This window comes from Anguilla anguilla, chromosome 7 (assembly GCF_013347855.1).
Source record: "Anguilla anguilla isolate fAngAng1 chromosome 7, fAngAng1.pri, whole genome shotgun sequence".
In the NCBI taxonomy this organism is placed as follows: domain Eukaryota; kingdom Metazoa; phylum Chordata; class Actinopteri; order Anguilliformes; family Anguillidae; genus Anguilla; species Anguilla anguilla.
The window spans coordinates 17,562,040-17,850,397 of NC_049207.1; the positions used below are offsets into that span (position 1 = coordinate 17,562,040).

The 288,358-nt window shown below is 46.2% G+C and overlaps 7 protein-coding genes and 1 long non-coding RNA gene across 31 annotated transcripts in view; 3 read left to right on the plus strand and 5 right to left on the minus strand.

The window, feature by feature from the left end:
- The window catches only part of cacna1c (calcium channel, voltage-dependent, L type, alpha 1C subunit), a 224,077-nt gene extending 161,226 nt beyond the window's left edge, over window positions 1-62,851 (minus strand). For 12 of the 17 annotated variants that reach the window (XM_035426451.1, XM_035426457.1, XM_035426450.1 and 9 more), the window contains exons 1-3: window positions 61,727-62,851; window positions 21,645-21,972; window positions 18,775-18,880 (exon numbers count right to left, since the gene is read on the minus strand). In XM_035426451.1, the coding sequence (XP_035282342.1) occupies window positions 18,775-18,880; window positions 21,645-21,972; window positions 61,727-61,784 (492 nt within the window). In that variant the 5' untranslated portion in view covers window positions 61,785-62,851. The remainder of the gene's footprint in view (window positions 1-18,774; window positions 18,881-21,644; window positions 21,973-61,726) is intronic. The other 5 variants (XM_035426456.1, XM_035426455.1, XM_035426453.1 and 2 more) reach the window with 1 other exon arrangement.
- A 6,652-nt stretch (window positions 62,852-69,503) lies between these two features.
- Window positions 69,504-80,832, plus strand: dcp1b (decapping mRNA 1B). Its single transcript, XM_035426219.1, is given in 10 exon segments — window positions 69,504-69,926; window positions 70,527-70,567; window positions 70,986-71,113; window positions 74,355-74,421; window positions 75,620-75,749; window positions 76,030-76,155; window positions 77,421-77,593; window positions 77,595-78,339; window positions 78,504-78,704; window positions 79,693-80,832. Coding segments are annotated over 10 exon segments (1,851 nt in total). The 5' UTR covers window positions 69,504-69,767; the 3' UTR covers window positions 79,774-80,832.
- A 2,669-nt stretch (window positions 80,833-83,501) lies between these two features.
- On the plus strand, window positions 83,502-193,975 carry cacna2d4a (calcium channel, voltage-dependent, alpha 2/delta subunit 4a). Its single transcript, XM_035426459.1, has 42 exons — window positions 83,502-83,635; window positions 86,105-86,240; window positions 91,281-91,362; window positions 99,247-99,363; window positions 99,934-99,993; window positions 100,118-100,280; window positions 100,453-100,584; window positions 101,397-101,457; window positions 102,905-103,055; window positions 103,278-103,352; window positions 105,818-105,907; window positions 106,783-106,896; window positions 107,387-107,465; window positions 108,024-108,157; window positions 108,728-108,745; window positions 109,443-109,520; window positions 110,043-110,123; window positions 110,586-110,660; window positions 111,477-111,563; window positions 112,281-112,352; window positions 112,608-112,669; window positions 113,400-113,467; window positions 113,837-113,882; window positions 115,338-115,435; window positions 115,578-115,671; window positions 115,792-115,884; window positions 117,140-117,267; window positions 117,645-117,719; window positions 120,438-120,506; window positions 167,864-167,925; window positions 171,613-171,627; window positions 174,629-174,673; window positions 175,532-175,594; window positions 183,659-183,729; window positions 184,033-184,108; window positions 184,703-184,755; window positions 185,945-186,000; window positions 186,635-186,655; window positions 187,718-187,835; window positions 191,049-191,164; window positions 191,356-191,438; window positions 192,222-193,975. The coding sequence occupies exons 2-42, from the start codon at window positions 86,113-86,115 to the stop codon at window positions 192,315-192,317; spliced, it is 3,405 nt and encodes a 1,134-aa protein (XP_035282350.1). The 5' UTR covers window positions 83,502-83,635; window positions 86,105-86,112; the 3' UTR covers window positions 192,318-193,975.
- On the minus strand, window positions 123,204-146,640 carry lrtm2a (leucine-rich repeats and transmembrane domains 2a). Of its 2 annotated transcripts, none has more exons than XM_035426460.1 (4): window positions 145,829-146,640; window positions 138,623-138,817; window positions 130,212-130,805; window positions 123,204-128,646 (listed from the first exon to the last, which is right to left on the minus strand). In XM_035426460.1, exons 2-4 carry the CDS (start codon window positions 138,687-138,689, stop codon window positions 128,198-128,200), a joined length of 1,110 nt encoding a protein of 369 aa, XP_035282351.1. In that variant the 5' UTR covers window positions 138,690-138,817; window positions 145,829-146,640; the 3' UTR covers window positions 123,204-128,197. The 2 variants fall into 2 exon arrangements, with proteins under 2 accessions (XP_035282351.1, XP_035282352.1); XM_035426461.1 differs by having other exon boundaries at window positions 138,623-138,820.
- LOC118231981 lies at window positions 182,757-196,222 on the minus strand. Of its 2 annotated transcripts, XR_004766186.1 has the most exons (5): window positions 195,972-196,222; window positions 185,475-185,638; window positions 185,178-185,261; window positions 184,836-184,865; window positions 182,757-182,834 (listed from the first exon to the last, which is right to left on the minus strand). It is a non-coding gene; the product is annotated as an uncharacterized LOC118231981 (long non-coding RNA). The 2 variants fall into 2 exon arrangements; XR_004766185.1 differs by lacking the exon at window positions 182,757-182,834 and having other exon boundaries at window positions 184,642-184,865.
- A 2,759-nt stretch (window positions 196,223-198,981) lies between these two features.
- Window positions 198,982-237,343, minus strand: adipor2 (adiponectin receptor 2). Of its 2 annotated transcripts, XM_035425904.1 has the most exons (9): window positions 237,200-237,343; window positions 226,028-226,208; window positions 225,961-225,997; window positions 210,752-210,904; window positions 208,791-208,962; window positions 205,786-205,972; window positions 205,251-205,438; window positions 203,389-203,582; window positions 198,982-201,723 (listed from the first exon to the last, which is right to left on the minus strand). In XM_035425904.1, exons 2-9 carry the CDS (start codon window positions 226,033-226,035, stop codon window positions 201,595-201,597), a joined length of 1,068 nt encoding a protein of 355 aa, XP_035281795.1. In that variant the 5' UTR covers window positions 226,036-226,208; window positions 237,200-237,343; the 3' UTR covers window positions 198,982-201,594. The 2 variants fall into 2 exon arrangements, with proteins under 2 accessions (XP_035281795.1, XP_035281794.1); XM_035425903.1 differs by having other exon boundaries at window positions 225,961-226,208.
- Window positions 237,344-240,883: 3,540 nt separating this feature from the next.
- The window catches only part of wnt5b (wingless-type MMTV integration site family, member 5b), a 71,342-nt gene continuing 23,867 nt past the window's right edge, over window positions 240,884-288,358 (minus strand). For 4 of the 5 annotated variants that reach the window (XM_035426658.1, XM_035426657.1, XM_035426659.1 and 1 more), the window contains exons 2-5: window positions 253,876-254,027; window positions 252,636-252,883; window positions 250,084-250,376; window positions 240,884-243,009 (exon numbers count right to left, since the gene is read on the minus strand). In XM_035426658.1, the coding sequence (XP_035282549.1) occupies window positions 242,551-243,009; window positions 250,084-250,376; window positions 252,636-252,883; window positions 253,876-253,988 (1,113 nt within the window). In that variant the 5' untranslated portion in view covers window positions 253,989-254,027 and the 3' untranslated portion in view covers window positions 240,884-242,550. Of the gene's footprint in view, window positions 243,010-250,083; window positions 250,377-252,635; window positions 252,884-253,875; window positions 254,028-261,092; window positions 261,151-288,358 lie in introns of those variants that run through there. The other variant, XM_035426656.1, reaches the window with a different exon arrangement.
- On the plus strand, window positions 270,781-273,624 carry LOC118232079 (F-box/LRR-repeat protein 14). The gene has a single exon (XM_035426655.1). It carries the CDS (start codon window positions 271,279-271,281, stop codon window positions 272,479-272,481), a length of 1,203 nt encoding a protein of 400 aa, XP_035282546.1. The 5' UTR covers window positions 270,781-271,278; the 3' UTR covers window positions 272,482-273,624.

Here is a 288,358-nt window from a genome sequence, read left to right on the forward strand (position 1 = left end):
CTAAGCAGCAGGAGAATGCACAGCTAACTAGAGCCAAAAGCTGTGGCCAGAGGTGAGGACCAGCGTCTCCTCAACCCGGGGGCTGGTGTTACTGGGACAGATGGGGGGAGAGGAGGGGGGGTGTTCCTGGGCACCGGAAGAGGGGACACAGCTGTTACCCATTTTAAATCACATTCCCGTTCCTCACCCCCAAAGCATGAGCCGCCTCGGCACCTTCCACCACCTCCGTCCTACCGCCCCCGCCGCACACGCACACACACCAGCCCTTTCCAAACATAATGAGCTCCTAATTCTCGTTAACCAAGAGAAATATGTCTGCACGGGAAGGCAGAGAGGAGATAAAAACAGTTACGTCCATATATGGCTGTTTGTGTTGGTACAGTTGCCTGGCAACACAAAACTTTGATCCGCTTTATGAAGAAAAGATGTTCGCTGATTATTTTTGTCCAGTATTTTTTTTCCCCCCACCAATTACCTTTGCTATTCACACAGTGCCCCTTGGACGGTACAGCTGGACAGTGGAATTCGTCATATCTCCAGAGATCTGTTTCCCTACAGTGCAATGTGACATTGTCTTCAAAGGCAGCGGTGCGGACAGAAACCACGGTGCTATAAATGGAACACATGAAACGACGGGGAACTGCACACAGCTCGCCACGGCGACTGCCACAGCCATTTAAGAACATGCGCGGAGACCGTGAGGGTGGGTTTGAACACATGGCCGTGATGAGACTCTTCAAGACTGGACTTCCCAGCTGGAGACTGGGAATAATAATTCAGTATCCTATAGCTGCTGAACCCCTTATTAGCGTGATCAACGTACAGCTTTCACATCAACAAATATAACAAATCCATGTGAGCCTTCAAAGCCAGAAGATAACAATGATCAATGCACAGTGGGTCATTTAAAATTTTAAGAGAAGGATTTAAATGTTCCTGCATGTAACCATGCCTTATGTCTGCTTAATAGTTTTATAACATTAAGCCCAACAATGAAAAAATACAGGTAAAAGTAGAATATAAAAACGAAGCACAGTACTGGATACCATATTTTAATCAATGATTCCATCGCACTGTGGTTTTGAGTAAATGAAGCAACTCTACAAAACCCCACCCACCGCTTTCGATTGGCTCCTTTGTACTACAATTGTTTTTGAGCTCCTCCTCCATGGCCGCATGCGAACCGGCTTCAACATCACACTTCAAAGTGCTCGTTATCTGTTAATTAACAAGGCGGAATTCATATCAAATTGTTTGCATGTGTCTGTCCCTCAACCTGGAATGTATTACCTTTTGAACTCAGATTCACTCTCCATTGATCTGAATTCAAGCATGGAAACCACTGATTACTGATTTGCTTGTTTGATGTTTCTTTTTTTTTCTTTTTTTTTAAAAGAGGGCATGTAATTACCCACAATTCTATTACAGGCTGATCAGCATGTTAAGGCTTTTCCATCCATTCTTACTAACACACCAACCACTGTGGTAAAAGCACACATGACTTTACGGCAGTCAGCAGTAAAATAAAGAGTAAATGGGAGAAATGACATACTGCATAATCGACTACATCCATGTTTGCCAGAAATCCCCAAATAGAACACGATGCGCTCCTCAGTGGGAGCCATTGTCACACTGTCAGAGGAAAGAGCGTTGCGCTGAACATCGTGATTGACGCGTCCAGGGAAACCACGGCGCAGCAAGGCTTTAAGTGCATCTGGCACCAAGCGCAGGCAGCGTGTCACCGTCAGCGCTAATTCAGATTAATCTCAGGCAGCATGCGGGCCATACCCCCGGCCCCCTCCTCGTGAGCGACACCAGCTCACCTCCAAAACGTCACTGTCAGCCTTTACGCTCTGAACCACCCCTAACCACCTCATAATGAATCCTTAACCTACGTGGAGGCGGCACCATTGTGAATCACTTAAATTAATACTACAAACGTACTACACGCAGTTCATTATCTGATTGCACGATCGCAATTCTCTTTTGACCGTCAATGGAACTTTTTTTTTTCGGACAGTGAAGATTGTCATCACGGCAGTTTGAAATTCCCATCATAACTGCGCTGTTAATGGTGAATATGGCATATGACGGTAACCTGGGAAAAGGTAGGTGTGGTCTATGTCCCAAAGTGTGCCCATCGCCTCTGCTCCCACCATCCAAGTCTTAAAAGTCCTTAAAAGTCTAGGACGCAGATTCATTATTTACTGCACCGTCACATATCGTACGAGCAGAGGATCAGAGCAGCATGGTGATTCATGGGTAACTGGGTCACTTCCCTGGAGTGCTGTGAACCAGCAATGAAGGAGTGGTGTCGTTCGAAAAGAGCAGGAGTGGATACAGGCCTGTCTGCGCGCCTGACTGACACCTACCTGGGATGTCTGGAACAGCTCTTCTTCGTGGGGAAAGGACGACCATGAATCTGTGATCTCATTTCAGCAGAGACACGGGGTGTCAGTTCAGGATACGGCAACTCTGTCTTTCAGAAAGCGACATGTTTGCCTGCCCCAGATGAGCAGCTGGAAAAGCCTCCTACTCTTTGTATGGCAAAATGACTTACGGTTGAATTATCAATCATATGCAGTTGCATTTGAATGCATCAACAGAGAGACATTGATGATATATGATTATGTTCTAAGTGAAATAGGGCACTGACTTTTATTCCACATACTGTAGTACATGATGTATTTTGCATGCACAGCTTAGTGTAATGGATTATTAAGTTACTTGAACTATAATGTAGTGATTTATTATGTATCCATTTAGCAGACTTGTCCAAGGCAATGATAAAGGTTTACAATCACCGGAACAAAACACATTATACAAAAGTAAAGTGCAGTCCACTACATTTACCCTTATTAGAGGACCAGTGGAAAAAATGCATTAATGTCACCAACCTTAAGTGTTATGAATGGGCAAAAACCACAATGATAAACTACAAATTACATTACTTCAGCCAGGAGAAGAAACTTAAAGTGTGTTCCTTAGCAATCTACACAAGGAACACAGAACACCTTCGCATGATATCAAAGAGCCTAACAGTGTTTCTACCACCAGAGAATGCGCTTTTCCACATTACGGAGTACAAAGACATGTTGCTGTCGCCTCGTATTAGACACCTACACATGTACAGACACACAGGCGCACAAACACGTACAGACACGCGCACACACACACACACATGCACGCACACGTGCACACGTACGCGAGCGCACACGGGAAGGCAGGCAGGCACGTGAGCGCCCCTCAGCTCAGATCTCAGCGGGAGGCTGTGACTGCACTCGCACATGCACACTCCCAGGGAGAGCGCCTGGCACTCCGCGAGCCTGGGAGTGATCAAAGCAGGCTAACACGGCACAATGCGCGCTGCTAACGCTACCACGGCCCTCATCACATGCACACAATGCACACAGGCCGAGCACCACTGTGCACCTAGCAGCCTGCGCACCAGGACAAGGGGCGTTCCTTAACATTGACCGGAGGAAGGTGGGGGGGCTTTGTGAGTCTTTGTACAGGAAAAAGATTACAGCTGATTCAGTGAAAGGCTGGCTGTACAGTAGATTTGATGACAGGGTGAAATGTAGAGCAGATGTGGTGATAGGGTGACTGCAGAGCAGATTTAGTGACAGAGTGACTGTAGAGCCAATTTGATGACAGGGTGACTAGAGCAAATCTGGTGACAGTGCCAATGTGAAGAAGATTTGATGACATGGTGACTATTGAGCAGGTTTAGTGACCGAGTGAATGTACAGCAGACCTGTTACTGAGTGGAAAAGAACAGCTGATCGGGTAAAATGAGCTTTTTGCTTTTACCTGGCTTCCACTCAGCTCAAGACACTGCAGACCCTTCTGTATATTCATTCAGCGTCACTCAAACCAAAGCAAACACAGAGCAATTGATGTTCAGTGCTGGACCAGCACAGAAATCAGTCACAACAAAATTCATCCATACAACTAATGCACACGCCTGCCATTGCAAACACAATCTACTAGCAAAATCTGCCAAAGACAATATTCTGTTAAAGACTATCCTATAGCCGAGTATGACAGTGAAAAATGAACATACACAGCTTCACAATGTACCCAGTTTTCCCCAACTGACAAAATGTATTACCATACACAGAATTCACAATTATTTTAAATGTCTGTCCCTGTCTGAATAAGTGGCTCATATGTCTTATCGTTACTAAGAGTTGGAGTCAGCATTGAGAAAGTCATATCCTTATATCTTGGTTGTCACAAATGAAATACACAGACTTTAATAACAGAGACACAACTTTCGGATCTAAAATCAGATTCACATTACTATATGTCTGTGAGACATGTCTGTATATTGAAATAAAATAAAATCATATGAAAGCACAATTTAATACATCGCATCCCATTATCTAACAAGTGAGTGTAAAATGTAGTGTTAAGTGCACATTAAAAGTGCCTTTAGCATAAATAAAAAAATGTAAATATATCATAAACGTTAGATTGGTTGCACAGCTGTGCATCACACTGGTAAAGCCGGTGTGTTGTTTTGCACAGATGGACTGTACAAACATAGGGCACACCTAGAAACCAAAGCTTAAGAACCACGTCATCATTCCAGAATAAGGACTCGGTATCACAGTTACATTCATTAGCAGCAAGACCCAGCCCTTATACGAATGGCATATCAGGGTTTCTGCTCTGTTCAAACCCATAGCACTCATCCCTCGGTATTAAGGAGGTGAAGTCTTTACCCAGCTGAAGTCAGCAGCTGGGGAGAATAAGAGCTCTATGAACTGGAAGCCACCTGTATTAGAGGGCTCCTTTATCAAGTCAAGTGCCAGCACCATTACACCTGCTAATTATGCTCCACTTCACTATTGCTAAGCAAAGACATGCTCTGATGTTTCCTCTGACAAAAAAAATAAAAAAGAAAATTCAGAGCAGGGCTTGCTCTCATTGTAACTAGAGGGAGGGGAGGCAAAACTTTGAGAAGGTTTGAGAAAAACACAAACCTGCTCACGCAGGACTAGGTAATGTTCAGCCAGACAATATTAATCGCCAGGGAGACAAATCACACAGTGTTCCTTTCTGGTTGAGCCACCAGCTTCCAGTCACTATTCCTTGTAGGTAGTAGCATGGGGTCAGCTGTTTCAATAGAACATAATGGCTTTTAACCACAGAAAGGCTTCGGTCTAGCTTCATCGCTAGACAACAGCATTGGACACATTGAATTCACACAAACTGCCCTTTGTCTTCCTGTTCTCCCATGGCAAAAATGTGTAACAGCCACTAAGCAGCCATTAAGAGCCAATCCAGAACTCATGCAGGAACTAATGTGGTTAATGGAAGACTACAGGATGGGAGGGGGGTCTAAAATCAGCAGGGCCTCCCCCACCCCACCTGCTGATACAGCCCCTTTATCCAGGCAGGTGACTGCCCCCTTTCCTCTCGGTCCCCTACCATTAGCATCAACATGTCGCCCTCCTGCTCCTCCTTCGCGTCACACACGCGGACCCCAGGAGCAGGCTCATCTGTTTCCATGGTAACAGGCCCTTTGATGATGCGTACATTCTGCCTCTGCACTTCCTTCACTGCGTCACCTCAACCCCTCCCCCCTCCCCCCCCCCACTCCAATATGAAGTGAGAAGACATGTTCATCATAAAATATTAATGCACTTTAACATACTCATGCCTTGCATTAAAACTTAAATCGGGTTTTTTGGCAGACTTCCACAGAAGACGAAGAGCATCACGAAGGAGCTTCATGTAAAAAGGAAGCGCTATTTCTGGATACGACGCACCTTCGTTGGGAATTTGAGCACATTTTCGAATGTCACATATTATCACAAAGAAACAAAGATATCTTCTAAAGGCGTCAATTACAAAGGCTCTTTTTATTTTAGGAAATAAGTAAGAGATTAATATTGGAAAAACGTGACAACAGAAGGGAGAAACCGCATTAATCTGGGTTAACCACTCCACAAACAGTCAAAGTTTGCCTCCTGTGAAGAAATTTTAGACACCTTTCTCCCATGGGACACTGTATTTAGTAAATTTCAGTGCATTTATCTTGGCCAAGCCAACTTCAATATCACGTTGTATTAACAGTATATAATCACAAAACAGAGCAAGTTGTTTCGTTTGTTAGTGAAAAAATTACACTATTTATTATTGTAAGAGCATGTGTGAACATAGATGCACACGCAAAAACACTCCCGCGTACAACATGCAAGTCTCTCACTCTCTCTCTCTCTCTCTCACACGCAAACACACACACGCCAGCTTTGACACAGGCCGGACTCATAGTTCAACTTGTTTCAGTCACAGGATGAGCGCTTGTCCGCGGTTGCCATAGCGGCAGCGGCCGTTGCGCAGTGTTTGTGAAGCACAGAGGAGGAGGCTGCCGCCACGGCTCTGCTCTTTACTGCTCATCATGAGCCAGGCAGGTCAGCGCTAAGGGGGGGGGGGGGGGGGGTCATAAAAGCCACACAGGGCCATTATACATGTTGTTCTCACACGCAGTCCAAATAGGCATTCGGGTCCACACTTTAACAAATAATTGCTCAGCATTCAGGATTCACACAGACAACGGAGACTGAAATCTGTCGCGACAGTTCAATGCTTTCCGTGAATTAACTGTAAATTAGGACTTTTATTCGAATGAGACAAGCATTCCTAATGCGTCTAAATGTTTAAGCAATAACAAGTAAATAATAACGGCTAAATGATAACAATTTCTAATTTTATTCAATTCCATGTGAAATACAGGTGTGAGACGATGACAGCTAGCACCATGTAGCTAATACCCTGCCGTTTAGGAAACACTGAAGCACGAAGCTTTCTGAAGAAAAAGCCGACGACTAAATGAAATTCAACTGATGAATGTGTCTTAAGCAACTGAGTCATGCAGTTTCAGACATTAGTTTACAAAACCAAGCCCAAATTTTGCCAGACAATAAAAACCTTATGTTCATACGGAAGTTTTAAACTAAAGTTCAAACAGCTAATTAAGCACTTGCATATATATTAATATATATTTATGCATATATATATATATATGTAAATATTAGTCTTGATGAAGATACATGTTGAACAATGTTTTATGAAACTCTTTTTTTATGTACAGTTATAGTTATGTATATATTTTTATAAATTAAACATCAAACACCCCAAGTACTGTCAGTTTCTCATACAAATGAAACTCATAAAATATAAATCTGATGTAAATCCTCATTATTATCTGATATGATAGCTGGTATATCCACCCATTAACAATGTCTGCGTGCTCACACCGAAATGATTTCACACACATCAGCTCAGACGCATGTGCAGAGAATCTGAAATTAGTCCCAAACACAGAAGATGACTGCTTCAATTTGTCATCGATTTATAGCGCCACCAACGAATTGCAATTACCCGCAAATGCACTGTTGCACAACAATGGAGACAAGCGGGGCTCAAGCAGGCAGCTCACGTTCATTGAGAGAGCAAGAGAGCACGGTTCTGACTGTTTCCCTTCATTTTAAAATCTGCGAATCTGAGCCACTTGACGGCGTTCGCCCAGATCCTTTCCTCTCTGAGTCAGAGCGAGCTACACAGCAGAGAGGGCGACGTTGACGAGGCAGGAGCCCGCCAGGGTTTCGCTCGGACCATTTAATATCCGTGAAAGTAAGCCAAAGACACAGCTGCCAAGGCAACTTACTATCCCCCCAAAAAACCCAACAACATCCCTGTGCAACAACAACTGGTTTAGACGTTCGCCAATACAAACACCTGCTATGACTGCTTTGGTGGCAAAGGGAACAGACGCGATATTCTAGAAGTCCTCCCAGATTTGAGAGACAAGATCAAGCCCACAAGGATTTCAAGAAGAGTGGCACGTGGAAGATGCCCACATCTCCTACAGGGCAGGCTTCTCAAATCTATATCTGCATGAAAAGGGCATGGGATCTGTGAATGCCTGCGATGCTGTCCTGCCTGTCTGCACCGGGCGAACAGGATCGGTGCAGGAGTTACGTGTCAGCGCTGCGGAATTATGTCAGATGTGTCGTAGAGGAGCTGCGAGGCTCAGGATTCTGTCCCCGCCCCCTTAGCTGCAGGCAGAGGAGAGAGAGAGAGAGAGGGAGCGGAGAATTTTCTCCCTCTTTGAAAATGACATCATCTGACACTGTGGAAATTTCCTGGCAGCAGCAGAACAGGCAGCGGTGGCTCGGCCGGACGGGATGGCGGGTCCGCTTGGCTGAGGTGAAGCGCAGCCTGTCAACATCTTTTTTTGATGTTTTTTTTTTTTCTTCTTTCAGCAATTCTACTTCCACCCCCGGTGTATACGGGAAAGGCTGTCAGACTCCCAGAATCGCAAAGGTTAACTCTTTGCCCGGGAAGCAAGTCAATTCAAGCTCTCCCATGTGCCACGACCTGCTTCCTTTTACTACACCAGTCTTTACTGCATGTGAAAAACACAAATCCTGATCACAGCCAGGACAGCCACTGTTATCAGAGCCACACAGAGATAACACGGCCCAAGGATAACACAGAGCACATACACAGCTAAACACAGTCACAGTCCAGCACAACACAGCTAAAACACAACAAATCGCAATAAAGAGACAATAAAGCACAAAGATAACCCTGTACAAAGATAACACAGTCAGACAACACCACCCAGAAAAAGCACGACAAGATAACACAGTACCCTGGTTAACACGACGCAGACAGCGTTAACACAGATTAACTGGCACTACATAGATAACGCCACAATAAAATAAATAGAAAACCGGAGCCAGACACTGCCGCAATACAAAAAAACAGCGTGCATATCCGCGCTCGCATAAGCAGGCTCTCACACACACACACACACACACACCGCGCTTGAATCTATTATTCCGCAGAGCGGCGATAAGGCGGAGGAGAAATTGTCTGCTGAGCGCAACCTGAGAGCAATGTGCTGTACGAGCACCGCGCAGCCGAGCGTGACGCGGGCATCAGCGCTAACAGCTCCTTCCGCGAGCCCGCGCGCGGCCAGGGTCGGCCCGGCGAAGGAGAGAGGGGCGGCGGGAGCCCGCGCGCAGCCAGGGTCGGCCCGGCGAAGGAGAGAGGGGCGGCGGGAGCCCGCGCGCGGCCAGGGCCGGCCCGGCGAAGGAGAGAGGGGCGGCGGGAGCCCGCGCGCTCGGAGCGTCAGCGCCGGCAGGGAGGTAAAGGAGCAGCAAACCCTGAGACAGGGAGGGGAAGACTGGAGGAGAGAGCTGGAGCCACACAGCTGCGTGTCAGCGCGTCTGCTTTCCCTCACGGGGGGAGACACCAGCCGGGGGGGGGGGGGCGGGAGGCCGGAGTCCACTTCCTGTAGCGAGCCGCACCACTAATTTCACGCTGCCAAAAGCCGCTTATTTAAGTCTGGGGCGGGGGGGGGGGGGGGGTTTCAATTCAAGCCCTCGGGCCCCCAACGCACAAATGTAAAAACACACTGGCGTGACGGTCGGGCGAAAGCAGCGCATCCGGCGAGCGCGTCTCGATTAATTCTGCCTTCCTCTCTGTGCATATCTCTGCATGCATTACACTTAGTCCTCTAATGCTGGGTGTGTAGAGCCCTCTCACCTCCCTCCCTCCTCTCTCATTTCCCCTCCGTTCCGATAATCTTCCTAGGTGTATTCAGCGCCTGGCGTGCGACCCTCTGCCTTCGACAGGCGGCACCTTTTGCCACGCTGCCAAATATGAGGTCGCGGCGCCTGCGATTATCCCCGAAACCAAACGGCAAATTGACCCCCTTTAATAGGGGTGAAAGCTGTGGGCCGACAGCAACAGTCCATCGCCTGGGTGGACGAAAAAAAGCCCTCCCCCATTCTCCTTCCAACCCCCCCACCCCTCCGTCCCCTTTTTATAACTATTGCTCCCAGTGCCAATTTGTAGCATAACACTGGAAATATTTACCCCTCCATTTCACTTCTGGGGATCGTCATGCTAATTACTAGTTTTCACCTAGGAATGCTCAACAGAGTTGCGCTTGGTCAACTGTTCCCCACAAAGGTTTTCAAGGATTTCCCCTAAAATCCAAAAGTATGGGGCACAGATAGGGGGAAGATAACCGAGTGTTTCATGAAAGAATGCCGAATAAAAGACAGGGAGGGCCGGCATATCTAAGGCCTGCACACTGACGTACTATTTGGGTCATTCTAATGCTGGGAAGGAACATTTTTAGCAGTGTAGCAGTGTATAAATACCTCCTCTCCTCCCTGCGGTTGGTCTGGAGAAGACGCGGCCTCTTTTTTTGCCCCCCCCCCCCCCCCCCCCCCGCACTCTCCTGGGGGCCTGCAGCCCAGGGTGAAGATGACACAGCACGCAGTTGGGGACACTCCGACAGCGTCACCTACACTTACAATTTCAGCCCTACAGGAGCCTTCTGACAGGTAAAACCTCTTCCCCCTCTCCCTTTTTGGCTGGACCGCAACAGCGGGGCCAGCCCTACGAACGCGAATGTCTGTGACTGACTGAGTGACTGAGTGATGAAGTTACACCACTGGTCGGCCGAGTTATGAAGTTACACCATTGGTCGGCCGGATCACGTGTGTTAGGTCCAGCCATATCCTTGATTTCCTAGACCTGTTTTCTCTCTTTCCTCACTAATTAAAATTTAAATCAGCATTATTTGCATAACAAGAGAGCATGCGTTGCCAAAGCAGTAAATACATAGATTACATTAGCGTCAACCCTCTCTCTCTCTTTGTCTTTCTCTTTCTTTCACTCTCTATCCCCCCTCCCTCCGCAGCTCTGTTTCTGAACATTCTCTTGGCTATCTGAGCAGTGAACTTTTCCCTCTCCCTCTCCACTCTCTTATTTTATACTTCATCTCTCCATGAGAATAAATGCCCTGTTTAAACAGGAGACGCATGACGTGCTGTTGCACTGTTCCCTGGGATCTAAAATTACACTGTGTCAAAGACGGGTCAGAACCGAGAACCAGCTCCGCCCGCCCACGCTGCCAGTTAACAGCGCGTCAATGCCACCCGCACGTTTGCGTTCTCACACAGCTCCGGAGGAGGAAGAGGAGGAGTGGCCGAGCGAAGCCGCAAGCTCGGCACAGCAAACGAACCTCGCCATGCCATGCGCCAGGAAAACCACCATCTTGGAACACACTCGGGGTGATCCAGGGTCTTACTGCTGCACGTAAAGGATTTTAGCGTTGCTTTTTAAAATTCCCTGTTTGTAAACGTGCCTCTGTGATTAGTTTGACTGCTGAGAACCCTTCTCTGTACTAGCTGGGTTTCTCTCTCTCCCCCCCTCTCTCTCTCGCTCTCTCTCTCTCTCACACACACACACACACACACACAAACACTCACAGATGCACAGCCTTAAGCCTACGAAGTATTAATGTTTCAGCTAATCTCTGAATCTCTGACCCGCCACATAATCAACAAACTGACCGCCGTGTGTGTGTGTGTGTGTGTGTGTGTGTGTAAGCAAGGACTACTTACTTTCCCATGAGTGGACTGGTACAGAAGCATTCAACATCACCAGTACAGCAGGTGAAGTTTCATAAGAACCCAGGGCTAATACAACACTGGGGTATATGCTAATTAAATGTGATATCTTGCTGACAGAACTATCGGCAGAGATGAAACCTCGACTATACCTGAGAAATGCCTTCGGGGAAACTAATGAAAGCGGGAATACCTCCTATTTTGTTGAGAGAGAAAAAAAAAAACAGGCGTATGTACCACTGAAAAATTGAATTACTAAAGAGTTAAATACAGGTGCTTGCACAAGAATTGTGCTCAACCAACCAGAAGTGAAATCTCCGTTCATGCTTTTTGCCCAAGTCAGTTTCCCTCAAATTAACTGTTAAATTATCTTTTTTTTTTTTGTAAATGGATTGAAATCTAAAGGTCTGCTGCAGAATAACAAGCACATCTGAGGGCCAGGATGCAGTGGTGGACGACTTGAAAGCTTTCGCGTTTCCAATTACAGACGCACCAATTAGCTGGGAATGGGCGACATCATAATGGTCTTTTGTATGAAAAAAAAAAAAAAAGCGCTCAGCTCAGCATCACCACTGATTCTGCAACATCAGTGAAGGGGAATTAAATCTAATCTAATCTGATAGTACTAATAGGACACAATCTGTTAATATTTGTTTACAAGAACACTCCTTTCCACCATAATCACCTGAAATATAATTGATTTGGAATTTCTTTTCATGGATCAGAGTTTAAACAATTTTACAAAACAGATTTAGTTTTCTGGTCTGCCCATGCATTATTCTGATAATAAGCACTCAGTGTTGGCCACGGGCAGTTATGGAATCTGCCAGTCACGAATTACTTTCTCACAGGTTGCTAAAAATAACATAGTTTTGGTTTCTTCACTGAAGGACCGTCACATGTAAACTGTTCCAAAAAATGACCCCCCACTGTTCAGTGCACTGCAAGCTATCAGTTACAGCCAATATCCACAACATATTCCATTTTGACGATTATTTAACAAAAATAAATAAAAAATCACAGTAATAGTCGCATGCATGTCAAATTTAAATAAAGCCCGGAATTCCCACACTCAAAAAGAACCGGTCAGCCATTTCAATACAGAGCACATATTAGAATCACAGCAGCACAGAGTTTAGTGTGAGTCATAGCTTCTATGCTGGAAATTATTCAGTCAAATGACATATAGTAAGAGAGCGTGAGTGAGGTACAAGAGAGAGAAATTTGTGTTGTGTGTATTGGTGTATTGAGTTGGTGCTAGAAATACAATTCCTTTATAACCGAAATCATGCTTTTAAAAAAGGCGAAAAAAATAAGGAGGGCAAAAGGCGGGTGAGTGGGGGGGGGGGGGGGGGGTTCACTGAATAATGAATGCTGTTCCATGCAGTCAGCTGACATTTTTTACAGGAGTGCATTATTTTATTTTATGGAGCTCTCAGGCCTAGTAGGGATGGGAGTGGGGGGGGGGGGCATAAATCGGTCTAGGAGAACTGCTTTGTCACAGCAGGCCTGTCCCTGTTCTGTGACCAGGGGAAGAGGGAACCAGGCCGCTCCTCTTCTCTCTGCCTTTTTCGCCCTGTCTTACTTTCATCCACTGTCCGTACATCCTTCACTTTTTTCTTAATGGAACACAAAGGGATGCCATGCGTTGTTCTCAGGCCTATAAATAGGCCAAAGACTAGCGCCCAAAAAAGTTCACCCCCACTCAAACAGGACCACGGTGAACCTTGGAAAGACTAGATGGTTTAATTGGCAGGTTGTGGGTTGGTAATGAAGATCTTTAATCTCCCTGTAGATGGCTGATATTCGATCCGGTCAAACAACAGCTTTTTCATTACACCGCACAACACCCCCCCCCTTCCCCCCATGTCTGCCTCATTGTCTGAGAAACATTTTTCGTTTTTTTTTTTGGCAGGGAACCCTTTCTAACATTATCAGTGGTATCTGCTGACAGCCTACAAGGGAAAATTGATGTGCCATATTTTTTGGAATGACAGAAATGAGTGAGTTGGGAAATTACCTCCTAACCAGAGATTCATTTAGCGTCATGGCGTCGCAAGAACTCATGTTTCGCTCATTTTAAAATGCACTCTACCCCCAATTCATCTTCCATTCCCAACCACCACGAATAAAGCACCTGTCACTTGTCTATGACAAAACAACCTCTTACTAGAAAAGACAGAAGAGAGCATTACTCAGAACAGGTTTGGATCCAACAACAGAACCCCTGCTTTTTATTTTCATGAAGGCTACTTCCACTACCTATTATGATTGACTGATTGATTGACTTAATCAATGGATTTCACTTATTTGCTATATCCTGGGGGATACAGCTTAACCTTTTCATCCATTCATCAGGAAGAGTCCAGGGGCAGGTTGGATTAGGGACTGCTGGTCAGTAGGTGAAGTAGCAGCTGGGTGGAATTTTCACTCAAACCGGGCCCTCTGGGCGAGGTACTACCAACCTAAACGCTGCCGGCGACAAGCGGCCATTTCACGCCCTTCCCGGTTTCCTGCCGTAATACGGCTGAGAGGGTCTTGGGCTTCTGATAACAAGCCATGAGCAAGGAACAGGTGAGGAAGAGTGCTAACATTTCATCCGATAACTGTCCTGAGGCTGTGCTCGATTGCTTTTCCTGACTAAACAGCCTACCAGTTTAAATAAGGATCACATGTCAGGAGCTGATTCCTTCTCAGGTAATTGTGTCTAATGTTCTAACAGTACAATACCCTTGTGCACTCATCAATTCATTGTAGTCTTCACAGAAAGGATTGGGTTACATTTAATAATTCAGATATTAACAAAGCGATCAGTCTAAATTAAAACTTGTTGCTTTTTTGTAATAGATGGGTTAATTACAGAATTGTTTCACATGAAGCACATAAAGATAATGCCCACATTAACAGAAATCAAATAAGAAAAGAATCAGATGCAATTGGCTAATAATCAAAATAAGGGTCGGGTTCATTACCACATAATGGCTGCCTCATTGTTCTGTTCTAGCCACTACTACCACAATTTATACAATGGGATATTTGGATTTAGATATTTACTTTGAATTGCTAGTTAATTACCCTCTAAAAGGCGTATTTTATTGTACTGTGGTATTTTAATATAAATGTATTTTTTCGCATTGTTATTATCATCTTTATGCATCTGTATCTTTCTGCTTATAAATGATATTTAATGTGATATATGCACGTGGGTGTGCGTGCGTGCATGTGCACGTGCATGCTTGCGCATGTGCACTGTGTGCGTGTATGTTGTGTTCGTGTGTGCACATTAGTGTTGGTGTGTGTGTGTGTGTGTGTGTGTGTGTGTGGGCACATGCATGCATTCTTGCCTCTCAGCTACTTTAACTGCGAGATTTTCAACCTTGGCCACGGATTTAAAACATTCATTTACGCGGCTCTTCTCCTGCTAATCTGAGTTCGCTCCCTCTGAATGGCACTTAACATCTGAACGCCGCTCTTTGTCTCTCGTCTGAATGAGCGGGGCCGAGTACGCAGCCGATGATCCTCACCGAGAGGGAACCCTACCAGGTTCGGTTTCCGTCACGGTCCGTTACCGGTGTGGCCGTACTGCTGGTGAGGATGTGCAGCCATCGCCAGGCTTCCATATCCATGACAACCCCTGCACACTGCGTACCTCCTTCTCCACGTCATTGAGACTGCGGTGCACATGGTAACGAGATGGAGAATTCCACAGTGGCCACTGAGAGTCAGTGTTCAGTAAAGCTGTGTTGGTCATGCCTCCCAACTGACCAACATAATGCACGCCGTGGCTTTCCACCTGACACAGAGATAATTGAGGGGTCTCACAGAACCACCAATCACTAAACTCTAGAAAAACCAAATTGATGAGACAAAATACTCCTCACAGAACTAAGCACAAAATGTGAAGAAAACTAACAAATTCAAACTTGTGAATTAAATGAGATGAATGACCTCTATTATCAGGACTGAACACAGAGGACCTGTCTGGGGTAAAATACCCCTCCCCCCATGTCCGGGTCCTTCCCTCTCAGTAGTGGTGGGACATGAGACATGTTTCTAAGAGTCATTAACAAGCGTCAGGACGAGAAAGCCTTTAGTCATCACACATCCTCTCTATTTTCAAAGGCTTTAACTAAATTTGACACAGCTGTGTCTTTTAAGTTTAAATTGAAAGCACATTGGCTTGTAGCTGCTTAGGCCAGGGTGCAGAGGAACAGATGGGAGAGGGGGGTCCCCAGTTCCGTCCAGAAAAGAACAGGCCTGAGGAAAGAACTATTGGAGACGGGCATGATGTCATTCCATTACCCGGCAGCACCCTCTCCGCGAGGCACATATTACTTAAGAGGGCCACCCCTGACCTGCGCACGGATCGCGCAACGCAAACACAAACATGACACAGCAATCCGGCCCTTCCCCTCTCAGACGTCTCTCCACTGAGCCGGATTCAGCAGGGTCCTCGTTCGCCGGGATGATAGTATTCTAACTGCACTGTGATCAAAACAAGTGGGGAGATGAGTCACTTAACAGCACTGTCGGCACGGCTAGAGTGCACACTTTCCCTTCGCCGGCGAGAGATTCAGGAGTGCAGCGCTTTCCTTATTTTCCGCCTCTTTAACATGATTTCTTTTTCAGCACAATGGCGTACTGTACGTCGCTTAAATAGGATGATGTAACAGCCCTTCACTAGAAGGTTATTGTGCTATGTAATGATGTCTAGTATACGGGTCTTCAGGAAAATTAGAGTTTAGCGAGTTTGAGAATGTTTTAGGAACATCCCGCAAACACAAAAACACAAACACGCACCACGTGCCCACACACACACACACTGGCACGTGGCCACACTTCTATGCGCTCTCTCATTATCTGGCTCATAGTGCAAGGATATGGATCCGATGGCTGGGTGTGTGCCAGCCAGCTCTTTGGCAGCTCCCACTGCCACATGGACTGCCCACAAGGTTCATCCTCCAGGGCTGCGATGCCTTCTAGTCCCACGGGGCATGGCCAAGGTTGGAAGGGTGGCCTATAGAGTTCTGGAATGTACCACTTTCTTCCCATCCTTCATAAAGAAGGAAGACCAAACTTTTTTTATCCACAGCTCCACACGAGAGGTGTCTGTGCTGCACTGTACTACCAGAATCAATGCAAATGGCAACGTTCAGTTTAACATTAAAGCTGCTTAATATGTCTCTGAAGACATCACTGCCAATTCAGCAGATAAAAATATTATTCTTACACAGGCATTTGATGGTTCATACTTCAAAAAAGGCATCGTAAAATTAGCCTCGCACTGCTGATGGATGTGTCTACAAGAGTGCAGTGGTGCGGAACTCGTATCTCCTCTCACGCTGATCTCAAACCCTGATAGCCAAAGAATAAATGAACAATAAACACTCTGCAGCTATGGCGATTATATTTCCTTTTTTTTTTTCCAGAGAATGCTGGTGTTTTCCGTAAAAACAGCAACATGAACTGTGCATATTAAAAATATAAGTTGGGAGGTGAAATGCTTCCTGGGTAAAAAGTAGTCCCCCATAATCTTTCCTCTGTAGACACACATATAGATCACTCTACACATAACGGTATCTAAAGTTAGCACCCAAAAATTATTTAATGGAGTTACGTCCCATGAGGATGTGTGTCCACCCCAGTCACCTGACAGCGTATGTTCCAATCAAATCTTTTCCCCATTTTTGCTGCAGGAAACAAAAAAAATCAACCTTGAGTTTTTCATTGGCTCTGCGCTGTTTCCCTCCAGCCCCCGGTGAGCACCAGCGGGCTGACCGTGCGGTCATGTGACGCAGCTCTCCCCTTCACAGCCCACAGCCCTGAGAATGGGCCTCGGATCGCTCGCTTCCTGAGGGTTAAAAGCTTTCACCTGTACCCTTCTTCATATTGCACACTGTTCTGCAGGTGTTGGGAGGGAGCTCAATCATTTTTTTGAGAAAAATATCGAATTTTGGGGAATTTTCTGTCTCACAGAAGCACATACAATTCCGCTGAGGCCCATGGGAGCGGTGTTTTGAGTTCACTTCAGAGGCGATGCTTCGGCGAAAGTTTCCCTGGGTCTTTTTCTAAATGGACCAGCTGCGCAGCATTAGACTTCCATTCTGCATTTAGAGGACCTGAAGAGCTAAGCGGCCAGGCACAGTCTAACCTGCTCAGCCAAGTCGGCCAATGAGATCTCAGAGTTTCTCTCGACCTATGCCTGGATTGGCCACAGGGACCACTGTTCTCTCCGTTTAAACCCCTTAACCCACACAAACAGCGTTCTCCCTCTCTATTGATCTAGCCTGGGATGCTCAGTGGACTGGCTGTATGCACAGGACTCGGCCACGATTAGTAGGCCTAAGCCTTTCAGAAAAGCGTATTATGACAGAAGGAGGCTGGCTGAGGGACTGTGTGTTCCTGCTTTGCCAGAGCGCAGTGAGACTCTCTGTTTTATCAGTACGGCTTGCTGCTCCATCTGTGTGACAGACAGAGGGAAACGATCAGGAGGGAGTAGAGGGTGGTATGGGGCTTGGAGTGAGTGGGGGGGGAGGGGGCAGTTGGAGTGTTCTACACAGTTCTGACAGACATGCTTTATCTTGCCTGTCTGGATTAATGTCCACAGCTCTAACATCTACAGACAACAGCAACTTGACACACATCCCTACTGGCAGACACAGAGGCACACACACACACACACACACAAACACACACACACACGGTCTAGGTTAACGGGAAAAAGTGAGCTTCTCCAGAAAACAACAAATTTATGCTAAATTTCAAGTGTCCATTTAAAACATCTGAAGATTCAAATCCAGATCAACCTTTCATGTCCAGCAGATGGGTGTTGCTACCCACAGCAGCCAATGACATTCCTGGCTTTTAAGGAAGCATTTCATTTGGCCTTAGAAGGCACCATTCTTCATAAATATTTCTTACCATGCCTTCATTTTTTCACAATGCACCCCCCAATTCCTAGAGACACTGGCACCAGCAAGATGCACCATGTATATTTCAAAGGAGGGATAATGCAGCAAAAAAAAGCATATAAATTTGTTCCTAATGGTGTTTATTCATCACTTTGAGGCAAATTTCCTATCACTTCAACACAAATGAAATTTCCATTAGCTTAAATTACTCCGTAATGATGCAGATTTGCAGTCATTTGCAGTCATGTGATACTTCGGTAGGAATAAGGTATCTACGTTCCTCCAGGCTTCATGCCCCCCCCAACCCCCCCATCCTCCCATCCGCATCCCCCCGTCACCTCCCCAACAAAAAAAAAAAAGCTTTCAGTTCTCAAACAAATCAAGCGATACAGAATGAACCCCGTGTTACTTACCAGATTGGAGTTTGTGGCGTTGGAGTCGTCCTCAGGGAAGGGGATATAGACAGCTAAGGCCACGCAGTTAGCAAAAATAGTCATCAAAATGATTATTTCAAAGGGTCTGGAGGAGCTGGAGTCAAGGAAGCACAGATGGAGCACGTCCAGGCAAAATCAGTAAAAACATCACACTTGGAACTGCGAAACGAAACAGCTGGCTTACTCGAAGGGTTGGGGCGGGAGGCCGTGGGACGCCTCCTAATACGTCCGTGGGACGCACGGGACGGTCGCGTGGCCCACAGGAAACAGGAAAGAGGAGACGGGGAGGTGATCCAAGACAGCGTTTTTTGGGGCTGGCACTCGAAGGGGCCTGGCCTCGTCATCTTGACCCCTTAATTCTCTTCCCGTCACACCCCCCCATGCCCTCCCCTACACAACTTTTCTTTTTTCCACCGAGGAGAACAGCGTCTCTCTTCGCTGAGTAAAAGGGAGAAAAAGCTGGCTTCTGTCAGCCCCCCTAGCCCCATCTCCACACGCAGAAAATTAGTCACCGCTGGACTGTTGCCAAGACCGATACTTTTATCTTTATTTCTTTCCGTCTTTCGGGTGGATTTGTCTGCCATGGCAGCTGGAAACTGTATTAGCTTGTGACTTTCAGCAGGTTCTACCAGACCTCGTGTCCTGGATGACTCAACACCAGCCAGCATTGCCACCCCTGTTGCTCTCAGAGCCCGCAAATATTTGTACTATTCTGCAGACAATCGCTGTGATACAATCTTCATAAGACTGAGCAACTAATGGCTTGTGTTGGTTAGGTTTCCAGCTTGTTGTGGTTTGCCGTTGATGAAAAAATCACATGAAGAATTATATTTCTGCAGTTACACAGGCAAAGCTATAAATCAGCAATGCGATTCTGTGACAACACAGAAAAAATAAAATGGAAAAAAGTCCTTGAGGGTGGCCTGCTGAGTGTGAGACCAGTAGCTGGATTTCGTGTAGTTTTTACACGTAACTGGGAAAATGGGGGGCAGAATGCTGTCTGATGGAGCACTGTGTATGGCATTCGAAGGGTTAAACTATGTGAAAATGTGCAAAAAATGACTGCATGCAAGGGCTGCTTGCATAGAAAGTAGTATTTAAAATCTGGTACTTTGCAGTGGCAGCGCAGTCATCATTTGTTCATTATGTCAATGACATCACACACAGGCACACCAGCTGAAGGCCTGCCATTTCTTCTTCCAGTGCATTACAAGGGGGGGAAATCTTTCAAAGAAATGGGACTGACCACTACTTACAGTAATGCACTTGGCACAATTCACAAGAGAGAAACAGATGCTCCGATTATTGTGCCGGTCCTAGAGCAGGCCCAGGCTGCAATATTTTGAGCGGTTTCAATGATGATGTCGGGTTTTTCCTGATCAGTGACAGAGCACTGAGGCTGAATCAAGCCAGGCAGGGCCATGGAGCACTCAAGCAGACCCATATGACCTGTTGAAATGGCTAGTTGGCATGGCAACGCTGACAGGAAGAAGAGAGGATCTGTGATGTCGGTCTTGTCTCTCTGGAGACTGAACTATGCTGTGGAGTTGGGGGAGGGGTAGCTCTCTGATTACAGATTGTCTGTGATATTTTAACGGAACAGCCAAATGAAACGGGGAAAATGTGTTCTGTTTGCCTCATTCAAAATATTTACATATTTATCGTGGCTTCAGAGATATTCAACAGGCAAAGCCTCACAGGTTAGCTTTTATATCAAGACTAATTTGTATTTTTCCTCATACTGTCTCTCCTTCTCTCTCTCTCTCCCTCCCTCTACTCCTTCCTAATTTAACATAATGATGTTGGAAATAATGTCACCACTTGACTGACACTGAAATGCTCAATCAAAGGAATAAAATCAGAGGGCGGATTCAGGACTCAGCATCAGTAACCGTAACACTCCTTACCCATCAGCCACTTCAACAGAATGGCTGAACACAGGCCATCTCAACACTGGCCACTGCACAACCATGACAGGGTAAAGTAGATCATTACCTTTTCAGAGATTAAAATGATTCACATAGTCTGGAAGGTAGCTATGCAAATATAATGAGATTTTTAAAAATTCAGCGCTCCAGAGGTGGAAAATCCAGGTTCATAAAGTAAAAGTCCTCCCCAGTATTTAGTTCCAATCACCTGGATTTGCTAATTAGCCCAATTCCTCAGCCAGGAGGTAGAACTAATTGGTGAAATTGGCTGGCCGAGTTCATAGGTGAAAGAAACACATGGCAGGACTTTTACGTTCTGACCCCTGGACTTTCCACCTCCGTGTCCAGACTCCTTAAAGATGGGGACTTTGTGTGGAAGATGACAGCCTAATTTTGGACAGTTAATCTGGGATACTCGCTCTTTTCTCTGACTAATATCCAAACCCTTCCTATTTGTTTCTTCATACAGTATATTTCTCACTGTCACCGTCCCTCACACATGCCTGCAGAACATGGCACATAATCGAAAAGGCAGATTGCAAAACAGACAATAATGGAGGCAATTCCCTTTGATATGGGCTCTGATAAAGAGAACAAGCGACATGACAATCCCTGCTGATTGTTTGTCTCTCCTTTTCGGTTATAAATAAACCCTTGGCACTTATAATTGAGTCTGCGGTGTACCCAAAGGCTGTGGTTTACCAAGTAATTGAATCAACATTATGTTATGAAAATATGACTATACAAAGCCACAGCAACACCCAACACATACTTTCTCTTCTGTAGCACCCTGTCAATCAGTATCAGTCTATCAACCAAAGAAGGCACTCCCACAATTCATGTTTCCCAGCACCCCTGCTAATTCCAGTACCCCCCCCCCTCCCTAATTCCCGGACCCCCACACCCCCCTGAGAAGGATACTTCCACTCCACGATGCTGATGCAGGCCCGGCGGATGGGGTTCTTGAGCGTTAGGCAGAGCAGGGCGCGGGGCGGCCGGGTGGTGGCCGTGCTGGTCTGCTTCTTGGGCTTGCCGTAGTTCTGCCGCTTGCGTTGCGTGGAGCTGGCGGTGGAGATGGGCGCGCTGGCGTTGCCCATCAGCTTGGCCTGCCGCGCCGCGTCGATGGCCGCCTGCCAGGTGAGCGCCGCCCCCGCCGTGGGGATGTGCTCCGGCGCCAGCCCCACCACCGCATGGTCGTGGTCGTTCAGCCCCGGCGGGGGAGGGAGGGAGGGGCTCGAGTAGTTGGAGCCTGCGGGGCAGGACGGGGCACAGAGGGGGGGGGCAAACAGACTGGTCAGACTCCCCACAGTCACTGACTCCTGTCATGTAGAACACTGCACATGCACTGCACCAATTACAGTATCAACGTAGTTGTTCATCGCACATCTGAACATATGCAACACACACATTTCAATCAGGAGTTAGTTACAGAAAACGAAAATGCTCATTAGTCCTGGGCTTAGAAAGGCAATCATTGATGTACAGCTCAGAGGAAGGGTGCTTCAAAATCTCTGTCGCTTTCTTTTAAATAATTTTTTTAATGGATTTTCACACATTTTTACACAACAACAACCCCCCCCCCCAACCCCTCTTAGCCCACCGCTACTGCAAACACCAAAATTTCAACAAGTATTTCAGTCTTATATTTAGGTGTATAATCTTATTTATGTTACCTTTTTTGCTAAATAAGACAAATATACTGCCAAAACGAAAGGTGAGACAGTTCGACTCATTTCAAGATTTGCCAAAGGGGTAAAAAAAAAAACAGACTTCCCAAGCAAACAGTAACTTAAACAAGCTAATATTTTCGACATGAGAGATAAAAAAAGATTTTAAGTCTCATTACAAGACAAAGACACTTTTCTGCAGTACCATAGAACATTCCCTTGGCCACCCCCCCCCCCCATCCCCCATCCCCTGCACCACCCCACCCAAAAATGGCAAAATCTGCAAATGCTTCTGTCAAATTGATGTTACGCTCTGTGATTCTGATTGGCATTTTTCCTTTTTTGCTTTTATACTCATTTCATAGCACTTAACTGCATCCTCTGGGGTGCGCAGAGAGGGATAAATGATAATCACATATCTCTCAATTTAACTCTCAGCCCCATTCATCTGCCATCACACCCTGCCCTGTAGTCTCTGTGACCGAATCAAGCTTCTGCGGCTAAACATCTGCGGAACAAACACGCCTTTCCTTGGCAGGGTGCTGTAATCTGATTGGACACACCCAATTCAGCCACATGAATATTCAGGTAATGGATTTTGCAGCAAAATATCTAGTCACAGACAGTCAAGAAAGTTACATTTCGGCTTTTGAATGGGGAAATGTGTTTCTGACTGGGCTAGGACTGCCAACTACTAACAGAGAGCACAACTTTGCCAAAAGGGATCAAGCCACATATGATTTGTCTGAATAAGTAGAATATTGATTTTTATTCTGTCAATAAAAACCATTCAACAAATGAAAATAACTTATTTCCAAGACATTTGCTTTTTCTATTGAATATATAAAACATTTTTATGGTGATCTGTTTAGAGAAACACCAAGTTCATTTTCCTATTTTAAATAAGGATGGTACTATCATGTTGAAACTGACAGTACATTTCTCCAGGAATCTAATACCCAAAAACAAGAGACCTTCTAGGGGAGGCCAGTTCTCATGTAAACATGCATGGCAAACATAATTCTTTTCTCTATCTTTTCTAAAGTTAATAGCTCCCTCTCATTCTCTCTTGTGCTCTCTCAGGGGAGAGTGTTCAATGCATGGTTAAAACAAAGCCAGTCTATCCCAATTTTTCTCTGACAGTTGATGCTTACTTCTTGGTGCATATGCAGTATAGCACCTGCAGGACAAAACAATTTCATCAAACAGACATCTCCACACTGCAGGGAAGAAAAGACAGCTCAAATATTTCCTGATCCATACATGATTTTGGGCTCCTTCTAAATGCTGCTCAGTTAGTCATTAATCCACTCTTCAGAGACCAGAGTGAGATACTTTGCAGATATGCAGAAACAAGTATTTAAAGTCTCAAGTCAACCACCTCCATACTTCACACTTTTTGCGAACCTGACAACGACTCCCACAACGTTTCAGCACAGTCTCCACTGGCGAGCCGTCGATGCGAGACCGCATACTCTGCACTGTAACAATACGGAGCACCGAATGCACCAACCGCATTTTCATACCGCAGGAAGAAGAAGAGAAAGCACCCCTGCATGCAGCATGCGTTTTCCAATGATGCCAGACAGAGCCAGACAGTAAGGAGTGGGGTCTGGTGTTGCATGTTAAACAGCGCCATTGCTTGCTTCCTGCACCCTGCGTGGATCTCTTTGTTGAGCGCTCGCTCCTCGAAGAAGGGAGCGCTGCTGACAGATGTGAGATAATTATCACCACTCAAGCAGTAATGTCGACCTTGTCGCAACATACCATCAATAACGCGGGCGGCCTTAAAAATGTCCAACGATAATTTTGTCATGTCATTATGCTTGAAGACTGCTCCTCCCAGCTATGGCACAGAGGCTGAAAATGCATGGGTCCTTTAAACCTGGCCACCCTGGTACGGAGTAATAAGACAGGTCTTAAGACTGACCTTTGAGTTTCCCACAGAAAAGTTGAGAGGTGACGCATCAAACCTCACTCTAATCTCCCTGTACACGTCTTCCCATTAAATAAGAGCTTTTTGGAAATTAATCTGAACTCAAGGATGTACAATGAGGCTGATCTGTTTAAAATTCAATTATGATCTCACCCCCACCTCATTTCAACACATACTGAAGTTCTGTTTGCATACTGTACCTCCTCACCCTCAAGACTATTCTAAAAAAGAGGGCTGCTGGGTGGCTCATTCTGTTAAGGCACCACGCTGTGATGCCAGGGCCAACTGTGACGCTAACTCCGTAGGGTGATGCACAATTGCTGATTGTGTCGCCCAGGGTATGGGAGGGTTCAGTGGGTGAGGGGTCAACGTTTCATAGCTATTTACCAACCCTCACTGGTCGATCGGCCCCTGTGGACTGCATGCTAAAGCCTCATATGAAAGGTCTTCCTCCATCTCCACTCCATGCGAGCTTAGCTGTAGTCTGCAATGTGAAAAGAAGCAGCTTGTGACACCATGTGTCTTGAAAAAGAACCGTGTATGTCTGCTGCAGACCTGGGTCAAATACGTATTTGTTTTGAATTCAAATACTTTTCTACACTTTACTGATCTTTTCTGTTGTATTGGAACCAATGAAATACTCTCAAAAAGTGCAAACCCTGCCTTATGGTCATATTGGCAGGCTCAATTACACCAGGCAAGATCAATAGAGCACAGAAAAGTGTTTGAATCCAAAACAAATACGTATTTGCACTATTGGCCTGCAGTCTCCTAAACTGGCACTGAGATTAGTGCATGACCATGGCTGTGGTTGCAGACATTCCAGAGGAGGGTGGAAATTGCATATGTACAGCCCCTTGCTAGGTACCTTTTTTGTATTAAAAAGAAAGAAAAAACATTTGTGAACTAATGGTAGATACACTCCTGCTTTCCTTTATTTCACCATCTATCCCCATCCTTGGGACTAACTGAAAATCAAAGTCAACTTATTTTCTACTGGAATAATTAAAGTTGTTGAAGGAGTTGAAGGTAGGTTATTTGGTGGCAAATTTATTTTGTCCATTAATGATGCCATTCTTTAAAGCGCACATTGATAAATTGTCTAAAAGGATCACTTTATTACCATAACACTGCTGCATTTTAAAGTGTCTCTTCTAATTAGATATGCTGAATAGTGTTCTGGTCTACGAAGTTTCTAAATTACTTTTTTGAATTACATGTCTGCTCGCTTTGTTTTGCACATATAATTGCAAATGCCCTCTGGAGAAATACATGCTATTTTCACCTCGCCGTGCTTCTTTTGGCCATGTCAGGCCATGAGGCACGGCTAACGAATTAAAGGCAGATCACAGCGAAACGACAATAATCAGCAATTCGACAATTCAGACTGTACACAGCAAGCTGTGACACGTCAACAGCGGGCACACAGAGATACCACCATTTGGCAATTTCCTATGAATGCACTGCGCAGTAATGCCCTTATGTGCATTAATTCAACACATTAATTAAAAGAAGCTGGGGGAAAAAAAATTAATTTCCACTGCTATATTTAATATAGCATATGTAATATCTAAATGTTGACAGGGGCGTCTACTTAATATCTTAACCATTTGCTTATTGCCACTTATGAATGACAATAATTGTATAAATACATTGAGCAGGGCAGTCATTTGATTAAGATGAAGGCAGCAAAATAAATGATCATTCCCCGCAAACCAAGCTAATCGAAACAAACTATGAAGAACAAAAATAAACCATGGGAAGCATCTGTGACTGGTTCCCAGTGGGTACACAGGTTGGGCTGGAGAGAATAGCTGGGGTGAAAGAATAAAAAATAGATCTGTGACATACAGTCAGAGTACAAATAACCCAAAATCTGTAGGAGAAAAAAAACGAAACGTAAGATCGGAAGAGGAGGCGGATTTTCCCTGTGTGGTAGCACCTCAAGCACAAGATAAGTGATCACAGTCAGCAAGCGGGCATGCGCTTCAACAGGAGAAAGAAAAAGAAACAGCATTACATAGAAGGAATTTGCCACAAACAGAAAGAGAATCCTATAACTTGTTTGCCTTTGTTTTTGTTGGTAACATTACTGTTTATTTCGCAAACAATCTTTTCCAAAGAGCAACACCTATAGTTTAACACCTATCTTAAACATTCTGTAACACATTAATATATACACTTACATTCTTGCCAGAGTAACTGAGGTTAAGTATGTCACTCAAAATACCAAATAAAGCAGTAAGACAACTTATTTGGAACCAGAAACAGTTCATGAACCTTGGCTTGACTACACTCAACAACAGAGACCAGTCAAACAATAGTGGGCGGTTAATTGCCTTGGCCACAGATAAAATGGATATTACGGGTAACCACTCTCCCAATTCAAGGAAATATGGATGATTTTATATCCCAGTTATGAGGTGTAAGTGACTATGGGTTCCTAATGGGCATGTACTGTAAAGAACCAGCAAGCATGATTCAAACAAACATGGCAGTTGGAACAAACATCTCACATGGCATATAACGCATATAAGAGAACCAAATCTGAAATATTTTCAGCGCACAAGACTCTAAATTTAACTTGCCAAAATGTTTGCTAAGAAACAAACAATTACATTTGAGGATAGAAACCTAGAATCCTAAAATCCTAGCCAAAGGCCATGTGTAAAGGAAAGATGAAACTAAGATGGCGTTGCTATTGTGATACAGAAGATCTCTGACATACCACCGCATTTGCCTCAGAACAGATGCTGGACACACAGTCCACCATCATTAAGACGACTAAAGTTGAGGCTATGGCTAAATATCCTCTACTGGACTATGCCAAGGGAAAGACGGCAAGTTTAACGGAATGTCAGACTGAATTTTCCACAATGCAGAATCCGTCCTATTCCATAAGTAGTTATTGGAAACGCTCCACGCCCTCAGGATGCTTTGTGTCTCAGAAAAACAAAACAGCCAGGACCAGAAACTGTGAAGAATTCCAGTCTGAACACTTCAGCTAATAAACACTCCAGTGAAAACACGCTCATAAACACAGGCTCCCGAGCCTCAAACGCGAGGCTGAGGTCAATGGCAGCATTTACACTACAATCTAGCACCCAGCTTCCTGGTGAGGTTTGCCAAGTATAGGAAGGGGTGGAGCGTGCAGGCAGATGGCTGTCAACAGGGACAAGCTGCTCCTGCCCTGACAAATTCTGCCCCTTTGGGCCCTTACGTCTGAGCCCTGATCATGTCTTTAACTTCTGGGTAACACATTTAAGGAAAGTGTTGCCAATTTTCCCCCTGCACTCAGAGTTTTATGGTCACTAAACATGTAAAACTGGCTTTAATTGAATTCATTACTCAAATTGTTTGGGAGAAAATGCATTGCTGTGAGATTTAATTTGGTTTTTAGTCAAGCAATTTACAAATGAAGCACTTTACATAAACGCATACACACACACATGTATGCACACACAAACTCTCACACATATACACACACATGCACATACACAAACACACACACAAACTCTCATTCACACACACGCATGTGCACACAAACACACACTCAGTAATTTCTAGCCCAGACTGGCAGTCGTGGCAACTTTACAAATCGATTGGCACAGTTGATGGACAAACACGGACTTGGGGGAATCGGGTAAAGAAACATCCCCACCCCCGGCTTCTTATTAAAGCTCTGCCACGGACAAGGACAAAGCACCGTCCTCAAGCCAAAATAAAATCAACACAGTAATTCACTCCTCGCCCCGACACCATCCTCCGAAAGGAACAGCCTCTGAGGCCTACGCTTGACCTCATTTCACAACCTCCAAAAGAAAAGGCCCACGTCAGAGCAGCTCCTGACTCTAATCGCTCATCCTGTTTGAGAAAACCTGATCTCCATTTCAACTGCCTCACCCTCTCTCTCGTCCTCTCTCTCTTACAGCAAGCCCCTCTCCCATATGCTGCCATTTTCTATGGACGACATCCATGACATCAGCAATCACCAGTCAGAATCATGCGTGGCCTTCTTCTCTTTGGAGGGAGGGCTGTAGATGGACAAAGGTGAGATATCCAGTTACTGTAATTGCTGTACTGCAAAAAACTTATCTTGTGGTGGCAAATTCAAACCGTAGCTTGAAAAATTTGAAAATATAGAACAGTATAGTGTCCATGATTTTCATCCATCACTATACAACACTTGAAATATCTCAGAATAACCTTGAGCTTACACACGCAAGCACACACACACACAAACTCGCATACACACACATACACACAGCGCTCACACAGACAGAGCACAATCCAAAATAAATCCAAGATCTTCACCCATTCTCACAAATCTGTACCTGAGCCTTAAATCTGTCACCACGCCCCAGTCATTTCAACACATTCAGATGGGGGGGGGGGGGGGGGCAGGGAGCACACTTGGTGTAAAACTGCATACTTAATCCTAAAATAATCCTCCCTGCCCACACCCCCACAAAAGAAAAGAAAAAAATACCACTGTGCTGACTTCTAAACCCAGATGTTAGGCTGTGAGGCCTACCACTGAACATGATACCTCTATATGCTGCAAATCTACATTTTATACTACACGTATACTACACGCTACACGTTGAAACAGAGCATCCTCACCTTTAAGGAGGAAAACTGCATAGTGCTAGTTCACTTCCTCCAGTGAACTAGCACTGGAGCTAGATGTCTGGGATTCAGATTTCTCAGAGAACCTGACAGCCCGTCCAACATGGGGGGAATGGCAAACACCATCGGATCGCAATAATTTCCACTTCAATTTCTAGTCCCCTTCACAGCTGTGAACAGGCCCAAACAGCAGAGCGAGGGCAAGTGCCAAGGCCTTCCTATGAGTGCCACAGCATAAAGGCGAACTGACAAGAACCATCACACAATCAGGGAGCCATTAGTCAGCAGCATGACTTTAGGCAGCAGCACAACAGCACAGGGAAACCCTGGGACGTTCTATAAAGAGCTAATGGCGTGTAACGGGGGGCTACATTGCCCCCCCGCCGCATTTGAAGCGAGCTCTCATTGGCTCTTGGTTTCTGAATGAGTGGGTGAATTAGCCGGTGAGACGTGGAGCCACAATGGCGGCAGGTGCAGCAGCAATCGTCCAAAAACTCTTTATCTGCGGATCCCCCCCGCTCACGTGCGCCCACGCTGACCCAGACCCAGGTATCTGTATTCCGGGTGCACGCTGTGTTCGCCTCCAAGGCAGACCGTGATCCCGAAGAATCCGCGCCCATCCCAGCACCATGCATTTGCGGGAATGGAGCTGGGGGATATAGCACAGTGAAAATGGTGTTCCAGGAGGGCATCGGTAATCGTACAGTAAACATGTCCTCCCCTTTCGCTAATGCATCACACTTTTATCACATGAGTGCACACAAGCCTGTTTAGCAGATCAGTGCCGCAGAGGTTTAAAAAAAATTCAGAAGACCATCTGTAGCAAGCAAGATGAGAGGAGGTTTCACCATAAATGTGTACACATTCATGCCATCATGTTCTGAGGGAGAAATTCATAACTTCACCAATGCGGTGGATTATGCATTATCAATACAACAGACATATTCAAATGTCAGTTCGGGCAAAATACTGCCATGGGACGTATTTGATTATTATTGTTGTCAAAACAATACTTGACCTCATACATCACTCATGTGAAACACTACCTCTGTCAGCATCTCCTATTGATTTATCTCAGAGATTTAATGGGAGAACAACCTGTTTCAGTTTGTCATTATTAGCCAGGCCATTTTTCCCCTGGAAAACTAGAGCAATGGACTCACTAAAATAAAACACAAAGACCTCGATTCCAACATTTTTCCTTAATGTTTAAAAAAAAAAGCGTTATAGACAAAATGTTGATTGAATACAGGCCATATTATAACGCTAATCAAAAGCTTTAGAGGGAGAAGGTTAGATTCGAGGATGTAGGAGTGGCATAATGAGCTCACTTCGGCCGAACGAAGGCACTCAGAGCGCCACTGCGGGCTCAAGTCATCATCAGCCGAGGAGATGCGGGGCCTCGGGGAAAAAATACATAAAGCCCTGGACCGCGGGACTGGTAGCGGGCCCCACACGCTCTGCGCACAGAGAAGGCAGTTATTAATAACCTCTTCATTAATATTCATCTGCAGAGATGCGGAGGCAGAGTAACCCATATTCTCTGCAGGGGCGAGCGAAAGAGCATGATTCCCTCAGCAACTGCTGACCGCCTCCCCCCCCCCCCCCCCACTCCCCTCTTCCGCTGAGCACGGGGGCCACGGGGCCAGCGGGGTACAATAAAATAAAATAAAACAAAACGCTTCACCCACTTGCTGCGATGCACTCGAAATTCACTCGGCACTCCGTGCTCAGTGCCTAACACCAAAAAAACGATGTAGCTCCACCGCGGTCGCTACGTTTCTTTTAATGCATGCGGTTTGAAGGCCTGCACACCCAGTCCTGGGGTTTGGGGTTTGATGATTTTTTTCTTCTTCTCATCTCTCCCCTGTTCAGTATAGGATAGGGATGTTAAAATAAAGGCAGGAAGAGAGAGCGGCCTGTCGTGTGTAGCACGGCGTGGCCCACAGGACGCAGAGTAATCGCCAGCTCACAGGCGGTCCACGGGATATGTGCATGCTATTCAGCAGCAGGGCTCCCGCTGCGCAGCTGGAATAGCATTTTCCTCTCTCCATTTGCTATTGGTAGGGAAACACATTTATCTTAGACATTTAAATAACTACAACTTCTTAAATTCTGTGAAAATCATTATGACTGCCAACTAATACAGGCCGTTTAGAATTCACTATTGCACAAATAAAGCAAATAGTTGCTCTGAGTACTCTACATGTAAGAGCTTGTGTTTTAAAATTAGCTATAGAATGTAAACTCAAGAGTCTGACCATGTTTTAAAAAGGCTGCAGTAAAAAAATTCACCTTCTAAATAATCAGGCAATGTTTTAAATATAAATAAAAAATATCAAAATGTGTAGTAAACGCTTATCATATAAAATTTTACATGACAATAAACACCACTAATTAATGTTATCACTTTAATGGGAAATCACCTCAAGTTGGTCACAAATAGAATACACAGCTATAACTGCTGCCCTCGGGAAAGGGCCTGGTCATACAGTAGATTTCAGCAATTACACAACGCGTTCATTTGGCTGCCAACCAGAAGTACTGAATACATTTTCCAGTAAATAGAACTCATCAAAGCTTTAGAATTTCCTAACACTTCATTGCTCAAACATGAAAAACTCATCTTGCTCGCGTGCCTATACGTGACACACCATACGTGGCAGTGTGGTTTGCAGATACAAATTTGATTATATAAATGTAACATACTCGCACATCGCTAACTGCAACCAAGTTTTTCTCTCTGAAAATGTAATACTGTTCGACACTGGAATCAGCCTGTACTGGTTCACTCAAGGCCAGTGGTGTACGACGAGGACCAATCTGTTTCAGGATTCTGTGCCAACTTCTGCTCTGATCAGCTCAATCATATCTTGCTCTGACATTTGTATAAGCACCAGCTACAGAACATCCCGCAGGGTGCACGTATATTCTAAGGATTTTACTCTGCTGAAGTACAGGAGTGAACCAGCGTAGGTTATATATATAACCAAAATCCCATTCAGGCACAGGATGGGCCAGCTTACTTTACATGAAGTGAGAGACTGGTGTGAAACATCCTGGTGAACCCCCCCCCCTTCAAACAAACAGCCCAGGAAGTGTTTACCGAACCCCAGTCTACAAGCCATGGCCATTACACAGAGAATCTGTATAAAGTGATACAGCATAAGCACCTGAATCCCGAATCTGTCAATCCCAAATCTGTCTGTACCAGGGACAAATTCAGTTAACTCTTAAGAGTTGGCACCTTTTACAAATTTGTCCAGTTAATGATTCAACAAGAGACTTGATGAGACACATATATCTGCACCACCAGGAGGCCGTGCATGGTTGTCTCCTGCCCAACCGACTCAATCCATTTCTGTCTCCATCTGGAACGGCAAGAATCGGAATCGTAAATAGAAGACATACGACGTCAATTCTCCATTAAAGCCGAGATAAAATTCAATTAGCCTGGAAATCCTGCTCTGTCACTCTCTCCTTCTCTCTGCACCTCTCCCTCCTGCCGATCCTCTAAATGAGAGGCAAACGACTGCGCACAGTAAATCTTACGTGGGCTGTAAAGCAGATTTACTCAAAGTTGCTTCAATAAGTACAATAAACTAAACGTCTGAAGGAAATGTGGCAATTTTCGTTTACTGATGGAATATGTCTGATAATGGAAATCTCTCCTGGTAGGTTAAAATGAGAAGCGTGATTTCTCAACAGAAAAAAAGCCATAGCAAAAGCTGAACAAGATATTGAAATAAAAGCATTTCACACAATTTTAAACCGTATAATAAGTATTTAGGACGCTTAACAACATTGCATTTTTGACATCTTTGCAATATTAAGCACTAAAAATAATAAGAAAACCCTTTTTTTGCATGCCTTTGCGAATAGCTAAAGTATCACTTCATGGTAAATAGCATTTGGACTAAAGCAGTGAAAATAGGTGAAGAATAAGTGGACCAGGTTCATAATCCATTGGAATGCTTGCAGCTCAAAAACATAAAAAAATTAAAAAAATACTCAAATGTAAGTTCAACTCTTGTCAAAAAGGCCTGTTCATCTTTATATTGTCACAGATGAAAGCAAGAACACAGACAGGGAGATATACACACATGCATGGGTGCACACAGTCACTCACACTAAAACATACACATGAACCCACCTACGCACACACACTCACCCTCACCCACACCCACACACACACACACACGCACACACACACACACACACACACACACACACACACACCTCCAGGGAAAGCATATGGGACCACAGCAATACAAGATCAAAAAACAAATCAGAGAGACCGATTTTGGGGGCGTTTGTGTGCATATGCTAGGCGGGCAACAGGCCATTAAAGGTGCCATTCCCTAGCGGAGCAGCACCGCCACACCATCTGCTGATCGAAACCCCGCCCCCACCCCGAGCCAGTCACGACCGTGGCCTGGTCACTCTCAGCCAATACCTGCGCAGAGAACGGAGGAGCCCTGGCATGGGAGCTGCAGACACTGCACTGCCAAGCGCAGGGCAGCCGAGTCCTCACACACACACACTCATCTTACACATTTTCATTCCAGAAACCTTCCCAGAAATTCAAGGTAAGGTTTCCCAAAGCAGAAATTTATCTGATTTTATGTTTTTTTTTTTAAGCCCCAAAGAACATTGCACAAATGCAATAAGCATTTTTCCAGTCTTCTTATTCCAAAAAAAAAGAAATTAAATTGTGGATGATCGTACATTGCCATTTTGTCAGGAAATAAGCAACGTTAACCAAATTGAGCATTTGAAGACTTAAGACATTCTGCAACTGACAGAATCTAAAAATCCATACTTTCACATCACTAAATCATAATTATCAGGGGATGCTACCAAAGCTTCTTTTCTTTGCAACATTCCTGAATTTTATAATGCTTTTATCCCCATTTTCTCCCCCACTTGAAACACCCAATCGTACCCACCGGCACTCATTGTCACGACCCCCGCTATCGATTTCGGGAGCACAAGAGACGGCGACGCGCGCTCGCCTGAGAGTGTGCGATGTCAGCCAGTGCTCCTTATCACCCCGCGGTTCGATACCTGAGCTCTGAGCTCGCACAGATACGAGCTGGAAAGAGACTCTCAAAGCGCAGCGCAGCCCGCGGGTGTGTGGGCGTGCCGCTGACCAGGGGGGGGAGGGGGGGGGGGGGCGGGTCGCCGGTGCATGATGGAACTCTGTCATCCCAGCAGGCCGAAGCTCTCCCAGTCCCGAGCGACACCGCGGCTAACTGCGCGTCTCCCTGCAGGGCTGCTGACCACAGCCGGTCAGCGCGGGCACGGCCCAGCCGGTCAGCGCGGGCACGGCCCAGACTCAGCACCGGGTCACGTGTCGCTCACATCAGACGGGCCAAAGAAAAACAGCGGATACGTTATCATCCGCTCTCATTCGACGAGCGTTGCGTCCAGATATATTTCGCAACCATTTCACAACAGACAAGGGTGGCTTAGAGCCAAACTGTCAAACTGCTCATCCGCACATCAGCGGATGTGCCGCTGTGCCGCTCGTGCGAAGGGCCGGCCGGCACAACACGATGCCGTTTTTTAATATTTGATCCAACGTGGATTACCGGATTACGACGGGCAAGAGATTATCACGGGATAACCCTGGTGGCTACGCGGTAACAAGCTGGCTCTGAGGACCTTGTCCTGTCTCCGCCATCATTATTCCAGAGCTAACAGGGCAGATTGGAGGGCACGCTTCAGTCTTCTGCCACATCACCACCTTGCGCAGAATATACATTTTTATCATCACCGTCACCATTTTTGGGTGCATGCCTTCAGTGGAGATGCAGCACATATTTAAGAAAGAGCGAGCCGGCCAAAGATCTGCGTTTCAACGTGCGCCTTCAGCAAAGGGGGAGCGCTCAAACCGCCAAGGCAAGCCGGGTCAGTGGCAAAGAGGGGGAAGGTTTCCTTAGCCCAAGTGGCTTGAAGTGCTATTCTGGAAAAAATTTAAACAAAAAACAGCCACTTCCTCTATACTGAGGCCTGTGTGTCAGAGATAGAGTCTGAGACACAGGCACTGATGTGTGACCCATTAACCCCTCAGTTAAACACAAATGTGCACTTACACTAAAGACCAAACGCACCAGGGGAGAAGAGAGAAACATAGTTAAGCAATTTGATTGTATGTAAAGAATGTAATGTCTTTAAGTCCCTCTGGATGTGAGCAACTGCTAAAATGTAAATGAAAATAAGCAAATCTAAATGGTCTTACACCTCATTGCACACACATATAGGGCCGCTGTATACTGTTTACGAACACCACTTCTTAATCATCTGGCACATCTGATTATGCTCTTGTGTGGTCCAATGTGTATGTGCATCAAATTGATTTACTGTCAAGGGGGTGGCAGTACACTCATACAAGAGCTACATTCAAAAATGTGCTTTTCTAGTGAAAAGGGGTGCAGAGGGTAGTTCTCATGTTATAAATAAAGTCAAGTTAAAAAAAGGATTTCCATACTGACAAGAATATTTCCACTAAATTAAATATGTTTTGAGTGTAGGAGCACAGGTCAGCAGTACACTGAGTGTACGGTAAATTCCCACTTACTGTGATTCCTCTCTGCTTTTGCAGAAACTACATATGCTACAGATAGTTCCTCACCATTTGTGCTACAGACCTGCACTGAACTGTCAAACAAGGAACACATTGTTTTCCTGAAACACCCCGGCATCCATTATTATTTCCCCAAACAAGTTCCTTATAAACATTTAGAATGGAATGCCATCAGAGATGCCATCGGGTTGACACTATTTTAAGCAACTGTATGCCAGCCAAGTAGATTCCTCGGGCTGGTTCTGTTTTAGTTTGTGCCAGCAGTAAAGAATTCCTCTATGAAACCATGACCGTGATGAAATCCATGCCTACCATGGGGGAAGGGCTGAGTATCAGGTCCAGTCCACTAAGTACAACAGATTTCCACAGACTTTTTTCATTTAATTTTTATTTTTATCTTTTTAATCATTGGTATTAGCAGGTTAAAATGCCAAGATCTGGGTTCAGTAAGAACACAAGAACAAACATAACAATGTCTGAAGGACACTAAGCCCCTCTGGGTTTGCCAGAATTGCAGTTACTTTCTGTTCTAGAGTGTCACAAACAAATAATTCATAATTCACCATATGTAAAAAGGGACCGTCAAACACACTAACAGTGCAAAGGTGTTTCAGGCTGTTGAATTGAGACATCATCCAGCGATTTAATACATCTGGCTTAATGTTTTGATTGGAATTATTTGTTCATGGTGTATTGTTTGTTTCCCAGCTTAAGTCACAGCTAGCAACTAGCTAGCTTTCTTGATTTCTGGGTTGACAACCAAAGTAAGCGGATGCAAACCTAGTAAGAAGGTTCAGAGCTAGTTTTTAGCTCTCAACACAGTAATAAAATTGTGGTATAGCCCAATTAGAATTGCTTAATAAAGCATGATAATTGCATTCCAAGACATTGCATTCATTGTTTATGTTGTCCACCACTAACAATTATGAGTAAATTGGATTTTTAAATGGAGAACAGATTCTTCATACTTCATACAATCTAGAAACCAATTCTCTTCCCTTATAAAATATTTACTCACTTTTATTGATGATGAATAAATATCAACAATAAATATAATAATTGAAACGTAATTATGAATTACGTATAATGTGTGTATAAGGGACAGTGTTACGTTTGCGAAGACAGAGCCTACTGTAACAGTGAAGTTTGAGTTCATTTGCCTGGTGCCAGCATCCAGTTGAAAACACAGAGCAGGCAGACTTTGCTTATCTCTTGTTATGCCCTCAGAGATAAGCAGAAACGAATCTAAGAGAGACAGCGATGTCCCACTGACACCGAGCAAATGCAATTAATAAACATACATTTTCCTTCTGAAATATTAATTCTGTAGGATTACTGTATGTGCGCGTGTGAGTGTGCTATTTACTTTTGTGTGCAATACTGTACCTCGTTAATAATATATCAGAAAAAACATTTGCTCGCTAGAGTAGTAGGTGATGGATTAATCTAAGCTCATATATGTTTCATTACCCTTCCACATAAAGTAAATGTGAAATGGGGGGGAAAATACAGTTACACACTCTACCCAAACATTCTTTAAAAATAAAACAAAATCATTGTTAGAAATAAGTTTTGTTTCATACCAGCCCTTCAGTATTAGCCAATGGGAAGGTTCCTGGCAGTTGGAGGGGCAGGGGGGTTACAAAGGTAAGGTTTCAGTATATATATATAAACTACGTGAAAAATGTACAAAAAAAATCTGCAACTACAAAACATCGTAATTAAAAAATGAACTCATTCCCAGGCTGATAAAGACAAAGGAAAAATCTCTGGCCCCTTAAATCCATGACCCCTCCTATCCTCCCCAGCCTTAAAAATCATAAAGCCCCCCGCCCTGCCCTCGTCCATTACCCTCAGCACAATTTCACAATCGGCCCTTCATCAGCTGATTGTGTGGTGCTCCTGACAGGAGGCCGCTCACTGCCTGTCACTCAGCCACTCTGTCAGTCTGCCACACCCCCATCCATCTCTGCCACTCTGCCACTCACCACCCGCCACTCGCCTCACACCCAACCATATAAAATGGTGACCATTCCGCAGACCATCGACAAAATGTGACCTGCAGCCGGCATCATTATTACCCCAATTTTCACATTTGTTCTTGAGCACACATCTTCACAGAGTCAATAGCTAATTGTGGAAGTGGATTAGGAAGATATTGAAGTAGACTTTGTTTTTTGCGAATGTCACAGAGGTCCTGGTTCCTCATTTTATTCTTGTGGTCTTCCACAATTGGAATATATGGTTATCGTTATCTCCGCATTAAAGGAACCTAAAGTGATTTCAGTTTAATTTGACATTTCCCCTTGATGGCGCCAGGAATGCGAACTCTGCGATCCTAAACTCCCCAGACCGAGCGGTTGGATTAGTTACACAAGGTCCCTCGAAGCTTTCGTCCTAACAAAGGGACAGTGACCACATAAAACAATGAGACTTAAACTTGACCATGAAGGGGTTTAGCTGTGGCATTTTACCATGCAGAATATCACTATAAACGTGGGTTGGACTGGGTACACAGTGTGCAAGGGTACACTGTGTACACATGCAATGTGCTGCGCTTCCTTCTCTAACCACAAAGCATTCAGAAAGACAAAAACCTCTCCTCGTAATACAAACGCAACGGATTAAGAGCGGGCCTGGGGGCCTTCCTGAGCTACAGAACACACCAGCTTGAGGAGAGGAGCAGATTTGATGATGATTATCTCGATCCGCCAATCAGGGAGTTAATCCTGCAGCAGCGGTGCGGTGCAGTAATGTGCAGCATGCTCTGCCCCCTCTCTCCCCCTTTCTTAATTATTACATTTAATTATCTCGGATACCGGCAGCTAAGTCCTTTTCTGCAGGTGACCACCAGTATTCTTGGGTGGCACCTCAGTCAAAAAAACCACGCCCTTGACGACTCAAAAGAGATTAAACCACAAATTCTGAAGTTAAATTTTCTTTTTGAGGAAGGGTCTAAGTCCTTACACAATGTTTAGTCATTTACATCAGGTGCAGTGAAGCATGGCATGGCAAGATTTATCCATCACCATTATATGCATTTTGTATGCATATTCATTACGTGCATCTTATTTTCTTTTGACCACTTCACAATCTCTTCCCGATTTGTTTACGGCGAGCTCCTATGACAGGAATGTGGGAGGGCGCATTCAACATGGCTGTCTCCACCGTCACCCTCTCTCCTGGGACACCACCACAGCAGGACCACTGGCCGATTACCATCGCTCCCGTCACTGTCACGCAACACAACATCTTCTGTCACACGCTCCCTGGAGCTCGGCCCTTCTCACACCGAGGAGGACCCAGAGATAAAGACTCCAAAAGCCCCGTTTCTCTCCTCTTAATTTATGCCTGTGTGTAACAAGCTAAATATGAACACTGTTCAATTATTTACAGAGCACTGAATAATGCATGCGAGACATCCGACAATCTTCTCTACCCCCCCAAGACCTGCTGGAGACAACCGCAGGAGACCGCAGATATGCGGGACGGGGGCAGACCTCTTGGTATCCCGTTTGGGGCCTGTCCTTAGGGGAAACCTCTCGGTATCCCGTTTGGGGACTGTCCTTAGGGGAAACCTCTCGGTACCCCGTTTGGGGCCTGTCCTTTAGGGAGACGGGGCCCTCAATCACTCGGCCACGACTGCCACAGTGCCACCTAGCGCTGCCCTGCCTGCGCCTTCCACAGCTGTCTATCGCAGGGGTGTCGAACCCAATCCCAAAGGGGCTGCAGTGTCCGCGGGTTTTTTCGGTTTCCTTTCAATCAGCTGCTAATTAAGGCCTTGAGAACAAGGCGTATGGATTCTTTAGCCAATCAATGAGTTTAATGAACCACCTGTGCCAGGAACATTCCAAAAACAAGCAGATACCGCAGCCCTCCAGGACTGGAGTTTGACGCATCATAAAACCGAGACTGGATGGTAGGCTCTCACGTTGCCAGCAGCGGACCGGATGAGAGACATGCCACTGCTATTTCAGCTTTTAAAAAGGTCAGCATGGTCCACGGCACAAAAGAACTCGAAATGTGCAAGGGCATGGGAAGTACTTTAATTGGGTTCACTTTAGCACATTCAGAGAGGGATGAGCAGGCTTTGAGTGATCTGATCTAAGTGTCCTCTGACTAAGATTAGGACCGCCCTCGGGACCAATGGCTTCTTCAAGGTTCCTTCTACTTTTTTTTCCAGGCAGCATGAAATAATTAACTGCTATAAGTGAAATTAATTACGTTAATTAGTTCAGGGGAGTTATTTTGGGCACCTGAAGGGGTGAAGTCACGGCAAAGGTGTGCGACTGTATCGACCTGCACTTCCGTCTCAGCAGGAGGCAGGAAGTGACCTTGCTGCACCCCAGCACTTCCTACTTCCTTCTCTGTGAACAGGTCACACAACATGCCTCCTTGGTATCATAGTCTCCCCTCACTCTCACTGAAATAGGCATGCCCAGTCAATGAGAATATCTGTCCATCTCCATGCAAAATGGAAATCATACAATTTTTAATAACAAAAAATGTGCAGTTCAGGAAGGATGTACTGTAACAGTCTCAGTACACTGAAGTGCATCATCTTCTGGTGACTTTAAAGGACTATCCCCAAAGCAGGCAAATTCCATATCTGAATGTGAATAGGTAAGGGCTGGAGAAAACACTGGGATATGAAAGAGAAACACACTGTACCACAGAGCTCACTGATAATGCCATTTCAGGCAGTACATTTTTATACTGCTAGAAAAAAAAATAGAAAGTCAGGGAGGAATTTTTACCTTTTTGCTCAAAGAAAATCTTAATTCTTTGAAATTTTTTCTGCTTAAAATATTTCGACACGTTTTTTTTTTTTGGCTTCCTCACTTTACCTTGAATGTAAATTCAGGAATCCATTTTTAAACAGCAAATTAGGTAAGGGACCTTGTTCAAGGGTACCGCAGCGGTGAACCAATTAAAGCGGCGCACCGAGACGGCCGCACCTCACAGGATGACACGGAAGCGCCGCGGAAGCTGCATACCTGCGAGCGATGACACGCTCAACACGCATGCCGCTGCCGTGGAAGCATGACAGACATTAATTACAGGCAAGCTGCCATGGAGACGCCCAGGCGCGCGTGTTCCGATTACATCGGAGGCAATGGGAACGATAACAAGCGCAGCGGTGGAGTTTGGTTATAGATTACACCCGTATACTGGGGACTGAGGTGTCAGTGGGCCTCAGCCTTAAAGGCAATCACTGCAAATACTGGCAGGGCCCTACGGTCACAGGTTCATTTGTTAGCGACTGTTAGCTAGCAGCTTCGCCGATTATGACTCAGAGCCTATGGCAGGAGGAACCGATTGCATTGCCCTGGGGACGGGGTGGATTTAAGATGGCCAGACGTCCTTGGGTTCCTCCCAGTGATGTACCAGGTTATCAATGAGACATACACCCTCACCTTGAATGGTATCTCTCTCCTATAACAGAGTTTTGGCCTGCAGGGTGTTAAATAGTCACAAACTAGTGCATTGTGAGGACCCTAGCTTTACTGCATCTGGTTCGAGGGTATTGGTGGTGCAGTGTGAAGCTCAAGAGCCAATTCCAAATTAAGTAGAAAAAGTAAAAAAGGGGAAAAATATTTACAAAAATATAAAATGGGACGAATCACTGAATGAACTAAACACCTTTTTAGAATGGCTGAAATTGAATTACATATCTGGCCCCTGGATAGGATTCTTCTAATACATCATTTAAAATATGATATGCAATAGAGCTAACTGCGCAGCTAAAATGACTGTTCCATAAACACAGTACAGCTAGCATCAGGCCTTGCACACCACAATCCATGGATAAATTGGAAACAGCTGTCCTGAAACTTGAAACAGTCAATGGGGGTCTCACTCCATAACACAGGAAATCAATTACCATACTCTTTCAACCCATGCACTACACATTGAATACATGCCATAGATTCATTAATCTCAAGAGGGACGGCCGTCTCTATGCTGTCTGGGTTGTCATAGACAATTATGCTGACACGGTAACTGTACCATTGTAGCTGCATCCATGTAATACTGAGGATAACGATGATCACTGTCTATACGGTCTATACCCTAGCAGTATCCTAATGTTCACAATATGGCTGAATGCACTGTATCTTATCTGAGGCAGTTAGCACAGGTGTTTATTCATGAAAGAGAGAGAGGGAGAGAATGAATGTGTGTGAGTGTGCGAGTGTGTGTGTGTGTGCGTGTGAAAGTGGTTGAATTGATTTGATTCTGAAGGTCTGATTCCAGGTAATTAGAGATAAAATGTGTGTAATCCCCTGCAAAGTGAGGACACCGGGCACATGGAGCGAAGGCTGATTTGCAGGTCCTGATTCCACGCAATCGCTAGCTTCAGCACCGCAGCCACAAAAGGACATGAATCTGCTCACCGCTACAGAGGAATCTGCGGCTTTACCGAGTCTGGGGAGAAAAGGCCATTGAAATCAGGTCTCGGGTTAGCACCTAAAGAAATGGTCTGTTCCCATCCCTCTTATGACACTTACAGTAATGCCTGCACAGACATCCTGAATCTGCTGGCAGGTCAAAATCCACAAGCACAGCTGACTCTGTAAGAGGCTGCAATAGGATTAGATATTCCCAGTCATAAAAAGCACTGAAATACATACCTGGCAATTTTCCCTTCAATATGATGGTTTGGGAAGAAAGCAGCAGCAAAAAGAATTTGCTTTAAGAAAAAACATGTACCTGAAGCTACTAACGTACATCACTCATATATTAACACAATGAAATTAAGCCAGTTATGTTTTAATACTGACTGAGCGGGAGCACAATCCACAACCTTAAAATGTAAAAATTGATTTAAAGCTCTATTAATAAGCATGTTTAAAAAAAACTTAATTCCATATTTCAGACAAAAGTCCCATTCTGAAATTATATTTAAATGCATTAGGCCTCAGCTGAGACATATTATTTAATTTTCATAATGACAAAATGCTTAAGTGTGCTAATGAAGATGAAAAATAAATCAGTTCACAATTTCACTAGCTATAGAACTTTCATATTTCAGCTTCAATTAGTCTAATTAAAATTTTATTTATTAATCAGTACCTCCACATAATAACGTAGTGGTGCTTATTAATAGACTTTATGCATGCGTCAGTGTATTGTGAGTTATATTATGTATTATCAAATATGTTTATAGATAACAAATGTAAACACAACCCTTCATCCGAGAGAAACCAATCGCTTCAGTTTTTGACTAAAGAATTTGGTGGGTGCATGCAGCATCTCCCATCCAATGGGTGATGCAGTAATGTGCCCTGAGTCTGAATCATTCTCAAAGGCCCAGTTAGACACTACCATACTAGCCACTAATAAATTTTAGCCCTGCTAATGAAAAGGTTAATCTTACTGCAGCAGCACCGAGAGGATATAAATGTTTAATTAAGCAAAAAACCTGAAATGGCCGGGGTACCCTGACACAACCTGCGTGATTGGTCTAAAGGATCAGCTGACATTAAAGTAGGAGATGTTTGGTTATTTTGCGAAGTAACAGCATTGATAACAAGGCCTACATGATGCACGACATTTTCTGTTTAAAGCACTTATGCAATTATAGCCACAGTGAAAGCCCTGTAATTGATATTTCATGAGAACAAGTACGTTTTTTTCCTGGATAGAGTGTACGCAAAAGCCCTTATCACAGCAGTACCTTGGCTCGTGCCAAGAATTTGTGCTGACCAGTCACTACCTATGGCTATAAGCTATAAATTACTTAAATGATAAAGCCATCACCAGTACTAAATATCTGACTCTCAACATATTTGAAGTATTGAAGAAAAATAGCAGTAATAGGAGAACATATGCACAGTGCTCAGCACGTACAGACACAGGCACATACGCATACACACACGTACGCAAGCAAACACGCAAGTATATACACCCACACAGTATGTGTACTGATCAGCCAAGATGAGAACACTGTCTTTCAGTCAAATGGCTCTTGTCATTGCTATTTTGAGTTTAGAAAAGTACTTTAAAGAAAACCCCCTCCCAGTTCCCTCCTCTTACTTAAAACGATATTCTGCAGACAAAATTAGCTTTGTAATGTTTTGACAGCCTTGTACTGATGTTATTTGACCTGATGTTTATTTATCAGTTTTGTCTTGTTTGTCCACGTAGGCAGCACTCAGTTTAACTCCTTCAGCACTTCTGCATTAAATCTCCAAAAAATGTCCATCTGGGAGAGGCGCTGAATTTCGGAAAGCAGTACCTCCATTAGGTTGGTCTTATCTGCTGTTGTACTGCTGCATTGCCCAAGCCTGGACTACGCCATTCCCTTTAAACATATAAGGTGCTTGTGGCATTACTGCAGCATTTCAGAAATGTTTCATTTTCAGATAGACGTCAGGTGGGGCTCGGTGGAGAAAACGTCATTCCTGAAGGACACCTTGAAAACCGATGCACTTCCTAACAGCCTCCATACTCCTATTCCCACACCAAACCACGAATATAAACACCTATCAATAACGTCCCCTGCTTTGTTTCCTATTTATCACGCCTACCCCTCAATCCAGTTTGTGGGTGGAAACCGCAAAGGCCTGAAAATAACTTGGCAGGGTGTGCCATTAATGTACTTTGCATGAGGTACGTAGGCTATATGTCATCAATTATTTTCCCTGTGATCGTCGAGGCTTATTAGGTGTCAGTGATGCACAACCGTGGGACTAGGAGGGAACTTACATCATTAAATCCTCTTTCTTATATCCAAGAACACGGCTAAAGCTGAGAGACCCACTCTACTTTTAATTTTAACTGCAGTTCTACCCCTCCGCATTAAATTAGTACGATTACTATTATGGAATATTATGATTGTATTCATATAACACATATACTGTCTTTAGAACTACATTTTCAGATAAACAATAAGAAAAGCTCTACTTAGCTAATAAATACACCTTCGATGGAAATAATCAAAAGCGATTTACGTAGGGTATTTGAGTAAATTTTGAGATGTACAGAAGGCATACAGGAGTTAACATTTGAAGAAATATCAATATTTATATTGAAGGTATGCAGAATAATATAAGCACTGCCACAGCTTCATATATAATAGGCCTGCACGTTAAGCTGCCAGAGACAACCATGCCAACCATCAAAACTCGGAATAAGTAAATACTGCATTAAATGACAAACAGTTGGATATTGCACATTTATTTTTTAGTCTCACAAAATGAAACACTTTAAACTTTGAAGCAATATATTTCAATTAATTACTTGGGATATTACATTACATCTAAATGAAAGCAATTTTGGTCAAAGTTCAAAATGTATAACTTGAAAATGGGAAAGAAAAATATACTGAGATCGAATGCAATAACACAAAAGATTAATCATGATGTAAATGAGAGAATATGAAATCTCAACATGTGTGACAAAACAACCATGTGTATGGCATGATATAAAATTAATCTGCTCACTACGAAACAAAAAAATTGCAATCCAAGCTACTTTTGAATTACTTCAAGTGCACTGTCCTGCTTTCGACCAAAAACTCGCAAATGTCCAGCCATTGCAAAGTCAGCTTGCCATGACACTTATAACTTCTGTAAGCACGTAAAATACCCTTCATTGCACATAAAAACAATCTACCTTCATACATACACAAAACCTGGAATAATATTTTTAAAAACTAAGAAAGTAAAACCCTTTATTATTATTTGTTTATTTAAGATGGCCTCACCACAAAAAAAAGACAATACCGTGGAAACTAAGAATAATAACATTTTAGGGGAAATGATCAGACTGGAAAGAAATTATTATCTTTTCACACTGACTCCACAGTGGTGCTAGTGTTAAATGGCTTCAGAAAAGCCTCCTGGGTAGGTTTTGAAAACTCACATCCAGTTAAATTAGTGATTAGATGTGATGTCCTGGAACATCATTCCACAAAATGATATGGAAATGCAGATTGCTGTGCTGTAAAGATTATAAAGCTACCCTTCAGCACAACGTGAAATGGACAAAAACACTACTGCAAATGAGAAGTGGTACACACATCTTGAAAATATCTGATTAATCACACAGTAATTTCATTTATGCCAATGTAAATATAATGAAGACTACCAAGAGGAAGTGCATGGCATTTTAAGCACTTATTTGAGATTGCAGAAACACTGTTGAACATGTGCTACCATGATCTCTTGCTGTAGTACAGTCACTCTTTGGAATAAAACCCCATCAGACAGTGAATTCCTCTAAATTATAGGCTCTTTGATTGTTACTGCAGGTAAAAACAGTTACAGAAGTCATGTTATGGTTGGGATTGAGGTTATCATATGGATTAGGGCAAGGGTTACTCAGGTAACTTAGTACAGTATAGTTATGTATAGTCAAGGGTCCCTGACAGTACTGTAGGTGTCACTGGCCAGACTTGACTATATATACACACATATTTGGGGAAATATTCATCTACTCATTATCTAACCTGCTGGTCACGTTTGCAGAAGGACGGAGCCCATCCCAGCATGCAGTGGGCGAGAGACAGGAATACAGCCCAGCCTGCATGTCTAGATTATGGGAGGAAACCAGAGGACTCAGAGGAAACCCACATGGACCCAGGGAGAACATGCAAACTCCACACAGAAAGGCCCCAGCCAGGATTCAAACCCAGGACCTTCCTGCTGTGACACAACACTGTTATCCACTGCACCAGCATGCCACCTGATTATAAAACCTTACAATATAAAACCCAAAATATAAAATCTTTTTTTAAAAACATACTCCTTTTTAACTTATGATGGGGGTCCTGTGGATCAAAAAAGTTTCAAAACCCCTGTTGTACAGTATCCGCATAGTTATAATGAACTTGCATAGGCAGATTGCCTACTTTATAAAATTTTACCCTTTTTATCATTAATTTACAGCATCTCTCTTCATCATTCCAAATACATATTTAACATAGGGCACTAATACAGAGAAACAGAACTGACCATCACTTTAACACAGTTAGAACGGTTTGCTTTGTCTCCTTCTCTCAGCTTATTATAATTTAAGGACTAGTGACATCCAGAGCAGTGCTGTTTTTAATCTAAGGGAATTGAGGTTCCTTTCCAATTAGTGCATTAATCCGTCAGGCTCTGTATGGTGGGTTTCTCCTGTCAAGCGTCTTTGTGCCAGGCTCAAAGTGTGCCCAAAGTGATTGTGGGTAATCGGCTTTCGTTCCATCTGCAGAGACCGGATTCGCTCCTCAGCATTTCCGCCGGTGTCCCCAGCACACCACTGCGCAAGCCGGGCTCCCCTTTCATCCGGTTTGCAGAGAAGGGGAGCGATACAGTAACGGTGCTTTTGGCCGGAAGCTCTGCACATTGGAGATTTTCTGCTTTTTATCTTCTCTTTTTTTTTTTCCCCCCCAAATGGGTTTCCTTTCCAATGGTTTTGGGTTGATCTACTGTAAAGTCATCAATCGCAATCAGCCAAACAGAATCACTTTTTAGTAGTTTCCGCGCATTGGCGAAAAATGAGTTGAGGTTGCCTCGTCCAACGCATGCACCCGTGCACACCACTGCCACCCCCATAACACGCATGCTCAGAAGGAGAGCGCCATTAAGTTCTCACTCAAATGGGATAATAAAAACAAAATTATACGCACACAGGAATATAAATGTGGAAGAGTCCAGTGTAAAATTGCAGGCGTGACAGATGAAGTTCATGCTGAGATGCACCAAAATACTTAAGGTGTACAGCAGAAAAATTGCTTTGTGCGCAGTTATCAAATAAGATGTTCTTCAGCTGGACAGGATCCAAAAGCCAGTGTGTGTACGTGAAGGGATAACAGACTAAATGAAATATGAAGCGAGCTCTTCCCAAAACTCCAAATCTGTCATTTAGCCTCATTGAGGACAACTATAAATCAAACTGCAGGGCACTGTAATGGTTATTTGGCAACCAGTCTAATTGGAAGTGAAAACTCAGTGAGTGCAGCCTCTCCTCCTCTGGTTCTGACAGGTGGCCATTTAGATGCCTGTCTCCATCTACAGGTGTACGCAAATTGGACGAACCAGGGATACGTCAAGCTGAAACCGTGATGAGGAAATGTTCCATCAAGGCCTTTAGCAAACCCCATAGGGGAAATGTAGTTTACAGATGTGCAGATTTCCCTCTGAATCGCCTGATAGAAACCGCATTTCCCTCTAGACCCACGAGAGGAGGCAGGGGATTTCTGTGATTGCCTATTTGAAATATTTAGGCCCAAAACATAAATATCTGGAAGACAATGTACCACTTGCGTGATTGCCTTGTAAATCTATTGCTTTGTAAAGCATGCCACACTGTTTTTTTAATCAGGTGGGAAATAAATTAATTTTTTGATAAGGAAAGAAAGGACTTTGTGTGTCTCTCTCACACACACACACACACACACACACACAAACATACTTGGAGAAATATGCAGTAACTGTAAATTTAATTGTCTAACCTTGTTAGACCTGAATATATAGATTTCCAAGACACCCTAGTACACGTCCTTCCCCCCACCATATGTGTGTGCATGGTAAATATATGCAAATATACATATTCTGGGGTTAGTTCCTAGCCTTTCAGTGAATTTCAGTCCTGGTATGTGTGTGTCCATGGACCGCTCTGATTGCCATGTCCCTGAGCTTGCTTGTCAGAGTCAGTGGCTGAACCAGAATGTCCCGCTTGGATGTGCGGCCAATGGCAGGGTGGGGGGGGGGGGGGGGGGGGGCAGGGGTCAAAAATGACATTGGATGACCACGCCCCAATATACAGAACAATGTTCAGTGAAATATGTACTTACTGTAAAACCTCCATTACACAAGCCAGTCTCTTCAAATAGCCAGGAATAAAAACATGAAAATGCAAATAATGGCTGGTCTCCAGTATAGGCCTAATGGCTGGGAATAGAAGGGAAAATACATCACCCTGGTAACAGGGAAGCAGTTTGTCAATGTTCTACTGCAGTGCACTTAAAGTGCGATAATCAGCTAGCATACACACGTTTACCAGTGTGGTGCTACCAGAGACAACAGCAAAGACATTTTAATATTAAATTTAAATGACATGCTATCAATTAACACCTTATTTGGAAAATTATAGTGAAGCGGCAATGAGGCACTTTGGAATAGACCCGAAGCAAGTGTGCGAATGGAAGGGACAAAAATTAAAAGTAATAAATATTGCAGAGCTCAAATAATTAGAACAGACAAGATGTGCGTGTTCAGTGCCGTTTCATACCACAATGCTACCAGTATGTAAAGATAAATATGCTACCAAAAATGTACTAATACATGGGTTGGGAAGGTTGTTTAGGACCATGTTGGAGAGTAGTGAACTATGACATATCAGTGCCGAAAACTTGGTAGAACCAAACTGCAGCAGACTAGTCTCACAAGCAAAATTCAGGTTTGAGAATACCCATTCCGCGTCGGGGAACTACAAGTGCCGGACCAAATCCCAAAAAAGTAACGCCCTGGCCAGGGCGCGGTAAGAAGACACTGTTCCCCTCTGAAGGGCCCTGCACTCGACTGCTGCCCTACAACTGCTTTGTCAATGGGTGCCAGGTGGAGTAAACTGTTTGTACAATACGCATCTGCGAATTGTAATGCGGGGGGCGCTGCATAGGCAGCTTTCTGCCCTACGGCTACACGCGGAGAGGAGCAACGAGACAGTGCGGCTTCAAAACAAAATGAGGGGAGAAAGCACCATAAAGGTTTTCCGAAAAACTTCCCCTGCCGTCGCTGTGACTCATCGCTGTGTTCATCGGCAACAGGTATTAAAACCGCGGTCTGGAATGCCGCCATCCTCACTCATACAGACATGAGCGAACAATGCTCCCCCTTCCCACGGTAACCAAGGTCACGCTTATATGCCATCATCTGATTCGCCACTCGTGCATTTGTTCCGAATCCACTTATTTATCCTCTCTCTTTCTTCTGCGCTCTCTGAAATCATTTCTACGAGGATGCGTCTGCTCCTGCGCTCGTCTAGTCGTCTGTTCCCTCTCAAGGTCAAGTTTAAGTAAATCTCCCCTCTCTGGCAGAGGCCGAGCGAGGCCTGCGCAGTCATTTCAGAGCCTGAAGAACGAGAGAGAGAGAGAGAGAGAGAGAGAATGATTTCTCCCATAAAACAGATAACGGATAGAAAGAGGGGAAAAACACTCCGCTGGGTTTCAGCTCGCATTGTTATTTCTACCCGCGCTTGTGTTTGTTTGCTGTTATATGCCATCAGAGGGAATTATGGGTGTTCTAGGTGATTAACGTTGATGACGACCAGATGCCCAGCAGGAGATTGTAGGACTTGCATTGGAGCAGTGCTGGAATCCGCATCTTAATTTACCTTGTGCTGGAGCCCTTTGTTGTGCTGATTCTGTTGCTCTAGCAGTGCAGATACATAAGATTATAGGTCCAGTATAATACACTGCATTATACTTATAAATTCACACAGTTTAGATACAACCGTGTCTGTTTACTTGTTTAGCAATTCTGTATTTGTTCAGCAACAGCACATTCCGGCATTTTTTCCAACTTCAAGGCAGAACGCAAAAATTCTCATGAACTTCTCAGTTGACATAATTCATTGTGTGACTGCGGTAAGCACAAGAAAGAAAGTACAAGCCATGATACCTGATCTCTTAAACTGGAAAAGATATTGTAACAATAACGGCTGAACTATATCTATTTATAAACTGAAAGTTATTCCACAGCTTTCAGCAAAAAATGCTATAGAACACCTGGCCTATACTGGCTCGAACAGCCATCTGTACATTGGATTCAGAGGTTTCCTCAAACCTACCGGAGATAGTGCAAAAACGGACAAAAGGAGAAATGCAGGGAAAGGTCCATCGGTAAAGCTTATAAATAATAACAAGGTTCTGTACAAAGGTGATTCAGCGGTAAAAGATTTCTCTCTGTGTCAGCATTAATAATAGAGACTTACTAATTGCCATCTAATATTGATTGAGGAATATCGCCTTGGGCCAGTGACATTATTATTAGGAAGTAGGAGCACAGAGGGAGAACAGGAGCGAACAAGATTATTAAAAAAAAAGGAAAAAGGAGGAAAAGCATGAAAGCATCTCCCTCCATAAAAAGGTGTTTTCACTGTTAAAACTGCTGGAGCTATACATGCTGAAAAGACATTGTACTACAGCAGAAAACAATACCCTGTACAGGAGGACACCTGTGATGTACTCGTGCACCAAGAAATTAAAAATGTGGTGAGTTGCGCACATTTCTCACATGAACACACAGGGAATCAGCAATCAACCTGTCTGTGAAACTCTCTGCATGCTCAAAAGATCCCCTTTAAGAAGCTTGGGAAAGGATGTTGAGCGAAGCAGCCGGTAAGGGCTGCAGCAACACGACACAGCCCTTCAGCCTGGGCATTTCAGCGCCGATAGCCCACTATCACAGCGGAGGGACTCTGGTCCTGCTTTCGGTCCCCACCTTTTAATTCTGCCACAGTTCCTCCAGGTTACTGCCACATTAGCTCGTCCCAAAGGGATGTCCAGGCACCAGTTGCTGTCAAAGAGATTTGCTTATGCTTGAGCGCACCTGTAGTACTGTGTGGTCAGTGGTGTGAGAAACAGCCCCTGGCCTGAGGGCGAGTGCACACACTTAAGATGCCTCCCTCCGCCATGGGTGCAGGTGGTGACCAGCGATTACTCAAAGAGGCAAAGCTGCTGACTCCAAATTTGGGTGGGAGGGTGTAAATAAAGAGAAAGGGAAGCTGGTATCAAGCAAAGCTCAGCAAGGAACTGATCGGGACGGACAAGTCGGTCAAAAGGCCGGAGATCAGCGGGGGGACCGCAGAGCCTCCGGCACCGGGCGCCACAGCACCGCGACCAATCACATCGAGCGCACAGATTAAACCGGTCTCACCACCGCCAGCGGTCAGCGGCGAGACGCATCGATGACCCGTTTCCCTCTCCCTCTCCCCTTCTCACACAGAGACAGATTTGTGAAGGCTTTGTGAGAAGACGGGCAGCAACAGGCGCGCGCAGATCTTCATCATCACAGGGAGAGCGGGGGCGCTTCCCCTTAGCTACACCACGCACTTCGCTTCCTCTGTCTTTCAGTCCTTATCTCCTCGCACTGCTGTAAACACAGACCCGTCGATCGCACACCACATCAGGACAGCTCTTCCAGGAACAAACCCGCCTCACCTCTACACTTGAAAATTGCAATTAATAATTTTTAAAAAACACAGATTTTATGGTCAGATACAGTATGTGTGGTAATTTCAGTAGAGGATAGTAATGTAAGAGTTAACTGAGAATCAAGGACTGTCTGGAATAACAGTGAGGGTGAGCCTGACACATCACTAGAGGCAGCCTTGGCTATTCCTGTGACATCAAAATGCACTCTTACCATTTCTGAGTATTCCCTCTCTATTTTCATTTTTAAAATGACACAATATCCAGCAATAACAATTCAACAGTCTTTCATGTCTGTAGAGTGACAACTTCCCACAACTTTACAAACAACAAAAACAAAAAAATAAATAAACATTGAGGACAGAGACATAATGAAGAGGATATGTTACATTTTCAGCAAAACAGTACTCGAGCACTGTTGAAAAAACAGACACGCTACACTTTTGATCCGTTGTGCTAGCTTTTTTGAAAAGTACACAGGATTGAAGGGGTCAGTCTGTCATCGCATTCTACATTTAAATCATCACATTTGGCCTCAGGGCATCTGACTTCCCTCACAAATAAATTACAAGAACGCCCCAGAGCTAAAATAAGGGGAGGCGGTTGAAGGCTAGCGGGAGATTATCTTGTCACAATCTACTGGCGGTACCCTGATCACAACAGTATAGCCCCAAGCCATGAAAAGGGGGTATCAAACCATTCCTCCAAAACCTTTAAATCTTTACCGGACTCAGCTGAAGCTTTGAGAACTTTGCCTGTGTAAAGATGCAACAGCCGACAACAATGGCCTCCCCGTCCTCCCTGGCGCGCGCTTCGGCCTAAAATCCTGGGTTAATAATTCATATCTCAGGTACAAATGATGTATCGCACATGTATTATACATAACGGAGATATTCTCATTTTGGTCTGTGTTAATCATGAACAGCCCATCCTTATCACAGTGAGGAAGCAATACGCACCATCCACCACCCCCCCCTCCCCGCCCCATCCCCCAACAAGTCAGCTGACAGGCATCAATTATCACCTGATTAGATTTAGAAATGAAAACAATAAATCACCGATGTAATACCAATGCGTAATTAAAATCCAAGAGCATGGTTCTTTAAATATGCAAATTGCTAAGTGCTATTAATTCTAATGCTTACAGGATGGCTGGCTATGGCTCAGGAGCCATGACTGCATGCAAGCTGAACCTAGCAGTGGTGCAATTACAGGGAATTTTACATAGGGTAAGAAAACGACATAATGGAACACAAACAATAATCGTTACTCCTACTACTGTGGTGCTTTGATAGTTAAGGATACTAGTCTCAAAAAAAAAAAAACTAGACTTTTCACCAGAGGAATCTGGGTAAAGTGGCAAAATCAAGTGCACAGTCACTGTGAAGAGATTTTAAACTAAGAGCACCATTATACTGGTTCCTCTGACTCACCACAGATAAGAATGAGCAATCGGCTTGACGGTTCCTGACTGCTCCGAAAATGAAAGGATGACTTTGCATTCTAAAACAAACAGCATTCATAGTAAGAACTTCACGATGTTAAACCAAAAAGGGCACAGAAAACAACCCACAATGACACAGTTACTGGGATTTCATAGGTCTGAGGCCTTGTGATGTGCTCCCATTGCATGTGGTCATGTGACTTGGTCATGTGACTGCAACCTGAGGCTTGAGCTCGGCGTCCGCGGGAGTGCCCTAGGAGTGCCTGTGAACTGTGCATGCTCCAGAATCCAAAACCAGCGGCAGGCCCATAATCCTTTGATCAGTGCTCTGGCCAACAGCCGGCATTTGATTAATTAAACATTCAACACACAAGGCTCCATAAATTAGGGCGAGCGAGGCCTGTTTTCCCAAACACTGACACCTAGAACAGAGAGGAACACCTTGAGGGACTGACAGAGAGAGAGAGAGAGAGAGAGAGAGAGAGAGAAAGTATGCATGCACAGGGGTTAACCAAATCTAACAGGGGCACTGACAGATTGACATCTCCAGATACCTACTCTTCCTTTACCAGTGAAAATTCCCAAGGACACAGGCAAAAGAACACCAGTACAGACAGGAATGGGGCTACACAGACCCCAAAAAGAGACAAACAAATCAGACCAATCAGAAGACGGAAAATATGAAGCAACTTTGACACTGCCCTTCGATTTTGAATCATTAAAGCTTTCTTGTGGAGGTGGAACAGACACAGGCATTGAGCGACTGCTTAAGCCTGGGAGAGCCCATCAGTTCTCTGCCCCATGCTTTAAATTTGCCTGGGTCTGAAGAGTGGCGCCTCGTCTATGGGGATGTGTACTGAAATCAGCTCAGCGCAAACACATCAAGCCTGCCCTAGATAGGAGACCATAACTTGGGGAGCGCAGACATTCCTGCTCTATTCTTAAATGCTACTTTAACCCCACGGAGAGAGTGCTTCTGCGCCTTTCCGCTCAAAACTCCTCGGATACAACACGTCGCTTTAATGGAGGCACTAAAAAGAAAGAGCTTTTCTTTCCCAGGGAGTGAACGTCACCGTTTGCAACGTTGCTCCTTTTCCTCCTGTGCAACGGAACACAACTGGACAAGCAGCAGTAAGGGGCGGGAGGGGCGTTCTTCGGCTCTGAAAAGCCTCACCAGCATCGCGGCGCTGCTCAGCGAACACAAACAGCAAAGCATCATGCAATTTGTCGGCCATTTAACTTTCTATTTGAACTGCACTTGAAAATCAAAGGCCATGTGATGTGCTACTTTCAATTCCTTTGACAGAGTGAGGGACGGGGGGCTGGCAAGCCGGTCTGATTCTGCTGAAGAAGGTCAGCTCACTTCCAGGGTCTTTTTCAGAACAGTTTTTTTCTGTTGTTCTCACAGAGACAAGAACCAAGGGAAGAGAAATAGGGTCTTGGACCCTAAAATAGCCCCTGAATAAGTGGTTCAGATTCAATACACTGTGGTTTGAACTCAATCAAAAACTCTCACCTTTGACTTCCCTTTGAATTAAATGCTACTGCTTGGAATTTTCTTCATGACCACAACCACAAAATTTCGATTTACTGATCATAATACTCACCAAATTATGTTTGTGAATAAAGAAACATGCATTCAATCAGGGGTCAAAGTCAAGGACAAATGTTAAGTATTTTCAAGACTCCTGCACTTTTAGGCGAACAGGCATTGAATTTTAGCCTAAGGGGTCTATCATTGCACTTATCATTGCAAGTACTTTTGCATAATCTGGCAGTGCCACCTGAAACATATCAATCTACCAAATACCTCCCCCAGTGCAGAACTACCACCAATACAATTCCACACAAGTCCCACCAAAGTCACATTGACCAGTAACATGTGCGCTACCTCAGTACTGAGACAGTTTACTGCTGTGTAGGCAATTTCCTGCTATATTCAGAATCACACTGTACTGTGCGTGCCCTACAGACACAAATCCATTTAAGGTCTTAACATTGCTTTCATACACAGAGAGCAGCACTTAATCAAAAGCTTTAAAAATGCTTTTCTGCTGTATTTAAGTAGGGTGACTCCACAAATGTAAACAGGTTCATGGAAAAAAAAAAAACATGGCAGAATGATCCATAGAATTTAAGAAACATCACTTTTTTGTAGCATATTTATTTCCTTATCTGCCAAAGTTGTGAAAAGGCACCACACCTTTGAACAAAACATGGCACAATTAAAAGGAGATCGAAACTAACATGGTTGTAAAAAAAAAAAGAGAAGATAAGACCAGTGGGCAAGATGTTGGAGGACACGTGGTCAATGATAACATGCCCTCCATTTAACCTGAGTCCTAACCCGTTCCCTGGCAGGCCTGCCCTGCCTCGGGTTCGTGGCAGTGGCAGTGGGGGCGGCAGGATCACAGCGTTGTAATTGCACAGGTGACTCGACAAGCCGAGGTGCTCCAAAGGTGACACGCGGTGACAGCGCAAATAGAGGCGGCGCTTACACGCCAAAGCGGATACCCGACGACCGCGGGGGCAGAAAGAGAGAAAAACAAGGAATCTGTGGTGTACTCGCTGGCCTCTAACCGCTGACGCGCTCTGCAATGGACGTCTCTCGACCCATCAAGACCCTGCCCCCCAATCTCACCCCCACCCCCCCCCCTCCACGACCCCAGCTGCCAGCAACGCGTGCTGCCAACATGCCACGCACAGCTGTTTCTCATCTGCTAATTAACAAATCAACCCCTTTATGCATCGAATCCCTCATTCGCCCCATCCTGCCCTGCGTATGACAAGGGACAAGGTACCTTTCACCAAGGGGGACAACAGTGAAACGGCCGAGCGACTGAGCTATTTTCCACAACGTGACCAATCCCAGCTCCCAGGCATAAGAGCCACAGGCTTACTGTCTTCAATGGGTCCCAAACTGGGGCCTAAAGAGATTGTGTAATATTTTGGGGCAAACGTATTCCTACCTGTGCTGTTTTAAAGAGACAGTATGATATGATTGCCCAAACAAGAGTCATGCGGCCTGTTGTGCACATTTGCTGTAGTTCAGCTGGCCAGACTGTACCTTAAAGATCCCTTAGGCTACTGCATGGTTATTCTGGGAATTGTTTCACTTTCTGTATAGCTTTGTAATACCAGTGAGAACTTATTTTCCAAAAATGAGAACATGCTAAATCAAGGTAAATTCTGCACATCAAAAAAAGTTATTGGTGTAAATTTTTCACCTTCTATGGAGAGGACAAAGCACCCTAAACTGTGTTACCTTGCTGATAATTTGTCTACTGAAACCAAATTCATATAAGATATTCTTTGAGTAATGGTGGTGCAGTCAGCCATTGTGCTACAAACTGCAGTTTACTGACAATAAGACAGAAAGATTTGGCTCAACCATCCTCCGATTTTACAGCAACTTCCAGTACTTTCTGCATCATCGAAGATACCTGCTTCTGATTCACTGCCTTTGCCAACCAATACATGTTTGTTTAAAAGTCCATCAGTTCCAGCTGAGGTACCAGGTCTTCTAGCAGAAATCACTATTGGAGGTTAGCAACAGCAGCCCAGAACTGTCATACTGAATTTAAATAAAAACCAAAACAATTCTTTCCAGGAAGGGCCTGGACAAAGATATTGTACAAAGATATTGTACAAGACATCTGTGTTTGTTTTCTCCAGAAGAAACAACGTGGTTCTTCCCTGTGAGGAGGTAGCGCCATTTGACCGTGCAGAAGATGCACCCGGCTGCTAATGCAAAATTCAAAATGTACCACATGCTTGGGCAGGACGCTCACTGCTGCCCATGAATTATGCAGCTCCCGTCCCTTCAAAATTTTATTTATCTTCAAATACAGGAACCTCAGTCAACAACATAAATGTCAATGTCATGGAATACCCCACTAATCCAACTGCTTGTAAAGACAAAATGTGGATATCATCCAGTAGCCCAAAATATCCACATAACACCTGTAAATATGCACAATAATTACAACAACGAAAAAAAAGTTTATTTAAACGGATTTAAATTTTCACGGCAAACGCTAAGGAAACACCAATTATATGAGGAACGAGAATAAATAAATTCTGACAAACAAACAATCAAGGGAGAAAATGAATGCAGAGAAGAGGAATGCGAAGGTGAGAAAACTGCAAATATTAGAAGGAGTTCCCTAAAACCCCTAGCATCCTGCCTGCATAATAATGCGATTCAACAAAGGAAAATGAAAAACAGTTGTTCAACATTTAATGCTGTGCAATCTGCCGACTCCAGAGCCTAATGCCGTTTTTGAAATGGCACCAGCTTTCAGAGGCATATTTATACCGTTTGAAAACGCATTCAGACAAACTGTAACGTGAGCAAACCGGGAGAGATTCTTTTTCACTGTTGTAATTTTTTTGTAGGTTTTTAAATTAGAGGGGTGGGGAGCAGTGCTGTTGCTGTGACAGGGCATTAAGGGACAGAGACCCAGAGAATTGTCCAGATCAAAGTGATGTCCTGTTCACCAAAAGGTTCAGAACCCAACCATGTGTGCAAGAGCTGTAACTACTGTGGTCCAGAGTGACCAAGAGTTGCAGATACAGTGCTGGAGTCATAACTTCATGATGGATGACAGGCCCTAAATCAGTATTATCTGAGACATGGAACAGAACACAACTCATTCAGATTCACCTCGTTTCTCTCTCTCTCTCATTCACTCACTCTGTCCCCCTCTCTCCCTCTTTATTGACAAAAATCAGACAGTCCTCCCTCCCTCCCAGCTAGTGTCAGCTAAAATCGCAACCCAGCAAAGGCAGAAATTCACTTCCAGACCAAAAGGAGAGACACTCTTCAGATAGGTTTCATACAAAAAGGACAGCTTGTAACAGAATATTACACCACCCCCTTCCCTCAGAAATGTACTTCTGCTAGGGAAAACCAAAGCCTGTATCACTCTCCTAGCTTTTATTCCCACCTTCAACAAAAAACACAACAACATTGTGCAGCAGCCTCCGTGCTAAATGTAGTGGTTTTTAATTGATAGGATACTGAATGATAAGTGACTCTTAATAGTCCCAGAGCGTCCAGCCAGCACAGAGAGTAAACAGCCAAGATCTCCATTACCTATATTCCTTTGGCTTGCTTTTTCATAGGTTGTACAAATCAAAGAGGAGCTCCTTCAACACAAAACATACAAGAGAGGCCTTTTTATTGTAACACTAATGGGAAAAGACATGTGATGGCTCAATTACTTCTGAGGGGGAAGTGGTGTGGGACAGGGACCCCAGACGAGAAGAGGGGGAAAGGCATGGTACATGTATGCATAAGAGAAATAGCACAATCAGATCCAGTGGAGGAAATTGTATTACCACTTCAAATATGGAGTTTTGGCCTAAATACAATCCATTTGGACCAGGCTAATAGTTTGTCAGATTCAGTGAAACAAAGCCATGCCCTTTACAATTACCACAAATATCACATAAAGCTGGTGGGCTGCACAACGAGGCACTGTTCCTGCTTATATGGGTCTGAAATCTGACACTAATGATGGCGAGTTTTTATCAAAAAGGGGGAGGGGTCAAGATGAAAAAGGTCCAAAAATGAAAAATAGCCATAGGAATTACAAACAGAAGATTATTTTTAAATGGGAGTAGATGTTTAGCACTAAATAAACAGCCACTGAAGAAAACCATGCAGTGTCCTTGTAGCATGCGTTTCTTTTTGCATTCAGATGCGAGCTGAGCATGCAACAGGTATCCGCCTTAACCTAGTGCCCAAATCTTGGAGGAATAAACGAATTGTCTTTACTTTGATAAATGTTTCGTACAATGTAACCGTTACGACATAACACACTGTATAATATACAGTGCCGTACAGCAGCACTATATAGGGCTAATAGTACACGCTGCGTAAAGCAGAACGATAGGCTACTAATCAATTCCCAACTGGAGACTCCAGAAACAACAAGCAGTCAGCCATTAGATGGGACTCCAATCTACCAAGTAAATGTATAGATATGGTGAACCGACACAGCTGTGTTCTAAAAGGGACAAGAGTGCGGGGGTTCTTGAAACGTTCTTGTAGTGTTTACCTTGTTTACCTTGCTATCCACTATCTTGTGATTATCTCGTGTCGTCGTCATCCATTAGTTTTCAGTTTGTGATACGGGAGTTCTGGACCCATTCGCCGCTTTTTTCTTCAAACATAAGCATTCCTATTGCAGCCTGGTTAGGCACGTAAAGGTTACTTAAATATATCAAGAAGGGCAGCATAATTTGTGCAGCGAAATCCATGTCATCCGCTCACGCCTGCGTATCTGACGTAGGAATAGCCTACCTATTTTTATAGAGCGCTGCAATACCACAACTCAAATCTTTCTCAATTAAAACAGTCTTTGATTAGCAAACGTGTGTGACATACATCATCTCACAAGTCAAACCGATATTTGATGAGCCTATATGGGATAATCGCCACTGCATAAATAAATTAATATACAGATGAATAGGCCATATAAAAATTTATAGAAAATCAAGAACTCGTTAACAATAAGAATTTGAACTAAAAAATCGGCCAATTGGGAATCATTATCAATAGCTTTTTATCGTAGGCCTAACCTATCGTAGGCTACCTTTCAGTATCTCTCTCAAACTACACGCTGCTGAAAAGTACGAAACTTCACTGAAGGTTCGTCCTCAAAAGAAATAAATAAATAATAAATTACATAAGATATTTATTAATATAGACTATTGTGAATTCTGGAAAAGATGTGACAGCAAACCCAAGGCTTAAGGTTTTTTTGTTTTGTTTTTTGGTCATTTTAGTGTTTTTTCGCAGTAGGCACCTAGTCCTTTTCAGTGGTTGTCGGGGGTAGCCTACCACTTCACAACTATTCTCATTGTGACTCCATAGCATCATCAAAGCTTCGAATTCAGCCTAATCAGGCTATTCTATTAGCCACGTCGTAATAATTCGTCATATGACAACAGTGAGCTGATTTGTCGGGTGCTTCTGTTCATTATGAATAAGACATTGATGGTCATATATAGGCTACTTATTTATTTATTTTTTCTCGAAAAAAAATCACAACAATTTCAGAGTCGAATGCAAAGAAAGAAAATAAAATGACACCGCGCGGGCAAGAACAGACCTATACAGAAATGCGTATCAAGGATGCTCTTTAAATGTAGCCAGAAGAGTATATGGCCAGAATATGTCGACACAAATATAGGATATCACTGATAACTTTATGGCATAGCCTAAAACTCAGTTAACACCTGCCCTGCTGAAATCAGGGTTTGTTTAAATGAATTGCCAATGGCGCGCGTCTGTCGAAAGGCAACACTCAGATGAGAGTCATACCACGATTTTGATTTCGGAGCCAACCAACCCAAATGCTGCGCCACAACCGCTAAATCAAATCCGAGAGAGACCACAGCTGCAGATCCCTGTTGCTATGTGTCCACGCCACTGTTACCACTGCGCTAGGTAGCAACCATCAAGGACTGACCATTTCTTTAGCAGGCTATTATCAGAAGTTTAGACAGGTATCTGTTCCCAGGCTGCTGCAGGTTGTATTGAAAAAATATTAAGTCAAATTCTACGTTCGACGTGGAAGACTGCGAATACTGCGCCAATACATTCGCCCCAGACTCGAATATCAATTGTTATTTATAGAATGAACGTTTAAGATGTGGACAAAAATATAATCTTAAAAAGCCACCCTCCCCTCCCCATAAAATCTTATGACCCAAGATGCAATGACAGCTTTGCAGCGATATACCACTGGTGTGCATCCAGGCCCTGCCGACGTAGGTGCAAGTGGATAAATATTCAAATGTTGGTGTAACTATGGATATACGGCGATCGTATAGGGATAAAACAAATAAAAACAATTAAATAGCCCGGGGAAGGTTATAATCAGATGTTCGGCCTAGCGAGTCTTCTGTCAGGGAGAGAGAGAGAGAGAGAGAGAGAGCGAGAGAGAGAGAGAGAGAGAGCTATACATACCAAAGGCACACTCGCGTTACATTAAATGAAAACTGGTCCAATACCCAGCCCTGGACCGAATAACGATATACATCATCATTCTGGAAATAATACATATCGTTAATGCCATAAGGAACTAAAGATCCAGCCTTAGTTTTTTTTATATATCCAAGGGCCAATTCTTCCCACAGACTACCTCACGAGGAACCTGTTTGATAACCGTTTTGTGTTTGGTTCGCAGCAAAGAAACAAGAAATGCAGCACTGTCACCCTGGCATACATACAGCCTACCCTTAGTTCGCTTAACATTGTTTAGCATCCATTTTAGAGGTGCAGCATGAAACTATGAAGTATGAAGTGGCGAATAATGCACTAAATTGAAGGGTAGGCTACGGATTAGGACGCGCAAAAGCAGCTATGGTATATAACCCAAAAAATTTAGACCACTGTCAAATGCCTAACAGTTGAAATGAAATGCCAATAGCACCCCCACCCCCCACCCCCCCACCCCACCTCCATAACCAATATCAAGCAACACATTTCCCAAGCATAGCTTCCTGCAAACCAGTGATACCTGAAAACAAAGTCATAATATTAAAAACTATTTAAAAATAAACGTAGTAAATGTAAACCCTACCTTGATGATTTTCAAGGTTTTCCTCCGGTATGTACATGTTTTTGCTTGCATTTACCATAAATGTGGTCCAGCTCTATCCGTAGGTGAATGAAGAAAAGGTTGCAAAAGGAGGAGGGGTAGGAGGAAAATAATCAAAGGAGGAAAAATAAATCAAAGGAAAAAAATAAAAATGAATTACGGAAATCTTGAGATATTCCCTCTTTGTGTTTTAGTTAATATTACCTGATCCCCATTATGGAGTTAAAAAACAGAAATAGACATTCGCTGGAACCACCTAAGAAAACGAACCAGTGCATCCTCGGTACATCCGGGCCCTACCTAAGAAACATGATACCAAACCCACTTGCTGCTAGTGATAATCAAACAGTACCAAATTGCCTCCAGTTGCATTAAATGGATAAAGCACAGGCTATAGAAAGATACAAAATCGGGCGCGGGCACTGCAGAATAAAGAAAAGATAAAAGCTCTCGATGCAACAAAATAGAAAGGTGTGTATATTCCAGAACTGATTTCACGCGGTTAAATCTTCCGTTATAACTGATTCCAAGAATGGTGTCCAAAAACAGGAATATATGACGTGTCTCATTAAGCGATCCGAATTCTGTCAATTCCAAACCATAAGAAAAGCGGAGTTCTCACTCGCCCTGCGGAAAGCGGTCGGCTGCCTCTCTGCAGTAATACTTGTCTAGTGGAAGGAAGAGAGGGGGAGAGCGAGAGAGGGGGTGACGATTAAACCCCCTCCCCTGTAGACTCCCTGACTGGTTCCAGATGTTATTGCGCTACAAAATAGAATAAACCGTCCGTGATTTTCCAGACTCGCTTGCGCTACATGGGGATAGAAGAAAATGGCAAGACCGAATTCTAACGGTGTTCGATTTGGCTATTCGTTTGCCTAGACAAAGAAGAAGGGAGAGCAAGAGGAGGGTGGATATTTTAACCTGTCGTCGATTGTCGTTGTCTGGGTACATTTCACCCTCTATCTCCCCGTGTGCTCTCCAGGCGGCCGTAAAGCTAACCACGATTTAAAACTTTTTTCTTCTTCTTTGAAACATGTGAACTCTAATTATAGGAGTGACACGTTATGTATCCATAAAACAGACGCATTCCAAGAGCACAATCTCCCTGGCAAAATGTGGCTGAAATATGCGTTGTATACACAATGCATTGGGACTACAAAGCTCCCTGGAGTTGGCAGACCAATTTGCTACAGTATCTCACTGTTCACCATTTTCACGTCATCTAATAAAGATATGAGCCAATAAAAGCTTCCTGAATAGTTTGCCAATATTTTATTTCCTTTATGTTGTCTTATAATGGGCTTTTGTTTAAAATGAAATTCTGTTAAAACCGTCTTTAAATTATCTTTAGTAGGCTGTATATCTAATATTTTTAAGTTTTATTAAATAATAAATCCATATAATTAGTTACTATAATCAATAGTTACTATTACTAAAAATAGTTACAATAACAAATCAGAATAAGGCCTATAGATTATGAATGAACTGAGCTATATATACAATGGGGACAAAAAGTTTGAGGACACTACCCCAGGTCCTGGGTATTTTCATTATTTATCAAGGAACGTGCAATTATGATAGTCCAATTACACTTCTTAATCAAGAATACATTATTGAGAACAGGGGGCACTTATTAGGATGGCATTCCTACCACAATCACCAGACCTGAACCCAACTGAACATCTGTTGGAACAATTGAACAGGGAAAAAGCAAAACATCAAGTAACATTAACCAATCATCTATGAGAAGTGTTAAGAAACTGCTGGGATGAAATGGAAGATGAGGTGCTGCATAAGCTGGTGGAATCAGTGCCAAGCAGAGTGAAGGCAGTAATCAAGGTGAAAGGCAGACACACCAAGTAGGCCTACCAACCATGTTTGACCTTCAATACACACTTTTTGACTTATATTATTAAAAAATTACATGATTCCTGAATATGATGTATAGATGATCATAATTGTACACAGTAAAACGTTCAGTGTTAAATCAACTCCTGTAGAGTAAATATGGACCCTATTGGATGCATATGTATTATGTGAGAGTTGAAATAATGCTGGACATTTTACAGTAAAATTAGCCCTTGATCAATAATAAATTAGTTCTTGGTAGAGTCCTCGGACTTTTTGTTCCTACTGTAACTCTTGCATATTAAGAGCCAGGTTAGTAACACAATAATTCCATATCTTCAGCTAGCTTTGGGGTGGGAGTTTAGATTGATTTCCATGGCTGTTTTTCCTGAAACACCTTCTTGTTGCAACTGAGTAGGATTACATTCAATGAATGTTTCCAGTGCTCCAAGGCTCATAAAAATGTATGGCATGGACAGTATTACTGCATTTGGCTACACTGTTAATTTGCCTTCACATCTTTTGTAATCGTGCAACCAAAAAAAAGTGGCTGTTAATGAGCGTTTGTTAAGGAGAGAGTCCAAGCAGATACATGAGATGAATGAAGATGTGTCCAGCATTTTTTGATGATTGTGTGATTTCCAGGAAAGATTATCGTGGCTCAAGACATACAGCATTGTCCATAGGTTTTGGAGAGTTTAAACTTTCTTTTTAAAGGGGAGTTTAATTTAACTAATTCAGGCAGTTCCCGACCCACTGAATGAATTAATTTCAGCTAACGTTAAACAAAAAGTTATGAATACAGTATGATTCCAAATCAATCATTTGGGCTTATTTGGACTCATTGCTCCAAACATACCTGTTCTTTATCACATCTTAGAACACACAGAATATTTCTGACAACATTGCCATCATCAGTGCACCAGATGCAGCAGGACACCTGCAGTGCATTCACCATCTGGACTCTGTGTCCCGTCAGCCAATTGTGGACAAGTTTTGGGAGAAGCTCATAGAAAGCAATGTAAATTTAATGAATTGTTGTGCGGCATTCTTGAATTCTAATGATTTCAGTATGTTGTATTTTGCCCTTCAAGGAGAAGGTCAGTGGAAGCGGTCTGAAACATTTTGAACACCCTTCAAGGGTACTTACAACCTTTAGGCTAGTAGGCTATATTTTTCCCATTTGATTGGCAAGATAATATGTGGTCGGCACATTATATTATTACAATTAAGCTGTATAGTAGCCTATTACCTTATGATTTTTTTATTAGGCAGTACATAGGCTATAGCCTATTTTCACTTAAGTAGGGTGTATTTACATTATCAATACTTGTTGGATTCGCTTACTGAGAACAAGTTCATTCACGGATACAGGCCTGCAGGGAGTATTTTGCAACTGGACGGTCAATTCAGCATTATTTCAACTTTAAACACAATTCACGATTCCATTCCATGTATTGAATGCACCCCAGGTGTATTTTTAGTGCACTCATAAGGCAATCAATTATTCATTGTAACAGTACAATAATCTCTCTTCGGTGCAATGATTAATAGCCATTCCATCCTTAAAACACAGAGGTTATCATATTTGCGAAGGATTGCACTATAGACTTCACATTGTAAATTTACAAGAAGTGGAAAAATGTATTGCAGTAGGACCAATTAATCAGATGATGGCTAAGATTATGGATAAATATAACATTTTCATCATTTCACCAGAATTTTACAGACAGAATGTCAAAGATATATGAATCAATAATAGGTAGGGAAATTCTCATAAATTTAGCTGTTCACTATAAATCCATGAGACTATTCAGCTGGAGACATCTGGGTCTGATTTAGTCTCATTAGCTAGACTACAAAACGCAAATTCCTTCTAAAGAAAAGCAAGATATTTTATCATGAAATCCAAAGGAGATTAGGATACACACTCAAAGAAGATCATTGTATTTGTACTCTCATTCATTTATTGTGCTAATGAAGGCAATGCAGCTGGAATACATCTGAATAAATCCATCTCCCAGTGAAACACATTTCATAACAAAAAATTGTTTTTCACAAAAAGTATGCTTATTCTTATTCTTATTATTATTATTATTATTATTATTATTTGAAGGGGCAAATGCAGCAGAAACCAGAATCCTGGTCAGCCTAAAACATCACACCTCCAGTGGAATGAGGTCACTTGTGTCCCATTGCCCAGTCACAGTTGGCCAAAAACCAATAATTATAGTCAGGTTCAGAATTATTGGCAACCTGGATTTAAATGAAGAAAAAAAGGCTTCATAAAGTGAACAACACAATAATGAGCTAGGTGTTATGCTCAGACATATGGGAAAACTATGTCATTTAATATTAATACAATTATTCTAAGAAAATGTATTTAAATGTGTTTATAATTTTATTTACTAATGATATTTTTTCTCCCAGAAATGTCAAAACAATTGACATGTCAAAAGATTCTTTTAAATAAAATAAAAGCTAAATCTGCGATAAAATTGTACTTATTTAAGTTCCTGTCATCCTTAAGGAACTGTATTGTGGCCTTCCATCACTTCCTGTTTCAACAGGGTTTAAAAATAAAGAAACATGGATGTAAAATCTCTTTATCCTCCATCACTTTGGGGAAAGCCAAAGAACTGTCAAATTAAAAGAGAAAGATGGTTATTCCCCTACACGAATCAGGTAATGGTTTAAAAAAAAGTCACATTTAAACATTCTATTCCACTGTAAGGGAAATTAACAAAAATTGTCAAACACCCGGAAGAGTTGTAAACTTGCCAAGCAGAGGATGCAAATGCACACTGTACCCGTGCATTGTAAGGAAGATGGATGAAGGCAAAGAAGAGCCCAAGAATCAGAGTTAAAGAACTGCAGAGTTTAGCTGCATTTTGAAAACTGAAAATCAAACATAAAACAAAACAGCCACACCAACAGGCGCTTTCACAAATAAAGCCCTTACTGAGAGTAACCAACAAATTCAAGTGCGTGGATTTCGCTAAACATTGTAACTATGACTGGAACCAGGTGCTATGGTCAGGTGAGACCATCTTACTTTTGGCCATGTCCATCGTTGGCATGTGTCATTTTAACCAAAAACTTGGTAGCCTCTGCCAAACCTATAAGCATATCAAGGATCTAGGAAAGTTCTGCATGAATGATTGGTTCACGATCCCACCAAATGTGTTCTCCGACCTTTTCAATCATTACAGGAAAAGGCTCAGTCCTGTTATACTTGGCAGGGGAGGCTGCACCAAGTACTAATCCCAGGGGTGGCAATAATTTTTCAAATAAACATATACCTTGAAATAATTGTTATTTTGATTGATTCCATTGAATCATTAATGAAGGACAATATCTTCAGCATGTGTGGAAACTGCAAGATATCTAATTAATGGTGATGCTTGTTTTCTACAGGCTGTTTGCGCATCTTTATCAAAGGTTTCAATAATTCTGGACCTCACAGTAGGAAATACTGGAAACTTTGACTGTAAGGTCCAGCCATCATCTTTACTAACAGAGCCAGCTGCAAACGTTTTTTATTCTTTGGAGAATCCAATATTTTTTGTTTTACATTTCCTGAGAACAGCTTTTCAGCCTATATGATTTTTGGCATGTGTACCAAAATGAATTTAGGATGCACTAGAAGGGTTGCGTGGTCCCTTATTAGTCCTATTTTACTATTATGCCACACAATAAACAATGTATTGTTAGTAGTGAGGTATAGCAAGTAAGGTCAGTAACTGAGTGATAAGATGTAAGTTATAATAAGCATTTAGGATAGAGCGGCATCAGTTTTATTTCGATGCAGTGACAAAGGTGGGTTTAAATTGTGAATTAATCCTGATACAAACACCAGCACGGAACTTGGAGGGGTGAAGTCGGGAAATCAGTAGGAAAAAAACGAGAAAAAAACCCCCACTACAGTCTTGTTTTATACTCGGCATAACCTGAAGGTTATACTGCTTTTTTTTGCCCATACACCCATAGCTACCCATAAACTAAATTAACCTAATTTGCATGTCATAGTGCTAGACAGTAAACCTATGTTGCTGATGTGACTCTGGAGGCAGATGATTTTCTTTACTGATGTCTGAGAACTGGCCGCAAGTCCACCAAAGGGTTTTGGCTTCTGAGAGTCAGGTCATGGGAAAGGTCCTGCGAGCCTCTTTCATGAGAGCAGCTTGTGGTATGTTACGTTTTTCAGATTTGCATCTTAATTCTTTTGAACGGTGCCTTCATTTCTGGCCCTGCCTCCCATCTGCTTATCTATGCATGCGAGAGGTATCTATGTTTGTCCAGAGCACTGCCACATGTGGACTTCTCACGGGATTTGCTTTCTCATCTTTGTGTAAACACTGCGGTCAGACCCTGCATTTCATCCACGGTCACTGGTGCACTTTGATGTCCGTCTCCTCAAATAATAATAATAATAATAATAATAATACAAAGCAATCAGTCCTGGCCCTTTTTATTCTGGTGAAGGCAATAGATACTTTCAAATTAGGAGATGACATACATGGCTTTTCAGCCTTTTGTGGATGCTCTTATCCATAGCAACTAACACAGATTAGGTTTTAAAAGAATTTCAAACAAGAACGCTGATTTGGGGCACAATGGCAGTGCCCCAGCTGTGAATTAAACCTGCAACCATCAAGTATAACTCAGGTAATTGCAAGTACCTAAGCTATACTATACTATTACCCCATCATAATCAAACGCATGAAGGGCCAATCCAGTTAAATTACCCGTTTTCTGATTTTTCCTCCAGGTTGTAAGTGAATGACAATATTCAAAAATGTGTCTGTAGCTTGGGCCATATACAGGTAATTTATAAATACATAATCCCCCCCTATTTTAGGGGAGCAAGAGTTATAGGACAATCAAATGTACTCAACATCTCAGAAAGCTTAAGAGCACTGGTATTCATTCATTATTTTTGTCATGCACAGTGCTACAGACCATTAAATACACATTACACAAACTTCTTGAGGAAGACTTGTAAAAGATAAATGGCAAACAAAATGTATCCAGATAGTCTCCCTTGCGAACTTTGTGCTCTTTGTCCAACAAATTTTTGTAAAATTGTACCCTACATAGATGTTACAATTTGAGAATTCCCAAAGAATAATGGAAAGACTATCGATTTTAAGCTTGAGTCACACTACGTATTATACAGAACTGTGTGCATACATTTTATAAAGGTCAAATTAGGCAGCAATACGAAATAATTTTTCCCCAGCATCCAGCAGCTTCAGCAGCAGTCATAGCCTAAAATCTGCTTCGCGCCTTAACGAGGCTATATGCCAATTCGATTGAAAAAGGTAGTGCTGCCCCCTGGAGCCACAAATAAACAGTGCAATGAAGGAAAGAACGCAGTTCCACAACGCAGTTCAACTGGACTGGTTGCAACCATAGGGTTGGTTGCAACACACAGTACACAGCACTAAGTTTACATTTTTTCTACACTAGTGGGCTGTATTTTAAAGTTTAGTTTACTTGCGCAAAATTAACACAACCCACCCTAGTACCTAGACATAAGCCTAATACACACTAGTCTAAAAGGAACACGATGAGTATTATTACATACAAGTCAATGTGACTGTCAGGCTTGCCAGATTGATATCAAAAATTCCAACTAGCCAAAAGAAGGTTTGACAGATGAAGGTTCTACGGCCTGGTACAACCACATCCATATACACGGCTGAAATAAAATAATGACTCTAACAAAGCTGGTTTTGAGAAGTAAAGATATGGTGATTCAACTAAAAGATCCAAACTGTTAAAACACCCCACGTGCATGTAATGAATTTGTATGCTTTAGACGAGCACTGCCTGACTGCATCTGATGCTTGAACCTCCCTTCAGTTGAGATCGCTCCGCAGTCGATTGGACATCCTGCACTCCAAGCGTAGTGCGACTACTGTAGTCTGGGTGTTTACAACCTCCGAAAACGAAACATGGCTCCTGTCAGAGTTACGGGTTGCCAACCAAAATAGTTGAGCAGGAGCGAAAAGGCTCTTGTTTTTTCCAGTGTAACTCCGTTCCTCGGCTTTTTGATCTTTAGCAAACAGCATCCAGATCCCTGGAAACACTTTGTGGGGCTTGATTTGAGCAGTTCAGATCGCGATCATTACAACTGGTCCCCGCGCGTTAGCTAAATTGAAGGGGAACAATGACTGCGAGTATGGCTGGAACGGGCACCTGTCTTGCCGCAAAAGGTTTGGACATAAGTCTTGCCGCTTTGAAGAGACAAGACCCCTACATCAACAACATAGTAGATGTGGCTAGTCAAGTGGCGTTATATACTTTCAGCAACAGAGCAAATGAATGGGTAAGATTGAGCGGATAATACTGGCGGGCTATGTAGCATTACCAACTTCGTGTGATATTTTTTTAGCAGTGTAGCTAGCTAGCTAACTTACCAAGAAATATCTAATACACTAAAACGAATGTGCCATCAGTAGATATAGATTTAGATTTGTTTTTCCCTATTCCCTTTTGTTAATTAAACTACGTTGAAGAGGAAGTCCGTACCCCTGTGCACATTAAATCTTTCCAAATTCAAATCAATAGCCTGTAGGACGATACCTGAACTTCTTATGTCACCAGCAAAAATAGACCTTTGTAGTGCTTGTTAGATACCCGCAGTAACAAAGAAGGATGTTGGTAAGATGTGGTTATAGCCATGACTGCTGGAGGGTGGAACATGTAGGCTATGTGTGGCCTGGACTATGTCCCGTAATGACGCGCGCGAGTGGAACTTCACGATGTGCATAACTACATTAAGTTAAATAAGTGTATTCACGTTAGGTTAGAATATATTGTAATGAGTTTGGCGGGGCACGGAGCCTCTGGTGAAAATAATCGTAGTTAGAACAAAGATATATATATATACGTATATAGTATATATTTATTTATTTTTATCTTGCAGGAGAAGACGGATGTAGAAGGAACCTTATTTGTATATACCAGGTATGGACCCCGGAAACCGCTTTTATCTCTACTCTGACTGAGCCCACTTGCAAGCTTACGCGTAATGCGTTTATGGTTGGCCAAACGGGCTTAGCTTGCTAAATCAACTCTGTTAATACTTAGCTTGCTTGTCCCTGTACTGAAGCCCTGAACCTGCATGCTTGAAGGCTCACTTCACTGTACTCACACCGATATCGACTCCAGAACTAGCTAAATGAGAATAATTCATAAGGTACCCTTCTGCAAAGGAAAAACCTTTATGATCAGTCTTTAAATGTCCAGCTCTTAATTTTTGTTTCAAATGAAAGTCCTAGAGTAAGTGTGCAAATCCTTTAGCTTTGTATGGCACCATGAGCTTTGCTGTTAAGAGCTTTGCTTAATATTGATTTGAACATTTAATTTTTCTATTGGATTCAAGGTTGGCCTCTCCCAGACATGGCTTCACCATCATGAACCGACTGAACATGGACAACCTGACTGAACCCATCACCAAGGACCTGGACTTCCAGCTGCAGGACCCCTTCTTGCTCTATAGGAATGCCCGTTGTGAGTGAATTTTTTTATTTATCTATTTTAAATCATAGAACAGAAGTGCGAGCAGCTGGAAGTCCTGTGGGGCAATGCGCAGTTCGGCTTGTTGCCCATGGAAGGAGGGTTTCAGTCTGAGGGGTTTCCCTTTCATCTCACTCTGCAAGACGGAGGCCTACAGTGTGCCTGTGCTAGCTGCGTGTGAAATTTAGCCCTTGACGCAGTGACCACGCATTAAAAAGCAGAGGCAGCGCACACTCAGGAGGACACAAGCCTGCCTGTGCTCTTGAGTTTACGGAGAATGCTGCAGCTATGAGAGTAGCCTGCCAATATGATTCCAAAATGGGGGGAAATATATCAAAATAGCTTTAGGATAACCTAGCTAAAGGTCAACATCCAATACACATAAATACATGAAAATTATATTTCTAACACACGACAGGGTTTCAGCCCATTGCCCTTGAGTTACCCTGACCTGGAATCAGCTGTTTATAAAACGCATGTTAAGATTGTGGCTGAAATTAGTTAAAGTGACAAGGGAGATCTCGGCTGTAGTGCTTGGCTCGGAACGCGGCGGCAGTTATTGAGCACTTCATTTATTGTACTTAATTTAAACTATGAGCAGGGAAGGCGAGTGCTGTGCGAGAGACAGAGGCAAGCTGTCTCTGCCGTCGAGGGCCTACGGCTCCTTTTATGGTGCAGAGGTATTTTGGTGGCAGGAGGCCCGGGTTTGAGTGCGTCTGTGCTGGTTTTCTCCCGAGAGCGTCCTGCCAACACCGGGGACCTGGCCAGTGAGTCCAGATAAGATTAAACTGCTTCTCCTTCTCTCTCCCACAGGCATACACAAACAGGCACACGCGCACACATACACACATACGCTATTATAAGGGCCGCGGTGGATGTACAGGGCTAGAGAACGTCTCCACCAAGTGACACCACTTAAGAGATTCCAGTGTTCTGAGATGGACTGGGAGGGCTCCTGTTTAGTGCCAAGCAACTGTTCTAGCTCAAGCATGGCTGGTAATGTGGTTTCATTTACTTGCCCGAATTCTGAAACTCGGCCTTTGCATAGTAGTAGTGATGTGTCGTTTGTACAGTCATTTGTAATTGCAGATAATTCTGTTTTCACAGTGTGGGCTGAACAGTGACGGGAATAAGCTGCTTTGGGATAGATGTAATGTTTATATAATGGACAGGAGCCAGGCTGAAATTTATGAAAGTGTTATTAATTGTGTATCGGGGTGTATTCAAATGTTTTTGTGGTCTTTGTTCGGTAAGGTTTTGCAATAAGCAAGGAAAGCAATATTTTGTCCATTTTCACAAAGCGTACCATGAAACGCATTTAAATCTATCGTGGAATGATGAAATGAAAGTTTGGCTCATTCATACTAATGCTCTGAATTGTGGGAACTCCTGAGAACAGACAGAGCGTCTCGGCAGCGCGAAAAATAAGTTACTCTCCCTCGGGTATATCTATTATGGTTACTTACAAAAACACAATAAAACAAAAACAAGTGGAAGATGGCTGTAAAATAGGGTTTTTTTTAGAGGTCAGATCATCTTTCCCACGTTGAGCCTCGCCGAGCTCTCAGCCCGAAGCGGGAGAGGGAGCGGGAGAAGCGGTGTGGTGCGGCGGCGGCCGGGCTCGCGGGCGTACGGCGCGGCGGTAAAGGCGGCCTTACCTCCCGGGCGCACGTAGGTGCATTCCAGCTCGGTCTCGGAGATCACCTTCCCTCTGAACTTGACCTCGGGCTCCTCCTCCAGCCGCTTGTGCTGCTTGCGGCGGAACAGCCCCCGCAACATAATCCTCCGGCGGGTCTGCGGGGGGCGCGACGCGGGCGGGAAAAAAATAAATAAATAAACGCCTGAAAGCGCGCGGCACGTGGGCCTGAGTGAAACGCTGGAGCACCTGTATCCCCCCTGGTGCTCTCTCTCTCTCTCTCTCTCTGTCTGGCTCCTGGAAGCGACGGGGATGCCCTAGCCCAGTGTGAGGCTCCTTCCCTGGTCCTTCCCCTGCAGAAAGTGAGCGATCGCTCCCTCGTGTGAGGTCTGTCCTTTCCCAGGCTCAGCAGCACAGAGTAGCAGCTCCAGGTCCCCCCCCCCCCCCTTTAGGGATCTGTGTCGCCCACTCAGGGGCCTGCACGCCAATCTCCTTCCACTCTCCTCCTTTTCCCCTAGCCTGTCTATCTCTCTTCTCTCCTCTTTTTGCCCGCCTTATCTTGCCCTGGCTCCCATTTGAAGCTGTAATCAGGTGGAGGTGAGGGGAAGTGTTCACTGTCTGACTGTCAGCACGGCTTTTTACACACGCCGTTTGTATTCCAGCTTTCCGCCCCCAAAGCCCCCCCCCCCCAGACAGCCTGCCCCTGTCTTTGCCCTCCAAACCACTTATCTCACACCACTACTCAGATGAGCCTCTACAGCAGACTACCTCTACAGAAGGAGCAGACTCATAAATACTTCTTTTCACGCACCTTCTTCTTCATCAAGTTCAAGGAGTTATAAAAAGAACAACAGAATAATATCTCTGCTTTTTGCCAGCATTCTGTGAACATCTGTTGTGTGTGTTTCAAAGGAAGAGTTGAGACAGAGTAAAATACATTTTAGAATCAAAATCACTTCAGAAAGGCTGCTCTTTTTGCTGTTCACATAACCTTGAACTCAGATACAGTATTTTTATAAGCTGTGTTACTTGGGGAGCTCTGTGTGCTGCTGTTGTGGGCAGTCCCACGGTGTCCCAGCGCAAGAGGTCTGGGAACGTGTCAGGAGTGTGGGTGTGGACTGTGTAAGGAAGCTTAAAGCCCTGCCTGCCTCTCTCTTCCCCCTCCCCTCTCTCTCCTCTCCTCTCCCCCTCCCCCCCCCTCCCTCCTGTCTGGAACACATGTGGATTCCTGGAGTGTGTTTCACTGAAAGAGCACAGAAAGCAGATGTGATTGCACCTCCTAACCGGCCGTAGAGGCCCTGAGGAATTCGGGCTCTTGCCTTCCCAGAAAGTTTATTTTAAAACGTCAGTGCGGCTGGTTTTCCCGTTCGGCATCCGCTGCCTGGGCCCTGTCGGATGCGGTGTCCTACGGTGCCGTTTTGTCATTGGAGCGTATCTGCTGGGTAATGACATTACTGCCGCAGCGGTGCTGAAGCGGTGTTGCATAAAGGGGAAGTGGGCTGTGATTGGTCAGGTCTCCTTTGAACGTGCCTGTTTTTCCCCCCCCCCCCCCCTCCTTTTTCACTGAGTCATTCACCCTGTTTTTGCTTTCATCTACAGTGTCCATCTACGGTATCTGGTTCTATGACAAGGCGGACTGCCTGCGCATCGCCGAGCTGATGAAGGAGTGAGTGTCTCGTCTCTGTGGCGTGGGGTTAGACGCAGTGGTGCATGCTGGGAAGACCACACCTGGAGCAACCTTGCCTCTCTGCACATTAAGGTCCCGATGACCTTAATGCATCAATGGCAACCTGTAATGCTTTGATAGACCATCTACACATTTGAATGCCTCGAAGGCTGAAAGTCTCTATATTTAAGGCTTGCTTGGACGGCTTGCTGTTCTCTGGTACGATTCGGTCGAAGCGCCTTGCTTAACGGTTCCACTGCAGCGCTCCTCCCAGGAACCAAATGGTTGTGGTCATGTGACCTAGCCAGAGCCCAGCCTGTGGAGCATCAGTGGCGGCTCGTTGGGGTGCGTTCAGCGCTCAGCCCCCCCGCGGCGCGGCTGGCGTCTCCAGGCCCCATTCAGGCTTTCGCCAGGGTTCTTACTGAGTGCTCCAGAGTACGTCACTCACACCTCACCCCCCTTCATGCTCAAGTGGGTTTAAAAATACACCACCTGGCAGGAAGTCTCACCCATACACACGCTCACACAAAACACACACACATCCACTAAACACACAGTCATATACACAGTGGGCCATGAAGAGTGCGGTACATACAAGTCTCTCTCTCACACACATACACACACACTCATTCATACATGCATATCACTGACACCCATATGCAGCACACAGTCAGTATACACACATCTGATATACACACATTCAAAACCGTCTTATAAACACGCAGAAAAAACACAGAAAAACATCCACATACCCACTCCCAGCCAATGAAAAAAACTGTGACGTAATAAGATGATATCATAACAAAATTGTATCACAGGTGAGAGTGGCCCATTCTGCATTAGCTGTCACACAGTCATCGTCATCAAACACATTGGTATTCAGGTCCTTTGCCTGACATCTCTCTCCCAGATGTGGCTTTTATAGCATGAATACATTAATACACTGATTCTGAAATTCTCAGCAGAATTGGTTATTATTGCTGCTGATCTACATATCCAGAGCAACCTTTCCAGAGCATTTTTATATACAGTATTCTACCCTCCTATCCAGCTGGAAATGCTACTGTGTCACGTGGGAATTCAGTTTCAGGCCTGCTTAACCACTGCACTAATCAGTAATGCGGTACCCCTTGTGAGGGCTTAGTGTATTTTGGGGGTGCCCGGTTCAGTCCCTTTCCTGTATCCCCCCCCCTCCCAGTCTGACGAGGCAGGAGCAGGTGCTGGCCCAGCGGGACGAGGACATCTCCCCCAGAGCTGTCCGCATGGAGGACAGCAAGGGGGTCGACATCCTGCAGATGCTGACCAAGGCTCGGGACGAGTACGACAAGGTACGGCTGCCGGCGCGCCCTCTCGCCACTAGGTGGGGCTGATGTATAAAGCGCCTGTATGGCTCAGAGCCACGTCCACGCGTTAACGTTGCACAACGTGCACAAAAATAAGTATAAGTTTGTTCTGTTCTTTTGTGTGTGTGTGTGTCACTGTAATTTAGCGGAAGGAAATGAGCAGACTCACTTCTGTGCTGACGTTCTCTTCTTCTGTGGTTTTCCTCGCCACGTTCCATGTCGGCTCTTCGTCTTTTTCCACCCCCGCTTCCCTCCTGCCTCCCAGGGAAAGCCCTGCTCCGAGCCGAAGGAGATCGCCAGCAGCAGTGTGATCTATGACAACCCCCACCTGATCAAACCCATTCCCGTCAAACCGCTGGAGAGAGCGCACGGGGCCCAACAGGGCCTGCAGGTACGGGAAACAGGCGGGGTGGGGGGTCGTGTCTGCTATCTCTATTCTCTCCGCCCCACACGGAGCGCTCAGACGGTGCCTGTTACGCTCTCTAAATTCACAGCTGGAACGTGTTCTCAAGTTAGGAAAGCAGAGCGATCAGTTATGATGACAGTATACATTTACAGGGCTTGGCCTGTGTTGAAGTTGCGAGTTGCGGGCTTCTCTTCTGTAGCTGGAGCCATAGATCTGTCTGTAAAAAATTTTACACCATTTGTCCTAAACACAGCGGGTATACTCAAAACAATTTATGTGTGTTTGTCAGGTCTTCCTAGCTGTTGCTTGTAGTGGAGTGACCTGCTAAAGCATCGCGTTTTAGCTGAGTGATGAACCCCGGGGTTGAGTGATGAACCCCGGGGGTGAGTGATGAACCCTGGGGGTGAGCGATGAACCCCGGGGTTGAGTGAGTGCCTGCAGTCAGAATGAGCCAGCTGCGCATATAACACGCCCCACTGACGCAGTGACTGCGCAGCTGTGGACCGCAGCGGTAAAACACTGTCGGCGCGCTCTTTGTAGGGCAGACGCGTTCCCTCAGATCTCCCGAATCGATGGGGAACACAACAGCCGCGAGGCCAGCCTTCGAATAAATGAGGCGCTCCAGATTTGGGAAACGGGGGTGGGGGGAGGAGGCCCAAAGGACGGCGCGGATCCTTCCAGGCTGCGCTCGGTGTTGAGGCACCCTGGAGCGCGCCTGCCGACGGCGAGATAGCGCCCGCGCGCGGCTCATCCGTCACGCCCGATTCCCATCTGAGGGCCGGCGTCAGAATGAAGGCGACCCTCACCTCGGCGGGCGGCGTTCGAGCCGCGCAGTGAATCTTCCGGAAAACGGCGAGCGGCGCGCCTGCTCTTGGCGAAGCTCTTTTTCGGTAACTGGAGATTTTTATCGCTGGGAATGGCTTTGCCGGTGCGCTAACGTGTCCAGCCCGACGTCTTTAGTCATTGCTGTGAAGTCTGGGCTGTGACTGGCTAACCGCTCCCTGTCCTGCTTTAGCTGCTCTGGAATGTTTTTTTTTTGACCTGACAGTGAATAGGTTTGGTGCCGTGTTGTCTAAGAATTTTAAATAACAAAATGACAAGGCACTTAAAAGCAAGCATTAGTCACCCTTATTGGAACATCCCTCCCTTCAATGACTAAAGGGAACAGAAACATGAGCAAATAACAGAACATGTACAGATTGATTATTTGCTTATTTCTCTCTGTTGCGCTGCTCTCTCCTCTTTCTCAGGACAGCGATGTGGAGCCCAGGCACCTCTCCCTGGCTGCTCTTTTTGGGGCGCAGTCCCAGCCCGAGCACGTGTCCCCCCAGGCGGGGTCGGGGGGCGGCAGACCAGCGGGGCCCCGCCCGGCAGTGGCCCGCTCCCTGTCCTACGAGGAGCCGGCCCGGCCGGGCGCGGGGGGGGCCCCTGTCGGGCAGCCCCCCCCAACACTGCCCCGCTATCCAGAAGCTGATGAGCGCCCAGAGGGCCCCGACTGAGCTTCTGCAACCCGTGTCCGAGTCCCCCGAAAACCGGCTCTGCGAGAACGGGGTCCTGCAGCCCCCCCACCACTGCCAGGGCAGGGACCCCCTCCACAGACTGTTCCAGAACCCCCCCGCCGCCGTCGGCCCCCCCTGCTGCGCCCACCCGCCTCCCCCGCTGCAGCAGCCCCCTCCCCTGCATGGCCACCCCGGCCTGGGGGGAGCCCTTCCCCTCCCCCACCCCCACCACCCCGCCGCCAAGCCCCTGTTCTTCAGCCCCGGCAAGCCCCAGCTGCCCCCCCAGGGCACGGGCGTGGTCTCCCCCCACGAGCTCCTGCAGCGGCTGCAGCTGGTGCAGCAGGAGCAGAGCCTGAGCGCCGAGCCCGTCCGGCCCGCCCTCGCCCCCCGCTTTCAGGACCCTGCCCTGCAGCCCCGCCCCCAGCCCCACCCCCACCCCCACCCCCAGGCCCTGCCCACTCTGCAGCCCCATCCCCAGGCCCTGCCTGCCCTGCAGCCCCACCCCCAGCCCCACCCCCAGGCCATGCCCGCCCTGCAGCCCCACCCCCAAGCCATGCCCACCCTGCAGCCCCACCCCCACCCCCAGTCCCTGCCCGCCATGCCCCTGGACGGCTGGACAGACAAGCCCTCCGGCCCCATGGTGTCCGAGAAGCCAAACCCTCTGTTCCAGGTAACACCGCGCTGGATGCAGTGGAGCGTCACCATAGCGACCAGATTATTTCATCAGATAGGCCCAAACCCAGAGCTCAGCTCTCATTTACAGTGAAGTTGTGAAGAGGCGGTAGAGATTGCGTATCCAATCAGTTGTGTCTCCCTGTTCTCCCCCCCCCCCAGGGGATCTCTCCCCAGCGCATCCCGGTCACCACGTCCCCCACTCTGCTCATGTCCCCCATGGTCTTCGCCCAGAGCAAATCGGCTAAAGCTGGGATCGCCTGCAGCCCCACTCCGGTCCCCCCGATGCCCCCCCAGGCCCCCGAGGATCCCCGAACCCTGACCAAGAGCCAGCTCCAGGCCACCCTGCTGCACCTGATCCAGGTGAGTCCCCACCCCAGCTCCCCCAGAGGTGGGACTGGTCAGATACAGCGTGCCATTAACACACTAACACTGAGCATCAGAAATAAGGCCCCTAATACATAGCGCTTTGGGCCAGTTCAGCTTCACTAGACGCAGGGTACTGCCCTGAGTGAAAACGGCATGCTGTTGGATGTACTAAAGGTCTTCGGCATTGAAAGCCACTCTAATTGACATTATCTGTTAAAGTGAAAGTAAATTTAATGGTGTGCTGAACTGCGCTTGGTAACATCTTGACTGGCTCAGACTGCATTAACAGCGGTTTTCCTTCTCTGGTCTGTGTGGGGAGATCCAGCCTCTGTACACTTGCACAGTATGGATACTGTATATAAGCCGGTACCCCTCCTAAACTCATAGATGGTGGGTAGTGAAGTCTCTTCGCTCTCTGTCTTGGGTAAAAAACGTAGTCTCTCGGGCAGGCTGACTGGGTGTCTGCTGAGCACTCTGTCATTTTTATGAATTGTGTGTGATGCTCGGCGCTGTCGAGTTTATGAGACGGCCCCGTCACCTCTGACATTTTACAGAGAGGAACTTTTAACTGCCTCGGGCTTCGTCTGCACTAATAAAGGTAAAACAAGCCAGTGGGTGTGAGACACTGAGCGAGCAGACACGAGGCTGCTGGGAAGAGTCACTCCTGATTGGATGAGTCACAGCTGATTGGATGAGTCAGCTGATTGCAGGAGTCGCAGCTGTTGGCTGAGTGCGTGCATGACTGGTGCGATAAACAGGAAATTAATAACCTAACCACCGACGCTGAATAAACATTCTGTGGATATTGCAACAGTGTAAGAGACATAAAATTATCATAATTCTCTGTGCTCGTGCTTTTAATTCATAACGGCGCTGATAGAGTTTGAGCTGCAATAATCAGGGTTATTGTGCATGTTGGCAGGTTGTTGACTGAAATGTAATTAATGACTTGACGTTATTTCATTGATTTCCTGTCTTTTAGACTGATGCAGCCTTCCTGGATACCATCTACAAGGCATACATCTGCAGCTTCTCTAAGGACACAGTCACAAAAAAGCTGTGAAACGCTGCACAGTGCATTCATTTGTGTTTGGGGCTGTGTACTGATCTGACAAAATTACCTTCCATGTGTGCGCATGGGTGTACAGGAACTTTAAAAACCAGGTTTTACTGTGCTCCAAAGTCTTGCCATTTTAAATAGTTTTTTTTAGATTGAAGTTAATACGATGATAAGCTCTAGCAATGACCGCAGAACAGCGAAGTGGCAGCTGTTCATTAGAAGGGGTTATTTTATTTTTTTTTGTTTTTATTTTTTTGAAGACTGAGATGAGTCTTAAAGTCCACTCTCCGAAGTCTTACAGAGCCATTATTGCAATACACAATCTCAGATCTCCAGGAAGATTTACGTTTTGGTGCCCTTTGAGCACATTTATGCACGTGTTCTTTGACAGAACAGTACTGTAAGTGGACCCATAATCAGCCTTTATTGTAGGGAATTCATGTTTGTTCCTCAATCTCAACTGTTTGTTTTAATGGGTCTTCCATGCTGCCTAGAAACAGATTCATTTTACATATCTCAGTTCATTGCTGTAGCAGTTTAATGTCAATCTTGGACACGCATGTGATTTAATTGAATTTTAAATGACTGTTTTAAACTGTGTGTTTGGCAGCTATTATACCAGTGATGTTTTCTTTGATTTTAAACACCCTAATTATTGCAGTTGAGATAGAGGAGCTAACAGTTGAGAGTAGAATCCCTTTTCCAGAAGATTCTCTGTATTCACAGTCGCACATGTAAGACTGATTTACAGATCAGATTTCCCCACAAGCAGTGGGTCAGAGAAAATATTTTATGTTACAAAATATTATAAAATATGGAAGATATTTTTCTATATTGTGCCACAAAACATTGTCATCCTTCAGATTTTATGCCGCCTTGATCCTTCAAATGAGAAAATATTTTATGAGGAAAAAAACTCTGCTAAAACCAGCAATTATCTACAACCTGATCAGTTATAATGCTTAAACTTCTGTGTAAAATCTTAAACGCATCACGTTTTTTAAACAGACTTGTTTTACCTGGCAAATTATAAAAATCACAATAAAGCACATTTAATTCGCATCCTTCTTCTCTTTTTAACAATGGTATTTGCCAAATCTCCAGCTTGCTGCTAATGCAAATCAGTCAAGTAATTTTGTTAAATATTGAAAGCAATTTACTGGTCATTGCTGTGATGGTTGTAGTACATTGTTATAGTACACAATCAATTTGAATAATTCTTTCTTTAATCTGGTCCCTTCCTGATATTATGAACAGGGTAATACTGAGAATACATAAAAATACCAAGATTTATTGGTGACAGTTTTTAATACACAGTACTACAGAGATTAGTTAAACAGATTTATGGTATTTATACCATATGTGCTACACTATAGCTGAATTAGTCAAATTTGTAAAAGTAGATAAATTAGCAAAAATCTGGAAATTATCCTACATTTATAACATTACAGAATTCATCAGAAGTAAACTATCTCAGTTATAATACTGCATAACTTGCACGTAAGAAATGCAGCATGCATGTTGTTGAGCGGCCATTTTGAAAAATCCCTGTGCGCTTGCATCATTAAGATTTGAGCGCCCTTGGGGACGGGAAGAGTCCAGTTCATCACCATTATCCCAGTATGGAAATCAGCCTTCTCTTTCAGTCTCCCTCCTCGGGGGTTATTGATGGTCTTTTAACAAATTACGGGCCTAAGCACCATTTGTTTTCCGAATCAATTTTCAGAGAGTGTTTGTCAGACCCAGTCAGGTGTGGGAGGTACAACCCAATAACAGTTTTTGAATTGGGTCCCGTGGGAGCGGAGATGGGGGTGAGTGGGCGAGTGTTGTGCCAGCGTGAGTCCGCGGGGAACAGATGCGCCTCTGGACTCTGGCTCTCCCTTCCCTCTGCTTAGTTATCGCCAGTAAATTTCCATTCTCTGTGGACGACCGCAGCCCACTGTCCGCTCATTTCTCATGCATCACTAGTGCCATTTTCCCTCATAGCCCAAGTCTTACACCAGTTGATTAGTGTGTCCCTCTGCTCTCACACGGACGTGAAAAGTCACCACGAGCTCTGCTCTGACGTCACCGTTACATCACTGGTACCTGTGGCGGAAGCACAAACTGAACTACGCTGTAATACAGAATAATATTCTGCTTGCAGTTCTGCCAAGGTGAATGAAAGCAGACTAACACAGGTTTAATACTGTAAAACAATTCTGGCTACTCTAGGAGAGAAATGGAGGTAAAAATGGCTTCTTAAAAACTATAATTAAGACAGTGACTATTTTCCACTGTGCAGGCCACACTGTACTACAGGAGGAGGGGGAGGTGGAACTGACAAATAGCAAACCTTAGTTGCCTGTGGTATAGCAAGGGGGCATTTTTGCAATGGTAACCCAAGGAAGCCCAGCCTCACCCAGACGTAGGCCGCAAGCATTGTGTAGGCTACAAGGTTCAGCCTGAAGTCATGACAAGCGCCTTTAATAATAACTGAGCAATTCAGAAGCCCCATCTGTTAGCCCCAAAAAGGATGGCATCCCTCATGTATCAGGCTTCTAAATGGGGTGACAGTTCCCCCCCCCCCCCCAGGGTTGTGGAGAAATGATTCGCGGCCTCATTCTACCTGTCACTCCATGACAGGGAGGCTTAACAGGAGAAAGGCATCGTTGTGACAGCACTGATACCATCCAATTCCCCAAGCTCTTTAACCATCACTGGAAGCCGCTGCCCGTTCCCCAGGGAGCTACTGCATGAGGAGTGGAGAGCTTGTGTGGTTTGTATCAATGTCGGGTGTATTTGTTTAAATTTTAAGCAGCAGAGGTCTGTCACCTTAATTTGTAGTTCCATCAGGTGAAATAGAAGGTGCTGGAAAACCACGCTCTTGACATGCAGAGGACAGAGATGCTTCCCCCCTCCCACCTTTCTGGTTTATCACCGTTTTTTCTGAATGGTGACAGCAGGCTCTAAATTTGACTGACACTAAATTTAAGTGAGCTAACTGTCCAATGGACAAAAAACAGTCATTGAGGGAGAGCGAGGGTTGGGGAGGGGAGGGGAGGGGAGTCTCAAAAAAAATGTTCCCAAACATTTTTTTTTCTTTCTGTGGTGGAGCCATTCCAAATTTAGCTGAAAACAGCCATAAAAAGGAAAAGGGATAAAGGAAAAACAAATGAAAACTCATAACAATCCGTGCAGAGTGGCTTCAGAGGCTGTGATTCATTCTCAGATAAGCCCGTGTTTGCGTGGGACCAGGTCGTTAGGAACGGGTTATTTACGGCACAGGCTTCGTGGAAGTGGAGTCCCCTCACAAGAGGGCCAGCAGTACCTTACCCTGTCCCGGGCCACCTCGAGTCCCAGTGTGAGAGTCCATTACACAGCCACTCTGTGACTCTCACGCCCTCCTGGGGACCGTGTCCACGGGAGTTCCACTCCACCGGGTCTGGCTGATGGAGAGAAAGGGAGTTGCTGGCCCTCGCTGTGATCCAATCGATGGCTGCTCTTCTTAGCGGCGGGGGGTGGGGGTACTCCCCAGGAACCTGGGTATCTGGAGGGAGAGAAAAGGAGACGCTGAGGGTCAGTGGGTGAAGGGGGGGGGGGGGGGGGGGGGGGGGGGCTGGTATCAGGCCATGCTGTGGGTGGACTCATAGAGACACAGAAAGCCAGCCCACGGAACTAGGTCCTTAACCTTCTGCTCTTGAGAAGACACTGTACACACTGGAATTAGCTAGAGCTGTCATTATTAGCATGGCCATCTCCAGTGAAACTGATTGGCGCTAGGTAACTTTTATACACCAATCACGCGCATATCTGGGACATAGACGACGTGGAGAGAAGTTATTCCAGGGTACCACCCCCTCAGACTGGACTGCCAGAGTGCCAGGTAAGTGTTTTGTTCTTTTATTTCCTACTAGTGTCTGCTTTGCAGGTAGAGCATTTTATCTGCACAGGGACTGACACAGAGCCCTAGCTCCTGTTAGTCATTACATTTTACTATTAGCATTTCGACAGCTTGCTGTAATCAGCCTGGATGATGTCAAACCACTATTATTAGATTTCAGTTTTATTATTTTTATAGCTATTACTACTAACTACAATATATCAATCTCCCAATATAATTATTATGAATTTTGTCATAACTGCAACTGTTCTGTTCTTATTCCATTAACTATATAAGCTTTGCTAATGTGGATTTGAAATATGAAAAGTCAATAAAGCATAAAACAGTTTAATTGAGAGAGATGGAAAGAAACAGAAACATGCTGTACTGTACTGAGTTCAGGAGAAATGAGGCATGAAAAAGTAATGGCACAGACAGATAAATGACATTCTGTATCAGAGAGACGACTGCTGTGCATTAGTGTCTCTGACAGGGCAGAACGCAGATAAACGATCATTCTTATGAATGACTGCATGGTGTTGCAGGAAATGGAACCGGTTCGTAAGTTTCCTGCACTTGGCAATAAAACGAGAACATTTTTGGGATTGTACTTCACTGAAGTGAGTGCGTTTGCAATGGAGTGTAGCAGGTGTGCTCCAGCACTGCCCAGAAAGGTCATGTGACCTCAGCCAAGCTGGCTAGATTAGTGGGGTGTGAACTGATACAGGGGTGATATGGCCTAGGACAGTGAGGAAGATAAACAGAGAAACACATCCATCCTTCCGTCTGTGTGCACATGCGTGTTTGTTCTTGTCTACTTAACCAATGGGGGACCATAGTGTCCGTAAAAATCCACAGTGGAGACCTGGTAAACTGGTGCATGCGTATGCATGATTGTGCAAGACAGACAGTATGTTTACATGCTATCACACAGTACACTTAGGGATATAATGCTGACAGCTTTCAGAATAGTGCAGGCTAAGATGTGAGACGGCTTGTTTTAGATTATTCTACACTTTAGTATTTAAAGCTGATTTCACTTTATTCTTTGCTGAGACAAAATGCTTGCGTACAGTGTGGCAATGCTGAAGCAAGCAGAGACAGCAAATTACATTCTCTGTAATGTACAGCCAAAACTGTATTTCAGAGTGTCAGGATTAGGCATTACACTGAAGGGCGCTGAGAATCATGGGATAGTGGCCCCCAGTGGGTGTATAAAACCTCTGTAGTTCTGAGCGCTGCTCCATTCCAGCACGTACAGGCTGCGTGTGAAACAGAACCGCAGTGCCGCCCGGTCCCAGTGCGTACGCGCTGGGGAACCATGGCAGCGTGTTTCTGGAACATTCTGAGACTCTGCAGCCCCTCCCCCATGGCTGTGCTGGGTCCTGTGTGGTCACTGGCAGGAAGGAGGGCTTTTTTGTGTGTACATGTGCTTTCCAGTGATACGGGAGTCTGTCAGTACGAGAAAGGGCTGCCAGGCCCCAACTACAGTCTCAGTCTCTTTACAAAATAATCTTCTGGAGCTTTTATTTCCCCAACTCTGATTGGATAGACAAGAGCCTGTCTCCAGAAATCACCATAATCCTCTTTGATACAGTAACCCCCCTCCCCTGTACATCTCTCTTCCTCTCTCTCTCTCGCTCTCGCTCTCTCTCTCACCCACCCACTCTCTCTGTTTCTCTCTCCCCACCACTGTAAACCCATGGAAGGGAGGAGGGTTTAATCCAAGTGGATTACACGGTAAACTGGGTGACGGAGCAGGCAGTCCACCGCTACTGAAGCCCAATGGCTGCTTCCTGTTGTCCCGGGACACTCTCTGAACAGCAGGACATCTTTTCCTGCTACGGGCTTGGAGTAACCAGGTCATCTCAGCTGGAGGAACTCTGAGGATTTTTTCCCCCCAGAGAAATTGGAAAAGGGTAGAGTTCTATTGTGGGGAGTGTCACTAGGAGGAAGCACTGCTGGTGTTGTGCGTGCGTGCAGTCCCGGTGCAGATTGTCTTGAGAGGGGAATGCCGCTGGCCTGTTCGTTCTTGCCGGGACGTCCCAGCAAGAGCAGAATTGAGTGAACGGAGCGGGGGAGTGTGGAGGATGGGAGGATGAGCAGGGGAAGGAGGGGATCGCCAAGAGACAGAGAGCAAGCTGCGAAAGGTGGACGCGGGCATGCTGGGACCCAGGGCAGGTCACACAGCCGGGCTTTTCAGCGATGAACCCAACGGAAACATCTAGAATCCCAGGCTCAGGAGGGGTCGGCGAGCCGATATGAGTCCACCGACACACAGGCACCCCGCCGGGACCTTTTCGGGACTTCCAGCACGGCTGCCCACCCTTCTGTGCACATGACCCCATAGGATTTCTGTGCTGAATTGTTGAAACTGTTCTTCTGTTAGCGTGTTTGATTAGTGCATGCACACGCGCACCGCACGCGCTACACACGCCACCTACATGCAGCTGTCTTTCTCCACCGGAGCAGAGGGCAGGATGTGGTGCCCTGGCGGCGGGTTGGCGAGGCCGGGCGGCAGGACGTGGGTCGGGTTCGCCCTCTGGATTATCTGCGCCAGCTGTCTCTGCCTCACCGCAAACGCGCAGTTCAGGATTCCCCCGGAAACGTAAGTAAAGCCTCCCCAAGCCCCGTCCGTCGCACCCCAAAACTCTCTCTCATCTCAGGCCCTTACCCAGGAGCATGTGCAGATCTCACTGTAGCTCCATGAGTGTGAGTGCGAGTGTGAGTTTGTGTGTGTGTGTGTGTGTGTGTGTGTGTGAGAGAGTATGTTTATGTGTGCTGCGCTTTCCTCATGCTGGGGTGTTTGGCACAATACTAGGAGAACATTAAAGAATAAATGAAACTTATAAACAGCTGTTATTCTACAGTGAAAGGCATCAGTCCTAAGGAAGAGTATTCCTGTGAATGTTTCTGTTAGCGATGTTTTCCAGTGCGATGCTTGCAGTGCAGCTCACACACACGCTGTACGCTCTCTGCTGAAGTTCCCCTTACCGTGGCTGAGGTGGCAGGCGGTGTTGGTAATTACAGAGCCGGGCCCAGGGCGACTCATTAACACGCTGGTCATTAGGAGGTGAGGTGCTCAGCTCACAGCTGACCTGGATATCTGCTCCTTTCCTCACAAGCACTGCGCCTGATCCCGTCTCCCTGGCTGCTGCAGATCGCAGGTCTGCTGTGCGTTCAGTTCTGTGTCTTTCTACGTGTTAAGCGGCTGTTTCGAGCTGTGCTCGGTTCAGCACTTCTCCCCGTGTTAAGAGGGCGACCTGCCATGAGTGCAGTTCCCGGCTCTTGCCCCGGGGCGAATAGGCGAGTCCCGATCGGCTGCTCGTCTCACTGGGGTTCAGAGTGTTAAGGCGCCGGGTTTATGCCGGACACGTGGCCCGGCGGGCTGAGGCAGAGACCGTGCGGAGCGTGGTGAGCGCGTGTGCAGTGCGTGCTCCACATCACCGTTCCTCCGGTGCCATGGCGATGCCTGATCTCAGCTCTCACAAGGATAGCCCATAATTGGTCATTCTAACAGGTATGCAATAAAAAAGCATTGCGTGCATGTGCAGCTTTATTAACATCTGCTCTCTGGGGAGCTCTTGGGTCGACACTGACCAACGGTATACAGCGGCACAAAATTTGTCAGTTGATTTAATTGAAAGATATAGAGATCATTGCCGAATTGTTTGTCACGATTTACTTTATCTGTGATTTTTCCTGAGAGATAATAGTCTATGGTTTCATAATAAAGTTTCCTTATCATTGGCCATCATTTAGCACGCCAAAACATTCTGCGTCTTCAGACAAGCCAACAGCCTGAAGCCTGAAGCCCCTCCCCTCAGCCTTGACCACTGTTTATTTCTCACATTCCTCATCTCCTTCGCTGTTTGTAGTTTACTTTGGAATGAAATGTCACTTTACTGTTTTCCCCTTTATCTTCCAACTACTCTGGCCTATTTTAGGGCATGATTATGCCGTGACCTTATTTTCTCTCATCTCCCATTTGAATCTGAACTACTTCTGAACGCCATCCAAAACACAGCCTGCGAATACTTACACAATCCAGTGGCTGTCCGCATTCAGGTTTGCTCGAGGAACTGTTGAAGCAGACACCTTGAGAAACCCTAAAATTGTGACTTGACTGACAATCATTATTATTAATGAACGCTTTCCTTTTCCATTGTCATGAATAATTACCTTTACCAGTTAATATACTTTAAAGTCATACCTGTTATCTGTACATGTTAATATGTGTCAATAACTGTTAATAACTAAAGGAGTCAAAATGTGACTCAATTTCTGCATCATTGTGGTCCTAGTCTAGCTGCAAATCTCCCCTGAGAAAGAGCTATTCTCCCACTTGTGGCCCACATTGCCAGATTTTCTAGCTAATCTGCATACACAGGAGACCATTAGAGGGTACAGAATATCCTCTAGCCTATCCTAGAGGTTAGACTACGTACACAATATGCTTTACCGCTAACTCTGCATAATCATTTAAAAGAGCATTTAAAAAGAAAATCAATGTATTCATAAACTTCAGTTCCCACCAACTTCTAAGATTTCAGTTCTAAATGGGTACGCCAGAGGCTGATGTTTATTTATAAATATTTTTTATTACCCTATTTTGTTTATATTTTCATTTTGGAATGGTTTCACAACCAGACATGCCAGTCTGAAAGACTGCATGCTGTGAAGCTTGCCTCCATTTTAGAGAACCTCCTATCTCCTTTTGCATTTTATTTCATATTTTATTCCTTTTTTCCCCACTTAATCTGGATGTGCGGCATGACAAATGTATGCACACTATTATTGTAATACAGATAAGGGGTAGCCCGCCATCGTCTGGAAGGCCACTGGTTTCTGTAGACATTAATTTCGGCAGCAAATTTACACCCAAGAACCCAGCTGAGGTGAATTAAGTGTTTAATCAAATGCTTCAACTGATCGATTAAATGCTCAGTCAAGCAGCTGCAAAATCCAGCAGAAGCCAAGGCTTTTCAGAAGCACTTTTTGAGACTAACTCCAGACAACCTTTGGGTGCTATATGGGCACACGGGCATCCTGTGCTAATCGGGCAGTGGAGTGTGGGCCCTCAGGGGCCACAGTCACATCAGGGGGACAGATGGCTGGCAGGGGCCGTTCGATGAGGGCAGAAGAGCCTTTTAACACTCCACCACTTACCACTTGGCTTATCATCAGCACAGTATCACCATCATTATCATTACTGGGTTTCCACGTGAATGAGACATTTAATTGTTTTTTCACTGCGCCAAAAGCCATTCATTTTTAACTAGTGAATGTCAGTTTTATTGTATTTACAATTTTATTGTCATAAATCTGAAGACACAAGCTGCACACACATATACAAAATAACCTCACACAGGACTGGAGATACACACACAGCCGTAAGCTCCCACACGCAATTAGACATACACATGCGCTCACAAAAGAGGAGACAAAAGCATCTACTCGGCAGGGAACAAAAGACACACGAAGGTGAAAACACAGACCCACAAACACATACACATCCACGCACACAGACGCATGCAGGCGTGCACACAGTCTTTACTGTCTACTGCAAGTTATCTTTCAAATCCACAAACACTTTCAGTTAGCAATGGGGCGCATTCAGGCAAATGCAAAGGATGCATAGGGGGGTCTTAGCAAAGTTCTCAGCCCTTAATCCGTCACCGAGTCGCTCATCTGAGACGGTGTCCTAATCCTACCACTGGTGCCGGATCCCACTGCACACCTCACTCCGCCTCCCCCCTGAACTATGACACCTGCCTCATACACTTCAGCCTCAAGGCTCACAACCTCTCTACTTACTGTGTGAGCAATCGGGGCCTTCTCAGCCATATATGGAGACAAACTCAGTAAACTCTGTAAACTTGAATGATTTGTGAAAGGTCAATAGCAAGAGCATGCAGTATGAAGATGCTCATGTGCTGTAGGAATGGTGAGATTTTGCAGTTCCTGCTTTAACCTTTATCTTGTCAGCGGGTAACTACAATATGTTATTGAGTTTTGTGGGAGTCCACTGCTTGGGTATTGATCATGCTTTTTTCACCCCAAGCATGTCTATGAGGCACCTCCATTCACATTTGTAACCTGAAGCCAATGACCTCTCCTTCTACCTCCATTTACAGTTGCCATGCCAATGCTCTTGTGTGTCATGGCCTGCTATACTGAGATGGTAAAAACACGCAATTAGTGTATCTTAAATCATTATGACCAGCCTGGATAATTATCTTGCAGTAGTTATGTCATATGTCTTTATCCATTTATCACGGTATTCCTAAAATTCATACGCATTACAGCTTGACCACAGAATTGTGGTTCCCGCTTTTATAATATTTTGTCTATGTTATATTTAGGTGTGCCCGTTCAGTAAATAAGAACATGCTGTGCTCATAATTTACTCCTCTTGCTTATCTGACCATCGCAATGCACTTGCAGAAATTGCACATAAAACCCTTTCAGTGAGCAGGACTGCCGATCATTTCACAGCCAATGAGCCATTCAGCACGAACTTGGCTCACTCATAACCTGCCTGTGCGGACAGGCATCAGTGAAAATTCATCGAGCATTCGAGTGTCTGTGACAGAGTGAGATGTCACCCCTGGAACACAATCAAGTTCCCTTGGCTGGGGACCTTGGTCTCTATCTCAGAGGGCTAATCACGTATTTTGTTGGTTGTGGTTCAGCTGATTGCAGGAGTTGTGGATCAGCAGAGCTAACGGTTACAATAGCTTACAATGCTACATGCCTTGAATTCTCAAAAACAAAATCATATGCCAACAAATGAGGTATAAATGTGCTAACAAAAAAACTATGGCAATTATAGAAAAGATGAATATTACAAACCACGAAATGTGCTAGAAGGACAGACAGGACTGCAAGCTCAAGGGGGTGGTTCTCGTTGTGTCATAAATGATGCAATGAGAAGTGAGGGAACATTTGAAAGGGCAGCATCGATCTGTGAATCTGTGAAGCAGTCGGCCTAACTGTGAATCTGCCCGGCCTAACTTAAACTGCATCAAATGCTTCCATTCATGTGTCAAACAGTGCTTTAAAATGCAATGCATATATTCATTGATTCATTATGCAGCTCCCTCAGAAACTTAAGTGAATTGATTCCAAATGGAACAAGAGAGAGTTTTTGGGAGGAGGTGCGTTCCAGTCTTTTAATTAATGGAAAGTGTTACGTCTTTACATTTAATGCTCAGTGACAAAGACACATGGAATTCTATGTATTTTGTAATATGGAGACTGATTTTCTGGCTGCTTTTTGATGTACAGTACAGTGTATGTATGTATATACTATATATGTGAATGTGTGTGTGTGTGTGTGTATGTGTGCGGCTTTGAACAGGTTGCAATTCATTTCATATATATATATGAAAAGTGGATCAAAACATGCTCAAAGTAATTCACATGATGAACAAATTCAGTGGTTTACAATCATGCAGTTCCATAACATAAATTGCATTTCTTTTAATATTCAACAGATAATCCCATAAAGAACCACAGGAGCACATAAGTGATTACAAGTGACCTACTTAATGGTGTTGAATGGCAAACCTAAATGTATGTGACTGATTGTGCATACAAATATCTCAATATTCATAACCTTTTTTGTTTGTTTGTTTGTTTCCAGGGTTCAGCAATGGGCCAATACCTTTGCAGGGGAAATATACTCCATAGCGACAAAATACTCTGGATCCAATTTGCTGCAAAAGGTAAGCCATGTGTGGTTTTTGCTCTTAGGTTCAGATGAGGGGCTGTTTTGACTAGCACGTCTCGCGTTATGAAAGCTGAATCTTATTCTGTCAGGCAGATCGCTGGTGTTTCCCGGTTAGCCGAACGCAGTTTTCCCCCATAGCAGTGACTCAGCGCAGGCTATGCCTGAGCTGTGGCAGGGGTTTACATCTCACACAGTCAAAAGTGACTGGGGTCCCACATGGGGGTGGCAGAGTGGAGTACCGCTTAACGGGCTGGGCTTCGTAACCCAAAGACCGCAGGCTTTGATTCACAGCTCTTACACAAGGTACTTATGCTGAATTGCTTCAGAGAGCATCCTGACTGCGGTATATAAATGGATATGTCAAATGTGAATTATGCTGTGTGTCAGCTCAAGGACATCTGCTAAGCATGTGCATAATAATATAAATATTACACTTGGGGACAGTGTCTCTCAATCCCTTTACCTATCAAAGATTGCATTGTGTGGTCCCAGAACACATTCTATAGGTCACTCTTCAATGTACTACTCATTGCTATAATTGTTTTGTTATTACTCTATTACTGTAAGTCAGCAGTACAGTGTGCATTGTGCCCTTCTATATCCTCGTTCTAATAAATAATGATATTCTGCCATGTCAGACAGCGGTATGAGCTACAGTGCACCTCAGGTTGAAGGTTGAAACTCACTACTTTGGCCATCCAGCTGCAAAAGTCACCATGACCTCGGATTATCCCTTATGAAAGGTGTTATATATGCGCACGTGTTTGCGTGTGCATGAATACCCGTTTGCATGCTTGCATGCATGTGTGCAAATTCATACGTGGACGTGTGTGTGTGTGTGTATGTATGAATACCTGTTTGCATGCTTGCACATGTGTGCGAATGCATACATGGACGTGTGTGCAGGCTGGCACATAAGACGCACACGTCACACGTGTTTGAGCATGCGGCAGCGTGCGTGCGTGTTTTGGGAATCGGTTTGTGCAGATGGAACGGGATGGAGGATAATATTCGCGCTCTGCTGTTCTGCACACCGACTCTGCCCTGTCGGTGCCCATCTGTCCTCATCTGTGCAATCAATGGGGGATGACTGGCCTGGCACAGGGAGGGATCAGGCCCCTGGTCAGGGGAGGTGTCTGCGTACTGCCCGCGGCGCAGGGGTGGCGGGGGGCGGGGCTGCGGGCCGGAGGCCGCCTTTGGCAGATTATAATGTGAGGGACGCTGGCTTTGTGCGGCGTTAACCCCCCACCCTGATCCTCTCAAGGGGCCCGGAGTCTGTGCTCACGCAGAGGGGGACGTCCCACAGACAGTGTGCGGTATAACGGGATCATGCTAATGCTCAGACGTTTAAGAGGATGGAGAGCAGTATTTAGGATACTGTGCACTTTACTATAACACTCTTTGGGATTTGGGGACCAAAGCCCTTTTTTTTTTTTTTTTTTTTTTTTTTTTTTTTTAAGTGGAGGGGGGTGGGGGGGAATGTACAAGCTGTGAGTTGTTTAACATCTGAATTATAAAGTTTTTATTTTTATTTTGTAGTTTTAATTATCGGTGGCTAAAAGGGATGAAACTACCCAAAAAATAGAAATTTAAGAAATGATTTAAGAACATATTTCTATAACTTAATTTTCACTTTTTTCAGACTTTCCTGAACTATTGTCTCTAGTTTAACTGGTTGAAATTTGGAGTTCAATTCTTACATTCATAAACTGTCCTGCAGCTTTCTTGGAATAATTTAAGGCCTCACCAGCTTTTGCCAGCAGAGTGGTGTCTAAGGTAACATCTAAGCACATCACACCGAAAATAGTCTTCTTAGGCCCCCTGACCAAGAGTCTCTCTTACTGTAAACTTTACTACTGAGTTCTGGGCTCTCCTGCATGCATGTAGTATCCTAATGGCGTATCATGCCTCGCTGTCTCTTAAAGTGATTTGTGGCTTGTGAAACATCTGGCAATGAGAGCAATCAACATCCACAGGGAAACAAATCAGGCCCCTTCTCTGTGTCTGCCAGAGGTCGGAGACGTACTGTCCGGGAACTGTGCATTTTGGAGCCTTCGTGGAAGCCCGACTGGCTCCTTCTGCTCCTCTGAATTCATGGCCAATGGCTGGTGGGCCTGGCAAACTGCACAAATAAAAATAAATCTTTTTTTTCTTCCCGGGTTCCCAATGTTCTCAGGAGTTACAATATACAATGTTTAAAATAAACAGTACAGGTAATTAGCTGGACCTACACTGCCTGTTCAAAAATATGAGAAAATACAACTGCTCAAAGGATTTTGGTGAACAAAGATTTTCAGTATTTGTGGACAGTCCCACTAAAAATCTTTAATAAAAATCATTTGTTAAGCAAAACCATCTTCTCTGAGCAATTGCACCATTATAAAAGAATATAATTTCCCAATTTTTGATTATATGATACAGCTCATTAGCTGAACTGTTTATTTTATACTACCCTTTTTCTCATCTGTATGATGGGAATAATGTGTCAGGGCGCTGCGTGAGATGGTGTGCAAATGTTCTCTTTCAGCCCTCTGATGCTTTTGTCCTGCATCTACCAGAGCACAGGATGTGCATGTAGTTAACTTTAATACCACTGGAGTCTTGAGTGTCTCTTAGAACCTGGCTGGAAGGTGCTAGAACCATGTGAGGGATTAATTTGGGTCAGATGACATAATCATGGCATGCACTAGACAGCCAGTCTAAGCAGGATTGGAGAAATCTCTGCCAATGAGGGTTGTCCTCTCCAGTCATGTGCCCAAATAAGGCCCCCCCATTGGACTACAGTAGCCTCTATTCAAGGATGACTGACAAGCAAAAAGGGTATTACAGTATTGCAACTGAAAACCTGCCAACTAATTGGGACTGGTGAGGTTCCTACTGTGTCCTGCTTGTTTCGTATATTGAAGCAGTTTGAAACAGATCATATTGGAGGCTTGTCGATGTTGGTACTGCATTAAGAATTGTCCTCTCAATTTGTTTTATTATTTGACCCATTTGAAAAAATAAGATGTTGGGAAAAAAAAGCCTATGTTGATGAGTTCATACTTCATGTTACCCGGCCTTATAATAGATAAGAGAAGTTTTTTCCCTCAGTAATTAGTATACAAGCCTTATTTCCCTGTTTTCCCCAGAGGCATTGTAGCACATGGTATCTTACCATCTGCCATTTAGCTGACCACTGCACTGTGTGTTCTGTGTCAGCAAAAATGAACACCTAATTTCTGTTTCTCCACATTATCTGCTGTTCATTTCAAATGGTCAATACCACAGAGTAATTTCCTGTCACATTCAGTGATTTTTTTGTTGTTTGTTTTTCTAAAGAAATGTTTGCAGATTATATTGGTTTTTCTTATGATTAAAGTGGAAATTGTAAAGTGTGCTTGTAATTCAAGCATCCAGTTCAATTTTGTGATGTTTTTCTTAAATAGTGTTTGTCTCGAATTTCAATTACTTTTAAACGCACTATTTCTTTTTAAACTGTCATTGTATTCTCCATCACTCCAGAAGGTTTCCAAACCACCGCCACACTCCTATACCTCTACCTCTCAACAAATGCTTGCTTTTTTTTTACTTTGCCACCCAAGCAGGAAAAGCAATGTCTTTGCCTGCAGGGAATGGTCCCTGAATGTGGCCTGTCTGATCCAAGGCCTGTATGAAAAATCGCCATACTCTGATCATTCCTGTTTGAAAGCAGATTATCCCTGAGTAACCCTTGAGTGTAGTTTTGCGAGGAATGCAATTCTGATCCCTTGCTGGGAAAAACAGTGCTTTAGAGGCCGATGGCAAATGAGCTTTAAAACCTTTTCTGGCTAGAAAGCATAATGACAGTAAACCTGGTCAGAACATAAGTGGTGTGCTTTCATAATTTTGCTTTCAAACTTATTTTTGTATTGTTATAAATCCCTGGCTATATTTTCGTAAATTGCTGTTTTTACCCCAAGGCTACAGTATATTGTAATAAATGGTGTAGCTTTAACCAAGAATTTGGCGTGTGTGTGTGTGTGTGTGTGTGTGTGTGCGTAAAAACTTAGCTCGACAATGTTTGGGACAAAGATTTATTTTTTCTTCATTTGGCTCTGTACTCCACAGTTTTAATCAAACAATTACACACAGGGTTAAAGTGCAGATTCTCAACTTTTACTAAAGGGTATTTTTATACATTTTTGTTTCACTATGTAAACATTACAGGACTTTTTATGCATAGTCCCTCAATTTTATGGCACCCCATAATGTTTGGGGCAAATGGGTTCATAGTGTTTCTGATTAGTCAGGTGTGTTCAATTGCTTCCTTAGTGCAGGTATGAGAGAGCTTTAAGTATCTAGTCTTGATTCTAGGTTTTTGATTGCCTTTGGAGTGTCATTGGTGTTTGTCAACATGAGGATCAGAGTTGCCAATGAAAGTCATGGAAGCCATTATGAGGCCGCGAAATAATAAAATCAATTGTTTGGAATATCAATAGGAAGGTGAGCCCTTGTGAGCTCAGTAATCACTGGTAGGTCAAGGAAGACCTCTACAGTTGATGACCGAAGAATTCTCACCATAATGAAGAAAAATCCCTAAACACCTGTCCAATAGATCCGATACAAAGACAGGATGGCCAAGTTACAGTTTACTAAGAAGTACCAAAGAGAGTTCTGGAAAAAGGTCTTGTGGACAGATGAGACCAACATTGACTTGTATCACGGTGATGGTAAGAGCAAAGTGTGAGGGCCTAACGCTAACCTCCCCCCCACATCTGTGAAACATGGTAGTGGGGGTGTTATAGTTATAGAAACATACTGCTAAAGCAAGAAATTTTTTCAAAGCCCACAACTGGAAAATTCTTAACTGGCCAAGTCATTCACCTGATCTGAAGCCAATTAAACATGCATTTCATATGCTGAAGAGAAAACCTCAGGCCCCTAAAACAAGCAGGAGCCGAAGATGGCTGCAGTACAGGCCTGGCACAGCATCACCAGAGAGGATACTGAGCACCTGGTGATGTCTATGGGTCACAGACTTCAAGCAGTCACTGAATCCAAAGGATAAGCAACAAAGTACTAATAACAACTAATTTCATATATAATTGCATAACACTGACATGTCCCAAACATTATGGTGCCCTGAAATGGGGGGACTATGTATAAAAAGTACTCCAATTTCTTCCTGGTGAAAACAGTGTATAAAAATACCCTAAAATAAAAACTGAGAATGTGCACTTAAGCCACATGTGAATTGTTTGATTACAAATCGAAAATTGTTGAGTACAGAGCGAAATCATGAAAAATATGTCTGTCCCAGCTTTTGTCCCCTGTGTGTGTGTGTGTGTGTGTGTGTGTGTGTGGGTGGGTGTGTGTGTGCGTATATGTGTGCTTGTGCGTGTGTGTGTCTTGCTGTTTATGCGTGGACAAAACGAACTAATTAATCATCTGTACCTGTCAATTACCATGGATACATCATCACATATTTGCGCTTCTTCTGATTAGAGCAGCCATTAAGCATGCCAGACTAAAGCAGAGTCGACGTTTATGGTGTTTCATTTTGACACATGGTTGTAAAAGTGTGTGTGTGTTCCAGTTTATTGTTCTGGCTCAGGCTTTTAAACTTGTTTTAAGCAGCTGTGCAATAAAGACCAGGGCCGATTGACTCTCTTACAATAAGCTCTCAGAAACACATTTCTGTGTGAACAGGATGTGGGAGGGAAGTGTGTGCGGAGGAGAGGAGTGTGTTACTGGCACTGCCCTTCTGGGGTGTGTGCTGAGCGCTGAAACTATTCTGCTGAAAGAAGTGAGAACCTAACTCACGCAATGGGACTACTAGAAATTTATAGAAAACTGCTGCCGACTGTCCTAAATTCTTGTGACTTTTGCCATGAAAGATATTGGCTATAGCAAGGGGTTTCCAACCATTTTGATCCAGGGACCCCCACTCAGACTGAATGGCATCCAAGGAACCCACATCATAAGTTGCGGAATGGTGGGGGAAAATGAAGACTTAATTGTGAGAGGCTGAATGCTGACTCCAGTAGTTTTACATACTGAAGCTGCATGTCTGTCACAGTTTGGCTCTTTCTGTCAGTAGATTCAGCACCTTCATTCCCAGAATGTGAAACCATCCCACACTGACAATAAGCCAATATCTCAGTGCTAATGAGCCTGTAAATGACGCCAACACTGTTTGGATCTGTAGAAATGCTATTTTGGCAGGTGAATCTGCCTGGAGGCTCAGCTGTGGTCCATAGATGTATGATATATGTGTACATTTTCTTTGGTCATATGGCAAAACATTTTGAAATTCATTATATTTTTGAATATATTCTATATATATATATTTTTTTATTTTTTTTAAACCAAGCCTGCAGTGGTGGCTACAGTAATATTTAGTGTAATTCCTTTGGCGTTTACACAGCGCCTCTATAGTTAGAGATGGAGAAACATAACCCTCTCTGGTACAGCGTGGTGTATTACATAATTCATGGGGCAAATTATTTTTAATAAAAGTCATTGCTACAGATACGGTACTCCACACTCTACTAGACCAGCAGATACCATTCTGCTTCCAGAATGTAAGCGGGTTCTGATGCTATATAAAAGTGTAATTGCAGATACAGTGCTGATCAAGAATTTGATCGTTATTATTTTCTGAGCTGTGATTATAATTATGATATTTATGTTGGGATCTGCAAAATGTGTTAAAATTACTTTTAAACGGACAATGATATTATTTTTTTACTTCACTTGAAAGAATACATGCAACAATTAAATTCTTCCAAGAAAGTATGAGTGTAGTATGCCTGCAGGCATTTTCTCTGCTAAACTCAGTAGTAACACCAGAAAAGTGTTTATTTTGAAAAGAACATTTACTGTGTGTGCATGTGTGTATAGACATATATGCGTATTGGTGGTGATGGTAATATTGGCATCAAAACAGCAATAGCTTAAATCTCTCTGATTTTAACTAATCATAGTGTTTTACTGTGGAAAATCTTTGGTCAGAGACCAACAGCACATGGTACTTCGTTATGGGGTTCCTGGAGTGGCATGCTCCCCTCACTATGCTGAGGCACCAGGCTGTTTCACTACCCAAGGCCCTGAGTCAGGGACAGGGGACAGTGCTAGGGGAGATGAGATCATGGCGACAGCATTCTGAGCCTCTCCTTAAGCTCTGGTCATGGCTGTGAGCTGTGCTGTTGGGGAGGAGAGGGGAGGGGAGGGGTCAGGTTGGGTGTTATTCCCAGATCAGTAGCACGCAATCAGGAAGTGTCCGTGATCCACTGGCCTGGTTTATTTACCCAGACAGCTGCTGCACAAGAGCCAAGTCGAAGTCAGAGGACGTGCGTGCGTGTGTGTCTGCGTGCGTGTGCGTGTGTGTGTGTATGTCTGCGTGTGTGTCCCAAGTGTGAAAAAGCACAGCTAGCAGAGGCATAGTTAAGGCACTATCCCTGTGACCTAAAGCCATGATTGAGCTTTAACTCTTGTCTCAGAGACCTATTTATTACCTGATTCCACACAGACAGAGACGCACAGCTGAAAGGACCCAAAATATGCTCAAATCCACTGGATACAAACTGCTTAACAAACGGTTACATTTTTGCTGTACAATACTCTATGCTTGCAGTTATCACTGTGTTCTGAATTCTTCTGTCAAGGTAAATGATTTTGCTGTGACTATGTATAAGGAGCAAGATTCTATAAGAAATCCATGGATTTCTTTAAAATGTACATGCACAGGGAAGACCATGTGGTGGAAGACCAGTTTCAAAGATATTGCTTGTAACATTACCAATATGTGGTCCCTGTGCAACATAAGAACTTCAAGTAAATTGTTCCTGTTTTTTTTTTTATTTATCAAATGAATGCAAAACTATGTTCTAAATGGTATTCTCCCGTTTTTCATCAGAAATTCAAAGACGTGGAGCCGATTATCAGGATTGACGAGGTCGACGGCTCAGCGCTGGCACAGAAGTTTGCCAAAGAGATGCAGCAGATGCTGGGCCGGAAGATGAAGTCAGTGAAGGTGAGACTGGCAGCTCCAAAGCCAACAGGAACAATAACCATAGAAATCGATGTCTCCAGCGTCCACAGATAAGCATCGGTTTATTGTACACACCTGTCCATTAATACGCATCATTTCTACAGGTGCAAGTAAGGCACATCAGTGATTGGTCTTTCAGATGAGGGCTGTCATTGCCATGACGGTCCATTCTGTAGACGTTCTTGCAATGCAGACACTCTCATTTGAATTTGAAAGATTTATGTAACTATCTCTACAATTGCATAGTAGTCCATATTACTGTTATCATTCCTGGTGAAAACAGGCCTTAAGGATGCTTTCTGGAGAAAAGGGGGGTGGGGCTATTGGCTTGAATCTCCGCCAGTCTAGAAGGAGTGGACCCAGTCACTGGCAGAGTAGGCCGAAAAATATAATAAATGAAAAAACAACCAGATATATATCTTAAAGAAAATATTTCTTGAGTGTGTAATATGTATTCTAAGGAGAAATGTTCAGTTTACCTAAATTGTGTAAATGCAAGGTATATTATTTACCTTGTCATAACAAGAATGAGAATGAGTGTTTATTTTACAGCGACTGGCAGAATCTGCTGAGGATGCAGACTTGTACCATACATTCAATGAAACCTTAGAGGTGAGTTATACTACCTGCATGTGTATGTGTGTGTGTGTGTGCGTGTATGCTTGTATTTGTGTGTGTGTTCGTGTGTGCGCGCGCGTGTGCATTCTGTATTATAAAATGACAATGTGTCCCACAGTTTGACTACTACAACTCAGTGATGGTGAACACCATGGACGAGGATGGGGAGTTTGTGGAGCTGGGCGGCGAGTTTGTCCTGGAGGAAAACGAGCATTTCAGCCGACTGTCTGTCAACACCTCACTGAGTGACATCCAGGTCCCCACCAACGTCTACAACAAAGGTGTGCCAATCTCCACAGTCCTCCCACAAAGCTTCACCCATCTCCACTGCACTAGGCCTACAGCCTGCGTACACATACAACAGATAAGACATTTAGCATATACAGTAATGCTGCATCACCCTATCGAGCATTTCCATTACACACTCTTTCTCCTCTCTCTCTGCCCAAACAGATCCTGACATACTCAATGGGATCTACATGTCAGAGGCGCTGAACACCGTGTTCATCTCTAACTTCAAGCGGGACCCCACGCTCACCTGGCAGTACTTCGGCAGCTCCACGGGCTTCTTCAGGCTCTACCCAGGTGAGGCGCCGTGCCGACGCCCGCCCCGTTCTCTCCGGCCGTAAGAAGCGGGTCTGCAGACGCACAGACGCCCGCGCCTCCTCCCGCTCGCGCGTGCACAGCAGCGTGGGCCGTTCAGCGGCCGCTTCAGGCACCAGGGCCCGCGGCTCTGCCAGGGCCTCAGAAGGGCCCTCCGAGCCGGGCTCTGGCGTGAGTGACAGCAGACGCGTCTGGAAGTAATTACCAGGAGGGCGGTGACTCAGCTCCTCCAGATTGATCCGCCGGTGATCCGGTGATCCATCACGGGGCCGAGGAGAGGGCTGAGGAGCGCGGGGTTTGGGAGTTAATGAGGGGCCAGGTTGGACCCAGTCAGCAGGGGGGAGTGGTGGGGGGGGAGGGGGGTGAGGGGGGGCCCCATGGGGATGCGCGGTGATTGCGTGCGGCGGCCTGCTCGTACGCACTCCATCCTATATGACGCGTGTGATGTCAGGACAGCGAGCACCCCGAGGGCCTAATCTAGCCCCCTGACTTTGGCTGCACTCGAATCGTCTCAATCAGTGACAGACGACTGCGGACTAAATAAAAACAAACATTTGTCCTTATCATTGGCTCACAATTAAACCCAAGCGTTCTTTTTTTCTTCACAAGCAATTTGGCAAGGTAATTTTGGTGATCACTGAACGCCAAACAAACAGTGTTTGTGAAGACAGAAAAACAAACTAATTAAACAGCGAATTAAACAGTCAAAGTTAAAGATAGTTTTAATTGAATCCAGGCTTACATTTAAAGGTGTTCCCAGATGAGAATCCATCAATTATTTTGTTCTTCTTCAGGCATCAAGTGGACCCCAGACGAAAATGGCGTCATTACTTTTGACTGCAGGAACCGAAACTGGTAGGACTCTCAGTGATTCGGCTGAAATAGCCTTCCTCACAGATGCTGACACTGCTTACAATATTATTCCAGACTAAAAATGACATTTCGAATCACCCTCTCTTGACAAAGTACAGGAATTCACGTACGAGCACGGTCATGGCACACTGAGACTGTTTTCCAACACACCCAGCGTACTGGACTTATGTGTACTGTACTGTCCTTGGCTGCATTTCAGCCTGAATGACCTGGCACGGTGTTGGGGTTGCTGAGGTTTGACAGGCTCTCTCAAACAGCCTGTAGAAGCTGTAGAAGTGTTGGGTGCAGTATTTTCTTCATGCACAGGCATGACCTCACAGCTTGCGTGCTGTTGTGATGTAACTATAGCAACCATTGATGTACCACCTCTTCCCGAGGAGTCACTTCCAGCGTTTTCACAATGCGTGCCATGCACTGTACATTCTAACATGCGTTATATTCCAGGAAATAAGCTAGTTGGCGCCAGCAGGTGGTTAGTGTAGCATAAATCACCTACATTTCATAAGAGTAAATGAATGTCAGGTTTTCGAGGACAGCCATAGATGCACCGCTCTGTGGAAAATGTCTGGTCAGCCCTACCTCAGATACCACCTGGAGGTGTGGCGTGTGTCAGCCAGTGAAGGCTTGATCCAGAACCACACACTGCAGTGCTCTAATCTGATCCCACACTACATAGCTGGGGAGCCATCTGGGACAGCTAATGCAATTACAAACAACGATGAAAAAAAAACCTGCTCTCGCACTCTACAGAGGCGCCATACTCTACAGAGGCCATATTTGCTTAACAAGTCCCTTGTTCCCACTTGTCCATATTTTTGACTCTGGTCTTATATCTTTTATATCTCCTAAACTCCCATATCTTCTGTAATTCTGACCCGTCCAGTGCAACACACTTAAACTCGTTACCTTATATGGCCTACATTTATTCGGCCAAACAGCTACAGGTAGCAGTTATAGCTCTCAGTCCTGATCACATCTTTTTCAAGTATAAATACAGTTGCTAACCTAAGATTAGTCACAAGTGTGGGATAGTTGGAGAGCCGAAGGGTGCAGGTGCTCCTGGATTTGCGAGCCGAGTACATCTCTATTAATGGGTCAGAACATGTGAAATAAGCGTGTAACTGGCATGACCCTGTCCCATTTTCCTCTAATCTGGGAGCGAAAGGAAGGATGTTTGGAAAATTGCTGCATGTATTTCTCATTGATGTATTTTTGCATATTTGCTGATCTGTTCAGTTCCCATGGACAACCCCTCATTTGTCATTTATATTATGTGACAATAGTTAACGTATAAAGGGACCTGCTAAACAATCAATAATGTTGTACTAATTATATGAGGGTGTAGTGGCTTGTTCTGTATACAGGATGTAAATCCAGCACAGTTTGTAAAGTGCGTGGTATGAGAATCTGGACCTACCCCCCCTCGCAGGTACATCCAGGCGGCCACCTCTCCTAAGGACATCGTGATTGTGGTGGACGTCAGTGGCAGCATGAAGGGCCTCAGACTCACCATCGCAAAGCACACCATCAGAACCATCCTGGACACGCTGGGGGAGAATGACTTCGTCAACATCATCGCAGTGAGTCACACCTCCCCACATCCCACCTCCCTCTGTCACGCAATCCCAAGAGATTGCTTCTGTTATTCCTGCAATACATGTACTGCTACAACAACTAATCTCACTGTTACTACTACTACTAATAATAATAATGATAAAAATACTACTACTACTAATAATAATAATGATAATAATACTACTAATAATAATAATAATAATAATAATTTTTCTCTCTCTCTGTAGTATAATGACTACGTGCACTACGTGGAGCCCTGCTTCGAAGGCACTCTGGTCCAGGCGGATCTGGACAATCGTGAGGTAATTCTATTATCCAATTCACATAAGCCCAGGGCACTGGTAAGCCAGACAGCCCGAACTGCACTGTGTGACGTCAGGAGGGCAGTCGTCGTCTTACGCGTTTTGCTGGGGAACAGCTGGGGTGGTTTATTATTTGGGGACGGGGTGGGTGGGTGCTGGAGTTATGAGCATTTCTGTCTGATCTTATCGCTCTCAAACCCGCGTTTGGCACTGCGAGGCCGGTTTAGATCGATGGCCTAGTTTTCAGTGGCCGGACACCGGAGAGCAGGTGGGGTCATCTGTCACCCTGCGGCTTTGCGTCGGGATTCGGGGCAGGAGGGAGGGAGGCAGACGGGGGCGGAGGGGGCTGAGTCTGCCGTCCCTTCTGCTCGAGCGCAATGTATGCTAAAGCCTTTATTTTTCACTAACCCAGTGCACTGTGGGACGGCGTCCAGAGAAGCAGCACTGCAGCATAACTGCAGTAATACGCAGCACATTTGAAGGGAGCTTCAGGACCCTGTCAAACAGCTTCGCTCCGGTCACAGTCATGCCACATGCGTGTGCGTTTCACACACGGTCTCCGCTTTTCATTCTCAGCCCAAGGAGTGAGCAATAATTATGACTCCAAAGCCAGCCTGTTGCCCGCATGTGCTATGTTTCAGCTTAGACTGTCTGTCAGTAGGTATTTGCCGTATGTGTGTCTGGTTGTGTGAGCCAGGTTTTCGTTCTGGCAGTGTTGCGATATATCAGTGCTGCGTCCCTGGCTTTAATTTTCAATGTGACAGTCAGCATCAGTGGTTAGCATGGTATTAATGTCAGTATGTTACCGTGACAGTGTGTGTTCATGTACATTAGCATACCAGTGTCAGTGCACATTAGCGTATCAATGAGTGACAATGTGTGCTAGTACATGAGTCTGTCACATTTGACAGTGTGCATCTGCGTATAAGTGCATCAGCTTGTGTCAGCTTGTGTTAGTGGTTATTGCGTGTGTCAGTCTGTCAGTTTGAGAGTACTTTTGAGACTGTTATGGTACTGGTGTGTGGCAGTGGATACGTGTGCATATTTGTGTGCATAAATGTGTGTGAGCGTGTACTGGTGTCCAGAAACTGTGGTAGTGTTTGACAGAACGTTTAGTCTCCACACAGTCATCTGATTTCAGCAGGCCTGTACCTGCCTGAGATCCCAGAGCTGATGGATTAGCAGAGCTGCTAATAGCTTCCTGACTCTGTGCTGGCATCTGCATTCGATGTGTCAGGTCTGGAAACTGCTGTCTAGTGCTGATGTCTCCAGGAGTGCTGACATTCTAGTGAATCCCCAGAAACACTTCCAGAGACATTTCCCATGTACCCGCAAGACACTTTTCATTTTGTGTTTAGTCTGTTTCTGGCCGTGTTTAGATTTGCGCACCCAGCATGTTCAAGTGACAGTTATCCGAGGAGTGCTGTTTAAATATAACAACATAAACAGGACTGAGGGTGGGGAGGGGCTTTCTATTGCAGTAAATAAAGGTGATTTCCATCTGCCTTACTGCACAGAAAGTTAGCGCAGTGGCACTTGCTGACTACATTGATGTTCACTGGTGTCGGTTAATGATGATGTAGTTAGTCGAGATACGCCCTACAAGTACATGAAATGTGCACTGAAAGCAGCAGCAATAAACAGCAAAAAAACACTACACTAACTCTGAAGCCCCTTTATTTTCCCGTTAATGCATCAAGAACCACAAAATTGACATTGATGGTGTTTGCTGCAGTGTCATTTAAGGTGCTTTGATTCACAGTAAAATATAAAGCCTTTTTAAGACTCTGAACAGGTTTTCTCACGTGAAAAATAGGCTGTGGGCTGGGAGTCATTACCTGAAAACGGTTTAACAGCGAGAAATGGGGCTCACACTGAAGCTCCAGTAGGTGGCAGTGTTGATCACAGATCTGGCTTTATGCTTTAGAACCATAATGGTGGTCTGTACTAGTAATACACAAGCAAGAACAGGAAGGTTTCAAGTTCTGAGACTGCATTGGTGGATTTTCCTATTCAAGGCTGGTGGTAACAAAGGAATATTTGTTTTTTTATGGCAGGGGTGTCAGTCTCTTGTACTGGAGGTCTGCAGTGTCCGCAATTATCAGTGGTCTCCTTTCAATTAGCAGCCAATTAAGGCCTTGAGAACAAAGTGTGTGGATTCTTTCACCAAACAAGTTAAAAGAACCATTGATGCTAAAACACAATCAAAACCAGCAGATACTACAAACATCCAAGACTGATTCTGACACCAGTAGCTTTATGGGGACCACTCACTCAATGAATAAAGGTGTGAATGAGTCAATGAATAAGTGAGTCAATCAATGACTACTTACTCTCAACCAATGGGAATACAGTATGCGTTTCAGACACACCTCACTGTGATGAAGGCGGTAAGGTACAGCATCTGTACATTACAGTTCATCTGTACCTGAGAGTTTCAGTTCTCACGTCCCTGTTTCTTTCAGCACTTTAAGCTGCTGGTGGAGGAGCTGCATGCCAAGGGCCAGGGGAAAGTGAAGAAGGCTATGAAGGAGTCCTTCCGAATCCTCAACGAGGTTTGTGCCCACAACGCACTAAAACTGCCACAGTAACACACTAAAACTGCCACAGTAACGTGCTAAAACTGCCACAGTAACACACTAAAACTGCCACAGTAACACACTAAAACTGCCACAGTAACGTGCTAAAACTGCCACAGTAACACACTAAAACTGCCACAGTAACACACTAAAACTGCCACAGTAACGTGCTAAAACTGCCACAGTAACACACTAAAACTGCCACAGTAACACACTAAAACTGCCACAGCACCCCCAGCCAGGTCTGCATCTAACACTGTCGCTTTGTAACAATTTGGCTGATTTACCAGGAAAAACGAGCAAGTTTGAGTTGAGGTGAGAATCAGACAGCAGTCCCGTCGTCAAATATTCTTATGATCTATAGCAAATATGTTGTATATATCAGGGTTAGAGTCAGCTCCATTTTACTTCTACCAAATCAGGAAATCAATTGAAATTCAGTTGTATTTAAAAATGCTCAATGTTCCATATACTTTAAATTCATGAACTGAACATCAAATAATTTCCTGAATTGACCCCAACCCTGCTGGTTACCTACTGTAAAGTGAGCGCCCCAAGTAAGGCACTCTGCGAAATCAAAGCCATACCTGCTCCCATCATGCCTGTGTCCTGTAACTTCATCGTACCCTTGGCACCATTTCAGCTTTGTCTGCAGTTTCACGGTCCCTAATGAGCCCTAACATACTGTGAAATGGCCACCCCTGCTTCACGGTCTCTAATGAGTCCTAACATACTGTGAAATGGCCACCCCTGCTTCACGGTCCCTAATGAACCCCAACATACTGTGAAATGGGGAGTCCTGCAGTCCTGCTGTCATGCTGCAATGCTGAGTCCCGTCGAACCGTTTCTAGGCAACCACCCAGGGGAAGGGCAGCCTGTGTAACCAGGCCATCATGCTCATCACAGACGGAGCCATGGAGGACTTCCAGCAGGTCTTCCAGGACTACAACTGGCCGGAGCGGAAGGTAACTGAGACCACCAGCTTCCCCCGGGGGACGCCCCGTGCAGCCTGACAAGCGCTGATCTGGGTTCAGCCTGAAAGCGCTGATCTGGGTTCAGCCTGAAAGCGCTGATCTGGGTTCAGTTGTAAAACTCCCCCAGTCAATTTGCCACAAGATCACCAACAACTGTCCAATCACCGTCACACAGGAGGGTTCTGCAGCCGTCAGCCAAGTTGAAATGTCAAGTTATTAAAACACAGCGTGCTTTACTTAAGCAGTCTTTGCACAATAAGTATAATGCAATAACCATGCATTACTTTAGTTAATATCTGTTTCACTCGTATTGAAGCGGTTTCATAACTCAGTGAATGGTTGGCTCAAAAGCCCATGTGCATAAAAACTATAATGTGCTGGTAAATGAGGCAAAAAGAAACATTTTTACATTTTCAGATTCTGGTTTGATGAGACGGTTCATTTACTGCGCAAGATGAACACCCAGACCTCTCTCTCCTAGGTTCGCGTTTTCACTTATCTCATTGGCCGAGAGGTGACGTTTGCGGACAATGTGAAATGGATTGCCTGCAACAATAAAGGTGGGTTCTATCTGTGCTTCTATGCCCTGGAATGGGCAGTGCTGCTCAGACCCCAAGCTGAAATGTCTAAATCAGTGGTCCACAACTCATGGAGGTTGTGTTAACACTTCAACAGGGCTGTGGAAATACATAACACATTTAAACAATCATATCTCAGTGATATTGGATTATCACTCATTATAATCCTTATTATCAGAGATTACACTTCAATATAATCAAGATTATTTCGAGGGAAGGCTAGCCAGTGTAGCAATCAGGAGAACTGTGCTGCCATCTGGTGGAGCTGTTTTGTCTTACAACAGTGAGGACTGAAATTCCACTGACTATACTCTCTTCCTCAAACGCTCCAGGGGTCATACGCATGAAAGAAGCACATTTTCAACAGATTTAACTCTTGATTATCATCAACTAGTTTTTTCATTTATCAAGCATTCCCACAGGGTATACGCCACAGGAAAGCTGACCCACACATGCAATGTGTATGAGCGAGACTAGAGTCATCATTAGTAAGATTACAGTAAGGTTACACCTGTCCTTTCTGTCTCCTTCACCTTGCAGGTTACTACACTCACATTTCAACCTTGGCCGACGTGCAGGAAAACGTCATGGAGTACCTGCACGTCCTGAGTCGGCCAATGGTCATCAACCACGACCATGACATCATCTGGACCGAGGCGTACATGGACAGTGTGGTGAGTGCGGTGGCTCAGGCTCTTACCGCACAGAGTGGCCACCATCTGTAGTGTACTATAGCGCCATCACAGAGAGCATGTGTGCGGATACACCCAGTACTGACAGCAGTACAACTTCTACAGATTCAACGGCTCTCTATAACAGTTTCATCATTGTGATGTCACCAGAGTGAATAGCAGCTGTAAAAGGTGATTCCCAAGCTTTCAGATGATTTCTCTTGTCAGAGGAGTCCTGTGTATTGCAGCCATGTTTCCTGGTTTATGAGCTGACCGGTGCACTGCCCTGCCTCATGTGACTGGAGCTCCTCTCCAGACAGTGGAGGCAGACTCAGTAACTGAGTCATTATGTGTCATTACACACCTGTCGCTTTGTATCTGTCACACTGACCAGCACCCTGCCATTGTACCTGCTTGTCCCTAATGCTCCTGCTGCCAATCGCTTGCTGTTTTGTCTCCTGTCCCCTGTCTGAGTACTTCCCTGTTTCTTTTTTTTTTTTGTGTGGCCCTCATCTGCTCATGCCTCATCCTTCACTGTCATCCTGTCATGTGACCCGTCACTCACGCTGACAGCTTCCCAACAAGGAGCAGGTAAACTCAAAGTTCCCTGAGCTTAGTCTAGCTGTTTTGGGTTGGGGGGGTTCTCGGAGCAGAATAGCTCACCGTAGGTCTTCTCAGTTCCCTTCTCCAGTAGTTGCACAGAGTGAATTGATGGTGTTTAGAAATATTTTTTACGTTTATGTGAAAACAAGAAAAGCATTTCTCAGGAAAAAATTAATCTCCCCATGGAGATGAACACAACAGTGATATACAGCACATATTAAAAAGAAGAAAAATTGTGTTATTCCTTGACTGCGGCAAAAAAAACTGGCGGGGATGTGTGGAAATTAATTTCCTATGCAAATCTTCTTAGCACAAAGGGAGCAAGGACATTTAACGCTGGAGAGAGGAGTAAGGACGCTGCACGGCAGAACAAATAGGATTGTCGCTGAGCTATTATTGCCCCGTTTCATAACACATAAATCTGTCTCCCACTCCCTCGGCCTACTACATCACGTCTGTCACTGAACGTCTGAACCTACTGAGTATCCCAGTCTCACCAAAGAGGTAGCGAATGAGAGCCTGATCCATTTCACCATATATGGATGGCTTACAGTAGGGTGTGTTAGATGAATGGAGCGATGGAGCCTGTTACTGTGAAAGCAGAGGATGTGCTTGCGTGTGGTTTTGGAATGGAGGGGTGTGCGAGGATTGCACTGCTGAGTCTCGCCCCTCCCTCTTTTCACAGCTGTTCAACACCCAGGCTCAGAGCATGCTGCTCATGACCACGGTCGCCATGCCGGTCTTCAGCAAGAAGAACGAGACAGTCAGTACACACGGGTTGTGGTTCGCTGGTTGGGGGGGTTTGGTTATGATGTATTGATAGAAGGGAAGGAGGCAATTGCACACGATTATAAACAGAAGGGGAGGATTTATGTAATATATGTATGAGCGCCATGGTGGTATAGCACTGTCGCCTGTTGCTGTGAAGGTCATGGGTTTGAATCCCGGCCGTGGCATTTCTGTGCAGGGGTTCTGTTTTTCCTGTGCCCATGTGGGTTTTCTCCGGGGGAGGGGGGGGGGGGGGTAAGTATCGCTGTAAATGAACATGTGTGCTCATTCAACCTACCCTGCATAAATTTTAAAAAAGAAAATATATGACGTGAGGGGCTGAGAGATGCAGGGCTTGGACATGATGCATTGGTAGAATGGTAGGGGCTGAGCACTGGGGGAGGGGTTTGGATGTCTCAGTAGATGGGGAGGAGTGGGCGGGGTTAGGGTATGATGTATTAGCACAGGGGGAGGACCGGAGTGATGGTGCGCTGATTTCCTCCCTCCCTGTGTGCAGCGCTCCCATGGGATTCTCCTGGGGGTGGTGGGGTCCGACGTCCCTCTGAGGGAGCTGATGAAACTGGCTCCACGATACAAGGTAGGCCTCGAGCCAGCAGAACTCTCAATCCACACGCTCAAATAGTGTTCATCCAACCTGCTCTTGGTCAGAGTAACACCATCTTTTCACATTCAAGCACTGATTATACAAGGTACCCCGGGCAAGTGTGCCTACACTCAATATAATGCAAGATGAGAGGTGGACAATCCAGGTTCAGAAAGTAAAAGTTCATCCCAGGATTTTGTTCCAGTCACCTGGATTTGCTAATGAGCACCATTCTTCAGCCAGGAGGTAGAGCTAAATCAGCTGGCTGAGTTCAGGGGTGGATGAAATACATGGCAGGACTTTTACTTTCTGACCCCTGGACTTTCCACCTCTGTGCAAGATCAGCATTGACTTTTCACACTCAGGTAATATCAGTACAAGCCACCCTGGAGTACCCTTCAGTCTTCAGCGCAGGTAGCGAATGCCATTGTCTGTCTCTGTCCATCTCCTTCGCAGCTTGGAGTTCACGGCTATGCCTTTCTCAACACCAACAACGGCTACATCCTCTCTCACCCTGACCTCCGACCTCTGGTATGCCTGTCTGCAGTTTACGTTCCTTCAATTCCTTTGCCTGAAAGAGGGCTTCATCCACAAGCAGCCAGCAGCAGCACTTCAGTAATGAGAGCAGAATATGACTGCAGTGCAGTCTCTGAATCACACAATGCCTCGACGTTCATACCAAACAAATTGGTCTGCGGTAACACTGTCACCATACCAGACGCCACCAAGAGATATAATTACCATCTTTATTTTTACCACTACAGTGAGTGAGAGTCATAGCTTAGAACTCAAACATCATCAGCTTTTTGAAATCATGATAAAATTATCGCAGAGATAGCAAACGGCACCAACACAGCCTGCCTTTTAAACTTGTTTTGTTTAAATAAGAGAACGGCAGCGTCCTTCAAGAGTGAGGCTACAGTATTTCTCACCATTGGCTGCTACTGGCTTCACATTAGGCATTATGTGGACATACATTTGTGTCACATTTCTGAAATGTGCTGCATGATTGTGTTGTGCTATGATGTGTGTCTGTGCGTGTAGTGATGTGAGTGTTTTTCTGGGGATCTGTGATGCATGTGTGCATACTGTGAATTGAATTCCAAATGTACGTAATGTCTGAATTGTGTGCTCTGCCTATGTGCGTGCTGTGACCTGTTTTCTGTCGTGTTTGCATTGTGATGTGTGATTACGTCGTGTGCTTCAGTTGTGGCATATGTTCGCGGCATTTGAGATTTGATGTGTGCTAGTGTCATGTGACCAATTTTTTTTGTTTTTTAATTCACCATTGTGCACCATTCGTGTCATGTTTGAATTAATCATCCGCCTGCTCTGTTTCTCCTCCAGTACAAAGAGGGAAAGAAACTTAGGCCCAAACCCAATTACAACAGTGTGGACCTGTCTGAGGTGGAGTGGGAGGACACGGAGGAGACTGTGAGTCAGTGGGGTTTGTGTGTGTGTGTGTGTGCTTGTCAAACATGAACTCAAGCTGGGATCTGGGGTAATGTCGTATTATTGCTAGCCTCTACGCTCACCTTATTGTTGTTGTTTGTCAGCTTGAGGCCCATTTACAATAACACTGGCTGTTCTGTACCTGTTGTTCTGGTTTTCTCAGGTACTTTAATTTTAGCCTTGTAATTAGCTCTGAATAAGTAGCATCTGCTCAAATACAAATGCAGATGCTACTTATTCAGAGTAGCATTAATACAATACAATACATTTTACAGTAATACATTTTATCTATTTAGCAGATGCATTAGCCAAAGCGATTTACAAAAGTGCATTTCGCATGGCAAAACAAATAGTTAAATCTGTTTGTGTGTATATGTGTACGTACTGTAATGTGGTACACATGTGTTTGTGTGTGCGTGTGTTTGTTTGTATCTGAGTGTGTGTGTGTTTGTGTGTGTATTTGCACATGTTGCTTGTGTGCCAGTGTATATGTGTATTTGTACATGTTTGTGTGTGTATGCACTTGTAATTGTATATGTGTGTGTGTATGTCTGTATTTGTACTGGTGTGTGTATTTGTATGTGTTTGTGCGTGTGTGTGTGTGTAGCGTGTGTGTGTGTGTGTGTGTCTGTATTTGTACGTGTGTACACGTGCACGTGTCGTTTGTGTGTGAGCATGCTCATGTATCTTCTCCTGCAGCTCAGAACAGCGATGGTGAAGGGCGAAACAGGCACATTCTCAATGGATGTGAGAGCCTCGGTGGAGAAAGGGGTGAGTGTGAACCAATTTGGAAGGGCCTGCTTCTTAATGCTATCACAGTGCCACATGTGGGAAGAGAACCCCCATCTCAGGGTTCAAGGAAAAGCTCATTAAGCACTGAGGCACACAGCATTTGAAAGCTGCAACAGTAACACAAACAGCATTTGTGCTATGCCTACATAGTGCTTGGCTGTCAGTCAAAGAGTGATTGCTGTACCTGGCGAAATTAGCACTCAATAATCTTATTTTTCTTTGCTCCCTCCATAGAAAAGAGTTATGTTCCTGACAAATGATTATTTCTACACAACTATCAAAGACACTCCTTTCAGGTAGGTGTGACTGTCACACACATGAAAGAAAAAAATGACACCACCATAGACAATAAACCTGCTATAACAAAGACGATAGGAGGCCTTCAGTGAGAATTGTGTTTATGTTTTAAACATGTTTGTAAAGGAGACGTGAATTATATTCTTTATGTATCATTGTCCCATATAGAGCTTAGTATGACCATTGTGTGAACCCAGTTATGACTACCCAGCAGTTAGCCATTGGGTAGGTGACAATGTCTATTATTACAGATGCCCAGTAATATCAGGGTCATATCGGCCAACAACAGCTCCAAATAAACTAATGGGCGATATGATGACGCTGCATACATGCATGAACTAGGCAGCATATTCAACGTGCTACTGCTGTTGTGAATTAAATGAAAATGTCACAGTCACAATGCAGTATAATCAGTCATCTGAATCTCTTACTGTATTTATCATGTTTTAAATGTATTATTTTTACCAGCCAAACTCACAAGCAAAACTGCAGTTTGCATTTCAGCCATAACATTAAATAGGGCGGTACCAGCATCAGCCAGTACAGCCAGTCAAATACCCGTTAGTGATACTGGTCCGGTTTTGTCATTGTGTACCCCTCATTGTTATAATGGGACTTCTGCTTTAGGTCACGCCTGTCTGATGTGATTGGTTAATCCCTGTTGACTGTGCTTGGTTGCTGCACCCGATCACAGTAATACTGCTCACACTGTATGCTGTCTGTCCACAGTCTGGGCCTAGTGCTGACCCAGGGCCATGGCGAGTACATTTTCACGGGCAACGTTTCCATTGAAGAAGGTACAGTACCCTTTTACCTGCGCAGACTACGCCCATTCACCCCTCATACGCAAGTCCCTGTGAGATGGAGATATCCATCAACAAAACTAAGGGCGTTGGCTGGTTGTTGTGTTTACTGTACGCATGTTGAAAAGCACAGTCATCTCAGACAGTGTGTGAATGTGAACAGTTGTGAGAAGTGTGGCATGAGCATTAATTACCAATGCCAACATGCGTGTGTGCATGTGTATGTCAGTGTGTCTCAGCTATATATGTCTGAGATATATAATATCATATAAGAAAGAAGAGAAACAGCCTGACTGTTTCTCTCCCTCCCTCCCTCCCTCTCTCCCTCTCTCCCTTTTTCCCTCCCTCCGTCCATCCCTGCAGGACTTCATGACCTGATGCAACCTGACCTGACCCTTGCTGACGAGTGGTAAGTGTGATGGGAATTCCTCTGGGTCTATCCATACTTGTCAGTCAGTTATCAGAGTCTATTAACATCTTGTTCAGGGCAGTGTAAATTCCAAACATTGCTCACTTACTTAGTACTCTGTATAAGTGGTACCACCATAAACATTTTTATATTTATTATCTTATATTTGAATCATTTTTTTCCCCACAATCTTTTTCCTTCATTTTGGAATGGCCAATTTCATTCATAAGCCAGATTCACTGCCACAACCATCTCCATCCATTTTGGAAAGTGCAGACAAGCCTGTACTCTAAGGGCATACTCCTGGTGTAAAGATTGGGAGGGGGGGCTCTGTATAGTTTGTGAGATGTGAGAATTAAATTGTAGACTCTAAGGAACTAGTGACTGGAGAAGGACCACAAGAAAGTTTGTTTCATCTTAACAACTTTCTGAATAAGTGGAACATTTTATGAAACAGGTAAACATTAATTTCCCACTACACCACAGTACAGTTTGAGACCAAGGCTAATATACTCCATTCACCAGAGGCTAGTTAGCTATTGGCTTTAATTGCTATTACCCTGTTACAGTTTGCAAGCTTGTAATGTGCTCTGGATTTTCAATTGAATTGGCTTTCTTCAATAGTCTACAGTATGAAGGCACACATTAACCCATGTATTTATTTTATTTTTTAATAAAATAAACTATCAAGTGGAGGGTAATCAGCTTCCTAACTCACCTCTCACATCGTAAAATACTGACGAAGGCTGGACACCTCAATGCTAAACTGGCTAAAAGAGGGGGGAAAGTTTTTGTAATTGACATGCCATTGACCAATAAATGACCAACAAATGTCATGTCATTGATAGAGCAGGTCCATCAGAACTGATAATTATTATTGCTAATTATTGGTTTGTGAATGATTGTTTATGAGTACTTTGGGTGAGTGTGAGGAGGTCACTTGTTCAATTAAACCTCAATACCGGAGTCGTTCTCAATGAGGGGGACAATACTGTCTGCAGAGATTACTGGAGGAGACAGACCAGGCATTTCCCTTTATTGCATGGGCTGCCTCCCCGTGCCAAAGGTTCTCCCCTAAAGCAATGCCCTGCGGAACAAGTGCTTCTGTCGTCCACTGCCCTCACTCCGCAGTGCAGCAGTTGGGATTGCTCAGTCATTGCGAGTCGTGACCCTGAAATGCACCACACTCCCTGGGGTCCACATGTGCACTGCTCTGAGGGTGGCCATCCACCCACATCCAGCAATGCATCAGTCTGGATCTGATACCAGACCATGGGGCACCTCCGCACACTGGAACAGCATATAGATATTTATCAGCAATATTTATCTTATGTTTATTTATTTTATATCTACCTTAGATATTTATCAGCAATCAGAAAAGTACATGAACATGATTTTTTGCATTGTTTTTTAATCAGATAGAAGCACTCAACACTGGGTTATTGTTTCCTGTAGGACATACTGTGAGACAGACATCGATCCACAGCATCGCAAGTTCAGCCAGCTTATGGCGGTAGTTCGCTACCTGAGAGGGGAGGAGCCTGAGCTGGAGTGTGAGTTACTGCACTGCGCCTCTCACAGATCACGGCCAATAAACATTCATAATCACTTTATGATGAGGTGGATTAGCCATTTATGGTACTGCGAAGCACTGTTGTTCAGGACAGCTGACTTACAATGGTATCCGTTTCCTAGGCGATGAAGAGCTGCTGCAGACGGTTCTTTTTGATGCCGTGGTAACTGCTCCCATGGAAGCGTATTGGACAGCCTTATCGCTCGATGAAGCCGGGTACCATCTCTTGTCTGTCGAGTGTTCCTAGTCTATTTTACAGCTTGTTGTGCACGCGTTAAATTAACCACCTCACTCCTCTCACCTTTCCCTTTAATGCCACTACTCCACCGACGGCAGAATTGAGGAAGGGGTAGAGGCGGCTTTTTTGGGAACACGGGCAGGACTCATGCGGCTCACCAGATACGTCGGCACGGAGAAGCGCGTGGTAAAGTGAGTCACACCAATCAGCACAATCCCATACAGCATTACCACACCTGTGTACCTACACCGCAGGTACAGTCCGCCAAAGGCAAAATTCAATGATGAAAAACAATGCTTATGGAAGTGCAGTTGCTGTATGGAGCAGAGCTGTACGAGAACAGGAACTGTGCGTTATTCCTGTTCCAGTTTCCTCTCAACACTCCACTTGCAAAGTTAATCTTCAGAAACTTTCATGCGGGAAAGTGGGCTGCAGTGGCAGCCCGGGCCCGTGGGCCTGCCTGTGTTATTAAGGGCCAAGCTGCCTGGGGTATTCTCAGCACTCACTGAGAGAGAAGGAGTTCTCTCAACTGGCACCAGCTCCCAGCATCTGGGTCTTCTATTGATCCACAGCCCTGCTGTTTTTACACATGAAGCACAAGCGTGCAGACAGGCTGCTTACAGGAGAAGAGCACAAACGTGCCCCATCGCCTCTGATCTAACTTAATTACCCACTTCTCCTCCTCACTTCACCCTCTCAGGGTTTGGTACAGCAGCAGCTAATAGATCTGTGCTAATAGACCTGTGCAGACTTATGACAGGCAAAGGCTAGTTTGGTGGGTTGTGACAAACATGACTCAGAAATTAAACTAACAAATTGCTGCAACCACTGTATGACAATTACAAGTCCATGTCACTTCTGAGGGGAATGATTTCAGGCCCAATATCTTACTTAGTTACCTGTCAGGAGAGGCTCATGGGACACTGCCATAGCCAACGCCTATGCAAGCTGTGATTAATAGGTCATCAAAGGCTTTGATTAATTGTGGCCCCAGGACAGTGTGCATTGCCAGATCAGAGCTGCAATACCAAAATCCTAACAGCTGGTTGACTGAGCAAGTTAACACCCAGAGAGGAATAAATTACTGAATGTGAAGTAAAAAAATCATTTGAAATTGCCTGATAATTTACTTCATGGGTCACACTCCAAATTGCTGTTGAGTTGTATATTAAACTAACAGCTTAAGTGCTTTGTTTACGTATGGTGAAACAATAAAAATGTCTTGCAAGAATATCTCGAAATAGAATTGTGGCCTAATAGGGCCCCCTTGTGGTCATAATTGATATAGAATGTTGATGGATCGCTGAAGGTGACTGATTTAAAAAAACAACAACAATTGGCCTTGCAGTATGATGTCATTGGACTAAGCTTGAACAGATTTCTTTTTTCCACTCCATCCCTGTCTCATCCACCCCCCCCACCCCAAATTGCTCCCCAACTCCACAGGAAGTTCCTGACCTCGTCAGACAAGGAAAACCTCTTCACAATGGACCACTTCCCTCTGTGGTATCGGCGGGCAGCGGAGCACCCGCCCGGCAGCTTCCTGTACTACATCCCTAACCCAGAGAGCCGAGGTACCGCACCCGCAGTCCCACACAGGCTGTCACCATGACAACAGAATCAGCAGCCCTCTCACCAAAGCTCTATATTCAGGCACCCTGTATCACAGCCATGATCGTAAATTCCATTACAAATGTAAAATAAACGAACAAAAAAATGACACACACTTCATGATCAAAAAGCAAAGACATAAAAATGATTTCATTCTAAATGAATAATCCTTGTGCCATGATGAATGTGTAGTATTGTACAGATACAAGCTATGGCACTGTCCTTTTTAAAAAGCTGGATATTAATGAAAAGCCTCCATGCTGTGGGGATCCCTTTGTGACCGACTACCTCTAATGGTGATATGCTGACCAGGGCCCTAAAACAGACCTGCTTTCCTCAGATGTTTTCAGGGACTATGAATACAACTATAGCGCCTCCCCCAGGCTGGAGGACCTTGAGCAGGAGTGCGAGGATGGTACTTAAACTGGCCCTCCTGGCTCCATGGCATGCTCCTATATGCTTCTGCATGGGCCAATACTGTGGTCTATACATTCACTCCTAGGGTTGCTCCTCTGCATGACTCTGCTATTAACAACATGCATTCCACATGGAGTATGGACATAAAATGGGGCTGGTCAATCTTATCAGAGAATTACCAGTACAGGAGCAGGGTTTTCCTTTAGCCAAGCACAAAAACAACGGATGCAACTAATCAAGGTACAAATCGAAGAACATGATTACTTGATTAGTTGAACAAGGTATTTTAGTTCTGGATTCGAACAAAAGCCTGCAGCCGCACCAGCACCTTCTCAGGAAAGATTGGTCACCCTGACTTACAGTAACTGAATTAGTTCAAAGGATCCCTACCTATCAACTCCAGTGGATGTGCCTGTTAGACAAGGTCACAGTGGGTGTGTGCAGAGATGTTAAGGCCATTGATCTGTGTATCTCGGAGGACTGAAGGCTTTTAAGAGTACAACACAACCAGCCCTGGTACACAGACACATCTGAGTGTCAGTATCACACTGGCCTTGAGGACTGTGAAACCAGGTTACATCTACTGCTGACAACAGTGAGACCAGCTGTTGTTCATCCCATTGCCTACAGCAGGCTACTATTGAAAGTATATATCATACACAATCTGTTCTACTCCGTACAGGACGCAAACAACATATTATCCAGTTTATTTGTGTGACTCGTAATTTTAAGGCAATGTCTGATACGAGAACAACCGAACATTATAGTGAATTCGATGTTGAATTTGTTTTGTTTCTACCAGATCACGCAAAATTTGGGGAGAGGAAATATACAAGAGGAGACAACTGTTGTTCTCCATTTGGCATGAGCAGTAGTTAATATTCCATAAAAGGTCAAATATTTTAATAATTACCCTGGTCGCTATATGGAATACTATATTAACCATGCTACAGTATTACACACAAAAACGTTCACTATTAATAAGAAAAAAAGCTACTCACCATCTGTGCGAGTACGGGGCCTGCTTCAGCCGCTGTATCTGCACAGCCCGCAGTCCCTTCATAGCAAGCTCCGGTCAATATCCGGTTCAGTGGCTATTGTGATACATCGATGATGTATGATGCATCTCTTATTGGATACAACGCTATGACTTAATTGTGCACTTTGAAATATAGTTTTGTGCCTGCGTACATGTAGCTACTGGTATATTAGTTAACTAACCAACTACCTGGCAGTTGTGAATCATACTAATTACCTAAGACGGTTTGCCAGCAATCCTTGCTAAGCAATTAAGACAGCTAGCATATTAGCCTGGGAAATATCTAGGTAATAGAGCTAACTAGTGTAAGGGCGTGGGTAAGTGCTTCGTTTCTGCAGTGCTCGTATAGAGTGAGCAAAGTTCTGGAGACGGCCAGCCGACACAAGGTTTCAGCCTTTTACTTGTTTATTCCTTGGAAGAATATGGACGGCGTTTACTCGCATTTGCAATACAGCATTGGTTATCTATCGCGTTTAAAACTATCTGGTCCGCTAACAGTCTTCCCTCCAATCCAAAATATCTGTCCCACCCTCTCCCTGACTCTCGCGCCTTTCTTTTCTTCTTTTCCCTCTCACACTTTGCACCACCCCATCTATCTACACTTACGGAAGCCTTCCCAGTCCAAAAAGTATATCAATGGGTACAGCAGTTCAATCTCACGTCTCACACTACCTAGCTTGGTATACCAGTTGGGATTTACATAGCTAATGTTAGCTACATGTACCTAAATAAAGCTAGATTTCAACGTGATAACAATGCTAAATTTGATTCTATTCCAATTGTGTACATTTGGACTTATGTAATGTTGGCGCTACAGATTGCTTTGAATATAACACTGGGTTGCGCTTAGCAACGTATGTAGCTGCAGCTAATAACTTATTTAGCCAGGGCAGGCTGTGCAGGGATAGCAGGCTGTGCAGTTAGACTGGCCATGGGGCAGGGTGATGGATATCAGTGACAAATGTGGTGCATTGTGCATTTCTCACGTCCAGTGACTGCGCTACTGAGCCAGGTGTCAGTAGCTGTCAAAGCTGAAAAGTATGTGGAACAGGAAAGAAAGACTTTCAGTGGCTTGACCTTGTGCGATCAGTTCAGGGCATCACGTCCTCCCTTTCATCCAGAAAGATAGGACAGAGTGTGAAGCGAATAAAGTTTACCTGTCATAGCCAGTGGCAAATGGACACAGACCTATGGTTGGGAGCCCCTGACACAACCTACCCTGTCTCTAAATACACAACTGCTAATAATGTCATAGACATAGCTGAACATCTGCGTCTCCCAAAATCAGGCAAGACTATGGTTTAATCCTGCTGAGTTTAATGACTGCACACCACCATTTAATGACTCCCTACCACCATTAAAGACATTTTATCAAACACCCAGGGCACAGTGAATAGGGGAGATAAGGTGAATCAGGCAACTCCACTGTGATGACATGCAGCATTGTTCTTCATGGGAACCAGGCTGGCATGAATTAAGCCTTGCCATTTGCATGGCATTGCCTCTTGGGGATATGGCATTTATGTGAATTCATAAATGACCTGTCATGAAATGCCTTGCATTTCCCCGTGCCAATGACAAATATTGGCCTCTGCGCACTTAAAATGGCTGCGCAGGACTGCGTTTGGGGATGCCTTACGAGGTGAGCTCTGTCTGACTCCTGTCTCCCTGTGACAGATGGGAAGGGAGTCGTCGCCACCACAGCCGTGACGGTCACCATCGACGACAAGATGGCCATTGCGGCAGGTAAGACACATGAGGGGTATCTTTCTCTCCATTTCCCCCGCCAGGGGCAGAGCCTGTGGTTGGCAGCAGGGGAGTAGGGTTTTTGCTGGACAGAGTTCAAGCAAACGTTTGCTTAGTGATGCTTGATGAGCAGCATATTCCCTCCAAAAATTTCCTGACCTCTGAGCTCCCTATGTTCCTTTGTGTACTGTCTGCTAATGACTTCCGGCAAAGCTGTAAATGTAATTACTGCAATGGCAAACACGTGTTACAAATAAGAGTCGTTCTGTGAATTGAGGGCGCTATGACAGTAATTTATGAATGATAATGAGTGCATGGGAATCTTCTATACATCTCCGGGGAGTTGTTCCTCAGCCGTATGACATTGCTAATTTACATTCAAAGGAGATTCCCACTATCTCTGCTGAACTGTGCTGCTTTGACAAGTTCACCGTGGCAGGCTAAAACAGGCTATTCAGAAACACAAATCAAAAGTAGAGAACATGGTGGGCCCCTGTAAATGTACCAGGAAACCTGTGGACACACAGAACAATTACATAAATCTCTTTCAATTGAAAATGGTACTGAATTAAATATCCAGTTGCAGACTTTTGGCGGCCGCCTCATCACATAACCATAATATAAATTATAAGCTATTTGTAATCTAATAATATACAAGCTGCTAAACCACTGTATAGCTCCATTTTTTTTATGTGTTAGAACTAACGATATACAGACAATATAGAAAAATAGCTTGTGCCGTTCATGGCAAACTTGGAAGATGAATGTTGCTGCTACGCATGCAGGTCAGTAGCTATAGTTGAACAGCATTGCTGAAACTTTCCAGTGTTTTCTTTTAAGTCACCCCAACAAAGGGGTTATAATTAGCCTCCACGCAGACAAAGTCACAGGCTTTTGACATTAAAAATGTATGTATTCAAAATGTTCTGGGGAAAAAGGTTCAAGGTTCATTCACATACAAATTGTTCTTTGAAAAGCCTTTGAATGTATTGAATACAAGTTGCTACTGAATGCCACAGCAAATATAAAACTCTATTCTATAATTCTACAATAATTATAGAAGACATGTATTGTATGTAACTTAATACACCACTCTTAGAAATGTTTGTAGCCTGGGTGACATTCTTGTAGCTTTTGAATTTATCACGTCTGTCCTTGAGTCTGTGTGAGCTGTGTCCTGGCCGAACGTAGCAATGCTTTGAGGTGAAACTTTCATCAGTCCTAATTATCCCATGAGGGAGGCAGCCAGAGACGCCTGCTCATCCTTCTCACTAACCGATACTGACACTCCCATCAGCTCCACAAAATGCTAAAGCCAATACACATTCGGTCTCCAAATCTGTCTCTGATTTTAAACACGCAAACTCCTGCCGGCTAGCTGCTGTACAGTACGTTTTGTTGGGAAACCGGTCCCTTGCGTTACAACAGATAACACAATCCCGAAGCCTTATTTCGAAGAACGACAACTGGAAAAGGGAAAAGAACAAAGTAAACACACCAGACGTGGAGGACAGATTTGCCCATATGGTAATTATCTGTAATTAGTACAGAGTCGGAAGACAGGATGGTGGAGCCCTGTGGTAAACCTTTGAATGGGCATGCGCTGGAGTTATCCGCGTAATGGAATTTGCCTCGTCTTCCCGTCGACAGACGTGCGGAGAAACAGACAGGTGTATGAATATTTAATTACACCCTGTGCATGACTCCCCGCGTGGACTGGCATGTTAACGGGAGAAGCATGGGCTTTGAAAGAGAAGTACTGAAATATTGAAACCGTGTTTGATTACAGGAGAGTCTGGCAAACACTTAACCTGTCCAAAGAGGGCATTTGTTGCTGGTGGCGACGAATGAAAACGTTATCGTCACTAGATTACTCAGTTTCGCGTAATTATTTCTGATTTTGCCTTGCCTTGATGTGTAGGCCTAACTGCTACATAAATACTCACACGATGTAATTACGGCTGTACCTATTTGCCAGTTGTCGGACAACGCCGAATCCATTGGTGGCAAGGAGTGTCCTGAAAAATAAAATAAAAATAAACTGGTGAGCGCTATTTATTTATGTAAAATACAATTTACTCATATGCCACTATCTTCTTCATATAATTATAAAGCCTAGAATATACATAAGTGCATGGAAAACACCTAAATTGGATTTTATGTGAACTTAATCAACAAGAGTGATGGTGAGAAGTGCTGGTCATTGCATATGATGTGATTTGAGGGTTGCTGCATATTGCATTGAAAATATTCCTTTGTCTGAGCCTATTTATGGAAGCCCCACCAACTGTCAGTTCTCTCTCTCTGTGTCTCTCTCTCTTTCTGTACCCCCTCAGCAGAGGGGAAACTGTGGCCCTTAACACTGGGGGACTATGAGGAATCTCCTGTCAGTAAACAGTGAAAGTGATGCTAAAGCTACAGAGAGTTTCTGTAGACCCCCCAGTCCCTGGAGTTAGCCCTGAGCTAACGTGACAGCCCTGCTGGAGAGCTAACTGACAGCTGGGGGAGGGTAGGGCAGAGACAGCGGGCATAGAGGGGGGAGGCATGGTCCCATAGGTATCTCCTGAAGTGGAGGTGGATACAGCATGTGAGAGAAATGAGCTGTACAGCATACAGCAGGCATAACATGGGTTGCTCCCCTAATCAGCCAGGCACTGCACTGGTGGTGGTTTTCTGTGGATCAAAGAGAACGCGAACTTAAGGAAATACATTCTTTATTGTTTTTTGTTTTTTTGACAGATCTTAATCCACAACCCACAAATAGTATTTCAAACAGCTTTGTAATTTTGAGCAAAAAATAAAGAAGCATTTTTTATTTCATCCCATATAATTTCTTTATAACAATTTATAGAAAAACAGATAAATAAATAAATAGATAAATAAATACATGATGACGTAGTCTAGTAATGCAAACTTGGAGCCCGTTTAAAAGAGGGCCAGCTTTTCAGTCTGCCCAGCCAAGAGCAGCAATCCTTCTCCACCCAGTTATATTTATCCATATTAGCAGAGAATTTGGAAGTGTGTTTTTGTGCACTATGGGCCTGATTTACGTGGACCTTTAGCATGTACAAAACCTTTTAGCACACGCAAAACCAATAACATGACCAATGATTGGTCGTGGTATTTGCTCAACACCAGTTATTGGTTGTGTTATGAGTTTTGCATGTCCTGAAAGGTTTTGCATGTGCTAAAGGTCTTAGTAAATCAGGCCCTAAATGGCTAACATGCAGATGTGGTCAACGGATCGGGGCAGGAGTAGCTGAGGGGGCTTGTAGAATGGGGGGGGGGGGGGCAGGCAGGGGTGAGGGCAGAGACATTAAGAACTGTATTCCACAATAATTCTTGCTAGACTGGCTTTCGTTATAGGAAAGATGCAGTGCACTTGACATTTGCTGTAAGTTGAGATGTATTATTTGGGTTTTGATAGATGTACAGCTTTTTAAACTGTTATGTTTCAGCACTGTATTCATTAATTTATTGTTACAGTGGAAAAAATAGGCTGCTGTCACATTTTCTTGTTTACTAAATTGCTTTGTACAATTAATAGCTTCTTTTGCATTCGTAAAGTGCGTTTTTTAAATGTTGAGGATGTTAAACCACTCATAATTTCATGATTTTTTTAATTCTCAGAGAACTATAATAGCTTGTAAACTCACTATCACCTTCATCGTAGAGGATATACACGGTAGAGCCATTTCAGTGCCAATGACAATCTACCATAATATCCTTACAATTGTTATTTCAATCGTAAGGGCAACAAGATGAATGGTAGAATGGTATAGGGTTCTGCACATAGTTACTCTCTGGGTTTTAGATTTAGTTTTTGTTAATATCATAGTTTTACAAAAAAAGGTACTGCTCAAAACATTTCTACACATTCTACATTACTTGGTAAATATGATTGTAGCATATGTTATAAGATACCAAGAGACACATAGACACACTTTTCACAGAAACGTAGCACATGTATGCTATATAATGGTTACATATGGGACTGTTCAGCCATTGTCCTAGTTATTGGTAAGGATGAGTTCCAATATATTGGACACACAATTGAAAACCCATGTAGTATTGGAAAATATGAACATGTTTACATGTATGAGAATGGGATGTTTAATGCCATTCTGGTCACTTCCCTCTGCTCTTTAACTAATTATTATGTTGATTGCATTTTACCTCAAATTCTTAAGCCTGTCCACCTCTGCCTTGGTGTGCTGTTGTTTGTGCTATTATCATTAGTACCTCCAGATGGCACTGTTTCACATAGAGAGCATTGTTTAAAGCAAATTTGAAACAAATATAAACCGATAAAGCTTTGTTACATATTCTTATATGCTATAGCACTGGTTGGTGCCTGAATTCAAATAATTGTGACTCTTAATTGCCTTTTCCTATATGTTATCCACCTAAAATATTCAGTACAGTCACAAAAGAGTGTCACTCGACAGAATAATTTATTAGATCCTTCAGCCCAACAAAAATACGTTTCTTAGATTCAACTGACAAAACCTCACAAACTGAAGTTATTTCCTGAGAGCCAATAAAACAACTGTTTTCCAATTTCATTTAATTTGGATTGATCCTCTTGCACTTTTAGTTCTATTCAGTATTCCTCTTCCATCCTAAGCTGTGCTTTTTTAAATTCCTTATTTCCAAACTGCATCAGCACTGTTGGGCATAGTGAATGCCCACATTCATTATTGGACAGGCATTTATAGAGGCCTTACTCATACATTAGACCGTTGTAATTACCCAAGTGAATCATCATGAAGGTGGAATGCACAAGGGTGATTTATACTGCACTGGTACAAGGGGTTGGTGTTACTAGCTGTGGTTGATAATCACCGCTGCTGTGTGCTGTATGTTTGAGCTCAAGGAATGAGGTAAAAAATAAAACAGCCTCTGGAATTTTCTACAGAGGCACTGTAGAAGTGCACGTAGTCGTGTGTGTTGTCCCAGCCGCCAGCGAGCTGTGAGGTTTGCTTCTGACAGTTGGCAAAAAAGTAAATCCCAGAGAAGGGGGAGAATAGGTGATGCTGACACAGAGACAGCATGGGGAATTGGTATCTGTGTGCATGTGTTTGGGTGTGTTTGGGTGTGTGTGTGTGTGGGTGTGTGTGTCGGTTTGCACAGGTATGTGTGTATTTGTGTGTGTGAGTCTGTATATGTGTGTGTTTGTGCGTGTGCGTGTGCATGCGTGTTTGTAAGTCTGCATATGGGTGTGTGTGTGTGTGCATGTGACAGTGTTTGTAAATCTGTGTATGGGTGCGCGTGTGTGTGACAATGAAGGAAATATCAAAAATATCACCAGCAACCTCCTTGGACCAGTCTTAAATGTAGCTAGACTCCCTCTGAGGGAGACCCTGTGGGGTTGATTTTGGGGACAGCGGGGGGAGGGGGGGTAGCAATGTAATGCCACCCCCCACCCCAGGCCCGCATCAGTTTACATGTAAAAGTTTACTTCCTGTTTTTCCTCTGTCCTCATTTCACCCGGTTCAGTGTAAGGCCTGGCATAGTGACTGACAGCAGAGCATGCCCCAGGGTCACTGCTTAAAGGTTAAGGGAGATAGAGACGTCCTGTCTGCTTACTTATCACCACTTTCACAGGTAATCAAGAGAATGTGCTCTGCAGATTACCCATAACCCCCAGTCCTACTACGTTTTGCAGCATTTCTGTACAACGGAAGACCTCAAATTCTGTCTCGACAAAAAGAATCACAATTACACTATTATTATTTGCTAATTGCTTTTTACTTAACCCTTCGTACAGCAGCTAATGGCCCAATGGCTAATGGTGGTCAGAAAGAACTGTCGTCTGTTGCCTAGGCAACAGGCAACAATCCCACAATCCACCCGTGCATGTTCACCTGTCCATCAGCTGAGGTCTGGGCCCACAGCAGCCTTCTCCCTGCTCTTTCTCTGTTCACAGCCGCACAGGACAGTGTCCCTCTGCTTATACCTCTGTTGCTAGGCTTGGAAGCCACTTTTGTGCTTCATTTTGGGAAAGTACTGTGTCAAGGGCCAAGCCTAGTTTCTTATCGGGGAAACACTTATTGCTGGCAAGTGCTTTAGACCAAGACTCTTCAATGTGTTTTATATCCTCAGCCATTTGCACCACTATTATTTTTAAAATGGATTCCCCTAAAAAAATGCAAAGTGCTTCTCTCGTGACAGAGCCCTGCTGGGCAGCCAGGAAAGAGCAGAAGAGAAGGAACATTCCCTGTGGAAGACGATGTGCGCCCAAACACCGTAATTAATGCAGTCGCCTTCCTCGCACATGTCTCTCAGCTCACGCTCCACACCGCCATGGTGAAAAAAAACCTGATCACCTGAAGTTGGTCCGTCAACACAGAACTAAGCATGACTATCCCATTCAGAGAAACAACACGAAAATGCATTTGACAAATACAGCAAAAGAAGGTACATTAGACACTCTGGACACTAAATGGGGAGAACAAAAACTGACAACAAACAAAATTAGAATATCTACCAGCAAACACTCAGAGGCATTGGTTTATACTGTAGGGCAAAATAGTAGTCGCTCTGACTGGGGCTGTCGCGGTGCCCTATGTGGAGGGAAAAGCATGATGTTCCCCCTGCCTTTCCCTCTTTTTTCTGCCTTCCTGCATATCTGGCACCCATCAGGCCCTGGGGTTCCCCATGGGTCAGGCCATGGGTGACTAACTATTTGGGGTTTCCTCCTACTCTACAATCGGATAAGGTAAACCTGCATCCACTGACTGGGATCTAGATATTGACAGCGCTAATACTGCACACACAACAAATATTATTAATATTATTATATTAGTATTAGTATATTGTCTGTTTTCTTTTTGAAGAAACCTACCCACCTCTAAAACAATTTGCACTGGGATATCATACCTTCCAAACTAAAATATCTGTAAACAAATGCTCAAAATAATAAATAATGACCTAAGATGCAAACCAACAAACAAATAAACAAAACAATTCAATAGTGAAAAATGAAAAAGAGGCTACATCACATAATACAGGACATGAGGTCATTCTATATAATACAGAGATATAGTATAATATAGAGAGAAATGGGGATATTAGTGTCACTGTGGAGACAGCTGAGAGATACTGTGAGCTGAAAGAGGGTTTGTGGAACTGTTTGTGCCCTTCAGAGGGGCACTGACAGCGGGACAGAGGGGCGATAGGCCCCTCTAGGGTGGTAGAGGGGCTGTGCTGGCTCTGTACCCCTCCTTTAAAAACAGTCCCACTTCTTTGAGGTGGGGTTGGAGGGGGGGGGGGGTCAGTCATCATTGGGAAAGGCATGGAGTAGCAGTGGGGGTGTCAGGACCCTTAAGAGAAAGTGTCTGAATGTTCCTGGCTGAGGAAAATGGGTCAGTGGCCAACAGGGGGCGCTGTTCTGAGATGCAGTTTACCGTGTTCATATGCAGTCATTTTTACCGCACAACCTCTTACCAGCCGTCTGTATGGGTTTAGTTCCGCCGGCGAGCCGAACAGGTGCCCGGGGCGTCCGTGCCCCGGCATGCTCCTACCCCCTCACGAGGGACAGACGGGAGGAGAGACGACAGGGAGGAGGGGAGGACCGGAGAGGAAGGAGGCGCTGCAACAGCCCGGCGGGAATGGAGATCGAGAAACGCCCGAGAGACGACGGAGCGGGGCGGCGAAAAGCGGGTCCGCCTCCCCCGCGCCCCTCCTCCCTACGCCACGGAGGAGATCTGCTTCTCCTCCGCGTCCCCGTCGGCGTCCCCGTCGCCCATCAGCGGCTGCCTCTTCTTCAGCTCGCGCTGGTACTTGGCCATGAGCGAGGCGTAGATGCAGCCGTACGCCGCCGCCGCCACCATCATGATGCAGACGATGCCACAGACCACGCCGGCGATCACCACCGTGCCGATGGCCCGCCGCACGCTCACGGGCCGGTACCGCTGCCGCACGCAGTCCGGGGCGGGCGCCGCCGCGTCCGCCGCCGGGGCGCTCTCCGAGGGCTGGGGGGCTCCCCCCCTGCTGCAGGGCGGGGATCCCCCTTTGGTCCCCCCGTTCTCGTCCTCCAGCTGGAGGCAGTAGTTGAACATCTCCACGGGAACGCCCCGGATGTCCCGCCCACGCAGGTCCTTCGGCAGCGTGCACTCCACGGCGTCCAGCCGCCCACCTGGAGCCCGGGAGAGCGAGAGACAGAGAGAGGAGGTGGGAGGCAGGGGAGAGAGAGACAAAAGGAGAGAGAGAGAGAGCGCGTGAGAGATCGGAGAGAGAGCAGGGAGCCAAGAAGAACCTCCTCTCCAAATAAACAGGTCTATTCGTTTCCTCATCTCACATTAAGAATGGACAAAGAAACCCCCCGCATGGAACACCGGGGCAATTAGCATGAAGGATCAAAGGCTCCATTTCAACAGCGCTGAGGACAGGTCAGGCGTAATATGCGCTCTCCTTGGCTGTGAATTCAATACTCAGCCCAGCCAGATCACAAACAAAGATGGCTTCTGCAGGGGAGCCATGTTTAATAAATGAGCTGACATGCATACAGTAAGCGTACTCCTACGCCGGCTGGCTCTTTGTGTACACACAAGGTTGCTGTAGCTCATTTGTCTCCGTGCGTGTGGGGGGGGGGGGGGGGGGGGGAGCGGCATTTTCAGACGCCGTGGTGTCTTAACAGATTTATCAAGGCCGCACAGCGGGCCGGAGAGAGAGGGGAGGAGGGAGGGGCGATGGTGCGGTAGCGTGCGGCCCAGCTCCCGTCTTTCTCCGCTGAGTAAAAGGTTAAAAAAACCGCAGCTGTATAAATAATTCCGCGAGGGCTCGTCTCCAGAACGGAGGCTAACTGATCCTTTGAGGACGGCACAGGCTGCACAGCGAGCCGTGGCTGAATGTGCTATCTGAAATAACTCAAGCGGAAACAACGGAGGATGCAAAAATCGCAGATGCACCGGATGTACACACACAGGCACACACACACACACACATACACACACATATATACACACACACACACACACACAGGCACTCACACACACACACACTCACACTCACACGCACACACACACGTATGCAAGTAAAAACAGACACATATGGAGATACGTACTGTATGTATTCGTACAATAAAGTACACATAGGAATATACAAGCTTACATACATACACGCAGACACACACACATGCTAAACACAATCATCATAAGCATATAAACCCCACACTGGGCCAGTGGCAGCCAATAGGAGGCGCTCAGGATGGAGGGGATATGAGCTGGTCAATCTGAGGACAGCTCAGGGGCTGGTGGGGACTGGGCAGGTGTGAGCAGCATGACCGTTCTAGGGGGAACTACAAGACCCTCCTGGGTTTAGCTGCCACTTTAAATGACTGCATCAGTATTGCTGAGGGATGACACAATCAAGCTGACATTTTAACATTCAAGGTTTTAGCTGTATGTTTGGCCATTTAACTTGCTATGGATTTTTTGTGTGTGTGTGTATGTGAATGCGTGTGCATGACTGTGTGTGTGTGTGTGTTTGTGAGTGAGTGTGAGTGTGTCAGTACACCCAAATCTGTAAGATGCAGGGCAAAAACTTAGAACAGTGTAATACTGAAGCTGCTGTATGACTGTAATATGGAACTGAAAGCCTGAAACAGAAATCCATGTGGAAAGGGCGGTGCTTCCACTCAATCTCATCTCATTCAACCATGTGTGCCCCGCCCCCTCCCCAAGCTCCGCCCCTCTGGCTCACCTCTGTACAGCAGCCACTCAATCCAGTGCTTGAAGTCCCGCAGGTTGCAGTCGCACTCCCAGGGGTTCCCGCCCAGCTGCAGGTACTGCAGGTTGGCCAGGGGCTCGAAGGCGGCCCTCTCCAGCGCGTGCAGCCTGTTCGTGGCCAGAGACAGCCAGTTCAGGCCGCTCTGATCGTCCAGCAGGCCCAGGGGCACGGCGGACAGCCCGTTGAGGGACAGGTCCAGCCTGTGCAGCTGGGTCAGGCCCTGGAAGAGGTCGCGGTCCAGCACCGTCAGGCTGTTGTTCCGCAGCACCAGCTCGGTCAGGTTGGCGAGGTCGCGGAAGAGCGCGGCCGGCAGGTTGTCCAGGAAGTTGTTGGAGAGGTCCAGGCGCTCCAGGGAGGAGGCGTTGGAGAAGGCGTCGGCCGGCAGGACGCTCAGGCGGTTGTTGGGCAGCAGGAGGGCCCTGCTGCTGGGGGGCAGGTTTAGGGCGGGCACAGAGAGGAGGCCACGCCCACTGCAGTCCACGTCCGTGCTGTTGCAAACGCAGACGGACGGGCAGCCGCTGCCCCTACCCAGCACCCCTGCCAGTGTACACAGAAACCACAGCAGAGCTGCACAGACAGACAGACAGACAGACAGACAGAGAAAGGGGAGAAAAAGTAAAGAGAGAAAAGAAGAAAGGGAGGGAGAGGGAGAGTGAGAAATGTGACTGCCTGCTGGGAGCTGGATTGAGCATTATCAGACAGCAGGATCGCCTCGCAGTTACAGACTCATTCATGCCACTGCTGTGAGAAACGATGCGAAGCTAAACGCGCCTCGGACGTGCGCCGCTGCCTCAGAGCACGGGCCATACTTCCTGCCCTTGAAAAATCTTCCTACCCTGGAAAACTCGGGGAGAAGAGTTTCGGCGAGATTCATCTGAATAAGGATCTGTGCAACAGCGTGCTGCTGCTACTGCTGCTGCGCTGATCCCGGGGTGAAGGTGAATGTGAATGTGAGGGTGGGGGGGGGCCAAGCCTGAGGCCATCATCAGTTATAAATGAGACAGCAGAATGTCAGCTCTGGCCGGTGGAGCGTCCTGTTGACACTGAACCTTTGCTTTGTGATGTCACTGAAAGGCTCTTTTTTGACTGCGTTTGATTGACAGGGGTGGGGACGGCGGGCATCAAAGCCGGCGCAGCAGGGTGGGTAGCCCTACAGGGCATACGGAGCACGCCCACCCGGCGAGGTACATTAGAGCTGTGGCATTAATGAGGGCATCAGTGCCCACACCTCCCGGCTATTTATCACCTCGGAAACAGTGCAGGAAGGAATGTTCTGGGGAAAGTCGCCGTGGTTTCTGAGCCCGCAAATCACCCTCGCTCCTCCCCAGTCCCCCAGCCGTCGACTCTTTGTTCCTGGGCGGCGTTTCTGACTTTATGTTCCTGTTTTATATTTAAACACGCTTCCATGTGACCATGTGACATTGGCAGCTCAGCAGAGCATACGAAGCAGGAGCCCGTCAGACAGCCTGCAGCAGGAGTGGAGGTGTGCTGTTCGGGGGGAGGCGCAGGGAGGGGGTGCATCGTGACTCGGCAGCGACGGGGTGGGGGTGGAGGGGGAGGGAGGAAAGGCGCGGCCTCCTTGCCAGCACCGAGCAAGTCTTGACCCACACCGCCATCCAAATGCACCACACCCGACAGACCCTCCACGCACGCGCTCAGACCTAAACCCAATCATCTTCACCACCACCGCCGCCGCTATCTGATGTAATCAAAAGCAATGCAGTGACTGGGGCTGCTCTTTTTTTCCGCGTGCAGATTCTGCCTTTTGCTGAAGGCCTGAGCAGTCTGGGGGCGTGTGGCGGGTCTGTTTTCAGAGCCGTGAACATATGTGCCCTGCAGCGGCTTTTAGATTTTGCAGGCATGTGAGCCGCCCTGGTCGAGTGCAGGCACTGCGCAGAGAAATTTGGGAATCCTGCCTCTGTAGCTGCCAGTAATAAGCACGGGTTTAAAGAAAGAGAGGGTCCGTTAATGAGCACAGTGCACCCACACTGGATATCCGGCTAATGCGGGGCTTTGAGTCAGCGCTCTGACCGAAAACACGGCTCATCTGGACACTCCACAGCGTGACCCTCCTGAGGTCGGAGTGGGAACTCTGCAGGAGGGCCCTGAACCGACAGTCATCACTCTGGGTGATTATATCTCCCCACATCAGGTGTTTGAATTCGAGCCTGCTCCGGGTCTGTCACCTCCCGTTGCACCATTTCCGTGTGTGAAACGAGGCGTGAGAAAGTGTGTTTGGTTTAACAGCGGTCTAAATCTATCTGTTTGCTACCCTGGAGCCGTGTGATGCGATTTTTGTATTGAGCCGCAGTTATAAAACGTGCAAAAGTGCAGAAATTGCAGTTGAATTCTTCCTTTTTATGTGTCTTGGGCCAGACTGAATCGAAAATATTACAGGAATAGAACAGGTATTTTTTTATTTTTTTTGGCAAATGGAAATCACTGCCTATTGTAGGGAGCATAGACTGCAGTAGGCTAAGCTTCCAAGACCGTATTTGCGCCGCATCAGAATTCATCTAAAATGCATGCGCATCGGCCGTGGCAAGAAGAAGCCACAGAGGATGAAAACATGAGAGAAATCAAGCAGACTAAAAGCAACAGTTTCAATTCAACTTGCTGTGTTTCCAGCTCACAAACTGGTGGCTAGTGGCTCTGCTCCCCTGCACTTCTAGGCTAGGTCATTTGATTAACACTTCTGTTGTGCATTTTTAAAATCATCTCACCCCCTTCACAAAATCTGTCAACGCCATCCCTGCCTTTTGAAGCTATTTTATTTGATGCATAATTCCCTGGCTATTCTTTTGCCTGGGAATTACAAAAATTAAAAGGCTTGTTCTTCAGCAGATAAACTATTTATGAAAATATCTGGTGTTCTTGACGGGCCTATTGCGATGCGTTTATATCGGATCCAGAATTTCAGAGCAAAATAGGAGCTACTGTAGCCTATGTGTATAAACATTGATCAAACTGTGCCGAGCAGCAAGCCAGAAATGGCCGATAAAGCAGATGCGAGCTGCGCAGCTGTGCTGCAGCAGGTCTGCACCAGGTCTGCACCCAGTTGGCACCCAGTCCGTGCTGCCTTCTTTTCAGACCTCATCCATACGGACACAGCATGCTCTGCTTCGCACCATGGATGCTAAACGGGCAGTGCACGTCCTCCCAAGACCCAGAGTCTCGGACCATATATTGTACGATACTACGATACGGCGACCTGCACTACAAGGGTCATTCAATTAAAAAAAATGTACATAAATAATATTTTTGAAAATATTTTGACTGCATCGTGTACTGTAATCCAAGACACTTGTGTGATGTCAAAAAAATCCCGTCGGGTCTCAGGTGGATATGTGCCTTCTGACCGGCTGCTGTCAACAGCGGCTGCCCTCTGTTTGAAATGTATCTTACCACGCTAAACCTGGATAGCCAGCCGCAGAGAGTGTGAATGAAAGAGAGATTAATACCCCTTGAAATGGGATAATTAGCTGTCAAGCAATGTTCCATGACGCAAAGGATAAAACGTGTGTCCGTCTCAACATCGGTGCCCTACAGGTTGCGCTCAGTATCGCATAATTATCACGCGGTAAGCTGATGCATGGAAGCAGGCTGTCTAATGACTCGGATGCCATTACGTGATGGCATTATGCACCCTTGTTCGGTCTGAAAGACCCTGGCGCTCGGAAACTCTAGCTTTTCAAGGTTTGTTAGTTAGCCGACAGAAACACAAAGACCACGGTTTAGAAAAGAGGGGCAATTATAGCCTACAAAATGTCCATTGCCAGCCCGTTTTTTGCCTTGTTCCATTTGCTGGTATTATTGTAATTTTCCCCAAGATTGTGTTACAGTGGGGGGTTGCAGTGAAATAGCATGCAGATTACGGCTTTGCACAGCACAGATATGAAACTTCTGCCTTCGGGCTGCGAGTGACGTACCGCGTCCTACTTCAACACGCGTTTGGGGCAGTATTGTGATGACAAAGAGGAGATAAGAAAGCTGCTATTCATACGTGAAGTTCAGTAGCTGTGAGGGTTGGATGAATTCCTTTCGCTCTATTTCTCGCTGTTTATCTTTCCCTCATTCCATCGCTTCTTTATTTAACATGCTCTTGCCTTGTTGGGGTTACTGATGAAGCCATCAGTCATACACATCTTGGACTGATATTTTTCTTAATGTCTTTTGTTTTACATAAACAACAGAAGGTTTTTGTAATGTGATGACTGGCGATAAAATATGATCGTATCTACAGCAGTCTAAACTGCAGAAAATGATGTCATAGCTTCAGAGAAACCTTTGGTGCGAATGGGTGATATGCCTGAAGCAGGCCTCTGATAGAGTAGCTCCTGAAATTACTGGTTCTTCAAGAACTCTCCACAACAGGAATGAAAAGCTTTCAGGATTATGTCACTTTTTAAAAGAAGCATTCCCTCCCAGTCTGTTGTCGGGAAAGGCTCGCTGTGTGTCTGGGGGACGACGACACCTATTGACAGACCAGGTGAAAATGTAAGGTCACTTATTTATGGGGAAGTGTTCTTCATTTAAAACATACATACTGAGTTTGTCAGTTATAAAATAAAAACGCTGAACCCGTGGCTGTATTTTAATTCCAGTACTGCTTGGCAATGAGCTCTGCCTTTTACGAGGCAGCGAAAGAAGACGTGGCCCAGGTCTCGTCGCATCGGGTCATCTCGGTGTCCGTGTGACATTTTTCAAACTGACAGCGTTAAATTTACTGCGGCTGCGCCTGCTCTCTCTCTCTCTCTCTCTCTCTCTCGGTCTGCTATAAGCGGTGATTCGTTATTTGGGCTTACTGGTGCGTTTCGATCTGGTTTCTGCACTTAAGGGGGCTCTCTATCTTTGCTACTTAGTCCTTGATTTGGAGCTTTGTAGTTCGTATGATTAGTCCACAGCTCTGTCTACCAATGGCACGTGGTGAGGTACAGATAGAGGAGAGAAATTAACCTAGCCTTGTTTCCTCACGGCTGATTCTGATTGTTTTGTTCGATGAAGAAGCACACAGGTTTGGATGAAGATCGCTCTCCCATTAGTGGTTGAAATAATATCAATTTGTATTTGATTGCAGCCAATGTGATTGTCACATTTCACATTAATATTTCTAATTGGTTTAATTTAAAACAGTTCTCTTTGTTATAATCAAAATAATTGAATGCAGCCCATCCTCTTTGTTAATTGAAAATGATTTCATGTGAATTACACAAAGGCGATGGACGAATTTCAGTGAAAAGAGATCAGCTGATGATGGGCATGATCCTAATCAAAACTGGCAAGCTGTCTGTGTGTGTAAATGCCCCAGGTCATTACCTGGTAAGGGTAAGTCAATGTTCTTTGTCTGCCCTTTGTCTTACTAGAGGGCTGAAACTTCTGCCTGTACTGAAGTTCAAAGACAAAAATATAGCTGATCTGCTGTGTTTTCTTTTGTGTTCGGCTCCGAGCGGTGATGCTCCTTCAAACAGCAATTACTGTTTGCTAAATCTTCTATTCCCTGCAATTTTAACACTAGAGAACACACACACACCGCACGCGCACGTACATACACACACACACACACACACACAGGAGCGCTGAATCACAGGCTATGATTAAACCTCTAAATCACATGTGTAAGCATCTGAAGCACTGGAGCTGCTCCCCAGATGAAAAGACGCTGAAGCAGTGTGACAGCCTGGCTAGATGCCCCGGATGCGCATGCCATATGCTGCGGAAGTGGCAGCAACAAGAGAGCCTTTGTTCTCCGTTCTCCTCCGTACCAGGGGCAGGTTGAGTCATTTCTTTTGAACTTGCAATTAAAATAGCTTGTACCGCTCTACAAATGTATCTTTTTTTTAAGGGGGCTGGCAAAACAAAGAGGCTTTTTCCTTTGTTTGTTAGATCACCGCTAAAAAAAAGGAAGAAAAAAAAAACACCTGCTGTCTCCTCAGCTCATTCTCCTTGAGAGAACGCTAAGCAAGGGTGCTGTCAATCTGGCACCCCGTTCGCAGCCTGCAAGCTTATGCACGGTGATGCAGGGGGAACATGCCTTAGCTTGTGCATTCAAATGTGCGTGTGTGTGTGTTTGTATTTGTGTATGTGTGCGTGCGTGTGCGTGTGTGTGTGTGTGTGTGTGTGTGCTTGCATGTTTTCATGCATTTATGTTTGCGTGTATGCCTGTCTGTGCGCATGCGTATTTGTATGTGTATGTGTGCGTGCGCGCGTGTATTTGCGCATGCACACGTGTGATTGTGTGTGTTTGAGCGTGTGTGTGCGCATGTATGTGATTGTGTGTGTTTATGTGTGTGCATACTTGTGTTTGTGTGTTTATGTGTTTGCATACTTGTGTTTGTGTGTGTGTGTGCATGCATGTGTTTGTGTGTAGGTGTGTGCGCGCATGTGTGTGAGTGTGTGTGTGTGCGCATGTGTGTGAGTGTGTTTGTGTGGGTTTCTGGGATGAGAAAAGCCTGTGGATTAGAGGCAGAGATCAGAGCTGTGCAGCTTGAGTGCTGACTGGCAGAGCAGGGAACAGAGAGGCTGGGCGGTGTGTACACCCATAGCAAAGTAATACCCCAGTATCTGTGCTGTGTGTGTGTGTGTGTGTGTGTGTGTGTGTGTGTGTGTATGTGTCAGAGAGAGATAGAGAGAGAGAGAGAGAGAGAGAGAGAGAGAGTGAGAAAGAGAGTGTGTGTGTCTGTGTGTATTTCCTTATGTATTGACACAAGGGAAATTTCCCCCACTCCCCAGACACACAAGAGCAGAACATAAACCTCCCTGTAATATCATCATTAGCATTATTAAATCTAAGGTGCAGCGTGGAAACACATCTGGAAAGCTTTGCATTCAATTGCTGCTGCTGTCTTAATTCTCCTCTCTCAAATCTGTGCCTCTCCTGTCTCTCCCAACCTCACCGTATTGACAACCTGGCACCTCAGCCTCTGCGGTTGCTATGCCAGCTGATCCAGATAACATTAGGGAGTTCTATTTTATTCTTTCCTGGTGCATCTGATTTGCGTGCGCCTTTCTGCGTTAGAGGTTTTAGAGAATCGGAGAGCGCAGAAATGGACTCGGAGCGGCGATGAGTACCGCATTATAAATCCCATTTTCTGTCACGCTGCTTCATTTCTTTTTTATTGTGTTTCCTCCGAGCGTTCATTTCGTCGGGCTCGCCGCAATCGTGGGCTGACCCACGTAATCGTATTGGATCGGGGGCTCTCGAGCTCTGCGTGGGCGGGGTCATTCCGGCAGGGTCTCTGATTGGCAGCGGCCCTGCGGGACAGCCCCCTTTCTATCCGCAGACAAGGCTCCGCCCCTCGCCTCCCGACGCGGCAGATCCGCTTACGCGCGCGGCGAAATAGCGATCGCCCAGCCGGTAACCCTAACCGCCCTTAACTTCTGATACACAAGATCAGCGCCGGAGTGGGGGCGCACGAGGTGAGGGGTGAGGGGTGAGCCGGGCGCACGAGGTGAGGGGTGAGCCGGGGTGCCGAGCCAGAGACAGAGCGCGAGTCCGGGCTCCACACAGCCCGGGCCCTTTTCCCCTAAAAGGGAACTCGGTGGGGATCATCTTTATTTAATTTTTTTACGGCATTTTGATTTTACGGACGGAAACTCGACAGGGTTCCAAGGACACAGGTGGCTAATGGGGTTTAGCAGGAGTGGGGGGAGTTTACTTTTTACATTTGCTTATTTGCTGTGCTTTGAATATGCTGCATTATATTTGTGGAGCAGGACCTTTGACGGTGTCTTCTGGGGGAAGGTGATACAGAATGTATCGCAGAAGATGTGTTTTTAATAGTTTCAAGGGGAACGCAATGCCCATAACTCTTACCCATGGCAGTCGTGTACATGCGCTTGGCAGAAAATCAGTCCTACTGCAGCCTGCCAGCTCCTGGTTATACTGATCTGCAGTGCTGTGCTTTTGAGAGCACTTCCAGTACCGATCGTCATCACCGTTTCAGAGGAAATGACAGCACTAAACATAATCACTGACATTTCAGAGGAAATCGCAGCACTGACCAATATCACTGTTTCAGAGGAAATCACAGCACTGACTATAATCATCGTTTCAGAGGAAATGACAGCACTGACCAGTACCTTTGTTTCAGAGGAAATCACAGCACTGACCATAATCACCGTTTCAGAGGAAATCACAGCACTGATTATAATCACTGTTTCAGATGATATCAGAGCACTGATTGTAATCACAGACATTCCAGACATTCCAGTACTGACAATCAGGGCTTTGTATCTGATGACATTGCAGTACTGACCCTCGGGGCTTTGTATCTGATGACATTGCAGTACTGACCGTCGGGGCTGTGTATCAGATGACATTGCAGTACTGACACCTCAGAGCTGTGGGTCACGTGAACAGCACTGACTATGAGCCACGTACTCACCAGGGCTGCTCTGAATCCTCCCACCCTGACGTCTCTTGGAGGGCGTGGCGAGGGCGAGGAGCTGCATTTCGGACCTTTCCTTCTTTAATCCCGCCCTAGATGGAGCCTGGCATCTGGCTGCCGCAGCGCAGTGCCACCCCAGCGCCAGCCTCCTCACTGGGGAGAACGGCGATCAGTCCCCAGCGCCGGGAAGCCCTGCTGGAACAATGAGGGAATAATTAGAGCGCACGTAACGGGGCCCCTTCCTCGCTGAGGCTAAATAAGCTGTTTTTGACTCAGCTGTCTGGGGTGCGTTCCCTGTGACTGTCTGATGTTCCCAAACAAACAGGCTGTGTGGCGTGCTGAGCAACACACGCCGCTCTCTCTCTCTCTCTCTCTCTCTCTCTCTCTCACTGCCTCCCTCATTACCTCCAGTGGAAAGCAGCAAATTAGCATGAGCCACCAAGCAGATACGCACGCACACGCGCGCGCACACATACACACAAGCACACACGCGCGCAGAAACACACACACGAATGCTCAGACAGGAATGTACACACACACACACACTGCAGACACCAGATCCACATGAGAACCACCTAGATGAAGACTGACCCCGAGGGACAGGTTTATACCAGTCAATCAGAAATAACCCCTGGGTGTTTTAAACAGCATGAATAATACAATAGTGTACATCTTAGCAATTCACACAAGCACTTTACCCCCCCTGCACGGGTGGTGTCCTGTTGCCTGTAGGTACAGTAGTGTGGTAAGAGGGTCTTCCTGTGGTTTGGAGTGACAGCTCTACCCCGAGGGCTATACTGAGAAAAGGGGTGTGTGGGGGGGGGGGGGGGCATCATTCAGATGCATGCTGGTCCTCTCTCTCCTGTCACCCATGCTAACAATGCCGCCGCTGCTCATGCTCAGTCCCAGCCAGCAGCGCCACGCTCTCCTTCCTGCGTTCGTGACCTTGTAGCATGTAGCATCTCCAGTGTTGCTCTGTGCTGGATATCGTGATCAGACCGTAGCCCAGGTTAGCGGAGCGGGAGGAGAGAGAGTCGGTGTTAGCGGTGCTCCATAGTGTGCTTCTTTATCAATCCTATCCAGGAAGGGACAGGCTTTTATTCAGCTCCAGCATCAATGCACCTGCTCCAGCGAATCAAGAGCTTGGCTGAAGATTTATTATTATTCAAATCAGGGGTTTTCATGCTGGGATAGAGTGAAGTCTGCAGCCATACAAGCCTTTCCCAGATATGCTAATATTAGCCACCCCATGCATGAGGTATCTTTGAATGTGGTTTTATTTAACCAGGTACAGTGCCGTGAGAAAGTATTTGCTCCGTTCCTGATTTCCTCTATTATTGCATATCAGTTGTACAGAATGGTTTCAGATCTATAGACAAACTGTAGTATTACACAACTGAGCAAACACAAAACACATTTTTAAAATGATTAAATTTATCAAACACCCATGTGAAAAAGTAATTGCTCCCTTAGTTACTCAATAAACCAATTAACCAAATTTAATTGGTGATTAGATTCAACTGATTGAACACTTCAAGGCTTGATTGCAACCAGCCCTATTGAATCTAAACCTCACTTATATTGAACATTACCATCAGAGTGAAGTAGTCACCACAAAGTTCCTACAAGTACACCGTGCCATGATCAAAGGATATTCCAGAAAATATTAGAAAAACAGCTGTTGAAAAATATCTGTCTGGAAAGGGTTACAGAGTGATTTCTAAGGCATTGGGACTCCATCAAACCACCGTAAGAGCCAGTATCACCAAGTGGAGAACACTTGGAACAGTGGTGAATCTTCCACTAGTAGCTGGCCTGCCAAAATTTCTCCAAAGAAGAAAAAGGAAGTCACAACCATCCCAAATGCAGGCCTCTCTTGCCTAAGCTAAAGTCATTGTTCATGACTCCACAATAAGAAAGAGACTGGGCAAATCAATTCTCATCTCATATTGGCAAAAAAAGGACCTGAGTGATCCCCCAAGCCTTTTGGAATAATGTTAATGAGTCAAAAGTGGAACTTTTTGGATGACACAGGTCCCATTATGTTTGGCATATACAGCATTTCACAGTGAGAACATCATACCAACAGATAAACATTGTCATGGTAGTGTGATGGTGTGAGGATTCTGCCTTGGGACCTAGATGACTCGCCATTATTGAAGGAACCATGAATTATAGCAGTTCTGCAAAAAAGTGTGGGATAACATTTTTTCCACAGTGATGTAAAAGGCTGATATCAAATTGCTGGAAGCGTTTTGTTGCAGTTGCTGCTAAAGTTGGTGCAACCAGATATTAAATTTAAGGGAATAATTCATGTGAAACGTGTGTTTGATAACTTTTAAAATTAAATTAATGAAATAGTTTAAAAATGCGTTTTGCATTTACTCAGCTTCCCATATTACATTTTGCCTCAAGATGTAGTACGACAAATACGCAATATTAGAGGAAATCAGGGTGGGGTAAATACTTTCTCAGGGCACTGTTGGTTGTGTTAGAGCTCTACACAGTATAGTGTAGCCAGTCAGGGGCTGGGAGAGGATTTGGTCAGCTGTAGAGACCCCGTTTTGTTGGAAACGAAGTGGAACACCGGGGTTAACAATCCCTACGCTTGAAAAGTGTCGCGGTTGGGGCAGGTTTGGGGGCAGAGGGGTCGGGAGCGCCCTGGTCCGACGCACCCTGGGGAGCGAGTGACTTACGGCCTCCCCCTCTCCGAGCCCCGGTGCGGCCGCTGACGTCTCCACGGGCCGGGGGGCCGGGTGAGGCGAGGGCGTGCGCCATTACAGGAGCTGAAATAAGGCCCTCGTCCCCGGGGTGCGCAGAGTGCACCCTCCATCTCATAAATCCTCGCTTATTTCTTCTTTTCTTTGCTGCTAACAAGATGGGAGGCCAGCGCTGGACGCCGGGAAAAATTCTCCATCTCTCCTGTTTTTTTTTTTTTTGTGGGCGTAAATGGCTTTTATCTTTGTGCGCTAAAGTGAGAGAAATCCGAGCTTTGCCTGAGCTGAGGATTAGGGCAGTGGAGAGGCTGCCTCTTGCTGCTTTTGTTGCCAATTTAATGCGCAGTATGAAATGCGGTCAAGTCGCTGAACGCAGGGCTTCTGGCTTTAATATCACATCACAGAGCGCTAACCATACGTTTGGTGCTCGATGCGCTACAGAGCTGGCGCCCCCCGAAAAGTCTCAGGTGATGTCACATCCTGTCTCTCAGGTGATGTCACATCCTGCACCCTTGTGTCCACAGTGCTAGGATGCCTGAGAAGCCCACCGCCATCAGCGCAGTCACCAAAACCTTGGGGGAGTGATGCACAGCCTAGTCAAGAAGCTGGGCCTGACCTTCGAAATGGCCACTGTAGAGAGGCGGGAGTGCAGGCCTTTTGTACGAGAACACAGAGCGACGCAACACAGGGACAAGATGGCGGGCGGTAGAGCCATAAGGCCACTGTGCTGTACTGTGCGCTGTGATACTGACATTAAGGACCCTTCAGTTACAGTAGATTAGTCGTAGTGAGGGAGACCATTGGTCACTCGTCCTCAAGGATTAGAAGGAGGGGTGGACATAAACACACAGAGGGTGGGGAGTGGGGGGTGGGAGAAAGGTCAAGGTTAGGGAACCAATTGCTTCACCCAACCCTCCACCCCAAACGTGGCCCACCACGTGAGGACAGGGTGGACGGGACAGGAATACTAATACAGCCACACCCCCTCTACTGGCCTGGGAGAAGGACAGGGGGAGGTGGCAGAGCCTGCGACCTTGAGTCCCACTCCCAGTGCATGCTGGGATCAGCTCACCACTGTCATGACCCACTCAGTCACATAGACCCCTTCACTCTCCCTCCCTTGAACCCCGAGATTAATACTGAGAAGGAGGTGCAAGACTTCTGACTAGACAACACATAAGAGAGACTAGAAAAAACCAGAATGGGAAGACGAGAGAGAGAGAGGGTGAGAGGAGGACAGTTTTAAAAGGCAGAGGGAGTTGGAGAAAGGGTGGAGGAGGGAGAGAGGGGAAGCAGAGGAGAGGAATAGATTGGTAGGGCAGAGGGGGAAAGGTTTGGGCTATTTATACTGGCAGACTGGGTGCTGACACCTTCTCCGCCCTGTTTGAGGCTTGCACTGGTTGCGCTGGCTGTAGATATATTACAGCGATATTCTCCCCGGCACCGCTGCGTTTCTTTACTGCTGGAATGCCACAGGAGTGGCGGTAAGGCCACTCCCTCTCCGAGCTCCTCGCTCTCCAATCAGAAATGCTAATACCTGACAGCGCACCCAGACACACCACCCTCAGCCCTCTACCCTGATTGAGTGGCATCGGTGCAGACCGACAGCCCTAGCCCCCACCCCCCCACCCCCACCCCCATCTCTCTGTGACACGTGACAGTCAGTCAGAACCCACCCCCCTCCCCCCACCCCCCGGCAATTTTACTCCTGCTCTTCAGAATGAAGGGCTGCTTCTCAGATTGGTTTTCCCAGCTCTCCTTCCTCAGTGATTCATCCCCCTTTACTGTCCTCTTCTCCCAGAGGTAGCGGAGAAGAGAGAATAGTCTCTCCCTCTCTCACTCTTTGATATTGCCAGTGGCTTGTCCTTCACTCTTATATTTCTGTCTGCGCTGTTTCTGAAAAGCTTTAGTGAGTTTTTTTTTTAGGAAGACTGTTGTATTTTAGAGAAGGGGTAACACCTGCAGCTTAAAACCTTTCAGGACAGTAACAAAATGGTGGTGCCTTTCATTGGGTGGATGGGGAGGGGGGGGGGGGGGGAGCTGAACTATTCAGGTGTAATTTGGTCATTAATGTGCATTCTCCAGATCCTTGCTGTACCCTTCCACATTCCTACATGCAGCACATGAGCAGGATAGAAATACTCAAGTATCGGTGTCACCTTCATGTGGGGAGGGTCATGTGCCGCTCTTACCCCCCCAATAATATACACAAACACACACACACATGCACACGCTCTTGCTCACACACACACACATACACACACTGACTTATATGGTGGGATGGGAGTTATGGTTTCTTCCTGGTAAGAGAAAGGGAAAAAAATGAATGGGATTTCAGTTTTTTTATTCTGAGTAAAAACAGAGTTGGAAACAGCACCCTTCGGCGATGCACTTTTGGTGTCTCCTCCCTGCCCTTATTTCAACAGACAACTCGCAGCTTCCATCCAGCCATTTAGTCCTTTGTTTGTCTGTTGTTGTTTTTTTTTGTTTTGTTTTTTTTTACCTCAGCGGACGTGCGTGAATTCATTGACGACACGTAGTCAGTCAAGAGGTAATCAGCTGGAGCCCTGGGCAGGGCCGTGAGTCAGTTGCAAGTGGGGAGTCATTGAATTACCGGACGCAGAACAAAGAGGCTGTGGGAACAAAAGCAGCGTCGGACGCCATGGCATCAATTATTGAGAGCAAGGAGCCGGGTCAGAGCCGGCCCTGAGACACGCAACAGCTACAGACCAGGCCCGGCCAGACGCCCGGCACTGTGCCATCCTGGTGCTCACTCTCCCTCTTCCTCTCTTCCTCACTCTCTCTCTCTCACCTTTCACGCTCGTGCTCCCTCTCTCACCTCCTTATCAACCTCTCCTTTTGGTCTCCCTCTCTTTCTCTCTTTCTCTCTCTCTCTCTCTAACCTTGGTTTCTCTCCCTCTCTTTCTCAGTCCTTCTCTCTCCCTCTCTCATCTCCCTACCTCTCTCCCGTGTTTGTCTGTTCTCTCCCTTTCTCTCTTTATCTCTCTCTCTCCCTCTCTCTTTCGATATCTCTCTCCCTCTCTCTGTCTCTCCCTTCCTTTCTCTCTCTCTCTGTCTCTCCCTTTCTCCCTCTTTCTCTCTCTCTCTCTCTCCCTCTGTCCCTCTCTCTCTCTCTCTCTCCCCCTTCCTCTCCCCCTCTCTCTCTGCTCCTGGGTTAGCCCGCAGGCCTGTGTTCAGCCCCTGAGATGCAGAGGAAGGCAGCCCGGCTGCTGGCAGGCTGGTGATTCATTGCCTGGCCCTGCCTGTGTGGGCTCTGCACTGTTTTTGTTTGGACCCAATCGATTTTCACCCCTCACCACGCGCCGTTACCAAGGGTGTTAGCTGCGGAAGGTGGGAACGTGCCCTCGTGTGTAAATATATCGGAACATGTGTTTACCCCAGACTGATCCGGGTCAGCGACTCAATCCATCAAGGATCATCTTCACAAGGGTCTAACAGCCAGGCAGATGCTGATGAGAAACACAGATGCCCCTGTGCCACACTCAGATCTGTGTGCAGGCAGTGCACACACATACACACACGTACACACACACACACACACACACACAAACCCACACATCCTCACACACACATACACACACACACATGCTCACACACACACGCACGCACACCCAAACCTACGCACACACACACAAACCCACACACACACATACACACACACACACGTACACACACGTACACACACACGTACACACACACAAACCCATACATACACACACAAACCCACACATTCTCACACACACACACACACACACACACACACACACACACACTCTCAAACACTCACATGTGCACGCACATTCTCACACACACACTCACTCGCACGCACACTCACATTATTACAAATGCACACACATGCTTGCAGGTGTGCGTTTATGTCTACAGACACACACAACAAACACATAGGAACATAGGCACATGCGTGCGCGCACACACACACGCGTACGCTAGACTTTGTTATACATGTTCAACGCTCCAAATCTCTCTCTCCTCCTCTGTCTGTCCCTCTCCTCGCTCCTGCAGACAGGGAGACTGAGTCCTGTGTAGGTAACATTTACCTTACAGTGATGACAGATGACAATATCCTCAACGCAGATTCTACCACTGCTGGAAGCCTCTATAATCTAAAAAATGATTTAACCCTTTCCTGGCATATGGCCCTCTAGCATGATGACGGTGCTTCATGGCTCAGGGGAAAGATGCATTTTGAGCAGAAATGATACTAGATGACATGACATCTCTGTATTAGAGTTGCTTTTAAAGCAACAGGAATCTCTCACCTGGGTCTCTCTGAGCAGAGAGCGGATATGGCCTCGCTGATAGTGTGTATCAGCCAGCCAATATCCCTCCCCACAAACCCCATTTTTAACTGCCAATTTTGAGGCTTCTGTGAGAGCATCTCCCCCCCGCCCCAGAAAATGCCTTCACAGATGTGTAAGATAAAGAAAAACATTTGCACACTCACCGCCTCCCAATATCCGAGTCCCCAAACACAGCGCTACGTTCTGAAGCTTCACCAAAAAAAAGGAAAATTTTTTTTAGATCCTCACAGTACGGAAAACAGAGCAGTCCCCCGCCGTCGCCGACGGCAGCAGCTAAAGAAGGTGAAGTGGGAAAGGAGAGAGGGAGAGGGGGAAGCGAGAGAGCCCCTCTGCAGGTGCGAACTTTAATCCTCCGAGATGTTCGGCTGTCATGTGGACGAGGGAGAAGCGAGGGGGGGGTTTTCCTAGCGGAGAAGCCTCCGCTCCCGGGCTCCCGGGCTCCAGATCCCCCCGGTCCGATGGACGGTGCCCGCGCTCTGCCTTCCGGATGCTCCTTTATCTCTTCCCAGCGCTGCTCTGTTTGTGCTTCCTCCGCCCCGGCGTGCGCCAGTGTCCGGAGGCTGCCTGCTTGCGTGCGAGCGCGTGTGTGTGCGTGCGAGCGCGTGTGTGTGTGTGCGTGTGTGCCTGTGTGCATGTGCGCGCGTGTGTGTATTCGCGCGCGTGTGGCGTCCTTCGGGGGCAGCGGCTATCGTGCCTGCGTGCCTGCGAGCGCTCGCGTGTTTCTAGGTATGTGTGAGCAGCGGTGCGTGTGGCATGTGTGTGGGGCTCGGCTTGTCAGAGAGAGTAACATTAGAGCCTGCTGTTTCTGTCTGAGCCACTGTACTGAGAGGGAGAGGGGGAGAGAGGCAGAGAGAGAGAGAGAGAGAGAGAGTGGGAGAGAGAGAGAGAAGGGGATCAGCTGATGCACAAGATGAGAATCTCCCAGCGTATAGGCTGGCTGGCTGGCTGGCAGGCAGGCTTTTCTCCCTCCCTTTTCTGTCTCTTTCTCCTCCTTTTGCATGGAATGACAAAACAGAGCTGTTTGTGCTGCGCGCCTGCCCAGCGGAGAGCTGAGCGAGAGGGGCTGGCTGAGAGTGAGTGTGTGTGTGTGTGTGTGTGTTTGTGTGTGTGTGTGCGTGTGTGTGTGTGTGTGCATGTGTGTGTGTTTGCGTGTGTGTGTGTGTGTGTGTGTGCATGTGCTTAATGTCTGTGTGTGTGTGTGTGTGTTGTGTATGCCCTTATGTGCTTATGTCTGTGTGTGTGCATGTGTGTTCGTACATGTGTGTGCATGTGTGCGTGCTTGTGCGTGTGTGTGTATGCGTGTGTGTGCATGTGCTTATGTCTGTGTGTGTGTGTGTGTGTGTTGTGTATGCCCTTACGTGCTTATGTCTGTGTGTCTGTATGTGTGTGTATGTGTGAGTGTGTGTGTGGGTGTTTGTGCATGCGCTTATATCTGTGTGTGTGTGCGTGCTTTTGCCTGTTTGTATGCGTGTGTGCATGTGTGTTTACATCTGCATGTACATGTGTTTATGAGTGCATGTGTGTGTATGTATACTACATGTGTTTGTGTGTTTATGCATGTGCTGTATGTATGTGTGTGTCTGTATTGTGCGTGTTGTGTGTCCTTGTGCATGTTTATTTTTGTGCTTGTGTATGTGTTGTGTGTATGTACATGTGTATGTGTTGCATGTGTCTGTGTAAATGTTTTGTGTTGTGTGTATGTACATGTTTATGTGTTGTGTTGTGTGTTTGTATGTACATGTTTTGTGTGTATGTACATGTGTATGTGTTGTGCTACGTGCGTGTATGTACAAGTGTTATGTCTATGTACGTGTGTGTGTGCACTGTTTTGCGTGTGTGTATGGACATGTGTATGTGTTGTGTTGCATGTGTGTGTGTACATGTGTTGTGTGTTGTGTGTACATACATGTGTATGTTGTGTTGTGTGTGTGTATGTGATGTGCTGCGTGTATGAACATATGTATGTATGTGTTCTGTTGTGTGTTATCATGCCGTGTCACTCTGAGTAAACATGCAAAGGCGGTGCACGTGGGCACACAGCAGAAAGGCACGCTTTCAGAATCGGCTGCAGAAACCCGGTGTCGTGCCCGGGGGGCGAGGCGCGTTCGCCGCCCGTGCGTCGCTGAGCCCCGGCGTCGCGGCGTGATCCGGCGGGCGCCCCGCCGTTGGCAGAGCGGCCCCGCGCGGAGTCAGGTGGCGCGCGCCTGGCACAGTCGGGCAGCGTGAGCTCCTCATGACGCTGGAGTGGAGTCAGCTGACTCGGGCCTGGCACAGCGCTGCGTTTACGCAGGAGAACAGCGCCGAGCGCTAATACAGCTGTGCTCTATGCCTTCCGAAAATCATTACCTCCGTTCTGTCAGCGCCAGGGCAGTCTAACAGGGTGGAATGGTGCTGTGACTAACAGCAAACCTGCCACTGCATTCAAGCTGTTCAAATGCTGTTTTTCTCTGGAATAGCTTGGGATTTCGCTGGAATTTCTTGGTAGATTTGTCTCATTTCACTCTTTGTGTGTGTATGTGAGTGTGTGTGCGCGTGTGTGTGTATGTGTGAGTGTGTGTACATGTGTATGCTGTTTTTTTCTGGAATAGCTAGGAATTTTGCTGGAATTTCTTGGTAGATTTGTCTCATTTCACTGTGTGCGTGTGTGTGTGTGTATGTGTGAGTGTGTCTACATGTGTGTGGTGAGTGTGTGTGTGTGCGTGTGTGTGCATGTGTGAGGGTGTGTACGTGTGTGTGGTCAATGTGGGTGTGCATGTGTGTGTGGTGAGTGTGTGTGCGTGTTTTAGGGCCCTACCAGTCTGCAGGTTCTGACTCTAGTCCTTGGTGAGGGCTGTTTGTTTACGTAATTACATCATGACCGATAGCCAATACCCTGCGGCAAATACAGGCCAAATTGTTCGTCTGTCACAGCACATTTTCCACATTACGGGCACATTGCTGCACACATTATGCCAGCTCTGCTCCGCAGCTTCCCTTCTCAATGCAGCACTCAGAATACATTTCCTCAAAACGGGTTATCTCTATCTAAAGCCGCGTTTCCACCGCAGGAACTATACCCCGGAACTAGGAACCTTTTGAGGAACTCAGTGCGTTTCCACCGCAGGAACTAGGGTCTAAATTTAGTTCTGGGGGCTTTGTTTTACCCCCCAAAACGTTCCTGCTCGGGGGGTAGTACTTTCCGAAAGTACAGGAACCTTTTGGGTGGAGCTTGCAGCGCTGAACATTTCTGATTGGTCGAGTACTCGTAGCATTTGTGTTGTATTTATTTTCCGCCATTACCCGCCATGTTTGAAAATATGCAGCGGAAAATCAATTTATTTTCATAATAACTTCAAATCAAACTTGTATGTTATGCGGCGCAGTAGCCTACTTTTGGTTATAGCCTGTCAACGTCTTGGAATTATAACGTGTGCTCTTCTGTTCTTTTCTTGCTTTAGTATTCGTTTTATAAAATGCTAAGCATTCGTGCTGGGACAGCATATTACGTAGGCTACCAAAACATTCAAACGGATTAATTCGGTTGCTGAATATTTTCTTCCGGATTTTCTTTGTTAGCCCGTTGTAATTGACTCAAAACGTTTGATACAGTTATGTGAGGTATGCGGTAGTTCTGCATAATTAACATTGGTGATACAGTACAAGCAAACTGGAAATCACCTTCCGCACTTTTTATTCGGGTAAAATAACAGGTTAATTCTAGTAATCTTCCCTTTAGCTTTTCAGACTGCCGTAATTTTACTCAATTTTACTGCCATTTTTCAATTCCACGAAAAGACCAGGAAGACTATGGACTCATTTATGGTGCATGGTTCGCATCTGGAGGGCACACTTCGCTGCTCGGCTAGCAGTAACTTCGAAGGAAAGCAAACGGTGGCTGTACCACTACTAATTTACATTTTCACGCAAGTCCGAGTTTTCGTTCTATTCTTGTCATTTTGCGATTAGCCTATATGGAATTGACGACGAGAAAGTAATAAAACAGCAAATTGTTTACAACGTGTGCATGTTTTCTGCTGTTAATGAATGTGTTTGAGAGGATATATGAAAATCAATAAATACAAAAGTAACCATATATAGTCATTGTTGGTAACCCGTTGTATATAAGTGGAATAAACCCCTTCGGGCTGTCCCGGTTATTAGAAAATAATGTAGGCTACTTCGGTGGTAGTATGGCGTTACAGAAGAAATCATATGACAGATGGACCGACGACAACGTCAGTGGGCTAATTTGCCTAATCTTCGCGGTACTTTAGACCCCGGTGGAAACGCAGACAACCATTGGCTGAAGGAACCTTTTAGTTCCTGGTAAAGTAGTTCCTGGGACTGAAAGTTCCGGGTAATTTTGGTGGAAACGCGGCTATATCATGAAATACCCCCCCTAACCCCCCCAGCACCGCCCGTCCCTCAGGCTTCATCGACGCGATGCTCGTGCACAGAAATGGGCAGGAGTGCACAGTCTGGCAGCCTCTTCTTCAGTGTGCCATTTTAAAACGTGTTTTAGAGGGTGTGCGGTGTTTATTCTGAGACGCTAATCTGATTAGCGAGCGTGGGTGTCAGAAATGAGCGAGGGGGGGATTGGGGTTGGGGTTGCGGGGGGGGAGGGGGGTTTGGTTGTGGGGGCAGGGTCCCAACACCCCCCTGATTCCACGCTGCTCCGATTTTGGAAAAAGGCCCTCTGCGACGCGCTGGTCTTGGGCCCGGTTCCGTTCTGGCTGCCGTGGCGACGCTTTAGTCACGGCGGCTGTCTGGCTCGCTCCTCCCCCGGCGTCTCCAGACAAGACAATATTGAGGATGATTCACACGCCGTCTCTGTTTGTACACACCATATAATCAGTTTACAGCAAACCAAATATTTGCTCATTGACACACGCCGCCGCGCATTTTTAATGACTGTTTCAGCGGCGTCTGTCATGTAGCTTTTGTCTGGTCTGTGCGCACGACTATTATCTGTGTGTGTGTGTGTGTGTGCGTGTATGTGTGTGTGTGTGTGCGTGTGGGTGGGTGTTTGTGTGCGTGTCACTGGATTGACTATGATGGCATCCTCATCCTTTATGTTCATAGCCTGTAATATGACATGGTGCATTCTCCAGTTTTTTTTTTTTTTTGTCGGTGGATTAAATTAGATTTGGCAGTAGAGTGTTGAGAGGACCGTGTTGGCGGTCGTGTTCAGAACCTTGAGAAACGCGTTCTCCTGCTGCTTCTTCATTGGACGGCTCCACAGCACTGAGCCTTTCCAACACCAGGCCAGCGTTTAAACCTGCTGCAGCTATCGCTCCGCTCCCCCATATTGTGTGACTCATTTGAGAGTTTACCAGTCGGTCTTATTATTTCAGTCTTTATGCAGTATAATGTGCCTTTCTGGTCCAGTTTGATTCCTGCTTGGTTTTTGTCCATAATATGCGTCACTTTCCATTTTCTTCCTGGTCTTTCTCACTTGGGCTTAATGCTTTTTGCTGTTTACTACAGTAGCTGCATTTTGATGAGAATTCAGCTTTGATGAGAATCTGACTTGAGGGGTTTAGTACAGAGAGCGTGTGGGTTTCTTGGCTTGTGTTCCGGTTTAAATTGCCAAAGTTCTCCCTCCTGTGCCAAAATTTTTTAAAGCTTTGTGTCAATGTTAGTGTCTAATCAGGACTTTATTGTCTCAACTAACTGTCACATTGGAAAAGGAGTCGAGATGTCCAAGTTTGCCACTTTTGCTTCTTTTACTGCGAATGCTTAATGCATCTTCTGTGCTGACACTGACTCCACAGGGAAAACTGTGTGTTGGACTAATTAATTATTAATGTATGTCTGTTTATTTTTAAGGTAGAACACCTGTGCTTCAGTGTTAATGCCAACACATTAAAAAGGTTACTATTTTGGGTCAGCAGGTTAAACTAAAGAAAAAAACAAAAAGCGCCTCATCGTTTTTTTTTTTCCCCCAGAAGAGAACGGGGGACTGTCAAAGCATTATGGGAAATTTTCACACAAATAGCTGGTGGGTGGCGGGGGAAAACAAATTAAAGTTTAACTAAATATGCTGGGCGATATATATTCTATCCTTTTCTTGGGGCAAGTAACTGTAATCACGCATCAGAAAGGTGTCAGAAAGGAAGAGAGGACGTGGCCACTGCACAGGCGACGCAGGGAGTGCCTGACTCAGGTGTGCTGGACCCTTTGATGTACAGAACATCACAGAGGGGTGGGAGGAGAACAAACCGCTCAGGTTAGCGTGGGGGCAGCTTCACACGCATGACATGCCCCCCCCCCCCCCTTCTCCGCAGGGGGCCAGAGACTGTGGTGTTAGCTTATGATTATATGACTGCTGCTGGAGAACATGCATCTTAGTCCTGCAGTGACTTCACAGAGTGGACAACATCAAAGGATCAATTTAGTAACTCCATGACAGAACCATCAGGTAGCTGCTTGAAATAGTTAAGATAAAATATAGGTTTTTTTGCCAACATAAAGGGGACAGAGAGGACAGGACTAAACAGATGAGTTGCACAACAGGAAGCATTTCAAGTGTTAATAAGTATTATGGCGGTATGATTCTTTTTTGTGGTTGTCAGCCCGCCAGGAAAGCCACCGATGAGGAAGAATCCACACAAGTTAATTAATGAGTGCATTAATTAGGAACACCGCTGCCAACTTTCAGTCTAGAACAGTTCTCGGTTTTTACTGTGACGTGTAATGAACGGAAGTCCCAAAGGTTAGTTACATATGAGACACAGCAGATATTCCAGTCAAGGCTCCAAGGCACACAACTGCTCACACTTAATGGGGAACAGATAGCACCGATGAGGACCTGCAGTTTTTGTGGCTGCAGCATTAGCGTTTAGCCTCCAGCCGTTGAGAGGGGTGGTGCAGACGGCACTGCCTGTCCACTCCAGACGATGGCGTCACAGGGAAGGTGCAGCGAGTCCTTGACTCAGGCTGTCACGCCGCCAGTCATCTCTGGAGAACATGACGCTGGCCTGAGGCAGGTGCTCCATCGTGGGCTGTGGCTCGCCCCCCCCCCCCCTTCTTCCCTGTGTCTGTGTCCTTGTCCCCGCCTGGCTGTGCCCCCCCCCTTCTTCCCTGTGTCTGTGTCCTTGTCCCCGCCTGGCTGTGTCCCCCCCCCCCCCCCCCCCCCCCCCCCCGGTGATCCGTCTCCCTCTCTCAGGCTGCAGGTGGAAAACGCCGTGTCCACGGCGGCGGTGGTCAGGAATATTAATTAGCAGAATGACCCCCAGAGCGCTGCTGGTCTGGAGAACACAGCTGTCCTAATGCAGCCCTCATTAGCTGAACAAGCACCCAAACAAGGCTGCATGGGCCTTCTGTCCCAGTCAGAGTGTGTGTGTATGTCTGCATGCTTGTTTGAATGCATGTACAATATGTCCATGTCGGCAAATCTTTGTGCATGGGTGTGCTCATCTATCCGTGTATGTGTGCATGCATGGTTTCATGCTTGTTATCATCATGCCAAGCTGTGCATGAGTCTACATATCTGTGTGTATGTGTATGTGTGTGTGTGTGTGTGTATGCATGCATATGTGCCTGCATCTGTGAGTAGGAGTGACACATGCTACACTTGCCTGCTAGCTCTCAAGCTCTTGTGGGCGAATGGAGTAGGTCTCTTTCTTTTATTTGGATATTCAGAAATAAAAACCTGAAATATTCTTCAGAAGTGACTAAGACTATACTGGCGTGCGAAACACTTTTATATTCACGACTCCAAATGTCATGACAGTTAATGGACTGATTTGACTACAGAGCCCCAGTGCTGTCATGCAAATCACTTGGGAAGTGTGCACAGCAATAGTTTTCATAGTGTTTTTCAAGTGTTTATTCGCATTTAAGTTGTGTCTTATTGTAGATAAGCAACCAGGGGAAGCATTCTTAATGTCACAGGTCAATTTTCCTTACTGTACTGAGTAATGTTATTCAAGGATAATGTTTCACTACGGAGATTACAACAGCTAATTGACCGGGGAGAACTCTGCATAATTAAATCTCTATTATTTATTTTTGTACAAACAGGATTGACCAGTTTTGACCAGGAAAAATTAAACTGGGAGATATAATCAATGGCATTCTGTCCCTGTGTGTACACTTGGTACTTAAAGGATATTCTGAGTAATACAGACCATAGGTTATCCATCATGTTCTTTCTGTTGTCATATAAAATAGGCACATGTGTGCTGATAATGTACCTGGATTTAATCTATGATGCACCAGACAGAGTGTAATGTATTTAAGCAAATCTGCATTTATGATTTTTGGTTTATTTTTGCTGGACAGTTGGCATCTTGCCAAACCAACGCCCTAAGCACCTTTCAATAATGTCCTTTCGGAAAGGGGACACATCATCCTTTCAAAGCCAGACGGAATATTAATTTGCCAAATGCTCCGACATTGATTCATTTCGACTGCACACAGTATTCTAGCCAATGGGCTTTCCTGCAGCAAAAACAGCGGGAGAACAACCTCTGTGACTCACCCTCTTATTCACACTCACTACCTATGACTCTCCATCCCCTCGCACTCTGTATCTGTGACATACCCTCTCCTGCACACTCACAACCTCTGTGACTCGCCCCTTTTCCCTGCAATGCATATTTCCCCTTTGCAGAGACGGGGCTATAATTCATCATATGAATTTTCACTGAAGGACAGATGCAGCTATGGCATTGGAGACCTGTTTGTAGGTAGAAAACAGTATTATATGTTAGAATATTTTATATTCTAATTTAGCTTTGTTTTGCTTTTAGTCTTGTGTTTGTTTTTTGTCTACCACCACCCATTCTGTATGCTAAAATGTTAGCATAGCTGTTGATGGTAATACTCGCACGCACCTGTAGTGTTACAGAGGACAAGGATTGCATTTGAATAACATAAGTAAAAAGAAGATAAATAAAAAGAAACATTACATGGTAATTTGGAGAAATCTTTGGACTGTTTCATTTAATTTGTGTCACGAAATATTGAGCAACGCCTCCATACCCCCTTCATCCTTTCCAGCATCCTTGGAGCTGCCATTTGTGTAGCTAGCGCTCTTGTTATTTAAATCCTTAATTAAAGTTTGCATTAAACATTACACGCAAAAATTTACATAATTTTAGACTGATCTAAGATGACAGCAAGCCAATTAGCTGAGATGTCTTTTTGTCCTGGGAATGGAAATCATTTGCAGTAGTTAGCTGGCTAACCACCATTAACTTGTTTAATGAACGTAAATTATTCATACGTCAGTAGACAGGCTGTAAAAAACAGTTTTTCAGTGAGAAAAGATAATTAACCATATCATGATTTACAGTTTTTCCGATGTGACTAAAATGATTGCATGCTCTGCATTTTAAAATGAATGACACACATGCTCTGCGTTTTAAAATGTCTTTTAAAAAAATTAGCACAAGCGTTTCCTGTTTTACTATCAAAAACACGGCATAAAGATTAAATACCATCCGATAATAGATTACGCTTTTACGTGAGCATCTTGATATTTCCTGAACCCATTTAGGATGACAGTAAAAGTGCATATAAAACCATCAGTGTATGATGAAGAATGGGAGGGGAAAATAGTATTTTACATCTTTCCAAGCACAAATTAATTTCTTGCATTTTCAGGCAATCCTCTTGCATATGTTACAGCCGTGTATGTGAATATGTTTTCATGCATGTGTGTGGGTGCGTGTTTGTGTGTGTGTGCTTGCATGCATGTCAGTGCATGTGTGTGTGTGTGTGTGTGTGTGTGCTTGCATGCATGTCAGTACATGCGTGTGTGTGTGTGTGTGCCAACATCCGCCAGGTCCCTCACACACACTGTGCTCACGATGTCAGTATCAGGGTGCTGTAGATCTGTGCTAGCTTGCTCTTCATTACCATTTACTGAACTGCCTGACCTGTCAGGTGTCCTTCAGAAATGAGAAATAGGGGATGCACAGGACACTGTAGCGATGGTGCAGTCATGTAACTCAGGCATACTCATCACGTTTCCGAAGCAACAGGCAAGGGAGGGGGGTCTGATCTCTCTCTGACTCACCACGGGCTGGCACGTGAAGCTGCCTGGTTTTATTATTAGGGGTTACTGCAGAAAAATGCTTCATAGTGAGTCTGCATTCATTGAATAATTACATTCATATTCCTGACATACCGACAACCATTGATAAAAAATTAATTGTTTCCAATTACAGTGATTAAGCACACATATTTTAATAGGATCCAGAAAGATCATTATTCAGTGTTAACTAGACATCAGAAAATGGGCATTTTGAGAATAATCAATTTGTATTCCTGAGGAGAAAAAAACACCTTTTTTAAAATAAGTACATTTTTTAAAAAGCCGATTCAATGGAAGATATGAAAAGCAGAAATTCAGGAATGTTTGATTGAAATTGTGATTAGAATTTTTTTAGACATAGCATTGCACAGTACTCAGTCAATTTGTTTGAAATAAAGAACACTTTTAGGATATAACACCCAGAGGTAAAAAAAGAAATGAACAGAAAGAGAGGTTTGTGGGACACAAGCTAAAATAAAGGCGTGACGTGTGCCACTGCTTTGCAGACAACACACGCTGTAGTTTCTAGTTTCTGGCATTTGTGTGCGTGCGTGTTTGTGTGGTAGGGGGGCAGAGAGAGACACACAGAGACAACACGCTGTAGTTTCTAGTTTCTGGCGTTTGTGTGTGTGCGTGTTTGTGTGGTAGGGGGGTGGAGAGAGACACACAGAGACAACACAGGCTGTAGTTTCTAGTCTTCTATTTGTGTGTGTGCGTGTTTGTGTGGTAGGGGGGCAGAGAGACACACAGAGGAAGGAAATATAGGCTAGGTAGAGAGGGAATTGAGTGGGGGGGCCCCGAGGAATACCCTGCTCGTGTGAACCAGCCCCCCCCCCCCCATGCACAGCCTCATGCTGTGTGTCTCCCCCTCTCTGTGAGCTATGAGCTCAGCAGTGTATGGGATAAAGCCACAGGGAAAACTAGACCTCCATCCATGTGTGACAGAGTGAGAGAGGCTCTGTGTGTTTGCCTGTGAAAGGTGGTGTGGGTCTGAAAGAAAATTGGTGTGTTATGTGTGCATTACCATGTATATGTGAATACTTGTGTATGCATCTGCACGTGTGTGTGTGTTTGGGTGTGTGTGCATGTGCGTGTGTGCAGGTGTGTGTGCGTGCACGTGTGTGTGCATGTGTGTGTGTGTGTGTGTGTGTGTACTGTAGCAGGATTGAGGCATTGCAGGCCTCAGCAGGGTGTTTGTGAGTGACTGCAGGGCAGTGTGTGCAGGCAGGCTTCCCTGAAGGGTGGGCAGAGTGGGGGCGGGTTAACAGACGGAGTTGGGGTGGGTCAGGTGGAATGGCCGTGCTGGTCGGGGGTATTTACCCCCCTCCTCTGCCTGGCATGCCAGCGCATACCCTCACAGACGGCCAGCGCACTGATGCTAATTAGGCTGCCCTGGTAACAGGGCACTGCTGTCCGGTTTAATTAGCTTACTCTGCCTAACGAACCCGACACCCTTTCCACAATGCCACACCAACAACCTCTGATACAGAAGTCAGTTTTATTTCAGGTTTTAATGATACGGGAGAGGGGGTGCTTCGGTTTTGCCGCCAGGAAGTGGCTTCATATCCTCTATCCTCTTTCTGTTGTTTGTTTGTTTGTTTGTTTGTTTGGCAGGACTAGGCCGTTTGCCTAGTGTGACACCGAACGCCTAAAAGGGTGCATTCGCCCACTGTCAGGAGTCACAGAGAGAAATTCCCACAGCACCCACAAAGGGAAATAAACGGTGAACGATGCAAGCGGTGTTCTCAATAACTCACGTCGCGCGGTCACTCTGAGCTGCTGGGGCTGGCAGAGATGTTTAGCCTGGAGTCCCCAAGCAGCTAGTGACAGTCCTTGTTGTTCAGACATTCTTCTCTTTCCTTTTTTAAGCCAACACAGTGCCTCGCGTGTTCCACTGACCTGGGCTAAAGAAACATGTGAAATGTGACAGCATGGTCCTGACTTAGAAACAGTGACTCAAATACAGCGGCTGAACATCACAGGCCTAATGTTTTATTCAGGTAAACAGTCAATGATGATCGTAATCACTGTGAGGGTAAGACTGTAAGGCTGCTTGTTCGATTGTACCTTACATCCTTGTTAGCCTAACCCCCTCACACTGGCTGTATGGTGCACCATGTTTTGCTTTTTAAAGAGCAAAGGTCAGATGTTCTACATTTTTTGAAGCCCTGCCAGTTTTCACATTTCATTTGGAGACATGTTTTATTCATGCACTCAGTCCCTTTCTATCTCATTTTTTCTTTGGTAAGAAAATGACCCCCAAACTACCAAATGTGCAAAAATGCAAAACAATAATTATAAAGACAAACATGCCAACATAACACTATACACTTTACTATGTAAATGTATCCTTTCTACAAAAGTACATTTTGTATACAAATGTGTCCTTTCTACAAAAGTACATTTTCAGCACAGAAAGTTGGCATGACTTACAAATGTAGCTTGTGCAGTGACACACAGAGCACAGTGCCGTCCTAAAGCCATAGCACCTAATCCCACACAGAACTGGAGAATGTACACACCAGATCAGATGACGCACTGGGCCCTTTTTTTTTTGGGGGGGGGGGGTGTTGTCTGAAGAGGCAGAGAATACAATCAGTCTCTCCTCTCCACTACAAATCCAGTGCCATGCCTTTGAGCAAAGAGAAGGACAGAACTCAATATGTACGGTCAATTCAGAGCTTTCAATGGGCTGGGCTTGCGGTCCAGAGGATAAGACGGCGAAGCTCAGCAGCTACAGGATTCTGGCAGTGGAATAATCCTTCCTGCGGATTAAAATCCCCCCCCAAGAAAATCAGATCCTCACTGCATCCAATGTTGCCCTCAAGGCTGAGACTAAGAAGAACCATTGTATCATTGCGTAGATGCTTTCCTCGTGGTTATAATTACATGTAGACACATCTTTTATTTCAGATGAGGCTTGATTTCACATTCTTAATGCACATGACTCACCTGGAGTCCATTTGAAAAAACAACTACCTTCTCATTCTTCCATTACTGTAATGGGTGAACCAAACAAGTCTTTTACTTTTATCATTTTTTAGTTATACAACTCACTGCAAAGTGCTTAAATCTGATTTGATTGATATGAAAGAATGAAATAAATGTTGATAGGGGTTTTATGAATGTGACCTCTTTTTTCTGTTGCTGAGGAATTACAGCGGGGGGCAGGGGGGGGGGGAGGAGTGCTTGGCTTTCAGGTCCTTTGCTGATATATGTGTTGTGAACCAAAAAAGCAGATTTCACCACAGAACTCAAATATTAATGAAGGATCCATTCGATTTCTCTCCTCGGCAGATAAAATTATATCTGCCTCGATTAAACCAATTAATTTTGTCCCATCAAATAGATTTCCCAGCCGCTGTGCTCTCCTCTGCCAGAGAAACCCTTCTGCTTTAATATGCGACCGGCGTTTTGTTCAAATGCACAATTTATAGCAGCTTAATCTGCGCTGACACTTTCCAAGAAAACTCTGCAGTATTCCCCAGAACCATCAGTGCCACCAGAGTCCATTTAAAACCCAGAGGTTCCTGTAGAACGGCTTCAGACCGTCTCCCAAAATGAACAACCCTTTAAAAATGGCTGCAATAACACCAATTACAATTTAATCAATGGTACAATAACTGTAAGAACAATTATACATTATGGAAGATGGGAAAATTAGTCTAGGGAGTTCATGATCTTGCTACTTACAGGATGGTGTTTGTTGCTTTTTCTCTAAAGCACTTTCGGTGTTTGTTAACGGACTCTAGCCGCATATATTTTTTTATACTCATAATGTATAAGCAGTGTGCCCACCAGAGGCGCCTCATGGATATGCCACCCTCTACACAGTACGCCAATTTCCTGTTTAAGGATGTCATGTAAAACCATAGACCCCACCCCCCCTCCTCCACTACCTCTGATCCCCAAGCTTCCCCACTGTCACCTCCTATACAGGCCCCCCACCAAGTTACTGTGAAATATTTACAGGAAAGATCCCCTTTACCTCCTTAACCCCCCCCCCCCCTCCCCCCCCACCCCACCCCCGCAAAAAAAATAAGTCAGGGTATAAAAAATGCTGGAATTTCTATGAATTTATTTGGACCTAGATCAAGTCCTATATACTCCTTAGGGTGTCATGTAAATTTTCTCAGTGCTGTTTCAAAGTGCTAGTCATATCCATAATGCATGTGGTGAAGAATATTTGGCTCTTTTAGTGTGTCTTCCTGTCACAGGGAGAGGGGAATGACAGGTGAAAACCACTCTAAGGAGGAGACAATGAATATATCCGAGATCAATCACACAGAGAGCCTCTCCGAGGACCTCTGTAAATATCTCCTGACTTACTATATGCGCTCTCCTCTGATTTCTGCAGTCAGGGATTTTTAAAACGAGTCTTCCCTTACAGATGTCTTTCAGCCCTTTGCTTGGCTTCGCCCGTTGCTCCGTTGACTTCCCAGATGTATACCTGTGCGTCATCTGCCGCATTTTACCTTTGAGAGATTAGAACATTCTCAATGTAATTGAACAAACTGGATGCTGCCATACAAGTATGACTTAAACAAAGAGAGCGCCTGTCCACAAAGTCCAATATAGCTCTGGAGTCTCTGGAGTGGGTCAAAAGCTGCACTTGGGTCAAGAAGCACTAGTACAGATACAGAGATGCTGTCTGATGACAGTAGTGGATGGTTATCAACATTGGCAAGTGCACTTTCAGTACTACAGTTTTATATAAATCCTGACTGGAAAGTTTCAAGGATGTTGTTTGAACTAAGCTAGGCACTGAGTTGCTTAATTACACCTTTCCCTGGTATTTCAAATAGGAAAGAGTCACTAACTGAATTCTTATGACAAACATTAAGACAACATAAATATGATTCTTTCTGCTCAGGCATCCACCCTTGCTTTGCTGTTTTATGTCAAGCTGTACACGTCAGGTGATTTCAAGAATTGAGCCAAAATAATTGCTGGCTGTTCAGTTCCACAAGTCAAGTCTGTGACCCTGCAAAAAACAGATGCTTTGGAAGGTTTAGAAAGTGCACAGCATTGTGTGTCCCCTCCCATCTCATTTTTGTTGTTGTTGCTGTTTTTATCCTACGCTGCACAATCTGAAAGGAAGATAATCTGCATTGAGAAGATTACACTGTCTTTCAGATGGGAATGTGTGCATGACACATGGCAGTGGAAGTTCATCAGCCTACCCAGGCCATTTTCCCATCATGCCCTCTGAGGGGCCATATTCTCAGAGTTAGAGAGAGAGAGAGAGAGAGAGAGAGAGATCACTTTTATTGGGCTGGAGAGAGAGGGAGCTTTTCTCACAGCCCTGTCTTCAGCAGCCTCTGCACTGCAGGATCTTAGAAAAAGAAGACGAGTGTTTTTACATGTTAAACCTGCGCTGCACGTTCGAGATCCGCCGGAAGGAAGACTTCTGTTCAGATGCGTTTGGGCTTTCCCAGCAAGCTGCATTGCAGTGTTTCTGAGGCACACTGTGAAATGCTAAAAATCTGCATAAGAGCATCTGCCGAATGACAGTAATGTATGTATGAGGGGAAACACTTCTCTCCCGTGCCCAAAAAAGGCCTTTGCCTCCATCCAGGGGGCGCTCTGGGGGCGGGACGGCTCCTTCAGACCGAGCCCTTCTGCTCCGATTCATCCCCTCTAGCGCTTCTGCCTCCAGCCCGGCGGCGCGGTGTTTTGGGGGAAATGGGATACGCCCCCGTCCGTGCGAAAATGGCAGGAAGTAATAAGCGTGAGCGCTGATGGGAGACAGTCAATTAGAGCCCGGGCAGGAAGACTCATTACTCGCGCAGTCTTCTGCTGAGCGGTTTTACTGGGCTGTTATTTACCTCGGTGCTGTGCTGTGCTGCCCTGAGCCAAGTGAGCAGTGACAGAAAAAAGAATCTTGGGGTCGAGTCTGATGGTAAAATTATTTACTTGTTCATGCAGGAATAAAGCAGCGTATCAAAAACACAGTCTTGGGCCCAAGATTGTAAGTGGGTGTCTGCAGAGTGAAGGAAAAGGGCAATGTGAATGAGAAGAGAAGTAAGCAAGGGAAAGAAGATGAAAGATATTAATACATCTTTAGAAAAAAAAGGTGGAGGAGAATAAAAGGAAAAATAAAAATAGGGGGGAAATGTATGCATTCTTGAGCTAATAAGTAAAGATTGCATGTTTGGTTGGGAGGGAGTTGTGAATATTTCAGCCAATGTGCAAAGGAGGGAGTGGACAACAAGTTTCTCAGGGAGAATGAGATGGAATTCCTGGCAGGAGTATATGGATTAAAAATGATTTCCTATCTCATTGCTCTGGATAATTTGTTTTGGATAAGATTGTTTGGATGTGTTATAGATCTAGTAAATTGTAGGTGTGTCTGTGAGGAGAGTTCTTAATAGATCATTGTTTAAAATTTGATAATATAATTTCACGGCCAGTAGGTTACAGTAATTTATACAAAATATTAATAGTTATATCAGTACCCACATAATGCAAAATAGACCCATATAAACAATGTGTCCATACCTTTTGACTTTGAGTAGTCAATACAAGAAAATATTGTCATATTTGTTGTAATATTGTCAGCCTTTTGAACATGTTTATAACATTTTGCTTGTCAGTTTTTGTACAAGCCAATGCTCCTTGAAAAGCATTCTCTGTACAATTGTTGTAGATTTTTTGCAATCTCAATAGTAAGAGTAAGCTTCTTGCTTTTGTCTAATGCATGATATTGCAAATTGACAGAACAAAACAGTGACTGCCCTCGCATAATATAATTCCTTCCTTTGCATGACAAGCTGTGATTACTCAGCAATACTTGAAATTTCTTAATGTATATTTCATGATCTCCCAAATCCGTTGGCACACTAATGAACTTGAAGGTTACTTGGTTTTGGAATGCTTTGGAGATTGAATGCTAATCCAGCCTTGCTCTCCTCACCCACACCAGCAAAGCTGGAATTTAGTCATTGTAATTATGCGAGCGTTCTCCCCACTGCTCAAACCATGCAAAATAAAGAACATCATTACAAACTGTTCTCACCCTAGAGAGCATAATTATAAACTGTCTATACCCAACCAGCTTTATAAGGCATGTTCAAATGAAAGAAGGGAAGGGAGGTGCACTTTGCTGAAGTTAAAATTAAAAAGCTTTTGGTCGCCTCCTGTTTGAATACATTTTAGTTACCCTGCTCCAAGGAGTGCTTTATGTAAAACAAATTTCAGCTAATAAAACTCTATCTGCACATCACTCATTTCTACCTTTTTCCATTTCAGTCAATGCACATTAAGGCTCTAATAGAAACAGTGCATGTGCTCAGCTGGATGGTGTTTCCTGGCACTTTTCCAGCAAGTGGATGGGCCCAACGGTGTGGTTCTCAATAGAGACCATCCCAGGGCTGACGTGCGGACTGCACCGTGGGAAGAGGAAGCTGTGTGACATCACACGTGACATCACACGCTCTGGGAGACGGCCCCCGGTGGTGCTTTCTGAAATGATAGAGCACGTCGCACAGATGAGTGTGGCGCGAATGAAAATAGGATTGTTGCGCTCGGTCAGTAAAAGCTGCCGCAGGTGTGCGTAGTCAAATCTCATGTGACTTGTGAATAAAATTGGTTGTTCCAGACTAGGAGGAAAAAGGACAAAAACTTAAAAAAGAAATAGGAAATGTTTTAGCATGTCAAAGATGATAAAATGTATTTCCCTAGCATTCACACTTACCCGGCAAATTTTTATGAGCTGGATATTTTCTCGAGATGTTCGGGTTTATTACATTGCTGAAATACAACAGAAGTGTGTCCCCACTCAATGTTCTGGAAGGGGCGAGTTCGGTCCCCATACAACACACTGGCTGTGATACAGGCAGTGCAGTGCAGTCAAAAACACGGTTTCTGCGAAACAGCTCTTCTGAATTTCTACGGCGATCCAATCCAAATGACTGCAATGGCACCAAAGTTCCATCAGCCTCTCACAGTATGAGCCCTCTGACGCACAGCATTCCCCGGGGCCTCCAGTTTATGGCTTCCCAAACACGTGCGGAAACACGATGAGCGCGAGCCGCGCCTTCCCCACCGCAGCTGCGAGGCGACGCCGCCGCCGCCGCTCTGTCCCGGGTCCCCTCCGCTCGGAATTCCTTTTGTCAGGGGCCGAAGTTCACAGGGGCAGGTGGGCACATTTAGGCCTGGCGGTGTTCTCTGTTATATAAGGGCCTTCTCTGATATGTAACGGCCAGAAAACAGAAATACCCAGCGCTTCGCTAATGCGTGTTTGTACTGTGTGAGTCACACAGAAAAAAAAGCTGCTGAGTTCCCTTTGTGTGACAATGCAGCCCAGAGCCAAATTCAACAACAGATGGCTTTGTGTATCAATGAGACGCTGAGGACTTCTACTCTATTAGTGGATTTAACCGGTTCCTGAATGGAGCTTTTCCCATCGCCTCCTCCTCCTCGTAAAGTGGGTCAAAACGGAGGGTTTTCTCCTTCGGAGGTAGCAGCGCCTCCGGTCGAACCTCGGGGTCCCGAATACGGCCTGGCGGGCTCCGAGCCTAGCAACTGTTTCACCGCTAATAATGGCTCGCTGCCTTCCTCCAGATGGAACAGTTAATGCCGCTGAGCCAAGCACCTGAGCTCTGTGTGTTCTCAGCTCGATGGGACTCAATGCGGGGGATCAGCTTTCTCATTTATGTCTTTTCCAAAACAAACAGCCCGCACAGCCTTACAGCTGATAGGACATTACTGCGTGCTTCTAAAGTTTCACCTCACTTGGAGCCTGTCCACACCCCATGAGAGTTGGGACAGTGTGCCCTGTAACACTGTAGAAATGAGGGATTATTCTGTGTCTCTTATTTTTTTACCGGGAGGTCACCTCTAAAAGGCTTTTATGAGCATCACCGTGCTGTTGCCCTTCCCGTCCCTGTGAGCATTAAGGTTATGATCGGCTAGGCAATTTGATGAGATTGGCCGTTAATGACAAAAGGTATCGCGAGTCATCGGCTGATGGACCCAAATACTCTTCTTGAGGGCAGACAGTAGGTGTGAAAGATCTGTCTGGGTTGCCATGGTGTTAGGGAGTGGGGGGGGGGGGGGGGGATGCATTCTGGGTTGATGTTGCTGCTCCAATATTCAACTACCCTCTTACACATGGCAAGTGAACGATCCTCTTGTGGTTAATGTTCAGCATGATATTAAAGATGCTAAACCAAATATGTGCATGCGCCTAGCGTGTGTTCTCAGTATCCAGGCTTTATTATGTATGGGTCAGGGGTTGTTTATTATGTGCTTTCAGGCCGGGCTGAGTGTGACTGAGTGGGCTGTTTGCAGTAGGCCGGTGAGAGTCCAGGCTCTCTTTGATTAATAGCATCACAGGGCTCCATTTGTTTTTCAAGCTGAGAATTAATTATGGTTCTGGTCACATGGTGTGTGGAAACTTGTCCGGTGGCCTGAGTTCATTTCCCTGCAGACCTGCAGACCACTCTTCCTGTAAGAGAGAGATGATTTCCTCTCAGGCCCATAAACTCCAGAATAACTCTCTTGGGAATCGAAACTTGAGCTTGGCTAAAGTACCTCAGCACCTCTCTGCCTGTCCCCCTTTCTCTCTCTCTTTACATTTAGAACAAATTTTTTAAAATAAATAATAATAATAAATTACAGTGCTCTGCATATTATGTCCTTGATTCAGTAAATTCATTAAATTAATGCAATGCTGGTAAAAAAAATAATAATTTTTTAATCATTTTCAAAATAATTCAGACAGTTTAAAAAAACTAGGTCAATGGAAAATAATGAAATGTATGCAAAATTATGAAATGCATAATGAAATGCTGAAGGCTAAAACATTAAGTTGTGGGCACATGCTCGGGTCCATAGTTCAGCAGCCTGCACTGAAAAGCAGTCAGCCACTGTTCTTAGGCAGCCCTTCGGGACACAGTAGGCTTTCAGCAGGGGGTCTAAGCTACTGGGGACACATGGGGGCAGCGACTCAGGAATATAGTCAGGACCTGCATGAAGACAATAAAAAGTAGTGCTATTAGCCAAATCCTAGCATAGCAGCCTTTTCTTTATATTGGTTTTATGCTACTTTAAATGTCATTTCAAATACTTGAAATGTGATATTCAGAAGTTAAACGAGCACATAGAGTGGCAGAACAGGTCAGGACCTTATTGCTAAGCTTGTGAAGCTTAAAAGCCTGGTAGCTGTGTTTTGAATCAGACAGAAGATGCCATCACTGCAGTCCAGCTTTCATGACATAAAATCATGAACCACTATTTCAGTATTGCTAAAAAGATGGAAATGATTTGGTCTTGGTGTGAGCTATGTTTATATATACAAATGAACACTTTTTTCTTTAAATATATATTGAACACGTGGGCCCAGACTTGATTGAAAATTTTTAATTTGCCTATGAACTGCCTACGAATTCACATTCTGATTCTGAAGAGAATTTTTGCATGTGCAGCATTTAATATCTCAAAGATAGTCGTCTCAAGTGTGTACCCTCCACATAACGGTGGAAAGAGACCTTGCGCTTGCAGATGATGTCTCTCCGTGGAAGTATGCAAATAGAAAAAGAAATTGACCCTAAAATTGGTCCTTGGGTGCATCAACCTTCTCGCTACTTTAATGAAGCAATACTCATCTGGTTAACTCCAGTGGAGTAATCTTCCGCTGATTACAGAGATGTGTTCTCCGTGCTAAATGATAAAACCTTGCGTCTGATGATAGATTAGTAGGACTGAGATAATAGGCCATGATTTTAGAGTGCTGTTGGGGGACGATGAAGTGTTGACAAATAAATAACCTAAGAATGGTATCAAGCCTTTAAGTATGAATTGGTGGTGATTTCGACGTGATAACAGTGAATATTAATAGAAACAAATGTGCAAACATCTGCTGCTGTTATTGCTATATACCCACTGAGAGGTGTGAAAATGTATATCTTGCTTTATTAAGACTTCCTCAAAGATCCATTTTTTCCTCTCCCCCTTAAGTAATTAAATCTCTTCTTTCCAGACTCTCCTCCCCTTGTTTTTAATGATTGATGGTCGAGATTAATTCCAAACAAAGTCAGACGTTGTGGTGGAGTGCTGGAGTCCATTCGTAGCTTCCCCTAATCAGTTAGATCATTTTAATTAGTTGCTACTCTGTTCTGCAGCTTCAATGCACTCGACACAAATGCATCTCCGAAAGGCTTGATTAAAATCTGAAGCAAGAATAAACACATTATTTCCTGCATGCACAGTCTTTGTTCTTTTCTTTTTTTTAAAAACAAAACAAAACAAAACAAAACAAAAAAAAGAAATAAAGAAACCTGCAATATTAAAAAATGGTCAGTAATTATTGAAGCCTGTGTGACTTTTGATTGAGGTGCCTTAAAATAAAATTTGAGGTTTTACATTTTTAGGGTTGGAAAGACTGCATTGTGCTTTATCTGAATGTCTTTCTAAAGACAGTAGGAAGGGTGCAGTCCCAGGCCAAGGAGGACAGGAATAGACTAGGGTTGCGCAGTAGGGTCTCCGAGCAAAGCCGTGTGCTTGGTAGCGCAGCTGTTTGATGCTGATTCAAAATGGCTTCTCCCCCGCAGTGGGGCAGACCAGCGTGTAACCGCATAGAGGGATTACGCAATGACATCACATCACATCCCATCCCAGGTGACATCATCCACCCAACTGCCACTGACAGTGTAGCCATCATGTGTTCCTCTGCAATATTCAATTCAGGTGCCGGCATATGTTGGCCCTTGTCTGTGGTCCCTGGCCCCAACACACACACGCACACACACACGTGCGTGCTTGCACACACAAATATCTGACTCTAACATGGAAGGAAGGACCCTGGTGACATTCAGCATAACCTATTTCACATTCTGCCTCCAGTGCCATTTGATCCAGTGACATTGGTGGACCCCTGAGGGCCGCATGTCCCCTGTTACCGCGCTGACGTGAAGTGACTCATGTTTGCACGTCTAATGCCGATTCCCGTTCCCACCGCGCACCCCCACTCCCACCCCCGCCCCTGCGCGAGCTTCACAGGGTGAACCTAACTGCCAACTGTGCTAGACAGCGCCATTCAGTCACCTGGCTGAGTTTCAGGGTACTGTGAGCTGAGCATCAGGTTCATTTTCTGTGCTTCATGATACACTGACCGACCACGTTTCCCATTTTCCTTTCTTTTGTCTTTCAGCCATAGGGGTGCAAATGACCCTGGAGCTGATGGAGACCAGGTTTTGGGCGATCGCCAAACAGGTAAGCAGTAAGATCCCCCTTATGTACCTGTACCCATGGATTCCAAAATAGGAACCCCTCCACGAACCCTCATAGAAGATAATAGTGTGACATCACAAGTCATCACTGTGAAACCTGCTATGATAACCTATGTTGGTATCAGGGCACAAGTAAGGAGCTGTAAGGTAGATCTGCTCCGGTCTGGCACGTACAGTATAGCGCATACTGAAGGCTCACAATCACAAGAATGTGACCAGCGCTGGCTTCCCCTCTCCAGTGGCCTTTAATTAGTAATCATGGTGCTTAAACCCACATTATTACAGGCCTGACCTATCATTTAACCATGATCCATTACTCTCGCTCCGTGGCTCCGCTGGAGAGACGCCACATTATTACAATGTTACTGAACGGTTATAATAATATATTATTATTACGCGAGTGAAAATTTCTAAGCGTTTCTCGTGACAAGAGCATCAATCGCAGCATATGAGAAGGGCAAATCCGGCGCGTGCAAGATCATAAAAACATGACAAAGGAAATATTGAGTTGGAAAAAAAACTGCCATGGAACTAGAAGTTTAACTTAGAGACCTCTTTCTGCCGTATCGTTTGGTCACAGTAATGTCCTGCATCTAAGAAAAGACTCATTTGAATAAAGGGGATATTTTTGTTGCGTCCTGCAGACGCTGTAGGTCTGTAATGCTTCTGTGGCATAGATGAGCACTTGTCCAAGGACATCCATATTTTTGCTAAGTCACGCGCTCTGCTGTAGCGGCGCTGTCCCACAAAGCACTGGGACGGACAGCGTTTCTGACCGGGTTATGCCCTGGTTTAATCACATCCTCTAGCACTGCTGCATTTCTGCTAGCGTACATATTTTACAGGCAAAACGCATTAGCGTGTGCATGCACACTTGCGCACAAACATGTAAAGAAAAAATGTGCTCATGCACCAGTCTGAGTGTGTACAGGAACACACACACACACACACACACACACACACGCACACGCATTTACCCACACACACGTTCTATCTCAGAGGAGCGTAACATTGTAACTTTGTGATGCTGATAGACTCATGTCTAAGTGTGAAGCAGAGAGCATCACCCCTGCTGAGGAGAGATCTGGGACTTCTCAGCAGACTGTCTCAGGGACATGGAGGGGGGGGGGAAGGGGGGGTCTCTGCTATGCCCAGCTGGGAAGAAGTGGTGCATGCCTGTAGAAATAATGTGGAATCCCAGTGGAGGCAGCCCCACACACGCACCCCCGCCCTGCCCCCTCCCCTCCCGTCCACACTGTGTCCCCAGCCCTTCTGCCTCCTCTAAAAACCTGTCTGGGGCTGCTAAGCTTTGACTCAAAGGATGGGAGCCAATCAGAATTTGTTCTGGTCAAAATGATTTGATTCCAAATAAATGCACGTGCTGGATTTTTTATTAATGAGTTACCAAAATGAATTTGCCACACAGCACTGGCAAAGAAAAAAGCAAACCGATTGAAAACTAAAACACCTTATTTGCAAAAGGACAAAGGTTTGGCTCAATTGAGGCCTCAATTATAATCCCATAATTGTTTGTGATTTTTATATTACTAGATTGAATTCTAATATGTGCACAAGCAACCTAAATTTAAACAATGCTGCACATAAATATAAAAGGTGATCAATACATGTTCCTAATCCTTTTTTATGAATAACGTACACATATATATATATTCCTAGAAATGTGACCCTTTATTATATTTGCAATCGATTACATTCTGCATGGCATAAGAATAAATGCACATAAATGTGTACATACCGACTGAACTCAAGGCCAAGGACATACTCTGGACTTAAAATATAATTTTAAGTAACAGCAGTTCCCAAGTGAATGCTTTCTTTAAAAATAATTTTGAAAGACGTTTCAAAGTTTTGAATAACCTTATTCCTTTGAATTCTGCAAGTCAATGGGACAAAAATGCAGAGAGCCAATTCATGGGAATTATTTTTGCATCCATAATGTATGAACAGCTATTTCATCTCCCTATCTGCATATATTACGTGCTTGGATTATGTATTCATTTATTAAATTCCCAAAGTAAAACAGTGTGACATGGGTAAGGGGGAATTGAGAAACTAAAATAAAATGAAATATAGAATAAAATGAGTGAATTAATGAATGAATAAATAAACAGAACAGAATACAAGAACATATTTCTGTTTGGAAAAGCATTCTGAACAGAATGGGAACCTGTATACAGTCAGTTATTCACTGTGACTGTGCTTTGTGCGAGACACTGAAGGTGAAATGCATTGTGGGTTACATAAACTTCTTACTCTCTAATGGCTCCTCTGAATTATGACATTCTTCAGACTTAATGTGTTGGTAAATGTCCTTGGAGCATGGTTAGTTAATCTTTATGTAAAGTCAGATACCTAAGACATGTGAGAGCAACAGTATATTCTGATGCTCGTTAATTGTTAATGGTTATACAATATTACTGTACATAGAGTATTGCTTCGTTTGACCAGACCATCTCCTTGCTCATGTTTCTGTCTCCCCTCCCTGAACATCCACTGGAATTTTTTAGGTAATTAAAAGGCCCGCTGAAGCTTGTATCTATGCGCACAAATCTAGCGTGTTACTGCGTCTACTCTCCAGAAAGGAAAGCTGTTCAGATGGTCTGGGCCTACTGAGGCCAGACCATTCCACAGGGTCATAACTCTGGAACTAACTGGATTTAAGTTTTGAATGTCCTAAAATATTTGATGTTCACTTCAAAATATCACTTGAATGTCTTAATTTAATGTTGGTGCTGGTTGTTGAGACTTCCTGGGTCGGAATTTACCATTAGGAGCCACGCCAGATTAAAGCTCTTCAACATGTCGAAGGTCGTTCATTTTTATTTTTTGCTCCATGGGTTTTTATAAGAATGCGCTGTATGCTCGTTAAAAGATTACGAAGAATGGAAAACCTAAGAGAAAATGTTTTTGCCTTGTCTGCGTTTAAATGCTTGAGGAAGGCCAGGCAACTAGACCTCACTGGAGTATTTACAAAGGAAAGATGATTGATGTAACAGCACTGCAGTCCCTTGACCCACTGGGCTCTTCAGGTCTTCACAAAGCCAGGCTTTTTAGGAGGAGAACGGCGGGCTGGTTTTTCGGAGGGGGCGGCTGAGAGGCCTCAGAGGGAGTCTGTGTGAATCACAGCGCTCTCCACTGCAGGCCGCCGCTCTAACAGAAGGGGTGGGGGGGGTGGGGTGGGGGAGAGAGATATGATGAATTGGCCACTTCCCCGGCGTCACGCTCTATATATTCAGTTCAGGTTTTTCAATCTTGCCCACGGTTAATCTGCTAATCTGGCCACCGTGTGCAGCGTGACCCGAGAGGTGAGGGAGACGCGCGGCCGCCGTGCCGACCGCGGCCTCCCCACACTTTTAAAAAAGCCCCCCGAGCATCGCGGTGTCCGTAAAATAAAAGCCCACAACAATCGGTTTGGTTCAGCGAAGGCCGGGTTGGCTCGACGGGGTCTTCTCTACCATTTTCTCTGGAAAATGTGCCTGCGTTCCGGACTGGAAGCAGCCCAGCTTTCCTGTCAGGGAATTTCAATAATCCGATGGCTCGTCACAGAGCTGCCAGTCTGTCATGTGATCTGTACGTGCTTTAAATTACCCACAGTGATTTTCTCTCTCTCTCTCTCTTTCTTCATTCTGCTCTGCATCGCCTCCTGCAGCCCAATGACACAGATGTAAGTACACTTCCCCACTTTCTATTATTTCTTTCTACAGGAACGAAATTAACTCCAGCTGCCTGGTGCAGCAGCAATCTTAGCCCAGCGCCTCGGCAGAACAGATTAGACACGCACACGCACACACACTCGCAGGGATGCACAAACACACACGCACACACACAGGGATGCACACACACTTGCAGGGATGCACACACACACAGCTCAAGAGCGTTCTGCTCAGCGAGATGCAGGACCCGTTGATGGAGAGCCACTCACACCCCAACCCCCCCCCCCCACCACCCACCCCCACCCCCCCCCCCCCTCGTGCCCTGCAGGGGCGTGCTCTTGCTGCACCATGTGACCTTGAGTGGGGATGAGTGACATCATCAACACTTCCACTTCCTTCCTTCCCTCCCTCTAAAGGAACCTGAGCCCTGGCAGTGGCGAACGCTCAGCTGATGCAGCGCTGAAGCGTCACCTGAATGCGCCGGCGGCATTGGCTGCGTGCATGCGCCGCGGCATTGGCGCATGCGGCGCTTCCTGGTGTGATTTGGGAAATATTGACTGCTGGGAAAATTGCCTGTGATTTTCAAGTGAGGCCCTGGTTCACCCTCTGTGTTGAATGCAAAGTCTGTGTCATAGTTCAACAATCAATCAACAGAACAAGCTTTGTTATTTGGGCAGGAAGACAGCAGAACAAGCTTTGTGATTGGCCAAGAAGATAGCAGAACAAGCTCTGTGATTAGGCAGGAAGACAGCAGAACCAGCTCTGTGAGTGGGCAGTCACAACAGGCAGACAGGGCAGGGGGCTCCTGTGCTGGCTAGACCAGGGGGCAGCCACCATCTTCAGAAACACGCTGCTGTAGAGCTCCAAATCCAAGCTGGCTGAGATCCAAGCAGGGCTTTTTACGGTTTTACCACTGGCTTAGCCTGCACACTTGGTAGTATTAGCTGTTGTGGCATGTTTTGCCAAGGATTGGCATGTGCGTTAGCTATTGCTACATGGTTTTCAACCATTAACGTTAGCATTTCATGAGCTGTTATGGTGAACTCCTCTACTGCTCACAGTAGTATTAGGTATTAATGCCTACTTTTCAAACATTAGTGTTAGCTTTAGCATTAGCTATTACTGCGTGCCTTTTAAAAATTCCAAGGCTCTTTTCTCAGGGTGAACACAGATTATATGGATTTTAAGGCATTTCAACTTAAGTCCATGTACTGGTTCAGAATAGGGTAAAACACATAATTAGAGAGGAACTTTACTTTGAGCTCCAGGCCTAGTTCTGAGAGGTGCCAGTCATTGTCATTGTCGTAATGTGCAGTTTGGTGTGGGGTTTGGCTTTGTGCTGCATTGCACTGGCAGACTGCACAGCTTCTCAGAGTCCCTTCTCTCTCTTCCTCCCTGCCTCTCTCGCCCTCTCCCCCTTCCTCTCCCTCGCTCTCTTTCTCTGTTTCCTTCTGCCTTTGTGCTCATCGCTCCCCCCATGTCTCGCAGCTCAGTGTGCCTTTCTCCAGCATCTGTGTGTCTCTCTGGCTGGCCTCACATGGGTAATGTGGGCAGTCGAGCTGCAGCGGCTCATTCACACGTGAGGAGAGGAGGGAGAGGGCTGCTGCACTGAGATCTGCACTCACACACACACACAGACACAGACACGCACTCATACACTATCATGCACACACGCACGCATACATGAACACACACACACACACAACACACAGATAGACACAGACACACACACACTCATACACTATCATGCACACACGCGCGCATACATGCACACACACACAAATACACACTAGGCCTTTCCTCCTTCTGCCATGATATCCTCTGACTTCCACTCAAATGGTTACCCAGTGACTCTGCATCTCATGCCCAGTGTCTCAGCCGCGTGCCCCCAGTGTTGGAGTCACAGTAGAGGGCAAGATGGCCGCCTGCGGCCCCCTGGCTTGGTCCCACTGTGGAGCGGAGCATGCCAGCACAGTAATCGAATTATCTGTGCTGAGACAGTGCTTCGGCGTCACACCCCAGAACAGCTGGGCAGGGTTCCGCGAAGTAGACCTTACAGGATGTTCCCTGACAGACACCTGATACGTCGCGCCAGCGCAGCCGGGCACCGGCATCTCCGCCCGCTATAAATGGACCCGCCGTATAACTCACGTACGCTACGCAGCATTTGTACCAGAAAACACAACTACGAGTGTCCTGTCATCTCCTTGATTATGTTACAAGGATTAAAACTGACGCAGTGTGCATTTCTGGTATGTTTGTGCGTGCTTGCTGTTGTCACTCATCTGAACAATACAATGGGCAATCTGAGTAACGTCACCGTGAACAAAGCCGTGCCATCTACTGTGGGCAGGCTGCGGTCTCATAGTTTATGATGTTTCGAGGAACTCAGCGAGGCGCTGTAAAGAGTATGCTAATGTAATATTCGGGTGTTAAAAGAGCCCTGTATTAGTGCAGTGGTCTCTAGCTGCAGTCGAGCTCGCCCAGGCTCCTGCGGTAGCAGCAGTCTCTCGGTGGATGCCCGGCTCTCTGTGTAGGTGGCTGCCTGCTCTCATTTATAGTGGGCGGCCTAAAGAGGTTGAGAGTGCTGCAGTGAGATCGAGTGCGTGTGTTATGAGTGAAGGAGCATCCCCGACACAGGCAAACTGGAAAAAGAGGAGCACCATTAGTCAGTCTGACAGAAAACTAGACAGACAGACAGACAGATTGACAGGCTGACTGGGCAGCCTCCATTGTTTCTCCCTCAATGAAATGTACATTGATTGATGGTGTTGTATTTAAAAACAAGGTATATTTTTATTACCTGGTTTTATCTTGTATATTTGAGCTCCGCTCAGGCAGTGCACCTGAATTTCGTTGTACGCACCAGTACAATGACAATAAACAAATTCTATTCTATTCTATTTTTGTGATGCTGCCATGGTTATTTCCAAATCCAGGGGCAGTCCGCATCACCCCTGCCAGTGCCTGTTTATTTGCATGCTGACGACTGGTCTCTCTCCCCTCCTGTAGTGCAGCCGCGTGGACGGCGCCTGTCCCCTAGACTGCGAGAGCATGGTGAGTGTTAAGTCTCGTGTTAAGTTAAGTCTCTTGCGTGTTTACTTATCTTTCCACCACAAGGAAGTTCACCCTCAGTGATGCCTCAGTGGGTCCACAGGGACCTCCCTCCCTCTGTGATGTAACAATGGATCTAAAAGGATTGTCCACCTTCTATGATGCAATGCTATGCTCAAGGATTCTTATCTTTTCAAAGTCTCTCAAAGTCACACAAAGCTCTTGTAGCCCAGCTCTCCCACACATCATAGCTGTCAGTCACCCTTCAGACGTGCCCAAAATATTCAGTTGAGGATTACAGAGGGCTGCTGTCCCTTTCTGGGTCTGTAGCCCTCTACATGGTGCGTTCCCAGTGATGCATACTAGATAATTGACAGCTTTTTCTGGAATAATGACGTGGCCACTTTTGGAGTTGATTTGTTTGTGCCATTTCCCGTTACTCTTGAATGTGTCAGGTGAACGCATGTTGAATTTAATGACAACTTAATTTGTACACAAGTGTGGCTATTTTTAGTCTCATAATGCGAACCTCACGGAAATTGAGCTGACATTCATCGGTTCAAATATAAAACCTCATCTCAGAATCAAACCAAAATTGTAGTCGTGTAATTGCAGGCCAGAAGGTTTAAATATTGCAATTATGAGTAATAGTTAACATTGTGGAAAGGCAATTATGATAATATCTATGGCTATGCTAGGGTACTCTGCATTTAATTTAAGTGGATGCAAAACTTTTGGCTATGACGGCTGGGTGGGTTTCAAACTGCTCATCTGCAGAATAATAATGGAGCGTTACCAACTGGTCATAGCTGCTGGAAGTTGACAGATACTAAGGTTTATTTCATTCCTCCTTCTTTCCAGCTAATAAACTGCTACATCGTCGACAGCAACGGCTTCATCCTGATCACCAAGGACAAGAAAGATGTACGTATAAAACAGGAATCATGTTCCTACCAACCTGAAACACCCTCTCCCATTGGCTCGTTTTAAGCACTGTCTGTAAGGGCTAATCAATCAAACTTAATTGTATTTATCGCAGCAGGAAAAATTGGAAAATGGTTCCCTAGCTCCTTAAAAATATGCCGTCAACCCTGCGGCAAACACAACAAAGAAAAATCCAGGGGAAGCAAACACAGCCTTGTAATGCTGGTGTTAACGTATGTAGAGAAAAGTTCACGTATCTCACTATGGATATACATCTAAGGACATTGATCCATCAGACTATTACATAATTCCAGAGACGGTCTTAGACGCTAATGTGCCAGATCTCAGCCGGCACGCTTTATCCCATAGCGAGGGTTACATCACAGGTGCACGCGCGCTCAGCGCCAGCATCTCAGCTTGACTGACATATGCATTTCATACTGGGCCTGAGAAGGGTGGGAGTGGGGTGGGGGGGGGGGGGGGGGGGGGGAGGGGTGGGGGGTGGAATGTTGACATGAGGACGCGGGCGGAACTCTGGATATAGCCTCCCAACGTACCATAAACAACATCTGCAGCGCTTGAAGGATTTAAGAAACTTAGAGGGCTTAATCCCCTGGAGAGCATCAGAGAGGACAGGGACTGAAAGTGTCAACAAACGGTGCCGTCTCGCACCCCCACCCCAAGGGAAAGGAGTTCTGTGGGCCTCCGGTTCCGGCCTCTGTGTTTCAGACCTCTGTCCTGGCACTGTACTATATCGGGAACCCATTGTTTCTGGGCACAGGCGGTTCTTGGCCAAGGGCAGACAGCACGGCCAGACTAACGTCATCAACTGTTCAACACTGTACCTCTACCACAGACTCCAGCCTTTTCATTTGTACATTATGTTTGCTCATTTATTTTTATGTTTAACAGTTAAATATTTAATGTTTGTCTATCCACCTATTTTTCTACATAACAATTAGCTCTGGCCTAAGGGAACATACATGTGCTGATCAGTCAGATGAATGGTGAACTCAGGATTGGTTCAGCTCTTGGGTCACCATGTATGAGGTAATACAGGGTGGTGTGTTACTGCCCTGTTCCAGCTCCAGAGTGATCAGTGACTGGGCCCAGTGACACACCATGGCTGTGTTTTTAGAGTAGCTGGGGTACGTCCATGTGTAATCCCGGCCGAGGGCCACCCACTGCTGCCCAGGCCATTATTAAACACGGAGAGGATTGTGGGATTGAGGGCTTGTTGGGGGAGTTCACATGTGCAGGGCCTGAGCTGAGCTGAGCTGCCTGTCACTGACTTACGCCCCTCCCCCTCCCCCTCCCCCTCCCCCACTTAACTCCATCCCCCCGGCACATCTGCAACACTCCACGGATTTGGGAAACTTAGCGCTCTGTAATCCGCCCGTGGCACAATTAAAGCCCCTGAAAGTGCATGGCACTCAGTTTAAATAGAGCACAGGGGATGTAGAACGCTGAATACGGGCTGTTAAACACGGCACTTTGCGGGACCCACCGGCCTGCTGTCGCCATGGGGACCTGGGTGGGGGGAGGGTCTAAGCTCAGATGTGGAATCTCAAAGCGGGCAGCTAGCGGGGCTAGTTTCTCCAGACTGATCTGGGTGGAGGACGAGGTGGATGCAGCTGCCCCATAATACTGCCCTGATCCTATTCGCTCTCCATCCCCCAGACCCCTGCTCAAAGCTCAGGGATTACCCAGCATCACTTGTAAGAGTGCAAAGACCCCAGTGCCCATGGGACAGAAGGTCGCGTACGTGCGTGGGCCCCACTGAAGAGTTAAAGGGGCCAGAATGTGAAGCGTGTGTCGCAGTGTTGGGTTAGCTGCTCTGAAAATATAGTTAACTGAGGCACCAATTTAATAGAGAAATGATAAAAGTAGGTGACTACTTTTTTAAAGTAGCTTAAGTTTAGTTAACTACATTGAAGCTACTTCATGATAAAAAACGAAAAAGCTGATTTTGCTTTTTCGGGTCAACATGGGGGAAATGTAGCTTTTTACATGCCTACAATGTGAAGTTAAGTGGCACAGTATGTACAAAACGTAAAAAAATATGCCATAACATAAAGATTCCGATTTATTGGTTTATTCATTGAATAATGAGGTATCATGTTACTGTATGAATAAAACACTCTTATTCAGGCCCTGTTATCAGACAAAGGGAAGCAGGCAGCTCAGAACAGAAGCTCTGATTTGAGCTGCAGGTATTTATAGTTAGCATATGTATGAGCAGTCTTAATCTCAGATTCTTTGTGCATGGGTTACTTGGGACAGGGTGACATGTCTGGTCCAATAAGAGGCTGTCTTCCAGTGTCTTGCTAAGTGTTTTTCTTAGGGTGGGGGAAGAAGCACTACAGGGTTCGCTAAATATATTAAGAGTCGTCAAGCTGGCATCCAAAAAATGGAAATAAATGAATAATAGGTTTTGATCAAAAACTTTTTTCCTTATATGCGAACGAATGAAATGGAAGGTCAGCTCAGCCTCTCTGGTGGCTGTGTCTTTGATGTTTCCGGGGTTAGCGGTGTGGCTGTGGAGGTTTTCTCTACCGAGTTAGCGGCTTGGCAAGCGTCCATTAATTATGGGATGGCTCGGAACGAGCAGATCAGTCAGTTCTGACAGGGAAGGGCACTGTGAGGAGTGGCACCACCAGCTGACGGGTCATTTTCCAAGGACGCGGGACAGACACCCTTCTGCTCAGGAGCGAGATGGTCAGCAGCTTTCAGAGAGCGCAGCAAGAGGGCGTCTCAGAAATGCTGTGTGACCCAAGCTGCTGACCAGACGCAGCAAAGCCAGAGACGCACACCCCCTGACTGAGAGAAAAGAGTCTGACAGGAAAAGTGCTCAAAAGTGAGTTTAATATCCTGAGTACAGAGCAGCACACTGGAGAGAGGGCCTGTGGTTGGGCTTCCGTGGGGACAGAGTCTCTGCCAAACAAAACAAAACCCAAACTTTCTGTCCTGGGAGGTGGAAAGCTGAAGGACAAGCTGGGAGGGGGGAGGGGAGGGGTGGGGGGGCGCATACCTGTCAGTAAACTAGGCCACTGCGCACAGGGCGCATGACTCTGCATCTGTAGCAGTGCGCCTCACACTGTAACCTTCCCTAACATAACATACCTCCATCAGCATCTGCCTTAATCACATCTCCTCCCAAAGGCAACATTCGCACCTACTCACATCTGAACCCACTGACATAAACCTAAAACCAAAGCCTAAAAGTATATCTGATCCCAAGGAACATCACCCACACCTAGACCTTCACCTACACCTTCCAAACACTTGGCCCTCCACCCAGGCTCCTACTGGGGGCGGGCCCTATGTGAGCTCCCTGAGCCAATCAGGTCCGCCGACCCGCCGCCAGTCTTTAAGCATTGGCTGGAAACCCAGCTCTACAGCTCCTACCCCCTAAGATCTGCAATCCCTCCCCTTCATTTCAGCCTTGAATCTCAGGTTTACAACTAAGGTATGAACACGGCACTTTTTTACTTGCCCGCTTTTATAAGTTTCTGTTTTATCGCTCCATTAATTAGTACTAAGAACACTGTGTTATGTATTCTTGTGATTAATATTTAATTTAATTTACCAGCATAACGGTTGAGTTCTGTCAGCTTTGCACTTAATATCCATAATGTCACCCTCTACTCTGTTTAGGAATTTGTATTTAACCTTTTAATTTTCACTTGATTTTATTCACTATAAATGCCCTGTGAACTGATCTGGACAAAAAGCTTCTGCCTAATGAACTCATTTAAATATAAACGCAATATAAATTAGATCCCAAAGACATTAGCTACACCATGGCTAGGCAACCCTGGTCCTGCACTGTAGAGATGACCTTTCTGTTTTTTCCCATCCAAAATCCTAACGATGAATTATAGGATGAATTATTAGCCTGAATAAGCACAGGTAAGCATTTCTCCTTTCAGACTCAGAACAAGCTCAGAGACTTAATCTGTGTTTCAAAAACTGCAATCAAACTTGGATGGAAGAAACCCCATTAATATCTCTGCAGTCGAGGATCACGGTTAGCCTACTCATTTAAAACCCAATTCCAACGACATCACCTTCATTTCTACTCATGATCATGCGCTGCACATTAATTCAGTGGGAATTTCACACTGTACATATACATCTCTTTTTTTATAAGTAAAATCAGCTATTTTTTTATTTTTATAAGTCACATCAGCGAAGCAAGCTAACTTATCCCTCACAGACATTGTACCGCAGCACATAAGTTTGACTGGACTTCTGAAATACTCTTTACTCTCTTACACACTTTCAGCGAATATTCTTAATTATGCCTAGTTTTGAATAATGCAGGGAGCGAGTGGAAAGATTTACTGTCAGACAGGAAAGTTGAACTTCAGTGAAGAACAGCAGTTTGAATCCAGATTTTCTTCGCGTCGTTCAGAAAGCGAAGATGGCGCCTCGAGCTCAGCCCATATCCCGCAAGGGAACGCATTCATTATCACAAATTAAGCGCAAAGGCAAAGATACAGTAACAGGGCTCTGAGTCCACAGGAGATCCCCTTCCAAACAAAGTATGACAAACAGGCTTTTCACTCCCCTCAGGAGTTATGAGCAACAATACAGGCTGGACTGAAACGTAGTCAGACAAATGGGACTAAAAGCTGTCTATGAATATCTGAAAATATCTGCAAAATAGCAAAACTATAAGAATCATGCTATTTCTTTATTCCAATTCTTATTAAATATTCTCATTGTTTTCTTAGAATTATTCGAATTACATTATATTGCATTTATTTGGCAGATGCTTTTATCTAAAGCGATGTACAATAAGTGCATACCGAACAGGTCATTGGAGCAACCACAAAACACAGATTCGATAAGGCACAATACTCATTTTGTAAGTTATTCGTAGCCATGAACACATTCAGTCCAGTTCACAGAGTAAACATTACTCTCTGACCTAACCTATGCTAAGTCAAACTAGGATAATGATACAACATCAAGATAATGATACAATAAGGTACATAAAGTACAATAAGGGCTGGGAATAGTGTCACCATCATTATTCTCATCATGATAATGATTATTAAATAATAAACAAAATGGAAACATCTCAAATGCAGAATGGCATATGGATGTGACATAAAACAAGGCTTCACGGGGTGCCCACATATTAACAGTGCAGTTAGGAGGGACGATTAGGTTTATCTCTCACCAGCTTGTGGCGTGAGACGTCTGACATCACCACTGTAAATCTCCTCAGGATTTTATTTCTCTGCCGAAGCGCTCGCCCAGGCTCCTGCACGCTGGTGCAGCGCTGAGAGAGAGAGAGTGGCGTTGGTGTGTGCGCTCGCTTTCTCACCGGCTGCTTTGCTTTAGCACCTGCGGATGCTCAGGGACTGGCTTTGTGTTCTGTGTTTAAGACACTACGTATGTTATTCTGAATGATTGCTTTTTGTCTGTACTGTGTGTGTGTGTGCAGTTAAAAGAAAAGCCCTGTTGCATTGTCTGGGCTCTCGGGTGCTTCTGCAGCTTGTGATTGTGTGTGTGTGTGTGTGTGTGAGCGAGGCCTCGGGTGTGTGCGTGAAACAGTGATGAGTCACTCGCGAGAAACACAGAACACACACAGCCGCTCCCAACCTGTGCTGCCGGCTCGGTCACACGACTCCATTCCCCTCACCTGATTGGCCGGCGTCCCAGCTCTGTGCCCCAGGTCGTCACCTGACCGTCTCCCTCGGAGCGTGAGTCACGCACGGGGACGACTGCTTCCCGTCACATGGGAAGGCAGTCGCCAATGCGGAAAAACCGCAGACCAAGCCGTGAAAGCTTGAAATGAAAGAAGGTGTGATGTGGTGTGTAAGAAATGAGAATGAGATTTAGGAATTAGAGAGGAAGAGTGCAGCTCTTAACATGGGCAGCTGCTGGCGGCAGAACTACCGCACGCAAAGGTGTGGGTGGAAATCCTGGATGATTACGGATCCTCCTTCAGAAGAGTCATTTGAAAAAGTTGCAGAGGCATCATATCTGACAGGGCTCGTGCTGCTAGTCTGAATGTGTCAAAAGGGGACTTGGCCCTGAACAGACTGAATTCTGCTTTCTGGTAATGAACACGAAAGGGCGAACATCGAACTGATCCTCTTTCACGCTTCAGAGAATTTACTCAAGGACCACTTTAAGGCCCTACTAAATATTATATTCCAGCATAACTCTCCATTCAGCCGTGCGGTAATGACAGAGATGATAAGGAGGAAGGAGAATAAAATATGCTGTATTGTGAAAGGGGGGGGGGGGGGGGCAGGGTGAAAGAAAAGCGTGAGAGAGAGAGAGAAAGGGAGGGAGAGAGCGACAGGGAGAAGTGTTCCTATCTGTCAGCAGCAGCATGACTGTGAGTAATGAGGCCGTTCTTCCTGCCAATACTAATCAGCGCGCGGGTTTGTGATTGAGCAGAGCGGGCCGGAGTGGCCCCTGACAGAGCCGCAGTGATTACCGCCCAGGTCCGCGCGAGCGGGGCGGCTAGCTAGCATCCGTCGCTGATCCGGAATGATGATGCCGAATTAGCCCCTAATGCACCCGTCGATATGCGCCCCGCTTCCGGGCTGGAGGCGTCAGGATGAGCGCATTGAGATGGAAGCTCATGCCCGCGTGCGTCCACGGAGTCTGGCGGGGTTTGGGTCGGGTGAATCGCGCGGGGACGGGCACCTCAGTGCTCCAAACACGCAGTCACATCAGCCATAGAACACCAAACAGAACCTGCCATTTCAGTGCATTTCAATTCTGAGCTGAGGTTGGTCATCTGATATTCACTAGACTTGAAATGCTTAGGCCTTTAGAAGATAGAGGAAGAAAGAGAAGGATGGAGAGGGAGGGAAAGGAGGGGAGATAACAGGAGAAAGGCATTTTGACAATTAGAAAATCCTTTATTTAAAAGCTGGGGAAAAACAGAATGGCAAAACCATTTGGTCACATCCCAAACTGCCTTGCCATGTTTATTTCCCAAGCATATTTAAAATCTTCCAGTTTGTGGTTTTTTAAAAAGCTTAATTACGCTTTTTAATATGGTTCAAAGCCTAAATACAGGACTCTGTATGTTGGGATGGGAAGTGTAAGTTCACTACCCACCAAAACATAATGCAACCTCAAGAGTCACCTCCAAGGCTAGCTTAACTGACAAGCCCTGCATAAAGCTCAGCCTATCCCAGGAGATTTTTACCCCCCTTTGTTTCCTGAATTTTCTTTTCTTCCTTCTGGTTCATGGTACAGCCTGCTGAAGAGCAACACAAACAGATTAAAATGTTCATTCATTCCCCTGGCAATTAGTCTACTTAATAAGCAGTCAAGAAGGTATGGCATAATTTCCCTCGCACAGTCACACAGGCACTTTACATCCATTTAATTTCTCCCTAGCATGAGTTTATGTAGGTACAGGGTACATGTTTTATTGTTTATGAATGCATATATTGTTGTACGAGTGTGATTGAGGATGTACTGTATCTATTGTCATCCTGCCTTAATTTTTATAGCTGCTGCAAACTTATTTCCCCCTAGGCGACACGAATGAAGACTCAACTGAACAACACATGCACTCAGTCAGCAAAATTATACAGTAATATTCATAAACATCAATAAAACATCACCACTTAAGAGGATACAGACTAAGGGAAAATCCAAATTACTGCATTATAAGGGACCTAAAAAGAAGAAAGAAAAAAACCATTAAAACTTGAAATTTGCATGTGAGAGAGAGTGAGTGAATGAGGGAGGGAGGGAAAGGTATGCACGTATGTAAGAGAGGGAGAGACGAGACAGAAGGGTGGTATGAGAACAGGGTGGAAGTGTGGTACGTGTGACCCAGCACTCACACAGCAGTGAAGAGAGACAGCAGGTGCGGAAGGAGGACTCTGCGTCTGGCACTCTGCCACTGGCCACGCAATGGAGATGAGGAGGAGAAAAGCTGAGGTCTGGAATCCCAGGGGGCTTGGCAGCAAGAGCCTTTATCAGCCAAGTCAATCACGAGGCTGCAAATTTCATTGTGATGTCATCCCTGGTTCTAGAGCCGTCACATGACCAGCTCTGTCATCCTCTGTGCAGGTCGGGAAGTTCTTGGGGGAACTGGAAGGGGCTGTGATGACACAGCTGCTCAGGATGGGCATGTTCAAAAGGTAAGAGCCAATCCACTGCCTACCAGAAATAGTGCTGTCATTAATAATTCATTTTAATGATGCCTGCGACCCAAATTGACATTTTTTGGCTCTGTCACTGCAAGAACATTTATTGCATCATCTGTCACTGGAGACGCTATGCACCTTAGAAGCCTTGTGTTGTTTATGTTTCCTTCGGGAGCTATTGCACTGTTGAGTATCTGTGTGAATGAAAGTCATAATTCAGTCTGCGTTTGTGTTTCCTTCTGCTTGTGTGTGTGTGTGTGCGTGCGTGCGAACGCATTTTTGTGCGTCTTCCTCCAGGATATCGCTGTACGATTACCAGGCCATGTGCAAGAACCCCCTCCATCATGCCAACAGCGCCCGGCCCCTCCTCAGCGTACGTCTTCAATATCTCACCTCTTCGCTCCCTCAGTCACTGCTGCACCACTCAAAAGCAGCATTACACACCCAATCCAACTGTTGCATGCGTTTGAGTTCCAGCGTTGCAAAGGACGCGTTTCAGCACACTACTTGTGGCGTCTGCAATGTTAGATCCTTAAGCCACAGGCGGGGTGGATGGCAAGGCGCAGAAGTGACATTTCTCAGAGATTTTCGCCATTCGTCCTTGACATTCTGAGGAAACGTGCCGATTGGTCAGTGGGCTCAGAGCCCCCCGATCGACCGCAGTAAATCTCCATCATCCACGCATTTGTATTCACCGAGCAGCACCCAGGTAACTGCCAGGCAAGGCCAGCCTGAGGGCTTTCGAGGGCCCCTGCAGTCCTGCAGAGCCATTCATCCGCCTCAGGCGCCAACACAACTAAAATTCTGATTGGATGACACGGCTATTTTTTTTAAAATGCCCATACATACACTTTCTAGAAATGCCGAAGCCCCCTGAAGGATTGAAGGCGGGGGGGGGGGGGGGGGGGTTAGTGAAAGTTGACCGTCTCTCAGCAACCGAGAATTCTCTCTTCTCTGTTCCCTGCAGCCCTTCTATGGCCTGGCGTCAGCTCTAAAATGGCTCCTGTCTCAGTTCCTGCTGTAAGTATGATTGGACGCCTCTCCTGCCTTAGAGGCCCAGTTTATGGGGGCCTGTTAAAATTTTTTACAGGGGAGCTTACTGTGGACATCCGAGCACAGCTGCACACGAGCTGTTGACACGAAGAGAATAATGGAAAAATAATCAGTTTTTAAAAGTAAGATTGAAAAACACATTGTACAAACAGCAGCCAATCAACAAGGCGGGCAATGCAATTACCAGCAGGGTACACACACTTAGGTGTCCCTGCTATTTAATGGCAAAGCCAGAAGACACCGTTCCACTGTCTGGTACTGAATGCAGCCTGTGCCAGTGTGATTACGGCTAGCAGTCTCCCATAAGGCAGCACAAAGCTGGCTCTAGAGTCTTCCAAGAAGAGAGGGTTTGGGTTGGGGGTAACTGTGTGTGGCTGTCCTCACCGTACCTTCTCTGGTCACTCGAGTGTCTGTGCTAGCCGCACATGAACGTCCTCCCCCAACTGCAGCGACAGCGCGGCCCTGCTGGAGGACTGCAGAGTGAACAGAAGCTGGGCTCAGAATGCACACTCTTGAACGTCCTAAACTGACAGAGGACATTGCGGTGATGGGCTCACAAATGCAATCGGGTAAACAAAAGTGGGAGGAAAAATAAATGTAATTTATTAGTTTAATTGACAGGGACAATTAATATTAATAACCCTTCAGCCTATATTCCAGAGTTAGCGAGGGAGGCTCATTTTCACCTGTAGTCCTGGGGCTGCATGTTTTGGCTGTGGGAGGAGATCGGAGCGCCGGGCGGAAACCCGCAGGGAAAACACGCAAACCCCACACAGAGCGGATCCGGGCCAGCCAGGACTCCAACCCAGAACCTGGCGAAGGCAACCGTGCTGATCAATGCGCCACAGTGCTGCATAAAAATAAATAAAAAAACCAAGGTTAGAATTTGCTCAGAAAAGTAGGCCGGTTTTTTCTGGTTCTGCTCCGTGCTTTTTCACAGCTCAGTTTCACAGTTGTGTCTGGTCCAATAAGCGACACGGCCGCTCCACTTCTGAACCAGAACCCAGTTTCTGCCATCTGCCCTTCCGAATCCAGACTGAGGCTTCTTCCCCAGGGCAGGGGGAAAGCTCTCATCTTGTATGCAGGGCTACTGAAGGGAAGGTTAATCTAGGTTAGCCACCATGCTAATGCTGTTTTCTCTCCCCTTGTCCTCTAGCTTTTTGCTGGAGTTTAATGTGTGCGGGCTGTGGCACTCCGATCACCTTGCAGAAGGTAAGTCGTGTGGCTGCCCCAGCCCAGGGGCTGTGGATTGAGCAGGAAGTGCTCTGCTGCGTTTGTAGATGTGAATTAAGGAGCCCGTTTGTCAGGGTGGCAAAAGTCGGTTATTTATTCATATACTTTATTTAACAGGGACACCACACATTGATCAACACTACAGTATACATCTATATAAATGTGTCAGTTAGCCAATGAGCTCATTTGCATACGTAGCCCCTGAGTAGGTTACAAGTTAAAAAAAACATTCCATACATGACAATGCGCCCACACATCACATCATTAAAATGTCCATTCAATGCCATAAAATATAAGAAGCCACAGGTTTATCAGTGTAACGATAGGGAAATTAGAGAGGAAGAGAAGGATGGATATATAGTGTAGTAAAGCTTCTTGACCTACTCATGTCATTTCACCCATGACTGCTATTACTGACGGTCGGTCTTTCCCATATGCTTTTCCCATCATCATCTTCATCTTCGCATCATCTCCAATCACCTGTCTGTCACGACAAACCACTGCCGCCATGCATCTGCTTCTGTCTTCATGCCCCACCCCTCTTCACTGTGGCCTGTCCTCCAATCGTGTGCTTCACTCCACCCCCTCTCCACTGTGACCCCTCCCATTCAAGCAAAGTCTGTCTTCCATTCAAGTAAGTACCACCCCCAGTCACATGGCTCCTCCATTCCCATCCAAGAGATTCCTTCTGGTTGCCAGGTACTTATTCTATATATGCGTGTGTATGTGTGTGTGTGTGCTCCATGTGTATCAAGCATATCCTGTGTGCGAGTGCAAATATCCAGAATGGCATTTATGATTTGTGTGGAGTAAGTGTGACTGCGTTTATTTGTGCTAAAGGTTATTTGGGTTATTTATGTCCATGGCAAAAACAAGTTATAAATATCTTGGCCCACAGTGTGACCTCATAAAATAAGTCGTCTTCAGAAAGTTTCCCTGCCTTGCCCTAGTGCGGGCCGGAACTTGGCCAGGGTGGCCAGTGCTAATCAGCCAGCGCCACCTACGCTTCCATCTAGGGTCTCAGAACCACAACCGGAGGAGACCAGTGCCTTTTCCAGACAAGCCAAGCGAAGCCATGGCCTAAGATTACAGCCAAACCTGACAGTGATACTGATCCAAGAGAACAGCAGCATCTGTGATCACAATTATCCAAACCTCGACTCTCAGCTTCCTTTTTCTGTCTCTCTCTCTCTTCAGTCATTTGTCTTTATTCATTTCATCTGTTTTTTCTCTTCATTTCCTCTCTCACCCCCAAGCATATATACACACACACACACACACACACACACCCACACACACACACAGTCTTGATGCCACAGGAAACCCCCAGGGGCAGCCAGTGATGAGTGCATCACTAATAGAACAATCTGCATAAACAATAGTCCTGCTTTCCAGTGTGGGCTTATGTAAGACTGTGTGTGTGTGTGCGCGCGCGTGTGTGTGAGTAAGAGAGAGAGAGTATAACGAGTGGGCGGCCTGGAGATTCATAAAAAAAGCAGGGAACTCTCCTTCACATACAGCATAGTATCAGAGGCTGGGAGGAGGGGGCAGAAGAGGACTGTGGGATTTAGCGCTGATGTCATCACCCACACATGCCTGAGCTGTCACTCAGCTGTCCTGACGTGTTCTCACTGTACGCGTGTCCGCGCGCATGCGGCTGATTGGCTGACGGTTCCTGGACGCTCTCTACCCTCAGCTCACAAGCACAAGAAGGTGGAGCTCATGCAGCCCTGTGACACGGAGTACCCCAGCTTCGTCCACGACCCCTCCATCAAGGAGACCAACAGCTACATCCAGTGCGCCCGCTGTCAGAAGTAAGCACCCCCGTTCACACAGTGCCACACACAAATGAGTCTCACCTCGTAGGGTCTCTGATGGTCACCACACCCATGGTGCATCATGGGTATTTATGGATTCTTGTGAGTCGCTTACGGAGTTCACGCTGGGTTTGGTGCACTGTTTTCACACATCAAAACCTTTTTCCTCAACTCCCCAACCTTCCCACATTGCTCAGCCTCCATTTGCTTAAACATGTGGAACAGATCCCTGCAGGGCTCCCGCACTAAAGCGGGAAAGCCTTGATCGTTTTCGGAGGTATTAACTTAATATTGGCTCCAAGCAGCCTCTTAATTTCTAAAGGATTTTCCCTCCAGCACTTAATGGAAGCTTTCTTTTTTTTTACCTTTATTTACCCAGGGTAGGTTCGCAGAGTACGGATGCTCTTTTGCAGCAACGCCCTGCTTCACACTCATACACATTCACACCTGGGAGCTGCCCGGTACAACCACAATCCTCTATTGTTGGCCACTGGCCAGCACCACTGGAGGGAGAGAACATTTTTTAGCCAATTAAATCAGTGTATCATTAGGTGGCAAGTTTTTACGAGAGCCAGATCTGGGATTTTAGCCAGGACACCGGGGAACCCCCTACTCATTGCGATAAGTGTCATGGGATCTTTAATGACCACAGTGAGTCAGGACCTCGGTTTAACGTCTCATCCGAAAGACGGCATTGGGGTTTATTTGACCAGAGGGAAGATTGCCCCCTGCTGGCCCACCAACACCACTTCCAGCAGCAATTCAGTATTCCCTGGTGGTCTCCCATCCAAGTACAAACCAAGCCTACACTCGCTTAGCTTCAGCCAGTCGGCAAGAGCAGAGTGCATGGTGGTATGGCAACAGACCCATAAAGGGGAATGTCTCTCCGCTGAGTAAGAGAACAACACAAACCTGGAGTGCTAGTGCCATCTTGTGGTAGGATAGAGTTAATCAAGGGTACAGATTGCCCTCAACCTGCATGCAATATACAATTGGTGCTCCTGTCACTTGTTTTGTGTGTATGTGTAGGTGTGCGCGTGTGTCTGAATTAAAAATTGTTCCAGTCAAGGCCCTTATAAACACAATTCTAGTAAAGAGACTTTAGTTTCCTCATGTCCTGAAATTCTTACACATTAGGAAATATACACAACTATATACACAAAAGGAAATGTACACAATATTGGGAAAAACAATAGACCCTAAGGACCTGAATTTCTAACTACACAGTTTTACTTGATGCCACTAGGGGGTCAGGATTTCACCAGATTTCAGGATCAGAGGATATGTCTTGGTCTGAAGCTGGTTGTTCAGCCAGGGAGACTGATCACATCTCTACATTATCAGATCCATAAAGTCTATTATCTCGATTCAAACTGAAGGGTTACAGTTAGTTGTTGAGGGCAGTGAATGAATTGTTTCACAATCCTAACTACTTTTGATAAAAATAAGTCATTACCGTGCTTCGCATACAAGCTGATTGCTGTATGGTATATCGCATCAGAGTGTTTAACATTCTGAATCTACTGTAGTTACTTTAAAAACTCATTTTTACCGATTAGCATTTTCTACCAGTACAGTACCTCCTATGTTGAGTATGTTATAAAAATGGACTGGTATGTACTGTACATCTTGCCTGACTTCTTTCAGTGAGATTTCAGCACCTTCTCCTCACATTCCCCCATAGAGGAAATGTGGTAACTGTAAACTGTGTGGAAGACTAAGAGCGAACCATGGGAGGTGCTAAATTCACTTTGGGGAAACTGAACAGAAGCCTCCCTCTGTTGGCCTCGGCTGCCCGTTGACCCAAACCCCAGCTCAGCTCCAAGCATTCCGAGCAGGAACCCCCCCCCCCCCCCAAACTCTCTCTTCTGCTCCCCAGTTCCATGTATCACACGGTTTTCCCCTTTTCCCATTCTTACACCCACGTGGAAAGCTAATGCGCTCCCGTAAAACTGCAAGGGTCCACTGCAGAAAAAATAAAGCAAGGGAGGAAGCAGGTCTTCCTGAGCGTGGGTCTGGCAGAGGGGGTTTTGGTCTCTATGGCGGGGGATGTTACACTCCCATCCCAGCCAGGCCTGACCCAGGAGTCTTCTCTCCACTGGAGTAAACAAACACATTCCTTCTCCCGCTTTCCTCCTCTTCATCCCTCCTTTCTGCTCACATGTGCTTTCCCTCGCTATATTCAGTGCCCTGCGATGGAGGGATGAGATGCCAGGGGGCATCAAATGCTCCCCAGCTGTCGGGTTAAGGAAACACGGGCAGGGTGGCAGACTGGCACCATCCTGCCTCGCCCGCGCCCCCACGGCAGACATAGGGAGGGTGCTTCTGCTCGGTTACAGTTTTCTTAGGCCCCTGATCATGTGACCATATTGATTTGATACATTACATTAATTTGCCAGACACTTTTATCCAAAGTGACGATACCAATGGAAGGACAGTGAGAGGAACCATCCTGTTCCCACTGTCCATCCAGAGCGCTTCCAGGTCTCCAAAACACAAGCACAGGACCACACGGGTCAGAGCGAATAACATCCCGTCTTTAATCCAACAGTGAAGGCCTATATCCTCCAACTACTTAAAACACGACCTTGGCTTAAGTCAAGATGATGACCTTCAGTTCAGTGGAGGGCGTCACAGCACATACAAGCCCACAAGAAAGCTATTCAGCTGACATTTCTGCTAATGCTCAAGCTGACATCAAGCAATACAGGTCAGGCAATATAGGGACAATGCATTCAGCAGCAAAGGGACAGGAAGGTGATCACAATATTAAACTACTCTACTGGGCTTCAATGAACTGAAGCAGTCTATACACAGAGGTTTCAACTGCAGTGTTTGGACACACACAGGAAAATGCCCAGCACACACTAGAGGAGCTAGAATGAGCTTTGACATAACTTTCCATCCTCATTAGCCCACATCAACTCCACTGACCAGCCAATTTAAAGCCACCGTTATCTGAAAGTACCTCTCATACAGCACATTACCAGCTGGCAAATCGGTGTCAATGGGAGAGCCCTGTCTGAGCTGTGGGGCTGCTGTCTGAACTGCAGCTTTTAACTTCTCATCCTGAAAAATGACCTTTTTCTCAGGGTTAAATGCAGCAGTAAGATGTGAAACATGATTGGCAGGAGATAGGGTGCCCAGAATTTGAGAGGGGGGTTGAGAGTGCTTTGTCGCTAAGCATTGTTTGTTTTGTGTGTGTTCCAGGATGTTTGTGTTGCAGCAGATCGCCAACAGCAACCTGATAATGGTGGTGATACAGTCAGACTGCGACTGTTCCCGGAAGTATTCTCCCATTACCCTGGAACCAAAGGAGGTCAAATATATCCTTCCATAGGCCCATGAGCAGAGAGACATTACACAAACACAGTGTTCCTCACCGTTATACTTTTTTCTGTGCGTGTTGTTTTCACACTATCGACCCAAGAGTAAAATGAGAGAAATCTTGGCCGGTGTTGTTGATGTTTTATTACACTGTGACTCACTCTGTCATTAGTCCTTAATCCCTGGGCACATAATGCCTCGGTGAAGTGTGACAGGATGCGGTCGCAGAAGATCCGCAGGAGGCCGGACTCCTGCCACGCCTTCCACCCTGAGGTCAGCCCTCGCCTTCCGCTGATTGGCCGACTCACTGAGTGAATGATTTTTAAACCAATGCATTTTGAAATATTTTCAGGGCCGATTCATACATGGCGAGATCAAATGTAACAATGACACAAAGGGGCTGTCAGGTGGCTAGTCCTATAAAAGTACTGGCTTTCAGTATGGCCCCACAGTCTGGTATCAATTCTGATGATGCCAGTGACAACCATGTTAAAAAGTCTAATATTGATTAATCTCGAATTAGGACTTTATGGGCCAGTTGCACAGACGCAGATTAAGCCTAGTCCTTGACTAAATTCTATTTAGAATGGAGATTCTCCATACAAGAACTCAATTTAGTCAATGACTAAATTTAATCTGTCTGTGAAAATGGCCCTATATATTCTTTGAGGTGTCATTAGCTGATGGCTCTTCCACTCATTCCTGAGCATCAAAGCGGTTTCTTTTAACTGATCAGTTCAAAACTAAACAGACAGTCTGAACAACAGCAAAATAATGTTTGCTGTGTAGCTAAGAAAAATATAACAGGAGAGTTTCATAAACTGGTTGAAAAGACTTGTGGACTGAAGGAGACATATCATCCTCAAATCATGTGTCGTATGGCACGGAGAGAGCCGTGTACCTTTCAGAACGGAACACATTATACTTCAGTGATACATTTTCTGGATGTGGTGGTACATTGTGCTTGAATAAAACCCTAGTGTGTTTTTGTAACACTTTGATGCACTTTAATGTTCATGCACGTTTTAAGTATTCATTTATTGCTCTTTATTGTAGGAAAATGCCAAAGATTGTGGGGGAGCTTCGGAAATTTCCCTGTCTGTGGCCCTATTCCTGGCTTCCCTGGCCACCTCTACGTGGGTCCTGCGATGATGGACAGGCCAAGACTCCACCTCCCTGGAGTCACTGATCTCCTGGCTCCCAAAATGGCTGAACCAGGCACGCGGGCTGCTGAAATGCTACTGTAATCTTTAGTTTTTGAGCCGAGTAGATTGCCAACCAGCACTGTGACTGCTGAGGGACGATACAACAGCTACACACTGGGAAGAGACCATCCCTGGATCTACACCAGTGCACAGAAACAAAAGGGCTTTTCAACAGTGTCTTAAGATGCCATTTTCCTCTCTCTTTTCTTAGCAAAATTCTCTGAGGGAAAATCGGACACATTTTTAAACAATGGAGAAGAGACACGACTACAAATGCTCACCTTTGTGGAGAAGAAAAATAGCGGTCAGTTACTACCGCAAAAATAGATATCCAATTCATGCATGTGTTTCAGTAGCATTAGCCATGGGCATGTGACTTTGTCAAGACATGTTCTACAGAAGCACTGCAGCCAAGACACCGACACAGGTGTCACCAAGGCTGGAAGGTATCTTTGTCTCCAATCGGCTGCATGAATTCTGCCCTCTGCTGGACACTGCATCACAGTGCAGTGCCAATGTCCTGTGATGTCAGAGCATTATTCATTCATTCAGCTTTTTATTTCAGACTCTAAAAAAAAGGTCCATTAGAACTGTGGCCCATGCTGAGCCAGATCAGAATCTCAAAAAGACTTAAAAAAAAAAAATTCTATGCACAGGTGCACACATACACATACAACCACAAGCACACACACACAAGCAAACACAAACGAGACAGGTATTAGCATATCTACATGTTTTGTAAAATGTCAAAATGTCACAAATTGAAAAGAATCCAGTCCTGCTGTTGGTTTGTGGGCAGCTTGCAGGCTCCATGCACTCAACAACTGCAGGAGAGACGGTTCACACACACCTTCAGCCTTAAAGTGGAGATGTGTGGTCCACAATGAAGGTCAGGAGACCAGGTTTGATTCTGTGCGCAAACCCTAAAAGGTGCTCTGCACAGTCTGCATTTTGCAATGGTTATGCAAAGGTTTGTTTCATTTTATTTTGTTGACAAAAGTGTATTATTCATTTATAGGGGTTAAGGGGGGCTACCTCTATTCATTAAGAGTCCCGGGCCTACAGAAATAAGAGGCTCATAATGATATAGGGTAGGCCCCTAATCGATAGACCCTCAGGTTTGTTTTAGGGCACAGATGTCTAACTCCAGTCCTGGAGGGCCGCAGTGTCCGCTAGTTTTTGGGGAGTTCTCGACACAAGTGTTTCATTCAAATCATTGATTGGCTAAGGCATCCACACGCCTTGTTCTCAAAGCCTTAATTGGCAGCTGACTGAAAGGAAAACACAAAAACCCGCAGACACTGCAGCCCCCTTGGGATGCAGTTTGACACCCCTGTTTTAGGGCGTCGGGTAACGAGAATGTGTAGTTGGTCCCAGCTGTTTTAGGACCATGTTTGTCACTTTCAAAAGGGGTAGATTTAGGGGAAAAACAGTATTGGAACGCGTTCCTCTGAAAATTACACTGTATAATGAAAATGGTGGAGAGGCACACTGCATGGGAAATGACAAAAGCCGTGAAAAAATTAGATGAGCAACCTGTATTATTACATCATAGGCTTACGCTCCAAACTGAAGTCCAATAAATAAAGACTAATGCAACTAGCACTCGGCACCACAGTGCACAAAATGTCATACCAAGCTCCACATAACAACAGTAGAGACAAACAACACCAAATACTGTTTCACCAAATACTGACAAGCTAGGCCATTTCTCTTTTCATCTTAAGCTCACATTAGCCATGCTTACGGGTACAGACGAGTGGTACAGTACTGAGCTCGGTCAGTGAGTGTGAAAGTGAAGAACTTGATGGGTTTGAACTGTAGACAGCTGTGCTGTGGGACTAGGGGGGCGAGAGGGGGTGGGGGGACAAGCCCGGAGGCTCGGCCTGTTCTCTCTGGCTGAGGTGGGTATATTCACACCCAGCAGGCTGTAGCACCCTGAACCACATACCAGTATCTTGCAAAAACACACCATTTTTTTAGGGGTATTTACACAATCCTGAATTTTTTTTAAAGGTAAAGAGACTGCATAAGTACATGAAAAGTGAAGGGTGCTTTAGGAATTATTTAAATACAAATGTAAATAAATGTTAAATAAATTACAATAAAATGGGTAAAAGGAGCTGCAATCTATTTGTTGCTAATGTGACATTAAAATGTCTACAGTGGGTATTCATTAAGATGACATTTGCAAAGTTAGCTGATAGTTATATATTATTACTGACTTTCAGATGGAACTGAGCTCACCAGTGCAGAACATGTTATACACAATGCTTAAAACACTTAGTGGATAATGGAAACAGAAAAAGTGAAAACCAACTGAAGAACATGATGAGTGTATGTGCAGTCTAGAACAATGTATTACTATTATTTTCTACTGGTTTATTTAACATCCGTCTTATTGTTAGTTGTTTCAGTGTGCTGTAATGAAAACAGAATTGTTTTTCAGTTAGCACAGAATGTATCCGCAGCATTTCCAAGCATTGTGGTTTGCTTGTCAAGCACACACGTGACTCCCTTTTCACAGGCCGTGATTCTCGCTAGCAGAGTTAGGTAAGCAATGCCTAAAAATACCTCTAACTGCTCTCCAGTAGGCCTGATGCTAACACGGGGTGTACATGTGATATTACCCTGGGTTTCCAGCAGTGGATGGTGAACCGTCTGGATCTCCTAACTAATGTTGTAATGCAACAATAGGGTAATTAGCACAGTGCATGCAGCGAGAAAATACTGAGAAAATAATATTGATCTCTACGTTCAGTACATGTACAAAAACAGAAATGTACAGTAATGTACAGAAATGCACATTACAGGAACACTTAGAAATTACGAAATAACAGCTATTTCTTTTTTATATATGACTTCAACCAATAATACTTCAGGAACATTGTCACAAATAAGAAAGATTTGCAAAACGATCTGTGGAATTACCCGCCTTAACTAAAAACATTCAATCTTGTTCACTAAAAGTCAATGCCATGGATATTAATAACGAAAACCTGTCTTGACTTCTTCTAAGCTCCTAAAACACAAAATGTACATTAAGGTAGGAGCCGTTCGAGCATTAATTAGCTGAAACAATGACAGTGTAATAAAAAAAAAACACTGACAGTGCATAATGAATTATCTGGATAATACGACCACCTTTGATCGGATAGCATTGTAGCAGGTTAAGCAACAGCTTGTAGCCACCTAACATTAACTAGCTAGCAGGGTGGGTAGGCCTTACACAAACCCAGAAGGAAGGGGGAAATAGCACCTTCAGAAACACGCATTTGTAAAGGGCGCATTGCATATTTATTGCACTAAACATACATTCAGCAGCAACAACACATTAAATGTCTCAACTACAACGTTGAAATGTCCGGAATCGAGACCCCCGGTCTAGAAAATGTTGCTAATTAACCTCAAGTGCTTGTGGTTGGGCCCACATGTTGACGCACATTAGCCTTTACAAAAATTAACTTAATTTCTCAAGGTAAAACATTTGCTAATTGAAATGCACAATAAAGCAGAAATGTTCTCAACGTAAACCCCACGATTTATACTTTACATCCTGATAACACGAGTGTTTTGCTTCAGAATGAATGCACGTACTCACATGGGCCAGGGTCCCAGCACAAATGAACCACACCAGTCGTGAATGAAGGAGCATAAGATGATGCCCAGCGGCAGGTATTCGCATCTCTTTGGTTAGGCCAGGGGCCTCTGAACAAGCGATCTACTTCCAGGTGTTGTAGCCGATGGTTGTACAACTTGTAGCTAGCCACTTCCGGGAACGGAAAAAAAAACAGCGTCCGGAGACATATTGTAATTACAAAGTCCGGATTAAGACGTATTTTACAATATCTAGCTACTCCTTTCTGTCTTCAGACGTTGGTACACTTTTGCAAGACATTATTTTAAATACTAGTAGTATTAGTAGTAGCAGTAGCGTTGTGGTAACAGCAGCAGCAGTATTAGTAGTAACTAAAAAAAAAAAAAAACTGAAGGATTGCATTTGTAATGTCACCTTCATGCATCACACAGGGGGCATCCACCTGGGTAACAGGTGCACATTTCCACCACTTATCTGAAAATGTTTGGAGCTGGAGACCTGCCACATGCTCACTGTTTGGGAAACTTGCCAGGATCCTGGCTCAGCCAGAAACGCAGTCAGAACAATGAAGAATACACAAGTTCTCCAACTTAATCTCTTCATAGACTAGGGGCTCAGCACCTCTGCCCTGATTCAGAGGATTAAGTTGCAGAGTGTAATCAATTCCCAGAACACTCCAGATAGATATACCATGACACAGTGAAGCCTTAGTCAGTGTCCTACAGTCTGACATTACATGACTGGGAAGAAGCAGAAATGAGTTCTTAGGGGGGAGAGGTGGGAGGGGAAAAGGATCATGCTTGGAGCAGTCAAAGGGCATCGCCCCCTGAGTCTTCCTTGAGAACCCAGCTGTCAGTAGGTATTCTCAGGCAGGCCAGGGTGTCCCTGCAGCATTCAAAGTGGATGCGGAAAGGGCCAAAGTGGCCGTTCATTGGCTGTTCTCCTAGTCCGTGTCAGCCAGGCTCAGTGCGGTCCTTTCCCCAGATGCTGCCATTGGCCCACCTGGTTTTTATGTTCCATGTCAAGCCACAGCCAGAGGGAGGTCAGCGGACAAAAATGACTCTGGCAGTAATGTTGTACAGGAAGAGGAAATGGCCCAGCCTTCTAGCTCAACATTATTTTAACCTGCAATGTTCCACCCACTCACAAAATGCAGGCTCAAGTGCACAATGGCATATTTGAATGGCTGTTATTCATGACACTAATTCACTTGAATATCACAAAATATATATTTAGACAGCCTTGTTTAGTGTGGTTAAATGCCAAATGCCAAACCTTGAAGCAGTACCAACAGCACCCTCTAGAGAGCACACTGATTAGTGCAACAGTAGGTGTGCACTACACTGCCAACCAGCAGAGGCTCGTCATGAGATTCAAAGCAATCTATTGTTGAGAACCGACTGCAAAGTGAGTCATTTTATATAAGGATAATCCATTGGGATCTTTATGTGTTTCACATTAAAAATTCACTTGTACTTGAACTTCTATAAATAAAGGTGTAGGGTATGCGTTTTCCTTCAGACTGTCATAATATATGAGATGAGGAACCTGCAGTAAGCGACCACAAATATTTTCAACATTTTTACAAAAGGTCCACAATGAGAGAGAAGAAATTTGATGGCAGATCCTTAGTGTGTAAGAACTGAATGAGTGATTATGGGCATCCATCAAACAAAATTTCTCAATCAATCAATCTTCTGACTAAAGGCACAGGTCCCAGTGGGCCCGTGTCTCTGTGAGTAAGATGGATGGGGTCTGAATGGTCTCGTTAGACAGAGTGGGGAGAAAGGCAGGCTTTGTCCCAGGAGCTGGTAAACAGAAAAGGGTGTACGGGTTCACCCCTCAGCAAGCCTGGACAGCTCCTGGAGAGAAGGGAGGAACAGGGACCTGTTTTCACTGTCCTAAAGCACTGTTCTTCTTCTCTGATTTTATTAAGCCGTCCGATGATGATACACGACCACCACATACACACACAATTAACACATCTCCACACACTGCATGATTATAACCATTTAAAGCCAACCAGTACATTAAGCAAATATAGTCTGAACACCTACAAATTAATCTCATAAAATGTTCTGCAAAATGCACAATGCTAAAATCTCATTGTAAGAACCAACCTGGAACTTTCCTGGATAAAACAGTGCTTAATTAATGTGCATATCTCTAGTAAATCTCTAGAAATATTGGATTAAGGGTGCTGCCAGGCTGCTCTGGTTCCTTTGGGAGCCAGATCCACCAGTGGGCTGCTGCCATCATCCTGACTGAGTCTGCCAGCCATTTTGACCTGTCGCGCAGTGACAGCTCAGTCGTATGCCGACTTTATTTTTATTCTGCGGAGTCAGAAAACAGGGTCCGTGGGGGGTAAAACACTTTTCAGGTATCATGAAGGTGGGCTCCCCCCCCCCCTTCCTCTCCATGACAAAATGCAGGGCTCTACGCTAACATTTTTTGCTATTTAACATGTGGTCCAAAGTTAGGAGCGCATTAATGCATCCCAGTTAGTATTTGTGCTCTTAAATTATTTTTCCAGTTAACACACATCAATTTTCAGAAGGAAATGCTCCTAAAAAAGCGGGCCCTGAAATGGGATGCAGAATTATTGGGAGGGAAGAAGGGCGTGTCTTTAGCCTGTCTGCCCGTCCAATCAGCTGCTGTGGGAGCCCAAGGCCTGAAGCACTGATGCTCACTCTGCAGTCACTCACAGGAACAGAAAAGGTGTGATAACAGAAAAAATCAAACAAATGCACCACATATGGTTGTAAAAATTCAGTGTGATGCTGTATTAACATGGTGACACATCAAAATAAAGGCTTTTCCCAAATATAGTGCATTACCACAATCGGTCATAGAGTGGCAGCAGAGGCAAGAAGAAATGAGGAACCACTGGTTTGAACTGGCCTTCCAAAGTCCAGCACCTTCTTCCTGAACTTCTCGATTCCAGCACTCCGGTTCATAGTCATACTTCAGGCTCCCGCATACTCACACACAAATAAAACGACTGCACAATATTTTTTGATTCAAAAAACTTTTTATTAGAACAATACAGCAGATATAAAGATCCTAATCGCAATCACACACCCTTTCAGAACTATACGTGTGCTTTCACAACAAACGTTATGCACTCCGCAAAAAGAAAAAAATATATATTTAAAAAAAACAGCAGTTTGTTTTCTTTAAATGCTTCTGTTATCTTAAATTTCACAATGAAACAAGGCCTCAACTTTGGAAGATGGAAAGTAGAATGCAAAGCACCCCTAATCAGGAAACACAAGGACAAACGAGAGAAAAGAAAGAGGAGAACATGAAGATAACACTGCCCCCTACAGGCGGCCTACCACAACGGCCTGCCTGGATTCCACAGGGTTTCTCACCCTCAATGTTCGACAACCAGAAATGTCCCGTTATTTTATTTTTTTAAAGGTGAAAAACGAATCCCACGGTAGCTGGTTTCAAGTGAAAGCTGTTTGCATTGCCTGACCGAACCCCCCTACCTATAATTCACTTGAAAGGCCCCTGCTCAGCCGGTCACCAGATGAAACCCTCTCTGTATTTTCTTTGTGGAGGACAATGTGGAGTTCTGACCTGGGATTAAGAGTCATGACTACATCTTTAAAAGACACTAAAGCTGAAATGTTATCCCAAGCATTCTGGAGTGGAGGTCACAACCTGCACGTGTTAAGCAGATGAAAACCACACACTTTGTATGTGTGTGAGGGAGAACGCAATCAGACATGAAATGGGAACATGTAGAGAGAGAGCTCGTCTGAGGCGTGTGCAGGTGTGTGCCACAACCCTGTGCAGGGCGAACACGCCTTTACACCCTCCGGCCTGTCTTTCAACTGCTCCTTCCAGAATTATACAATTCCTTTATCTGCTCCCATCCTAATACTTCTCAATGGAAACTGATGATAGTAATGAAAATGTATTAATGTTTTTAATAAACAAGCTTGCATGCGCTTCTTTGTTCTGCATGTTAGCTTCAGCCCGTGTCCCCAGCAAGCGGCCTAGCGGCATAACCCAGGTCTGGCCACGCCCCCAAGGTCCTGGGTCCGAGGGGGAGGAATGAAGTCGTGCGTGTGATGCGGTGGTAGGTGACAGTTGGTGTGCGGGAGATAATGAATATGGAAAAGACAGAGAGGCCTGTGTGTGTGGCACACACTCAGAGATTAATGGTAGAGCCCTGTGGTTACAGGTATGAGGAGGAGGAGGACCGTGCGCTGCTGTCTGCGCAGATACACCGTGGGCTCTGGGGCCTGTCTCTACTTCCACACCACCACTCTCCCCGCGATGTCTCACATCCTCCACTTACGTTCTGAGAGGGCTGGGTGGTCGCTCGGTAACCAAAGGGGGGGCGGTGGGCTCTAAACTCTGAATTCCTGGAACTCAGCGGATCCGCCTGGGAGCTGCGTGGGCTCCCTGCCGAAACGCAGGCGGCCCCATGTTTGGGTGGGGCAGAGGGCGAGGTCACAGCATATCTTCACTCATAGATCAGATTCCTTTCTGCAGGGCCACTTCCAGACAAGCACCTCATTCCAGTAAAAAAAAAAAAATTATAATTTGTGTACCCCATAATTTATTTCAGCCAGAGCTTGACTCCAGATTAATGTGGAGAAGAGATAGCAGAGATAAGAGAGAGAGGAGAGGGGAATAGCTAGAGAAAGCCCATCACACTACATACGGAGTCCGGTAAATGAGTATAAAGTGGAAAGGGTAATAAGAGAGCTCTCTCGTTAATTACACCCTGCTTCACAGGAGAATTGACCCTAATGTGGCTCCGCCCCTTTTACATCATAATGTACTTAACAGAACAGCTGCTAGAACAAGGTGTCCATTTTACCACTGGTGGCCAACTTCCCCCATTTCCACATACAGCTGACCCTGGGGGCGGGACTGTGCTCTACCTTGTCCGGGACTCAACGGACCAATCGCGGGCCACCGTTAGCCCCGACAGTAGTCTGGCCCAGCCCCCCTCCCCACCAGATGTCTAACCTCATTGTGCAAGTAAACTTTGACAGTGCGTGTGGCATTTCCAGCAAACTCTTCCCTCCTAAAAAATGACTGGTTTTGCATTTGTTTTTGCCTTTTAAACCTTTTTTTCTTATAATCTTTAATTCATTTAAATTTCTCATTTTCTTCTTATAGCTTAAACATTTTTTTTGGTTGATTTTGTTACTTTTATATATATAATACAAATCTATATAACCCAAAGTTAGAAATCTTATGTACATGAAAAATCTGTTTAAAAGCACCCCCCGCACTTATGGAAGAGAAAAAGAAACTCTTCACACACACATTTTTTTGTCGCATGAAAGCATTTTAGACCCACTCTCAACAAAACCTACATTTTGTGTGTCTCGGTATTTTTAAGAATATTGACAATTGGCTTTGCGACTATATAATTTATTAGTTATCTACAAATATGTCTTTCTGAATCTTAATTTCTCCCATTGGTGCAGTTTATTACAGAGAAAAGCCAAGACTTAGGTAGTTTTCAAAAAGAAAAGAAACCTTGTCCTTGACTTCGTCCTCTTATGTTCATCCTGGTGGACCAAAAAGACGTGTTTTGCTCGCTGCTCTGCTGGCTCCCCCTGGTGGCACGTGTCGGTACCACGGCCGCGCGCGCTCACAGGGCACCATCCTCGGCGCAGCCCCCGCCAGCCGTGTAGCGGAACTCCTGCAGGTTGGAGACGCCGTGGAAGTGGACGAAGGCTCCCGCCACGACCAGGATGTGGAACAGCTGGTGAGAGTGGAACTGTGAAAGGAGGAGGTTCGCACAGGTCAGTCAGTCCGTCCGTTCTCTCCATTTATCTTCACTACCAGTGATAAAGATTAGCAGTTTGACATCCCTCCCTGCATACGTGTGTGTGTGTGTGTGTGTGCGCACACGTGTGCATGTGCGCGCATGTGTGTTTAACATTAACACTGGAAGGAAATGGCCTAGTCCAGATGTGCCATCAGGAGTGCAATGCTTGGAGCATTCCACAGAGAACATTCCAGAACAGCCAACATCAAACATCACATTCTGAGAAGAACGATCAGGCGAAGAGGCATTCTGCCTTTACACACACACACATACACACACACACAGGCCTGCATACCTCACACGCAACACTGACTTTGGGTTAGGTCCGAAATGTACTCTTTTTTTTTTTTTTGGTTCCTTGAGCTTTTGTCCTTGGCTAACTGTGGGGACGTAACGCTCACTGTTCTCCTCCACACTTCCGCACATCAATTTCCAGCGGACGTTTTTATAGGGGCTGGACGTCCTCCAGGAGATAACGTGAATTTGAAGAAAGACAAAAACCCTGCACTTTCAATTAAGAGGCGCTCGTGTTGGACATCGGAGCTGGCGTCAGGAGACCGCGTCGCGGTGGCGGAGCTTAAAAACAGCGGCGAGAGAAAAGGAGGCTACTGAAACATGACTTATTCATGGCAAGCATCTACACAACCTGGGCTCTCTCCCCCGTGCCCCCCCACCCCTTTCCCTCTGCGGGACGTCTCACAGAAATAGCCCCCACCAGCTGAGGAAATAGAGGGGGTTTGGAAGACGGCGGCGGGGCTGAATGAAGCTCCAGGGCTGCCCTGGTTTGAGTGCTGGGGCTGTGCTTGATGGACGGGAGGGAGAACGGCTCGGCACACAGGAGGGGGTCGCTCCTGAAAGGGGAGGGGGCGTGTCCCGGAGCCAGTGGGTCTGTTCTCCCCGTGCTTACAGGGGTGAAGCCAGCGACCCCGAAACGCCCAGCACTCTGCCTGACACACACACACGCGCACACACACACACGCGCGCACGCACACGCGCACACACACACACGCGCGCACGCACACACACACACACACGCGCGCGCACACACACACACACACACACACGCGCACACACACACACACAAGCGTGCACGCACACACGCGCGCGCACACGCACACACACACACACACACGCACGCGCGCACACACACACACACACACGCGCACACACACACACAAGCGTGCACGCACACACACGCACGCACACGCACGCATGCACAAATGTACACACACACACGCACACACCACATGACTGCTGACCAGGCTCACACAAACACACACCCATCTGGGTTCACTCAGCTGAACCCAGAAATAGCCAGAGGCCCCTCTGTTCAGCAGCACAGTGGCTGCTGTGTTCTGAGGGCTGGGGAGGGCGGGGACAGATGGAGCTCCGCCCCATCATCTGTGTGTGTGTCTGTGTGTGTGAGTGTGAGTGTGTGTGTGTGTGTGTGTGTGTGGGAGGGAGAGTGTGTGGGAGGGAGAGTGTGTGCATGCGCATGAGTTTCACTGCAGACGCTCTGTCCCAGCTCCTCACTGGCAGAGGAGAGGGAAGGTGACGGGGGAGGGAGGGGTGTGTGGGGGGGGCGGGGGGAGGTGTCGGGGGTGTCACACATACCCAAATGTCACACTTTCCAGGGAAGAACCTCTCCGGGATGCGGGCGGCATACAGACAGGCTCCGGTGATGTAGAGTGTGGCCATGAGGAGGAGCCAGCCCAACTGGCCCATGGTGGTGGCCCGTAAAAACCCCTCGGTGATGACAAAGTGCAGCGAGGGGACCACTCCACTCAGGCCCAGACCCACAAACACACCTGAGAGACAGAGAGGACACAGCTCACACACTGCGCCCGCCTACAGGCACACAACCTGCGTCCTACAGACAGCCTGCATCCTACACACAACCTGCGTCCTACAGACAGCCTGCATCCTGCATATAACCTAGAGACTACACACAACCTGCATCCTACACATAACCTGCGTCCTACAGACAACCTGCATCCTACAGACAACCTGCATCCTACATATAACCAACAAACTACACACAACCTGCAAATAACATACAAACTGCAACCTATATAGCCTACAAACTACACATAACTTACAACCTACACATAACCTACATACAACCTGCGTTCTACACATAATTTACAACCTACACATAACCTGAATTCTGCATTCAAAACTGCATACATCACACAATCTACAAACAAGCTGCAACATATACACTACCTACATACAAACTACACCCAAACGAGACTGCACAAACATACCTGAGACAGACAGAGGACTTAAAACCCACACACTGCCTTCCTCACACCGCGACACGGACACTGTGTGGGGACCCATTCAATACCGGTGAGTTCAATACTCAAACTAATATACACACCTCTCTCCAAACAGATAGGGAGAGAAGAGAGGGATCAGAGAGGGGAGAGAGAAAGATAGAGGACAGAGGGAGAGATAGACAGCGATAAGAGATAAAAGAGGGAGTGAGAGAGGAGAGGGGGAGACAGAAGAGAGACGAGAAAAATGCAGAGCATGAGAGATGAGAGATACAGAAAGAGAGGAGAGAGCGATGCAGAGAGAGAGAGGGATCAGAGAGGGGAGAGAAAGATAGAGGACAGAGGGAAAGATAGATAGAGATAAGAGATAAAAGAGGGAGTGAGAGAGGAGGGGGGAGACAGAGGAGAGAGATGAGAGAAAAATACAGGGCAAGAGAGATGAGAGATACAGAGAGAGAGAGGGAGAGAGGAGAGAAAGACAGAGGGAGAGAGAGAGAGAGATAGACCCAGAGAGGACTCTCGGCCCGACCTGGGTGCTCCTCGTTGCCCCCCCCAGCCTTAATGGGCCGTTAGAGAGCAGGATCCAGGGCCCGGGGAGGGGGCTGTAACAGCCCCATAAATGTCAGCAGGAACTGGCGGGGATTATCTAAATGGCCCTCCATAAAAGAGGGCTATGAATTGATAAAGCCAGGTAGTTTGTCTCGGGCCAATTAAGGGGCGGGAGGAGCGCCGCAGCCGAGCGTGGGCTTCCACATGAAGGAGAGGGGCGGGGCCTCGCTCACCGCCCCCCCCCACCCGCCCTGCATTATTTACAGCCCCAGCAGGGGGCCCCCGCCTGTCTGCTGTCTGGTGACTCAGCAGGGGAGAGAGGAAGGGGGAGGGGGTCCTGAGGGGAACTGTGTGGCTCGGCTAATGAGAACTCAGGGCTCCCACAAATATTAACCCCCCCAGGGCCCCCCCATGGCTTTAAAAAAAATAAATTAAAAAAAAAAGGCGAATAACTGCAGTCGCATCAAAATACTAATGAAACTAAACTGCACGTAAAACAGCAATACAGCAGGTTCAATGTGTCCCTGTGGAAGTCAGCAATATGCTTCAGCCAAAATCTGACAGGGCTGGCTAACTCAACTCCTGTTCTCTCTCTCACACACACACACACACACACACACGCACACACGCGCGCGCGCGCTCCCTCACCGGCCCGGACTCCGCGGTACTGCGGTGTGGCGAAGAAGTCGCACTGCGAGACGATGATGGCGGAGATGCCCAGGACGCACACCACGATCAGGTAGATGAAGCAGGGCTGCGGGGAGCAGTAGAAGGAGTAGTACAGCCAGGGCACAAAGCTGCCCATGATCAGGAAGGCGATGCCCGAGTAGTCCAACCTGCAGGGGCACAGAGACGGGCACGTCAGAACAGACATACCCACTGACATACACACACTTCAGAATGGGCACACACACACGGACATGCACACACACTCATACACACGCACGCGCACACACACACGGACACGCACATACACTCATACACACACGCGCGCACACACACACACGGACACGCACACACACTCATACACACGCGCACACACACACACACTTCAGTATGGGCACACACACACGAACACGCACACACACACATACTCCCGTTCAGCGGAACCGCGTTTACGGTAACCCTGGAGACGCCGACCGCCGGCCGCACAGCCCCAGAGCACTCTGGGCCAGGTACTCACTTGGAGAAGACCCGGGACACGCCCTCCGAGTGGCAGTACACGGTGTGGAAGAGCCAGGAGAAGGACAGGCAGAGGATGGCTCCCAGGAAGAACATGCCGATCACCACCTTCTCCTGGACCGGCGCCACGAACGACATGTTGGGCCGGAACATGTAGACTATCCCCAGACAGAGGAAAAACAGGCAGCCTGGGGGGAGAGGGGGAGGGAAGGAGGGAGAGAGAGGGGGGGGGGGATTAATCCTAACCGTGCCAAGCTCTTGTGTCCGGGGCCAACGTGGCGTGACAGTTCAATGAACAAACTGCTGTTTAAAAGAGAATAGTCAGTCAGGCTTGAGTAGGAGAATAGTCAGTCAGAGTTGCCTAGGAGGATAGTCAGTCTGGCTCATGTAGACTAGTCTGCGTAGAAAAATAGTCCAGCTCATTTAGAATGGTCAGTCGTATGGGAGTCGTATCAGTCAGGCCTGTGTAGGAGAAGTCAGTCAGGCCTGTGTAGGAGAACAGACAGTCATGCCTCAGATAATAGTCAGTCAGGAGGGTTTGGTCGATATGTCAATCAATACGTTCACCAGTGACAGTCTGAGGTCTAATAATAAGCCCAACTGAATTCAGACAACTTCAAGCCCACATATTGCTTACGGCCCACGGGGGGCTGAACAGTTAGGCTTTCTGTCATTTCATATTCCTCAAATCAAGCAATTATCCACAATTCCATTCACGTCAAACTTGTTATGAAACTTCCGGAATAAAAACAATTTAAGCCATTGTGTTTGGGAGCAGAAAATGGCATTTCATTTAGTTATGAACACTTCATTTAAAATGAGAAACATGAATATGCTTGCTAATTATTTTATATAGGCTCTACCCCATTACAATGCACAGTATGCACTACAACACATCTGACAGCAAGATATTCAAAGTGTTCAATTTAATAAAAGAATACATAAATTTTCTTCGAAAATAACTGGTGATGCTTTGACAAATGGCCTTTGATTATGCTCGTGTGCAGATATTGCACAGGGAAAGCTCATTACATCAGTGTGTTGTTTAATCTTTAAGTCAGGGAGCCATACTTGCATCACGGACCTGATCAGTGAACTGGTACAGCTTGCGAACAAAAGCCATTCAACTGCAAATATTTGCACGTGTGCATCTTTGTTGGACAATCTTTAATGAGTATCTGAGTACATGGCCTGTGTGTTTCATGTCTGTAATGTGTTTCACACGCCACGTGCAGCCAGACAAATCTCCGTGCGTGTGGATAAAAAGGTTTTTCTGTGTCATCCAATCTAATCTGATCTAATGTAACACGATAAAAACAAAAAGAACCAGCGAAACCGCTCCGTTGGCAAGTTAAAGTCCATCAGTATGTGTCATAAGCCCAGCCCTTGATTTCACATTCTGACCACTATCTGCACCCAAAGAATAATTACCTATCAAGCCTGATCAAACATCAAATATAGCTTCATTAATTTTCAGTTTTTGATTATTATGATGTGGAACAGTCTACACCATTTGATAAATGAGCAGGATTCAGCCAGTTGGCAGTTTGCAGCCTACAGTACGTTCCTGTCACAGACTGAACACTAGGGGGCAGCGTGAAACAGCTCAAGCACACATTCTCCTTGTCACAGCTTGTTTTCCCCCTTGTAGCGCAGTGTGAAAAGTGGCCTTTACAATCGGCCCTGAAATTACCACAATTAATCATACAAAACGCTTAACGCGGCTTCTGAATACGAAGCCAACGCACAGTCCCTTCCAAAGGAACTCCAACTCCCAGGGAGCACAATAACGCTCATTACCCTAACGTGACATTTAACATTAAAGGTTGAGAATGGGAGAGTGGGGTTCCAGCAGCGCACCCTATGCCAGAATCGCACCCCTCCTCTCAACCTCTTTCTTACTCCTGCCCTCTCCCATTATCTGTCGCCATTCTCCCCCTTCTTTCTTTCAGTCTTGCTTTCATGTGCTCCCTCTTTCCTGCTGTCCCTCCTTATTGCTCAGCCTCCATGGCAGTGTGGTGTTTGCAGGTCAGGGGCCCTGCAGCCTCGTCTGTGCTGTTCCTGGAGCTCGCCTGGACCAGGCTGCATTAAAGGCCACATAAATATTCATTCCCTAATTAGCCATTATGGTACAGCGCGCTTGTGCTACGCAATGATGACTGACCTCTTAAGGACAGATGCTGAGCAGGCTGTCTGAACATGTCCCGGGTGTGTGTGTGTGTGTGTGTGCGTGCGCGCGTGTGTCTGTGTGTGTGCGTGTGTTCTTGTGTGTGTGCACGTGTATGTGTGTGCACGTGCACAGGCACAATGTGTGCACATGTCTTTGAGCGCGACTCCTTGGCTGAGCGGCTAATGATTGGTTCAGTAATATTACCACACATTTAAGCTGCGCGCTGCAATGTGAGGAACAGCGGCGGTCTCCGCAGGCTGAGCTCCACACTCCCAGGGCGCACTCCGTTCTCACCCCTGCCTTCTCAAAATGTCAGAGCACACCAGCTCAGTGCTGCGGAGACGGTTAACTCCATCACCCGTAATTACTGCGGGACAGCTTAACAAGAGGTTTTAATATCTGCCTACACCGGCCCGACAAATCTGTAGAGACACAGCAGCCAATGAGCAGCCTGCAACGTCCTGAGGGCTTTTATTTAAAAAACAAAAAAACAAAACGCAAGTAAATCCTTCACAATAAGAGCGGAGACACCGCTCCAGTGGCCGGTCCGGTTGGTAATGCTAAAATATGACTCGCTCAGTAAGGCATTAACTGCATTATCAATCATTACAGGTCTACCGCTGGTTCTTTCACGCATGCCAGCAAAAGTACTGTAGAGGCAGACGCCATTGGATGCCAAGACCAATAAAAACTCACACAGGTTTACGACACGGAGGCAGCGATGTATCACACAATTCCATTTCATTAGCGCGTGCCGCTTAACCTTCCGTGGAGTTTAAACTCCCCCACCCCCCACACCCTCCCGGTGTTTGGGAACGTCGCCCCCCGGCCCTTACCCAGAAGATGTGTCCAGATGTTCCCTGTCTCGGTGTGGATTCTGAAGATGCTCTTGAAGCAGGCCCTGAAGGAGGGCATGGGCGGCCGGTGCCCGTGCAACAGGAAGTCGTTGTCCTTCAGCCAATCGGGCAGGACGTCGTGCGGTATCACCCGCCATCGGCCCTCCCACATCTGCGACAGGGGGAGAGGAGGCGTTAAACGTGACGCGGGGCGGGTGGGGCGGGTCGAGGGGGGCGTGCGCTACGAGCTCCGGGCTGCACCCCAGGGTCTGGTCTTTCGTTACGGCCCAGCTGGGACCCACGCACTTCATTAGGACCTTCACCTGAGCCGCCTCCATTCATTCAGCGGCCGACTGTAATTAAAAATGCTTCCCTTAAATAATGAAACGGGCGCTTTCATTAGGCCGGTGGCTGCGTCACCCAGCGCTCCGTGGGAACAGAGCGCTCCTGCCGACGCTCGTGTTTCTGAAGGTGTCAGGAGCTCGCTTATCTGATTGGGCTGAGAGGGGGAAAGACCAGGAGCACACGGGACCAGCAGGGCCCACACACGGGTCTGTTTCTCTGCTATTACCCTTCCTGCAGGGGACTGCAGTATCTGCACACGTCAGTTAACAATTAGAGGCCAAACTAAAGCAAACACTGGACCCGTGGTTCTCCTAACCACCAACTACCTCAGCCAGTGAGTCATAAGCCCGTTCTGTTTGTACACAAAGGGAGAGAAATAATTACTCAGCAAATGAAAAAATGAACATTATTGTGTGAAAATGATTGTACGTAATTAATAATGTAGGAAGCACGAGAGGTCCAAACGACACTGTGTTTAGAGAGTACTGGAATACTATCAGATATTTCTGCTGGCCGAGGTGGAAAGAGAGACGTGTTCTCGGAAGGACAGATTCAGAACGAGGTCAAGGCTATGCATGGGCAGAATCATTCAAACCCCGCGTGTGGAGTACTTTCTCTCTGGGGTTTAGGACCAAAGGCCAACCTGCCGCACACCATCCACAGGTAACAGCAGTGAAGCTGCACGTACCCTGAACAGCCTTCAAGTGGAGAAAAAGGACCAAGCGTGGGGCAAAACTTAAGAGCGTGGAAACACGTTCCTTAATGGTCAGATTTGGTGCCTTCTGTAAAGTTAAACCGGGAGCTGGGCTGTGTCGAGGACCGTATTGTGTGTGAAATGTGCGTTCGGATTCTCCAAGTGATTTAAGTGCGGCCTGATGACATAAAAGTATGTTATAAACATGTTACAACAGCTGAGAAGAGCTGAGCAAGCACGTGATCAGCGCTTTCGGGAGAGAGGGCCACAATCAGGTCTTTCTGCTCTCACACTTCTGTACACGCAGACCGCTCATTAAACATTCATTGCGCCAAATTAAAAAGCCATCCGCTGCTTTTAAAGACACTTAAATGAGACCCTAAAATCTGGGCCTGAGACGCTCCTGATTGAATGGCAGTGCCGGTGTGTGCCAGTTTATCAGTGAAAAGCAGAACAGAGCCGAGGAGGACCGAAGGGCTGCGGTCTACAGGACGGGTTCCTGCTAGAGGAAGCCGGGGATTTCAGACAAGCTCACTGCGCAAGAAAAACCACACAGACTGGCTTTCAGCAGGGCCACAAGCAGGGCAGTAACGCCTGCATACCCACAGAATCAGGGCAGAGAGAAAGGTGCCACTTCACATAAAGGAAGTAGGAAATATTAATGTTTCAGCTTTGGGAGGGGGGGGAGGGTGCTTCTGAGGTAAGGGAACCACTGCAACTTCCAAAAAAAAATCTGAACAAAGGTGAATATGAAAAACAATGACACAACTGCAGTCACGAGCCAGTGTTTTTGCTTCAGTGTCGAAAGTAAGGCAAAGGTTCCCCTCTCTGGCCCACTGTAGGGGGCGGGGCCTGGCTGGAGACAGAAAGCACTGTGTGCTGGGGTGGGGTGGGGTGTGGTGGAGCAGAGGTGGGGGCTGACCTTGTGCACAAACTCCTCCATCCTCTCCATGGCGTGGTGGGCCTGCAGCAGCGGCGTCATGCCCATGAAGCCCTCGTCCGAGCTCTTCTCCTCCTCTTCCTCCCGCTCCTCCTCCTTCTCCAAAGCCCTCTGCTCCTTGAGCTCTGGGATTTCCTGTGGACACAAGGGCAGAAAGGCAAACGTCAGGATAAACATGAGCGTGCAGATACCGAGAAACCTTGACACTGCAAAATCCTGGGAACCTGGCATCTCTTATCAGAAACTGTATTGACAGTGGGTCTCGACACACACACAGACAGACACAGTCACACACACACACACACAGACAGACACAGTCACACACTCACACAGACACACACACACACACACACTCACACCTAGAGAAAGCGATTCTAGGCATTAATATGGCTTCGCACTGAACAGCTGCAGTCCAGGCCTTTTCCAGCCACCACATTTTCAGAAACAGCCTCGGCACGTCAGCACAGACAGGCCCACCGTCTCCTATTTATCACTCAGGAACACAGAGCGCAATTAAAACAATCATAACAGGGGGGAGGGCCCTAAAGATTAATGTACCAAGGGGAAGAATATGTAATGCAGAGTCATCCATCACCATAATAACCCCCAATTGCCCTCCTTCCCGGCCTCCCTCTCTCTCTCTCACACACACACACACACACACACACACACACGCGCACACACACACACACGCGCACACACACACACACGCGCGCGCGCACGCACGTGCACACACACGCTGTGCCAGCGGTGCAGGCAGAACCCTCCGGCGCTCTTATCTTGCCAGCCCAGCCTCCCCTTCCTCCGGTTACAGTGAAGTTAATAACACTGCTCGAGCTGGCAGGGACACACTGTACTCTGAAGGTCTGTTATGCATAAATATAGCGGGCACGCTGAAAGTAGCACAAATGGCTGCTCTGTGGTGACTTCTGAGCCAACGGACAACGGGCAAACCCCCGTGACTGAGCTCCATAACTCGAGGGAGGGACAGGTGTGCTTTAAGGCGTGTGCGTTAGAGGGAGAGAGTGCGTTTGAGAATGAACATGGGTAAGAGAAAATGATACTGTGGTAGAGATAAGAGTTTAGTGAGATATAGTTCTTGTGTATAATTTACTCTGAAAAGGCAGATTCCTAATCTGTGTGTGTGTGTCTGTGTCCATGCGTGTCCACGGGCACGCGTGTGTCTACCAGACACAAGAAATGCATCACTCCTGGAACCCATAACTTCTGCTAACAGCAAACAAAGCCAGGCCGACTGCAGGAGACTAAAAGGGTGATTTAAGTCTATCAGAGTGAAAGGGTTACAGACTAGGAGAGTACATGTGTGAAGCAGTGATGGCTGTGCAGAGTGACACAGGGAGCGGCAGTGAGAGGGTGAGCGTGTGAAGCAGTGATGGCTGTACGGAGTGACACAGAGCCCTGCAGTGAGAGGGTGAGCGTGTGAAGCAGTGATGGCTGTACGGAGTGACACAGAGCCCTGCAGTGAGAGGGTGAGTGTGTGAAGCAGTGATGGCTGTACGGAGTGACACAGAGCCCTGCAGTGAGAGGGTGAGTGTGTGAAGCAGTGATGGCTGTACGGAGTGACACAGGGAGCGGCAGTGAGAGGGTGAGCGTGTGAAGCAGTGATGGCTGTACGGAGTGACACAGAGCCCTGCAGTGAGAGGGTGAGCGTGTGAAGCAGTGATGGCTGTACGGAGTGACACAGAGCCCTGCAGTGAGAGGGTGAGTGTGTGAAGCAGTGATGGCTGTGCAGAGTGACACAGGGAGCTGCAGTGAGAGGGTGAGCGTGTGAAGCAGTGATGGCTGTACGGAGTGACACAGAGCCCTGCAGTGAGAGGGTGAGCGTGTGAAGCAGTGATGGCTGTACGGAGTGACACAGAGCCCTGCAGTGAGAGGGTGAGTGTGTGAAGCAGTGATGGCTGTGCAGAGTGACACAGGGAGCTGCAGTGAGAGGGTGAGTGTGAAGCAGTGAGCGCGGTACAGAGTGTGAGGGAAAGTGAGGGAACATTAACAGGTTTAGGCAGGAGGCTCAGCTCTCCTGGTCTCAGTGTAATCGGTGTTGACGCAGCATTAGCATAGTGTAATTCCCCCTGTGCCCATGTGACCGGTGTGCAGCTTACGCAGAGCCGGGCCGATGGTAACCGCGAGAACCAGCTCTGACGCACTGCTGACGCTGTGACCTCACCTCGGGCTTCAAAAGGGGGGTCTTATTCTGCATGGGGGTGAGGGGTGGATTAGAGCGGTTTTGTTACCATCTGCAGCACCTCCACAGGACCACATCTTGTAGCCCGCACGTGGAGCGAACGCACGGCGGCCATATTAGCTTCCGCCGCAGGACGGAGAGATTTCTCGCCAATTCCCACCGCGGTTTTGGCGCAAACGGACACCCCTGCCCCTGCCCCGCCTCGCAGCTCTATGAGCGCTCCGCCGATTTCCCAAATTAGGCAGGCTCCGACCGGAGGAGGGGGGGGCGGGGCGGGGGGGGGGGGGGGGGGGGTTTAAAAAAGCCGCCGGGGCCTCCGCCGGCACGTCCGCTAGCGCGCGGCGCGGTTTCGGAAAGGGCACCGCGGCGAGGGGAAGCAATGAAGGAGCTGTCAGCTTTCATCAGCCGCGAAAACAAAACAACCCGAAAGGAGAGAGGACAAAAGCAGGGCAGACCAGGCCACCTCCGCCGCCTCGATGACTGACGGACGGCCCAGAGGCCTGCGGCTGGCTGCCGAGCACGCTAGCACTGCTTTCACTACCATCGCTCACTGCTGCTACCCTTCTGTAATTAGAGTACGTATTACTGCTGCTGTTAGGATTATTACTGCTCTTATTCGTATTGTCTTTATGGCGTTTAGCTGTTGGAAGGGGGGGGGCGGGGGATAGAAGACGCAGGCAGAGGACGGCAGGGGGCTGTCAGGCAGCAGGTAAGCTGATTAGCCCGCAGATCCGCCACTCCACGCCCTAACGGGGAGCTCCGTGGGCAACGGGAAGTACAGCAGCGAGCCGGTTTCATAATGCATGAGGATCTAACCCAGTTCCCATGGCCGGCGGTGAGATCATGCGGAGAGCCTGCGTGGTGTGGGGGGGGGGGGGCTGCCCGGTGTGCGGGGAGGGGGGGGGGCGGCCGTGGACATGTCCCGGGGTAAACGCTCTACGGCCCTGTTCCCCGCTCTCAGAAACTCAGAAACAAGCCCCAACCTGAGAGCCCCTAGCATCTGCTGCAGCAGTGTACCCAAACATACAGGAAACATGTCAGAAACCCAGCACACTGAGTCAACACTTTCTGAATTATACAGAAGCACGACTATAGAATGTTGTCCAAAGTACTCAAGTATTTATGAGCTCCCCCTCTCTCTCTCTTTATTTCTCTCTCTGTCTCTCCCTCGCTCTCAGGCTCTCTCTCCATCCAGCCACTGGCTACACGGTGGAGCCTCTGGCGTCGCCCCTGTGAAGCTGCAGAACCTACGGAGAAGTGTCTGAATCAGTCAGGCTCAGGCACTACAGACACTGAGATAACCTGCCAAGTCCAGAGGGGGGGTGGGTGGGGAGTGAGAGATGTCTCATTGCTGTTGTAGGGAACACTGTTATTTGTGTTATTCGTGGGAGAGGGAGACAGAAGGAGAGCAGATTTTCAGGCAGGGGAGTGGGGGGGAGGGCACAGTGAAAAGCAGCACTGCGTGGCGCTGGTGTCCACAGGCCCTGAGAACACTCAGAGCACACAGCACAGAGGAGGCGCTGGAGTCACACCGGCTCAGCCCTGTGGGCCAACTGTGACCGTGGGAGAGTGCGTCTGTGTGGTGTCCGCAGGGGGCGTGTGCGTGTGCACAGGGGGCGTGTGCGTGTGCACAGGGGGCGTGTGTGTGTGTACCCATGGGGTGGGGCATGTGTGTGTTCCCACAGGGGGGGGAGGATGGGGGGATGGGGGGGCGTGTGGGTCCTCACTAGTCAGGTCGCCTGGCGCTCAGAGAGGGGGCTCAGTGCGAACCCTAAAAAGGCACGGCTGGGGGCAGGCGCGTCTCCGGGCGCCCCGCCATTCATCAGCGTCCCGGGACGGCTCTATTTATACCCCGAGCAGCGCGGGACGCCAGGACACGGGGGCAGCAGCGCACGGCTCTGCTAGCGGCCTACTCATGATTCTGCATGCGCTGAGATGCAGACAGCATGCGCACGCTGTTCCCACACAGAACGGCCTTTATGTAAGGAGCCCAAAGCTGCGCCTCTGCTTACAGGAGCTCCTGCAGCCACGCCCTGAGGGAGGAGGGCTGCATTTACACAGCCTGGGACAGCCCTGCTCATTCATCATGCAGCTCGCTCACACACACACACAGACATGTGTACACACACACACATACACACACACACAGACATGTGTACACACACACACATACACACACACACACACACAGAGACGCAAACACACACATACACACACACACAGAATAGCAATCAACCTTTTCAGAGTGAATTTCGTACAAGATACGCGTGCACCCTCAAGCAACATCTGAAACGGAGCGAATGTGTCATCGGAGAAAAAAAAAGAAAAGAGTAAAAACAACTAAAAATAAATGAGAAAAAAGGGGTCATGCCCAATGAAACGCAAAGCATTCATTCAATTTTTCACACGTACGCCGATTCATTTCATAAATCAACAAATCGCTCTCTCAGCAGATTATTTCTGAACGCCCTAAATGGAATTTTGAACAGCAAATTGGGGGGGAAATCCAAATAAAACAGAGTTTCGTTTGTTGAGCCGGTACCCGGTTCCGTTTCCTGCAGCTGGGACAGCCTGCGCAGCACAGCGTGGCTGAGACTGTGAGGGCCCTCCTCTCTTCCTCTCTGTGCAAATGAACCTGCCACCAAGTGTGACCCTGCAGCCCCAGAGCACAGCTCTAACTGACCCTTTAATGTGTGAGGTCACAAATATGTGATTGGAATGTTCTCAACTGAACATTCTAATGCTGATGTAGCAATCGCTACTGGTAATTGAAATCAATGGAGTTCTAGAATGCTGACTTCGAATTCTGGGGGGAAAAAAAACATTCCAGAAACCCTACTCTTCAAAGGGTTAGACTCCACAATAAGGCTGCCGTTAATGCACACGCCTCCTGGCTTATAAACGTTCCTTTCTAGGGCTGGCAGTTGTAGGCTAAGTCTCTCTGACCACCTGTTTCCGGAAGCTTTCTTTGTATGCAAAGCAATGAATGCTCATTTTATTTGACTGTTGGGCAACTGATTAAAGTATTAAATATGTGATGATAGATCTTAATACTGCCGTGGCAGCAAAAAGGCTCTGTGGAATTATAAATAGGGACAAAGGGAGAAGACTTGAGTTGCAGCCGCCTGTGCCACAGGCCAACAAACCTCCAACACCCAGAATGCAATTATTTTGTTCACCACTCCCGACAGCTTGTGAAATTTAAACTCGTCTCTCGTGACTTTCTGACAAGAAGAAAAAAATGTAAAAAAAAACAAAGAGAAAGAAAAAAAAAAAAAACTTCCCGAGGAGAGGAACTGGAGAACAGAAACCTGCAGGACACTCCAGTCATCTGTAATCCACCGTCAACGTGATGGACGGTGAAAACCACCACACTCCCGCCGCATTCTTTCACAACTTATTACAAATTCCAGAGGAAATAAAAACACTGAAAATATGTTTTTGAGGGCGGGTGGGTTTCCTGCGGGGGTACTGTCCGTACCAGGTTTGTAATAAGCGATTACTGGGGGGGGCTTTTACTGTAAACCAACCCATGTCTAGGTCACGATTGACACCAGCTTGCTTCATAATCATCTGCATCATATAAGCTACTTTACCAGATAAGCCATGCGTCCAGGGCATATTCAAGTTCAAAACAATAGATAAAAACCAGACTCCCACGTACACTATACCGGTCAGCCACCTCTTTACGGAATAAAATCAACTCCCTTTACATCAGTAAAATGATAAGATGGGATAAGACAAGATATTTGATCACAACCAAGATAAACTATTCCTGTCATGTGAGAGGATAGACTAAGGGTGGCTTTTTAGTGAAAAGTGACGGCAGACACCGGTAACCATGGAACGTGTGAAGGCCGTGCTCTGTACACTAAAGCCTTCACACTGCCCCCTTCACACTACCCCCACTGTCATTGAGCTGCCTCTACTCAATATCCCCACATAAACCTGCCTGAGCATGTGAACACACGCACACACCACACAGGCGCAAGCACACATTCACGCACACACACACACACTCACCACACACACAGACAGACATACACACGCGCACACACACACACACACACAGAATTCCAGGGGCAGCACGTACTGTACGCTCTGACAGGTGGAATTCACCTGAGGGCTCAGAAGGCCACAGTGTTCTGAAGCCTCAGTGGAAACAGGCTAATCCCAGTGCAGTGTACATCAACACACACCTGTCCACAGCTCCTCAATCAACCAGCACCGCCCCTTACACACAAATACAACTAACCACCACCTCCACTCACTCACCACAAATCCAACATCTGATGCACATTAAAACTGAAATAAAGGACCCAATTTAAATGAAATGTTCTACATGTATAAGAAAACGTGCGGGTACAGACAGGTTTAAGAATCAGTGGGGGTTTAGTAGGAGAAAGACAGCAACTCCCCAGCAAATTTACATCTCTTTACATTTTATCTGCAAGTCCAGAGGCAATGTTCCGACAGCCCACGGCCCCTGCATGAAAACCATGTTAAGATCATAAAGAAATTAATACAAAACTGCGTGAGGCTCATGCAGCGAGTCTCCCGTGCCAGCGTTTGATATCGCTGGAACATCCTATGACAGTTTGGCAGGGCTGTACAGGAGCACGCTCCCAAGCACTTCTAACCCCACAGGGAAGCGGTGGAGCTGCTCCAGGTTCTACACCAGAGCCATGTGAAGCTCATTCAGGCAGAACACAGGAGCCAGGGCCACATGGGCTGTGTTAACCAGCCCTGACTGCACAAGCAGTGATGGTGGCCCCGAGCCCCTGCCCGTCTGAGTGTGAGATGAGGGGCCCCACATGAGAACTGTGGGTCTTATGTTAACTCAAGCCCCTAGCCTCTTTAGCCTTTAGCCGGGCTCTGTACAGTACAGCCTTCACACTGCCCCCTTCACACTACCCCCACTGTTCCTGAGCTGTCTCTGCTCAATATCCCCACATAAACCTGCCTGAGCATGTGAACACACACACCCACACACACACACACACACACGCTCTCACACACATACACACGCGCACGCACGCACACACCATACACACACACGCACACACACAGACACCACACACACACACACAGACACCACACACCACACACCACACACACACACAGACACAGACACCACACACACACAAACACACACACACACACACACACACACACGCATGCATACACACACACACACGCACGCACACGCACACGCACACGCACACGCACACGCACACGCACAGGCACACGCACACGCACACACACACACATCACGTTGCCTTGTAACAACAGCACGAGACAGCAACAACACAGGTCACAATACAACGTGGTACAAAACAAACCACAAATGAGCTTTAGAGAAATTCAGCCCTGTAGATGAATGGACAATTGGTCCATACTTCTGTTGCCAAATCAAGTGCTTCTAAGAATGAATAAGCGCAGAAACTCTTGGAAAGGCTTCTGACGCCGCTTTCACCAGAGAGGCCAGGGAAGGAATGAGCCACACATGTGGAAAACACCGTGTGACGCAACGGGCTTCCACACGGGCCCGGAACAACTGACCCCGGCCGGTGTCGCAAGAGCGCCGCGGAGCGCCCGGCCACACACACACACACACACACAGACACACAGACACACAGACACACAGACACACAGACACACACAGACACACACAGACACACACACAGACACACACAGACAGACACACAGACACACACAGACACACACAGACACACAGACACACACAGACACAGACACACACAGACAGACACACAGACACACACAGACACACACACACACACACACACACACACACACACACACACACACACACGCTGTAATCGCACACCACGGATCAGAGGCTCAGCGTGAAGCGCCCTGGCTACAGCTGACCGCCAGGCCAGGAAGTGACACCCTAACACCTCCGCGTTGGTTTTCAGAACGTACAGTAAGGGCAGACAGCGGCTAACACTGAGTCGCTATCGCTAACGGCTGCCGCGCGGGTCAATAGCCGCCTGAACGCAACAGATCCATACTGTACTCCGACCCCGGGTCGTCTGCTGCAGCTAGCTCCAGGCCTGCGTACACAGCGTCCCATACAGTAAACAGCGCGTCCGACGCGGCCGGTAACGCACCCACATCTGCACCAGATTATCAGCGGTCCGGTTGCGCAACGCTGGAGGAGAGCACACTGCTGTCGTGACTCCTGAGGCTGGACGATGAGGACCATCTACGCTACAGGAGAAAAACAAGGAGGTGGGCGCTTCTGAAAAGACTCTGACGGGTAGATTTAATATTAAATCACACCATAGGACAAAGGAACATTTGAACGGTGCAGAAAAAGCCAATCAGGTTGAATAAAATCCTTCATACACACCCAAGGAGCGGCCTGATACCTCATCTAAAAAAATACCTTCTTATCAGAAAGTCACTGAACTCTGCAGCACTGATATCAATAAAAAAATATTTCTAGGAAAGGCAAACATATAAACACTAAACAATCTTCCTCTCTGGAGTTTCATTAAATGAACAGACAACAAAGAAAACAGTCCGTTGCACTCCACACGTAGGACTAGTGTAATAAAACCTTTTTTTCCCTTTTGCATTCCCAAAACACCTCATTTCTGGATATATAACTCTTCGACGCTGTTCAAAATCACAACATTTCAGTGTTGCAGAGCAGCTGCAGCGTAGTTCAGTATAAAACAACAGCCTCTGACCAGTAATGCATTCTCCAGCTTGTACTGCCCTCCAGCCTATAGAAACCCAAACATACTAGCTGTAGTAGTGTGTGTGTGTGTGTGGGGGGGGGGGGTCCTACATGGGGAAAACACCCCTCTTTAAACCATGGAAAAGACCAGGAGCTGAAGGGGAGGCAGAGACGGACCCCAGACAGGAAACCAGCGTGAGCATGTGGAGCGGTCCCCAGAGGACCCGCTCTGTCATGGGAAATTAAAGAGTGCTTTCCCTGGCCCCGCAGCCAAAAATCACGTGTCCTCCAGCCCGCCGCTCTGACCCCCCGATCCCGAATCTCGCACGCGCCCCGTTTAAATCTTTAACACTCCACCCCACTGGCATGGCTCAAAGGTGGAGTGGGGACAGCCCAGCCAGATCCAATCAAGGCTACGGCACATTGCCCTTAACTTTTAGTCATTCTTGTGATCCATTTATAGGTATGACCACAGAGTTCATCATCAAGAGAAAGAATAAGAACACATGAAATACTTTCCGCACTTCTACAGGAACCGCCCTTTAAAATGCCTAAAGCAACAAAGAACAATTGAATACAGAGCTGTTACAACATCCATCTGTCATCTTTCAGGATTGTGATACTAATTATTCTCTTTCCAATAGTGTTGAGAGTTAAGAATAAATAAAAAAATATCTTTCAGGTTTCACACCATCCAAGAACTTTCAGTTCTCCGACAGCAGCCGTGCGCGTCATTCCCAGGATGTGAGTGTTTCGTGGTTACCCTCCCCCCACTCTGCTACCTTTGTAAGAATTACGTTTTTCTTGGCCCCCGGTCCGTGCCCAACTTCCTTCAACCAATCAGGAGACGTGACCTTTGTACAGAGTAACCGCACAACAGCTCCCCCACGGGCGTGTGACACAAGCAGACTCGCATATTACAACACGCTAAACTAGTCTGCCGTTTGACTTCTGCGAGACCAAGGAGATGAAGTCAAAGCTAATAACCTCACTCTTCCAAGAAATATTCAACTGAAAATAAGAACACAAAAGCCACTGTAAACATTCGTAAAAAAAACCGGACTATGTACTGTATACTCAAGCTCAAAGTTTATTTTGACACGGAAAATCGCAAGCTGCACGGTTCCGTGGCAATTAGGCTACTGTGAATTTAGGAAAACATAGCGAAAACAAAAAGGCATTAGCTCACTGTTTGATAACAATGCTGCATGCGTGTCTCTCGGTGTGCGTGCGTGCGTGTGTGTGTACGTGTGTGTGTGTGTGTGTGTACGTGTGTGTGCGTTTGCTTGTGACAGGAAGGCAGGAGCCTGCTGCTCGATGAAAAAAGGGACTTTTGGGAAGAATGCAGTGGCTCTGCACACTGGAAACGCAGTAGCCAGTTTGGTTCATCTATAATGGAGCTGTTCACTGAGGCAGCTGATTAGATCTCTCTTTAAGCAGGGAGCACAGCAGCTCTCATTCACGCTGATGGTGTCATCATAGGAAACTGCGGCTTCACAAGACCTGAAATGGCTGAAGTCATTCACACATTTAAGCCAACAGAGCTTTGCTGTTGAGAAGCAAAAAAATATGTTTTTATCGGTGAACCACATCAGTGACTGACAGCTCCTGGTGACTCCACCAACTGGGGGGTTCATAATACTACAGTCACCCATTACTACAAGCAGACACTGAAAAGGCAATGACCACAGGCAGGCACATCTATTATTGGTGAGACCTTGTCTACAGATATACTATCCCTAAACTGGACATCCAACCCTGACCTAATTTGTGTGGATTGCTTAGGGGACGCCCATCCCATGGGCCAAGCAGCATGGACAAAACAAAGGCACATTTTTGGACAGATGTGCCTTTTTGCTTTCATCCAGGTGATATCTATAAGCATGTGCTTTAAAGATCACCGCGCTCACCCGCTTCTCAACCGGGGCATCGATCACATGTCACAACAAAGGGCAGAGGTTCATCAGCTTACAACTCAACACACAGACAAACACACACACACGCGCACACACGCACGTACACACACACGCACATACACACACGCGCATGCACTCACACACGCACACACACAGGCACTCACACACGCACACACGCACGTACACACATGCAGAAGACAAACACGCAGAGCACAGGAAAGACGCGGGGGAGTAATTAGAGGAAGAGAGAGGCTGCAGGATGAGAGCAGGCCTGGTAATGTGTCCCTGGGGCAGACAGGACTGCGGATTCCTCAGGGCAGGGAGACTCGGTGTTCCAGCGGCACAGCCAAACACCCAATGACAGCTCCAGCGTTCGAGCACAACGTGTTCATGTGCACAAACAACTCCGGTCAATTTCCCCCTAGGGCGATGGGCTCGGAGAGCGCAATAACAGAACAGCCCAACGCAAAGTCAACAGAGCAGTGAGCGAGAAGCCTCACCTGTCCGCACCACGACGGGGACACGTGCACACACACCCACGCCCCCACCTTGACAAATAAGCCGCACTCAGGCCCTGAAACCGGATGGCATTCTAAATTAGATGGCTTAGCGTCTAATTAGCTAACGAGATAACATGGCTAACCGGACGAAGGCAGCCCACAGGAGTGGGGGGGGGGAACGACTGTCTCGCGGCAGACCAGAGGCCCCCTCACCACCCCCTTCATTACCACAGGGAGCCCCTCCCGGAAAGGGGGCGCAAACCTAGGGGTGTGCAAAGCCGCAAAACCACATGAGAGCGGGACGGGGAGGGACGGAACAGGGTGGGGTCTGCCCATCACCCCTCTGAACGAAGGAAAGACCCGAATTCATTAGACACTTCACAAAGACATCCAGCCACACTCCACCCACAGCAGGAGTACGTGCGTTCAAACTGATCACAGACTGCACTAAAATCTACAGGAGAAATCCCCCAGAGGCAGCCGAGACAGAACTGCGATTTCCAGTTAATTTACATTTCCAGTTATTTCAAAGAGCTCAGTTTCAACACATAAAACAGAAACTGATAAATATAGAAGAGAAAGAAGAGGTATTGCTGGGCAGCTGTTAAACGAGGTTAAAGGGCTTCTTAACCTCTCCTCTAACTCCCCACTTCAGCTGGGGCCAGCGGCGCGGACGGACTCTGGCGGAGCCCCCAGAACACTCTGAACCATCAGGACCTATCAGGATGTGGCGGGGAGACTGCCCACATGACTCAGTTCTGCTGCGCGCTCTCCGGATGACTCACCCGCTACAGTCATCTACAAAAAGGGCCCGGGTCAATGTTCACTGGCAGCCATCGACCACAGCTGCTCCGTCATTTACAGCGCCGCGATGCCAGCCAGCGTTCCACTGCGCCGGGCCCGAGCGCGGAGGTGGCAGGATGTCATCCGCGTTTCTGTCTCAGCCCCCCCCCCCCTGGCTCCGCTCCCCCCCCCCCGCCCAACGCAGGCTCTTTCTCCCCGGCAGCGGCGATAGCGATCGTAGTAATGACTCACTCCTCATCCTCTCGGAAGAGACGCCGCTGAGCAGGAAGTATGAAGCATTTCTCTTTTACAGTGACTGAGCCCTTCATCGCTCGGCTAATTGAGGAGTTCAGAGGTGCAGAGAGGCTTGGCAGTGTGTGGCTGAGCGCAGATGTCTTTACAGCCATCCCAGTGAGACAGACAGATGCGCGTGCGCACGCACACACACACACACACACACACACACACACACAGAACCCAGACACGCACACAGACACACATACATACACACGCACAGACACACACACACACACACATACAATGAACAGCACTCTCCCACAATCAGTATAACAGCATTCTGAACACAATGGCAGTATGATCGCATGCTATGGAATGGGGAAGTCCTCCTGGAATGGCCCAGAATGGCCCTATGCTCTCTCCTTCTTCATCTGAACTATAACCCAGTTCTGCAACCTTTCCACACTCATACTGCTCCAAAGCATTGGCTGCCAAACTGCTGACACGTAGGCTACATTATCAAATACTGATTCAGATGAATATAAAACACAAATGTATACATACATATACAGTTACACATACAGTATAATGCATGCAATTAAGTAAGTGTATGTTATAAAAAAAATAACCCCATGTTATTCCACAAGCATACCCATAATTAAATGTATGCAGTCACACATGTGGGAAACTCTGCGAGTCAAACTGAATGCTTATGTGCGAGTGGTCACACAGATACAGCTTCCTCATTAACTGGACTAAGGGTGCATAAAGTGCTGAGCTCGGGCTTTTCCTCAAAATCCCACTCAGCTGCTTTTCTGGACTGAACGGCAGTGTAGGGGGATGCCTACGCCACACCGGTGCGTGAGAAAGCACGAGAGAGCAGCAGCGATCCCCCCGTAACCTCCTCTGCTGAGCTGCTGAGTTCAAACGTTTTTTAAAAACCCCGTGCAGCAGAACGGGCGGCCGAGGCTCCTGGCTGCGCGAGCGGGAAGCTTCGCCGCGGCGATGGTTTAAATCTCCGGCCAGCTCCACGGCAACGCTGCCGCCTGATTGGCAGGAGGACAGAGGAGGCATCTCCACAGACAACTCCAGCTCAAGCTCCAGCTTTTCCTTTACCGTTTTCACCGAGGAAACGCGTCTGCTTAAGAAATAAAAAACTAAAGGGTTTATTTGCTTTATTCGCCGTCTGAACACGACGTACAGTTAGTCTGCGGCTGGCCGAGGTGACGATCAGCACATCGACACGTGTGACATCAGCACGAAGCTGATCGAGAGCCCGCCCATGCAGGAAGCCCGATAGCCGCCGTGTTGCCGTGAGAACCCTTTGGGGAGGAACTGGCGCACAGACGAGCCGCGCTGAGCCACTTAAGAGGCCGCACCGCGTGCGTATGGGATCGGGGTTCTGACCCCCGCTGCCCCGAACAGGAGACCCTGCTAATGACCAGGCTAGCCGCTTTAACACCAGACCCACCTGGGACACACACACCAGGCCACTCCAGTAAAGGCCCACTCCACCCACAGCACAGGCAAAGCAATGCAGCACCACCCACTGTCCACTGTCCAAGCAGTGAGGGACAGGCTGCCTGCAGAAGGCCCAGACGCAGAGTGACTGTGATGGAGGTTAGCGCTAAGAGGCCGCTGCCGCGTCACGGCTAGCAGCCGGCTCTGGCCGACCCAGCTTCTGCGGGCTCTCTTCATTGGTCAGAAGACCGGGAACAGACTTTTTAGAGGCCCATCTGGAAAGGCGGCCACAGCCCAGCGAACAGCCAAACTCAACGGGCGCTTCTGCAGCAAGGCTGGCTTGATCAGCCAGTTTTGTGGAAAAGGAAATGAGCTCGTTTTATTTTTATTGCGGGGGGAAGAGGTGGTGGGGTGTGGGGTGACAGCACTTCCCTGAGTCGCAGCCAGGGCCCGACCAGTCGGAACGCGGCGCCTGGGAGGGGCGTGGTGCAGTCGGCACGCTCCTCTCCTCTCCTCTCCCCTCCTGAAGGCCCTGCGGAGCTCCATGCAAACGAGCCGAACGAGCATCTGTCACCGCCCCGCCTCCCCTAAAATGCAATCGCCCCGCCGCGCTGCTCATAGTGCACACCTGGCCTGAGCAGGCAGCAGGAGGGGGAGGGAGGGGTCACTGCCCCGCAGCCCGGGGGATAGTTTTACATCGCCCCCATCGCCCCACACTGTACGACGGGACGCCTGACCAACCAGGGCGTGTAGAGGCGTGGGGCGGGGCGGGGGCGGCGGGGTCTGGCGGGCGGCGTGTGGGTGTTGGGTTACCGCCCGGTGCCTGAAAGCTTACACCGCGGGCGGGGCGAGCCACCAGCGCGGCGGGGCCTGGGGTTAAATCCCCCGTCTAAAGAGCGCGCCCCCGTTTACCGGGTCAGCCTCGGGGGGGGGGGGGGGACACGCCCCTTATGAACACATCTGCAGGCCGTGCCGGCGAGCTGAGCGTTTGGGAGTGTTGGGGTGAAAAGTGGGGTGAGATTCCTTCCTGCTGCTCCGCCCCTCGGCCTGGCGGTGCGCCGGTGGAGGATTCGGGCGGAGGCGAGCGTCTGGCTCAGTCCGGCTGGCAGACAGCGAAGGAGGAGGTTGCTACACCTCTCCCTGCCTCTCTCACGAGACGTCTTCGCAGCTCTGATCTCTGGGGATTTGGGCGTACGCGTAGGCCTGACGACACACCGCAGCCACTCTTGCCACAGTGCTGCTAGCTCCTGCCATTCCCCACCGCTCCTTTACAGGAGCCATCAGCCTCTTATTATGACACCCGTTAGCTGCGGTTAGCCCCGCCCCTTGGTCTCCTGGGAGACGGGCCCCTCCCCCGGTGTGCCCGGCAGTGCGGTACTCACCCCGTTGTGTTTGGGGCCCTCGGGCAGGGCCTCGCGGCAGCCCGCGGGCGACGCTTCCTGCCCGCGGGGACTCATGTCGTCGTGGCCCCTGTGCCTGAGGACGAAGGCCGGGCCCTCGGCCCCCTCCAGCACCCCGCCTTCCAGCTTGCCTCCTGGGGGTCCCGCAGCCGACACTGCACTGGCCTGCAGGGAGCCCTGGTCCTGCTCCACTGAACCCTGGGGGAGACTGCACACACTGACCGTCCTGCCTACAGAGGGAGAGGGGGAGAGAGAGAGAGAGAGAGAGAGAGAGAGAGAGAGAGAGAGAGAGAGAGAGAGAGAGAGAGAGAGAGAGAGAGAGAGAGAGAGAGAGAGAGAGAGAGAGAGAGAGAGAGAGAGAGAGAGAGAGAGAGAGAGAGAGAGAGAGAGAGAGAGAGAGAGAGAGAGAGAGAGAGAGAGAGAGAGAGAGAGAGAGAGAGAGAGAGAGAGAGAGAGAGAGAGAGAGAGAGAGGGAGAGGGAGAGGGAGAGGGAGAGGGAGAGGGAGAGGGAGAGGGAGAGAGAGAGAGAGAGAGAGAGAAAGGGAGGGAGAGAGAGAGAGAGAGACAGAGTGAGAAATCGAGAAAGAGAGCAAAAGAGAGAGAGAGATTTAATCTTCTTTTATTGTGACAAATGAAATACATCTCATGGTAGCTGTACAAGACGTGACTTTTGCAAATGAGAAATAAAATGCTTGGAGGCACATTTGCTGAAAAACACAATGACACCAATGCACTAAATCAGTATTTAAACAGCTCTCGCTACAGCAAGTACGAATGTTTGGAAACTATTACATTAAATTACATTCATTTACAACAGCAGACACTCGCTTCTTAAACTTACAAAACAGCATATGAGCACATTCAATAGGATTATAACAGCAGTGGTAACTACGGAAGCGGATAGGTTAATTTAAACACTTAGAACTAATAACAGACTGCTGTTATAGCCAACCTGTCACAATACCCCATATAAAATAAAGAGCCAAGGCTAGGAGAAATGCTTGGAAAGACGGTTGAGCTTGAGCAAGCCTAGATGCAGTCCCAAGAGGTCAACACTGTGAAATAGCTGGCCTTTGTAGAATGGAAAAATGACCACATTACAGTTTCATCAGCAGAACAGCTCAAGCGTTGTTTTACCAATATTTTACACAATCGCACCAAGACAAGGTCCAGACAAACATCTCTACAACCTCTGGACTAAGGAGTAAGTGATTCATGGTTCACTGCAACTCCAGTTCAGAGCTGGATGAAAAGGATCTGCAAGCATCATGGCCTGGCCTGGAAGACTGTGTGCCACACCAGTGTGCAGGAGGCCTCAGCACCAAGCCGGCCAATCACGGCGCTCATCCCAACCGCCTGCGTCTCGCACGCGTCGCCTAGCAACCGGGCTAGTAACCCGAGCTGCCGGACCGGGGGGGGGGGGGGGGGGCATCGTATCGGCCTGTTAGCGAGAAGCTAGGGGACGAGCCTTCTGGAAGCAGGGAGCGCGGAGTCGGGTTATCAACTCCAATCAGAGGGGAACCGGATACAGCACCCGAACACAGAGCCGTCTGCAGCACTGATGGATTACCCCAGCCTGCAGGACAAAGGCCCGACCTGTGCGTGCGTGTCCGGGGCGAACACGCGAGGGTCTGGAGCAGCAGCTGACTCCCGCCTCCCCCCCTCTCTCCACACACAGACGGAGGGAGGCTTGGTGAAATCAAGTGCAGCGGACCGCACAGTGCAGACCCGTGACCTCTGCCCAGCTGCCTGTGTTCCAGGTCACGGTACGGGGGCCCCCTCTCACACCTCCCTCGGCTGCTCCATACCCACACGCACACACCACATGCATACACACACACACACACACACACACACGCACACACACCACATGCATACACACACACACACACACGCACACACACCACATGCATACACACACACACACACACACACCACATGCATACGCACACACACAATGCGGCCTTCAAAAGCGCCCTGCCTGCAGATAATCCCCAGAAAGGGGGGGCCCCTCGCACATGCTGGCGGCCCCCAGAGAGCAGGGCAGAGCTGGCGCACAGGCGGTTCCTCTCACAGAGCTGAGTGACACGTCCCATACACACTTTCTCCTTCCCTGCGCAAATCACCCAGCCATTCACGCGCCCAGCTGGAGGACATGACAGCCAATCGACATCCAGCACACACATATCCACACTCAGATCCACACATGCGCTCCGACACACACACGCAGGCACACACGCAGGCACACACACACAATATCACACAGGGGGCCAGAGCTGCACGGCCATGTTCATTTTTCTTAGAAAGATGACGGGGCTGCGGCGTTGGTAGAGGCTGATATAGGAGCGGGATCAGGGACGGCTTCAAACTAAATTCTCTCTCAACCAACAGCCAGCAAAAACTGGCAGGTGGCTTATACAGCCTGGAGGTCTTATTTACTATTACATCAGTCTTAATGGACTCCTCTCCAAAATTGAACATTAAAACAAAGGGCCTACAGAACTGAACACTACCGCAGTACTTCACGTTGCTTTTTCCTGCTCTTTGCCTCCGGGTACAGTATGCTGGCTGGTGGCTCCAGAAGGAGTCTATCGGTATGGAAAAACAAACGGCCAATCAGAGGGCTAAAAACCAACAGCCAATCAGAGAGGTACAAACAAATATCTGCATCTCCGGCAGCAAGGAAGCGACCAGGAGCGTTTCCAGAGAATACAATTCAACCGCAGTCAAATGTGGATGGGGGGGGGGGGGGGGGGAGGCAGATAACGTGCAAATCCAAACAGATGGTACTGATGACAAACCCTGATCTGGAAGCTTCCGGAAAAGAAACAGAAACATGTGGGAACACAGGCGCTGGGAGAGCGGTGACCGCACCGGCAGCACCTCGGCCTGCAGACGGAACACAGAGACACCGGCGGAGCCTCACACGCGGGCCAAGCGGGCTCGCCGTCACGCAGCCATGCGCTGATCACATGACCGGCGCACACACAAGCGCTGCTCTACACGGGCTCAGAAACGTCCCGTTTACAAAAGAGCGCCCCAGCGCCGCCCTGGCCACGCTCACGCAGGCTGCTGGCCTGGAGCACGCTCACTGGGACTCCAGCCTCCGTCTGAAAGGAAGGGCGAGGGAAGGGTGTGGGGGAGTCGCACCCTTCTTAATGAGACCCAAACACGGCACTGCCACTCCCCAACAACAGCGGTCACTCCCTAAACACGCTATCCAACTAATGCTGACCGGTTTTGACCGGTTTAGGAATGGAATGTCAACAAAATACAGGACCACATCTACTGACTTGTTTCCATCTTTATTTTTAACCCAGGCTTTTCCCCTACTTTTCAAGTCTGACAACATTCTTTCACTGGAATTGTGGGAAGTTTTTTGAATGACTAACACCTTATATGGATACGAACAGATTAAGAAATTACACTGGATCTGTAAAGTTTAGCTACAGAAGAGTTTCAGGCATTCTGAGTTGGAAACTCCTCTGCCCATCACTCTGAGAGAAATGACCGCTTTAAAATATTCAACACAAATCTTCAGCCTAAACTCAACACAGAGCGGCATGTAGCTTCACAGCTGCCAGAGGAAAAATCATTCATCAAAATGCTGTACCTGCCTGTACCAGGGAAATGACTGCTTTGAGTGCAAATTTCACACAAGCCTGCAGGACCGCACTACCCAGCAGCGGCTGGGAATTTATTCTGGCCCCCAAAGACGCAGAGAAATGCAAGATTTGTGGTTTCTGACTTCCTCAAAATGGCCTAACCTGTGACAGAGGCTTTGATATAACCCACAGCGAAAGCAGACAGAGGGGGTAGGTGATAGGCCAGGACTGGTGGGCGGGGTCAGACAGCATGGCGCAAGACTGGCGCAAGACCGGCGCCTGCCCACCAACCCCAGGCCCCCACTGAAGGCTCCGCAGAAGAGGAACCTCAGACAGGCACAGGGATGGGGGGGCGGGACGGGGGGGCGGGGTTGGGCGCAGGCAGAGTTCCGCTCCATACATCTCCCCAGAAAGGCAGGGGCCGGGGGTCGCCGGGGGTCACCGCGTGCCGCTCGGCGGTCAGGTTTATTTACTGCGCAGGGCGGGAGTCCTCCTCCTGTTACTCCGTCGCTCGGGTTACAGGCCGGCGCGCCGCTCCTGTCCCTCTCCCTCACACTGTACACCCCCGGAGCACGGGCCACACCCACACAGCCACACACACTTTCCTTCACAACAGCTGGACTGGGGCAGGGCGACATATCACACCCATAATTGGGATGGGATAACGGTCACAGCCACCGTGAGGCGTGCAGCCTTTCTTTTCGTCTTTTTCTCTCTAATTAGACCCGATGCGGTAGTAAACAACACTTCAGGGGCCGCGTGAAATGCTTCTGGAAAAAACGTCACCGCCGTTACCTATTGTTGTGACGATAAGACGGCCAATCAGGAGCTGGGCCTGGCAGCTCCATGCGACTGGGAAAAACACATCGCACGATCGCATGGAAGCTGCACAAACTCGGTGCTGATTCGCTGTCTTATCAGCGCCCAATAGATTTTTTTCTCTCCGGAAGCATTTTACCCAGCCTCCTTAGTTAGATTGTTCACTAACCGCTCTGGGTATAATTAAACAGAAAAAGACGTAAGGAACGGTAATGGACCATATGGTGGATATGACCGTTAGTGCATTCGATAATTATCCTCACGATACCTCCTACATCTCTAAGCAGGATCCACACGGGAGGGCCTGGGGGTCGATCCCCATTGTTGTACCCCCTCCTCCAATTCTGACTCCCGCAGAGAAACCTATTCCCGGGCCTTTCATGCCGGATTCTTCTCAAAGAGCGAAAGGGTGCGGGAAATGTCACCGGACATCGATTATTTCCCCCTGGAGTCTGAACAGGCGGGACCGGAGACGAGAAGGAGCTGATATCCGGCGGGGGGGGGGGGGGTGTTTACACGGGGGCCCGGCTGCCGCGCAGAGCGAGCGGCGTTTATCGGAGACGGGGCCACAAGCCCGGTAGCGCCCGGCCGCGCCACTGGCCTGCCACGGTGAATCTGGGCTGAGCGGCGCTGGGAGGCTCACGCGCTGAACTGCCACAGAGAGAGAGAGAGAGAGAGAGGCTGCCACTGCGCTGCAGACGCCCAGAGCCAATACCCAGAATGCCCGTCTGGCCCTGGAAACCTGCCGAAGCGTCTCGCGTCACACCAGTCCTGAGCCCTGACCTGAACATTTACACGCTTCAACCCCACGCCTCAGCAAAGACCCTGGCAACCTCTCTTCACACTGGATACCCAGTCAGTTAAAAGACATTACAAAGCTCTCCAACACAGTATAAATGTCCAGTAATAATTCAACTCTACCAGTGTCTACATTCCAGAGAGGGACAAAATGTTATCTGTTAAGAGTTGAACTGATGCCGTTAGAGTTGAATTAACACTGGATGTTTTACTGGTGCAGCGATGGACCCCAAACCCTGGGATCCAGCTGTAGCCACACCAGTACGACCTGCCGCAGAGACCCATCCAGGGCGGCGTACGAACCCCCGCCTTACCGCGAACTGATGGGGGTTGTCATAGCGGCAGGATTGGCCTGCAAACATAACTGGGTGCTCCAAATAGGGAGAGAAGAAAAAAAAATTTTCTACAAAATAAAAATTGACATAACAGCAGAAGGGCTTGTGTAGCTTGATTTCTGAAACACACTTGAAGAGTTACGTTTCTGAGGCTCAGCAGAAGGTCCCAGAATGCAATGGGACAACAGCGTCAGGGGGAACTCAGCAATCAGGACCTGCGCAGACAGCTGTGTTTTAGTGCCACCCATTCAGACGGAAGCAAAGCCTCACTCAAGCGTCCGCTGCACACACAGCAGACGCTGCTAATTACCAGGGCAGCGCTGGGACAGGTAAATCACTGTTCAGATGCTCACAATAAACAAGCACGTCAGCTCGAAAACTACCAAACCAGGCTCCTTTTCTCCAAGTGAGGAATACAGCTCTGTCAACACCCTGTGACTGCCATTCAGCTCCGAGAGATACCACTGACGCATAAAAGGCAAGGAAAGGCCGACACGTGCACACAAACACACGTGCACACGTGCACGCACACACAAACACACACACACACGTGCACACAAACACACACACGCACACACACACGCACACGCACACACACACACACACACACACACACACACACACACGTGCACACACACACACACACACGTGCACACACACACACACACACGTGCACACACACACACGTGCACACACACACAAACACACACACACGTGCACACAAACACACACACACACACACGTGCACGCACGCACACACACAAACACACACACACACGTGCACACACACACACACACGTGCACGCACACACAGGCGCTCACTTTCTTGCTGCTCTATATTCTCTTTGTTCCACAGATGGCCCCCGAGATTCTGCCTGGAACAGAGTTCAGCACAGAAGCCCTGGAGGATTATTAATCTGTGTAAGGGTGTAAAGAGCACGGGCCCCTCTGAACAAGCTGCACTTTCTCCCTGAAAGAGCGCTTCCATCATGCGCTCCAACCCTGCAGACCTGCTCCGAGACAGCCTAGCGGTCTGTCCGCTGAGCGTCAATAGAAGGGCTCGCAGCTCTGAACTCTGCGCAGCATGTGACCCCGTCAGCATCTGTGCATTATAGAACACTGCTGACCCACTTCTGGGACGATCAATCAGAACTGCAGCCAGCTATCGGCCCCAGACAGGCACTTTGCCCCATGAAGATGTGCAGGGGCGATTGGTGAAGCTCGGAGATAAGCCGCTGGGAAGAACTGCTGAGGGACAGTTGCCCTCCCCCCCCCCCCCACCCAGGTGCTGTATTGGGGGGGAAACAGCGCAATGGTCCTGGTGCGCAGCCCACCTGTCAGTGAGGCAACAAGCAGCCTACTTCCAACCTCAGATAAAAGCTGTACCTCCCACAAACCCTATGGTTCCAAAATACATGCAAACAGGACAACCCCCCAATGGCCTTCCAGAGGAATTTAATGGCAGAGCCTGTAACACACCCCCCACACACACCTGAAACAGGTCATACCTGCACCAGCAAGTCACTCTGTGCCAAATGACATGCCCATCTCACTCACATGCTGAGTCTCATATGTAGCATATGGCTCAAATAAAATACTAAATAAAAACCTCAAGGATGTCCAATTAAACCAATGTAACAAAGTAAACGCTGGAAGTGCACTGTGCAACAACAGCTCAACTTGGCAAAAACATTCAGTTCTTCGAGATTCTGTCCAATAAAACTGCATGAGCTCAATTCCTGAAATTCTTCTGAAAGCCTTCTCGTGCAAGTGCACAGAGTGGCTTGCTCCCTGGCCATTCCTCACCATTTCTCTTTTAGCAACACAAATATTAGCCCACACTATAAAAAAAAAACCAAACAAAAAATACTTGTGCGTAGGACGACACAAAGGCCATTCTCAGCGGGGCACGCAGGTCATGTGACTGGTTCTGAGATGTGTGTTGTGCATGGCTGGATGCTCCCTCCAAAAACACTGGGCTCTTTGTGCCCCCGTCACATGACCTGGCGAGGCTCCAATGGGCCGAGCTGGGTCAGTCGGGCACGGACTGTGCGGAGGTCATGTGGGATGCTGTCACTGCATTACCTTACAGGCATTGAGCAGACCCTCGCATCCAGAGAGACGTACGCAGCTTCAGCATGTTTCACATGGTGTCCATTTATAAATATGGATCCACAGTACACTGAAGCAATGCATGTTGCGTGCCTTGGAAGGAGGAAGTTTTCCATTTTAAAGCAAATGCACTTTTCGGAACGTACCGGGCCCCAAGCACATCCTAAACGTTTAACACGAGCAGGAATCGACAGCTTAAAAACACAAATGAAAGGAAAATGCAGACCGCCCCTATGGCCTGTGCCGGCAGACCCAGCGGCATGTACGAGGTGGTCGCACCGTATGAGAGCCGTCCCCTGTGGAGTGCTTTCCTTGATTGGCGGAATTGTGCAATCTAGACCCAGCCAGTACCCGAGCCAACCGGCGACTCCCTCACCTGAAGGTGCAGGGCAGACCTGCCCGCTCGTTACGCTCAACAGGTGAGACCCACCCACCCGTCACCACAATCTGAGAACGCAAGTGATTCTTAATCTGATAATAAAAGCAAGATCCAACCGTCATATAACCGCTAAGAGCCAAGACACACCCAAAAGTGTCCTTCAACCTGAAAGGACCGGTGAGACCTGTCCACCTGCCTCGTGGTGCATGGTGCAAAGAGCAAAGACTGCGAGAGCATGAGTACAGTTTGCTTAAACCGTGTCAACCCGCAGCAGCGACATAGTCCCATACACTGCCTGTCTGACCCACTTTGGACCTGGTGTGCACGCTAACACGCACGCACGCACACACACACACACACGTACTCACACGCACAGACACGGGCACACGTACGCACACACACACGCATACACACACACACACACACACAAATAAAAAGGACCTTCCAACCACTCTTGTGCTTTCATATTGGTCTCCTAATTCATCCGAAGCAACCAATTCAACAATTGCTATCATCCGCTCAAGCCTCAGGGGCAATAACTGAAACTGTTAGCACTGAAGAGATTCATTGAAGTGACTCTGATGCGGGGAATGTGAGGCGAAATCAAAATAATAAAAACTGCTCCCGCTGACATTTATTGTCCTGTAAGAGATTTTTGCAGCAGACGTGGAAATGCAGATGAAGACCCTGCAAGCCATATGCTCATGAAATGCACATCGCTGCCCCAACTATGACATCATGTTATAAATATTACATCACATTTACTTTAGTCAGTATTCATCCCAGCCTGGTCCTTTTTGTCTTCTTTACAACTGCCATCTGGAGAACTTCATCTATCAGTTAAAATGCGCAAAGACAGGGGGGCCAGAATTGGGCCCAACAGACTTCAGGGATATCGGCTTCCTGAATCTACATAAAAAGTGTCACATCAACTGGACACGGCGACAGCTTCGCCTGGATGCTTCCATTTTCAGCAGCAAGGCTTCTGGTTAAGACGCTTACCCATAGGTGGTGTATCCGCTCTATTTTTAGGCAGTATTGCAGCACTGTTCACAAAGCACAGGGCAACAAGAACATGCTAACGCACATGTTCGGGAAAATCATCAGAATTAACATGGAAGCACGGCCAGAGAACAATGTTTGATGGCTGCGTGCACGCTGTTTCTGTCAAGGCTGTTTTCTAATATTTGCAAACACTGTTTGCATACATTTCTTTTGCCACTTTGTTAAAAAAAATTCATGCGGCCTTCCTTATGTTCCCACTCTCAAGGCCAATGACGCATTTAATCAGAAAATTTCCTTGAGCATTTTCATTTGTTCAACTAAATTTCTGAGGACATATGCAAAGTTTGCATGCGACAAGGTTCTTTGAATTTCAGCAAATGGCCCATCCCGATTGTAACTATAGATCAGCTATTCAGTTAAGGAACACTTATCAATAGGTCTTAGAGAACCATGGAACATTGTAAAGCATAACAGCTTTTAATGATGTCAGAAATCTAAAATGCTGCCATATGAATTTGGAAATAGCTCTTGTTTAGCATAATAAAATGTGAGTAAGTATAAGAGTTTGATAGATGAATGTTATATTATGCAGTTGGCCTCGTCAAATGAATGTTTTGTTCACTATCAGGCAAAGAAGCAATACTTTAGTTCTCATACTTCACTCTACTCAGATAACTTGGCAAGTAAAGGGCTTGAGAGCCATTTGTTCCGCTCGACAAATGTTAGGGAGGTTCGATACTCCCCTAAATTAATGAGGTACACCTTTTGGTTAAAGTTTTTTCGAGAATCAAATTATATTTCAGGCACAAGACAATTTGTACTGGCACTCAAATTCTACAAGGTTGCTTTGGCGAGTGCGGAAGTCGTCTGGCTCTGATGTCATGTAACGACAACGCTAGACAGGAGGTAGATTGCGTCAACCAGCTATTAAGCCAGTTAGTTACGTGAAACAAGTTCACTTCGCCAATATTATCTACGTGCAAGCTAAAAAGCGACAACTCATTTTTTTACTGGATTCAGCTTAACTGTTAACGGTTAGCCAGCGTTAACTACGACAATAGTCTCAACTATAACATCCAGTCAATCGAGCAATCCAATACACTGCAACACCAAATAAAAACAGCTCAAATGCTAATCAGATGGCAAGCTATAAACTGATATTCACTGTGTTCTTGGTAGAACGCGGAAATAGTTTGACATTCCAATTGTGTGTTTAAATATAAATTAATGCGATCGCTCTTCTAATACCACGAACAGGCGACTGTTTAGTGAGCAAGCCAACATCACATCCAGACAAAGAAATTGACACGCAATTCCAACATAGCTTGCTAGCAGACTGATCATCACGCTAACGAAATTTCTAGGTACCATAAAGTAACGAAAAATGATCGAGCTCGTTCTATGTTGTTAAAATTAGCTAATTAGCAAATAACCAAATGAAGAGAATAGCTTTTGAAGAGAATGGTTTGAAAACCTTAAAATGTAAAAGCTGTAGGTAATTAGCTAGAAGTAGCCAGAATCGATCGCCAAGTGCATGGTTGGTGTTTTGCAGACTGTTCGTAGCATGGTTCGTAGGATTAACGTTAGAATACATAGGGACTGACAACCTAACACTACCTACCAGACAGCTAGGTAGAGTGAGAGAAAATTATGAATTGTTCACTAGCTAGCAAACGTTAACTTGCTGCTAGCTAAGCTACTTTATTTCCAGTATCACTAGCTAATATAACTCAGTGTTAGCTTGCTGTGTAGCCAGACAACGGTTGCTGATTATTATGTGTTGTTTTTTCAGTCTGTTTAACGTGCCTAGCAAGTTAGCTACCAAAAAAAAAAACAGTTTATAAAACAATGGTTTCTTGCTAAGGTTAGTTAGCTGTTCTTGCTGTCAGACAACTATGCTTATAACTAGTTCGTTAAGACACGTAACGTTAGCTACATTATGATGACGGTAATATTGATGTCCACTATTCAACTGATATTCAGCTAACATCAGGCTGGTTATGTAGTCTAGCTCGTGCTAGCCACGCTAGACATATTATTTGTAGCAACTAGCAAGCAAACTAGAAATGGGGGGACATTATATGGCGAGCATATATGCCCAATTCTAGTTTTCTACAATACAAAAACTATAAATGTATATATATTAAAAGTAGTTCAACTTAAATTACCTTAACGTGTGGCAGGAAAATGCTGTCCTTTAAATGTGACGTAGAGCCGAAGAGCTGTTAGCGTCGAGGCGAGATCTTCGAGTCTCGGGGCTGTATCATCGCGCTCCTGCAAACTGACTTGACTTGACATGACTCCTTGATGCCGTAGCGCTGCGTGTGACGCCCCTCGCGTGAGCGCAGCACAACCAATCATCATGCTTCAGCTGGGACAGGTGGCTCGCGGTTGAAGGTCACTATCAGAAAGGCCGGCCTGTGGTCTTAGTTGATTTTATGGTATTTGTAGTTCTTTCGTTGGCCTTATTGTCTCTTATGTCTTACTGCATTTCATATTGTTTCCACTATTGTTGCCATTCAGTGTTTTTTTTAAACTCATTAAAAAACGGAGTTGGAGTATAAACTTGACACATGGTGATCAGGGGACATATTTTTGTCATGGTCCATTTATGTAAAGACTTTTCTACGGTCTATGGGACGAGCATGGAAATATCACGACCATCAAAACTTGAGGAAAAGAATCATTACCAAGACCAAATTTTTTTTAAAAATTATTATTGATTAATTAATCAAGCCATTAAAAAAAATAGATTATTAAAGCACATCTATGAAATACTCATATTAGTACATTAAGAATGCAGTCAAATAATTTCTGGCATCTGTCAACAGTGCCTTTTTAGTCAGTCCCTTATGAACTACAATGGCACCTCATAACTGTGTACCAATTCATGCTTATATACTGAATTTTTAATTTTATTTTATTAATATTTTCATGCTAGAACAGTTTTTAAAGAAACAACCAAGCAAATAAAATCTAGGTTCTGATTCTTTGGGTGAGAATCATAGGGAAGCAGGCATGGTACAAGGTAACGTTGAAATCCAAGGGCAAGGTTACACACGCCCAGACTAATTGACAGCAGCTTCTCCTTAGCCAGAGGCATCTTGCCAGTGTGCACACCCATCATTGAGAAAGGATCAGCAGTTGCCAGTATTGTCATGCGAGGGGTGAAAGGTTTGTGATTTCAGCAGAGGGCTCAAGCTCTTGGAATGAGACCAAGACAAAGAACACATCCCCCCTGTCACCCCACCCCCTAAATTTCATTTGTTGCTGAAATACATACCTGGGAGACCAGAGAGTTCGTAGCCAAGTAGTGCAGCATGTACACGTGTGTACTTTGGGACAGACTGTTCACAAACTGAATGTTAACCCTGACAATCACCCGGGCAAAGTCTAGCATTTCAGCGGTTCTAATCAATATGACACTTTAACGATTGAAATCCCACACGTTTTATTTTTAAGATTTTCTTTATCAGACATCTTACACTGGCTGTGGTTGACAAGTCAGAAAGCACATGGAAGGTGGTTGTATGGAAAAAACCACTCACACATACTCTCACCTCTTCACTTGAGTCAGCCAGCAGGTGGAAACCTCTGGGAGATTCCACATCCAGTGAGTCTAGTGAGGCCAATGTGGTTGCCAGGGCCCTTGTCATAAGCCCAAATCACCAGCATTCAATTCACTCCCAAACTGAGGATTCCAAATTCCCTCTTTCCAATGGGTGACTACTGTTTACAATTGTCACAGTAAACATTTTATTTGCAACATGTAGGTAAACCTGGTAATTTGGCATGTCCCTCCTTACAATTTATGCCTGGGAGAAGTTAAGCTGTCTTAATTTGATGAACACCATGTGTTTCCTTTTGTGGCAGTTTTTCAGAAGTTAGTTTGTTAGAATGGTGTGAGTTCCTCTTTGGGAGCACCATGGCGTGAGTCAGTGAAGGGTGTCCTGAAGATTACCTGCTCAGGTATGCAGTTGTTTGAGATCATCGCATTATCTCAGACATGCTTGACCAGGTCATAACTGGGAGCCAGGCAGTATCTATAAACCAGTGAACAATATTTTCATATACCACTGTGCATTTGGAAAAAAACACAGGTCCTTTAAGCCATATTAGATCATACAGTGTAAGACTAATGTTTTATTTGTGTGTGTGTGTGTGTGTGTGTTGTGTGCGCACATGTGTCTATTTGTGAGAATCACACCCCAACAGCTCTCATGTAGAGCAGAAATGCATGTATGCCTTGAGGTGAGTGAGTCAACAGGAGCAAGCAGGAACACAACTGTTCTATTTTCGGATGGCCTAAATGACAGAAAATAATTGTTTAAAGACCACTGTAGTGGGACGAGGGCACAAACAAGATGTCCCAAACTGAGACAGGGGCAGCAATGGGCAGTAGCAGTAGAGGGGAGAATGGGTCATTGTTGTGGAGAGAACGGACTGATCCAGAGGCCAAAAAACACAAACAAGTGGAGGGCTGTGTAACAGGATTAGCAGAAGAAATCCACAGGGGAAAGCAAAGATCATTGCAATTAACCAAGCACTGAAACTTCTAGGCTGTTTCAGAGAACTATTTACAGCAACTCTTTGTTCCACCATGTTCTTCTTCTAGTGGGAGAACATTTTGCCCCAGAACACATCGTCACTGGTGCGCCATCATCATTGCATTCACTGAGGTCGTGATAGCAATCTGAGACAGTGCTGAAACATCTAGTTAGAAACCATCCCTGTAGAGACAAGGGCAACCAATCAGCACATGAATACTTTATACATGAATGTGAATAACGAGATAGCTATTTGCCCGTACAATATGGTGAATGATAATGCCCCAGAAACAGGTTTTCAAGGAGCAGTACCAACAGAGAGCAATTGAAACCAGTTCCTGAACTGAAACCAGTCTTACCAAACTCAGTCTTTCTTCTTTCACTCATTGTTCTAAAATAGGGATATATGAATATAGTAAAATACAAGTACTTTTAGCATATGGGTATATTCATGACACAAAACTCTTCAGAGTGATATAAGTACTGTATTCATTCATATTACAATATAGCTGTTTTCTTACTTTTAACTTATTTTAGGAAAAAGGATAAAATCAGGGAGAGTTCAGACCTGTTTGGATGCTGAAACATGTGACACACTCCTTATATAACAGCTTCTGGTTAAATCCTTTAACAGTGTGATACAAGTAGCACACAGTATACTCCCTCATATACAGTAGTGTATACTATTGGTGTAGCACCAAAAATCATTGCAATACCGTAATATCAGAGTACTCCTGTGACAGCGTTTTAGTAGAGAGATACAATACTTGCCCACAGCAGTGGTTAGGCTGCGCATGAACTGTGAACAGGATTAGCCAACAGCACGCTCTCCTTTACACAGCTCTTAATCACTATGACAATACAATACCCTCCCAGGCAAGACGCTTTGCACGGTCTGCATCATTTCACCATTGGCTTTGTTAATTTTACACAACACGCTCTCCACTCTTCCAAGGGAAATGTACCAGGGCCCAGGCTGGGGTACTGAGATGTGCTTATTGACCGATGGTCTTGACATAAATGCAAAGCAGAAGTGTGGTTAATCTAACCACTAAGCAGAACAGCTGCAGGGACAGGGAAATATATAACAGCCTCAATGCAGTTTCTTTAACTTATCAAATGATGCAATTTGATTTGAGTTTAAAGACCTTCAGTCATACGACATAAAAAATATATCCATGAATGGCCATATAATCATTGCAGACCTTTCATTGTTTGACTGATAGGTCCGCTACTTTTCACACTTGAGAGATAATAAGAAATCTAGTGGAATAATTCAAAAGAAGGGTACATTTTTCAAAGGAATACAATAATTATTGTTTTAATGTTACTGGATTGAAGAGGAAAAAGAGATACATATACACACTGAGGATATAATCACGAGACAGTAGTTGTTTGAGATAATATAAAAATCTGCAGATGGCTTTTTGTCTGTTTAAATTGGGATTACCTAATAGGACAATTATTTACAGGTTTTTTCAAAAACACTCATCAAAGGACAGGTTAGGTTGGGATTGGTCTCAATGCAGGAGGATTAAATGGGAACCAAAGAACCACTTTGTGGTAAAAATTTTTTTAAAACTGTGGATACTGATAAACAAAACAATATATAAAATGTATAACAGGAAAAGCAAGTAATACAATGTTCTTTTTTGCCAGTTTTCTCCCACTATAAATGTGCACCAATTTCCCTTTCACACTTTCCATACACACTAATACATTTCTCACACCATTTGCACCTTCTTATCAAGGCTGCTCATTTTTTAAATTTTAATCTCAGACTGAATAGCACAAGCAACTGTACTGTCACACCTGTGAGCTTGAACAATTTCCTGGATTTTTCAGCAGAAGAAATCCTTGACAGGATAAGTTTCTGACAAAAAGCCAGTATCCTTCAATGATCAGTATCTCATGTGGGTGGATAACATTTTTTTTAACCAGCCCAAACTCTGAAGCTGTTTTTGTCATGTGACTTGCAGTAAACCCATTTACTCCGTCAGTGCTCTCTGAAAGACATGAAACACTGCGAGGCCTAGAGGTGAGAGGTGAATATTTGGCATGTTTTTTTTTGTGCTTTTCTGAGGTGTCCTAATTTATTAGGCAGTGTCTCCAGACCAGTCCAGGGGTTCAGTTCCACCCCCCTGTTTAACGATGTCCATGGGCATCTTGTCAATCATCTTATCTCCTGCACTTTCTCCTTTAGGATAAGGCCCCCTGGGCACTCCGTAATGGATCCATACAACCTGACAGCACAGGCAGGTCCCCTGCTCACCATCTGCTACGAAATGCAGGATGGCAGGGGCACCAGTAGGGGGCTCTGGGTCTGTGTCTGCACTGTGGAATGGGAGGGCAGTTTGATGTGGTGACACACATGCACTCAAGCACATGCTGTGGCCAAATGTGATAGTAAGTGTGCAAGATGTGCGTTGTCACATCCAAACATCTCAGAGCTATATGAGGGGCAGGGCAAGGGGTGGCCAGGTGTGGGGGTGTCAGAACTATAGTCTGGTGGGGGGAGGGAGGGACTGAGAAAAACACCTAAAAGCAGTTTCTGAGATGACTGGGTGGAGGTCTCCCCTTTGTCCCCCACTTTCTGTCTCTGTGTGGAGCCTGTGAGAGGAGATTCTTCCAAGGGCATGTCCCACAGCCCACCAGAGAGGTCACGGTCTGCCCCCTGGAAATTCGGAGGGAGCCAACCAAGATGTAAGAAACAAGGAAAGAAAACGGCACCTTATTATCCTTGTGTCGTGCCATTCAAAGTTCCCCTCCCTTTTCTCGTGCGCTCGAACCAAGATACAAAGTCTTATTAAATTATTATCTTCTGTTTGTTTACTAAATTATATACTTTATTATTTATTATTATTATTTAAGTTCATGTACTCTGCTTCTCCTCTTCCTTGCCTATTGTCTCCTCAGCCCACCCCACCCCAGCACAGCCCCATGCCCTTCTGTCCGTCCAGCCCGCCACGCCCCTACTTGCAGACAAACTGGTCCACGAGGGAGGTGCAGCGCTTGCACTTGACGTAGCAGCACCAGTGGAACTTGCAGTGGCAGCGCTCGTGCTTGTAGGTCTTGAACTGGTCGTAGCCCCGCCCGCAGCACATGAGCTCGCAGCCGTCCATGCCCTCCGAGGTCTTGTTGCAGAGGCGGCCCTGGGTCCCCAGGGAGCCCGTGGTCTCGTTGCGGAGGCAGTAGTCCGGGCTGGGGTCGATGTAGACCAGGTCCTCCGGCGTGGGGGTGTTGAAGCGGTTGTTGACCAGCTCCAGCTTGCCCTTGCGCCCGATGCGCATGGCCGCCGCGCTGTCGTACTTCTCCTTCAGGAAGTCGCCCACGCGCCGGAAGTCGGCCAGCTGCAGCCAGCAGGTCTTCAGGCTGCAGGAGCCGGACACACCGTGGCACTTGCAGGCCACGTTGGCCATGTTATACGCAGCCTGTCAGACAGAGAGAGAGGGGGAGGGAGAGAGGGAGAGAGAAGCATTGAGATTCCATTTAAGTCATTTTGAGGAAATGGTAAATTAATATTACTGCACTCAACTGATGGCTCTCAACTAACTCAACTGCAATCACCGAAACATCTTCAAAGCACTTGCTAAGATACAGTCAATCACTGTGTTTAATGAGAGGGCATCTGAAATGGCCACACTAAAAGGCATTTAAAAGAATTAGGTAGAGAGAGAGAGAGAGAGAGAGAGAGAGAGAGAGGCTGGGAAGGAATGAGAGAGTGAATCATGTATGAGACACTGTTCCTGGAGCAGTGTGGTTCCTTCAATGATTATTGATGCAATGCTGACCCCTTCTGGCTGATTCAATGAACTGCAGCCTAAAGGTGTGCATTTCAACAGTCAGCTACTTCCTCTTTGAGAGGATAGTCACTGTCCACAGACTGGTCTCTTTACATACCACTGAATGAGACCAGCAGATTGACCACTTAAGAAACAAAGGAGTGAATGGCCAAACGTCCCCACAATACACACAATGCTGCAATCAGCTGAGACTCCAGACAGACCACCTGCTGATTTATTCACTAATACCCCCAGCTGTTCCAACACAGAAAAACGACTCTAAATAAACTTTACTCTTACATTTAACAATATACATGTACATATTTAAATACACATACATATATATATATATACCCAACTCAATTTCTTCAGCATTGGTATTCAACCACTTTTGTTTAGCAATGAGCTCATTTTGCCATTACACCTGTAGAGAGAGACGGATCTTTCATATTGTTGAGACCAGCTATCAGTGAGTCCAGACAAGACACTGGTGAGCTGTCCAGACCTGCAGAAGAACAAACAGTTCAGACCCCAGACCAAAGACCGGAGACCCTGGCCTTCAAGTAGCAGGGAGAGAGACAGCGAGAGGAGAATCACAAGCACTGCAGGGGTCGCATGAGTGCAGGTCAGCACCACCGAAGCTCCACCAGCACCTCATCACATTCACACACCAGCACCTCATCACACTCACACACACCGAGCCTGGACAGTCTGGAGAGGCATTTTGAAACCAGAAGGTTGAGGTTTCAATACCCAAGCAGGGCAATGTTTCTGCTGTAGGCACCAGACCATGTAGCACCCAACCTGCTACATTAAGATCCAGCAGCATGACTGGAGAACGTTAAAGCAATGGAACATTGCTCCAGAGAAAAAAAAATGTTTCCCAAACCCGCCATCTTCAAACGGCCAGCTACTGAACACCATTTGTGCTCCCAACTGTGGGAGGAGACATTCCAGTTGTGAGGCGGAAGAGACAGTAAGGCTATATTCTCTGACTCTCATACATGCTCTTTCCTTGTCCTTCCCCAAAATCGCAATGTGAACCTCGTTAAAATTTCCATAGTGAAACAGCAAATGGACCTCAGAAGATCTTTAAATGCAGTGACAATAATGGATTCCGTTTGTTAAGCTGAATAAAGATAAGCATCTGCAACAGATTCCTGATAAAGTAAGTGAACCGGGCCTGCTCAGTGGAAGTGGTCTGGCCTCCATTCACGGCGGCTCGCGTTGTTAGCGGCAGCGGGGCCGCGGCAGTGGCCTGTAAACGCACATTCAGACCCCACAAAGAGAGCGCTGAACAGACTGCGCTGGAGCCTGACGGAGGACAAACGACGCTAACGCATCAACACGTGTTTGCGGAGGCTGGAGCCACAACAGCGCATCCCAACCATATCTGAAAAGGAAACTAACACACCAAAACACACACAGACACACAGACACACACACACACACACTAATCCAAGCGTCTTATCACTGCTTTCTCCTTTCTTCTCTGATTTAAGGGTGGGTCAAGCAGCCAATAACCCCCCCCCCCCCACACACACACACACACACACACACACACTTACAGACACATACACACACCTACAGACACACACACACTCTCCCAACTCTAAACCCTGCGTTCTGAGCAGATGAGTCTGAGTTTTAACTCCTGCTTTTCTCTTGTTGTTTTAGTTGATTAGGGGGGCACCCCACACCTCCCACCCCCCCAGCCTCGCCTCCCCCCCACATCCCGACTGCAGACAGATATGCGCTCCCTGTCTGTGCTCAGCCTTTTAAAAGGTCCCGCGGTGTCCTTTGTGTCTGTGTCCGGAGGGCGTTTTTCGCCCGTGCGCTTGGCATGGCCACATCAAAGGGGCCGCTCTGCCTTCACGAGGGGCCCTCGGTGGCTTCGGCCTCACACCTCACCGGCCCCCATTTAACAAGCCCGCTGCTGAGGGGCTTAAGAGCCGCCACAGGGCTTTCAAGTATGAGACCCCTCCCCTCCCCTCCCCCAAACCCCCCTACCCCGAGGGCCCCCAGGGCTCGTCCACAGCACTCCGCTGCTTACCTGTACCTGCACACAGAGCTCTCACACCTTCAGCTCACGCCCTGTCAGCAGCCTCACCTGCACACCTGCACACCTGGCTAGCCCACTAGGAAAGTGGTGGGGTGATGACTGATGTCAATACACTTCCTCTGCTCCTGGATTTCTCATGCTCTCTCTCTCTCTCTCTCTGTTTCTCTTTCTCTCTCTCTTACTCAGGGTAATGCCACCCACTATCTCCTCATAGCATCTCCTGATAACCTGAGACACTTCCTGTAGCAAACCCTTCTACCCCCCTTCTGCTCCCCTCCCTCCCCTCCCCCAAACAAGCACACACACACACACACACACACACACACGTACACACACACACGTACACAGGGTATCCACTCAGCACCTAGCACACCAGATTTTGACCTCCCGACCCCCCTGGAACTCTGGAGAGCCCTGATGCTGTTGTAAATAAAAACCATGGGAAGCATTAGGTCTCACCCCAACCTATCAGCGTGTCAGAAAACAAAGCCGTATTCATCTTTCTTTTTTCAAGTTTTCCACATCACAAAACAAAATGATAGAACGCGTTCCCTAACGAACCGTAAAACCGCACGGTGAGGCCGCGCCGCGCCGCAGTGAGGTCCTCCCTCCCCGCGAGAGAGCGCCTGATCGCGGGCAGGAGAGCGGAACCGGGCTCCTTTTAAACGGCCAGCCCTGCCGGGCGTTCGGCCCTACCCGCTGGGCGCAGCGACACCGGAGCTCGCCGCAGGGCCCGTCCATCTCTCTCAGGGACAAACCCCCGAGCGCTGGAACAATAAGAGCCGCCGCAACAGAGAGGAGGCTGGGTAAACAAGAGCCCGGGAGGTGGGGGGGATTACGCAGCGGAGGAATCACCAAATACTTACACAAATTCATACAAAAAACTCCATCATGGAGAAAACCAAGGATTCATATAAAAAGGCTCAACGTGATACATCAGTACCGAGCGTGTGCTGCTGAGTTATAGGACTGCTTTGCTCTGCTCGTGGTCTTACTGATGAATAGACTCACAATCCTACACTGTCAGACCAGTAAGAGACTATATTTTAGCACGTCAGAAAAGCAGCGTCCAGATGGCTTTTATTTTAAGTTTCAGAAAGGATGAAACAGGAACGCTTTGGTGAAATGTGTCCGACGTTTCCCCTTTTCAATTCTCCTCACATTCCTGTCAGTTTCGACATCTGTATATGCGTGTCTGCATCTGTGCGCGCATCTGCGGGTGTGTGGTTTGTGTTGCATATTTTCCGTGTGTGTTTTTATCCGTATGTGTTGTGTGTGGTGTGTGTAGTATAGTGCGTGTGTCAGGGGGATGAGGTGGGTGCTATATGTGTGCGTGTGTCTGTGTGTGTATGAGAGAGAGAGACAGAGAGGGGCGGGAGAGAGAGAGAGAGAGAGAGAGATAGTCGGGGAGAGAGAGTGGGGGAGAGAGAGAGAGAGAGATAGCCAGGGAGAGAGAGAGTGGGGGGGAGAGAGAGAGAGAGAGAGAGAGTGGGGGAGAGAGAGAGAGAGAGAGAGAGAGAGTGGGGGAGAGAGAGAGAGAGAGAGAGAGAGGAAGCTCCCTGCAGTTTGCTTTGTGTGGCTGAGACGCTGAGCTGCAGCCGTCTCCGCTGAGCTCCTCGGTGCAGACAGCCGTGGGAGGGGGAGCCATTGTGACCCACAGAACCGGAACCTTGTAAGGTCCCTCCCCGTCGCCGGGGCTCACGCCTCTAAGCTGAGACGCTTCAGGGGCCGCGCTCGGCCCTCCGATACGCTCCTGACTCCACCACAAAGGCCCCGGCCCCGCCAAGCACGACAAATCCCCCGCAAACAAGCCCAACAGAAAGGGCCCCGCTGCCTGCCGGGCCAAACAAACCAGTGAAACAACCCCCTACCCCCCCCCCCCCCCCACACACACACCCGTCTTCACAGAGCCCAGCTTCCGTCCAGCGTGAGCAAAAAAAAAAAAAATTCCAGCTGTCGAGCACTGATCTCCGGCTGTGATCTACCAAGCTCGAAATGGGGGGGGGGGGGGGGGTAGGCTCGAAGTCCCCTGCTGGGGGACAGGTATCTGAAGCCGGCTGCGCCTCATTGGCCTCCGCAAACCGAAACTCTGATCTGATGCTAAAGATGTAATCTCCTCCATCTCAGCCCCGCCCCCGCCCCCGCCGGGACCATCCAGCCAGCACCGTCCAATCCAAGCCTTGACCTCTTTAACCTCTCGGAACTCCGGGCAGGAACGCAACTCTGGAAGTTTCTTTAATGAGAGGGGAACGCTCTCCTCTGTAAACACCCTGAATAAACGCACTTACTGGAAAACACATGCTGGAGGTATTAGAGCTGAAGATGGCCCATTGAAAACAAATGGGATTCCTGAGAACTAGTAAGAATACGAAGCTACTTTGGCGATGATACTTCCTCGGGGTGGCTCTGTCGCTTATTTTGGGGGAAGAGCACGGACATTCCTGCGTCCTGCGCTATCGCCCTGGATTGACTGACATGTTCCAGCGCTTTCCGGGGAGCAATAAGCCGCCCGTCACAGGGACGGCCCATCTGGACGTGTCAAGAGGCCAAGCCTCACTCCCGTCTCTGTGCAGGGGGGATGGGCACGGGTGCAAAACTGAGGTCCAGGACATGGGGCTAAAGATCTCACCGGCTACCAACTGGACCTGGCCCGCTATTCCGCCGACCTCAGACAGCCAGCTGCTGCCGGCCTGAAAGAAGGAAAGGAGTCCTGCGCACAGACAATAGCCGAAACGGCGAGCTGGTGAACCCGACGGGGGTTAGCCAGCATCATTTCAAAGGGCTCTTATATCCAAGTTCCCTTGGATTTTCTATCTCAGTGACCCTATTTAAGAGGACCTTAAACTCGGGAGTAATTCCAACGAAAGAGAGATTACTCCTTTGCAACCCCCACCCCACCCCATGAAAGCGTCTTTTAACACAGAGCTGCAAGTCCAGGGCTTTAGCCCCCATTCCAAAAGGAATGTGCTTTGACCCTGTGACCTCCCGGACTCCAAGGGCGTTAGCCTCAATGCGTGGCCATTTGGTCACTTCCAATCAATTATCAATCCCCCACCCTGGCAATTAAGAGCGCCTTTCCCGCACACAAACATTCTGCCGTGTGTCTGTTTATTGATTTTTATTGTGCTTGGTTTGGGCGGACGCTGGGCTACAAGGCTTCAGTCATGGTCCCCCTTGTTAGTCAGCTACGTTGTTTGTTTAAGTGAGGCACTGGTTCCTACTCTGATGTCATTCAGATGTCGACCTCAAATAAAAATAAACCTGACAATTAAGAAGCTCAATAAAGTTAATTGATATCTTAGAAGTCACCAATATTGTTGCCTCTGCTGACCATATGTGGTTGGATCCTGGGCCTCAACCCACTTAGAATGAAAGAAGAAGAAAAAAACGACAAACCCAGCCACTCCCAACCCCTACTCCCCACTCTCTCTGTCTCTGTCTCCCTCTCTCTCATTGTCTGCTAAACCTATTCACAGAGAAAGGCAGAATTCATTTCAAGTTCTGTCTTTCCTTGGCCTAGCTGCACAGCAGCCAGTACCCTTCCCCACTTAGTTCAGAAGTCCAGCTAAAGGCCCAGACTGTGCCACAGCCTCAAACATCAAACCCATCACCTCAAAGCCCCCTACAGTCACCGCAGCACCCAGGCCTTTACAGTAGGACTGTCAGTATCCTGGACCAGAAATAACACTCAGCACCCTCAGCCAGAAAAACTAGACCCACATGCCAGCCCCAAATCTCCAAAATCAAAATCCAACTGAGCTCCTCCAGTTAAAATGCAGAATATGTGCAGGGCTGAAATTCCCATAAGTGCCCAACGTGGAAGACAAATTGTTTTTACCTTAAAACTGGCAATAAATGTCTGAGGTAACCATGTGAGTTAACTGTGCAATGAACTGCTTGAGTTAATGAATTCATGGTTCAGTAACGCAATGAAAATCAGCAGACCCTGTAGACCTCAAAAGACCATAAATATGCACGGGGGGCTGCTGGGTAGCTCACTCGACAAAAGCTGCACTTGCGGCGCATGAGTGAACACCACGGTATCGGATCGAACCCAACCCAGTGCTGACTGTAGCCGACAGCCCCACAGTGGCGGCACATAATTAGCTTTGCATCACTCAGGGATATGAGAGGGATACGGTCAGTAGGCATATAGCATTGCTCATTGCTAGAGCGACTCCTGCTGGCCGTGGCGTATGTGCGGCCTAGGGTGTGAAAAGAAGCTGCTGGCTGGCAGGCGCGTGTTTCGGAAGAGAACCATGGTATTCCAAATTCGAGCGGGATTGAAAAGATGAAAGGAGAAGGTGGGACTCTCAGCTGACACATCCTGTCAAAGCAGTATCTCCCTGGGCAGTGCGCCCCACAGCTCAGGTTAAATCCTGTTACACTGTTACAGCAGTCAGCAGGGTACTCTCCACCTCACTGCACAATAGCGACTCCTCTGGTCAAGTTGGGTGCCTGCGGGAATGCAATCTTCCAGCGTAATAACTAACCAGCTCAGCTGGGACGCACATGCCGTTGTTTATTGCATGGGGAATCAGAAGCAATCGGACAGGCTTAGACCTGCGATTAGCAACAAAAATGGGAGAAGAAACAGAAGCGGATATGGAGGGTTATTTGACAAAAGGAGAGGGAGGCCGCAGAGGCGCGGGTGGACTCACCTGCCGTCCGGCCTCGTTGTTCTGCAGGTTCATGAGGGTGCGCGCGTGCTCCTCGGAGCCTTTTGGGTAGTTCTTCTCCCGCTCGCGGGCGTCCACGAACTCCCGGGCGAAGCGGTAGCCGTAGTTGACGTTGTCGCCGCAGCCGCCCCACAGCCAATCGCGGGGCAGGTCACGGGGTCGCGCGGCCCGACTGCACCCGCAGGTGGACAGCTCCCCCTCGCGGCACGCCCGGCTGACCGCATTCACCACGCCCGCCGCGCTGATGGCGTAGGTGAAGGCGGTCTCTCTGCTCCCTGACAGAGGCAAACAGGGGGGAGAAACAGGCCTGAATACGCCGATAAAACTGTCAGGCTCCATCCGTTTCCGTTTCCACAAAAACACCACCTCCTCAAACCACAAGGCATTCATTTTATGAGTGAAAAGTAGCCATGGAATTTGTTTTTCAAAGTAAAAGCCACAAAATGTCAAGATACAATGTGTAAATATAGCACGTGTCCTTAAAAAGTGCAGACAAAAACAAGCAAACCCAGAAGGTTACAGGTTTGATTCTGTCACTGCTACAGTGCCCATGAGCAAGATATTTATTCTGAATGGCTTGTGCAAATATCCAGTTGGATAAATGGATAAAGTGCGAGATGCACCGTGGATAATGGGGTCAGTAAATGAGTGTTTTAGGGGAGTGCTGAGATGGTCTGCTTTCCATCCCAGCCCAATGCATTCCGTAGAAGAACAAAGGTTTAAGATTTAACATAATTTTGCTTAAGCATGTAGAAAATGCCAACTATCAATCTGTATGAATCTCCCTGTGCAGCCATGGGTTCGATGCTCCACCATGGCACTGTCCGTACCGTTATACCATCTTTATGTGTTACCCTCTCTGTTTTCTGCCAGACTAAATAAAAAACTAAAAATACATAAGGAAGGCAGAATGACTGCCAACCCTTTTTATATATATATAAAAAGATTTGCAGAACAAAGCTGTAAGGTTTTGATGCTTTTAAACAGAACTATGAATTAAAAATAGATGGTTGTTTTATAAATGTATATGTTTGAAAATGTGTCACGACTTTAGTTAATAAGTAAAGATGATCATATCTAATACAGCAAATTAACCCAATAACACTACATCCCAATAAGTACTTGATAATGCATGAAAACAGTGTTAGTATACAATTTGACACAATGAAACATGGTGACCTTATTATTGGGATTACAAAAAGAAAAATGCATACAGTTTTCTAAAAATCTAAAAAGACAAAAATTGCTTTAACCCACGTTTAAAAAAAATAGCAAAGCAAGGGAGAAATATTTAGAGCAACAGAACAGTGATGTTGAACCTCTCTTGACATATTTGTTCCTTCATTAACAAAAATTAATAAAAAGGTAGTAACTACTTTGACGAATCAACCTATGAGTGTATTTTGATGTCAAGTGAAAATGTTCCTAATCGTTGGATATTGTGAGTAAGAAACTCAGGAATTCTTTAGAGTGCTGGCTGTCAAAACATAAAGATAAGTATGTACCAATGTATGGCTCCTCAAACACTTTCCATCTGCTTTACATATGTTACCTGGAATATTTGTTTTCAGAATAAGTCATCTGGAATGCAGAACCCATAGTTCATAAATACTTTCCCTATTTAAGAATTTAACCCGCGTACACTGCCGTCTGGATAATATTATTAATTTGGCCGTGTTTACTACTTATTAAGGTGTAAATCTGACCACTAAAGGACTGATAAGTCTTGATTGAAACTATGTAGAATATTGCTTAGTGGCGGCCAGTATCAGCCGAAGCCACACTCTCGAAAACTCACATGAAACGTCATCTTACTCGGTTACGTACGCTCATAAAACGTGCACTGGTTACATATTCTGCCAGCGCGTCTGCGGCCTTAGGGCATTTTATTGGCCATTGGACCGAGACTTCAAATAGAACCCCGGATCTCCCGACTTCGTGTCATCGTGTAATTGCATTTCAAAAGGGGCTGCAGACAATGGCGGGCTAACACCTCAATATAAACCTCGCGATTGACTGCAAATAACTCCTTTGCTATTTAGAACGAGAAAGGAGGGGGTCGCTTGGTTCGCCCACCTCATCCGCATTGGACTTAAAGACACCTTACACCCCGTTTCCCTGCCGAACGGAACTAACACCCAGCTGTCGAAAGCGAAGACTTTTTGTCGATGGTTTATCAAGGTCGACAGAAGCAGTTACCGCATTTCCACAATAATACCGTCTCAACTTTTGACTGCCCAATCTAACATAACTTATAAAATAAATAAAGAAGGCAAAATATCACAAACGAAACACAGAAAAACAAGTAGGCTAGTTATTCTGTGTACTAATAAATGTATACTGAAGGTAGATACCCTAATATTAAATTGGCCCCTGTAAATATGCTCACATTACGTGGCTAATTGAGGACAACGCAACATAAAATCAACATGTCAAAACGGAAAGGGGAAAAAAATTAATCATTGTAGACAAGTGTCGAAATATGAATAAATTAGCGAAATGTTAAACGAACAAGTAAACTTTGCGCTGTTTACCTATTTGCATAACTCGTCCAAACACGGACGTGTTGTCCACCGTACTGCAGTTCCATCGCCTCTGTTTGAACTGGTACTGACATTCCTTAATGCCGGTCTTGGCCCCCTCGCCTATATACACCATATGGTCCTGATACAGCTGACACAGTTTTCTCTGTCCTTGGGAAAGTCCGCTCAACTGACTACAGAGCGGTTGAGCGCCGATGATGTACATCTCCGGCCTCTGAATAGGGTTCATTGCTAAAGACCTGCAAAATAAAAGCGAAACGACAGAGAGAGAGAAAGAGAGAAAGGGAGCGAGAGAGAGATTTGATATTTTTTTAATGTGACAAACGACATAGCCTCAATCGAATGGTAGCTATACAATACATGGCTTTTACACAGTTGACGAAAAACACAATGACATCACTGTAAAATGTAATCGTTGCACAGGTAATATTTCGGTGTAATTTTAGGCATGGGTCGAGGTAACTGACACACGTGGTACCAAAACAACACACAGCTACTCTGTGTCAAACTTGTTTTCACAAAATATATATCCGTGCTCAGAGGTTACACCATGTTAGTGAATAAATATGAAGAATATTCGAAACACAGTCGTCTAAATTTAACTGACACCATGTTTATATAAGTTTTAATGAACTGGAATTAAGGTATATAGCCTAAATACCGACTTGAAAATACAAGGTAAATCTCAAAGAATAGGAACGTTCAGATGAGTGGCCACTTTAATAGTTATGAATACCTTATCGTATGACGGCGAGTCTGTGATTTTTGCGATTAAATTCCGCACATTAATTACATTCAACAGCCTTCAGAGTGCTAAGGCTATTGAGTGAAGTGCGCTTTTTCGGATGGAACATCAAGAGCACTAAATGTACTGTGATACAGTATAATAAGTCAAAGCAGCCACTTAAAAACAAAAAGAAATAAAATGTTTTTTTTTTATTTGTATTTTTGTTAAACGTTAATTTTCTTTCCTTCCAAATCCTGACCATTTGTGCCCCGCCGCTGCAAGGTAAATATTTTGACAAACCCTCACATTTGTCTTGGGCTTCTCTGTTGCATTCGGCGCCTCGAGACTCTAGCACAGATGCAATACGTCACTGAATCGTACCTGCATGCCTATATGTCACCACAGCCAATCTCAGTGCATGAAAAACTCAGGACAATCAATGTATTAAGCAATCTTTTTCTGTCGTTCAGTTATGTAACGTTTATTAAGAAAATTCTGACTTACCACCAAGAGTTCGCATCCACCAGCACTTGTGAGCTACAGGCAATGAGTGCGACGACCAATAGTAAGTGTATCCCAACACTGGTACACTGCCCCTCGGTCATCCTGGTATTCATGTCCCCTTGAACCAGAGGTAGAAACGTAGCACTCCTCTTCTGAAACCACCAGAGAAAAAAGGTAAAATTGTAATTTTCCTTTTGCTTGGTTAAAAAAAAAAAAAAAAATTAGAAACCAAGTGCCACTGGCAAACACTGCCTCTCCGTGCTATCAGGATGAGCGGTTGTACTGTTTGTGTAAGCTTTTACTCGTTTTGCATTTATGCATTAACTCGATTTTAAGTCCTAATTTTAAGCCTTCCTAACGCAAGCCCGTCTCTACATAAATCTTAATTCCACCAAAAATCTCATCCAGTGCTGTCTAGAGGAGAGTCCATGTCAGAGAAATATAAATTCGGACATCAGGGGAAAAAAATCTTCATCATAAATGGTTATGAACCAGTTCTGAAATTATGGGAATGGTCTAATCGAGGAACGAGAGGTGACAAAAATACTTGTTAGAGTCATAAAAATAAGGCAACTATCACTTATTCCGTACGGTACGACCGTCCTTCCTCCTACTGACTCAGATCACTTTCTCAATTACACTCCGATATCCTCAACTCGCTCTCTTTTCTCAACTCTCCCTTCCTTCTCCTCCCTCCCCTTGTCCCCTTTTTGCTTAGCATAAAATAGGCAATGGGAGGGACGATGTAGAAGAACACGAACCGTCTCTGTCATTTCACAAAGCACGGGGACCACCGGAGTGTTAAGAAAACATTGAAAAACGCCAAATGGGCAGAGACAGCGGTCCGTTATAACGTTTGCAACAGGGCCAAGGGAAGCAATCTAGTCACCAATATTGGATTTGTTCCCTGGACTTCTGGAGCAGCCCATATCACTTACACACCCACGCGAGCGCGCGCGCGGACACACAGGGTTCAGTGACATAGGGTTACAATATCTTGCGATTTTCGTATTTGGCCGTTATCATCGAGATTCACAGTAGCAGCCTAACTGCGAATTACAGCCAGAACGTTTAAAGTGCTCAGTGTTCGGCATGAGCTGATGTGCAGTCGCTTTAAAGTGTAAAGAAAAATGCATGGGAGGAACCTCCACTCACCACTTGTCGTCATAGTATTATATATTTTATTTTAATTTGGAGGAATGAGTGATGGTTCTATATTATGTTTTCGCTCTAAAAATGCTTAGGCAACAACGAATAAGTCATGTCATGTTAATGAGAGAGAGAGAGAGAGAGAGAGTAACAATGGAACTAACGAATTGGAAAATTTCTGTATTCTGTCCAGTATTCCCAGTTCAAGTGCGTATAATCCTTTTTACCGCCACTAGAATGGTTTGTTTGAATAAACGTGAGTGCTTTGTGAAAACGCTAATCTTCTCTAGTTATGAAAATAAAAGCAAAGCGCCAAACGCTTCACTACCACTTTATTTAAAACCTTTATAAAATCTCAAAGCATATAAATCAGTCTATACAATGACATTACCCACAAAAGAGAATAGATATTCCGATAAACGAATGATTTCTAAAATTAGAGTGGATTTATGAATAAATATAAATTATATTTAGCCTACTTTCTGTGAAACTTTGGTAACAAAACTATGACAAAACTTTGGTAACAAAACTATGTCAAATCAATTTAGGCTAGTTTACAGTTAAAAAAATTTTTTTAAAGACGTAATGCGTGTTTGAGAGGAGGTGGCTACGGCCTGTCCTTCTGTATGAGCTGCCAGTGCAATATTGTTTTGGTGAATTTACAGGTTGTACCGGCTGTAAAAACAGACTGAGCTCATCCCGTCACATGTCAAAACGATTTAACAGCTTCAACCATTTCAAGACGAGAAGGTCCACACAGGTAAGCGGCTAATTTCCTGCTCTTTAATATTCTTTTCACTGCGGTACGCGGCCAGGTCAGAGTAGTGGCTAATTAGTAAGAGACGCCACTCGATTTCCGAACGGCGTCTGCATGATAAAGCGCGGGCTCGAGAGCAGCCTTTCATCCTTCGTAATCCACACACCCTTCAAAGCAGTGATCTGTTTTAACGCGGGAGTCGTCGCCAGGACAGCTTTTAAATATGCTGGATACGCAGCTACGTCAGATGTCTATCCCTGTGTTATTCATTACGAGTAATATTAAATACAGCAGAAGCCCTGTTGCCTTTGACATTATGTATTTTCTCAACTTAAGCAGTCAGAAGTAATATCTTTGGTGAATTGCATTACAATGCCCTCCAAACGTATGGGAATGATAGAGTGAAATTCATTATTTTTACTATATACTTAAGGCATTTAAGATTTGAGATCAAGAGATGAATGTGAGGCAAAAGTGCAGACTATTAGCTTTTATTTCAGGGTATTTACGTGCATATATGTTTTAACATTTTACAGAAACAGCTGGAGTCCCCCCATTTTCAGCTGTGCAAAAGTAAGTCAACAGATGACTCACTGGTGTTAATTGTTGCTGGTGTTTCCTTTAGCAAGGATTGTTCACTCATACAAGAGCAGTGAGTGTCTAGTCTTGATGACAGATGAATCCTAAGAGCTGTGAGGAAAACCCCTAAAACAACGGTCACCCACATCATCAGCAGTCTCCAGAGGGCAGGAGTGAAAATATCACAAGCCACCATAAAACAGAAGACTGAGAGCAGAATAATAAAGGAAGATGCAAACATCTCATCAGCAGCAAGAATCGAAAGGCCAGATTAGAATTCACCACAGAATACAGAGATGAGACTGAAGAGTTCTGAGACAAAGTTTCACGGACAGATATGACCAAATAAACCTTCATCAAAGCCGACGTAAAGTTGAAAGTGTGGGAAAAGGAAGGGAAAGCCCATGAACCAAAGCACTCCTCATCTGTGAAATATTGTGGAGGTAGTGTCATGGCTTGGGCATGTATGGCTGCTTCTGGAACAGGCTCACTCATTTTATTGATGATGCAATGGAGGATGACAGCAGTACGATGAATTTGGAAGTGTACAGACAGGTTTCGTCTGACTATGTACAAAGAAACTCCAGCAGCATCGGCCGGCATTTCATCCTGCAGCAAGACAATGTCCTCAAACAAACTGCTTATGCAACCGAAGCATTCATCAAAAGTGGAAGGTTTTGGACTGGCTAAGTCAGTCACCTGATTCAAATCCAATCGAGCATACATTTCACTTTATGTAGAGGACACTTAAGACAGAAGTCCCCAGAAGCAAAGATCAACTGAAAGTGGCTTCAGTGAAGGATTGGAAAGGCATTTTCAAAGATACCAAACAATTGGTGATGTAAATTGGTTGTACATTTGGGCTACGCAACCAAATATTAGACATTATTGCTTTGCTTTACTTTTAAATTAATCTGTTAACTAACTTTTGCACAGCTGAAAATAGGGGAAATCAACACAAAACAGGTGCTTCTGCAAAGTTGTAGAACATACATTACATTACATTACAGGCATTTAGCAGACGCTCTTATCCAGAGCGACTTACACAACTTTTACATAGCATTTTACATTGTATCCATTTATACAGCTGGATATATACTGAAGCAATTTCGGTTAAGTACCTTGCTCAAGGGTACAACGGCAGTGTCCTACCCGGGAATCGAACCTGCGACCTTTCGGTTACAAGCCCAGTTCCTTACCCACTGTGCTACACTCCGTCCTACATACAGACATGTAAACACCATTAAATAAAAGCTGATTGTCTGTACGTTTGTCTCATATTCATCATTTGATCTCAAATGAAAATGCCTTAAGCACATAGCAAAAATAACAAATTTCACTCTACATTTCCCATACTTTTAGAAGGCACTGCATATTAGAGTGAATCTGCCAAAGACATTCTTGGCAAATTTGAGATGAAATACATTGGACTCTGGGCTCAAATGAATCCTTTATTGGCATGGTAAAGTGTCTTGCCAAAACAAATGACACTAATATGAGAATAACAAAGAGTAATATGAATATCTAGAACCCTTGGGACCGTGTCTTCATGTGCAGTGGGCCTGTAACTAGATCCGACACATTACTGTAGCCTACATAAGCCTGTGTTAATATCAACAGAAGAGATGGCTCCACTTCTGGGTCCTGGGGGTGCAGACAGTGCTGAACCACATATTCCAAAAGCAATTCAGATTATTCATTTACCTTAAGAAAATACTCCAGGGAACAATGAAGAGTCACCATTGCCAAAAAATTAACAACTGATCATTTTGCTGTATTTCATTTCATGATCATACCAAGGAAAAAGCCACATTAATTTCATGCTCTCTTTTTTTTGGATTGACAACTCTAATCCCACCCAAATTTGGAATGTTCAATTTGCCAACAATGTAGTCGCCTGCTCACATATGGCCCCTGCTGCAGAGACCCAGACGTGCAGAGAGCAAGGCTCGGGGCCCCCGACGGCCAACAGGGGTCGCTTGAGCAGTGAAATCTGCTATTCCCGCCGACTGAATCCCACCCATACATCCCTTGGGCGACACGAAGCCAATTCTGGGCCGCCAGCCAAAATCGGCACTGGCACTGCTTTTTGTTTATTTATTTATTATCATTCTTATTATTATTATTACTAATAATTTTTTTGGTTTTGTTCAATTATAATTTTTATATTTATTACCTAAAACAGTATGGGCAGCAAAAACAGTAATACCTAGAGCTATGAAACTTGAAAAGAATGCTCCCCACCCCCACCCCCACCCCCCTCCCGAAACCCTCACTACTCATGTTATGGCAATGATTCCTAGTGGCCAGATGGTGGCGCTGTTATGGGGCGATATGGCCAGATGGGGCGATATGGCTCAGGAGGTAAGAGCGGTTGTCTGGCAGTCGGAGGGTTGCTGGTTCAAACCCCGGCCTGGGCGTGTTGAAGTGTCCTTGAGCAAGACACCTAACCCCTAACTGCTCTGGCGAATGAGAGGCATCAATTGTAAAGCGCTTTGGATAAAAGCGCTATATAAATGCAGTCCATTTATGCAACCATTTATGTTTTGACCCCTAACTCCTGAGCTGTGTGGTCTAGAATCAAAATTATTTTCCTTCAAGATTCCCTGGCTCATGCCAAACAAAACCTATATTCCCAATTCAATATGTGCCATTTTAAATTCTTTTGCAAAACCTACTTTTGCAAACTAGCCTGGGGCCATTTGGCTTATTGTCACCATATTAGACTTGAAAGAATCTCTGGAGTCTCAACCTCAATAATTATCAAAAAAATGCTGACCTTTCAAAACAATATGGTCATCACACATCAATGAGAAAAATATATTCTAAAAAACCATTGGTGCTATCAGCCAATCAGATATCAGCAGCCATTTGACAGGCTCAGCAATGGACGATCATCATAAACTTGCGTATACTGAGTATATTGACTTCTTGACTTGATACCTTCTTCTAAAATTTGGGACTAGTCAGCCATTAGAGGGCTCTATAACAAATATGCAGGTTTTCAAAGAGCATATCTTTGGCTATAGTTAATGAAAAATCATATAACTCCCGTCAGTAGATCCTACTCCTTAAGATGAACAACTTTGCCTCAAGAAACAACACAGGCAACCATTTTGATTTTCCAAGATTTTGAATTTTTGACAAAACCTACTTTCGCAAACTTGTCCTAGGCCATTAACCAAATTGCCTGAAGTCGAATAATTATCAAAAAAAATGTTGAAATTTCAAAACAACATTAATAAACAGTTGTGGTCGTGGCCATTTTTACTAAAACAGCTGTAACTCGTGAATGTTTTCTCCGATTACCACAAAACTTGGCAGACGTGACAGATTGCCTATGAGGCAGCATGCTAATTTAGGTGGCCTTTCACCAATAAGGGGTGCTGTAAGAGGAAAACAAGTAAAAATGCCTCTAACTCCTCAATTGCTTGACCTATCAAGCTGAATCTTTGCGCACTATGTCTTTGTGTCAGTCTGCCATTGGATGCACAATGATACAGTCATATCAGAAAAAATATGGCAGCCATCAGCCAATCAGTTGTCAGTGGGCATGTGACAGGCTTAGCTATGGTTAATCATCATGAAACTAGTATATAAATTGACCTCTAAGCTAGGGAATACCATGTAAAATTTTGGGACAGAGGCTGAACATGTACCATTTATCCAATATGTGTTGCCACATGCTGCTTGGATGTCATTAATTACAACTTGAAATTATTATTATTATCATTATTTTTATTTTATGAAAACAGTTCTATGTGCCCTTTAATTGAACAGTCTGAAAAAGTATCGGCCGTCCAAGGACACGCACTGCCCTCTTGCGGCATAATGATGCACACATTCTGCTGAACGAATACTTCTGCTGTATGTACTCAAACCACAAAAAAAAAAAAAAAAACTTAGCCTTTTCGTCGCGTCTACTCATGTGTTTCAATTGGAAACAGGCATCTAAAAGAAAACCGAACAACCGTCATTTGCATTATACTATATTTTTAATGAAATGTCATTAAGAAGCGATATAAAACTTAAAGGAAACTTCTGAACATTGAAGGACAGCATTGCGATAGAGTTCTTGAGCAAAACCCAAAGCAATGCCCTGAAACAGCCAATATCATGAACATCTAAATCCTTTATTTAGCAATTCCTTAAATACGTTCAAACACATCACAAAGTGTACTTAAAAATGATTGCCTATGTTGTAGATTCGTAATTTACTCTTAATTCCAGATTTACTTTAATTTTGTAGCATATAGGCTACATGAAAATAGTACCTATAATACGCGCTATATAAACACTGAGTTGCAAATGTGGAAAATCATTACATAAAAAGATAGCGTCGATGATCAAATAAATAGTTGTGGTTCGCTTGGTAAACACAAGGGGGCTCACTCTAGCAAGTAATCCACCCTCTAGTCCGGAAATTATTTTCTGTGGAGTTCGATGCAATAACTGTGAAACCAAGAGCAATGTCTGAAATACACGCTTATGTCATTGCCCATTCGTTTTCAACATTACCGTTATTGTTCAAGTAGCCTTTTGTCTCCCAATAAAGGAAGATAATATCCGATTTCGCTATAAAATATTTTAGAGGACTGTTCTTTAAAATGCGGATGCATTTTTCAAAATATAATCGTATTCAATCTTCAGGAAAAAAATAATTATGCATTTAATCTGAAAGGTCTGATAAAGACATTCGTTAGATAAAATGTAGAAAACAAGCGTAATCTACCCATCCAGCAAAGTCAACGTCACCCATACGGTTTCCTATCTTCTCTGACTACTGGAAGTTGCAAATCAATGGTCTGTCGTCAGAGATCGGAAAATGAACAACTGAAACGCTCTCATTAAGCCGCGTGACGTCGCGTACCCCGTAGCTACTTATGGGGTATCAGCCTCCGGCGAGGAAAGAGTTAAGGTACCTCTGCCCTTGTGGTGGCCTGAGGCCAAAAACTGAACAAAGCCTCCTCAAAGCGTCCTTAGAAGGACATTGTAGCCTTGGCTTCCTATACAATTCTTTTGTACTTTTATTTTAATGTACGTCAGAACATTTTTTATTTTATTTTATTTTATTTTGGGGGGGGGTGTTGGGGGTTAAAGCTTGAATAGGAATAACGTATGGAATCTGAGCGTCCCTGTGCCCATTTCCCACTTGCCCTCAGAATGTTGGGCCACACCGAGAAACAGAGCTGGAGTACCAATTCTGGAACTGCGGCAGTTAGCTTCCTCTGTTCTCAAAAAGAGTTTATGGGTGGAGGAAGACATTTTCCATGAGGCCAAGGAGACAGAAGCAACCCTGACCGTAGCCTCAGAAAGCAGCCAGTCTAATTTTACTTAATAAATAAAACACGCTGAAAAAGACGGCCAGGGCCAAGCCAGCCTCACTTAGCAGCTGTGTGTTAGGCTTCCTCCCGTAGGCAGCCTTACATGCTGGTCTGGCAAATGGCTGGCACGGGAGGCGATGATGTCACTAAAGGACACCAGTGTTGGAGGGAGGGTAAGTTATGATGTGAGTCACTCCGTCTAAGAGGACCTGCAAAATATGTAAATCAAACCGCACCTGAGAACTTCAAGCAAGAAAGACAAAAGCCTCAAAAGCAGGAGAGCTCCTTTCAATTTGGATCTGAACGTGCGTAATTACCATATGGAAGAGGAAAATGGGCTACAAAGACAGCTGTACGCCACCCCCTTCACACTCGCGCAGGCAAAAATACGACGGAAAGCCGTAAACAGCTGTGTGTGAGCCTCGTAGCAGACTGGATTTACAGTTATCACGGTCGTAATGTTCACAGGTCCACTTCTGCCCACCGCCACCTCCTTTCCACCCAAACCCTGCCCTGCCCCATTCACTGGGCAAAAAGTCCAGAGTGAGGGTGCTGCTGAGTGGGCCACTGGGGGGGGGGAGGGTTGGCCAGCTGTGTGTCCCAGGGTGCATTGCGGCAGGCGCTGGGAGATCAATGGGATGGCAGCTCTGACAGATCTCTGTGGTGAGGTGTCTGAGCGAGCGCCTGCTGTATATCATTAAGTCTAAGTCTGCTCTGACTGCTGCCTGTGACTAACCCAGATAGCAGCCAGACTCCCAAATCAAAGACATGTGGGCTGCACACAGCTCTCTTTCTCCCTCTCTTTCCTTTCTCTCTTCCTCCTCGCCTTCCCCTGCATTCTCTCTTTCTCTCTGGCACTTCCCTTGCTCCCCAACTCACACACCATCTCAGTGCTGTTCTCGTTCTTTGGGTGACACAGACTCTGTGTGCTCTTCATCCCATGGGCCCCAGAACGATCCTCTCTCCTCTTCCTCGTCTCCCTCGTCTTCTCACCCACTCCCTGACCTCCTCCTCACTCGCCCTCCTTGCCTATTCTTCCCCCTCTCTCCTCTCCCTCTCACTTTCTTACACCATGCTTGTTCCTTATGACCCTCTCTCCGCTCCTTTCTTCTACCTCTCTTCACTTTCCCACACATCCTTACTCAGCCCCTCCCTCTTTCTGCCTCTTCCACTCTCTTCCTCCCTCTTTCAGCCTCGCCCTCTCTCTCTCTTTCCCTCCCATCCTCCTTCCGTCTCTCTCTCCCTCCCTCTCTCCTGATTGCTGGCAGTGGATGACTCAGACAGGCTGAACTAGCTGTGAAGTAGTGAAGGAGTGGGAGAGGCGCTCCCTCTGGCTGCTCGTCCCCGTGCCCATACGCTTTCTCCGGCGACTGAGCAGGAAAGAGACGGGCGGACTGGCGCTGCATCAGTCGCTGCTCCATTATGGCGATGTATTGCCAGTGCTTTTTAAAAAAAAAAAGCCCCTCAGGGTCTATTTGTACACAGTAAATAGTCTGATGCTGCTTGCAAGAAGGGGAGCGAGACAACAACAAAAAAGTGCTACACAGTCCCTTCAGAGTTTAGAGACCAGACGTGCTTTATCCACTGAGAAAGGAGTTCCTTGTCTGGACTTGTAACAGTGTCCCTCGTGGAGAAATAACATCCGTCCACAGCGGTTGCTCCTGAAAGCGATGATTTTACAGCGCAGTGAAAAGGATGATGATTAGACCACGCAGGTCTTCACCCCTGACACCCATGCGATTGAAACATTCTCATTTTGGCCGTAAAATGAAGGAACTGCATTTGGGAGCAACTATTTTTCCTCATCGCTTACTTTTCACCGTGCACCAGAAATCCGGTCGGGACGTAAGTACAAGATATTTTGACCTGAATAAAATGTACACGGTGCCAGACTTTTGAGGGACAGAATGTCACATTCTGGGCACACCGTCCCTTGGAGACACATGTAACAGACCTGGCCTGGTTAATGGGGAGGTCTTCCTGGGGGACCCTGGGTGTAATGTGAGCCAGGCACTACAGCTAAAGAGATCATGGTGCCGCAGGCCAGGCCGGGCTGGGATACAGGGAATCACTCAGCCATTCCCTCGCTCACTAATTCATTCAGTCACCCACAAATTCAAGCACTCACCAACACACGCCCACTTTCACTTTAGCCCACTCATTTACACTACAATCACACACTCAAAATGACAGACGCATTCACATACATAGTGATATGCAGAAAAGCACATTCATGCATACATACACCAATTCCTTCAGTCCCCTACTCAAAATACACAGACATACTCAACTCAGTCTCTCAATCAAGAAGTACCTGGATATAGATACATAATGGCAAACTCACAATCACACACACACACACAAGCAGGCAGTCTTACAGTATGATATGAGGAGGACCATTTGCTCACCCGCAGCCACTGCAGTGTGTTCCTTTCAGGACATATAGGTCAACCTGATTGGATCTGTGCAGCGGTAACAGAGAACGAGCTTCTCAATCTACCCTTTATTTCCTTTCCAAGCTGTGCTCCCCCCCCCCATTGCTGGGCAATAGAGGGGCCGCGGGGGTGAGGGTGAGGGTGGGGGGGGGGGGGGGTCTCACCCAGGCAGCCAGTGGGGGAGGCAGCAGGACTGGGCACACTGCCCGTTCTGCCCCTGGCACCATCTATGCTGGCTGCCCATCAGTCCCATGCCCGGAGCTCCAGTCCCCCTTTCAGCTGCGCCCCACTGTCTCCAGATTACACCCCCAACCCCCCACCCCCATGCAGGGGGTCTGCAGGGCTCATGTCACCCTGAGACCACCAAGCAGTTCTGGATCGGAGACAAGACCGCAGGAGCAAGCGAAACATCAAAAGTGAGTTCCACAATGGAAAAGCAGAAATAATGGAGGCGAAAAAACTACTTTAGTGTTTGGGGATCCAAGCCAGTGCTAGGGAATACACACAGACACAAACACACACACACACACACACACAGTTCCCGCTCAAACACACACACACCACGGTGAGGGGAGGAGTTAGGAGCTGCAGGAGGATTCTCTGTTGGCCTGGCCTGATTAACACTTCCTGGAACGCTTGGCGATTCCACCCTGGATTGAATAACCTGACCTGTATCGGAGACACTGCTAACTTTCTCTGAAGAAAGGCTCAAAGATGGAGCAAGAGAGAGAGAAGCCTCACAAGAACGATGAGAGGGCAGAGATCATTATTGAACCAGTTTTTAAAAAAACAGAAAGGCCTCTGCGCAATTTAATTTTGTACTTGTTTGCATATCCTGCTATTTACGTCTAGTCATTTTTTTCAAGCAGTGTGCCTGCTTATAATGTTTAATTCAAATGCAAACAATGTACTCCAGCAGGGCTATATCAATTATTTACATTTTCATTACTCTGATTGAGAGCTGTATAGATGTTTGTGGCTCCGTCACCAGCAGCGCTGTCTCTCCACCCCAGCAGCAGGAACTGCGGGCCTGTTTTTTTCCCTCTCTTCCCTCCTCTCTTGTGAAGAACTGTGATGCTTAAAGAAGATATTTCTTGACAGCTCCAGAGCTGCTTCAACCAAAAATAAACCAGCACACACACACACACATACATACATACACACACACACAAACACACATACGCACACACACAAACTGATTTTATATGTGTACATTCAAATACAGCGGGAAGGCACAGAAAGCAGACACATGCAGTATAATGGCAGTTAATTTTTAGTTACTGGCAACACACCCTGGCTCCACTCGAGGGTCATGGACCAAAGAGCAGAGTTCATGTGGCAAACAGAGATGACAGCTCCAGGGACAGAACGAGCCCTTCCCCGAGCCACTCTCACAGCTCCATTATGAGACACAATTATTCGCTTAATCGGCATTTGCCAAAACACCATCGCCCTGAATGGAGCAACTGAACAGGGAACCATGCAGTCCTTGAGAAAGTCACTGTCATACAGATAGTCTGACTAATATAGACACCAACCAATAACACACCTAGCAAGAACCACACAATAGCTAGGAAAAACATTAAGTGCCTGATTTACTAAGGCCTTTAGCATGCGCAAACCCTTATAGCACAAGCAAAACCAATAACCTGACCAATGATTAGTCACGGCATTTGCTCTGCACCAATCATTGGTTGTGTTATTAGTTTTGCGTATGCTAAAAGGTTTTGCAGTCGTATGCTGAAGGTCTTAGTAAATCAGGCCCTAAACGAGAACTGGGAACAACAGTGCTTGAAGACACTGACCATTAAACCCTAAAGATTTAAAGCTGAGTAAGACCATAACTGAGAGAAAGCCATCAGTATGTCTGTCAGAGAACAAGCTGAGCTAATTAGGCCAGGGAGTCTGACGAGTGTTTTCCCTCCACAGAGCGGGAATGCAGCGAGAGAGAGAGAGGGGCAAGGCTCCCGTCGGGCGAGCGAGGCAGGGAGCCAGTCGGCGCTCCGGGCTGGAGCCAGTCCTGGGCGTAACCGTCGCCACGAGAGGGCATTGGGTGAGCGGCTCACAGGCGTATTTCTCACAGCTCGCTTGCCCTTGACTCCTCCACTTGTTTGCAGAGTGCAGTTTCGACAGCCTTCCAGCCTAGCAGGTCCAGGTCCTTCACCGTGCTGCAGTTTTCCCTCTCTCTTTCTGTATGTCTATCTCTCACTATCTTTACTGCTCTCTATCTGTTTGTCATAGCCTGCTCACAAAATAAATGCTGTAGTCCAATAGACGATGGCTTCAACAGGCTTTCATATCTTTCAACTGACTGACCATTACTCGTGATTACATACCCACCCACCATTGAGCGCGTAAACCACTCATTCTGCCTCATTGTTTACATGCTGTGTGTGTGTATGTGTCATCCTGTCTGTCTGCATGTGTGAACGTGTGCGTGCGTGCGTGCGTGCGTGTGTGTATCACCAGCACGACTCCAGTATTTATCAAACTTCTCCACATTAAATGCAGGTATTGTTGTTTTCCCTTGGCTGATGAGATGCACTGCGGGGTTATGATCCGTGTTTCATGCCCTCTTTCAGAGAGCCTCTTTTCGTTGGTACAGCGCTGACTGTGTGCCACACTCCTGGGTACAGGTGAACTCTGAGGGGCCCCCGCATGCTGTCTATCCACTGAGATACTGCCACCTTCAGGTCAGGACACATGTTCACGAATCACCTCGGAGTAAGATTGCCCATCCAGGACCAGCTTGGCCTTTCAGCTCTTATATGATCTTTGGTGCACTCATTTCAGGGTTTAAGGTAGGGTTGAAGCAGTAGAACGTAGCTTGGAAGGGCACTGTCTAAAAGTATGATTTCAGAATACAAATCCACACATCTTGGAAGCGCTTATTAATTTAGAGGAGACAAAACTGGATCATTTCCAGGTCCCCACAGTATTCCTCATACGCACAGCAGTTATTTTCTACAGTATTCAGAATGCACAGAGCCGTTATTTCCAATAGTATTTCCTATGTGCACAGCTGTTATTTCCCTATAGTATTCCCCATATACACAGCACTTGTTTCCTACAGTATCTCTACATGCACAGCAGTTATATCCTAGAGTATCTCTACATGCACAGCAGTTATATCCTACAGTATCCCTACATGCACTGCAGTTATTTCCTACAGTATCCCTACATGCACTGCAGTTATTTCCTACAGTATTCCCCATATGCCCAACAGTTATTACATTACTGTGCTAGTTTAACGAGCAGAGGGGCTACTTCCCAGCGATCCCCTCACAGGGCCCAACTGGGGCTGTGGCTCTGCTTGATTTGAATAGATGGGGATGTCAAGGGGCTACTCCAATACCCCATCCAAACCAGGTCTCCACATCAGACGGGCATATCCTGTACCGTAGTGTATCACCACCACTTTGTGTCCACTGCTGCATCCAGAATATCTCATCCCATCCTTTCCGTACAAAAGAATCATGTGAAAAAACACAGGCATTAACAGCGCTGACATTAAAAGTACATCTTTTAATCTACCTACAATGCAAGGCGTCTGCTTTCATTGGCAAGCTGACACACACACACACACACACACACACACGCACACGGTACAGCACATCTCCTAGGAAACCAAACCCTGGAGCACAGTTATCAGCACAACTCCACGGCATGCAATTATCCAATTATCACCCTCTCCTGAATCAGCACATCGCATCACATGACAGGCGTTTTAGCTGCCTTTTTCTACACCTTCAGATTTGCATGTAGCACTTGTCCTTCCAGTTCTGTCTCTCTGTCGCCCGCTTTCCCTCCCTCTCTCTCTCTCTCTCTCCCTCTCTCTCTCATTATTTTGTGGAGGAGTCGAGCCAGCAGGACCAGCGGGGCTGCTTCGGGAGCAGCGGAGAGCTGGAGTGAGTGGCGGCGCTGTCAGACGGGCCACGGCGAGGACCCGGGCCGAACCGCCCTGTCACAAAGCTCTCAGCCTCTCACACACTAAGTGTTAGGATTGACTGCACATCCAGGCGCCAGCATCCCAGCTGACAGCACAGGGCTGATCTCACTGCCAGCGTGTGTGCGTGTACGTGTGTGTGCGTGTGTGTGCGTGTGTGTGAGTGTATGCGTGGCTGCCAGCTATGTGTGCTTGTGTGCGGCAGACAAAGGAGGAGAGAACATGTGTGCATATCTGTGTGCGTGCATGTGTGTGTGTAGCTGCCAGTTTATGTGTGTAAGGGGTATGGGGCAACAATTAAATAAATTAGAGGTGTAGTGTAATCCTATAATATGCAAAGAAACAACAAAACAGAGAGGTTCTATTTTTCACATTGGTGTGGTAAAAAGGGGGAGACTCCTTCTTCACCCATGTTGATTTTGTTGCCGCTGTTGTTTGATGGAAAAGGGGGAGCGAGAGGAAGAGGATTGGTGCTGTCAGTAATGCTGCGTTGCATTTTCCCCGGTAAACACTGATGTGTTTGTGCAGCTCGTCTTCTCCCTTCCTCCGCGCTTCTGCCACACTCCAGCAATTTCTGCGAATGCTCTCCTGTCATATCAACTAACAATTGCCAATATTCTGCCTTCTGTATGCAGAGGAAGGCCTTGAAGTAACAGCATCCTCATATGCCACGGATTCATCCGCCGTGTAGAAAAAAAGTGTTTATGCTGTGTTTTTCAAAAGTAATTTATTGGGATAGGCAGAAACTGGCTTGTTAAGACTTTGTTTTTATTTTGTGGGTATTGCACTTCTGTCTTATCTTCCCTTTTGGACATTTTTATGAAAACTTTCTAGTGTGTAAGACAGTGTATCGATTTGACTAAGGATAGAGGGATAAATAATACAGACAGCAAAATAGAGATAGAGACAGATGGATATGTCCACTACAATTGAACCATGATAGCAATGGGAAAATTACATATATACGTTTTAAATTATCTGGACAAATACATTGAATTGCTATTATTATTATTATCATTATTTTTATAATAATATACTTTTTACTTGTAATAATACTTCAAATTATTCATGTTGTTGGCATTAATGTGGCAGTGTAATGCAAAGTTTCATGACACTGCTAGTGACACAGCGAACTGAAGGGAAATTAATACTCCATCAGACCATCATCTTATGACCTGGGACAAAACTACATAAAGCTGACAGAGAGCAGTAGACCTACATGAATAAAAAATGAGTGACAAATTTAACTGCATCCATGCAAACACCCAACAGAAAAAGATCAAAATATCCAAAAAAAACACAGAAAATCTTTCAAATGTAGATTAAGATCTTTATATGTTGAGAGAACTTAAAAAACATAACTTCCAAAAGGTGGTAATTTTATTTCTTTTTTTGTTCTCTTGTTGTTATGCAATAAGTTTGGCTGCTGTTCTGTCTCCCACTAGGATCAATTTTTAACCCAAAATACACCCACAGTATCAGAGAGCGAGAGAGAATGTGTTGTGGGGTGTTCACAGATCTTTAAAGAACATTGCTTTGTTTCAAACCAATGCTGAAATGCACTGGGTATGCCTCCAAATCAACTAACTGACACAGTTAAAACAGAGGAACAGTAACACTACCACTGATCTTAGTTTTCATCATTTGTGATGGGTACTTGTGCTATCAGACTTTGGGACTGTATATGCCCTGTTCAGTTTCGGCACATTCCACACTATATTTTCTCTTGTGTGTTTTAGTAAGCGTACAGGGAATATTTCACAAAACTTGGAGACTATAAATAGGTTGGTGCACCATTACCAGGGGTATTTTAAAATAATTTACATTAATTGATGAACAATGATAAATAATTACAATCATAAATCTAATGAAATCCTAAACATTTCTTGGGTGTAGAAATAAGCAAGCTGCTTGCTGGCACCCTCGCAGGTTGTAGGCAAACCCTCCAAAGATAATCGTTAAACAGAATTAGGCTACAACCCCTTAAAACTCGCAATTTGAATATAATGGATAATTTAACAATAATACTAATAATCACTATCAAAATAATTTCTTAATGCTTTCCTGATAGTAAGGATTAAACTGAACTGACTATAGTAACCTGGTGTGCATGCTCCCATGCTCCCGTCTTGAAACATCGCATGTAAAACCAAATATTCGTGCAACATCACAGATGTTAGGCTACTATCTAGGTCAGGCAAATAAAGTAGAAACTACTTAGGGCCTACCTGACGAACGTTGTAACTTAAAGATTGTATTTAAAAACATAAACAGAACAATTGTCAATTGGGATGCCATAAATCTCGTGTTTTGCAACGGTAAAGCATTGAAAAACAACAATTTAGCATTACACTCAACATAAATCACCAAAACAAAAAGCAATGGATTTATCTCGACAATTAAGGGGTTAAGGGTAAAGTGAACTGAATTGTAAGAAGTTGGTTTCCAGGGGAACTATTCTTACTGTTCCAGCTGAGCTGGGCAAAACCATTACCGTTTTAGAAAGAGGGGGAGTTCAAACCTTACCGAACTCGTTTTAGTACAATTACCTTTGTTTAAAACGATTGGGCAGACCGCTGTGGATTGTGATACAACTTTTATAAATACGGCTTCTGATTACATTTTTATTTTTCACAAAGAGATTACTCTATCCTTTTTTGTATCCGTTTTTTCACCCGCAGCGACGCGGTGCTGGCGGCCCTGCCAAGTCAGTTTGAAAAGATCAGACAAAGGCAGCAGGAAGCCCCTCGGCTTGGCAATGCGTGCGAGCAGAGCGCAAAGACAAACCGAAACCTTTCTCTTTTCGCGATTGCATTAGGAAGAGACGTTCGACCCGGCCCGGATTTTTGCCTACAAGCCTAGAACGAGTATTTTTAAAGATCTTTTTGAAAATGTACGACCGTTTGGATCCCCCGGGTGACCGAGAAGGATTTGCTGAAGACAAAATGGGTTGTGCTGTCTGAGCGGTAGCTTGCGTTTCCCCCCTTTGGTTAAGGTTTGCAATGGAACTAGCTTTTTTGGCTTTTTGTATTTGAATCCTACTGCGCAACCCAGACGGATCACGTGGGTCGCGCGGAGTTGATCGATTTACTCAAATATATCAAAAGATAAACGGAAAGGGTGTAAAAAATATTTTTTGCCTGGCCAATAGACGATACTTGAAATAAAAACAACGGCTGGGGTTAACCGCAATATTTTTTGTGCGTGTGTAAAATGGAGACGCACATTTCGTGTCTCTTCCCGGAAATTTTAGCCATGATTTTCAGTTACTTGGATGTGAGGGACAAAGGCAGAGTGGCCCAAGTGTGTACAGCTTGGAGGGACGCGTCTTACCACAAGTCGGTCTGGCGAGGGGTGGAAGCCAAGTTACATCTGAGGAGGGCCAACCCGTCCCTGTTCCCCAGCCTTCAGGCCCGGGGAATCAGGAGAGTGCAGATCCTCAGCCTTAGGCGCAGCCTGAGCTACGTGATACAGGGGATGCCGAATATCGAGAGCCTAAATCTTAGTGGCTGCTATAACTTAACGGATAACGGCCTGGGGCATGCTTTCGTACAGGAAATCCCTTCCCTGCGGGTCCTCAACCTCAGCCTCTGTAAGCAGATCACCGACTCCAGCCTGGGCAGAATCGCCCAATACCTGAAAAACTTGGAGGTACTGGAACTTGGCGGGTGCAGCAATATCACCAACACGGGTCTGTTACTCATTGCGTGGGGTTTGCACAGACTGAAGAGTCTCAACCTTCGCAGTTGCCGGCATGTGTCGGACGTTGGCATCGGGCATCTGGCCGGCATGACCCGGAGCGCGGCCGAGGGTTGTCTCAACTTGGAGTACCTAACCTTACAAGACTGTCAAAAGTTGACGGACCTCTCCCTCAAACACATCTCAAAAGGCTTGACGAAGCTCAAAGTTCTCAACCTAAGTTTTTGCGGGGGGATCTCGGACGCCGGCATGATTCATTTGTCCCACATGACCAGTCTTTGGAGCCTTAACCTTCGGTCTTGTGACAACATCAGCGATACGGGCATCATGCATCTGGCTATGGGAACTCTGAGATTGTCGGGACTGGACGTATCATTTTGCGACAAGATTGGTGACCAAAGCCTGGCGTACATAGCCCAGGGTCTCTACCAGTTGAAATCGTTGTCCCTGTGCTCTTGCCACATAAGTGACGATGGCATCAACAGGATGGTGCGCCAAATGCACGAGCTCAGGACCCTGAACATTGGCCAGTGCGTGCGGATTACAGACAAAGGACTTGAGCTCATTGCAGACCACTTGACACAGTTGACTGGAATCGATCTTTATGGATGTACAAAAATCACTAAACGGGGACTGGAGAGGATAACGCAGCTTCCCTGCCTTAAAGTTTTAAACCTGGGACTGTGGCAGATGACCGAAAGTGAGAAAGTGAGGTGAAACTTGTGAGATATAGAGGGAGACAGAGGGGAGGGAGGAAAGGGGGAGGGGTGAGTGGGCGGGGGAATTTTCATAATTTAAAAAAAATGTTTGCTGAACTTCATAGTTAAATATTTTTCAATTTAATGCACAATAAAACTGTGACTTAAATTCCGTTAGACACAATAAACAATAATTATTAAATATATAATTTCTAAACTATTCTGTCCCATGAGACATTGTTTCTCAACTTTTAAATTCTTTTAAAAAGTCGCAAATGTTATGTTTACTTGATGCTCCCCCAGCATCTCGTCTAAAATATCTTGGCTACCTCGTTAATTCATTTTTAAAAATCTGTATTCTTTAGAAGAAATAAATGGGAGACAAATTGTGCCTAGGAAAATATCCCCTCCCCCACTGCCTCTTTCTATAGAGAACGGGGAAAAGAATGGGTTTTTAACTATCTTTGTTAAATTTCCTCCACATTCTTATCAGTTATAGAAACGTAAGTGTTTCAAACCCAGTGTTCTTAGTTCGGATTAAACCAAGTTTATGCAAAGACGGACAAAATACAGAATTGGGGGGAAATACAAAATACGTTTTTTGTTTTGTTTTAGCGCAACTTACGGGCCTCAAAGCCCGGGGTTCAAGCTTTGAGTAAGGCGTCCTTCAGCTGGTGTATTTATGCTTATGTAAGCAGATTTGAAAATTAATAGCTGTAATTCAGAGCGTCGTACTTCAAATTGAAGTGATTTCCTTTTTAACAGATAGGCTACCCCGTTTCAAATGTTTCTCGCTCAAGACTAATTCCGCTGTATCAAACATTCTGATTTGCTTCCTTCTTACGATAAGCAAATTCATTCATTGGCGGAATATCTGAGTTTGGGGGAAAAAAATCAACATTTAAAATAAAGGAGGATGCAAAAAAAGATTGATTTTTTTTCGTGGGTAACAAGCGAATGCGTGTCAGGCCTGTGTAACATGATGTATCGACCTGCAACATCTATCGAGTCCTGCTGAAAAGCTACTGTGTTCAAATGTACTGTGTGTGTATTTGTAAGAAAAAAAAATCCAAATTAAATTGTTTTATATTCTTACGGTAAACATGAAAGTTGATATTTATATAATAAAGATGGGGAGGATGAAGTGTTTTGGAGGAAAAAAGGCTTCTTGTTTTTACTTCCATTGTTTGACTTGATATTTTTGTGGAAAAACAGAACAAACGACTAGATTTACGGTTTCACTGCAAAATATTATATTATCCTGAGAAACACAAGTTAATACAGGAATGTAAAAATGTTTTTGCCGCTGTACGCAAAAATAGCGTGCTAAGTTTTTATTGAGTGTACTCGGAAAAGGCATTATATTCAGAAAATGCCTACTGGAAGTTTACACACTGCCAAAAATTATAGAATGGTTGAAAGGCACATCTTGTAGGCTTGTCATTTTTATTTATTTATTATTTTTTACCAAGGGATGCAAGCCACATACTGAGTGGCTTTAATGAAACGGTTTGCGCGACTTTCTCATTTGCGAAACCGCCTGAATAGGTCTTCAGTAAAATATTTATTGTCTAAAAAAAACAAATAAATTATACAGTCTTCATATGAACCCTCCTGATTCAAATGTGTCAGGATGGACAGGGAAGTTAAAATGAATGCCTCCTATGTTAAAATGCCCGGGTCTAAGCAGTTGCCATTGTTGCTTCAAGTTAAGAAGCCAGGTTTAGATGTTTCTTCTCCATGCTCAGTCACGCATACCAGATCTGTGAGATGGGGGTCCCCTGGGAGTTTTCAAACCCCCCACTCCCCCATACCCACCAGCAACCCCCCTTCCCCACACACAGACACTTTTTAACATTCTTCACCATCATTCAAAGCATTTAAGCTCTCTTTTCTCACTCCCCCTCTTCCATCCAGCAGGGTGGAGAAATGAGGAAAAAAGGGGTGGGAGTTTCCTCCCAACAGGGAGAGAGGAATTTGTTCTTTTTTCCCTCTCTCCCTCCCCTTCATATTGGCCAAGTGTCCGTCAGGAGGGAGGTTGAGCTGTATACTTTTGAGATACTTCTGTTCGTCCTGTTAAGCAGGACATTGAGTAACCGTTCAGACAGGCACTCCCTGTGAATTGCGTTGAGGAATCAGGATTTCTTTTTAAATAAAGACACGATTCTTGCAAAACAAATCACACAAGGTCAATATTCCACAAATGTAACGGTGCCACCAGAAGTTAGTTTTTTTCCTATTCTGTAAAGTATCCCAGTTTTATATTTTGACCTAAATGCTGACTAGTTGTTTAGGGTGTGTTTTAATATTTTTTGAACTGATGTTTTGGGCTCTTGTTTTGAGGAACAAATTGGGTCTTTTAAACTCTTGGGTCAAAAACTAATCCTGTAGGCAGTTTACAGTTGAAGTGTTAATTGCTTCCTACATAGCACAACTCCTCCACATTCTTGGAATATTTTAACGTGCACTTCCTTTCGCCAGTAAAATATCAGCATTTTGTCATTTGCGTTATGAATCCAAGTCTTTTAATAGCAGTTGGCGTATTGGCAGCAGTGTGCTAGTCTCCTCACTAGCTATTTTAGCAGCAAGGTGCTACAAAGTTACAGTACAGCCCTTTGAAGTTTTTTTTTTTTCCTGGGGGAGGGAGAGTGGGGAGGTGTGTGTGAAAGATCTTTATCTCCTAGCACCCATGGCTATTTTACAGTCCTTTGTGCTTTATGAGTTTAATTGCACAGTCCCAACCCAAAATCTGGCAAATATAACAAAGCTGTTTAAATTAAACCAGGATTTAATAAAAAAAAGGAATATGAAATCATGTATAATTTAACTTCCATTCCTGAGAAATGGAAGGGCGGGGGAAAGGTGTTTTTCCTTAAGGTCTGCCACACATTGATGGAAAATACCAAGGAATTTGTGAGTCATGGTTTAACTTTGAACTGCAGAAACTCAGTTGGCAGTGATAAAGTCCTGTCTGAATCAGAAAGACAAGGCCAAATGGTTTCCTTATTGTATGTCTTTACGGAGACCTACTCCTGTTTAGTGCTTCTCCAGAAACTGACTTCCTGTTTGTTAGGAACAGGTATGCCTCTTAATTGCTTCACAAGTTGTCAGGTGTACATAAAAGATATTGTATCGGCTGAATGTTAAATTAACGAAGTTAGTTGCAATACCAAGAATCTTTTTACAATTTCATTTTGCGTTTAATTTTCCAAGAATTTTTAAAAAAAATGAAGTATACTGACAGGGAATGTGAAGAGTTTGTGCTATTTGTTCAGGACTATTGAGAGCACCAGAGATCCCTCGGTCGCCCCAAAAAAGGATCTTCATACTGAAGTGATATTTTGAGAAAAAGATATCTACCCACAGCGAGAGCTGCATGTAGAGCACTACTTGTACAAAAAGTACACTCGAGTAAAATTAAAGTTGGCTTAGGTTGATGCATTTGGGGTTCATTTTGCCTTTGAAATGCAACTTTGATACCCAAACCAAAATGCATGTCAGTGTACACATAGCTGGGGTTTGCACCAGAAGGTGTAAATGTGTTCAGTTACTGTTACTTCCGACACTTTTTTGAGTGGCGCGCACACACTTTTCCAGTTGTTTATCTCGTGTCTTTGGTGTATGTGCTTGCGTGTGATTTCCTTATCAGCACACTGGTTACCGGCAACATATAATCAGTTATGTTAAACGATCCTTCTTTAACTGTCCTAATTGTAAAGCGCACTCTTAAGGAAACGGTTTGTGGAGGCGAGGCTGATTAACGGGGGATAATCGTCCGGGAGGAGAAGCCGTCGGCGGCGCCGTCCTAGCCGGGGCTGGGCTCCGGGCCTCTCCTCTCCCCTCTGAGGGGAACAGCTGTGCTGGGGAACAGCTGTATCGCCTGTCGGCCTCCGCGGGCCGCGCGAAGCCTTCGACTGACGGCTTCATATCGATCGCGCTGTCTGCCGACGCTACGGAGGGATGTAAAAAGGAACGGGGGGGAAAAAATGACATCTGGTGAAACGGTCCTCTGAGGTTGCTCCGCGCCTGCCGCGTAGCTTTTGATGACATTATTTTTCCCCCGGCCTGCCTCCGTTCTGAGAATGCTCAGCTACGCGCCGCGCGCGGCGACCCTCGTTTTCTGGGTGTTCGTACGGCAGTTGCGTTCTTGCGCCTTTTTGTAACGCGGTGCGCGCGGGGACGCTAATTTTCAGGCGGTGGAGAGCCTGTCTGGCTGGAGCCCTGTTGCCCCTGCCTGAGGAGCGCGAGTCCCGGGCTTGGCTGGGAAACCCAAGCTGTCTGCCCCGTGGCTGTGAGGGGCAGCCCACTGGGGCCTCACCTTGCCCCTCTCCTCACGCGCAGGGAGGGGGGCCTTCTGCTGCCTCGCCATTAAAACCGCTCCAAGCTGTCAAAACACTCCCCGCGAGCGGGCACACACACACGGCTCTCACTCACACACCCAAACGCATATATAATTACATGGGCTCGGCCACATTCACACGCACGCACACACAAACAAACTGAATAAAACAGCAGGCACTCTCTCCTGTAGACCGGCTGATGTAAGGGTTTATTTTCCAGTAGGTCTGGCCTTGTCACAGTACAGCAGTGCGAGGTTTCTGCCTTTAAAAGAAGCTGTGGCTATAAGGGATTTCTGTACAGTCTGTGCTTTGCTGCATTGGTGACAGGTCCTCCTGCTCTGCGGCTGGTCCCTCTTTCGGACTGCTTGTAATTGTACACCGCTGGTGCGCATGCTGGGCGGGTGGGGAATGGGCCTAAATATGGGGGTTTGCAGTTCGCACAACTTGACAAATTTAAATAAAAAGACAGCCTGACTCCACCGCCACAGCTTGCTCTCGCAGAGCTGCTCTTCGGTTAAGAGGGCAGATTTGGCGTCCGAGCCGATGCTGGAGTAGTGGGTGAAGTCCTACCGCTCGCTAGCAGCACTGCACACTTTACCTGGCCTTCCCACTACATGGCTCAAAACTCTCCTGAAATTACACATAGAATATCTTTAAAAAAGATATGTTTTTTCCTTGAATGATATTTGAATATCGCAAAGGTGTTAAAATAACTACACGTTAGTTTTTTGTTGTGGCGGTGTGTGTACGTGATGCAGGACTGAGGGATTTTGGTGATTACTGAGGCATTTCATCAGAGGACCTCCTTGGCTGGGCCCTCCTCTGTCAGCCAGGAGGCCGGGAGCGGGGCGCTCTGGGGGGGTTGGGAGTGCAGCAGGTGGCTGAGGGGAACGCAGACGCTGGCCGTATGTTAGACACCAGGCCTGTGCCAAGAGTGGAGGCTGCCCACCGCGCGCGTAGTGGAGGGAGATAAGATACTGCGCAGTGTGTGTGTGTGTGTGTGTGTGTGTGCGTGGAGGAGACTGTATGCTGTGTGTGTGTGTGTGTGTGTGCGTGTGCACGGAGGAGACTGTATGCTGTGTCTGTGTGTATGGGGGAGACTATTCTGTGTGTGTGTGTGGAGGAGACTGTATGCTGTGTGTGTGTGTGTGTGTGTGTATGGGGGAGAGACTGTATTTTGTGTGTGTGTGTGCGTGTGTGTGTGTATATATATATATGGAGGAGACTGTAAACTGTGTGTGTGGAGGACACTGTATGCTGTGTGTGTGTGTGAGACTATGCTCTTTGTGCATTTGTGTGTGAGAGTTTTTCAGAGATGGAGTGGCGCACAAGCATTGTGAAAATGGGACCGCACACAGTGTGTGTGTGGGAGGCAGGTGAAGGATTTGGAAACAGGAGTACCTGTCCGCTTCATTGTGTGTGTGTGTGTGTGTGTGTGTGTGTGTGTGTGTGTGTGTGTGGGTGGTAGAGAGGGGGGAGTGGGGGCTGAATTGTGTGTGTGTGTGTGTGTGTGTGTGGGTGGTAGAGAGGGGGGAGTGGGGGCTGAATTGTGTGTGTGTGCGTGTGTGTGTTCAGGGTTGATGAACAGAGGAAGGAGAGAAGGGGGGAGGGCAGAGTGATGGATGACGGACTGAGGGAGGAGTTCTGCTACACAAGCGTCTGATCTCATCTCCATAAAGACTCTGCAGCAGTGTCTGCCAGCATGACAACAGCCCCTCACAGCTAAGGAATGGTGTTAAACACCTGTTTTAATTGGATTGGACTGAATTCAAGACTACTGCTGTACCAAAAAAAGGCCAACTCTTCAGCATGGTCAACTCTAGTTGAATATGGGTAACTATTGATCATATTCCACTTGACCATATTCCACTACATCGACTGAAAGTTGACTTTGCTTTTTATAGCTGTTGTCTATAATTATTTTTTTTAAGTCTGCAGAGAAATAGACGAGCCCGTCTTTGGGATGTAAAATACCTAAACTGTGTATCGGTGAACGAAACGGCAGACCCCAACAGTTAAGAGTTTGGTTTCACAACTATTTCCATTTTAGGCCAAATTGTATGGTTGGGCTGGGTGGAGGGAAACATTCCACTTCGTGTAGAAGTTTCTAGAAAACAAGAGGGAGGGGAGTACTGGACACCAACATGTTAAAAAGGGAGAGAGAGAGAGAGAAAGGAATGTGCCGTGTGCCAGGAGAATGTTGTTTTTTTTTCTCTCCTCCATCTCCCTCTGTGTTGTAGGCCGAGCCCCATAATGGAGCAGAGAGAGTGGAAAAGGCAACATTACACAACAGGAAGTGAGCAGGTCTCTGGGGCATTCAGACAAATAGAGCGGTTGGATCAAGTTTAGTACAGCACTCCCTCGAGTGAAGCGCTCAATACAGGCTGCAGCTCGCAAACGAGGGGAGAAGAAGTAGAAGAAAAAAGGCCTTTTAGTCCAATTGAGTTTCCCCCCACCCCACCCCCTCTCTCTCTCCTGTGGAAAGATTTTGTCTTTCCAAATATTTTTAAATGGGACTAAATGTCTTTTCTTCTTTGCTGCTAAATTGGTGGCATAGGATAAGTATGTGAAGTGCTATAATTATTTATATCAACATTAAGAGTAATAAAACTGTTTCTGAATTAAGCACAGTATAACAAACATTTTTCATTTGTACAATGGCTATAAGTGGCACATGAGTGTAAAGCTGACTGCTGATATCTCTGTGTAATACCACAAAGGAGAGTGTGAATAGCATCATAGTCCTGCTGGTTTCCATCATTACCGAGTAGCTACTTGATCAGCTGAAGCAGCTGATCACTCAGTAAACTCACCACAAATGGATCCTTTGTACTAATATGGCTGCTGATTTGAAGGTGAACACAAAACCAGCACATCCTTCGGCTCTCCTGTAGCACGCTATAAAAACTGCGTCGGATGTCACCCTCCCGGTCTCACCGAGTGTCTGGAGGGTGTGGACATAAATATTCCCGTGAAGTCAGCAGATCGGGACGGCTGTCTCACCTCTCTCACAAGCTACTCTGGCGCACACAGCGGGTTATTCTCCAGGGCGCACGTTAGCGTTGTAATGACAGGCGTGTGAAATACTCTGCCTCAGCTGAGACGGGGTAAGACGGTGAATTTCAACCAGAGGCTGGCGAAGACTTTCCATTCCATGCAAAAACAGGGCAGTAATGCTGCATGGACGTCATTAATACCCGGCGCTGTCACTGCACTCCAGCTCCTAATGGCATTAGCACAGCCCTGCGATCTGCAGTATCCCCATCACGCCGGAGACAGGAGCCAGAACCGACATCTCAGCTCACCATGACTCAGACACACGCAGAGCTCGACCAGGCTATAGGATTTTTTTTCTTTGATGTGCTCATGGCTGCTGCCATGCATATTCATGAGCTGTTTTTGCCTCACATCTTCTCAGAGCATGCACACACACACACACACACACACACACACACAAACAAACACACTAGCCTGGCTGGTAATCAGCAGTTTAGACCTAAGGTGTAGGTTGACCGATGCACTAAGGAACAGGCTAAGACAGATTGTTCGAAAAAGTTGCACGATTGGTTGAATAACTGCAGATGTGGCGTGTAAATTTTTTAATTATATAACACCCTAACATTCTGCCAGAAATGGATTAGGCCAATTTGATGTTTGAAGGGAAAAAAACAGTTGCTAAAAATCCAGGGGAAAAACTGTTAAAACATGGCGGCACACGTTAGAGGCTCAGGAGCCTTTTTCGAGTGGGAGGTTTCGGGAGAGCTGGGAGGCCAGCGGGAGGTGGGACGAGGCCGGCGGGAGGAGGCCAGCGGGAGGTGGGACGAGGCCGGCGGGAGGAGGCCAGCGGGAGGTGGGAGGAGGCCGGCGGGAGGAGGCCGCGTGGTATGAAAAACAACATGGCCGCCGCGCCCAACGACAAATGCCAGAGGTCTAAATAAAAAAGCCGAGCGCATCGGAGGTTTGCGAGTCAGAGAGGAGAGACAACCTTGGGACGTTAGGAGCAGCCGTTCCCCCCCCCTCCCCCCCCGGGCTCGGTCCGAGCGGGACGGGGAGGCTGCGCTTCCTCCCGGAGATTTACGGCTCTGATCCGTGACACGGCGCCGCGGAGAAGCCGAGCGGCTCCCCGCTCAAGGCTGCTGCCCGAGCCAGCCCCGGGAAATTTATAAAGTGCCTGACGCTATCGCCGCCCGCTATTCAGAGGATGAGCCTCGCTCTCTCACTCTTTTTTTTTGTTCCTCGTCTCTCTCTCTCTCTCTCTCTCTCTCTCTCTCTCTCTCTCACTCTCTCTCTCTCTCTCTCACTCTCTCTCTCTCTCTCTCTCTCCCTCTCTCTCTCTCTCTCTCTCTCACTCTCTCTCTCTCTCCCCCTCTCTCTCTCTCTCTCACTCTCTCTCTCTCTCTCTCTCTCTCTCTCTCTCTCTCTCCCCCTCTCTCTCTCTCTCTCTCTCTCTCTCCCTCGGTTCTCCGAGGCTCGTCTTTGTGCCTCCGCTTCCGTCGCTCGGCTATACGTGTCGTGTCACGTCCATTTTTGAAGGAGAATTCCACCCCCCTCCCCCAATTCTGTACCCCTGCTGCCTCTGACTTGAGGGGGGGGGGCTCCCGTCATTTTTATTTTGGGGCCCGCGGAACGAAGCTGGAGGCTGGAGAACCCGCCCAAAAGAAAGGGCAGTTTGACAAACACAGCACAGAAATCCTATAGGATGCCAGTGGAGGATCTTGGACCAAGATCAAAGCGCTCTCGATGTTTCCAGTATTGTGACTGTAATTATTTTCGGCACGCAGTTGCATTGTGGGAGCAGCAGGGCGAAAGGGTTGTGGCGCAGACACTGATGGTGTTAAAAAAAACCTGCCCAACGACGATCTGATCTAGACAGCACCATCCTTGAGTAAGGAGCTGGAGTATAGAGCAGTCCACTTCTCTGCTCCCTGCTCAGAAAGAGAGAGATGGAGAGGGAGGGGGGTAACATCCAGGAAGAGCAAGCCTTCAAATGACCCCCGTTTACCGCATTGATGTCAATACATCTGAAATACATACACTTGCTGCCGTTGCTGCAGTGACAACACAAGATTTCCATTAAACCCCAGCCGAGCAGGGAATTCACACGGCCCCTGGAACAGGCCAAGCCATTGATTTCATATGTTGGGTAGTTGCACAATCACCACACTTTCACTAGTTATAAAGTTACATTATAAAACATCACCCCCCCCCCTCCCCTCCCACTAACTCATGATATGTTCCATATCGAATCCTTATGGAAAATACAGGCTTTTTACTGGATTAAAGTAACCATGATTAAAGATTTTGCAGTCGCAGACATGCTGTTTGTTTGTGAATGCTAAGTGACTTGTGAAAAAAAAGAGTGTTTACCAGCAATTCCTCTGAGACAAAAAAAAGCAATGCTTCAGAGACTGAATGAAGAAAAGGGGGTGGATTTAGAGCAGAATTTTTAATATGTGGAGGAAAAAAAATAGTGAAAGAGTCGAGCCCAATCTGTCTGGCTTTAATTCAAAGCATACGGGCTGCCGCATACCCACACAGTCCTCTCTGACCATCTTATTCATATTTAAAGGATCAGACCTAGCTGCAATAAGTGAAAACAGCTTTGCATACGAGATCACAGCCAATTAACTTTACAGTTTCTCCTTCTAAAGGACGTCTGTCCAAGATTTCCTCAAAAGTCGCCTTTCACAAAAGAATTAAGAAATATTTCTCCTGCTCACAACATTCCTTGCAGATCAAAGAGGGAAAATGTGAAGTAAGAAAGTCACAAATAAGCAAGTTTTCATTTATTTACAGCATATATTAAGTGCTGCTATATGTGTCTAATTCCTGCAATGATATGATTTATCCTGATTTGTTATCTCAAAAATATCTACATGCCTGAAACAATACAAGAACGAAAAAAGCAAGATTGAAAACATTCAGGTGGATGAGGACTTGCATCTCCAGCAGATGAGGCTACACAATGTTTGTCACAGGCTTTTAAATTATTAACAGAGTCCTTCCAGCCCATTATAACACAACATGCTCTACACCGCTATACCCAAAAAAAGCACACAGTAACAACCGGATAAATAATTGTGCCTGATTACTAGCTTTACTTTTTTTTACAAGAAAAAAGACAAAAGAACAGAAATAGAGATGAATAAAATTCAATAATCTTATGACAGCCAGGCCTGGGATCCGTGCCAGCAGCAGACCAAAAACAACAACAGCAGCAGCAGCAAATGGCGCTGGGCTCTGGGAGAGGTGGATTGTGGGTAGAAACAAAAAGGGAGTGCTGTGCTTCTGTTTGCTGGTCAGAGCACCGCAGTCGAGCCGCTTTCTGGCTCCCAACAGGAAAATCTCGCCATTCTCTGCATTCTTCACACATTCCAGCTCTGGTTTCACCTTGCCGGCTCCACTCCGTCTCCTCCCCAAACCTCCCCAGCAAGACCCAGGGGTCAAGAGGCTCTCCCCAGGCTGCCCCCCCCCCCCCCCAACAAAAAGGCCCCTTCCTCAGCCGAAGTTATGTTATGCTTATGCCACGACTCTTTTAAATGAAGTAAACGTTACACAGCTCATCTTTTAAATGGCATTCAACAATCCCAGTGTTCTTTATGAATCCAGCTCCTTATCATGTTCTTCACCGAACTCATCCACTTCACCAACGGGCACTTTTGGCATGCTACCCACCCAGCACTTTGACACAGTAGCACTCTCATCTTGTCCCTTTGCACTCTTGTGCTTACATTACATTGGCATTGACACATGCAACTAATAGATTACTCTGGGAGGCCCAACACATGCCCTTACTCTCAGCTAGTGTGAAGCAGTGCTCCATTTATATGAGTTGTTTTTAAATACGATATTTATAATGATCTTAGTAAATCTAGCGCCAGTTTAGTATATACAATATTACTCATTTTCAGCAGATTATTATTAAAGATAAGCTATTCTAATATTGAACTTGTAAATACATCAGCTGATAGAAAAGGGTAGGATAGAGGCCTGTGGTGGGTTCACAGAAGAGTGATAATTGCTTGGCTCACCAGTCTAAGCCTGCTATTGATTAACCCAGCATTAGGAAGCTGGGATCTCTTCATAAACTCTGCACTTTCACAGAATAGCTCCAAGACGAGCGGAGCACCAGTTATTGAGCAAATGAGAAGACTTCAATACAACCAATCTGAGTGAAATGAGATAATCTTTACAGCGCATGCGGTAGCAACTCAACTCGATTCATTAAGTGTTTGGTACTTAAAAACGTTAAAAAATAAAAAATAAATAAAAAAAGCCCACTCTAAGCACATATACATAACAAAGCTGGGATGTCATAAAACATGAGCCAGCCCTGTCACAATGTACAGGGAAAGCAATGCACGCAGCTCTGTATCCGGTAGATCTGACCTCATATTAACAAAGCATCTCAGGGTAGGTGTGCTGACCGAGGATCAGTTTGGGCTCGTAGGGTTAAGATACTTTGGCCCTAGATCAGCAGTCCTGCTCTGAGATGCTTTATGAATATGGGCTCTGGGCTCTGATTGCCTTCCTTATAACTTATAGAAGGTTTTGCTGTAATATCTAGTTCAGTAGTGCAATGCCTGTTCTGTTTCACTCGTGTCTTGATTCTACATCCATATGTTTGACAGAAATGACAGGACGGCAGTCAGAATTCAGACACAGCACCTTGTACTCAGTGCTGCAACAACAGCATGACAGAAGGATATTAATCTTGACCTTCAAATCGGATCAGTCAATTTAATGCTTAATCATTAAAATAGGAGGAAAGTTGGCCTCCCCTTATGTTGGGCTCCTGAAGCTCCTCTTGCTAATGAACACCCAGCACCACAGCTCGAACAGAGGGTTACCAATGACACGACTCCAACATGGGGTTACCACTGAAGCCGCTGCCACGACAACGCACCGCCCGGCAACGAGGCAATTTAGAAAATGTTTCAATGGTCTTGATGAAACTTGCATAAAAGAATAAAGGCCTCTTTCAAGTCATCAGCTACTCCTGTGAACCTGATGAAAAGGCACATCCAACAAGAGCAAAGAGATCTGATTATGGGGAACATGAAAAGAGACACTTGACACTGGATACGCCGAAAATGAAGCGGCCGAGGCCCGCTGCAGACCCCGCTTCATGGGGAAGAAAAGGAGGGCGAGCAACTGAGAATCGCCTCCGATTGCTATTGCCGCCGCGTTTAGCCGAATTGCATTTCGGCGGTACGTTACATCTCGCCGCGGCACACCGAACGGCGTCTACCTCCGCCCGTCCCCGCGTTCATCGGTGCCGGGTAGGTCACGGGGACTGCTGACTTTTTTGGGGGACGGGAGGGAACGGAGGAGAAAGATTTCCGTCTCCCGTCTCCCGCCTCCCAAGGTGACCGTAAATCTCTCTCTACTTTAAGGAGCGCCATTCATCACGGGCCGGGCCCCTCTCGGCCTGCCCGTCGGTGCGGCGGGGCACTGCGGCAGGCGGCGGGGGCGAGAGCACGGCGGGCCGCTCGCCAGCCTGCATTGGGGCACGTTAACAGCGTTCTCTGCCCTCTCTATAAATCGTCTTTCAGGACCGGGGGAGGCCGGCCCCCCACGAGCGGAAAGAATCCCAGCGCACACTGGGGCTCCCGGAGAGAGGCGCACAGAGAGAGAGAGAAAGAGAGAGAGAGAGAGAGAGAGAGAGAGAGAGAGAGAGAGAGAGAGAGAGAGAGAGAGAGAGAGAGAGAGAGAGAGAGAGAGAGAGAGAGAGAGAGAGAGAGAGAGAGAGAGAGAGAGAGAGAGAGAGAGAGAGAGAGAGAGAGAGAGCCAGCGCACAGGAGCGTCCCTGAAAACTGATCCGCTCTCCGGATCGGCTTACACTGCCTGACTGCTGCCTCACTGAGAGAGGGAGAGAGAGAGAGAGAGAGAGAGGGAGAGAGAGAGGCAGAGGGAGAGAGGGAGAGAGAGAGAGAAAGAGAGAGGAAGTGGGAGAGAGATAGGGAGAGAGAGAGAGAGAGGAAGAGAGGGAAGGGGGAGAGAAACAGACAGAGAGGTGGAAGGGGGGCTGGTCTATGAAAGGGCCTCAGTTTAATGTCAGTTTAATCTGGTATTTCCTCCTTGTGCAGTCAAGGATATTCCTGGTCTGGGTGGGAAACATTAATCCAATTCCTCGCATTCACAACATACACACACACATGCACACTTACACAAAGATACATATGCACACACACATGCACAAACACATGCACACATCTGCACACACAGATACACATGCACACACACATGTGCACGTGCACGCACACACACACACCCATAGACACGCGAGCACACAGACACACACACACAAGTATAAACACAGACACACACACCCTCAGACACGTGCACACACACACACACACACATAGTCTTGCGCACACGCAGACACACACACATAAACACACACACACACCCTCAGACACGTGCACACACACAGACACACAGACACACACAGACACCCTCACCCTGTGGCCTCCCAGCTGCAGTCTAGAGTCTAATGACCAGCTGTACACTCACCCATTAGACTTCTTGCTCCACCAGGTCTACTATATGAAACACTGTAAACCAGATTAGGTAGTAGGCCCCGGGGCCTGCATCCTCCCAAGCACTCCGCAGCCTGGCTCCCTGTGTCCAATCAGCCAGACACCACATACACACACGTAGCGGAGTACCAGAGGCAACAAGCCTCATTTTTCTCTGCACACATGTGCCAATACCCAGTCATATGCAGGGTCCTAGGCTAATTCACAGCTCCCTCAGGGGGGAGTGGGGGTAACCTGCACAGAGGTCAGATTCTGAGGTCAAAGGGTCCCAACACTGGGAGTTCAGAGAGCGGTGACTCCAGTCCAACAGGGGGAACCGATTTTAATTCCAGCACAGGGCCAATAGGTCTTATCTCACTGACAACAAGCATGATGAAGGCTCTCAGTTATCAGTCTATGGCAAGTTTTCTTTATTGCATCAAATAATTCAGTTTCCAGGGCCCTGAGCAACAGAAGCACAAGCTCCGGATTGCATTAATTACGCCTTTATGGTTGATGGGAATGTAGATGGAGAAGGTAAATTGTTTCTGTGTGAAAATGATGGTTGTGTATTGCAGAGTGGTCACCTTGGATTTTACATAACCCTGGCCATATTTTAAACATCTTTGAAGCAGTTATTATTATTATTATTAATATATGGTTGTGAAATCAGCCATGTTGCTCATTCACATCGATGCCAATGGATCTGTGTCTGCTTTTTATCATTGTGTGCGTCATTAAAAACAGAAAAAAACATTTGGATGAGGATTTTAGGCAGATATGAAATAGCTCACCCCAGTGACAGTACCTTCAGTTTCCCTGATGCGCCTCACCATCCTGACCTCTGAATGGACAGCTGCTCAGGGCTGCCTCTAACCCATCTCAAACCTCCCCACCCCACCCCCCCAGCCCCCAAAACGAAGGTCAGCAGCTGGGGAAAACACAAATGGGCAAGGCCAACATCATCTGGGGCAACAGGAATGAGTATCTCATCTAATGAGACACACGGACAAGTCAGGACTCGGTGCTAAAGAGATATGCAATATTCCTCTTTCTTTCTCTCTTTACATGTGTGTGTGTGTGTGTGTGTGTACGTGTATGCATGTGCATGAGCGTGTGTGTGTCTCTCTGTCTCTGTCTGTGTGTCTACTTGTTCTCAGCTCACTGTTGTGCTGGCAGTAGCAGTGTTGTGTGCCAGACAGCTGTGGCTTGGATTCAGTTCATAACAGGGCAATGCACCTCTCGGGATTATCCTCAGTATGAAAAAAATATATAATGCTTCTTCTCAAAAAAAAAAATCTGAAAACACTGTTATATTTGGGGGAGGAGAAGAGGATGGTGTTATATTTGGGGGGAGGAGGAGAGGACGGTGCACGCACCCCGAGATCTTTCCCCTTGCCCGGCCAATCACCTGCGACGGCCCGTGGGCAGCCGGCCAAAGAGGGGATTCGGGACATGTCCCCAGCTTTCTGAAGGAGGGGAGCGGGAACGATGATGGGCCTTTCATCCTCCCAACAGAATTAATCACCCAAGCCTTCAAGCTGCCAACCAGGAGTGGAAATTGTCAGCCAAGAGAGATTCTGGCAAGAGCCCAGGCCTCTCCCCGCAGGAGACTTGCTCACATCAAAGCCGGCCGCCTTCTTTCCCTTTTTCGCCCTCCTTCTCTTGCGGAAAGAGAGTGATTACAGAAAATTTAAGGAGGGGGAAAAAAAAATGCTTTCATGATTCAAAAAGCCTAATCAGATGATTATATCACCACAGGTTTCTGTTGAGAAACGTCCCCAAGCCAACCCAACAACCTGCGCCGGTTCGCCCCCTACGCTCAGCTGTTACCTTGCTGAACAATCGTCCCCATGACAACCGGCAGCCAATGAGGTATTTGTTGCTCAGGTCAGAGTCACTCTTCACAGCGGTGGACAAATGTCTTTTGTAATAGTCGGGGTCTTCACAAAGCACAGGGCGTCTCTATCCTGGGCTGCTCCTGCAGTCTCTGCTCGTCTCTGTGGATCTGTTCACTTGTGCTGCTAATAGTGGG

What these genes read in the sequence shown, in the direction of transcription:
- adipor2 (XM_035425903.1), bottom strand. Translation starts at nt 226,035, where the DNA reads ATGAGTCCCCGCGGGCAGGAAGCGTCGCCCGCGGGCTGCCGCGAGGCC. An exon ending in CATCTGGACACATCTTCTGG is followed by an intron (nt 205,973 to 208,790) that starts GTAAGGGCCGGG and finishes CTCTCCCCCCAG; the next exon opens with GCTGCCTGTTTTTCCTCTGT. An exon ending in GTACCGCGGAGTCCGGGCCG is followed by an intron (nt 203,583 to 205,250) that starts GTGAGGGAGCGC and finishes TCTGTCTCTCAG; the next exon opens with GTGTGTTTGTGGGTCTGGGC.
- lrtm2a (XM_035426460.1), bottom strand. Translation starts at nt 138,689, where the DNA reads ATGCAGCTCCTCGCCCTCGCCACGCCCTCCAAGAGACGTCAGGGTGGG. An exon ending in GAGGATTCAGAGCAGCCCTG is followed by an intron (nt 130,806 to 138,622) that starts GTGAGTACGTGG and finishes CTGTCTGTGCAG; the next exon opens with CTCTGCTGTGGTTTCTGTGT. An exon ending in TGAGTGGCTGCTGTACAGAG is followed by an intron (nt 128,647 to 130,211) that starts GTGAGCCAGAGG and finishes CCCGGGCTCCAG; the next exon opens with GTGGGCGGCTGGACGCCGTG.
- LOC118232079 (XM_035426655.1), top strand. Translation starts at nt 271,279, where the DNA reads ATGGAGACGCACATTTCGTGTCTCTTCCCGGAAATTTTAGCCATGATT.
- cacna2d4a (XM_035426459.1), top strand. Translation starts at nt 86,113, where the DNA reads ATGTGGTGCCCTGGCGGCGGGTTGGCGAGGCCGGGCGGCAGGACGTGG. An exon ending in GGAAGATGAAGTCAGTGAAG is followed by an intron (nt 99,364 to 99,933) that starts GTGAGACTGGCA and finishes TTTATTTTACAG; the next exon opens with CGACTGGCAGAATCTGCTGA. An exon ending in CGGATCTGGACAATCGTGAG is followed by an intron (nt 103,353 to 105,817) that starts GTAATTCTATTA and finishes TGTTTCTTTCAG; the next exon opens with CACTTTAAGCTGCTGGTGGA.